Source organism: Schistocerca nitens, chromosome 3, assembly GCF_023898315.1.
Source record: "Schistocerca nitens isolate TAMUIC-IGC-003100 chromosome 3, iqSchNite1.1, whole genome shotgun sequence".
Classification (NCBI taxonomy): Eukaryota; Metazoa; Arthropoda; class Insecta; order Orthoptera; family Acrididae; genus Schistocerca; species Schistocerca nitens.
In genome coordinates this window covers 299112532-299400889 of record NC_064616.1, presented here as the reverse complement: position 1 = coordinate 299400889, position 288358 = coordinate 299112532, and the positions used below count along the sequence as shown (strand labels likewise).

The 288358-nt window shown below is 43.0% G+C and overlaps 1 protein-coding gene across 1 annotated transcript; it reads left to right on the top strand.

The window, feature by feature from the left end:
* Positions 1–59891: 59891 nt before the first annotated feature.
* On the top strand, positions 59892–263571 carry LOC126249196 (agrin-like). The gene is made up of 8 exons (XM_049950850.1): positions 59892–59901; positions 60103–60261; positions 60758–60935; positions 62197–62424; positions 96983–97212; positions 188057–188191; positions 245278–245524; positions 263403–263571. Exons 1-8 carry the CDS (start codon positions 59892–59894, stop codon positions 263569–263571), a joined length of 1356 nt encoding a protein of 451 aa, XP_049806807.1.
* The last annotated feature ends 24787 nt before the right edge of the window (positions 263572–288358 follow it).

Here is a 288358-nt window from a genome sequence, read left to right as displayed (position 1 = left end):
CTATTAAACAGTTCAAACAGAATTTAAGTGCAGTTTACATTCTGGATTAGCTTTGTACTACTTACTACGTTGATAAAAAAATAAATTAATCGCTGAAATGAAATACGAAAGGGCACAGTGGATAAAAACGAGCAATCGGCTCATATCTCATCAAGAGAGCATTAGCGTCGATACTGAATCATACAACAATGAAAGGCACACATGAAGTGTATACTTTTAGAATCAGGAAGAACCAGATGAATTTTATTACGTAAAACAGTAATTGTTTTAAGCTCTCATGACATCCAGGACCCACTAACAGCTAAAAATATGCCCAGGACCCTCATGGATGACAGGTATGTGGCAACATCACCAGCCGCTAGGATACATAAAAACATGTGCTGTGTGTAACGAATAAATTTGAAATTGCTGTCGTTAATATTGTTGCAAACATTTGTTCTAGTTAGAAAGGAAGTGTGGAAGTTTGATGAGTTACACTACAGCGAGAGTTAAAAGTCTTTACAATGTATAGAAATGTAAGTATATTTACTGAATATATCGTACAAACGAACTAAGTAGTATGTTTAAATCCTAATTCAATACATGACTGATAGAGGTGTTATAATGTTGAGGGGATACAGTATTAAAGTTAATAAGAAGTTCGAAATTTGTAAATAAGAACCTCGTTTATTTGGTCCTCAGTAATCCGGATTTCCGGTTTATCCGGATTCATATTTTGTGTCCCTTGGTATTTTTCTCTTTTTTTCTTGTAACACGAAGATGTGTAGTCGGTGAGGTACATAGGCTGCTTATTACTAGGCCGGTAATTTAGTCTAGTACTGAGTGATAAGGAACTCGGAGTGTGTGAATGACATTGTTTCTCAAGTATTGTACATTAATATAACGGTGTATTGATGCCCATCAAGTAAGTTGCATAGTAACCACGCCAACAGCACTCCACCACAGCTCATTGTACCTCTGGTGCGATTCTCGACAGGTGTGACACCATCTGGTTAGTGGCGCGTGTGAATGTATCTGCTCTCTCAGCCATCTGTTTGTTTTGCACTGACGAGCCTTCTCTCCTTGAATCATCTAAGCGTGCACGTCCCACGCTTCCACCTACAGTTACTACAGTCAGTCTTAAGAAGGTGCACTGGCATTTGTATAGTGCTGAACATTTAGACTTTTTGTATTTAGTAGAATATACATACGGGTTTTCGATTTTCGGTTTTCCAAAATAAAAGTGAGAATTTACGATCGTACTCATAGCTGTACTTCCAGCAGTACTTTATCTCCTGCGTTCCCAATTTCGTAGAAGTTGTCCTACGAAAATTGCAGAAGAAGCACTCCTGGACGAAAGGATATTGTGACGATATTCTTTCGTTACAGCCTGGGGTTAGAGACCCGGTCCGGCACACAGTTTTTATCTGCCAGTAAGTTTCACATCGGCGCACACCCACTGCAGAGTGAACACACAATCTATTTCATAATCTACTGGCACCATAAAAATGTTATGAGGGTTTTTAAAAGAACTCTTTCGGTGCTATCCAGAACTGTCAGCAAAAGGGTTGTGCCAATTTATTATAATGTAGACCAAGTGGGTCTCTCGAAAATGCTATTATCTCATTAACTGTTATCCCCACAAAAAATGTTATTACAGTTGTCGGTAGAACCCTTAGGGTCGTATTAAGAAATGCCATCAGATCTTTTGTACGAATTTATTACTTTTACATGACAAAAGTGAGTCCCACATTAATTATCTCATATAATGTCATCGTCACAAATAATGTTATTATAGTTTGTGGTAGAACTCTGTGGGTGATATTCAGAACTGTCATCAGAACTATTCTACGAATTTTGCTATATTAGATAAAGTGAGTATCAGATTAAAACAATTATTGTATAAACTATTATCGCCACAAAAATGTTCTTATCATTTTCAATGCAACTCTTCCGGTGCTATCCAGAACTGCCAACAGAACTGTTATACAAATTTATTTTTTCCAAACTGACAAATAATTTTTTACCATACCAAAATTTTGCCGAGTTAATGTTTTCTTCCCGAAATTCTGTAGAACTATTCGTGTTTTGAGCAGGGAAATCTAGAACTATTGCATATAAATCGAGAACTGTGAAAAAAATTTATATTTATCGTAAAAGGGGTTCAAACTTCACGGGAAATGCTCATAAGCATTCCTTAGTAAAGGCAGTTACTACGTAAACAATTACCTGCACAGAATATGTTACTAGTATTTTCGATATAACTCTTACAATGCTATCCAGAGCTGGCATCAGAGCATACGAACAGACATAATTTTTTTTTAGTAAGAGTGCCCCACAATTAATCAATTACCATACAAACTATTATAACCACAAAAAATGTTATTATGATTATCGATAGAAGTCTTGAGGTGTTAACCAGAACTGTTCATCAAAACTGTTGAACGAATTTACTTTTTCTGTGGAGAAAGTGGGTCTAACATCAAAGCAGTTACCGTATAAACTATCATCGCCACAAAAAGATATTATTAGGATTTTCGATAAAGCTCTTGGTGTTCTGTTCAGAACTGTTGTACGAATTTACTTTTTGCGAAAATTGACAAAGAATGTATTCGATAAGAAAAAATTTTCGAGTATTGTTTTCTCGCTAAATTCTGCAGAACTATTCCAATTTTGTACAAATAACTCTAGAACTATGACATTTCTATCAAGAACTCTGAAAAAATATATATTTCTGAAGAAAAGGATTCCAACTTCACAGTAAGTGAAGAGGTTCCCTCCTTAAATTGCAATTATCTCGTAACGTGTTAGCTGCACAAAAAATTGTAATTAGGATGTTCGATAGAACTATTGGGGTTCTGTTCACAACTGCCCTCAGAACTGTTGTCCGAATTTACTTTTTGCGATAATTAATAACGAATATTTGCTATTCGAATTTTTTGAGTATTGTTGTTTTCTTCGTTAAATTCTGCAGGACTATTGAAATTTTGTACAAAGAATTCTAGAACTATGCCATATCTATCAAGAACTCTGAAAAAAAACATTTCTGAAAAAATGGTGCCAACTTCACAGTAAGTGAAAAGATTTTCTCATTAAAATGCAATTATCTCGTAAAATATTAGCTGCAGTAAAAAATGTTCCTTGGATTTTCGAAAGAACTCTTGAAGCTCTGTTCAGAACTGTGCTCAGAACTCTTGTACTTATTTACATTTTGCGGAAATTGCCAAAGAATGTTTTCGATACGAAAATTTTTCGAGTACTCTTGTTTTCTTCGCTAAATTCTGCAGAACTATTGAAATTTTGTACAAAGAACTCTAGAACTATGGCATACCTGTCAAGAACGGTGAAAGAAATATACATTTCTGAAAAAAAGGGTGCCAACTTCACAGTAAGTGAAAAGATTTTCTTCTTAAATTGCAATTATCTCGTAAGTTATTAGCTGCACAAAAAAATGTTACTTGTGTTTTCGATAGAACTCTTGGAGTTCTGTTCAGAACTGTGCTCAGAACTGTTGTACTTATTTACAATTTGCGAAAATTGACGAAGAATGTTTTCGATACGAACATTTTTTCGAATATTGTTTTGGTCGCTAAATTCTGCAGAACTATTGAAATTTTGTACAAAGAACTCTAGAACTATGGCATATCTATCAAGAAATCTGAAAAAAGTATACATTTGTGAAAAGAAGGGTGCCAACTTCACAGTAAGTGAAAAGATTTTCTCCTTAAATTGCAATTATCTCGTAAGCTATTAGCTGCACAAAAAAATGTTACTTGGGTTTCCGATAGAACTCTTGGAGTTCTGTTCAGAACTGTGCTCAGAACTGTTGTACTTATTTACAATTTGCGAAAATTGACGAAGAATGTTTTCGATACGAACATTTTTTCGAATATTGTTTTGGTCGCTAAATTCTGCAGAACTATTGAAATTTTGTACAAAGAACTCTAGAACTATGGCATATCTATCAAGAAATCTGAAAAAAGTATACATTTGTGAAAAGAAGGGTGCCAACTTCACAGTAAGTGAAAATATTTTCTCCTTAAATTGCAATTATCTCGTAAGCTATTAGCTGCACAAAAAAATGTTACTTGGGTTTCCGATAGAACTCTTGGAGTTCTGTTCAGAACTGTGCTCAGAACTGTTGTACTTATTTACAATTTGCGAAAATTGACCAAGAATGTTTTCGATACGAAAATTTTTTCGAATATTGTTTTCGTCCCTAAATTCTGCAGAACTATTGAAATTTTGTACAAAGAACTCTAGAACTATGCCATATCTATCAAGAACTCTGAAAAAAATATATATTTCTGAAAAAAAGGGTGCCAGCTTCACAGTAGGAGCTCTTATGGAATTTTTAATTAAGTTGCAATTACCTCTTAAACTATTACCTGCACAAAAAAATTTCACTAGGATTTTCGATAGAACTCTTCACGTGGTGTCCAGAACTGTCATCAGAACTGTTGTACGAATATATTTATATTTTCCGTGAAGAAAGTGTGTCCCATATTAAATCAATTTATCTCAAACCATTATCGCCATAGAAAAATGTTGTTTGGGATTTTCGATAGAGCTCTTGGGGTTCTGTTCAGAACTGTCCTCAGAACTGTTGTACAAGTTTAATTTTTGCGAAAATTGACAAAAAATGTTTTCGATACGAAAAATTTTTCTAATATTGTTGTTTTCTTCGCTAAATTCTGCAGAACTATTGAAATTTTGTACAAAGAACTCTAGAACTATGCCATATCTATCAAGAACTGTGAAAAAATATATATTTCTGAAAAAAAAGGGTGCCAACTTCGCAGTAAGTGAAAAGATTTTCTCATTAAAATGCAATTATCTCGTAAACTATTAGCTGCACAAAAAAATGATACTTGGATTTTCGAAAGAACTCTTGGAGCTCTGTGCAGAACTGTGCTCAGAACTCTTGTACTTATTTACATTTTGCGGAAATTGCCAAAGAACGTTTTCGATACGAAAATTTTTTCGAATATTGTTTTCTTCGCTAAATTCTGCAGAACTATTGAAATTTTGTACAAAGAACTCTAGAACTATGCCATATCTATCAAGAACTCTGAAAAAAAGGTATATTTCTCGAAAAAGGGGTGCTAACTTCACACGACTCGGTGGCGGTGCACAAATGCTGCGCAGCTAGCGCCATTCGACGGCCAACACCGCGGTTCCTGGTGTGTCCGCTGTGCCGTGCGTGTGATCATTGCTTGTACAGCCCTCTCGCAGTGTCCGGAGCAAGTATGGTGGGTCTGACACACCGGTGTCAATGTGTTCTTTTTTCCATTTCCAGGAGTGTACATAATCACACTGTCTCAATTCTTTAAGATTGCGTAAAACTGACCAGATGTTCTAAAACTTTTCATTAAAACACAATTAATGCAAGAGGAAAGGTAAGGCAATGATACACAGACATGTAGCTGCCTGATAATATGAAAAAACATGGATGAGCTAACAACTCTGACAACCAGTTAAAAATTTCTCCCTAACTGTTTAGGGAAAAAGTTGAAATTTCATGAAACCTTAAAATTCGTACCACACTCCTTTGCTTGGTAGTTAAAATAGAGGGAAAATCTGATGGTACAATAGCTGCTGTGATCATTTCTGAACATAAAACACTGTTCTGCTACAAGGTGATACGTGCGCCACAAGCACTTCACACTGCAGGTTCCTCACTCTGGAGCAAGAAGCCTGCGTCATAAAACTGTTTACAATGCGAAGACAAGTGCGGAGCAACTCGTCCCGTCTCTCTGACTACAAGGTAGTACAGCACGGCCTAGCTGTTGTCTTTATAAGGCACAGACAATTGTCACTTTCTTCCAATTCACACATGACTCTGTACCTCAGCAATGAGAAGAAAACATATAAGTGGATGATACACTGAACAGTCTGTTTATCTGCCATTTAGTTTTCATTAACACTCGTGTTACTTGGAACCCTGCAGAAAGTCACCTACTTCCCCACGAAGGACATTCTGGATTCTCTACAATACTTAATTTTCTGGGTACAAGTGTTATAAAGAATTAAAGACACTCAGGAGGTCAGAAGAGACGAGTAATTTAGCAGTCATAACACATCTAATCCGTTCCAGTACGATCAAGACAGCATACAATTTTGCACCACACTCAGTGAATTCTGGAGATAACCTGAATCTGAGTACACGATCAGGTGCAACAACAGAGCAGCCAAGGGACTTTAGAACAATCCGTGAAAACAGCTGCAGAGCTGTGGTGTTCATTTAAAATGTTATAAAATTTTGTATTAGAAATATGTCAAGGAATGCAGCGTCTTCTGTACTTCATTGAATGTAAAATTACGCTGCCCGTCTTCAGCAACCAAGATGGCAGTTCAGATACTGAATTTGTGTATGTACTTGTCCCATACTAAGTGACTCCAGCTTATGCTTCACACGAACCCCATTTGGCCTTGTTGCTCGTAGACGCTTCGATAAAAGGTGTTCCATAGATGGAAGGGCAACAGTATGATATGCTGGTTAACTGACAACAGCGAAGACCTTGTATACCTGACTCAACCTGAGGAATTGCCACTGGATTGTGAATGGCGGTTTCGCAGCCTGATCGTAGGGACCTGGTATGTGACTGGTCCTGTAACCACACGATGTCAGCCAAATCCGCTCATGGTGGATAGCATCAATGATTTACAGGTAAGAAGGCTTGGTTGATCTGCACCGATAGTCAAGTCACTATCACACGAAAGCCCTATGAAACTAGTGAACACAGCCGTGTCCTCTCACCAGGGCCTGTGGATAAAGGGACGTCTGTGTCCTTGCCATCAGGTCCCTTAGGAGTGGTAATCACGACAGTTTTGAATTGTTAATGAGGCCGGGTAACCTAACCAAGTCTTCAGACTGTAGAATCATGTTTCCCGTTTAAAAGTCAGTTTATTAAAAATGACTGCGAGAACAATTATAAGTAACACACCCGACCCACACAGACACTCTTATCTCCAGAAAATTTAAAATCTGCCTCTGCAGCCCGCTCCTCTTTCGTCTTCATTGTAAGTTGTTACTGAAGAGTCGCTGTTACAGTGTTGTAGGAGAAACCAAAAACTACGAACTCCCACAAATAAGGAGCAGTTAACAGGACTCTTTACCGTAGGCGTTATACTGTTTATGGCTAATGAAATAAGGGTAACACTTAAACCACTACCCTGGGGAACATCACTCTCTATTTCAAAAATATTTGACAGCCGTTCACCAATGTTTTGGTACGAAGAATCAAAGCTGTACGAGTAGGAGGCCACGAAAGCCCCATTTGTTGACCCATCACAGAATATTCTGCCTCTTAGAAGTGTCGTGCCCCTTACTGCTGTCAAAGTATATCCCTATAAAATGTCTTTTACGTGAAAAAGCCTGATGGGTTGCCATCCTTAGAGGGTCAAGTTGTCGTCAGTGTATCGACAGTCCGAAATTTCAATTGTATGCAGCTAAGGGGCTTTCTGGTCTCTAACTTACAGACCAGATGACGGCTGGCCATTCGCTCCAAGTTCTTTCCTACACACCTACTTTAGGCAACGTACCGATCATTTCCTGGTTCGAGGGGAGGTATCCAACTTTACTCCGTGCACGAGTTGGAAAATTGTCCGGTCTACCATGTCGAATTAAAACTTTCTACGAGAAATTACTTTGACACTGTTTGCAAGATTCGCAGCATAGACACTGATTGCAAGATTCGCAGCATGCCGTATTAGGTCAGACACAACCGAATCCATCTCCCAGAAGAAGAAACGGCAGTGGCATGAATCAGAACTGATGGATCAGACGTCACAATAATTACTGTGAACTGTCGCATCATGGCTACGGAACGCAGGGTTGTGGCTTGCAGTTGCTTCAGTCATCGCAAAATACTCTGCCATCGTCTGAGCGTTGTCTCCGGGCATTGTTTGTAGAGAGCCCTGTTTCAGCAGCGCTGCTGTTTATAGCTTAATGCATTTACCAGAAATCGACCTGATGGCTTCACATACCTTCGTAGACAGTGTTTCATTGTTAATGTGTCGAACTTTGACACTCACCCCTGGAAAGGCCGTGAGACCTTCTGTTGTCCGGCACTTAAATCGTCACAGAGCTGCTTGCCTGACCCGGATTTGTGAGTGGCATTATCAGTCCAACAAGGTACAGACTGGCTTCTATGATGACCTGACAGCTTCAATATAGTGTAAGTAGGCAGCATGGTGGATCACACATGTGACTTAGTCACCGTCCGCCCATTTCTGGACACTGTCCCGATGTTGAAACACAGCCATCTGGCTGATCATCGTCCAGTTAACGACGTTGATCATCAACCTTGGCGGCTTCCTTTCACGTATTCGTCCATGTGATACGTGAATCCATAGTGGGAATTGGTCACTGGAGCGAAGGTCATCACTAACTTCCCACTGAATAGAATCAGCGAGGGCTGCCGAGCAGAAAGAGATATTTATGGCTGAGGGTTACACAGCGGCAGCGTTGAAATCAGTTGGGTTCCCCATGCTGAAGCTCTCTAAAACTCGGCCCCGGTGGCATATAAAGCCCCATAATACATTACGTTCATATTGCGTTATCTACATAATAGCTTATTCACATCTCCAACTACACACACACTTCACGGGCCTTTGTATGGTGCTTGGTGGGGGGTATCGTGTAACACTACTAAACATTTCCTTTTCGGTTCCATTCGCAAAGAGAAAGAGAAGAAAGTGACTATCTATATGCAACAGTACAACCCATAATTTATCTTACCTTATCTTTGCTGTACTTACGCGAAATACAAGTTGGCTGCAATAGAACCATTCTGCGGTCGGCTACGAATGACGGTTCTCTACATTTTCCCAATAGTGTTTCACAGAGAGAAAGTCGTCATCCCTCCATGGATTCCTATTTGAGATCACGAATCATCTTCGTAATACTGGCGTGTTGATCGAACCTACAAGTAACAGATCTAGCAGCACACCTCTGAATTCTTTGGATGTCGTTCTTTAATTTGACCTATCAGGGATCCCAAACAATCGAGCAGAACTTAATACTAGGTCGCAGCAGTATTCTATATACGCCACAACACTTCCTTAAAAATTATTCCAATAAACAAAAGCCAACCATTCATCATCCCTACTACCGTCCGTACGTGATCGTTCCATTTCACATCGTTTTGCATCGTTACGCCTAGATATTTAACTGACGTGACTGTGTCAAGCAGTACACCACTAACACCATATCCGTACTTTATTGTATTTCCGTGAAGTTTCGGGCTTGCAGCCAGATGGCGTCGACTTCTTGCCACCACATTTCGGCTGACAACCATTCAGCCTTACGCAGGAGAGTGCTAATTCACGTCGCTAGCTTTATATCAAATATTTGCGGAGAGACACATGCGCAAGTGTAGCCTCTAACTGAGCGACCTCTGTCGAGTTTCACGGTCTCTTCGAACATTGCTAGATCTATGGCGCTCAGGCGCATGGATAATAGTGATAATATATGATCACCCTCTGTCGGAATGCGGGGTCGCGGAAATAAAATTCAGATGTCAAATTAATCAAATTAACTGTTGCTAGACAAGTCATCAGTTACTAAATATGTTATTTCTGGAGTAATTAATGAATCACTGGATCCCAAGCCTTATACAGTTGAAAGGCTCCATCACGATTAATAATGTCTTTTGCTAAATGCATTTCCACCGATTCCTTAATGACTGAATCCTAGAAGGATCTCTTCCAGTGAACTGGTAGAATGATACATGGAATGTGCTGTGGAGATACAATGCTCGACTGTGACTGACTTTCTGGGCTGCAAAATGTGGGTGTGGCGATCATATTCAACGTAGTGTGCGCCTAGGTGAGACCAGTTTACGCTTTGCCACACTGGGAAGGCATTCTGTAGAATCCAGCCCTCCGCAATTCAAGATCGCCTTTTAGCGAACCGAGAAGGACACAATTCTTTGTAGGTGGTAAAATAACTTTGACATAATAATTTCTTATAAACCTGCCTAATCTCGCAAAAAATTGCCGACAGATGGGAGAACCACCCTGGACTTCAACCGCTCCTCCTCCTCTTGATCATGTGGGTGGTCACGTTTCACTTTCCTTAAAGTTGTCTGATCTGATCTGGAGAATATTCATTATCTTTGAGCACGGATTGTAGGTGTTTTAGCTCCTTTGCAAGGCAGTCTGCATCAGACACAATATGCGCCATGTGAACCAACGTTCGAAGGACACGCGTAGTCGGTGGTGGGTGGTGGCAGCTAGACACCTGTAAATATAATTCTGTATGTGTGGGCTTACGGTAAACAGAATGCCTTAATGATGCATCCACTTCCCGACTGACCAAGACGTCCGGAAACGGCACACAGCCGCTCTTCTCCACTTCCCTAGTAATTTCAATATTCTCGTGAGTTGAATTCAGATGCTGTAAAAATCGTGACAGCTAATCTTGCACGGCGACAGGGGTTGGGGCGATCGGAGGGGTAGCGGAGGAGGGGGGGAGGCACTGCAGATGTAGAATCTACATGTCACCAGAAGACTTCTGCTACAGAAATCTTGACCTTGACGAGATCGTTCTGGAGTTCAGTCATTAAGGTATCGGTGGAAATACGTCGGGTGGAAGATATTAATCTGGATGGCGGCCTTCAACTGGATAAGACTTGGGACACCTTGTTTTTCTGCAGATCCTCAGAAAAGAAAGAGGTTGTGACCAATGACACGTGAATAGGTAGTTAATTTTATTAATTTGACGTCTGAATTTTAACTTCATGAGCCCGCATTCCTAAAGAGAGTCATCGTGTATTATCACCCTTACCCATGTTCCTGCGCGCCATAGATCAAGCATCTTCGAAAAGGGTGCGAAACTCGACAGAGGCGATTTTACGTAAGGCCAGAGTTACCTTAGGTTCTTGGTAACATATTCCGTTATGGTATTACGATGGAACGTGTAAGGTACGCGCATCGATCTATTTACAGAGGCACTAATTTCTAATAGCTTTGTCTGTCTTCATTCCCACGCTCATTTTTGAAGCGAGAGTGAAACAGTCTCCGGATCTTCAGCGTTTTCCATTTTCACAAGCCTCAGTCCGTTTTCCGAATTTTGTTATTAAACCACAGTGGGTCTTTTCCGTCCTTAATAAACTTACCCCACTATTCTACAGAGCACGATTAAAACGAGTTTCAAATTCACACATAATTCTTCAGCGTCCATCATACTTGACGTAGATGATGCCCGTTCATTGTCTAAATGGGATGCTAATAACTAGGGCTGTTGCTCGAGTCCTCGTATCTTCACAGTTAGACTCAAATACGACCTCACTAGACACAATATATTTGTGGACTGCAATGAACACATCACCTCATATGGCATCTAAACTGTCTTTTTGATATTCTTTACATGCCTCGCCATACATTTCCCAACTTTATACTTCGGGTTCCAGCCAGCTCCCGCTTTCGAGACTAAATTAAGCGCAGGCCGGCCGAAGTGGCCGTGCGGTTAAAGGCGCTGCAGTCTGGGACGGCAAGACCGCTACGGTCGCAGGTTCGAATCCTGCCTCGGGCATGGATGTTTGTGATGTCCTTAGGTTAGTTAGGTTTAACTAGTTCTAAGTTCTAGGGGACTAATGACCTCAGCAGTTGAGTCCCATAGTGCTCAGAGCCATTTGAACCATTTTTTGAAATTAAGCGCAATAACTATCCTGGGGGGCAGCGATTTCAGGAACTTTCTTACGAATACTTTTACATTACACTGAGGTGATAAAAGTCATGGAAAACTTCCCAATATGGTGTCGGATCTCCTTTTGCCCGACGTAGCGCAGCAACTCAATGTGGTATGGACTCCACAAGTCGTTGGAAGCACCTGGCAGAAATATTGAGCCATGGTGCCACTACAGCGATCTATAATTGTGAAGGTATTGCCGGTGCACGATTATGTGAACGAACTGATCACTCGATCATGTGAAATGTCGGACGATCTGGGTGGCCAAACTATTCACTCCAGTTGTTCAGAGTGTTCTTCAAACTAATGGTAAACATTTGTGGCCTGGTGACTTGGCGCATTGTTATTCATAAACACTTTATCTTTTTTTGGGAGCATCAAGGTCATGAATAGCTGCAAATAACCTCCAAGTCGCCAAATATAACCATTTCCAGTCAATGATCGACTCAGTCCACACTATTATGAAGCCAACACCAGCTCGCACAATGCCTGGTAGACAATCTGGCTCCATGGCTTCGTGGGGTCTGCGTCACACTTGTATCTTACCATCAGCTCTTACTAACGGAAATCCAGACTCATCTGACCAGACTACCGTTTTCCAATCGTCTAGGGTACAACCGGTAGCGTTACGAGCTCAGGAGAGGTGCTGCAGTCGTGCTGTTAGCAAGGCCACTCACATACATCGTGTGCTGCCATAGCTCATTAACCGCAAATTTCGCCTCAGTGTCGTAATGGATACGTTTGTCGTATATCCCGTTTAACGCGTTGTTTCTTTCTCTTAACACAGACAATTCTACGGAAACGTCACTGATCTCGGTCGTTTAGTGAATGCCGTCGACCACTACGTTACCCGTGATGAGAGGTAATGCTTGAAATTTGGAATTTTGGGCACACTATTGACACTGTGGAACTCGCGATGCTGAATTCCCTAACCTTTTCCGGGATGGAATGTCCCATGCGTCGAGCTTCAACTACGCTTACGCATTCAAAGTTTGTTCATTCCCGTCGTGCAGCCCTAATCACGTCGCAGCACCGTTTCACATGAATCCCCTGAGTACGTATGACAGCTCCGCCAATGCACTGCCAGTTTATACCTTGTGTACGCGATACTGCCGCCATTTATATTTGTGCATTTTGTCACCTCAGTGTATATTGCTAAAAATTTTGACAATAGAAGAGTCATTAATCTGTACGTGGGCCAATTTCACTTTCGGCGTATCGACTGGCAAGTGTTCATCAGGCGTCATCTAACTACTGCCTTGCCTAAAAAGCCCCACGTGCACTCCACAAATACTCTGCCACCCGAGTAGATTCTGCCTTCGTGTTGTGGGCTCCTGACCTACCAAGTACAGTCAAATGGCACTGAGCACTATGGAACTTAACATCGGAGGTCATCAGTCCCCTAGGACTTAGAACTACTTAAACCTAGATAACCTAAGGACATCGCACACATCCATGCCAGAGGCAGGAGTCAAACCTGCGACCGTAGCAGTCATGCGGTTCTAGACTGAAGCGCCTAGAACCGCTTGGCCACAACGGCCAGCCCCAAGTACAGTCTTACGCCATAACGCAGATGCAGAAATCTGTAGCCAAGATTGTCACAGCCTTTGGCTGATACCCTCCACTCGGCTCAAAATCAATGGACCCCAATCAAATCGGAGTACAATGCTGCAAATTCTCAGCTCCGTTTGCACCCCGTTGGCGAACGCTGCGGTCTTCACCACTCCCACTGGTTGCCCATACAAACTGAGAATGACCTCAGAAACAAAGCAACAGACGTCACCGGGGCCAATGTGAGCGACAACTAGCAGACGACTGCTCTCTGCACGCTGGTTGGACATTCGGATGAGGCAGACACACTGAGCGCACTTTGGATTTCTTTCCAAAAAATGGCTCTGAGCACTATGGGACTCAACTGCTGAGGTCATTAGTCCCCTAGAACTTAGAACTAGTTAAACCTAACTAACCTAAGGACATCACAAACATCCATGCCCGAGGCAGGATTCGAACCTGCGACCGTAGCGGTCTTGCGGTTCCAGACTGCAGCGCCTTTAACCGCACGGCCACTTCGGCCGGCGATTTCTTTCCAGACTTGGACGCTATTTCCCCAAGGGGTTCCACAACGCGCCTTTCATTTGAGCCCCAGATAACTAGCAGAACCCTGTCAACAAGTACCTGATCAGACCCTTTTGAAGGAAAAGCCTCCTATCCACTCGCGGACTGAATGGGCGAGACCAGACCATCAGCCTCCACATTGACTTTCTACACTGAGTGAAGCGAACGTGTTACAATCTGACACTCACCTTGCATTGAGGATCTCCCACGTAGGGTGGGCTGCAAGGGTCCTCAGCAGCATAGCCCATAAGCGAAACAAGTGAAAGTGGAGGTGTCCCATGTAACACGCCAGATCCTCCGCTGGTGATTCTCCCAAAGGCACCATTCTGCAGCCAGCTGGCCAGGGCGTAAAAAGTATTTAGCAATTTGCAAACTGTGGGGAGCTCGTCCAGGGTCTGCACTTAGAGGTACACTCCCTGCCCATCCTAGTGCTATTACCTTCAGATCTAAGTTACAAAAGCACAGAGAGAAAGCTGGAAATGTAATTTGCTGCTCTGCTAGTGTGTTACCTACGAGGCTATCACCTAACGCAGCAATGTAGTTGGTCATTCAACAAAAATGACAACTGCACAACAGACTGCACGAAGCCACACTTGATATTTACTAAAAAGCCAGTCTGCACATGTTAAATACAAATCACGCTAAGAGTTTAAGATATAAACTATAGAAGCACACAGAAAATGCTAAATAAGTACTTGGTTGTCTCCACGTGTCTCACCAACGGATGCTGGTGCCCGACACGGTCATTTAAGACACCAGTAGAAAAAGTGATCGGGGAGTTAATCTATAAGGCGTATGGAAACCTCAGAATGTGTCGCTTCTTGTGGTCGGATATATTTATTGGAGATATATAGATAGCATACCGTGATCATTTGACGACATGAACTTCAACTGCAACTAGTTGCGGGTCAATAACCAGGGATTGAACAGAGGAATGGTGTGTGTAATTGATTACCACATCTAACCCTCCCTTGGCCATTTCCTCACTTACCTCATCTTTGTGGTGGAGCATAGCACCTGGGCATCATAAATTTGAAAAGTGTAATTATTAAATACATGTACAGGGTCGCTGATATGTAAAGAGTTTCAGTTTCTCAACATGTATCTTGAAACCGCTGATGTTTCACTGAATTATGGTAGTCATTTTATCAGTGAAGTTTTTCTGTAGCCTTATCTCTCCATCAGGATGGTGATACCATAACGGTTGGAGGTGTAGTGGAGTGGCTAGATGATAGGATCACGCAGATTCAGTATTCCACTTGTCTCTGAATGAGATCTACAGAGGATGCTCAAAAATATGGGAACAACGATGAAACGGAAATACATACTCCAACATAAATCAGATGTTAGCCACCTTGAAGTTTGCGCTGTTGTTCGTGACCAGAACGGCACCTGTGCAGCGTCCTCAATAGGTTGCAAGTGTCAATCATGGTCACAACAACGTTGTATGTAGTTGCGAGTTTATTATATCGGAGCCAGGTGACTTTGAATGTGGGAAATCGTTGATTCTCCTATGGTGATGATGATGACGTTGGTTTGTGAGGCGCTCAACGTCGTGGTCATCAGAGTCCGTACAAGTTCCAATATTTCCATTTCAGTCTCACCACTACCCAAATGATGATGAGATTATGATGAGGACAACACAAACACTCAGTCTCCCGGTCGAGAAAATGCCTGCCTCAGCCAGGAATCAAACCCGAAATCCCTTGATCCAGAGGCAGTAACGCTAGCCTCTAGAACACGAGCTGCGGACATGCTCCTATGGTGAGTGCTTCCTCAACCAAGAATCTTGTGTTTGAAGAGGCATTGTACCGAGGATTGATACTGCATACAGGAAAACGTGGTCCTGAAGATGTAAACCTGGAATCTGAAGGAATGGAGGTAAAGTTACTTTGTTGGATAGATATTTCTCACATTTTCCAATTTCTGACCGAGTATACATTCCTAGAGTGTAACTTGGTGGGGGTTCAGTGAGGATTTGGGCAGCCATATCCTTGTGTTGAATGGGTGCCATGGTTATTCTGCGAGGTCGGATAACTGCCAAGGATTATGTGACCTGGGCCAGGCGACAGACCGTCGTGTAGGCGGCTAGTTGCCGGAAAGTGGGTGGAGGAAGGTATTTATGAGAGACTGCTGAAATCTGAATCTTTGTGCAAACGGTGGGACGGGCATAAAACTACAAGCATTCTCATGTTCTAACTTGGGAACAGAGCGCCCTGTGCATGTGTTTAGTAGTGGAAAGACTGTAACTCCCCTGACACCAGGAAGTCGCCAGGTTCCTTTAGTGAGTGGCAAAAACATGTATTTCAAGGGGACGATTGTCTAGTAAGTCCTCTTTCAGAAACCTGAAACGGTCAGCCTGGAAAGATTACATCCGTCCGTAAATGAGGGACTGGTCCCATATAGTTTGACGTTTTTTGACAAAACATGGCCGTGCTTACTGTGCGAACGATGCCACCCTAGTCTAAAAGCTGCTTTTTTTTAGTCAAGAGAGATTTTGAGTCGCTGATTCGCTCCTCTCAGGACGTGAAAAGAAAGGCTTGCTCCCCCCATCGTTTGAAGCCCGGTGCTGTATCTGGATTGGCTAGCAGGCTAGCAGGCTAGCAGAACAGTTTAGAGGAGAGATTCAATGAGAAGAGAATAGTTAGGTTGGTTTGTGCAATGTGGAGGTGAGTTTTTTCTGCTAATTAGGCTCCCATAGCGAGGCTTGGTAGAAAGTGACTGCGATTCTTTACCTTCTTGTCTTCTGGTCCACCCCTGGTAGAGAACTTCAGGCCTTTCCCTCATGGGTGAGACATGTGGTGTGCAACTTATGGTGGACTGAAAGCCAGTGGCAGCTTCCATCTATACAAACAATGGAACTGCATATCAGCTCAGGCATATCGTGTGCCACGAAGGTAAACTTATTAGTCTTGAGTTGGCCATCTGACGTTTAACAATTCCAGCACGGACCGACTTGCCTGTGAATGAAATTGGTTGGCCAGAACAGCGAACGGGTGCACCACACACTCAAATCTGCCGGGATTTCAGGGCTCTGTTAAGGAAGTTTCAAGCGTTCTAATAATCAGAACGCCAGTCCTCGGAGTTTGCAAGTTTTCGTGGGAGTGTCAGAACATTACAGCTGCGCAGCGCGCCGGTCATCGCTCACACAATGCTGTTTTTTTACTGTCGACTGAATCAAGATGAAAGGGTGAAGTATTGCTGCACCGGCGTAGGGCTGCTAAATAATATTCGCAGGTCCCTGTTCTCCGTCAATCAAAGTGTGTGGTGCGCTTGGTCGTAGTTGATTTCATTTGAACAGAATTGGGTCTCACAGTGGATTCACGTAAAGAAAGTCAGAGTGCGCTGTAAGAGGAATTAAGTCAGGGCAGAATTTCTATAGTTTCAACCCTAATAAATGCTTTGCCAATCAAACACCATCACGATTTCTGATTTATGTTTGTCATTTTCTGTAAGATATATCAACTCGATTGTAATTACAAAAGATTGAATAATAACTTGTCATTGTTTTTACAAACTTAAATACGAACTATTCACATTCATACACTTCCAATTATCCACGGTTTTTATTTTATTGTGGTGATACATGGATACACCAGCAATTCAAAATTCAGTCGTATTAAATCAGTTAATTGGATGATTAATTTGAGTTCTGGAAGTGACCACAGCTACAGGCAAGAAAAGTTTCATCTGTAAATTCACTAATATCATATGTAAAAATGAGGTGTGTTGTTGAAGAGACAATATTTTTCCTTATGTAAAGATAATAACATTTACCATCTCTTGGAGATATATTTATGATTGAAGCAAGCAACGGCTTGCATAATTGCTTTATAGATGTTGTTTGTCTCACCATACGAAATACGCTTTGTTGTTTTTAGCTTCTGTGCCTTCCTTCCTTCAAATAAGACACTGCAGTCTCTACTCCAGACAGGGTGATCCCTAGAGCCAGTAACACATTTCCAAGGATATGAACGAACGTCTTCTTCGTGTGAGGCCTCACTTCAATTGCACGGAGTGGTTTCTCCCTGCCAGGCTAGAGTGGTGTGGCCAAAGCGCTGGCATATAAAACAGCGCGTTGGCTAGGGAATATAAGGATTCACATTTAAGCGAATGAAACCTACCTTGGCATGCTATGGGAGCGTTGGGCTACTTAGCTTAAGAAGAAAGGCACCTGATTTCACTAGTTAGACATCTACACTTTCGTCGTATATTGTAGATCAACCACAATGTCTTGTAGCCCATTATCTTTCAGTTCCTTTTCGGAAATTTGTACATTATCCCTCTATGACACAACTCCTGTACTATACGTCAAGGTCTGCGTTAGCTCTGTTACGAAGCGATAATTGCAGAGGGATTTAGCTGTGGAAGTTTTTGCTTGTAGGGAACTAGGTGTTTCAGTCAACAGTCTCCCTTTCGTCAGTCGCTTTATAGATTTTAAGCGCCAGCAAAGCCCTCTGAACACATCAGCCTTACCTTCTGTTCTATTAACTATTAAAGCAAATTCTGTCTAGCCACACGTTATCTTATACAATAAACAAACATTCGGAATAATTATTGTTTCAGAAGGACTGGCTACATGAGACGTCTTGTTGTGTCGGGTGCTGAGACCAACAGACGGTAGCACCCATTACGCTTGGAGGCTACCAGTTAAAGGCCGATGATGATTCCATCTCGGTCCCACGAGCAGCTAGGAAAATTTTTGCTTATTTGGGCCACAAAGGAAGAAGACGGAGTTTCAGTCCACACATAATATACTTAACACTAACAATAGCCCCTGATAAAAAAAGTAATGTAGAATTTATTAATTAACGATTTTTATTCTGAAAAAGCCAGCTCGATTTTATTTGACATATTAGAGGTGAGATTTCATTACTAATTTGTATATAAGTAATTACAAATTATAGAGTTAATGTGACATTTGACTTTGAATTTGGGAAACTAATGTGTCATTATTAGGTTTGACCGAAGTGGTTGAAATGCTCACAGTGTTCAGGAGGTATTCGGTTCAGATTTTGACTCTGTACTCCTTTTGTGCCTTACTCTTGAAAATAACTTACCACTAACTTACAAAGATGACATATATATATAATGCATGAATGTGCAGCAGGGGATATTTGCCGCTGTAGAGATATGATTTCTAAAAGTCAAAACAAGATACATGATCTGTTTTTTTCTTTTACTTGGATGTCAGACTGCATCTCTATGCATTCCATCTGAAATATTTTGGCAACGTATCTATTGATAAGGGTGCCCAATAATTAAAAAAAAATTTTTTTTTAAAGTCATGATATCGATATTCCTGTTCTTGCATCACATCGAGAAGTATAGCTGTGTATTTCATCCCGTCTTTAGGATTACGTTTCTCGCACGTGTTGAAATGATAGAAATTGTTTGTACTTTTGTTTACCACAATTTCAGTTTCATTTGGAACGTGTGTATTGTTTGAAATATTGTATTGCTGACCAGGTTACTCGCTCGAAGACGCCTGTTTAAGTCAACTAAATTAGCAGTCAAATCTACCAAAAATGCTAAATGTGCCACACAGTTTGTGTCGCCAAGTAGTGGCACAGATTTCGCTTTTTATATCAAGAGCGATTTGATTTCATTAATTATGCTATGAAATTTTTTTAACACCTGGTCTTGACTGAGCCATCTTACTGCCATAGAACATTCAGTACCACCATACTCAGCATTGAAATTTCTGTGGAATTCCTAGAATTGGCGATGATCGAACTCCCTGTCTCCTATAAGATTCACATTCTTCACGATGATTGGCATAATGTGATCCAGTTTTAAAGCTTTTCCGCATCAATTTTCTCGATGTTTAATGACCTGGGGGCTGAGCTATAGTACAGGGAGCAATGTTAAGAAACTTACATAAAATGTTTTTTTTCTTTTTTTTCTTTTTTTTTCCCAGTCGTGTGATAGATGCTCACATCTTGGGCCGCATTGATACTTGCTTTGGGCCACATGCGTCCCGCTGGTTGCATACCTCTAATCTACACAAGAAGAGCCCCGCTCGGTTCGGTAAAGCTTTCACAACAGAGGTACAGTAGGTTACCCATTTTACCCAGAGCTGAAGACTGTTCCACCTCAACAGCCATGGGCTTCGTCAACACGCAAGATACCTGAAGATTAGCCTTTTTTTTTTTTTTTTTTTTTTTTTTTACTTAGTAGAGGTTGATACTATTCTCGGAATTCCGGTAGTTCTAAATTCTAGGGGATGTTTAGTCCCGTAGTGCTCAGAGCCATTTGAACCATTTTCACCGCTGCGCCGCACGGTGGTCGCTGAAGAATGCCAAAGGTTACAGTTGCAGAGGACTGGTGGCTCGTACCAGTCTCCAACTCAGAAAACTCAGGTTCGCCAAGCCCGTACCCAGCAAACGAAGGCTAGGCTCGCTCAGGTGCTCGTCAATTGGAACGACCTAGGGTGCACATGATGCTTTATCCAAAACACCACTGACGCGGCGAGCATAATTACCCTGTTCTGGTCGACCACATTTGACCACCACAACGGAGAATCACCGTATTATAAACCAAGTTCATCGTAACCCATTCACATCTGGGACTGTCATCTAAGAACAAGTAACGGACTCCCTACAACATTCTGTGTCGTCTCGCATCATTGGTCGGAGGCTAACCTAGCCAGAGTAGAGAATTGCCGTCCCACACGTAGGATGCCATTAACACCACAACACAAACGGCTACGTTTGGAGAGGTGCCCTGCTTTTGAAGCATGGTGTGCTACTGAATGGCGTCTCGTTTTGTTCAGCAATGAATCTTTGTTCTACACTACCCCTGATGACTGTCGTTGTCGAGTATGACGGCAACCTTTGGAGGGATCCCATTCTTCCACTGTTTTGGAGAGGCGCAGCGCTGCTACCCCTAGCGTCGTGGTGTGGGGAGCTGTCGGCTGTGACTTAAGGTGACGGCTGGTAGTGACTGCGCCAACTCTGACGGCACAATAGTGCGTCACTGATATCCTATGACCTCATGTGTAATCTGTGATGTGACAGTACCTTGGTGCCATTTTTCAACAGGACAGTGCTCACCAATACATGACACGTGTGTGTATGTTTTCTGGCTGTAGGGGCACTTCCATGGTCAGCAAGATCTCCAGATTTGTCATTGACTCGACATGTGTGGAACCATCTCTGGCGTCAAATACATCCTTGTTCCTATATACAGGATAACAACGACCAGTAAATAGTTGTGGATGTGCTTGCCTGAGGAGGGGACACAACGGCCTTATCAAATCCTTCCCAAACGAATGAGTGTATGTATCCATGCCAGAAAGTGTGTAAAGTCATACTGTAAGTGGGCTCGTACTGCCAGGTTCATCGTAAGTTTCACTCAGTATTGTAATCACTGAAAAACAACACGTACAATCTCAAAGCGCAAAGTTTCATTCCTCTTTCTATTGGCCTTCTGGGTCCTAAACTGTTTTTGTCAGGCGGTGTATTTCATAAAAAAGTTTCCATTAAGTGTAGCCTGCCACGTGACCAAATTATTTTTTGTAAAAGGTGGGTTGCAGTTCGGTTTTGCGCTGGAAGCGGCTGACAGCTGTAACAGAGAAACAAAGTAAAAACACCACAGTGTCAAAAACTGTGACCAGTTGTAGGCTACATAGTACAACGTTGTTCGTATGTAGTCGAGACAGTCGGCCTCCTACAATTAGTACAAAGTACGGTGAATTTATTTCCGGAACTGTGCGGCTCCACAGCCGATAGCACAACAAGGCCGGGTGATCCGCCACAGCCACTCGAGGCGAGCCACGTGCGTTAGCCAAGGACCAGGTATGGGGGAAATCCCTAAGCTGGGAATTTGGACGGCTGTTACTCGAATGGCATTTGTGCAGTAGATGCTCCAAGAAATGGCGGAGAGTCAGACATTCCTAAAGATGGCAAAGTTACAGCTCTTTGAGATTCGACAATAGCTCACGTCAAATATTAATGCAAATCTGTATACATTTGCCATCCCAGAAAAGTGAGGCACATCCAGAGACACAACAATGTCTCAACATCCTTAGAACTGCAGAAGTTGATATTTGACAGTGAATAAACATTTACGCAATGAACCACTGAATTAATAACCTTTAATCGCTCCATGTGATTTCAGTAAACGTGATGTCAGAAGATAGCATTGCACTATAGCTACCATCCCTAAAAGCTAGGTAGCTTTATCTGTTTCATTTATTGATTTACGGCGTTTTTACATCTTTTGCGTTATGCAAATGTTTAGTCAGAAGATCTTATTCTCTACATTTACACAGCAAATGAATGAACATGAATAACACAAATTTTGTTATAGTTGCGTTTTTATTTAACGAATAGCTTACTAATTTTCCAGTGACTTTTCTTAAATGCTGATTGCAGGTGCCATTAAAAACTGTTCTCATTTAAAAGTGGTCAATCGCTAGAGTTAGCTGACTCCACTAATGTCAAGAGTGCCAAAAGACGCTTCTGTAAAGCAGGTATAAGGAATTGTTTAAACAGTACTTAGCAATAATCTATAGTCATTTAACGTGAGCGCATTTATTTGTTTATGGACCAACTATTACTTATATTTATTGCATATGGTCTTAGTGTAACAGAATGTTTACGACAATTCTTTATTTCAATACGGTTGTAATGTATTAGTTTAGTCCGGGAATTGCTCAGCTTGAACCACATCATGTCAACGATATATTCTTGGTGGGGATGGCCTTCAGGCAATGAGAGTTGGACAGTGGCGGACCACTGCTGGAGTCCAGTGGAGACTGGGACTTTTCGAGGGAAGAGCTCAAGGGGGCGATTTTTGACTCTATATACCAAGTGCTTTAAGAAGACAGACCTATCTCTGGTAACGTGCGTGACTCGGACGTATAGGTGATAGATTCTGGGCGGCGAACAGCCGCTATGAGACTTTAACTTTCGAGGACAGTTTCCGGTTAGATCTCGTATCTACTGCTGGAAGAAGGCAGACTGCCTATGGTAACGTGCGTGATTCAGTGGTGTAGGTGAACGGCCGCTACTAAACTCTAACTTTTAAATGGCCTGTGATTCATGAGAGACTTTGTATTACGGAACTGAGGACAGACAAAGTATGAGATACTATTCTCTGTATCACTTGTATTAATTTGTGGATCATCATGTTGAACTTCGAACTTTTTTCAGCTGATGAATATTTCATATACTGTGAACACGAAATGGATTTAGTTTTCGCGAGTCTTTCATGACTCTTTAGTTTCGGGATTTTGCTGACATTCTCGTAACGCTCTTGACGTAACTTCACTGTATTTGATAAGGTTACTCTTTGTCTCTATTTTAACTGAATATCGTAGAACCACCTTCCGTTTATTTGAGATGTCCTTTCTTGAATGAACATTATTCAACATACTTCACTGTCACCTACATCAATTACAGACGTTAGAATAGAACCACTGTTATTAAATTATATGTTTCACCTTTACTTTGTATTGCTGTGTATTTTATTAACTCGAGTTCTACCCAATGCATAGACTATTTGATTGCCGGATCACAGCTACAGATTATTATTTGCTGCGAATTAGCTGCGGGTTGTGAAATCAGACGTGCGCTGCTCGACCCTATGAAAACATCGAGGTATTCTTTTTAAACAGAGCCGTGCATAGCCTCAGAATCTAAAGCGCGAGTAACCATAGGTGTAGATGCTACTTGTTTGGTCGTGTGGGATGCTGTTTGCAAGAGCAACTACTCAAGCAGTAACCGTTAGGTACCGTCGCAGAAGTACACCTAAATCTACTAACATAAACGTACAGTAACTTATCACAGAAAAAAATAAACAAACAAATCCACCGAAGGTAACATAAAAGGTGCTGAAACTTGGCTGGATGAAAACAAAACTACAGAGGCATCTTGCACAGTATGAAATCACTTTACAGCTTTTATTTTAGAAAGCATGGCAATAAGAAGAGATCCAAAATTCAGAAGATGATTCTCACTAAAGTGCTTCCCGAGATTAGCCTCACAAACATGCAAACAATTGCGGTGAGGGACATTAATACCCATGGTGGTCAGAAACAATATGAAAAGCTTGGAAGTGTCTTGTGCTGAGAAATAAGCGTTAATAAAAAAATCTGTAATTTTCGCCGTTTCAAGCGGCCCGCCAGAGACGATGTCGCCAAACGTGTTCTTCGTTTGATTTCCTAAGACCGACAGACACACCGATACACAAATAGGAAATGTGACCTTAGTAAGGATCGAAAACGAACCAAAGGCTGAGTAGTCTCTCGCGCTATTATCTACGCTGTGAAAACAACTGACACTACTTGTATCTGGTAGGCTGCTTTAATTTGTGCGCAATGTGCTGATTGGTTGGCTTTAATGCTAATTAACTCAGAAATATCGCACCGTATTGACTTATTTCCTGAACACTTCTTTCTTAGCACGGACTAATTACATCACCCATACAAGCTTTCCAGGCTGTTTTGACCATACTGTATAATATGAATAGATGAGAAGGTCAGTCAGCTAACCGCTGTGTTATGTATGCAGGTTTGTACCACCACTTCCTAACATTGAGCCCTGTGGCGCCAGTAATTACAGATACGTAAAATATGCCAGCGCATTGTATACAGGTCAACACAAGGACAGATACTGCTAACTAAAAGTAAAATAGCTTTATCAATATATGCGAATGTAGCTTGCTATACGTCTGAACATATATATATATATATATATATACATATATATATATATATATATATATATACTCCTGGAAATTGAAATAAGAACACCGTGAATTCATTGTCCCAGGAAGGGGAAACTTTATTGACACATTCCTGGGGTCAGATACATCACATGATCACACTGACAGAACCACAGGCACATAGACACAGGCAACAGAGCATGCACAATGTCGGCACTAGTACAGTGTATATCCACCTTTCGCAGCAATGCAGGCTGCTATTCTCCCATGGAGACGATCGTAGAGATGCTGGATGTAGTCCTGTGGAACGGCTTGCCATGCCATTTCCACCTGGCGCCTCAGATGGACCAGCGTTCGTGCTGGACGTGCAGACCGCGTGAGACGACGCTTCATCCAGTCCCAAACATGCTCAATGGGGGACAGATCCGGAGATCTTGCTGGCCAGGGTAGTTGACTTACACCTTCTAGAGCACGTTGGGTGGCACGGGATACATGCGGACGTGCATTGTCCTGTTGGAACAGCAAGTTCCCTTGCCGGTCTAGGAATGGTAGAACGATGGGTTCGATGACGGTTTGGATGTACCGTGCACTATTCAGTGTCCCCTCGACGATCACCAGTGGTGTACGGCCAGTGTAGGAGATCGCTCCTCACACCATGATGCCGGGTGTTGGCCCTGTGTGCCTCGGTCGTATGCAGTCCTCATTGTGGCGCTCACCTGCACGGCGCCAAACACGCATACGACCGTCATTGGCACCAAGGCAGAAGCGACTCTCATCGCTGAAGACGACACGTCTCCATTCGTCCCTCCATTCACGCCTGTCGCGACACCACTGGAGGCGGGCTGCACGATGTTGGGGCGTGAGCGGAAGACGGCGTAACGGTGTGCGGGACCGTAGCCCAGCTTCATGGAGACGGTTGCGAATGGTCCTCGCCGATACCCCAGGAGCAACAGTGTCCCTAATTTGCTGGGAAGTGGCGGTGCGGTCCCCTACGGCACTGCGTAGGATCCTACGGTCTTGGCGTGCATCCGTGCGTCGCTGCGGTCCGGTCCCAGGTCGACGGGCACGTGCACCTTCCGCCGACCACTGGCGACAACATCGATGTACTGTGGAGACCTCACGCCCCACGTGTTGAGCAATTCGGCGGTACGTCCACCCGGCCTCCCGCACGCCCACTATACGCCATCGCTCAAAGTCCGTCAACTGCACATACGGTTCACGTCCACGCTGTCGCGGCATGCTACCAGTGTTAAAGACTGCGATGGAGCTCCGTATGCCACGGCAAACTGGCTGACACTGACGGCGGCGGTGCACAAATGCTGCGCAGCTAGCGCCATTCGACGGCCAACACCGCGGTTCCTGGTGTGTCCGCTGTGCCGTGCGTGTGATCATTGCTTGTACAGCCCTCTCGCAGTGTCCGGAGCAAGTATGGTGGGTCTGACACACCGGTGTCAATGTGTTCTTTTTTCCATTTCCAGGAGTATATATATATATATATATATATATATATATATATATATATATATATATATAATTTCATTCAATGGAACCGTTAATGTTTATTTGTAACACCAGTAGAATACTATTATTTGTTTCTAAAAGTGTAATATACGTTTACATTGGATAGGAATAAAACTAACCGCCTTCGAATTTATTGGCATTGTTATCGACGTTAAATGGGAAAATTTCTTTAAGAACTAAACTACAGAGTTTCGTTACTGTTCGTTCACTGCGTATATCTCACTATTCAACATAATACCTGATAAAACTTTTCCTACATGCTGATGTCCCGGTGGCCGCAGCACAGATATTGAACGAAGCACTTTATTAATGAATGTGGGCAATGAATATAGACCTTGGACCTAAGTACACACGCCAGCGTACCTCGGGTCGTGCTACTTCCAACTGTAAATATATGACTTTCTGTGTCATTTCCCAGTAGTCAGTATCGGCGCTTCTGTCGTGGACTATTCAAACGACTCTTATGGTAACTCGTTGTTTACGGTCACAGTGCGCTAAATTACGACCTGTGTGTCAGCTGTACTGCATCAAACGAACGGCTAACCGTGAATTATCCCAGCAAACGGCCAAAGCTAATGAGGATCACACACATCTGTCACTCTCCAGCATACCAGACAGTCCAATAACTAATATCTTCTGTGCTTTCGTCTTTAAAAAACTCATAAAATGTTCAAAGACATTTTACAACTACTGGGAAAATAATGAATCTGTAAAAGCTTCTTGCGGTTAATTTAGAAAATATTTCATTGTTTGAGTACTACCACATTTGTAAACAGCCGTGAAAATAATTTTTTTGTGCAATTTTATGTTAAAGAATAATGTGCCGTACTCTCGGGTGTATTAATACTGCCATTATAAATCTCTCACACTAGTAAAGAGCGTTGGGTAGATAACGGTTGGAATACGAAAACTTGTTCGAAATTGCACTTTCCCATAGATGCAGTAAACACATCAATAAGTACGTCTATAGCTACACTTCACAAGTCACGTAACAATGGGAGATGGTGAATACTTTGGGTAGCGTTATCGTTTCCTTCTTTTCGTGTTATTTTTGCTAATGGTGTGAGTTAGAATTTTTCAGGATTTCCACTTGTCGTCAGTTTGCGACAAATATGTAGGAGTACGTAATATGTTACCAGAGTTTCCTTGGAACTTACTCCAACTGAAATGCAACAGCAAACCTCTCAGTGAGTCCTAACATCTTACTTGAAGCGTCTGTCACTGGATTTTTATCCACCTGACATTAAGGGCTTACTGACACAAATGCACTGCTTTTATTTGAAACTTGTGTGCCTCCTATATCAGTCCTACTTCGTATGAGTCTCAGAGTAAAGACCAATACTCAGTATTAGAAAAACGAGAGTTCTATACACACACTACTTTGTGAATGAATTACATTTACTTACGATTCCTACAATAACACTCAGTCAAGATTCTGCATTGTTCTTGAAACAAATTTTATGTGATCGCCCTACTTAAAGTCTCTTGGGACTTATACTCTTGGTTTTTAACATGGTTACTGTCTCCAGTGTTTGCACTCTAACTATGTAACTGAAAAAAAGTGTTCTTTTACAATTCTTTATGCGCAGTACGCTAAAACTGTTTGTGCTCAAATTCAAATACATGTCCCGCCTGGCCGATTCGATCCAGGATTGGTGTAATTGCCAGTCCTAGAAAGTGGCGCTTTAACATGCACATTGGGTTATACGACAGTAGCATGTGAACCACGCAATCACCTAAAATAGTAAGCTCCATTTTTCTATATCTTTTGGACAAAACAGGAATTGTAATTTGGTGTGATTTTGCTGAATATCATAATTGTAACCTACTAAATAATGTTTTAATAATGTGATACGTTATCTGCTTTTCTAGTACTGTAACTAGAAACGAAACTTCGGCGGAAAGAGAAAGAGACCTAGAACGTAATCTGACATTTGGTTACTATAAAAATCTTATGTACGTAAGCTTTGGCTGTTGTCACAATCAGCAGCTGGGTACATGTGTCACAATTAACCGAGTCACAGTAAATTAACTATTGCAGCAGCGCTTTTTATACGTCCCAGTTGTTTGAATCAGACATTAGAAACAGCCTACATTTAAAAGGCTTTTACGGGATGTCCTTTTCATCATTCTGATAAATGCCACAATTAGTCATTAAATTTAATAACAACGTCTCACTGCACTATCGTTGCTACTTCTCCTTTCCACTGAATTGATAGCTTTACATATGCTCTGTTTATTAGGCTATGCATAGGTCAACACATAGAAGCAAGTTTATACAAGAAGAGTCCGTAAACAGTACACTTAGTAAGAAAAATGTAAACAAGAAACAGCTTTCGGTGTGTGGTTTAGCATCTTATCAATGCGTTTGTTGTATGTACAGGATGTTACTCCAATCTAGAAATGGAAATCGGTTTATTGCAGATCTTGTTTGATATGACGAATGTCCTTTTCGCTATTTACCTACATACCACAATACATTTATGTCGTAAAACCCGATATTTCCATCCTTCTCTGTAAATATACATTACCACATCCAAATCCTGATGAAATTCAATGTGCACTAGCACTCATTCTAAGTGCATCAAGAACATATCGCTCATGTTTATCCAATAATTCGTTGCTAATACGTGCTTAGTGGCGCAACATCGGTAACCTTTAGTACCCTATGTCATTAACCAGATACTTAATGCAAATGTCTGAATATATTTGGCGCATCAGAGACAGCTAGTTAAACAGTTTGTTCTTTGGAACGCTGACACCACAGATATTTCATAAATGGTTCGAGGTATTGAAACAGTATTTTCTAAAAGAGGTCCTATTGAAATCGAAGGATATTTGAAGATACTGTTAATAATTACAACGTTTCAATCTGTGTAACAATTAAAGGATCTATCGCTTCTCTAAGTTAAACGTTGTACATTTGTATCTAGATTTGATAGCCTGTTACCGAAAGAGAATTAGTTCATGTTGTTCGCAAAACATTTTGTAAACTTTACTCGGAAGTATGCTACATTTGAGGACTAGTTTTACAATGAGATCGAAGCTTCAGGGATTATCGATTATATATCTCATCCTAAATTATTTCGTAGCTGACGGGACGTCAAGGTACGATATTATTTTGTTTCGATGTACTATGTCGTTTTATAAATTTCCGTGGTCTCCAAGTAGGACATAAAGGGCACGCAATTTTACTTTTTTGATGTAGTCCTGGTTTATTTTCGTGCGCTCCCACTCATAACTTATGTATTCCAGATCATACGTTTTGTTTGGGCGTTTTTAATCACACTTTTGGAAAAAAACTCTTTAATCCAAAAATAAAAACTGTGTTTGTCAATATGCTCTATGTGAAACAGATATATTTCGTCCCACATTGTTCCAATGTTTTCGTTTTCTATGTAATGAAATGTCCTTTTCTTTATTTCGGTGCATATTTCGCTTACCAGTCCACTGCGTTAACTACTAAATGGTTCAAATGGCTCTAGCACTATGGGGCTTAACTTCTAAGGTCATCAGTCCCCTAGAACTTAGAACTACTTAAACCTAAATAATCTAAGGACATGACACACATCCATACCCGTGGCAGGATTCAAACCTGCGATCGTAGCGGTCGCTCGGTTCCAGACTGTAGCGCCTAGAACCGCTCGGCCACCTCGGCCGGCTCGTTAACTACTGTTCTGATTGTCACGATGTTGTATGTTTCACTTACAGCTTGACATAATGCAAGTTATCCTTCGGGTTGGGCTTGAGCTTCACTAAATACATATGTTTAAGTCCTAGGCGTTCCCTGCATACTCGGTCAGTGCGAATCAAATCGGTGAGAGGAAGTTGGTACGTTCCCCTTGTCAGTAATCCGCGATGTCGAGGCGAAGGGAAGTGCTGTTTACGCGCGCCGCCGAGACAGCTGCCTCGACCGCGCAGAATTTTGCCAATCGCCTTCCAGTGGAGTTTACTCCATTGCTTTCTCCAGAGAAGAAGACACAGCATACCGTACCGAAGTGCGAGAGGTTATCTGATACGGACTCGGCGATCGAAGGGAACAAGTATGGGGAGTAACTTAGCTGCGACTCCATGAAACATTCCAAAGTAGCCGCCAGGAGTAACGAACCTCTATCATCAGGCTCTAGTGAGGGAGGTTACTTAAAGTCGCCTAGAAATAGGAAGAAGCAAACAAGACTGACAAAAGCGAGGGCAGCTCCTGCGACGTCTGCGCTAGAAATAACTAATACTTCCGCTCGACGAGATAAAGAATCAGCTAAAAGCTGGTGATGAAGAAGAACACCAGCATCGGCAACAGCAGCAACACTAGCGGCAAGCCTATGGTTCTGCAGTACCATAACAACTACAAGAGGCAGACTACCTTACTAGAAAACAACTGCACCGGAGGTTTCATCGGGAATCATCGTAGCGAACATAAACTGAAGTTTATGCGTGCTAGCACTGCTGATTATACTAAAGTAATGAATATGGTCGGGGACGAAGCGATTTCGTGTTAGACGTTCCCAACAGTCAAGCCAATATGGGTCAGGGCTGTCATCAGAGGCATACCCTCATCTACGCTGCACGACGATAGAAAAGCAGAACTGGAAGAAGAGGGATACGCCACCACAGTCGTCGATTGGCTACCCAGGTACAGAGAAAACACACAAATTCTCTAGATGGAGAGATTTTGAAACCTAGTAGTCACATTTGGGTAACTGCGTTCTATCTGAGCCCAAAGCTACAGGTAAAAGAACTTTTCCACGTGACACATCATTGTACAACGCCACTATGATGTGTGAAATTTGGCCAAAGACACGACAGAGGAAAATGTGCACTAAACTGAGAATCTTTAGCGGTCTGCAGCATGGTAAAGACAACCACCTTGCCAGTTACAGACACTGCATCAAGTATAAAAATAACAGATGACGACAAGCGGGTCTTCCAGCACTTAAGCCCAAGGACTTCGCCCTGAAGAGAACATCCAAGAGACAACCAACAGACAATAATCATCTTCGCACCATCACTACGGTAAAGTGTCAAACAGCCGCCGCAGCCCCCACTTCTGGGCAGTGGAAAGTTGTACAAGTCACACCAATACCCACGAAAGTAAATAGCTGAATTACAAAGATCACTATCGTCGATGTGCAGTAGAATTTCGGAACATATACTGTGCTCAATAATTATGAATTACTTCCAAGAAAACAATTTATTGACAAACAGCCAACACGAATTCGGTCCTGTGAAACACAATTACGACTGTATTCTCAAGAAGTAAAGAGTGCTATCGAAAAGGGATCTCAAACCAAATCCTTATTTTTATATTTCCAGAAGGCTTTTGACACTGTTCCTCAGAGGCGACCTGTAATCCAGTTCTGTGCCTATGGAATATCGTCTCACTTGTGCTACTTGGTCCGTGGTTTATGTCAGAAAGGTTGCAGTTCGTAATAATTCACGGAAAGTCATCGAGTCAAACAGAATTAATATCTGGTGTTCTCCAAGAAGGTGTTATATACCGTCCGCTGCTCCTGATCTACATAAACGATTTAGGAGCCAATTTGAGTAGCCCTCCTGCCTCTTGGATTGTTTGTAGAAGATGCTGTCAATTATTGTCTTATAAAGTCATCAGATGATCAAAAGCAATTGTAAAGTGATATATACGAGATATCTGTATGGTATGGAAAGTGGCAGTTTACTCTAAATAATGAAAAGTGTGACGTCATCCGCATGAGTACTAAAAGGAATCAGCTTAATATCGGTTACACAAAATCAATAAAAGTCCAAAGCTGTAAATTCACCTAAATACTAATAGATTAAAATTACGACTAACATAAGTTGGAACGATCACATAGATAATGTTCCGGGGAAAGCTAACGAAAGACTGTAATTTGTCGCCTAAACAATTACAAATTACAACAGGTCTACTGAAGAGACTGCTTACACTTCGTTTCTCAGCCATCTCCAGGAGTACTACTGTGCGGGGTGAGATCGTAGTCAGATAAGGTTGACGAAAGACGTTGAAAATGTTCAAAGAATGGGAGCTCGTCTTGTATTATCGCGAAGCAGGGGAGAGAGTGCCACGGATATGATACACGAGTAGCGTTGGCAAGTAATAAAACAAAGGCGTATACGTTGCGGCACTACCTTCTAATGAAATTTCTATCACCAACTTCCTCATCAGAGTGTGAAAATGTTTTGTTGACGCCCAAATACACAGGGAGAAATGATCATCGTAATAAAATAAAATAAATCGGAGTTGGCTCGGAAATATTTAAGAGCTCACTTTTCCCGTGCAGTGTTCGAAATTTGATAGGAAGAGAAACAATTTGAAGGTAATCGAATGAACTCTCTGCTAGGCACTTAATTGTGAGTTGCAGGTTAATCGTGTAGGTGTACAGGGCGACGCTCCAACACGGATCAGGTCGAATCCGCTAGCGTCTCATGTTGTCAGCTGCCACTGATATAGGACTGAGATTCTATCAATAGCAACCGTCAAGACAATAACTCCCGTCGTGCCACGGATCATGACAGAGAATTCAGAAGTTGATGAACTAGTACATGCACCTTATCAAATTCCTACTGAAAGTAATGAAACCCTTACCACTCTGTAAGTTATCATCACCTCTGCCCTTTAAGAAGTATTTAACGGCACGTTAATGGTCACTGCCGGAACCTAGAAGATCAGGCATGCCCATAAATACAGAAATTGAAAGCATCACTATGGTGACTAGCAGTGCCAACGGCATGTACCACCACCTGCTTGAATTCACGCAATTCCTGGCGGACGAGAACGCACACACATGTCTAGTGTCGAAGACTCCCTTAAAACCGGCACTACGAGATACGTTGTGAATTATGTGTGCCGTCGCACCGACCGCCCTGCAGCTAATGTTGGTATTAATGTTTACGTCAACAACTCGCTCCGCCACTACGACACAATGAAGACAACGGTACACGACATACAAGTCACTTCAGTCGCAGTAGAGACCAGAGAAGATATCGTGAACTTAATTGCCTTCTACAGGCCCACTAAGAATTACCTGACAGACGGGGATGCAACCAACACCCTCTAAACTAGAGGGAAGTGCATTATCCACGTGACCTTAATACTAGGCACACGGTGTAGCATTGAAAAACGATCACTCGCATCGCTGTTCCTTACAAAGAGGAGAAGAACGCTTTCAGGCGTAATTCGATGGATCTGAAGGACTCATCCGCCATCTAGCCAATGGAAAACTGCCGGATGTAGTAGATGTCTGTATCATAAATAGAATATCAGGATTTATTACCTCTAGACCATATACGTGCTTTCATCTAATTACTTCCCCTTGATATTTTCTGCAGAGGAACAATTTACTCCCACCAACAGCCGTCGTAGCACCGCCAACACATGCGATGCAAAATCGATGACAATTTACTTCAATCTGATGACAGTGTGGACGATGCTGTTACATTATTACGGCAGTTACTGAAGCAGTTATCTCCTCCACTCCACGACCATGCAAACCAGGTACAGGTCGCAGCTATCCCACAGGACGTTCTCCGACATATCTGGGATAAGAACAGGCTTCACAAGGAGTGACGCCTTACAACACAGTGTGCAGTTAAGGAAAGAGTGAATTTACATCAACGGCAAATCAAGGCAGCTTTAATTGAGCACCAAAATAGGAGGTGGTTAGAAAATACGTCCTCGGTTCGGCCTGACGCTGCTGCACTGATCTTGTCGGCTCCTTTACAAAGAGACGGAACAAGACGCCTCCATTAACAACTACTCCTGGTCCGACCTACACCCCGGTGGACGAGGCCAACTCTGTAGCTGATGTATTTGAAAACAGCTTTAAAATCATAACAAAGCTCATAAAAGGCACCCATATTCATCTGGTAGAGGAATCCCTCCAATGAACCCGATGAAAGCGATTTGTAAATAGAAGCCATCACTGAGGCGAAAGTCCGGAAAACTTTCAAACCACTGTTAAATTGGAACACCTATGGGTATGGTCGAATCAATGCCCGTATGATCAAGGAAATGCCTCCTGCCGCCTTTAGGTACATAACCCGTACGTTTAACAGCATCCTGACTCAAAAGTTGCACCCCTCACCTTGGAAGAAAGTCATCGTTACAGCAATCCAAAAACGGGGAAAAACTGAACAGATCCTAACAGTTAAAAGCCTGTCAGCCTGCTCTCCGTGCTGAGCAAGGTCTTCTAGAGGATATTGCTGCCGCAGCTTAACCTACAACTGCGCAGTGAAGCACAGCTTCCCGAGTAGTTCGGACTGCGACGAGGACACTCAAGGACGTTACAGCTCCTTCGAGTGGTGGACGAAGCAACCCTGGCAAATATTTACATCGAAAACTTTGGTATGACCCTCCTGAATGTCTCCTGTGACTTTGACAACGTCCGTAAGAGGGGTCTGATTTACAAACTATTTACTTAGGAGCTGCCGACCACCCTGGTATTTCTCCTAGCCAGCTATATAGAATTCTGCTCCTTAGTCGTTAGCGTCTGAGACGCCATTTCAACTTGCAGAACTGTACTTGCTGTAGCGCCTCAAGGTTCGATGCGGCGACCTGTCTTGTACAGTGCCTATTCAGCAGACCTCCGATCGTCGCCAGTCGGTAGGAAATATATCTACACTGACGATGCTGCTTTGATGTACAGGCGCATCTGATACAATGCTAACCGCAGGACGCCTGCAGAGGGATCAGAGGTATCGAATTCTTGGCGTCAAAGTGTTACATCAAGTTTGACGCTTCCGAAGCGTGGCGATTCTACTCAGAAAACGGCGGCACAGACCTGTACAAGACCTCACTCTCTGTGACATCCCCGTAGCATGGACATCGAGAGCATAATACGTAGAAGGTCACATGTGATCATTGTCTCACATGGAAAGAGCACGCAGACGGTACTTGGAAGGAAACTTCTGCCATCCTGGGAGCCCTTCACCTTTTGTATAACGAGGGATCTGCCCTCTCTGAAGACTGTGGACTGAGGATCTTCTGAGCGACGATACGACAAATCATAGACCACTCTTGTACTGTCTGGGAAACTGCAGCTAAAACTCACGTTTGCAAAGTCCAACGCATCCAGAGTAAAGCACTCTGGTTTATATATCACGTCCCCAGTAATTTCCTGCTTTGCCATCTTCACGAAGCTGCAGGAGAGAAACAAGTCATCCAGAGATTCAAGGACCACTCAGAAGTTTTGTATAGTAATTCGAGACACTCATAAAATGTTTTCATGCGGCGCTTAGGTCAGGGCAGTAAAGGCTCCAAGCGGCCTGTGGCTCTCTTGGGCAAGCAGTAGGCCCTAATTGTATTAGATATTAACAAAAAAGGAGCGGCGCAAGAGGAGACACATTCAACATAAGCAGCTGAAATACAGCATCCACCACCAGACCTACAGAGGATGGACAGAATTATGCAGTCACCTTGAACACAACACATTTCAATACCTAATAAGGTGTAGTTGGTATTCAAAATAGTTTCCAGTAACCTCTGGATGGACAAATACAAGTCCTGTACAGTTTTCAAGGAAATGTTATACCATTATTCCTGTAAATTAGTGGATAGAGGTGGATAGCAATCACGCACCATTCTCTCCACACTAGACCACGAAGGCTAATTAATGTTGAGGTCTGGTGACTGCGGTGGCCATCAGAGATGCGACATTTCATTATCACGCTCAGAAACTCAGCCTATGACCATGCGAGCAGTGTGAATGGGGACCCTGTTTTTTGGGAGACAGCATCACCATTGGACAACTAACATTGTACCATGGGATGTAATTGATCAGCCAAAATAGTCACATAATCCATGTTAGCTATGCCACATTCCAGAGTAATCATTGGACCCATGGAACACCACGATACAACAGCCCAAACGATCACCGAACCCGAGCCATGTTTCACTCCTGGGACATAAACGTGGCCAGAAGTTGGAAACACTGTAAAACAAGACTGATGCGACCAAACGGCATGTATCCATTGCTGTATGGTCCAGTTTTTACGGCTTCCACACAATGTTTTTATGCTACAGGCATTTTCCTCGCTGATGATTGGTTTGGGAATCCCAGCTAGCCCTGACATTTCCAGGTTATGGAGCTCCCTTCGTGCTGATTTGGTGCTGACGAGGTTGTCGAGTGTGACGAGCAATTCTGCAGTAACTTTTGAAGCTGCCTTCCTCTCATTTTGCGTTACTGTCCTTTTCAATGACCGTCCGCCGCAGTCACTCATCACACACTTTCGTCCGCGGATTATGTTTATCACTTTTCCCTGTATACAGCATAAATCTTCAATACGGTACCTCTTGCAACACCAAACACTTTCGGTGACTTGTTGACGGAAGCACCCACGATATAAACACTAACAGTTTGTCCACGTTCTGATACACATAGTTCCGACATTATTGCCTAACAAATACACAGAACACTGTTCTGACTACGACCGACTTCTCCTAGGTATTGAGGACATTGTACAGATGCCGTTCGTGGTCAAATTCCACAGCGCAATTTTCAGGTTTGGCTAGAATTTGCATTTCTGTTTGAGCATACACTTCTCGCGTTCTTTCCATATCTTTGTCCAGAGCGTGTAGCAGACCGTATCTTCGGGTAACATCCTGCAACAAACAGCACAATATATGGAACCTGTTCCGAAGAATTCAAGAGGCGCTGAGAAATTATAGCGACTATACGGATCGTTGATAGGAAAATTCACTGACACAAGCGACTTTGACAAAGGAGAGATTGTTAAGTTGCTGCCCCTGGGAAAGAACATGTCGCAGCCAGTGAAGTTGGTCCACTATTCGTGGGCACCTATGTACAGTAGTTGATGGGCCGTGAAACCGCGAGTAGGCGAAAAGCCGGTGTCCGTCCACGCCTCATCTCAGAATGGGGAGGTCAAAGGTTTGTCTGCTCTGTAAAACAGGATACTCAGCTATCTGACGACAGAGTAAAATGCAGGTGCGGCACGTGTGCTTCGGATCACATCGTCAAACACACATTTTAGAACATGGGACTACGCAGTAGACAGTCCCTACGTCATGCTGTGCTAACCAACGGCAGCTTCAGATACAGTTGGACAGGACGCGGGATCATCGAGACGGGATCGTGAAGCAATGTTGTTTCGTTGGCAGAATCACGTTTCATGTTTCACTGGGTCAACAATCATGTCCGGCTACGCTATCATCCAGGCGAACTACTGTGTGTACTTGTAAAATGCAGCGATCCACAAACGCATGTTAGAGGTAGTAGAATTACGCTGTGCGGGACATTCATCTAAGCTTCCATGATACCTGTGGTAGTAGCCGAAAGTACCTAAACAGCTGTTGACATGAGGGCCATGACAGCGGACTATGATGGCAACTTTCTGTAGCATAACTGCCCATGTCTCGGGCCTAGAATCGTGACACAATCATTTGACACAACTAGCAACGACTTTTCGAATCCAAGCCACGTACAATCGCTGCTTTATCGCGTTCTAAAGGTGGGCCAACACGCTTCTAAGCAGATGGTCATACTGTCTTGGAACATTAGTCAGCTTTCATGAAAATGGCTCATCAGATAACATGAGTCTACAAATTTCAGAGGCAGAAGTGGCTGTAACTTCAAGGCCAACAGAATCAGTTTCGACGACGCAGTCAGTTGAACCCCTGCGGCAGCCGGCCAAGACAACGCAACAGCTGGTGATTCCTGTCAGCCAACACCAGCTGCCCCGCCCAGAAGCTGAAAACAGGATTACGTCGGCTTCGCTACAGCACGATCTCTCAGGAGACGGTATGTACCCTCACCATAAAACGTGTCTCCATTATCCTAAGAATAAAGTACAGTGATCCCTTTCATTGTTTCTAATACATCACTTGATATACACTCCTGGAAATTGAAATAAGAACACCGTGAATTCATTGTCCCAGGAAGGGGAAACTTTATTGACACATTCCTGGGGTCAGATACGTCACATGATCACACTGACAGAACCACAGGCACATAGACACAGGCAACAGAGCATGCACAATGTCGGCACTAGTACAGTGTATATCCACCTTTCGCAGCAATGCAGGCTGCTATTCTCCCATGGAGACGATCGTAGAGATGCTGGATGTAGTCCTGTGGAACGGCTTGCCATGCCATTTCCACCTGGCGCCTCAGTTGGACCAGCGTTCGTGCTGGACGTGCAGACCGCGTGAGACGACGCTTCATCCAGTCCCAAACATGCTCAATGGGGGACAGATCCGGAGATCTTGCTGGCCAGGGTAGTTGACTTACACCTTCTAGAGCACGTTGGGTGGCACGGGATACATGCGGACGTGCATTGTCCTGTTGGAACAGCAAGTTCCCTTGCCGGTCTAGGAATGGTAGAACGATGGGTTCGATGACGGTTTGGATGTACCGTGCACTATTCAGTGTCCCCTCGACGATCACCAGTGGTGTACGGCCAGTGTAGGAGATCGCTCCCCACACCATGATGCCGGGTGTTGGCCCTGTGTGCCTCGGTCGTATGCAGTCCTGATTGTGGCGCTCACCTGCACGGCGCCAAACACGCATACGACCATCATTGGCACCAAGGCAGAAGCGACTCTCATCGCTGAAGACGACACGTCTCCATTCGTCCCTCCATTCACGCCTGTCGCGACACCACTGGAGGCGGGCTGCACGATGTTGGGGCGTGAGCGGAAGACGGCCTAACGGTGTGCGGGACCGTAGCCCAGCTTCATGGAGACGGTTGCGAATGGTCCTCGGCGATACCGCAGGAGCAACAGTGTCCCTAATTTGCTGGGAAGTGGCGGTGCGGTCCCCTACGGCATTGCGTAGGATCCTACGGTCTTGGCGTGCATTCGTGCGTCGCTGCGGTCCGGTCCCAGGTCGACGGGCACGTGCACCTTCCGCCGACCACTGGCGACAACATCGATGTACTGTGGAGACCTCACGCCCCACGTGTTGAGCAATTCGGCGGTACGTCCACCCGGCCTCCCGCATGCCCACTATACGCCCTCGCTCAAAGTCCGTCAACTGCACATACGGTTCACGTCCACGCTGTCGCGGCATGCTACCAGTGTTAAAGACTGCGATGGAGCTCCGTATGCCACGGCAAACTGGCTGACACTGACGGCGGCGGTGCACAAATGCTGCGCAGCTAGCGCCATTCGACGGCCAACACCGCGGTTCCTGGTGTGTCCGCTGTGCCGTGCGTGTGATCATTGCTTGTACAGCCCTCTCGCAGTGTCCGGAGCAAGTATGGTGGGTCTGACACACCGGTGTCAATGTGTTCTTTTTTCCATTTCCAGGAGTGTATATTATTCTTAAGGTAAGGTGAGAAAAGTACAATTTATTAGAGAAAAGTCACAGGCAGATTAGGTACAGGAAAATCACAGGTTTCGAAAATTAGTCCAGTAGTGATTGTAGATAGTAATCAATGAATACTATGAGAGATAAAATTATGAATGAAGAGATTAGAGGAAGATGCAAGTGAATCTGCCAACAACTGAGTGACTGAGTACTACACAACTCAAGTGATTTGGAGATGTGAAGATAATGAAAGATAAGCACCTGTCGTAACAATAGTTGGATAGAAATATACACGAGAGATGACCCATAGGACGACCCAAAAAAGGTGGATATATCAGATTAAAGAAAATCTCAAGACAAGAGCAGAAAAATGGGACATATTATCAGGACCAGAAGTACATCAAGAAAGAGAAAAACGGAGGCGAATTGTTCATAAAGACTCTACGCAGCTCGCTGGAAGGATACGAAGATGATGGCGAGAGCCTGGACTGCTACACCACTGGCTTATTCGGTTATTTTGTTCACCTTAGCTTAAACCTTCCTATGAGGGAAACGACATAAAAAAAGTCTTTCGTATACTTTATGGAGCAAATAATTACTTTTACAACTAGCTCTAAAATTACCCCTTATAAACAAAGTAGTTTCTTAGTAAGGAGGCCAGAGAAAAAAAAATTTCATTGTTAATTTTATGCTCCTAAAATTCACAAAACCATATGGTAAAATTGACGAGAACATCAATTTTACAATCTGAAAGTGCATACCTAAACCATTTGTGTAACAGTCGAGTAAATGAAGACGAAAAAAGTCGAGTATGGGAACAAATTCGTGTAGTCACACATGTATGACAATGGTGGGAAAGAGTGTCATGAACAACATAACGGATATCTTCAGTGGTGATGGATGAGTGTGATAGTCAGTTTTGTGCGGTTTTCTCGAACAACTCCAAAAGCTCCAGAAAAAACGCATTCCAGTACGAAATGAAACCACACAAAATTTCCTGCATGAAAGGTTCTATTCATTATTTATCTAGGGCTAATAGTTCGCACGATGAGCGATAGAGGATATATGAGAAAGCAGGCTTTTATAATAGGGAGTATTTCTAATTCTTCCACGAAGTGCATGTGCTGTAGCTTAGGTAGTTTTTGTAGGCTTATTTGAGTTAGTTTTCCGACTTGATAGATCACAAGTGCCACACAGTCATTCATCAGATCGTTTCTTCTCAACTTCCTCAACACCACCGTAGTACGGTGTAAAGAGTTGTCACTCATACTTAGTATAAGGCAGCAAAGTGTTTTCTGCGTTAATGCAGCGTTCTGAAGAACTCATCTTCCTAAATATTCTATTCTTTTCGTGGCTGACAAGAGCTGCACTCATAAACATTTCTTCAGCACGTGACGGAGGCGCCGTTTCAGCAGCCTGCCAAAGAATGTAATGTTTTTTTTGTAACTACTGTCACCAGAGAGACATTTCAGATCAGAGGACCTAACACTTCTTTTTCATAGTCATCAATCACTCACTGCTTTGAAGGATCTCGCTCTTTCAAATAGTTTATGAGTGGATCGTCTATCTCTAGGGTACTGACTTGCTACTGATGCCACACGTGTCATATATTCCTCGTGTCACAACGCTGCACTGCATCCTGGATTTCGGTGGTTGTGGTGGTTCCCTACCGGCTGGCGATACCAACATACGTATGCTGTTCGTGTATTCTAAATGCTGTGCCAGCGGCTTGCTGCGGCTTGCTGCGCAGTTACAACAGTGGTGGTTGCACTAGCCAACTCCGTTGCGTAAGTAAAGGCCAGTTTAAGCTCTACAGTGTAAATTGTTTGTTTTGTGTAGGAACTAACAAAAGTTCATTAAAATTGTGTTGTAGGAGCTCTGATGGCCTGGATGCAGATTCTTCTCTGTCCACTCCAGATATCAACACAAAATCCATAAACAAAGCCAAATTTGTCAGGGGCAGGACACTGAATGAAAGCCAATAACGAGAACAAGAACGTCCAGGCACGGCATATTTGACAGTACTTCACTCAACGGACTATACTAGACTCAGTCGAATATGCCTTCCAGCGTCACTGCCGTGAGCAGCTTCGCAGCTATCAATATCGGCTGTTGGTGGGGATATTGAATCCATTCCCTCGATATACCACAAGTAGGGCCGAATTAGTCGCGGTGTATGCTGGTGCCAGAGTGGATGAGCTGAGTAGCAGAACATCCCACCAACAAATTTAGAACCATGAAAGCAGAGAATGCCAACTGAGGTTGCCTACCAAAGGACTGTGGGAGCAGGACAGATGGCAGTGCACTGGTAGCAGAAAAACTGTGTCGATGCTACAAGGGTGAGGGAAGGGTGGGATGAAGGGAGCTGTTCCATGTCCAACGACTCTCACACCGAGATCCTCTCATCAAACCTCTCGCGAGCAGGAGCAGTGCTTTAGAGGCTATACAGCAATGCAGGAGGTGTGGGGTGATGGCGATAAACATGGCTGTTGGTAACCATGGTGTTCATCCCGGGTCAGGGCTTCTGATTGTAGCTTTTGGCGCATCCAGAGCTTGTTATGGTGGTGGATGAGACCTGACGCCCCCTGAAGCCACAGACGAAGCTTCTGTTCCACGCCAATTGACAGAGTAAGGTGCATGATCAGACGGAGGTCCCCATGCATAGGTGGGTCGGTAAACAACTCGGTACGCTGCATAGGATGCAGGTGACCTAATAGGCTGCAATTCCAATGCAGGATTTCGGCTTGACTGACCCTTTGAAAGTGATAGAATGACACATTGCGATGATGCTGTGCAGGACTTCCTCAGTTGGCGACGTGTGGAAGGCCTTCCACACCCATGATTTGAACGTACAAACCATCAGATAAGTTGTGGATGAGGGGTGGAGCAAAAAGCAGGAAGGAGCTGGAGGGTGTGGGGCGGGAACAGGGACAGAATGACGATCAGGCGATCAGGATGCTCCGTGGCCAACATCAAGATGCCCTTTGTGGCGTGGAGCCGCAAGTGGAAAAGGAAATAATTCCAAAAAGTTGTGTCATCCTGGCTGGGAACATACTCTAGTGATGACTGGGTCGCAGGTTGATGGCATGGCTACGTTACGGGCGGTAATCCAGTACTCGTCAAATATCGTTGTAGATGTTGGTCCAAGGCAGAACCAACTGTTTCTTGGTGATGGAATTCTGCGTTGGAGACAAGGGAAAGGTGGTACAGCGCATCTGTGTGAACATGTTTGGTGGTGAGGCGAAAATAAATTTCATGGTGTAACCTGCCTGAAAACAACGCCTAGCGCCGCAGACGTTGAGCCATGTTTTCTAGGAGATTATAACGATCCACAAACAAAAAAATTAAGCGCTTGTGTTCAGTAAACACGAATTTGCTGACATTAAAGTCCAATTTATTGACCCCGTAAAGATGAAATTATGTAAATAATTAACACGTGCAGAATACCTGGAAGTATTTGGTTTGTATGCTTTTAGAAATTACGGGTGCACTGGCAACTCCAAACAGTATGTGTCTCTACCTGTATAAACCAGATGGAGTATTTAAGACTAGCAGCTGACATGATCCGCATCGAGTGACACGGGAGGACGACGGTTAAAAGTCTTGCGCAGCCGTCCAGCTTTAGACTTCCGTGATTTCTTTAAATGACTCTAGGCAAATAACGGGATGGCTCCTTTGAAAGGGGCACGGCCGATTTCCTTCCCCATCGCTTCGGAATCTTCTGCTCCGTCTCTAATGGCCGCACTATCGATGAGATGTTGAAATCCACACTTCATTCGTTATTTTAGGAACGAAAGCTGTATATGGACGTCCTTTAGATCTGTCTTTGAAAAATAGTGTCCCCCAGACAGGTTAGTTAACAATCCTCCAGGTGAAGGATAGGATAGAGTTCATTGTTGGACTGGACATTTATAGTGAACTTAAAACCGCAACAAATGTGTGAAAAATTATTAGGTTTGTCAAGATCAACAACAGGTATCGCTCATTTAGTGGTTGAAACCAGGAAAATTACACCATTATCGAGAGGCCGTACGAAATCCGCTTGAACAGCATCTACAGCCACAAATGCTAGCTGACTAGCGCTACAAAATGTTAGCACGATTAAAGGCTTCATGACTATATGCACATCCGAGCTTTGGTTCAAAAACCTTCTCGTACGAACTGAACGGGGTGTCAAGGTCAGGAAAACTCACGATTTAGGACACAATACAGCGTCGAAGAGGAAGGGTGTTTTTCACGTACCTGGTTAACACAAGAAAAAAGATCACAGGAAACTGAGTGGGTAGCAGAATGATTGATGTACATAAGTTTCTCACGAGACATAGGCGAAATGGACGCCTGTGAAGTCGGCTTGGACTTAGAGGCAGAAGAAGCAGACGATGAGTTGGATTCATTAGTTGGCTGCTGCTTGCAACGGTAGGGAACTACTTTTAAAACATGAACTTCATTTGTGAAAGCCTGCTGAGTTTCTGAAGCAACCTCGAACGATTTCGCTGTTTAAACTTTTCACTGACTGGCTGACACTGACGGCGGCGGTGCACAAATGCTGCGCAGCTAGCGCCATTCGACGGCCAACACCGCGGTTCCTGGTGTGTCCGCTGTGCCGTGCGTGTGATCATTGCTTGTACAGCCCTCTCGCAGTGTCCGGAGCAAGTATGGTGGGTCTGACACACCGGTGTCAATGTGTTCTTTTTTCCATTTCCAGGAGTGTATTATTCATATACCATCATAGCTAGTCTTTTGCCATCTTTCTTTTTCATTCACCAGTAAAAAAGAATTTTGGCATACGATTCAATATGCAGATGACATTGGCGATGATCTAGGTGCTGTGGACGATTCACGAGACGGCCGGCCGCTGGTGGTGCTTCAGTCTGGAACCGCGCGACCGCAACGGTCGTATGTTCGAATCCTGCCTCGGGCATGGATGTGTGTGATGTCCTTAGGCTAGTTAGGTTTAAGTAGTTCTAAGTTCTAGGGGACTGATGACCTCAGATTTTAAGTCCCATAGTGCTCAGAGCCATTTGAACCATTCTTTGATTCACGAGACGGCGACGGCGTGGCGGTTAGTGGAGTTGATGGAGCAGTGAAAGATCGACATGTTGGCGGTTCACTGGGTGCCCGACATATTGCAGCAGCTCATTATGGACGAGGAAGAGGAAGCGCCAGTGCGGCATCCGCTCCCTGCCGAGGAAGTGGAGAGTTCCAATGGCGCCAAGTGGACTCGTATTGAGCCAGGCAACACAGCTGGTAGGCGCTGAGGCCAGAATGTGTTGCGAGAGGTACCCAGACCGACAGCACACGCCAAACGACATGTGTAGACAACTCGCGACTCTCTGTGTTGCAGCTCCATGTCAGCAACCCGAACCTGAAATTGATAAAGGAAAGACTCATAACATAGTTGGTAATAATTAGTGATCCCTAAGAACTAGATGCTTTCATTGGATTACTCTAAGCTAGTGGAGAATATGGCGCTTGGGGTATGTCATACAAGACTTATTGAGCAATATGTGCGGAACTCTTTTCTTTCAAAGCACCATGTCAGGGGACAGATTTTCAGAAATATGCAACAAGGTTTGATTATATGTCATCAAGAAGGCGACCTAAGGGAACAGATAAATTTTGGCTTACTTCAGAGATATGAAATCTATATACTGGCAACTGCATAGCCTGCTACAAGCCGGATGAGAACATGACTGTTGACGAGCAACTGTATCCTTGCAAGTCCAGGTACCTTTTCATACAGTACATGCCAAATAAAAGTGATAAGTATAGGGTAAAATACTGGCTTTGTGTGACGTTGACAATCGCTACGTCCTCAATGGATTCCCTTGCTGTGGCCAACATGAAAATCTTGATGCAAGCAAAGGTCTTGGTCACCATGTCGTTATGAGGCTGGGACAGCCATTCCTGAACTGTGGTCGTAGCATCACTACTGACAGCTTCCTCACCTCCGTGATACTGGCGGCTAACTTGAAACAAAAAGGAACAAGTTCAATTGGAACTCTTCGGAGGTACCTCAAAGAGGTCCCTCCTGTGGCGAAAAGTGGAGACGATGCATTGTAGGCAACACACTTCTACAAGTTAGGCAACAATATTCTCAAAGTGTACCAAGGGAAAAAGAAAAAAAAGTCCTTATTCTGAGTAACATGCGGGCTGGATGTCAGGTGAATGAGAATACTGAGAAGAAACTTCCGGAAACTTTGTAGGTTTTGTAATGAAAATAATGGTGGAGTCGATATAGTTGACCAAATGGCTAGACACTACCTTGTCCAAGCTGACACCCGCGGATGGCATGTGTACGTCGATTTCAATATTCTCGATCTTGCCATGATCAAGGCTCACACGATTTTTAAGTTGCTTACCTCTAAGAAGATTTCACGCCGAGATTTTATCGTCACAGCAATAGACGAACTTGCGGCACGCTACAGACTGCAGGCACTCGATAACGGCGCTGGCCAATATGGAAATAGAAGGTGTTCAAATTTTGATTTCCTGCAAAAAAAAAGGGGGAACAGAACATCAAACGTAAGCCTGAAGTGCAACAAGTTCGTGTGAAAAAGTTTCCAAGCAAGAAATCTTGTCGAATATCTGAACTGTGAACCCATGCCAGCTTAGACAACTCTGCCAACTCTTTGTGCCTAAATTTTTCCAAACATTTAAAATCATACACTGAAGCTGTTTCTTCTTATGTTTCAGTTCCTTGCTTACAGTAAGCATAATAGCATGCGGAGCATTTTATTCACCTGCTGCTGCTTTCACAAATACTCGGTGTTTATCTTATTTGTCTGTAAAAGTATAAATATTATTAGTTCTCACCGAAACAGTATGTTTTGGTGTGATTTAAAACTTTTTATAAAGATAAACATGCTAAAATAGTTTTAGTTACGTATTATTCATTTTACAGCCCAAATTATCCTTTGCTTACACTTTAGAGGCTTCCTGAACGTATTGTCAACATGGCGACACTCAGAACACCACTCAAACACGAATGAAACGGTGGTTTCCTACGGTAGGTCAAAAATGACTTACATGGTAGTACTAGGGGTACGGCAAAGTCCGGTACTTCTAGTGTTTATAAGTCTTTAAGCCACTCCGGCATCTGGGATCCTGTTCAATATGGAAATGAGCGTTTGGCGTCATTGTCCGGGAGGCCCCTTGCAGGGCAGTTCCGGCCGTCTTGGGGCAGGTCTTATTACATTCGACGCCACATTAGGTGACCTGCGCGCCGGATGGGGATGAAATGATGATAAAGACAACATAACAACCAGTCCCCGGGCCCGTAGGACGGCAATCCGTCGCTCTGACCATTCAGCTATCGGGGCGGACCTATTCAATATGCTCCTACCTTAATTAACAGGCTGCAGTGGGGCAACTTATTAACAATCTGCGGTGGGGCTCCGTGCGTTCGTTGTTTTTTTTCTCTGCGTCGAACAGTATTCCCATAATCACGTCAGAAACTGTACGACCTAATGTTTTCTGCAAGATTGTACGGCAGCACTAAGAGGACTACGCCTGACAGTACAAACTAACTATTTTGCGTCCACGCATCCATACTCTAACACCTGATCTGCTGTCCAGGGAATAATATGCATCAATTGCTTGCTCTTGCCATATGTACTTGTATGTACTAACCAGCAGCAAAACTTATGAGTTGCACTGGCTATAATTATTAGTGTGTGAATTTTTACGTAAATATGAAGATTGTATATACGGAAGTAATGTTGTTCATTACATCGTCCTCAGACACTAACAGAAATATCAGCACTTACACCCTGTATATGAGGATGTTGAAATCAAAAACTAGGATACCAGTTATGTGGTCCTTAGGCTAGTCGAGAGAAAACCCCGTAATTGAGACTGATGTGGTATCGACAGCTATTCAGAGTTAAACATCTAGCAACCAATCACTAAACTACATAGATATTCGATATTAACACACATCTCTAATCAGTCAGTCGCAGAGGAATCATGAGATGCAAAACTACCAATATACTAATTGAATTATATATTTCGGAAAAAAGGTACAACATCCAGACAGACTAAAGACCTTAGTGCAAACATTTCTGGAAAGAAACATTAGTGCACGCTTTTCGAAGTGTCCAATCATTTAAGATAAAATTATTACATTTACAGATCAATAGCACAAGCGTGGAACACACATATTAGTACGCGTCGCAGCCTCCACGGGCAGCAGTGCAGGCACTGAGTTTGGCGTCTAGTCCATCGTAAAAAAATGGTTCAAATGGCTCTGAGCACAATGGGACTTAACTTCTAAGGTCATCAGTCCCCTAGAACTTAGAACTACTTAAACCTAACTAACCTAAGGACATAACTCACATCCATGCCCGAGGCATGATTCGAACCTGCGACCGTAGCGGTCGCGCGGTTCCGGACTGTAGCGCCTAGAACCGCTAGGCCACACCGGCCGCCTTAGTCCATCGTACAGATGGCAAATACTGTCCTGGGATATGTTATTCCACGCCTGCTCGACCTGTTTACGTCGTTCTGTAATAGTTATTGGTTGATGAGTCACACAAGTCACTTCTCATTGCAACATATTCCGCACGTGCTGGACTGATGAGTATGTACGTAGAGTGTGATGGCCAGAGATGTTGCTGCAAGTCTTGCAGAGCACGCTGAGTTGCACGTGCAGTGTATGGGCGTGCATTATCCTGTTGGAACAACACGTCACCTTCCTGTGGCAAGGATGGCAGAAGAACGGGTCTAGTAACATTCTGCACGTACTGAGCTCTATTTCATGTCCACTCCAGAAACACCAAAGGTAGACGAGAACCGTAGATTATCTCACTCCAGATCATAACTACTGGTGTAGGGCCAGTATGTATTGGACGAATGGACGCTACGAGACTCACTGAAGACCACAGCGTGACATTCCATCTTCCAAGTGATCATCTGACGGCACCAGTCAAGCTGTGCAAGTCGATACTGTAGCGTGAGTGAAAAATGGGCTAGAGGTGTGCGTGTCCGTTGTCCCACTGCTAATAATCGTTTCACAACACTTCGTGGTGACACGTCTGGGCTCACAAGCCCTCTTATGTGTGCTGTGGTAGCTGTACGATCTGCCACTGCTGCCATTACAATACGACGTTTCTGGCAGGCGTCTGTGCTGTGTGGACATCCAGAACTTCATCTATGAGTGTGAAAATGTTCAGGTGACCACTGATACCACCATGGTTGCACAAATGACGCAGCGCGTCCAACTTGTGTGGCAGTTCTCCAAAAGGACCATCCGCCCACTCCTAAGGCCACGATCTGACCCCTTTCAAACTCTCTCAGTTGGCTGTAGTAAGCAAGAGTACTTCTCCGTGGCATAGTTGCCTGCATTTTTATCAGGTTCGCTGCACACTGGACCTTATGACGGTGACCTTGCCTTATTCAAGGGTAGACACAGATGGTGCTCTGGTAGCTATAGCACTATGCTTTCTGTTGGGGTATTACGTTGAAACCACTATCAGTTCATCTACTATCCCCCAGGTGGAATATGTTGTCATCGAATCGAAACGGACATTATCTTTCCAGGTTTAGCAATTCTTTCTTGTCAGTGTATTTTAGTGCAAAATTAGTTTTTGCGTCCAATAGGAAGAAAGCTATAACTGTCTAATTCTAGAAATATGATCTTGTAACGAATATGCTTCATTCAGTGAAAAAATAATTTGTGATTTGTTTTTGATGGTGAAGAGTTGCGCAGTGTTGTGGTGTCTAATCCACGCAATGCTGCGTAGTTCAAAATGGTTCAAATGGCTCTGAGCACTACGGGACTTAACGTCTGATGCCATCAGTCCCCTAGAACTTAGAACTACTTAAACCTATCTAACCTAAGGACATCACACACATCCATGCCCGAGGCAGGATTCGAACCTGCGACCGTAGGGGTCGCGCGGTCCCAGACTGTAGCGCCTAGAACCTTTCGGCCACCCCGGCCGGCTGCTGCGTAGTCTGTAGCATTTCTACATAAGGAAATGTTTTACTGTGGTTGCTGAATGGTGGAGATAACGAGGAATCAGATTTCAATGTTAAAAGCAAATGGTCGTTAATATTGAAATAAAGCCAGCATGGGGAAACTAAAATGTAAATTAGATACATTAATGATATGTAACTCATCTGTGTATACCAAAGGATACGTCATACTAGAACAATACCATCTGAAGAAAACCTGTGTTTAAGCCAGTGAGGAAAGGTAGATGGAACTCCTTCCGGCATGACGCAGGCGGCAGAACGGCGCAGAATGGACGAGAGACGTGGGGCCGCTGTGGCGGACGGCGGACATCTGTCGCCGGCGCGAGAGCGTTGGCGATGCTGCACAAAATGTTTTTAGCAGTTAAAGGTGGTGTTCAGGTCGTCGTTCGTGCTTCAGTGCTGAGGAGCAGTTTTGCTCACCTCCGAAAGCAGAGTCTGGAGTTCATACGTCGTATGGAACTTTCGCAGCAAAAATAGTGTTTTGCACTTGCTGCTCAACAAAGTGAACTAGATCGTGGCAATAGTAAGAGGCCTTTCAGACGACAAGGAACTCTATTAAAATCACGCAAGGTTGGATTCAATCCTTCGTTCTATAGGTACTGGTTAATGTGAACTCGGTGGACCGTTTAAGTGAGTTAATACAGTGGTTGATAGGAAATCGCCTGGATTTTGGAACGATTGCAGACAGTTCTACCCATCGGCTCGATACTATCGTAATTGGTTATCTGCCTCCTGACTCATCTTAAAATCCCCTTACAGCATGCTTATTAAATAGACGCATAAAAGGTAAAGAGTTCTTGGTGGCGGGGGACAGTATGCAGCATTCACCTTCGCTGACGGTACGGCATCGCCCAGATCGCTAAGAAGCAACATGGATCCGATTGGGAGGAGAAAGACAAGTGCCCTGTCATTCAACGCTTAGTGCATCCAGTTAATATATCGTAACTGACCTCAAATGTGATGAATTTCAGTTTCTATAGAACAGTCCCGTTTGACTACAACTTGTTTCGTTGTTCTAATGGATTCAGGAAGTGAAAGAAGTACTGTAACTGACACTGTCCAAAAACTTGAGTGCTGAGCCTCTCTCTACATTTTATTAATCGTTGTAGCTAATTTATTAACTGTTTGCATGCACGTATGCTTCCAAACTTTTTCAAGAGTTGAGATTGTCTTTCAGTGGCGTTAACGTAGTCGCTAGTCATCCGGTGAATTAGAGCAATTTGGTAACAGTACTGGGCGAACACTTACGTCGGGTAATTACTTTTGACAACTGAATAATTATACTGACTGACCAAAATATGAAGCATCCCGAAGACAACATCATATATCAATACTACTTCGCATATATACACACCATCGGATGATATATAAACGATTAGAGTAGCAGTTCTCTCTTATATGTGTATCGACCACTAGAGTACATTAGTATTGAACCAAGCCTGGAAGGGGATGCGAGGGGCGTGAACAGCATCAATTATGATCCCCTAAGTAGGCTGCCATTATCACCGGAAAACAAACAGCTGCTTTTGGAGTGGCACTGTGGCCGGAAAACATGAACTACTGATGAATGACTTTGGTTCAAATGATTCAAATGGCTCTGAGCACTATGGGACTTAACATCTTAGGTCATCAGTCCCCTAGAACTTAGAACTACTTAAACCTAACTAGCCTAAGGACATCACACACATCCATGCCCGAGGCAGGATTCGAACCTGCGACCGTAGCAGTCGCGCGGTTCCGGACTGAGCGCCTAGAACCGCGAGACCACCGCGGCCGGCGATGAATGACTTTGCACTGCGTTCAGTTATGAATCGTGCTTCTGAATTACCACATATGACTGTAAGAGGGATACCATTCTTCCAGTGTTTTGGAGGGGCACAGCTGTATTACTCCTAGTGTCAAGGCTGGTAGTGATCGAAGCAATTCTGACAGCACAACAATATTCCATGGGCATCCTGTGTTCTCGTGTAAATAACTCGTACCACAACTTCGTGATGTCAATTTTAACTGGGAAATGCTCGTCCGAATATGGCCTGTGTTTTATGAACTTCCTGTTTAATACTGAGGTACTTCCGTGGCCAGCAGGATCCCTACATCTGTCCGCAGTAGCACCTTGTGTGACTCGCTCGGAACTCAACTCTGACCAGTGCGAGAATCTGGGATATAGAGGACCAGTTACAACAGTTAAGCGGCAGTTTGACTCAGGAACAGATACAACGTCTTCACGATAACCTTCTCAACCATGCATCCCTGACAGAGAGATTGTAACGTCCTACTGATAAGTAGGCGCACAATTACAAGTTCATTGTAAATGTCAATCGATTTTGTAATCATTGAAATAGCAACACATACGCTCTCATCCCATGAAATTTCATTTCGTTTCCCCTTCCCATTCTGGATGCTTCATTTTCTTTGATCATGCAGAATATTTTTTTATGTTTGTTCTTTTAAAACTCTCTTTATACTGTATATACTAGGTTGTATACCTACCACACTCAGAAGTGAAACTGTTACATGTTTTGACTGATTACAAAGTTGTATCTCTGCATAATAATAATAATAATGATAATAACAGTGAAGCACCGCCACTATTTTGGGCATTACGGGGAACTTTCAGCTCTGCTGCGGCACTTGAAGGAATCAAAGGCTGCCGGCAGGCACTAAGGTGTCAGCATGCCGGTTACAGCAACTGAGCTATCTATACATTTTAAACTTTGTGATGCCAAGAACAGCAGATATAAAACAGGGCTCTTGCAGGTCGGACCAAGCAGTTCTACATCACTGGGCAATGGATTTGTTTTTCTGAACGTGGCTGGAAGCAGCGCATCGGAATAACAAGTGAACTCCTAACCCATGCAAATGACCGTCAATTTTAGCAGGGGTATCAGCTGCCATACAGCGCCTGCCATCACAGGTGGCCTACGATAGGCGCTGGTGCGACATGGGCAGCAAACAGCCGCCTCGAGCTCAGGCTTCCACCACCGCACCATATTCTAACACCAAGTCCTCCTTCCTGGAACTGGTGCCACTACACTGTTGGGCCGCCTTCAAGTTCACTCCGACATCAGCTAGACGCCTGCCCTTTGGGGCAGCAGATCGAGACTGGGGCAGTATAGCCGCTAAGCCTTCTCCGAGGTATGTGCTCCTTGGCGCCGCGTACCGTCACTCATAGGAGCGTGGTATATCAGAGACTGGGATTTCCAGCAAGCATTGTGACAGTCATTTGCACCCCTGGCACCTCTAGCCAGCAGCTGTGCAGTGTATAAACTGTGACACGTGAATGAGCGAGCTCATGGCGTCAACATTCCTGGGAATAGGTATCATGGTCTACTGGTTGACAGCTGGCCGTGCACCATGCGCCGTCCTCACCACGTGCTAAGATGTGGTGTGGCCACCGCACCACAATGCTATGAGAGTAGTCATATGGGTTTCAATAAAATATTTGATTTTTTATGTTGTTTATCTGAGATGCCAGCAGCCGTCACCATTGCGATGATCCACTGCCGCAGCCGAACCTCGCACAGAAATGGCCCTTCATCGCGACTCTGTTTCACTTGTTGTCAGAAGTGGGATTTACAACGCCTACAGCTACCATCAGCGGATGAACAAGATTACTCATCTACTGCAGGGTAACATTTGCGTCAACGTATAGTAGGTAAAGTGCAGTGTTTTTGTTTGACTGTATCACGGAGAGTAAATGGGCCTTTTGACAAATATGTAATTGTATTATTAAGTTCAGTGTGTGGTGGGTAGTCGTAGACGGGTTGTGGCCCATTGCCAGGAAGTATGTAAGGTGGTAACCATAAGTAGTAATACAGGAGGTGGAGTTGAGGTTTGTGAAGGAGCATTAATTGTTTTCAGTGTGTAAAGTACTAATTTTGAGCATCCACGCAGGCACAATAGTTAAGTTACAGTAAGATTTATTATGATGGTGTTATGATTAAGTATCCTTCTCTTAGTTTGATTTTGTTTTGTTGTGATTAGTGTGTTTTCATGATGCCAGAGACTAAGAATTGTAGGAAATGATTACTAGTTTGCACTGTCCAAGGTAGAGACACACGGGCCAAGTCTCCTGATGGAGGGAGCTTTTGTAGTACCGGAACCATTTTTTGAGTGTTACTATATAAGCAAAGAGCTCGCCCGCAGCAGTTGAGGAGCAAGAGACAGCCAGCAGGCACAAAGGTGTCCTCATCACGGTTGCAGGTGGAGGGACCTTTATGAATTGTAGGGTAGGAGAGTCCTAGCACCACAGTGCTGCTAATGCAGCAGTTAAGTCTGGGCTCTTGCTGGCCAGGCAACGCCCGGCAGTTCCTACGTCGCTGGGCCACGGATTTGTTGTTCCGATCGTGACTGGAAACAGCTCATCGGCACAACTAGTGAGCTCCTAACCAGCATTAAAAACCATTAATTATAGCAGAGGTCTGTGCAGTATGGCGGTGCCTACGATTGTGGGAGGTCTGTGCCAGGTAAAGAAGCGATATGGGTCGCAAGCATCCGCCATGAGTTCGGGCCTCCACCACCGCAGCATCTTCTAGCACAAAGCTGTTTTTCCTGGACTTATACCATTCCACTGGTGGGCTGCCTCCAGGCTCAGTCCAACAGCAGCCAGACTACTGCCCTGGAGTGCAGCAGATCGAGACTAGGGCAGTACAGCCACTCGCCCTTCTGTGCTGGTATGGGCGCCCTGACACTAAGCGCAATCACGAGAGGCTGACAATCCCTGGAAGTATTCTGGCAGTCATCCACGCCACTGGCACCTTTCGAGAGCAGCTTTGCAATGTATAATTGGGATGTGCCACTGAGCGAATTTCTGGCATTCGCAGAGTGCCCGTCGTCAGCATTTTCTATAGGGAAGTGTGGCCACTGCACCGTGACGCTGTGAGTGTATTTGCTTGGGTAGTTGCGATAATCCAATCATTCACACATGTGGCCCTTTATCAATGGTCCATTTCAATAGTATTGACTATGATTATAGTAATAATCATCTAAAAGGCAAAAGAAATGAAATGGACATACATTCTTAAATGTAATATGTATCAGTAACACACATATTCTTAAATGTAATATTAATCAATAACAATGTTAGTTGAGAGATTATATGCATATATGTTGACATAACATAGATAATATGCAAGTTTAAAAAGAAGAATGAATGCTAGTCAGATAATACTTGATGGTTGAAGCCACTTTTCACTAGGTGTTGAATAAGAGTGCTATGGCCGGAAAGAAGCAGAGTGAAGAGTACCACCTTGTGAGGATGTGAGTTCATTTGTATGTACATATGTATATCAAGGGTATCAAACTCTAAAGCCGAGACAGGCCAAATCAAAACGGTTCAAGTTCAGGTGGGACACAAAAAAAAGGAAATACCTCAAAATCACTTATCATAGAAACGCAAATTTACATAAACAACAACAAGGCTCAACAACAACATAATACTAATGTTTTCTTCCTGACACTTGACCTCTCTCTTCAGCTACGATCTGCCATATTTTCGGAGAAAACTTATTTGCAGTAATAAATTTCAAAACTGACCCACCTGGAACGTCTGAAATCTTGGATGCAACAGGAATTTTATTTCCTTTCATTGTTGAAAATAGCTACTCATATAGATAAGTACCTCCAAACTTGGATATAATTTAATATATTTGTAGACATTAACCTATGGCACCAGACTGTACTTACAACGACTTTGGCCGAGATCGATTAATTGTTGCCGGCCGCGGTGGTCTCGCGGTTCTAGGCGCTCAGTCCGGAACCGCGAGACTGCTAAGTCCGCAGGTTCGAATCCTGCCTCGGGCATGGATGTGTGTGATGTCCTTAGGTTAGTTAGGTTTAAGTAGTTCTAAGTTCTAGGGGACTGATGACCACAGATGCTAAGTGTCAAAGTGCTCCGAGCCATTTGAACTATTTTTTGATTAATTGATTCTGCTTGAATGCGTAGCAATGAACTCGTCTGTTTTTGCTACCCTAACAGTGTTGCTAGACGGGACTGTCTGCAGCACATTCTGCAAGGAGAAGTCTGCAAAACAGCGGAAAGAAATCTCGCACCATACTGTTTGGGTCTGCATGTGGTAGTCGTCTACCAAGATATTCACAGCCAGTCCGGTTTTTTGCCCCTGCTCCTAAGGTAACACTGTATTTACGTGCCGTTATATTGGAGCCCACCCTCCCCCATGAACCATAGACCTTGCAGTTGGTGGCGAGGCTTGTGTGCCTCAGCGATACAGATAGTTGTACCATAGGAGCAATCACAATGGAGGCATATCATTAGAGGAGCCAGACAAACGATTGTTTCCTGAGGAGGGGCAGCAGCCGTTTCAGTAGTTGCAAGACAAACAGTCCGGATAATGGACTGATCTGGCCCTATAGCACCAACCAAAACTGCCTTGCTGTGTTGGTACTGCGAACTGCTGAAAGCAAGGGGAAACTACAGTCGTAATTCTTCCCAAGGGCATTTTTTGGTTAAATGATGATGGCATGCTCGTGGGTAAAATATTTCCGACGTAAAATAGTCTCTCATTAGTATCTCCGGGCGGGGACTACTCGGGAGGCTGTCGATATCAGGAGAAACAAAACTGGTTTTCTACGGAACGGTGTGTGGTACATCAGATCCTTAATCGGGTAGACAGGTTAGAAAATTTAAAAAGCGAAATGGACAGGTTAAACACTGCTAATGAGGAAGTTTGTGAAGTTCGATGTCAGGAGGAAAAGGTCAGGTGAATGCAGGGCTATGAGTACGAAATCAAATAGCGGTAATGCAGGAGTAGGTTTAATAATAAATAAAAAATAGGGATGCTGGTAAGTTACTTTGAACAGCTCAGTGAACGCATTATCGTAGTCAAGATACACACGAAGCTCACACGCACCACAGTAATACAAGTTTATATGCTAAGTAGCTCCGCAGATAATGAAGAGATTTAAGAAAATGTATGAGGAGATAAAAGAAATTATTCAGATAGCTAAGGGAGACGAAAATTTAAAAGTCACGTGAGAGTATAATTCGATAGTAAGAAAAGGAAAATAAGGAAAATAGTAGGGGAATATGGAGGAAGCCGCCTGATAGAATTTTGTACAGAGCATAGCTAACAACTGGTTTCAGAACCATGAAATAAGGTTGTATACGTGGAAGAGACCTGGAGGCACTGAAGGGTTTTAGATTGATTATATAATGGTAAGCCAGAGATTTCGGAACCAGATTTTATGTGGTAAGATATTTTCAGGGGAAGACGTGGACTCTTACCACAATTTATTGGTTATGAACTGTAGAAACTGTAGAACTGAAAAAACTGCAGAAAGGTGAGATTTTAAGGAGATGAGACCTCATTAAGGTTTAAAGAACCAAAGGTTATAGAAAGTCTCAGAAGGAGCATGAGGGGATGATTCACAACAGGGGAAAGGAATACAGTAGATGAAGAATAGGTGGCTTTCAGCGATGAAATAGTGAAGGGAGCAGAAGATCAGGTAGGTAAAAAGACTGGGGCTAGTAAAAATCCTTGGCTAACACAAGATGTACTGAATTTAATTGATGAAAGGCGAAAACATAAAAATGCAGTTAATCAAGCAGACGAAGGTGAATACAAAGGTCTAAAAATGTCATTGACAGAAGTGATAAATGGCGGCACAGGAGTGGCTGGAGGACAAATGTAAGAATTTTGAAGCATATATCACTAGGGGAAAGATAGATGCCGCTTACAGGAAAATTAAAGAGACCTTTGGTGTGAAGCGAACCAAGTGTATGAATATCAAGAGCTGAGGTGGAAAACATGTCCTAGGCAAAGAAGGGAAAGCAGGAAGGTGGAAGGAGTATATAGAGGGACTATACAAGAGAGATAAACTTAAAGCGTTATTATGGTAACGGAATAGGATGTAGATGAAGATGACGTGGGAGATGTAATACTGCGTGAAGAATTTGACTGTACACTGTAAGGCTAAGTCGAAACAAGGCCCCAGCAGTAGACAACGTCCCAGAAGATCTACTGATAGCGTTGGGAGAGCCAGCCATGACAAAGCTCTTCCATCTCATGAGCAAGATGTATGAGAGAGGTGAAATACTCTCAGACTTCAAGAAGAATATAATAATTCCAATTCCAAGGAAAGCAGGTGCTGACAGGTGTGAAAATTAAGGAACTATCAGTTTAAGAAATCACGGTTGCAAAATACTAACACGAATTCTTTACAGAAGAGTGGAAAGACCGGTGGAATCCAACCTCGTGGAGAATCACTATGGATTCCAGAGAAATGTGGGGACATGCGAGGCAATATTGATCCTACGACCTCTCATAGAAGATAGGTTGAGGAAAGGCAAACCTACGTTTATAGCATTTGTAGACTTAGAGAAAGGTTTTGACAATGTTGACTAGAATACTCTCTTTGAAATTCTAAAGGTGGCAGGGGTAAAACATAGGGAACGAAAGGCTATTTACAATTTGTAGAGAAACCAGATGGCAATTATAAGAGTTGAGGGCGAGGAAGTAGTTGTTGGGAGGAAGTGAGACAGGGTTTTAACCGATACCAGACGATATTCATTCTGTATAATGAGCAATCAGCACAGAAAACTGTGGTGTCTAGGAATCCTGCATACTTGGTTCGTTAAACAAACAATCAAACAACTCTTATTATTCAGTTTTATTACAATAAGGCAATTAAAGTACTTAAATTTGATAGATGTTTCGCAAGCAAATGGCGACATACGAAATAATGAATCTTCTTCAGAATAGATAAACACAAGTCTGTGCTATGTAGAGAGTATAAGTGGGCTGCCACTAGTAGGGCGCGGCGCTTATATCCTCTTGATGTAGGGGCCTTTGGTGTCGCGTTGTCGTCCTGGATGGAGGTAGGTGGGCGTACGATTGGGTGATCCCTTCTCATAGCCTTATCTTCTCTGTCGTTCCCGACTGGAGTGCCGGTGCTGACTTTACCCCGCAACAGAAACAAAAGAAAAATTGGAGTAGGACTAAAAGTTCAGGGAGAAGAAATAAAAACCTTAAGGTTTGCCGATGATATTGTAACTCTGTCAGAGACAGAAAAGCAATTGGATGAGCAGCTGAATGGAATGGACAGGCTCTCAAAGGAGAAAATAAGATGAACATCAACAAAAGTAAAGCGAAGATAATGGAATGTAATCGAATTAAATCAGGTGATGCTGGGGGAATTAGTGGTTTTTTAGTGGTTTATTAGTGTCCATTGGTTCCTAACTTCATTATAGACGTCACAGTTAAAGGCAATGTGGTCGGGAGTTCTCCTATGGCCACAATGACAGATGTCATTATCTTTCCTTTCGAAAGTGTACAGGTTAACAGGACACAGGCTGTGTCGCATTGGATAATATATCAAGGCCTGCCTAGTGTTTTGATTGGCATGTCCTAGGCGTTCTCGAATGCACTGGAGGTTGATGGAGAATTGCTTAGCCCTTCCCGCCAACTGTGTGGGGTTTTGAGCTACGGAGGAAACACGTTGTGATTGCAAGGTCGCCCTCTATAAATAGTGCAAGACATCAAATGGTCAAAACGTTGGCGGCTTTTGAGCCAATATAGAACCCAGAATTTGGCCATACATAAACACAAAGAACTTTCAAAAACTGGTGCCACCACCTATCGAATTCCATGGAATACTTTGAAGAGGAGAGTTCTAAAGGAAAATCTGCCTGCTGCTGACAACAAGAAGGTATTTGTAAGGATTTTGACCTGTTTTTACCTCAAAGAGGAAACTTAAACTTACGCAGAAGTCTGACCTAGTCGGCCGATAGGCAGATATCCTTGGGCAGATGAACGGGGAACGGGTTTACTGTTATCAATTCGAACAAATGTTGAATGCAACTACAATAAACGATGAACCAAAAGTTAAATACAATAATAATTTTAATAATTAATAATGAAAATAATCATCACCCAAGGATATCAAATAATAATTATCATTATTTTTGAAAAGAATAGCTGCAGTATTGCATCCAAAAGGTGGACAAACATGATATTTAGCCGGTTGTTAGCCGGTTGTAATAATGTTTTGGCATCCAAAAGGTGGACAAACATGATATTTAGCCGGTTGTAATAATGTTTTGGCTCATCTGTGTATTCTTTTATGTGCGACTTGAATGCACGTCACATACTATCACCGAGGAAGTCACACGTTTTTGCTAGTGACAAGCTTAAGTGAAAATTTTACCTTACAAATATACCAGCAAAATGAAAGATGGTGAATAATGCGGAATATTTTTGTTGTGTCTGCATTCTGGGCAACTACCGGGACAAGATGCTACCCATGACTAACGTTCCACTTCTCGTCCTCGATATTCCATGTAGAGTCCCCACCTTTGAATACTAAGTTAGACTTCAACTGTCAAAACGTCCATTTTACTAGGTATTCACCTTTTACACTGTAGGTCTGCTGCTTTTAGGACAGCTTATGATGATTGTGCCTGGCTAAACTACTCCTTCTCCAGGACAATAGGCCTATCATTTATTGCAGACGCCAAGTGATTCTCTCCTTCCGATACGCCAGCCGCCAAAGTGGACAGGTTATGTGTGTGGAACAAACGCACTCTCGTAACGCGATGTTTAGGAACCGGACGTAACCTTTATTTGGAAAGCGCGGGTTGAATTATCGCAGGATGTCAAGGAAGTTCACGCCAAGACACTTGACGATCTGTTCACGACAATGATGTGGACCTTTAAATGTTCAAATGTGTGTGAAATCTTATGTTGACTTAACTGCTAAGGTCATCAGTCCCTAAGCTTACACACTACTTAACATAAATTCTACTAAGGACAAACACACACTCATGACTGCGGTGCCTTAGACCGCTCGGCTAATCCTGCGCGGGTGGACGTTTAGACACCGAGTAAGTAAATTAGTATAGTAATTATTGCACTGTGTATGTTTCAGTGACGATACACGTGACGGCGGCCTCAGTGGATGTGCGTCGGCTGGGCAGTACGTGCTACGCAGACGGCGACTGCGCACTGAAGAACAGCCTCTGCCACCGTGGCTCCTGCCGCTGTCGCAACGGGCTGCAACCCTCACACGACGGCCGACGCTGCCTCGGTCAGTATCTAAACTGACAGCTGCGAAAGAAGTATTTCGTAGAAACTCACGCGACTGGCACTTCACGCATTCAGCTAATCTCACAAAACTTGTAGCCATAGTAACCATCTGCGGTTACCAAATCATCGCCCTCATAACTACAACTTTTCTTGCTTGCTCTGTATCTCACGCAGCTTTCTGTCGTGGGGAAAAGTGCACTGTAGCTGAGATTTTGATTTCATTTCTTACGTTTCTTTGGTAGCATTTACAACTCAAGGTACGAAGCATGATGTGCTTAAGCAAATTATCACTGGACGTGACAACATAACTTTTCCTAAGGTAGAACATTTTGGCGTTACGATAACCCCAAAGTCGTATTCTCCCTCGTAGAACATTTTGTGAATATTTAAAGGTTATATAATCTTTTAGCATACTCGATATTCTTTGTTGAAATTAAGCATTACAATTCTCATATAACTATAGGGCAATACTTTACAGTAGCTTTTATTCGTTTCAGTGTATCGGATTGCAGCATTTGATGGTGAGTCCTACATTCAACTGAAAAGTCTGAAAGCTTACAACAAACTAAATATCGAAATGGAATTCATCTCATACGCAAACGATGGTCTTCTGCTGTACAACCAACAAAAGGAAGACGGAATAGGTGATTTCGTCTCCCTCGCCATTATTGAAGGGTGAGTTATACAGAGTGACTTCGATAATAAGTACTATACTTAGTGAATAATAAACGCGAACACACTACACAGAGCGCATTGCAGCGAGGATACAAGTGAGAGCAGCGTCGTACGAAAAGTACATTTTGTGTGAAATTGGTACGCATGAGTACCCTGTGTCAAGGATTAGGGAAGTGAATTAGCAGGGTACAGAGGCGAATGGGTTCTGCATTCAGTGCTGTGGCATGCCTGTCCATATTTTCTGCAATCGGATCTTAATCCCTTGAATACTAAAAATGCCACAGATACTATCTCATACAGAGCCATACTTTGAACATTGGCAAGGCAGAGGGAGTTGAATTAGTGATCAACCTACTAGACTAGCAACAAAATCTATTGTTTCTTCAGATGTTACGTATGTAAGGATTTTATTTACTAGGCGATAGTTTGCAGTCGAGAAATACTTAGCTCCTTAATCGACCTACTTAATCCGGCCCATGAACCAATAGAGCAAACTGATCTTCACTCTACATCTGCATATATTCTCCACAATCTAATATACAGTACTATTCCCTTTACAATATTCGTGCGGAAACTGGCTGAAATTGTCGTTGGCAAGACATGACACTAATCCAAGCTCCTGTCGTGTAGTGTCTATTAACAATAACTATATTTATGCACGGCTGCGGGTGGTTCATCATTCCTTGTAGATATGCTGGATGGTCCACGTACATAGACCAACAAATGGCGCAACTACAGTCTTGGTGAGGTCTTGAGCACTTCTACACACGATAGCTTCTTGCTGCCGTAATTACTGATCTTATTGCATTGATTCGATACAACCGAATGACATATGAAAATCTCATCACTGTTACGAGTGACTTGCGTCAGCGGTACAGACACACATGAGGGACTGATATAAGTTCTGTGCTGCCTACTGCACATTAAAATACTCGGGTGGTATTTTCAGAGGATGAAGAATACTTTGTTTTCTAAACTTAATATTTTTATTGAACGTTAGTAGAATCTTCCCACCTCTTATCACCTTCCATTGCACAAATGTACCTGGCAGTTGAATCTTCCATAGCTTATCATCTTCTTTGCACAAATGTACCTGGAAAACGATCCAAAATACGTCAGTTTTTGTGGCAGATATCATTTACTTCCTCCTCCCCTTAAATGCCTGCTTCTGACTGCTGAAGCAGTTATTCATACTTAATGAAATAAGCTTGCCGGTGCAGAGCAAGAAATTTCATTATATTTAATGTTTCTTTTCTTTCAGCTACGTAGAATTCAGATACGACTTGGGAAACGGTGCCGCGGTTTTAAGATCGGCCAACCGGATTACACTGGGTACGCTGCACCATGTGAGTGCGCGCCGTTACCACCGGGACGGCTTGTTGCGGCTGGATGCTGGCCCTGAGGTGGTGGGCCAGTCGCAAGGGGCGCTGCGCGCACTGGACCTGCAAATGGATGCTTTCGTCGGTGCAGTTCCTACCAATCTAACAAGGTACTACTTTAATATGGTTTTCGACTTATCTTGTCAGACCCATGAACCGATCAATATACACTCTGGTGAAATAACTTGGAAGCATACACCAAAAAATCATCGACTTCGCAGATTTATCGTATCATTGCAGAACATATTTAGAGATACAAAATCCCAGTCTAGTGTGATGCGCCTCTCCAGCGGTTTTAAATGCGAATATTCAAAGTTTTTTAAGCATGTTGGAAACCATACACCAACGCAAGCTGTCTGACATTGGCGTTAATGCAAACGGCTAACGCGGCAGACCAGTACTCTGCTCGTAATGCGTTCGAGTCTCGTAATTTTGTTCCCACCACAGATTTGTATCGCTACCACCAAATAACTTCCTTCGGAAAATAGTAAAAATGGTAATAATGGTAATCATAGTGGTACATGCGAGAAGAGACGTAATAAGGAACCGTGATGAAATGAACATTTATACATCTTCGCATCCATTCGCATTTCGCAACGATATCATACAATATTACGCTCTCTTCTAACAATGTACACCGTGTTTGTAATGGTTTTCGATAATCAACGGAAGACAGCTGTATGTCTTACACGTAGAATGGATTGGTGTTCCTTTCCTACATGCTGTGTTGCGATTGCTTTCATTTCAGCAACAGAAGTACTGGACGTGTTAGTCAACAGCTCATAACCTCTCAGGCCATTTCATCGTTGCTGTACACTGCAGTGAATACGTTTATTGTTTCATTTTTTTTTTCATTAGCAGAGCCTTAAAGAGCGATTGAAGAATCATCAGTGGAAGATTACAAACAAATCTGTAACAAGGGACGGATTGCCCTGTAGTTAGGTACCTTAGCCAGTTGCTCTGATGCCACTTCTCCACAGTTTGCGTTCTCCTGTCGTATTCTATAGACTCGTGTTACTTTGAACGTAGATATCTCGAAAACATTTGAAATGTGCATCACACTAGAACACTATCTGTTACATCTATCTGTGTATCTTAAGGGACATGAGTGAATTCGGTGCCCCATCGGGCGTTAACCTCTCTTGTAAAAAGAAAAGGAAAAATTTGACAGCAGTGGCTTCTTCCAATAATACGGTACTGTCTAGACTCTAGATAGCTTAATGGTTTCGTGTTTATTATATTATTTCACAACTAGTAAGGGCTGCTGCGATCGTTATACCTTGTAAGAAACAAACTAATGGAATCCCAAAATGTTAAATATTATCTACACATTACCAGCCAACCATCGTAAAAGCACACACACCACTTTACGAACATCAGACACAAATTTCTCAACAACATTAATTACACAAATTAAACTCTAAGCTATGCAATAATGTTTACTGTCTACAAGGGGCTTACCCAGTGTTGTCTGCTCTGTGCCGCCAGTCTTATTGAAATTAAATAAAGAAGTCCATTTTCATATAAGTAGTTGAATCACGTTACCTTACGGAAAGCGGGTATTGTATTGTAGTCGTATGGAGACCTAATGTGGAGCAATATAGCCATAATTCGAATTAATCAAAATTATTAGATAAAGTTCTGAAGAAGGTGACAATTATATTATACTACGCATAGTTGCTATGGTAAGAGCTACACCCTGCTCCTGTAAATGATCCACCGCGCGATGAAAATGATATTTGATTTAGAAATTATAAGAATGGTGAATGAAATTTCACAGTTGTTGAGGCATAAATAATATTTCAAAGTTTTAATATTAGATTTGTCCTTAATTACAATGTGTGGCCAAATACAAACATCGCCGGCCGGGGTGGCCGAGCGGTTATAGGCGCTACAGTCTGGAACCGCGCGACCGCTACGGTCGCAGGTTCGAATCCTGCCTCGGGCATGGATGTGTGTGATGTCCTTAGGTTAGTTAGGTTTAAGTAGTTCTAAGTTCTAGGGGACTGATGACCTTAGAAGTTAAATCCCATTGTGCTCAGAGCCATTTGAACCAAATACAAACATCAAAAAAGTTTTCTATCACCCCAGTTCGCAGAACTCCTGAAGATAGACGTTGACTGTGGATATAGTCTCACAGACACCGACTCTTTGATGTCACTAAACCCGCCCTAAGATGTAAACAATCATGCGTGAGCAGCGCCTGTTAGACGCAGGGCGTCCGGCAGCTCATCAGTTCCAATCATTCCACAAGGAAGGAGGTACATGGCTCGTGTTGTATGTAGTTCAACCATGCCTAGACGGTCTATATCGCGGTTCGATCGCGTCCGCATTGAGGAAGGGCTCTCAACGAGGGAAGAGTCCAGGCGTCTCGGAGTGAACCAAATCGATGTTGTTCGGACATGGAGGAGACGCAGAGAGACAGGAACTGTCGACGACATGCCCCGCTCAGGCCACTCAAGGGCTACTACTGCAGCGGATGACCGCTACCTACGTATTATGGCTCGGAGGAACCCTGACAGCAACGCCACCATGTTGAATAATATTTTTCGTGTAGCCGCAGGACGTCGTGTAACGACTCAAACTGTGCGCAATAGGCTGCATGATGCGCAACTTCACTCCCGACGTTCATGCCGAGGTCCATATTTGCAACCACGACACCATGCATCGCGGTACAGATGGTCCCAACAACATGACGAATGGACCGCTCTGCATTGGCATCACGTTCTGTTACCGATGATTGTCGCATATATCTTCAACCAGAAAATCGTCGGAGACGTGTTTGGAGGCAACCCGGTCAGGCTGAACGCCTTAGACACTGTCCAGCGAGTGCAGCAAGACCGACGTTCGCCGCGGTTTTGGGGTGGCATTATGTGGGGCCGACGTACGCCGCTCGTGATCATGGTTGGCACGGTAACGGCTGTACAATACGTGAATGCCATCGTCCCACCGACAGTGCAACCATATCGGCAGCATATTGGTGAGGCATTCGTCTTCATGGACGACAATTCGCGCCCCCATCGTGCAAATATTGTGAATCACTCCCTTCAAGATAACGACTCCGCTCGACTAGAGTGGCCAGCATGTTCTCCAGACATGAACCTTATCGAACATACCTGGAATGGATTGAAAAGGGCGACATGACCCACCAACCACTCTGAAGGATCTGCGCCGAATCGCCGTTGAGGAGTGGAAGAATTTGGATCCACAGTGCCTTGATGAACTTGTGGATAGTATGCCATGACGAATACAGGCATGCATCAATGCAACAGGACGTGCTATTGGGTATTAGAGGGACCGGTGTGTTCAGCAATGTGGACCACCACCTCTGAATGTCTCGTTGTATGGTGGTACATCATGCAATGTGTGGTTTTAATGAGAAATAAAAAGGGCGGAAATGATGTTTATGTTGATCTCTATTCCAATTTTCTTTACAGGTTTCGGAACTCTCAGAACCGAGATGATGGAAAACTTTTTTTTTTTTTGGTATGTGTATGATATGATGTAATGTACCAAGTAATATTAAGCGATCTAGACAGCTCTATTGAACAAAGTACGCAGTGATCATAAACGCCTTCCAGGGAAGTATTTCATGTATTAAAAGCAGTTAGTTCAATTACTACAGAAGTGAATGTGGTAACCGCAAGAACATCGATAGCGAATTTTATCAAGTCGTCCGTGGAACTCAAGACTGGACATAAGCAGCAGTGTAAAAAGTGGAATCAGTTCTATGCATGATTACGAAAGGACTAAATCTCCAGGGAAAGATTTGCTTTTACATTTGCTTGAGTCTTGTAGATAAGGAACAACCACAACGACGGTCCACTTCACTGGAAAACCAGGAAACAAAATTTGGTCTTCGAGTGTCAACAAACAGGGAAGAGGTTAGAATCTGCCTGGGTCTTGTAATGTGAGGGTGAGGTTGAGGGAGAGGTATGGTACAAGGTTCCAGTGTTCTGTTCTGAGTCCGTAGCTTTTCTTGATGTATATCAGTCATCTAGCACTAAACGCAACAGATGACTAAAAACTTTATTTCATATGACATATATTATCGTGAAAGACTGTAGTAGTTATAGAAATGATTAAACTAATAGGTTTGTTGTCAGATAACAGATAAACGCTTAACTACAACGAAATGCAATGCATACAGTTTCTGTGCCAGAACTCTTGTAAAAGCGAAACCGTATTGTCCTAAATCGCTCAAACTGTCAGAGAAGTCTGCTATTTTAATTTCTTAAGTCCCAGGATATGTGGAAAGCTTTCTTGGAAATTACACGCTCAAGATGTTTTGAAGAATGTGACTGCAGCTATCTGCACGAAAAACGTGGCTCCACAGTCTCTGACAAATAAAACGTTAAATCTTGTTTATTTTGCTTACTGTAACTCGTATGGTATTGTATTTTGGGACAAGCCTGTGCATTTACCAAGAATATTCCTAATACAGCGTAGGGTGGCCATACTTACATACGCTGTCAGTTCACGAACGCACGAGGCCCATTATTCAAACGTCTCGGAATTCGAACTCCGCCATTCCTCTACATACACTGATCAGCCAAAACATTATGACCACTGACCAGCGTGACGTTGGACGCCGCCTGGTCCTGCTGAGGGCAGTTGACGCGGTAACGAAGTATGCAAGCCGAACAGACACGGACGTGGTATCACACTAATAACACATGGGCTGCAAATGGGAAATTCCATTGAGATAAGCGTCTTAGGCAAAGGGCGGATTACTATTGCACACTGATTGTGAAGGAGTATATCTAAAACTCCGAAGCTGATCGACTGTTCACGTGTTACTGTCGTGAGCATCTACGGAATGAGGTAGGACAGTGGAAATACCACTGGGCGCTAAGTGATTGGACGTCCACGACCCTTCACAGAACGTTGGGTTGGGAGATTTGTCTGATCTTTAAAGGAGGTTAGAGTCTGCTCTGTGGCATCTCTATTGCCCCCACAATTGTTTTGGTGCACACAGTTTTCGTACATCGTTGAACATCTAGCTTCACAGCTCACCACTCCTACGTGTTCATATGTCATCTTTCATCAGTATAATTGCCCTTGTGTCGGAGCCAGAACCATGTTACAGTTCTTTGAGGAGCATTATAGTAAACTCAGGTTGATGTCTAGGCGACCAAATTCGCCTGATGTAAATTCTATGGACCCCATGTGTGTTGTTATCGGATGCCATGACCTGAGCGTTGACATCTAATGCCACTATATACTGTCTAATGGGATTAGTTGTTGCCTATCTGGTCTCATTCAGAAGAAACTGTAGAATTTATACAGTGAATGCTAAATATAAAAACGATATGCACTAAGGTAACATTTCCTTTAACATTGTATGAAGAGGCGTGCACTAGTGAGCAAGTTTCACAGTCAATAACCTATCAGAACTGAAAAATAAATAATGAAAGACACTAAGTATTCAAACTAAAATTGAAAGATTTTCTTGTGACGTATTCCGTCTCTTCTGTACACGAAATCCTAGCAGTAGTTCGGAACTGTTCTCTGTAATCTGTTATTTATTTGAACACTCTCTCACAATATTTTTGTATTTTTTTAGTTCTTTAATTCCTTTTCTAATAAATTTTATATTTAGCTTTCTGTAGGATGTAAGGAGAAGTCAAATGAAATCGAAACTGATTGAAAAAGATGGAAAAAGATGATCAATAGCTTTATGGAAAAATGTTTGTGGTTGCCTTCAAGAGTATGATTGTACCTAGGCACGTACCTCTCCGTCCGAAGCAAATGGACGACAACAAATTACTTTCTTCAGGGTTCCAAAAATAGGGAAATTGTATGAGGAGAGATCGGAACTGTATAGACGATGAGTAAGGGCTTCCCAGCGAAACTTCTGCAGTGCAGTCAAACACCTTTGGTAAGATGTTGGTGGTGACTGGCTGCAAAAAGTGGACTGCTAGAAATATGTCTCTGGTTGAGTAAGATTTTTATTCATGTTAGGCACAGAGGTTTGATCGCCGCTGGAGGAGACGCCATGGACCTCAGGATGATTTAGTGAGCCACAGAGCTCAGCGAGCCTTAGTCAGCAAGTATATCCGGCGAGTGGCGTGCATAAGCAATGTCACCCGCTGGAGTCGGCAGGAAGGCCGTAGCAGGCAGAGATCACGCACCGCGACCGATGAATGAAAACTCCGTTCAGGCTACTGGCCCACGTCAGCAGGCTACAACACAGAGTACAACGGTACTCAAACCATAGCCCCAAGAGCGATCGATGTCGTAGATGTATGTTTGCCGTGGGCGATGATCAGCATTGACTGAATCCTTCAGGAACCGATGCACAGCTACAGAGACAGCCGGGCGCCCCCAGCCCAGGTTCGAACGAGCAACCCACCAGAGAGATGGCTGCCAGCTCGAGGTAATCACCTGGAGGGAGACTCAACAGTGCTAAGGCGTTGCTCGTCTGCATACAGTCCACACCTCAGGCGGTTACTTACCACTACTGGAGACGAAGTCCTTGGATAGTTCACTTGGCTCTGCATTAGTCTCCACTTTGAGGTCAGCACCTAATGGAGTCATCTACGGCTGATATCACGTACCTATGCTGATATCGCTATGTACAGACAACAATGACAAGAGTCAGAGGACAACTGAGTACATCTGAGACCTACATTTACAGCTTTTATAGCTTGATACAAACGAGACAGTGTTGACTGGAATACCTTCTGAAATACCGAACATAACAGGTGTAAAATACCAAAAGTGAAAGGCTGCCAATTACTGTTTCTACAGAAACCAAATTCCTGTTTTAAGTATTGAAATACTTGAAAGGGAAATATTAGTTCAGTAGGGAGTAATACGGGTTACTAGCCTATGTCAAGATATTTTTGCTGTACATTGAGCACGAAGTGAAGAAAATCTGTCAGATTTTTGTAAAGGGAAGTTAGTTTCAGGGAGAAGAGATAAAAGCTTTCATTTTTGCCATTGACATTCTGATTCTGTCACAGACGAAAAAGGGTTGAACGGAATGGATCGTGTCTTGAAAATGTGTTACATTATAAACACCACTAAAAGTCCGACAAGGTCAATAGAATGTAGGTCAGTTAAATCAGGTAATGCTGACAGAAGCATTTTGGGAAATGAGACACTAAAAGTAGTCGACGATTTTTCCTGTTACGGAGGAAAATAACTGAAGATAGCCGAAGTAGAGAGGATATAAAATGCATAATGGCAACATCAAGAAAAGGTTTCTAAAAAAGCACCATGTTAACATCTTATATAAATGTAGGTGTGGGCAAATATTAACTAAATATTTTTTGCATGGAATGTTCATTCTTACGGAATGAAACATGGACGACAGACAATTCACAAGAGAAGAGAAAGAAAACTTTTGCAATATGGTGATATAGGAGAATGCTAAGATAATTGGGAGCTCTAATAACTATGAAGAGGAATCCTTCAGGAACCGATGCACAGCTACAGAGACAGCGGGGCGCCCCCAGCCCAGGTTCGAACAAGCAACCCACCAGAGAGATGGCTGCCAGCTCGAGGTAATCACCTGGAGGGAGACTCAACAGTGCTAAGGCGTAGCTCGTCTGCATACAGTCCACACCTCAGGCGGTTACTTACCACTACTGAAGAAATGGAGCAAAAGGAAACTAGGTCACAACATAACTGAAAGAAGATATACGTCTGTAGGACACATGCATAGGCATACAGGAATCCTCAGTTTGGTACTGGAAGCACTGGCGAAGGTAGTAAAACTTGTAGAGGGAGACCAAGGCTTGAGGACAGTAAACAGAATCATGTTAATCTGCGCCATACAGTTTTGCAAAGATGAAGACGATTGAACAGAACAGAATGTGGTTTTTTCTTGGGACTCAAAATTCCATTTTCCATATACTTTCGCTGGGTATGGAGTGCAAGTAATAACTGTCTTTGCAAAATCTCTCAAGTAAATGTAACTAACATAGATTCATAAAGCGTTTCTGTTAACATACTAACTGCTATGGAGCTGAGAAGACATCTAGACCATTAAACATGAGAACTTTCAGGAGAAAGCTATGTATACGGTAACACGATAATTCCATTACTAAATTGTTTCGTTCACTTAATAAAAGCTTCCTTTAGCAACTTCTGTTTTGCCACCGCCAAGTCTTCTGAAGAATTTAACAGGTGGTTGGAAAATAGACGGTACACATATTTACCTGCTCTACCTACGTATTTAGACTTGAGGTTAAGAGAATTAGCATCAATGTTTATCAAGAGCTCTCAACCGAATTAAAATAACTCGTTGCAGTAACATTACCACATTCGTCAAATTAATGATCAAAACCGCTCACACTGAAGAAAAGTAAGAAAATATTAGTGCATTTTTCGTATACTGTGAACTTGGACTTAACAGAAACTATTTGTTAACACATTAAGCTATCCATCACAGAGACAGTGGGAAACTCTCTGCCGGTACTGTACTTTACTACCACAGTAAGTACTGTGGTAGTGTAGTGTAGTGTGTAGTGTAGTAACGCCATTTTCAAACCTATATCAGACACCACCACCAAGAAATTAAATATACCAAGTGGTAAGGCCCTATCAAAGCTTTTAACGACACTGTCTGGAAAATAGTAATAGTAAGCGTATTTCACTTGTTGCCGTATATAGGCACAAAATTGGGGTAACCATCTCATTTAAAACAGCAAAATATTTTTCTCAATTTTAAAAGTCGTCTGCTTTTTTAATAGCGAACCTCTTCTTGCCGGGGTGGCCGAGCGGTTCTCGGTGCTACAGTCTCGAACCGCGCAAACCGCTACGATCGCAGGTTCGAATCCTGCCTCGGGCATGGATGTGTGTGACGTCCTTAGGTTAATTGGGTTTAAGTAGTTCTAAGTTCTAGAGGACTGATGACCTCAGAAGTTTAGTCCCATAGTGCTCAGAGCCATTTGAACCTCTTCTTGACTTGATAATTTTGTAGCTATTGAAACTCACGATACTTTAGGATTTATTTTCTTTGAACCAACAATGAACCACGATTGAAAATAGAGACTAAAAACGTACTGCAGTTACTGATTTGCGATTTACAAGAACTATTTGGTCTCTGATTTACTAATACAGGTTTAGTATAACTGTGACCATTCGCCTAACTGATGAAACAGATGTACCAGATAATAAAACGAAACGATGATTAGGGCTTTTCTCCGAACGAACCCAAGCCGCGAGAGACAGAGCATACGTGTAACTTTGGTATTAGTGATGGAGGAAATTGGACACGGCGCTTCCAAAGGAATCATCTCGGAATGCACATTACATGATTTACGGAACCCTCATTACATCAACATTTTATCAACAGATTATACTTTTAATCCCAGTAGCCCAAAATACGAGACAGTGGCGTTAAACCTCACGCTACCTGGCCTTTTCACCAATTAGGCTATCATGGTCTACCGCGCATCATGAATATCTCTCATATTTCTAGTCTGTTAAAGGTATCAAGACAAAAAGTTTATAATGCAGCATTACGAAAAGAGGCAAGTATTTTGCTATGTGGTTACTAATTTCAATTCTTTTATTGATCGTTAAACTGAAATCACATTTTTAATTGCAGCGTAATTTACGTAACTCAGGAACGGGGGCGTTGCGTCATATAGCACATGCCAGAGCTAAAAATCATACATTAATTGAAAACACGGCAAATTTGAAGACTTCCAGGAATTTATATGATAGTTTGTGGCAGTGGTCATGAAACTGCGCTGTTGCGGTGATGTCGTTTCTGTCTATAAATGCGGACAATTTGAAGCGATTATCAAATTTAAAGGCTGCTCACAGTACATGAAACAGGTGACCTAAAAAGTCCCTCTACTTTGGTTAATTTGTAAATTATTGCGCGAGTGCATTTCGAGATTCCCTGGAATTTCATTCGCGTGTCACATTGGCTGTCGAGAGACTTTCACCGCTTTGTCCCACTCTAATCCCGCTCGAAAATTTCATATCGCTTCTAACGAAATTTCACAGTATTTATACATTGCTAATAAACGGTGGTGAGTAGTAACATTTTCCCTCGATCGAAAACAGTGACCCTAAAAACATCTTTCTCTGTGAAAACAAAGTTTTGCTTGTGGCATACTACACAACAGTTAGAATTAATAGGGCCATGTATACAGTGTAAAATAAATCTTGCCATGATAGTTTTGCAGAATCACGTGACAAGTTCATTTAAGGAACAAGGAGAATATTCAGCATCGATCCATAACGGATCCAAACATAAGAAAACTTTGTTCAGTTGTAAGACAGGCAATAGACAAGTAAGTTAAAACCACAACGTCAGTTATTATGTAAGAGGGAATTAGAAGACTCTTTCAAGGTATTATTTTTTAATTTTGACTCATACATTTTTGTATGATACCATCATTACTAGTTTCACCCTTCACAGGCCTTGTTTAGATTCTACCGTAGAGGAAAGAATCTCAGGTTAAAATACCTGCCTGTCTGGCCGATACAGCTTTTATCACGATCACGGCATGATATTTTGTAGACCCTATACGTTATGGTTTTTATGACTCAAGAGTCTCTTACAGAGGACGGGCGCAACTAGCACTAAGAGTAGAGAAGGGAAAGTACATTTGTTAGTGTGTACATAATTTCCTGATTTCTGATTTTATGTTTAGTTGACAACGCATGAACACTTGTTCATCAAATTCCGTCTGTAGGTGAGAACTATGTACATTGTAATAGAACTTTACTAATTTCACAAGTAGATATAGTGAAAATAATTGCACTTGTTTCAGGTCCTAATTTAAGCTTTTCTGTTCTCTATTACAACGTTTGAGGAAGACCTTTGAAGGCCGAAACCGGTAATGATTGTATCATAAAAACGTGACCACTCCAAAACTAAAAAGTAATACCGTGCAGTAAGTCAATCACCGTCTCCTCAAACGGTATTTCGTATTTTCCGGAAAAGACTGTCATACTAGTACGTAATCAAGAAGTAGTTTCATCCTTATTCTTATAAATTTTCCTGGTGTCGAAGGTCAGAGCTTACAGACCAACATGGTACGTACAGGGGCGCACAGGGTTTCAGCTCAGATAACCAGGGAAAAATGATTGGCGGCACTAAGACGGTACTGTTCGTAGGCAGACTAAAAGAAAAAGTTTCAAGACACTTATAACACTAGGATGCAAATATAATACCGCTAGGGAATCAAATTCGGACCAGTTAAACTTGATAAGTCGCGCTCCAAAGCCCTGCCCGCGCACATGGAATCTGCGGCTTGTGACCGGGCTTCCCTGCGCAGCGCATGTGTATTCCGAGAGCCTTTTCCCCAGCAGAGAGCTCTGTCAGCGCCCTCTGCGGTGACGTTATACCCACACTTCTTAGCGCCTTCGCTTTTCTAGGAAGCGAACGTATGCATTGGTCCCCTAGGTCCCCAGTTAAAATACAACATACACGCCCTCCCTACTTATCTTCGGAAACAGTATATTTTGTTAAAGATACTGGACGTGTGAACAAATCTAGGGCAGTAGCAACTGAAGATAACTAATAACTGCCCTGTAGAAATAGTGTTCTGTTTAAACAATACCATCTGACGCAAGGCTCGCGAGCAATTCAAGCAGTGGTCATAATAATTAATCTCATCATAGAGCAAGTGGACATGCAGCCTAGGTGCCATTATTTTGATATCATGTACGCTTGTAAACTAACAGTTTGTGACCAGTTATTGTAACGATCACGCAACTTCCTCTTTAAACTATTGAGAGTTTCATAATGTATACGAAACTCGAAGTCGAAAACGTAGGTATGGTGGTCATATAAGGCAAATGTCGTCATGTTGCGAGATGCCTGGGTAGGCACGCTGTCCCCGGATCGCATCAGCTCGGCGGATTAACTACGAGGGCCAGTGTGCCGGGCAGACTGGATGTGCTTTTTAGGCGGTTTTCCACATCCCACTAGGTGAATACCGGGTTGGTCCCCACGTCCCGCTCGTTACACGACTCGCAGACATTTGAAAAACGTTTGCACTGTTTCATGGCTTACGCTAGATGCAGACAGCTGGGGTACACTAATTCTGTCCCAGGGGGTACCTAGTGGCGCCAGGAAGGGCATCCGACGATCCTCTGACACTGACATAGCGAAATCCATAGTGACAAGGCCGACCCCACGTTGAAGTGGGACAAAGGCCCGAAGAAATGATGTCATCATGCTGCGAGACCAGCTATATACTGAAAGCAATCCTGGTCCAAGTAAGCGGTCTGACGCATGGCTTTTCAGAGTAGGAAGGAGCGCCTGGTCCCAGGCACGAATCCGCCCTGCAGACTTGTGTCGAAGTCCGGTGAGCCTGCCAGTCTGTGGATGGTTTTTAGGCGGTTTTCCATCTGCCTCAGCAAATGTGGGCTGGTTCCCCTTATTCCGCCTCAGCTACACTATGTTGGCGTTTGCTGCGCAAACAAGTTCTCCACGTACGCGTATACCACCAATACTCTACCAGGCAGACATCGGGGTTACACTTGTCTGGTGTGAGACGTTCGCTGGGGGGGTCCACCGGGGGCCGAACCACGCAATAACCCTGGGTTCGGTGTGGGGTGGCGGAGGGGTGAAGTGGCCTGCGGTAGTCGTCGTGGGATTGTAGACCACTGCGGCTGCAGCGGGGACGGAGCCTCTCTGTCGTTTCTAGGTCCCCAGTTAACATACAACATATCAGCCCTCACTATTTATCTTCGGAAACAGTATATTTCGTTAAAGATACCGGACGTATGAACAAAAAAATCTGCCAACCAATAAAGGAACTGATGAGAGAAATTCAATTAACATTTGACAGCAATAACACACGTCACCACGAGGCTACTTCAGTGTTCGAGCGTGATCAGATTAAGGAGAGTACTGCGAATATTACTCTCACACTCCTTTCATTATATCCCCATTTCGCGCCATCCACAGATTTATGATTACGCCCTTATCTGCACTAACTAATGGGGGTCAACTTCCTATTTTAAAATGGGAGCCCTCATTTTCATTACAGTTAGGATTTGGTACCAAAACATATCTAGGTTTCATCTGAAACAATCTCTTTTATTCATCGTGGATGCTGAAGTAATAGGCAGCAATCTGAGTTGGATGGAAGAAATTACTGAAATCATTCACCCTATTGGTAAGATTCAGGGTACGTCTCGGAAATCAAGCATGCTGATGGTATGAGGACTCACTGAAATCAATCCATACGCATTCTGGAAATTACGTTACGGCAAATGTAGCTAATCATTCAGACTTCTAAATATCTAAACATAAAAATATTACTGTACAATCAAATTTGTAAACCAAAATTAGATTTTGGATAATATATCAAATGTTTAAAACAAAAATTTTTAGACCTTTATTGAAAATTTAAAGCAAAACCAAATGTGTCAGTTCTTAATTGCAAAAATTTGAAATTTGGAACCTCGTCGACTACAACGCCATCTACGAGCGGAAAAAATGACTTTAATAATGGCTAAGAATATCTGAAAGATGAACAAGAGAGCAATGATGTGGTTGGACACCTAATTAGACTGGAAAAGGTAAAACTACCACGAATAGGAATCTCAGAATCCATGTAGCACAGAAGGGGCATAGGAAGGCCACGAACAGGAAGGAAGGATGATATCAACAGTGAGACAAACGAAGTAAGACCGAGAGAGGTGACGCAGTGATCAGCACACGGGACTGGTATTCGGGAGGACAACGGTTCAAACCCGTATCCGGCCATCCTGATTTAGGTTTTCTGTGATTTCCCTAAATCTTTTCAGCCAAATGCTGAGATGTTTCCTTTTAAATGGCACGGCCGACATCCATCCCCATCTTTCCCTAATACGATGCGTCCGATGACCACGCTGTTTGGTCCCCTCCCCCAAATCCACCAACCAACCAAGGCGATGAGTGTGATAAAAGGAGGAGCAGGTAGGATTGGTGAAGGAATGTAGAAAACACTATGGTCTCCTAAGCTAGAGCGACAATGAAGTATATATTAAGTACATATAAGTAAGCAGCGTACCCAAGACGCGCAAGTGCTCCTACAACCATAACTTATTCATCCATTATTAGAGAGTGAGGCCACTTAGTGACGCCACGAACATTACACGTAGTGTAAAGCTTTTACGAAGCTTTTCTCATTGAAAACACCCAGTAAATGACGAAAGGAAACAAAGTTATCGCTCACTACCCTTTCGCTGTTCGTGAGTAAAAATGCCGCATAATGCATAACGCTTGAGTTTATTACTTCTTTACAACCAACGGCATTCACGATAAATTTTACACACATTATTCACGTATACCACAGAATATACTAGAAAAATTATATCGTTGGACAACACATGGTTCAGGAGATACGGCATCATAACCACTGGGATGTGTGCATTCTTCCGCATCATGTATCGCTTTCAGATTTATTACTTCTTTGATAGTAAACCTATTCGCAACAAATTTCGCAGAGAGTAACGATATATGCCGCCGAATGTACCTACAATAATATAACATTGTACAACAGATAGCTCACGAGATATGATGTCAGATATTGAGATACGAGAAAAACTGCCGCACAATGCATGAATTCTTAATTTATTACTTATTTACTGAAAATCTATTCGCTACTCATTTCACAGACACTATCCACATATGACGTTGAAATATCCACTGAAACATATCATTGTAAGACACACATTTCAGAACATATAACGTCATAAATATTGAGCTGTATGAGAACGAAACTGGAGGGCGAATTTCACAACAGATACATGAGAAATACGTGTGCAAATACGTGTGACGTACTTTAAGTATATGTGAAATATATTTGACATATGCTTGCACAGGCAAAGGCATGAATAAAAAGCTCTTCCTAAGTGTCTGGAAGGAATGCCATCAAATATGGTATAGATATAGTTACGAGACTGTGGGGTTAAGAAAAAACAGCCACCTATTGGCGAGGGGGTAAAATGAGGAGAGAGAAGGAGGAGGAATAGACAGACAGACGGAGAGGGGAAAGGAGGACATAGACGCAGACCGTGTGGAGGAGGAGATAGACAGAGAGAGGGCAAATTGATGGGCTGGGTTGGGTTGTTTGGGGGAAGAGACCAAACGGCGAGGTCATCGGTCTCATCGGATTAGGGAAGGAATTCGGCCGTGCCCTTTCGAAGGAACCATCCCGGCATTTGCCTGGAGCGATTTAGGGAAACCACGGAAAACCTAAATCAGGATGGCCGGACGCGGGATTGAACCGTCGTCCTCCCGAACGGCAAATTTATGGAAAGAGAGGAGCGGAGTAGATGGGCAAAGAAAGGAAAGAGGAGTAGCTCCACAGGGAAAGGGGAGGGGAAGAGAAGGACAGAAAGAGGGGAGGAGGAAATGGAAAGGAAAGGGAAGAGGTGGATATGGAGAGTGAGAGAGGAGAGGAGGAGTTGGGCAGAGAGAGGAAATGGTTGAGATGGGGAGACAGAGGAGGGAGAAGGAGATGAATAGCGAGAGTGGTAGGAGGAGATGGACTGGGAGAGAGGAAGGAGAAGATGGACAGAGAGAGGAAGGAGGGGAATAGCGACAAGGAAAGGTAGAGGTGGATATGAAATTACAGGAGGGAGGAGATGGATGGAGGGGAGTGGGGATGTGGATAGAGTGGAAGGAGATGATGGACAGATTTGGAAGGAGCAGACGGCAGAGGGATGGGAGAAGATCAGATGGAGAGGGAGAGGAGTGGGGGGATGGACAGAGAGAGCAGCAGGAGGAGATGGACACTGAGTAAGGGGTGGAGGAGATGGACAGAGATAGGATGTGGCGGAGAAAAGCAAGAGACGAAAAGAGAAAGAGAGAGAGAAAATTAGACGATGGACTCAATGATAGGGAAGGAGGAGGTGGACTAGTAGAAAACTGGAATAAACAGAACCGAGGCAGTGTCGGGTACTCTGCTTTGCTATGCTACCTGATTAAAAATATCTGGATAGCTATTAGCGAACATTAATATGTGATGCGGAGCGTCTACTCTTCGCCTTTATGTCGGCATGAGCTCTCCTGGGGACATTTTCAGTGATGTTCCTGAATGTCTGCGATGGAATGGCATCCCTTTCTGCCCCGAGAGCAAAAACTAGAGAAGATAGTCACGCTGAAAGTTGGGGTCAGGAGCGAAGCTGACGTTCTAACTCATCCCAAATGTGTTCGATTGGGTTCGGTTTGGGACTCTGCACAAGCCAGTCCACTTCAGGAATGATATATTTCAAAAACCATTGTCTTGACAATGGTTCCTTTTAACAGTGTGTGTTGTCATGGTGATGCAAACAATCATCGTCCCCGAACTGTTCCTCAGTTGTACGCAGTAAACAATGCTGTAGAATGTCTACATATCCATTCGAATTAGCCTTTTCTTAAGCACAATAAGCGGAACGCACCCTGAGCGTGAAAAGATTCCTCCTATAATCGTGAGTCCCGCCGACTGTGAAGTACGGGCTGTTATAAGATTTCTTATGCTACAGGCCTAAAAGCGATCGATATTCATCGTGAGATCTGTGCAGTTTACGAAGAAAACATTATGAGTGATTGAATGGTAAGAAAGTGGGTGAGAGCATTTAAAGATGGCCGCACAAATGTGCATTATGAACAACGGAGTGGGCGTCCTTCGGTCGTTAGTGAAAGTTTGGTGCAGGAAGTGACAGAAAGTAGACACTTTACGACTTCCTCCTTGCGGGATGACTTCCCTAATGTTTCTCGTAGTGTTTTGTATGGCATTGTGACCGAACAGTTGAATTATCGAGAACTGTGCGCACGTTGTGTACCGAAAATGTTGGTGGATGTGCACAAAACCAAACGTTTAGCCTTTTCATTGACTTTCCTTGAGCGGTACCACAACGACGGTGATGATTTCTTAAGCCAAATTGTTAGGGGCGATGAAATATGGTTGGCCTACGTTACACCAGAATCAAATCAAGAGTCCATGGAAGTTGATCAAGGGCATCGTTTTGCTGCAAGACAATGCCCGTCCGAATGTGGCGAATCAGACCAAAGATCTCATCACATCTTTTCGATGGGAAACGCTAGATCATCATCCGTACAGCCCCGATCTTGCACCCAGTGACTACCATCTGTTCCTGCACTTGAAGACACACCTGGGCGGTCAGCGTCTTCAAGACGATGATGAAGTCAAAACAGTGGTTATGCAGTGGTTAACAAGTCTGGCGGCAGACTTCTATGAAGAGGGTATTCAAAACCTGGTACAGCGTTATGACAAGTGCCTCAATATTGACGGAAATCATGTAGAAAAGTAGATTAAGGTACAGGCTTTCATGTAAAAATAAAATAATTGACAAATTTTTTTTTAAATTTCAAAACGGTACTTGCTTAAAAAAAACACGCCTCGTAACACCCCCCCCCCCCCCCCCTACTTCACTATAGGCCAAACCAGACCGGCATAAGTTACAGATTGACTCATCACTTCAGATCACTCGTTCCCATTTACGGTGTTTCATGTGGCATCTATCTTTACATCGTTTCAAGCGTCGCTTAGAATTGACTATGCAATTTTGTGGCTTATGAAGAGTTGCTCGACTATTGTTCCCCATTCTTTTTGTCGTGTGCTAGCTGGGCACACACGAGTGATTCCTTCCACTGATTTCATGAGACTTTTCACGACCACCTTCCACAATGCTCCACGGTCCCTGTCGTACAGTACATGAGATCTGCATGGAATTGGTTTAGTTGTGGTTGTTCCTTCGCGTTTCCGGTTCCCAGGCACATCAAACAACAATCGAATTGGGTAGCTTTAGAATTGTTAATGAGGTAACACATGATTACTAGTCCACATGTGAAGTCACCGAGCTCTCCACATCTACCTGTTCTACTGCAGTTGTTTCATACTGACGACATAGCGCTACCCTCCTCCTTTTATGCTGGCGGTTTCATCTTGTGGTCAATTCTGCATTACAGATGTGTGTTTGGATTTGGATACGTTTGATCACATCGTACATATACATATATATTTTGAAGAGCCAGAACTTACAATCACTGCCCATAGTGAGAGTCGCAGCCCCTTGCAGCGTTACAGGGCACGTGGCGCTGCTAGGAAAATATAAAAGCCTAGCAGAAACGACAGGGAATCATTCATTGGCGCTATATCTGCAAATGGTAAAATTCAATGAGTTAACTGTCTTTGACTTAGGACAGTCCGTTATGAGCCGATGGCTTCGAACAAATATATTTGAAACCTCGAAGCAGGTCGCTGTTTGAGTTGTAGAGTGTTTGGGTGACGACTGGAGGAGGTTGGTTTAATGATAGCAGAAATCTTTATTCGCTACTGACAGTTTAAGATAGTAATTTTTGACGACGTTAAGTGGTCACAGTATGGGGAGCGTCGAACCCATGGACCATGGTGCACGTTGTGTAGGAGAGGTGCAGCAGGCAGTCTTTGGCGTTTCTGCCACGTTGTGGGTCATGATTTATTATATCGTATCGGAATGCATAAGCTGGTATAGCTAAGCAAGCCAGGAAGAAAGACAGATTACCTACTCCACAAGCGATAGATGGTCATACCATATGGACTGGGGGTATGGGAAAGCGTTTGCCCGGTGCCGCAATTGCCGTCTGTACCTTTACTCAACTAACCCTTTAGTAGGAGACACAACTGCGCCCCAGTAGGGGAAGAAATTGAGAAAAAAAATTTAATAGTCGTAAGAATTTCCATTTTTAATGTGAAGGAACGCTGCGATAACACTCTAGCTACGCAAAAGTTCTGGTTCTGGTGAATTGCAATTACACACACAAACGGCATCTTTCTGCGTATATTGTTCTCGATATAGGTTTTTACACCTTTCCGTTATGTATTATTGTTATGTATTGCATTAAGGTCAATATCAGTGACATTTAACAAATAGTTCCTCCTATAATGACCTCAACGCACTAACGGAAAAATGCAATTGCGCGTCGTATACGGTACAGTAACACCAAAGATTAAATACCATAAATTGATCGAAATGAATCTGAAATTATTTTGTCTAGTCACGTGTGTAAGACATAATGCTTTAGAACTCTTCCTAAAAGAGATATAATTCAATTTTCTTACTGGTAAACTTTTAGAGTAGCCAAGAATCACTCCTACCCAAACACACATCAGACCGCTCTTTAACATAAATCACAGATCTTAAATGCACTCATTTGCCTATTTGAGCTTTTCGTAACATGACAATAAAGGTTGATATATTTTGCTACCTTCTTGCTTACGCGTACTACCATCCTCAGAAATCCAAAATATGTATGAAGTGTATGAATTTGGACAGATACTGTCAGCGCTCTATTTTGTTTCTACAGCAACATCCGTCAATAATACAAGCAACGTGTCTGTCTTTACGTTACGAAACTACGTTCATAAACTTTCAGCTTTAGAACAAAAATAAACCTGTCGTTCTTATTTTCTGAACTTTTAAACAGTGAGCTCTTGCATCCTTTTAAACAGAAACTCTTGCACTAATTACTTTATTATGATTTTATCCGTTAAATGAACTTCAAGAAAATTTCCTTAACTCGTAAATACTTTGGATTACCTATCTTCCGTTCATTTATCACTCAAGAATCTCTGATTTTGACAGCACTTTTCTATTGGTTAGTATACGACAGTTTAAGATCTCGCTTGTTCTTATCATAATGAATGATTTCTGTAAAATAGCAGTTATTTAGTAAGTTTGGGCTAAATGAGAACGCGGCGACCAGGTTTTGACTTCTAAACAAATTAACAATTTATTTCCTTCTCTTTACTATCTACTTACAGAGGCAAACACCGACGAGTGGTCGAGAAAAAACAAAACGCAGTCCCCACCCTACAAAAGTAGGTCCAAAAAAATTCTTAGGTGCTACCACCAGTTTTTAACCCAATTTAAGACACAATTAGAAAAATTCTTAGCCACTTCAGGTGTTATCCATCCACGGTACCACTGTCAAAACATCAATGAAAATGACTGTCGTCATTATTGACTACAGGAATAACGGTTGCAGAGGAGTTTCGCTTAAATATGATTCAGCTAGTGTCTGGATCAACATGAAACGTTACTACCACAACTCTGAGTGTGGTAAACTTTGTGAAAATTAAAGAAGAAAACCATCAGTCTGTGTCTTCCGCTAACAATCTTCAAATATCTACAAAATCGAGAACTCCACTCGACAATAAAATAAATCAATATTCAGAAAATCCTCAAATACCAAATCTATCTAGTACATTCATAACCGTTATTCTATGCCTCAGAGAACGGCTTCGTCAACTTTTACATTTTTTTTTCTTTTTTGCACTTTTCATTCCTATCCCTCAGGGGGAAGGGTGGGCTGTTTAAGGGCCTACAATACGCTTTTCAACCTTTGTGGGTGTGGGGTACATTTTATTATTTTATTACATTCTATTTCTTGCATCAGTGCAAACATCTCATTATTGACAATTACATTTACAGTTTTACTTATTCTAGATTAAAAGTGAAGAAAGAGGAAAAAACCTGATTGTATTAATTGAAGGTTACATTAATTTGTCTAGGATGACACGTAGTAAAGTATATTAAAACAAACAGAGCATATTGCAAACTATAACTATGTATATTAGGAATAATAGTCATTTACAATTAATCACAGCAGCCACTTTATAGGTGTGCTACAAACACACCATAACCGGAACCATGACTCAAATAGCTTCATTCCGATCACTTGAAGTCAAACAATACTTTTACGATTCAGGATTTATAGTCCTCAGAGAACTCTTAATCGCACTACAAGTACAAACTGAAACCCACATTCAGCTAATTGAAGAATACGTCACTCCGAAAATTCTTCAAAATAAGTCGACGGGTGCAATGAAATTAAATTATTTCCAGTATTTGATATCCAGCCCTATACTTGCTGCTGCAATCTTTCACCGAAATACAGACACTTTCAGTTATACTTCTAAAAATTCTGGAACTTCCCAACTGCACAATAAATCGATACAACCGTCCGATTAATTAATATCGATAGATAACCGCATTAGCTCAAGTTAGCCAACAAACAGTAACTAAATATCCGGTCCTTGCGACCCTCTATACACAAACTTTGCTCCTATTAATTGTCTCTCACTGCTCCTCGATAGTAACTTTCCTCGGGCATAGAACCATAGATGAACCATTTCGTTGACAAAAATACGGCGTCACCACTATTCCTTAGCAACCATCAATGAGCAACATATAGTCGTCGGTCGATCTTATAGCGACCAGTTTGTGCACGATGGTCTCTGGCTCCAAACCTCTGCGGCTGTCTCTGTGCTGACGGATGATCTCTCCCGCCACGCCGGCCGCGGTGGCCGAGCGGTTCTAGGCGCTTCAGTCCGGAACCGCACGACTGCTACGATCTCAGGTTCGCATCCTTCCTTGGCCATGGATGTGTGTGATGTCCTTAGGTTCGTTAGGTTTAAGTAGTTCTAAGGTCTAGGGGAATGATGACCTCCGATGTTAAGTCCCATAGTGCTCAGAGCCATTTGAACCATTTTTCTCCTGCCACCTCCCGAACATGCTGTGCAAGGTTCTCGACTATCTGCCCAAAGCCCCAGACATACATTACATACCGAAAGTTACAGATTTCTACATGTTCCATTTCATATATTTTATTTCTCTCTTGCTGTTTCAATAGAGTGAAAGGAACTCTAAAAGAATTGCAGCTCCAAAACGTGCGAAATCATTCTGCCCAGCATACACTGGCAATAGACTGAGTTGTCCTTGAGTGCCAACCGCTAGCAGTGAGTACTGAATCAGATTTGGCACCCAAGTTGATAATTTATAGCATTACTATTTAATGTATAAATTTATTAAGAAACCAATTTGGCAATGCTGAAGACTTTACCTGCACAGATGGCTATATAACAACAATTTCAGTTATAAATAATTGACCTGCAATGATTAACAAATAAATTACTTTAAGGATTCGAATGATTGGCGGACTTAACCAGCCAGTCATGAAAGTGTGCCCTTTGTGGGCAGGTGGGAAACAGGAGAGGTTAGTATGGAATCTAACACTAACCTTCAGACAGGCAACATGTGTGCGCTCTGAGTGGTTATACCATTTAAATAAAAATTGACTTAAGTTTAATTTTGCCTAGGAAAACCTTTGTACACAGTCTGCAGCTGCCATCCAAATTACGGACATCGCGGGCATTGAAAATAAACTACAGTTTTATTCTGAATAGGTCAGTTGCTAAGCCGTTGCGCATATGTCGGTTCCCGTTAGATTACTGAAGTTAAACAGTGGCGGGTGTGGTGGGCACTTAAATGGGTGTCCATCTGGGCCACCTTCTGCCATTGACCAACCAGGATGCACTTAGCTCGTGATGGCGATTGAGGAACTACTTGTCCTAGTAGCAGTAACTCCAGGTCACGAAAACTGACAACGGTTGAGAGAGCATTGTGGTAACCTTCGCTCTTGGTAGCAGATGACGCCAGTCGGTTAAAGATAACACGGCAGTCGGTCGATACCGTTGAGTCTTCTGAGGCCTATTCGGACGAGGTATATTCCGAATAGTTCGACGATATGAACTGAAGAAACATACAGATACGGCGCATTTTTATTTTATTTTATTTATTTATTTATTTATTTATTTTTTGCTGATTTTACGACATGACTGTCACATGTTGCTATGCGACATTATTTCAGTTGTCTGCCAGTTTTTTTGGTTAGTTTATTATTTATTATTTATGAGCTCCTGGGAATGTGTGAACCGAATGTAGTCTCTAGTTCCTATTTGTCGGCAGAAAGCGGTCACTGGGTCTCATTAGCACGGGTGAGAATCCTAAATGTATCGAGTAGTTTAACGGAAATGGTCCTGTAATCTTCTCCGTGTTTTGTTGGCTGGAGGCGGCGCCTTTGCCACCGAGGGCAGAGTCTGCTACTTCGCTACAGTTGCACCAGGACAATAATTTAGCATAAAAGGTTTGGCTTTTTCGTACAAACATCTAAACTTGGGACACCGTGGCATCATCCAAGTACCGTGAAGCTCCAAAATTTAGTTGTATTCAGTCAAATGAGTTGCCCCGATCAATCAGAGGGACACTGCTCCAGGCTAGTACCATTTCCTTGTACGTTAATGTGCTTGTTTTACGCCAAGAGTGGGATGTTCATGCTTAGCTCCCCTACTTTTCGTGAAACAAGCGGAACTCTGGTTCTTTACATTAGTGACAGCCGGCCGCTGTGGCCGAGCGGTTCTAGTCGGTTCAGTCCGGAACCACATGGCTGCTACGGTCGCAGGTTCGAATCCTGCCTTGGGCATGGATGTGTGTGATGTTCTTAGGTTAGTTAGGTTTTAGTAGTTCGAAGTTCAGGGGACTGATGACCTCAGATGTTAAGTCCCATAGTACGTAGAGCCATTTGAACTATTTGAACATTAGTGATAGCATTGAGTTGTTTCCTCAAGGTGGAGTTTTCTTTGAAGTGTTGGGAAATGAGATGATGAATGATGTCTCTGGAATTAGTCTCTGAGGCATCGTCTGGTGCAGATGGGTCCACCGTAACTGTTGTTTGGAGAAATATAAGTATCGCTGCTGTGACAGTGTCATCGATATTCTGAAAACTCTGCAAGTTACTTTTTTCCATACACAATTAGTGATACCTGTTTGATTACAATTCTCGGTCTCTTCTGACTCGTTAACCTGGCATTCGTAAGCGCCCAGATGAGGAAACCTTTGTTGTATTTTCTCCATACGGTTTTCCACATAAGTCAGTACCCTCTACCCCACCCACCCGGCCCCCACATATACATATGCACACACAGAGTTCGCGTTACTTTGTGTAATTTCTATTGAGCTTTTGGAAAACTTTGCTCTGTATCCATTTTATATGAATTAGGTGCAACATTAGAAAATAAAAATCTATTGTACTCAGGTTTGATTTATCTTTTTAGAGTCCATATTTGTCCTGAAACTTTTCCATTGTTATGTGACCTATAAGCAACAAATATAACCTGTTGTATACCTAAGTTGTTGTTCTAACTGGGATGTCGGTTTCGTTGTGTACAAGCACAAACTGAGTTTCAACATTATGCTGCTTCACAGGTTATAATGAGATTCCGTGATCGTTAATGTGATTAATGAGTTCAGACTGATTCTCATTTAGGGTTGATAGTGGAAAACATATTCCTCGTTTATATCTGAAGTAATAAATGACGTGAAATCCCAAGTATCGATACTTTATTGTAGCATTGTATTCCCAAAAACCACTCCAAAATCACCGTCTTTAAATCGTATATTAGAAACCGGGGCCCTCAGAGAAGAAATTCACTGGAGACATGAAGATGGCTTTGGAAATACGAAATAAGCATTCCTCCCTCTGATTATCCATGGACGAATCAGATGCAGTTTGCTACAATTTACCTTTGCACTTTATTCAACATAACCATGCAACTTTCTGCAAACTATAACTTGTGTGATTAATGTGTGCAATGTAGTAATTCCTTACAGCGGGGACCTCTTCTCTTATTTTAAGAGTGGAAATAGTACAAGCCGCTTTGTCCAGCTCAGAAGAACACCAGTAAGACGACCATGTGAAGTGAGCTTCCCCTTCCACCCCCCCCCCCCCCCGCCGCACCTCCATCACTACCAAGCCTTTGAGACGTAGGTGCTTGTTACCCCCACAGTGGTTGTTTCCAGACAGTAAGTGGTATGTGCAACAAGTTGCGTTTAAATCGATCCAGTGGTCTAGGAGTAAATTATATTACATGTATTATATGTATGTAGCTGAATGGATGCTAGAAGAAGATCAATAAAGTATTAAATCTGCGACTCAGGATAATGATTGAACTAGTCTTCATACTTTTCAGTATGTCCTAGGACACATCGGAGCAAGGACGCCACATCCTTCCAAATTGGTCAAATGATTGTTAGTACTGTAGTAATCTTTCTAAAGTATTTACCCATTATAACTGATACTTGTGTACACTAAGGCCTGTTAATATACAAGTGGATGTAAATACGGTAGATTTACATTTGGAACCGATGCGGACCATTGAACTTGTCTGTCCTTTCCTATTAACCTCAAATGGTAAAACTGATTAGATTAGATTAGATTAGATTAGATTAATACTAGTTCCATGGATCATGAATACGATATTTCGTAATGATGTGGAACGAGTCGAATTTTCCAATACATGACATAATTAGGTTAATTTAACAACATACTTAAGTTAATATAACAACTTTATTTTATTGTGTTTTTTTGTTTTTCTTTATTTTTTATTTTTATTTTTTTAATTTTATTTTTTTTTTATTTCTTTTTTTCCTTAATTTATATCTAAAAATTCCTCTATGGAGTAGAAGGAGTTGTCATTCAGAAATTCTTTTAATTTCTTCTTAAATACTTGTTGGTTATCTGTCAGACTTTTGATACTATTTGGTAAGTGACCAAAGACTTTAGTGCCAGTATAATTCACCCCTTTCTGTGCCAAAGTTAGATTTAATCTTGAATAGTGAAGATCATCCTTTCTCCTAGTATTGTAGTTATGCACACTGCTATTACTTTTGAATTGGGTTTGGTTGTTAATAACAAATTTCATAAGAGAGTATATATACTGAGAAGCTACTGTGAATATCCCTAGATCCTTAAATAAATGTCTGCAGGATGATCTTGGGTGGACTCCAGCTATTATTCTGATTACACGCTTTTGTACAATAAATACTTTATTCCTCAGTGATGAATTACCCCAAAATATGATGCCATATGAAAGCAATGAGTGAAAATAGGCGTAGTAAGCTAATTTACTAAGATGTTTATCACCAAAATTTGCAATGACCCTTATTGCATAAGTAGCTGAACTCAAACGTTTCAGCAGATCATCAATGTGTTTCTTCCAATTTAATCTCTCATCAATGGACACACCTAAAAATTTGCAATATTCTACCTTAGCTATATGCTTCTGATTAAGGTCTATATTTATTAATGGCGTCATACCATTCACTGTACGGAACTGTATGTACTGTGTCTTATCAAAATTCAGTGAGAGTCCGTTTACAAGAAACCACTTAGTAATTTTCTGAAAGACAGTATTGACAATTTCATCAGTTAATTCTTGTTTGTCAGGTGTGATTACTATACTTGTATCATCAGCAAAGAGAACTAACTTTGCCTCTTCATGAATATAGAATGGCAAGTCATTAATATATAATAAGAACAACAAAGGACCCAAGACTGACCCTTGTGGAACCCCATTCTTGATAGTTCCCCAGTTTGAGGAATGTGCTGATCTTTGCATGTTACGAGAACTACTTATTTCAACTTTCTGCACTCTTCCAGTTAGGTACGAATTAAACCATTTGTGCACTGTCCCACTCATGCCACAATACTTGAGCTTGTCTAGCAGAATTTCATGATTTACACAATCAAAAGCCTTTGAGAGATCACAAAAAATCCCAATGGGTGGTGTTCGGTTATTCAGATCATTCAAAATTTGACTGGTGAAAGCATGTATGGCATTTTCTGTTGAAAAACCTTTCTGGAAACCAAACTGACATTTTGTTAGTACTTCATTTTTACAGATATGTGAAGCTACTCTTGACTGGAAAACTTCTACTGAAATGAGTAGGTGTCCGGTAGTGCAAAAACGAAATGATTGCCTCTATGTTAAAATGTAAGTTATTCAATAAAGCTGGAAAAGCATGTATTTCGATAAGACGTCTGTATGCACATAAACTATAAGGTAACTTGGTAAAATGCATAGCCTTGCATACCAGTCGGCAAAAACCGTTGATCACAAATTGATCCTGAAAATTGGCAGGTGTCTAGCTTATAAGAGTACGTTCCGACGTGGATAGCTCCTCTGCCTATATTTTGATTGTGAAGGCTTAGATTCCTTCACCGAACGGTACTTATCTGTGAAGGTCACGGAGCAGTCGTACAATAGATCATAAATCACAGCCAAAAGAGGAACCGTTACGTGCGAGAGCCCTGTATACCCACCAAAGACCAATATTTACGTGTGCCTTCAATATGTGTTTGAAGAAGTTGAGAATGTACAGTATACGTAACATTATTGATACCCAGTGTGTTGAGTAGGGCTGGTGTGTACGTTTGTCACAACGAGAGTGAATGATGTATCTCAGTCAGTAGTCACTTCATTCTAACCAACGCCAAAATCCTAAATACTTCACTTATTCAAGAATAAAGTGAATACAGTTATCTTCACACACAACAGAACGTAAAATTCTATGTGCCGACTTGACAGAAAATCCTAGGAAAGTCTGGTCTTACGTTAAATCAGTAAGTGGCTCGAAACAGCACATCCAGACACTCCGGGATGATGATGGCATTGAAACAGAGTATGAGACGCGTAATGCTGAAATACTAAACAATTTTTTCCTTAGCTGTTTCACAGAGGAAGACCGCACTGCAGTTCCTTCTCTAAATCCTCGCACAAACGAATAAATGTCTAACATCGAAATAAGTGTCCAAGGAATAGAAAAGCAACTGGAATCACTCAACAGAGGAAAGGCCACTGGACCTGACGGAATACCAATTCGATTCTACACAGCGTACGTGAAAGAACTTGCCCCCCCCTTCTAACAGCAGTGTACCGCAAGTCTGTAGTGGAACGGAAGGTTCCAAATGATTGGAAAAGAGCACATGTAGTCCCAGTCTTCAAGAAGGGTCGTCGAGCAGATGCGCAAAACTATAGACCTATATCTCTGACGTCAATGTGTTGTAGAATTTTAGAACATGTTTTTTGTTCACGTATCATGTCGTTTCTGGAAACCCAGAATCTACTCTGTAGGAATCAACATGGATTCCGGAAACAGCGATCGTGTGAAACCCAACTCGCTTTATTTATTCATGAGACCCAGAAAATATTAGATACAGGCTCCCAGGTAGATGCCATTTTCCTTGACTTCCGGAAGGCGTTCGACACAGTTCCGCACTGTAGCCTGATTAACAAAGTAAGAGTCTACGGAATATCAGACCAGCTGTGTGGCTGTATTGAAGAGTTTTTAGCAAACAGAACAGAGCATGTTGTTCTCAATGGAGAGACGTTTACAGATGTTAAAATAACCTCTGGCGTGCACAGGGGAGTGTTATGGGACCATTGCTTTTCACAATATATATAAATGACCTAGTAGATAGTGTCGGAAGTTCCATGCGCCTTTTCGCGGATGATGCTGTAGTATACAGAGAGGTTGCAGCATTAGAAAATTGCAGCGAAATGCAGGAAGATCTGCAGCGGATAGGCACTTGGTGCAGGGAGTGGCAACTGACCCTTAACATAGAGAAATGTAATGTATTGCGAATACATAGAAAGAAGTATCCTTTATTGTATGATTATATGATATCGGCACAAACACTGGCAGCAGTTACTTCTGTAAAATATCTTGGAGTATGCGTGCGGAACTATTTGAAGTGGAATGATCATATAAAATTAATTGTTGGGAAGGCGGGTACCAGGTTGAGATTAATTGGGAGAGTCCTTAGTAAATGTAGACCATCAACAAAGGAGGTGGCTTACAAAACACTCGTTCGACCTATACTTGAGTATTGCTCATCAGTGTGGGATCCGTACCAGATCGGGTTGACGGAGAGCGGCGCGTTTCGTCACAGGGTTATTTGGTAACCGTGATAGCGTTACGGAGATGTTCAGCCAACTCAAGTGGCAGACTCTGCAAGAGAGGCGCTCTGCATCGCGGTGTAGCTTTCTGTCCAGGTTTCGAGACGGTGCGTTTCTGGATGAGGTGTCGAATTTATTACTTCCCACTACTTATACCTCCCGAGGAGATCACCAATGTAAAATTAGAGAGATTCGAGCGCGCACGGTGGCTTTCCGGCAGTCGTTCTTCCCGCGAACCATACGCGACTGAAACAGGAACGGGAGGTAATGCCAGTGGCACGTAAAGTGCCCTCCGGCACACACTGTTGGGTGGCTTGCGGAGTATAAATGTAGATGTAGATGTAGATGTGGAACAGTACACTCCTCTACGGCAAAATGTCTTTTCAAGTAACCTGTAAACCTGAAAAGTTAGGACATATATTTAGGTAACAGTTGTTGCTTGGCTTGATGAATGCGTTTCGCACTCACCCATCATTAGTATGAAACTAAAGGATACTATCATACGGCGAGAAGTTGTGGAGGGTATCCTGACAGGGGAACCTCCCCGTCGCACCCCCCTCAGATTTAGTTATAAGCTGGCGCAGTGGATAGGCCCTGAAAAACTGAACACAGATCAACTGAGAAAACAGGAAGAAGTTGTGTGGAACTGTGAAAAAATAAGCAAAATATACAAACTGAGTAGTTCATGGGAAGATAAGCAACATCAAGGACACTGGGAACGATGTAGAGCCGTGGTCTCGTGGTAACGTGAGCAGCTGCGTAACGAAAGGTCCTTGGTTCAAATCTCCCATAAAGTGAAAAGTTTAGTTTTTTATTTTCAGTTTATGTGACAAACTCTTACGTTTTCATCACTTTTTGGGAGTAATTATCACATCCACAAGAAAACCTAAATCGGGCAAGGTAGAAGAATCTTTTGACCCATTCGCCAAGTGTGCAAGTTAGGTGGGTCGACAACATATTCCTGTCATGTGACGCACATGCCGTCACCAGTGTCGTATAGAATATATGAGATGTGTTTTCCTGTGGAGGAATCGGTTGACCTATGACCTTGCGATCAAATCTTTTCGGTTCCCATTGGAGAGGCACGTCCTTTCGTCTACTAATCGCACGGTTTTCCGATGCGGTCGCAAAACACAGACACTAAACGTATTACAGTGAACAGAGACGTCAATGAACGAACGGACAGATAATAACTATGCAAAAATAAAGAAAGTAAAATTTTCACTCGATGGAAGACTTGAACCAAGAACCTCTCATTCTGCAGCTGCTCACGCTACCACGGGACCACGGCGCTCCTTACCTCACAGTCTCCATGATGTTACGTATGTGTCCCACGGACTACTCAGTTTGTATATTTTGCTTATTTTTTCACAGTTCCACACAACTTCTTCCTGTTTTCTCAATTTATCTGTGTTCAGCTTATCAAGGCCTATCCACTGCGCCAACTTATAACTAAATCTGAGGGGGGTGCGATGGGGAGGTTCCCTTGTGAGAACAAAATGGGGATAGGCACCCACCACAAAGCCACCCCTTTGGTTGAAAATGCGAGTGCACGTTGACATAAAGTAGGCTGTGTTCTCAGAAACTTTATTTATTCTTTTTCTAATATTTGGACCGTATATCTTCCGGCCATCTTCAGAGTGTGTCGACAGACTGAGGCTGCAGCACTCGAACTGTCATTTTAAACACGCAGACCACGTCACTATGTTTGCAGTCACAGATACATAAGAGTCTGATACGTGGATCGGAGGCAATGACTATGCATAAATGTAATCTGTGGCTGCGAGGTCGATCCATGTTGAGATGTACTGTAGGAACGTCTTGGTGAGTTTATTAATGAAGGCACCGAATTCCATGATTTATCCAGACTGAAACCGCTATCCATATTACTTAAGTTCATTGTCAAACGAATTTTATCCTCTTCTTACATAGCCGTGTCCCAAAAAGATGAAATCAGTTCTAGAATTTCGACATATTCATACTGCATTGAGTGACCGGTGCTTTCATAATTGATGATTTCCTCTTCCTTTCCGGTGCGGTCTGGACCAGACTCGGGCCATCAAGTACCAGGCAACGTAAATTGTGGGAGCAACCAGGCGACAATCGGATGAGGTATTCTCCGATCGTCGATGGACGTTAAGGATGAAAAAATGAAATACGGCGATAGGATGACACATTTGAAACTGTGCAACTTCTGATTCCGATCAGATTGGTACTAAACGACACTCAAGGGGACTATGAGCTATGAGCTGTTACAGTCAGCTTTCGAATGCTTCTAGGTGCAGTTCGGCCAACCAAAAGAATTTGCACCTCAGGTCACGAGGCGACTGGATGGCAGCGGATTTTGAAGTTAGTCGTCGTTATGGCTGATACAGAAAACCTGGAAAAGTGAAGGCAGTTTTGTGACAGGTGCCGAACAACGTAGAGGGTAATCACCCATACAATGCAGTTATTAAGGGTTGTGAGTAACGTAGTTAATAATATACGTGACCTCCGTACTCTATATACCATCACATTCAAGAGGCCAGGGTCACGGTAAACAAAGACTAGGGCGTAAATTGAGTCCATCTGAACGTCATTGACACCCATCTGACCAGAGCAAGGCTTCTTCCGGCTCTCGCAGATAGTATCACTGATGCACGCTCTGTGGCAACCAAGCGGCAGCAAACACTCAGCCTCGCTACCATGGGAAACAGACACCAGAATTCTTACCTCTTTGACGTCTACTCGAAAGCTGCGAAAAGAGTTGCTGTCACCCTATAATTGGTAGCGACATTATAGGATACGTCATCACCCTTGTGTTACCACAATGGAACTCGGTTACAGGTTTGACATCTAGTGTACTTGCAGAACTATATCACTATACGACACAGAGCTCAGGACGTATGGTGCCATAAACATTGAACTGCGTGGGCCAACGGCCTTGCCGCAGTGGTAACACCGGTTCCCCTCAGATCACCGAAGCTGTCGGGCTGGGCTAGCACTTGGATGGGTGACCATCCGGTCTGCCGAGCGCTGTTGGCAAGCGGGGTGCACTCAGCCGTTGTGAGGCAAACTGAGGAGCTACTTGATTGAGAAGTAGCGGCTCCGGTCTCGGAAACTAACATACGGCCGGGAGAGCGGTGTGCTGACCACATGCCCCTCCATATCCGCATCCAGTGATGCCTGTGGGCTGAGGATGACACGGAGGCCGGTCGGTACCGTTGGGCCTTGATGGCCTGTTCAGGAGGAGTTAAGTTAAACATTGAACTGCGTGAAGACAAAACTGCACGGTGGATTTCTCTGCAGATACAAGTGATTCGTATGTACTAATACGTATGAAATATATGTGAATTAAATGTGAAGAGCATATGTGTGCAAAGTAACTAGTAAAAATCTCCCCCTAAACCCCTACATGGAGCTCAACGAAATTTGGTTCACATATAACTTACCGTTTGGAATGAAGTACTGTGGGGATAAGAACCTGAAATCTTCTATTGGAAGGGGGCGATAACATGGTGAGAGAAGGGGGAAGGAGGAGAGAAGGCTGGACAGACTGAAGGGGATGAAGGAGGAGATGAACAAAGAGAGGGGAGATGAGGAGATGAACAGTGAAAGGAAAGAGGAGGAGATGGATAGAGAGGGGGGGGGGGGAATATATGCCGGCCGCGGTGGTCTAGCGGTTCTGGCGCTGCAGTCCGGAACCGCGGGACTGCTACGGTCGCAGGTTCGAATCCTGCCTCGGGCATGGGTGTGTGTGATGTCCTTAGGTTAGTTACGTTTAAGTAGTTCTAAGTTCTAGGGGACTTATGACCTAAGATGTTGAGTCCCATAGTGCTCAGAGCCATTTGAACCATTTGGGAATATATGGATCGAAGGAAGGAGTGGTGGAGATGGACAGAGAGGCGGTGCAGGAAATTGGCAGAGAAGGGGACAAGGAGAAGATGGACAGAAGAGAGAGGAGGAGGTGTAAAACAATGTGCGGTAGGAAGACAAGAACGGGGAGAGGGGAGGGAGTAGACAGACAGAGAGAGAGGATGGAGGAGACGGACAGAGAGAGGATGAGGAGGAGGTGGACAATGAGATGGGGAAAATCAGAAGGACAGAAAGAGGAGCAGTGGCAGATGGTCAGAGAAGAGGGGGGAGGAGATGAACAGAGAGAAGGGGAGAAGACGGACAGATAGGCTGAAAGGTAGGAGGAGGAGGTTGGTTGGGTTAAAGATGAAAGGAACCAAACTACAAAGGTCATCGGTCCCAGGAGGAGGAGGAGGTGGGAGAAAGAGAGAGGGGAGATGAACTATTAGGAGACGGGAATTATTACGTACCTGGGCGATGCCGGGGACTAAGTAAGCTAATGTACTATATACACCCTGTAGTACTGTTCTTTGGGACGTTTTTAGACTATTTCTTCTGCTAAATAAAACATTCTGTATAAGTTCTGTGTGTATACAATATTCTGTACTAGTCTTCCTGTGAGGAACTTGTACAAAAGTTTCAGCTTCCATTTCGTGCTCATTGTGTGTTAAATAATTGTAACAAAATATTCTGAGCCTTCATTTTTAATACTGAAAGTCGATATCCGTGATGCAGCATTTGTTTTTAGAATTTTATTGTATTAGATTAGTGTTAGGTCACATTTCGATCTTCAGTGGCATTTACAGTATACAAGTAATAATGTTAAAGTACACATAGCTACGTACGTTAGTAAAACAGTCCTATCGCATAGGCATCCATGCAGCATTTACCTGGTTCCAAAGATGTGATCGTGCATTGTTTTGCTGAAAAATGGCGTCTGAGGTGGTGTGCAGAAAGGTGTTGTAGGATGTCATTCACGTAGCTCAGAGTGGTCACAGTGCCCTGGACATCCACCAGTTGTGATTTTTGGTTGTACGCAATAGCACCCCACATCATGAGGCCTTCAGTTTGCTCTGTAGGTCTTGTGTGAATGCAATCACGGTGATGCCACTACCCCTGCTGTCTGCAGCGAACCAAAATTCGGCCTTTATTTTCAAACAAACAGAACCGGAATTAGTCCGGAAACGCTATCTGATGCCATTCCTGTCCCCAGTGATGTCGTTCCATACGCCATTGCCGTCTAGCATGTTTCTGAACTTTCGTTAAAGATAGGCAGAGAAGTGGACGGTGCACACGTAACCTATGCCGTAATAAATGGCGATGGACTGTCACACCTGATAGTGTACGATGTATTACACTGTTCCACCAGAGGCAAGGATGACGCAGATCTCTCGTGCAACGCCATTCGGGTGAGGTGGCGATCTTCTAGGGGAGGGGGTATTGGGGAGGGATAGGGGATGTGACTTGACCCATCTCGTTGTGTTCTGTGGCCTTCTGTGAACCATTCTGTACACACCTGTTGTTCTGCCGAAACATTTCGTCCCACACGAACAGCAGTCTCGCGGATGTATGCCTCACATTCCCTCATGCAAATAATGCGGCCTCCTTCGGACTTACTGATTTGACGGTACGCTTACGGCTGCGAGGCACCCTGCACGTCTGCTCAAGTCACAACGTTCCTTTCCCTTCGATTTATAGCGACATCGAGAGCCGTAGGCTTATTTACCGGTAGGTGGTGTTGCGCCGCTATATCCATGTTTACTTTCAACTCACTGGCCGACATGATTCAAATGTTAATCATTTCTGAACATACTATTGTACATATACTGTGAATATGGTGGTCTTACCTCTAGTCGTTCAAGGTATTCCGTTTTATCTGACCATGAGTGTATAATGTGTGCTTTTTTCTGCCATAATAGTCAAAAGTTTGAAATCTTATGTATAGCAGAAAATGTAGATACAACAGCTGAGTTCTATGAATATAGTGTCAGCTTTTAGTCAGAAAAATTAAGTTTATAAGTTTCATGTAAGCTGCACAGCAACGATGTACTAAAAGATAAATCACATTCGGTATTGATAGGGTCTTATATCTCACTGAAATATATGTGATAGGTGCTACTGAATTTTATATCTGGAACTTCTTTCACTATCTCAGGTAACAATTCATATCATTGTGCAGAATAGTCTTTCTATCTCAACATCATTGTCGATGTAAGTTTCCTCAACGATAAAATTCTTCCTCATTTCAGAAATTATGTGTGTGTAGTACTTGGAGTGACATATTGACTGTGGCTGACAGGGTGTCGGAAAATGTGGGAGCAGCACGTGGCTTGGTTGGCTGTGTGCAGCAGCTGAAACTCAACCAGGAGGAGGTGCGGCTGCACGAGGGCGAGCCGCTGGTAGTTCGCGCGGTGGGTGTACAGGAGTGCGGTGCAAACCCGTGCGCACGCTTGCCCTGCCACAACGGTGGATCCTGTGCGCCTACTGCGGCACAGAGCTTCCGCTGTCACTGTCCTCCCGAGTTCACAGGTGAGCCACATCTCACGAGTACTTCCTTCTCTTTATCGTCTCCATGATTTATTCCTCTTGTAAATACCACATCTATGTTGATTACCTCCAGTTTAATTAGCTACTAGAGCTGAAAGTAATCTCACCGGACAAAATGAGGATCACACATTTAAAGGAAGATCCAGGACGCTTGATTACGGTGTAGATCTTGTAGGACTGCTATTAGATAGTCATACATCCATTCACCACTGACGTAATTCATGGCAATGGATTGGTGTGTAACGGAATATATCACAGTCCGTGCTGAATGACTTAGGCAAGAGAGGGGCGTACAGAGCACTGACTACCGCTGATCATTACCCTGTGTGTTCCGCAACATGCGCATAAGCCGTCCTCCTTCCACGCATCGACCACTTTGGTATCCTGACCAACCTTCAGGATGCTTTTGCATTTCGGCCCACTAAAGTGCGGCAGCTGACAGACCACAGTCACCAGCTTCTGTACACGACATTTCCACGTTACACAGAAACGTGATCCCTTACTCGTTATCAGCCCCAGGCAGCTGCATTTGAACACCTGCGGTCCTGCCTGCCACCATCGAATGGCAGAGCCCCTGTATGAGGTCCAGTTTGTGCAGGTCAGCGCTATACCGACGATGCTGCTGTCATTACCGTCGCTGAGCGTCAAACCATTGTCAATCACCTGACCACCAGAGCGCTTCGGTAGCTCCACAATTTCTGCCTTTGAGGATCCATACTTTTGCTAAGGTTCCCAATGGGGACGCCTTGACTCTGTGTCACTGGGAGGGGGGGGGGGGGGCGGGGACAAGACACAGCGAGCTACACTCCCGTTAACAGCAGTGAAGCCAGGTAGGCCAGCTACGGGGCAGGTAATTCGAGACTCCATCGATACTCACTAGCCACACTGATGGAGCACTGTCACTGTTACAGCCTACAAGGCTTAGCCAGAAGTAAACGTACCAAGGGACGCCATGTCGGCGTATTTGCCACGGTCGTCATCAGCACTAGCAACATCGAAGTCTAACAAATTTAAATAAACAGTGATAAAGGGTTTCTTGTATGCATGATCTGAGTTCTCTAATGTAGCTGCACCCAACTTTTGTTGAGAATCACCACTTACAAGTAGCCATTCTGCACCCCGCTGTAATTGGATTCGGAAGATCTGCTGCCGATGAAGATGGATGACAACCTGAAGACAACAGCCAGTCTCTCTTCAGAGGCTTTTCGGTCTGTATGATTGCTTTGCCTATCGTTTCTTCTTTTGGATATTCTGTGTACTTGTGGTAGTAGTAAGTAAGCATTAAGTCTAAACAACGTCCTAGTCAGGATGCCACTCAGCATCTTCTACATCAGGTAGCTTAGCTGAAGGCGAAACCAAGACAACTAACGCAGGAAGGGAGGTAGTATTCACATCCTAGGTACCCATCTTTCGTACTAACGCTGTTTTGTTGGTCACTCCATTTTTCAGGATATAAAGAAAGGTGTCCTTGAGGTTTCTAATAATTTGGTTAGTGCTGCCAGTTTGGGAAATTGCAAAAATGATTAATTATTGAGATTAGCTAGTAAAAAGTTAGCAGAGACGCGTGGCTACATGTAATGTGCCACGAGATATCAGCGGCTGCACAGTCGTTTCAGAGTTGAGGAAGGGGTTAGCAGAAAGATATACGATGAAAAATGCTAGGAGATACTAACATTAGCGGCTTAAGATGATATTTCATACGTATGGATAGTTGGTGAATAGTTTCGTGGAGCAGATTCGCAAAATTAATATCAGTACATATGTGATCACCGTGGACGATAATGCTACTAAGACCATATAGCCCAGTGAACGGAGACGAAAAATAGCGACTGGAGAAAAAAATTACATTGTGGCAAAGTTTTGTTGAATGTTGGTGGGGGGGGGGGGGGGGGATGAGGGGCAGGTGGGGCGTGTCATGAACAGAATAGAACCCTGATAAGTAAGGTGCGAACGTTGGGGTGTGTAGGTCACTTTTTTAGGTTTGTCTTAAATATCTCAAACACCACGGCTTCTAGAGAAAATTTTTATCAGAACAGAGTTAAACTACATTACATTTCCAACAAGAAATGTCCTATTTATTTCTTCTCCAGAATTAATTGGGTCCACTGTACCAAAGATGCAGAATGTTAATAATGTTCGTTTTATTACTTAAGAAACTTTAAGTGTTTTCACACAAAAATGATTGGAGGCATTACTTTTCAGCACGCAATCGCTGATAATGGATCTAGGGTATTGCTCGTAAATAAGAGTGTACTTGTTGATGTAAAATTAAGTCTGCCACACTGAAATGTAAGCAGTGCAGGTCAGAATCATGTTGATTCGCTAGGATTGGCAGTACTAGGATTCAAAATTGTTAAGGCTTTCGTGGCCACTTGTTGACAAACTGCGTATTGGCTTCTGTCTCTGGTTCTTCGGCCGACGTTCATCTAATGATTTTTCTGACGTTTCGCCAGCACGAGTGGCTGGCATTGTCAAAGCTTCACCCTCCATTGCCGGTGGTGAACTGGAGGCGAGCTCGCGGCCGCAGACTATATGTACCTGGCGCGCCAACGTCCGAGGGCTTCTCCGCGGTCATTTCCGGTGCGGTTCTCCTCTTGCTACCTGCGACGGTTGTTCGCTGCAGTACGGGAAGCCAGGATTCGTTTACCTTAAGGCTTTCCTCTTTCTTGTTGAAACTGTTCGCGTGTTTTTGTGTTTCTACAGCTTCTCTGAACAAGCGCGTGTGATAGTGCTTCTCTACAGCTAGAACTTCCGTGTCGGCGAAATTTATTACGTGGTCGGTCCCATTCAGTGCGTGCTCTGCCACGGCCGATTTCTCCACCTGCCCCAACCTGCAATGTGGCTTGTGCTCTTTGATCCTGGTGTTAATTGATCGTCCAGTCATTCCGACATAAACTTTTCCGCATGTGCATGGTATACGGTATATTCCCGACCTTGCAAGTGGGTCTCTTTTCTCCTTCGCCGATCTAAGACACTCTTTGATCTTCCTTGTCGGATTGAAAATCGTCTTTACGCCATGTTTGCGCAATGTACGGCCGATTCTGTCCGTCACTCTGGGACTGTATGGCAGAAAAGCCGTACCCGACATTTCTTTTTCTGGTTCCTTACTTCGCCGAGTGTTGGGCACTGTTACACTTCTAATGTAATTTGTGGAGTACCCATTGCTCCTCAGAACAGTTTCCAGGTGATGCATTTCTCGTTTGAGGTGTTGCGGCTCACATATTCGTCCTGCTCTCGTTACGAGCGTACTAATCATGGCTCTTTTCTGGCTCGGGTGGTGGTTTGACAGTTTGTGCATGTATCGGTCCGTGTGTGTCGGTTTTCGATACACGCTGTGTTCCAGGTTTTCGCCTTCCCTTGTGACCAGCACATCTAGAAATGGCAGTTTCTTGTCCTTTTCTACTTCCATGGTAAATGTTATGTTGGCATGGAGGCTGTTCAAGTGTCTTAGGAAGTCACCGAGCTGTTCTTCACCATGGCTCCACACCACGAAAGTATCATCGACGTACCTGTACCACACCTTAGGTTTGCAAGTCGCCGAGTCCAGTGCCTGTGCTTCGAATTGTTCCATGAAGAAGTTGGCCACCACTGGACTGAGAGGACTACCCATGGCGAAGCCTTCCAGCTGTTCGTAGAAATCGCCATTCCACGTGAAATAGCTCGTGGTGAGACATGCATGGAAGAGCTTTTTGATGTCTTGAGGGAACATGGAACCGATGTGCTCCAGAGCGTCATTGAGTGGCACTTTCGTAAATAACGAAACAACATCAAAGCTGACCAGGATGTCGTTTGGTGCAAGTTTCAGTTTCTTCAGCTTCTCAATGAAATGTCCTGAGTCCTTAATGTATGTGTCGGTCTTCCCCACATGTGGCTGGAGCAGAGAGGCCAAGTGTTTTGCCAGTTTATACGTTGGTGAGCCAGGAGCGCTAACGATCCGTCTCAGTGGAACGTTGTTCTTATGGATCTTGGGTAATCCATACAGCCGAGGTGGTAGGGCTTCCGTGTTGCGCAGGTTTCTCTGTATGTCCGCCGGCAGAGACGCCTTGATTAATCGATTCGTATTCCGAGTGATACGCTGCGTCGGATCTGCGCTTAGTTTTCGGTACGTCGTCGGATCTAATAGGTCTCGGATCTTTTGCTCATAATCTTCGGTCTTCATTACGACGGTCGCATTCTCCTTATCGGCAGGCAGTACCAATATACTCTTGTCGGCGTTGAGAAGTAAGAAAATTACATTAGAAGTGTAACAAAGCCCAACACTCGGCGAAGTAAGGAACCAGAAAAAGAAATGTCGGGTACGGCCTTTCTGCCATACATTCCCAGAGTGACGGACAGAATCGGCCGTACATTGCGCAAACATGGCGTAAAGACGATTTTCAAACCGACAAGGAAGATCAAAGAGTGTCTTAGATCGGCGAAGGAGAAAAGAGACCCACTTGCAAGGTCGGAAATATACCGTATACCATGCACATGCGGAAAAGTTTATGTCGGAATGACTGGACGATCAATTAACACCAGGATCAAAGAGCACAAGCCACATTGCAGGTTGGGGCAGGTGGAGAAATCGGCCGTGGCAGAGCACGCACTGAATGGGACCGACCACGTAATAAATTTCGCCGACACGGAAGTTCTAGCTGTAGAGAAGCACTATCACACGCGCTTGTTCAGAGAAGCTGTAGAAATACAAAAACACGCGAACAGTTTCAACAAGAAAGAGGAAAGCCTTAAGGTAAACGAATCCTGGCTTCCCGTACTGCAGCGAACGACCGTCGCAGGTAGCAAGAGGAGAACCGCACCGGAAATGACCGCGGAGAAGCCCTCGACGTTGGCGCGCCAGGTACATATAGTCTGCGGCCGCGAGCTCGCCTCCAGTTCACCACCGGCAATGGAGGGTGAAGCTTTGACAATGCCAGCCACTCGTGCTGGCGAAACGTCAGAAAAATCATTAGATGAACGTCGGCCGAAGAACCCGAGACAGAAGCCAATAGGCAGTTTGCCAGTACTAGGATTCTATATGAGGAGGGAAGTAACTTCCCAGTGAGTGTACAAGTTTTCCCTGTGGTAGCCAGTGGTTACGATCTCATATTTGGTTGCATCACGTCAAAGTTGAGTTAGAGCGGCATATAGTAGAAGTGGACGAAACATCCTTTTATTTCTGTTTTAGCGATGGAAACCGTCATTGTTATAAGACCTGGCTATTCCAGCAAGGAGATGCATCGAGCACTTTGCCCTATGGAGTGAATTACGATCGACGCGGAACGGTGGCTGCCCAAAGGGAAAGTTTTCCATCCCATTCTTCAGCAAAATCACAGATCACATTGGGAAGTGTTGAGCAAATATGGTGTGGAGACTAACTTCAGACTTACCAAGAAGATAAAACAGGCTAGCAAAAGATATACATCATTTGGCCAGATCGGGTGTATACAAAATTTCTTGTAGTCGTAGAGTGGTTCATACTGACACCACAAAAAGAAGTATTAACACCTATCTGTTTAAACACAAGAGGATTTACCACCTGGGACATACGGATCAATCGGCCGTAGCAGATCATGAAATAAAGTTCACTGAGGCGAGTGTCATGTCGCAAATATCGCATTATCAGGCTGGTATGTATTAAGAGGCTACTGAGATTTGTAAACATCACAATAATTTTGATAGAGGTCGGGGATGTGTTAAATTAGATAAAGTTTGGATTAGAAAATTGTAACGTAAGAATAAAGGTCGATTACTTTCAATTGAGAATGTTGGCGTTACCAGAGATAATTTCGTAGCCGACGTCACGTGATGGACTATGTTCATCTGTACAATGCCCATACATTTGGCGCTCCCTTGAGTTCTGGTTGCAATTAGCCCCTTTACCATACTCTCCACACAGGAACTGCTACACTACCGATCACTGCCACCGTCAAACATCAGGTAAATAGCATTACCAAGTTGTTGGAGCTCACTGTGTTCCACCTCCAGCAGTCCTATCGGTACTGCACGGTCAGCACAATGTACAAGGATAGCTCAGAGGTCGACGTACCAAGAAACACCGTGGCAGTGTATATGCTGTGCTCGACAACAACACTAGCTGCATCGAAATCGAATAAATGTAAACAAACAGCAAAAAAGGGGTTTCTTGCATCCACGAGCGGCCTTCTCTGCTGTCCCTGCACCCATATTCAACGGATAATCACCATCCACACCCAGGCATCCTACACTAGAATAAGATCTAATGACGACGATGAAGATTGATGACAACCTAAAAACAGCTCCATGGGATCTATGAGATCAATTAATCACTTCAGCTCCATATGCAGGGTGTCTCAGAAATCTTATGACAGACTTCGAGGGGTTGTAGAGAGTGTCTTGAGGAACAAATAGAGGATAGGAACCCGTGTCCAGGAACATCATCCAACGACGTTACAGATCGCTACAGGCGCCGACGCCTGCCAGTATATCCACTCCGTCGCAAGTAAACGTGACTTGGACGCTAACGGACCGTAGGCGGTATGTCTCGCAATGTTATTGGTTATCGAGCGATAGCGATTGATTGCCACGATTGCCAGTGGAGAAAACAAAGTTTGCTGCTGCGTAGACGGGCCTTGTCTCCTATGAATGCAATACTCCACTACCTCGGTAGACGAAGGTTTCAGACAAAGTTTAGTTTTGTCCTGTGAATCGAAAAACACTGGGGATTTTAGACGGCTCCGGAAGAATAGTAAACTGCAGATAGAATCCTGTGTCAGAAACTGTCATCCACCAAAGAAACGAAAGGCCATTCTATGCAGCAGAAATCTCCGTCTTCTCCACTGGCTATCGTAGCAAATCAGTCGCGATCTCTGAAGAATAAGCAACACTGCGAGACGTTTGTCCTATGTTCTGTCAGCGTAAAGGTCACTTTTGCTGTCGAAGGGATGGCCTGGTGGCACCTGTTGCTTTGACGCTCTGTAGCGTCGTTGCATGACGTTTTGTGGTCAAGGGTACCTGTCCTCCATTTATTCCCTAAGACGCCACTTGCAATCCCTCGGAGTCTGTCGGAGCATTTCTACGCCACCCTATATAAAACCTGAAGGAATTTTTTCACTTCCTTCTTCAGTTAATAGAGGCCAATTATCAAGTTGGACACTGAAGTTTAGCGTATTGGCGAGATTTCTGCTGGTGGTGACCAATTTTATCTTCAGTATGCTTATCAATATTGCCGTAGTTCGGACGAATGACAATCTGCGTTTAGTGGTCAGATGAGCGAAAAGCGTAAAACGTGAGCTAAATGGAGGAAAGTCGCAAGTTATTAAAGCATCCTTTCCAAACTCAACGAATATTTGCCTTCTGCTCTGCTCGACGGTATCGAAGAACCCTATCCCGTTATCACGGTGAAGAACTAGCGTGTACCTAATGATGTGCACTTCAGCTGTGCAGAAAATCTTAACATCACGTAAAAGAAGACTTCTCTTTTCCCGTATTAACTCCAGAAGTGTAGGAACCAATTTTTACAGAATATGAAACGTAAACTTCCGCTGCATCTCGAATCAGAGATCAAGCCCACTTCATCTGTCATATTTTCTGTAACACAATGCCTTATCAATCTCGTATTCTATATGTGCCCTTTCATAAAAGAAAAACATTAGCAAACACCTTATTTGTTGCTGCTGTCCCCCATCGAATTAATTATCCAGCACTACGTACGCAATTCATCGCTATGTTTCATTCAAAAAAATGATGAAGTACTTCCATATATCAACCTCTTAAAGTTTCCCTTAAAAATTTGACTTGTATCCTACTTGTCCTCCATCAAACAATAAAGTAATTTCTTTTTCATGGGTGGGGACCGCAGTCATGCACATCTTTCTGAATGCAATTTTCGCCATTTGTCCGTACGCTTTAATATTCACTTATTTCACATTGGGCAATCACATCCTGTAATGCGATGACTTGTGAACATGATCAGATACCGTAAAATAGGATGAACAGAAACAATGGGATGAATAGAAGCTACCAACAAAGTTCCATGCTTTCGCGTCGGGAGACAAATGGCAGTATCATTGAAAGACTGGTTTCTCCAGGTTGATAGTGAACCTGTCTTGCACGTAAATTACAAATTTTAGAGTTGGTGACACTGTTAGTTCATGTTGTGTCACTCGACGACAAACATCGTATGTGGCTAGTATATTCTTTGTTTCCAACTCCATTTGCAAGTACTAAACCAAATTGTGTTGTTTTAATTTAAGTACATACTAAGGAAACTTGCATTATCGAATCATTAAGGGAAAGGGCAATTTCGACCAGCTGATAATGTAAGATAATGCCTTCGGATTTTATGGAACGAATACTAACAGCAACTGTCAGTGTTTCTAACAAGAAGACGGAGAATTTAACGGAAACGGGACACCGCCTGTTACTTTTCTCAGCCCACGAAATTGTATTTTGTGTAAACTATGTGGAAAAACGAGGCTATCATTTATACTGTATGCATGCGAAATTTGTTTTTTACATATACTTCAACGTCTGCGTACTTACTCCACAAGTCACCGTATTGTGCGTGCCGGAGGGTACTTTGTACCACCACTAGTCATTTATTTCCCTCTTCTACCCGCAAATAAAGTGATGGAAAAGTAGCTACGTATATACCTCCATACGAACAGTAATTTCTCTTATTTTATCTTTGTGGTCCTTATGCGAAATGTGCGTTGTCGACAGCAGAATCGTTCCGCAGTCAGCTTCTAATTCCGGCTCCCTAAATTGTCAACAATGCTCCTCGAAAAGAACGTCGCCCTCTCTCCAGGGATTCCCATTTGAGTTCCCGAAGCATCTCTGTAACCTATCGGTAACAAATCTAGCATCCCGCCCCTGAACTGATTCGAAGTATTCGTTTAATCCAGATTATTGTGTATCCCAAATTCTCGGTCAGTACTGAAGAATGGGTCGTATTAGTGTTCTACATTCGGTCTCCTTTACAGATGAACCACTCTGTTCTATAACTCTCCCAATAAACCGATGTCAACCATTCGCATTCCGTACTACAACCGTTACATACTCGTTCCATTTCGTATGGGTTTGCAACGTTGCGCGTAGGTATTTAATCGACGTGACTTTGTCAAGCAGCATACTACTGACTCTGTTCTTGTCAAGTTAAATAAATAAATAAAATGAAATAACGAAAACGACAATATGCAAAGTATTGGAATTTTAATTCTGATTTAATGAGACACATAACTCTGTACCTCAAATTTATTTTAACGTATTGAAGGTATTGGCCGTCTACTCTCAATTAAACGAAAAATCGCAATCTCACCCAAAACTAGTCTACCATCTGATGCAAATAGTGACTCCTCATGATCAACCGGTCCAAGACGAAGGACAAATCTATAGGACGAAACACCGAAAAATTTCGCCTACAAGACTTCTACCGCACCAATATAAACCGTCCTACACAATTAACAAACACACTAAAACTCCTCGGTGAAGCCCCTAAACGTAATGTATCATGTAAATTCCACGTACGAACTATACACTAAGAGTTCATAATTCACTAAACCTACAAAAAATTCTATCTGCTCAAACATGGAAGTTACATCCTTCCACCTCAAATTATAAGTTTGTTTGCGTGGTCACCATCCGTAGAAAGAACAGAAATATTCGTTTTGCAAATAAAAACCACCTGTCTTGATGCAACGTATTTTATTTCTTCGAAATCTACATCTTCACAGCTAGTCTGTAAACCATACTTCAGAGACTGGCAGACGGTTCATCGAACCACCTTCACAATAATTCTGTTATTCTGCTCTCTAACAGCGCGTGGAAAAAACGAACACCTATACCTTGCCGTGAGAGCTCAGATTTCCCTTATTTTATTAGGATGATCCTTTCTCCCTCTGTAGGTCGGCGTCAATAAAATATTTTCACATTCGGAGGAGAAAGTTGGAGATGAAATTTCGTGAGAAGATCCCGTCGCAAAACGACAGACAGACAGACACACACACACACACACACACACACACACACACACACACACACACACACACACGCAAACCCACACACACACACAGAGAGAGAGAGAGAGAAACAGAACAGAAAGTAGCAGACGTTAGTTTTCAGCATATACCTCCTTAGTTACGCAACGCGTACGTAAAGAAACCAAACAGAATGAGACGTAAACTGGTCACACAGTCGATACGACTTTAAATCACTGTTTTTGATAAAATATCCACGATTGATGACAGAAAACTAAGATTTATCCACAGCAGTAACACTATGAAAATTGTGATGAAAATAAGGTTAGGTTTCGGTAAGTGAAGCTATAGTGCTCCAGCATGTGACCATATGTCAGGAAACGCAGATGCCAACCAAAAAAGGAAAGAACTGTAGTACTCACTTATTTACGTAAGAAACGAGGCGTGAACTGTTTTATAATTTACATAAATCAAATATAAAAACAAAACTGCATCATTGTATTTTCCACTGAAGATGCCTTAAAGCAAAAAGTGAAACGCTTCTGGACGAATAAATTAGATTTCAGCAAGAAAAGGCATTTTTTTAAAAAATGAATGTATCTGTGTGTCACTAATAGAACATGTCCTCTGTGAAGCCCTCGTGGCCTGCATTTACGATGCACAAAAATACCGCCACTCCCTCCAAGTCCTCGGACGCTAAACAGTCCGCCTCGAATTCTATATCTGGCTACACTAACCCATTCGATGTGTTTATTAGATAGTCAGTTTTTTCCCCTCTTCTTTTTCGCATTTCAAATTTCAGATTTCCTTAACTTCCTAGGAACCTGGTATTACAGATCCTTTCGTATCATCCCTTATTAACAGCCTTCATACTCTGACACAGATGTACCAGCTCTGAAGTATTCGACACTGACTTGACGAATACTCTGATTTATTCACAAACTGAAACACAGTTACAGTAGGATAACTGAAATCGTTCTTACCCTGCCGAGGCCCAGCCAAAGTCCACTAGAACCCCCCAATAGAACGTGATATCTTAACCAGACATTCTAGGAATCAAAATCAAAGTCATCGTATACAGTATCAATGACTTGCAATGAAACCAATAAGTAAGAAGCCAAGTTTACAGGCCACGACAGGTTTTTCACAGTCAAATAGTGCACAAGCTGCTAGGTGATTGGAAGTAAAGTAGCACTGCCAATACTGGTCCCTAAATAATGCCAGGCACCGTCACCGGGGGCACCACTGGATGTGAAGCGAGCGTCTCCAGTGCAGTCCGCAGTATCTGGAAACTTCCACCAAATTCTGGCAGCGGTCACCTTCAGCAATTGTGTGGCCTGAGTTGGAGCCTGGGTCTTCACTAGACCTACCCGACCACAAAATCCGCCGAGCGGATTGCCAATTTTTCCAGCTTTGACAGACTATTAATTATCTTCTCCATGTTAAAGCCCTTCTTCTTACTGCTCTTCTCACTTCTTTTCTAATGTCTATGACCGGGTCATGGACCGCATCACTTCTTTCCAACATCCTATTCGAAACACATTTCTCGCAGAGAGACCAGTTTATTCATGCCGTTCCTGTGGAATGTTTGACTATCTTGACGGAGCCTCAATCCATGTCTGCTTGCACCGCTTCATCACTACCAAAGTGAAGCCCTCGACAGTGTTCTTTATGTTTTGGAAACAGATGAAAATCGGATGGGGCCAAATCGGGACTTCATAGATGATGATCGATGACAGCGAACTCAAGGCGTCGGATTGTAGCAGACATCGCAACGCTGGGGCGTGGTTTGGCATTGTAGTACTGAAGGAGAGGGTGCCTCATGATGGACGAACTCTTCGTATTCGAAACTCGATTACACCACCTCACCTGTAACCATACATCATACACCGACATGTTACACGCTACAATTGAGAGCCCTCCTGCGGCAGAGGGCTGCAAATATATGGACATGAAGAATAAGAATGTAAAACGTTAATGACGTTAGTTTTACTTAAAAAGCTTTGAGTTGTCTCTTAAAAATTTCTGAGGCATTACTTTTCTGCACGCCCTCGTGTATATCAGACGCTCCAGTTAAGTTCAGTTACTTATCGATACGAGAAGTTCCGCGTTAATACCGATACCCGCGCGAATGTGCTCTTCTCTGCAGTAAAGCGTAGTTTACATTTTTGACGACACTAGGTTGCAGACAAATGCGCTACCGGCCACTGCGCATGCGTGCCGCGCGTTCGCGCAACTCGTTGGTGAAACTAAACACTTTATACGTGTTCCTAATTAGGCGGCACTAGTTGCATGAGTTTTTCTATGCTTTGAATAGGTGTTTGTGGGCTTTCAGTGCTGCTGATTACAAAAGTAAGCAACATATTGCTGCCACTGAGATCGTCATGTCCGATCATAACATAGATGGTTCGACAATATCTGAGCTGCAAGGCAAAATTTATTGATTTAAGAGCACATATACAACTGATGATGATGAGGTCCCATTCTGCGAGGAGCGTAGGGAACGATGCGGGAGACCCGCACCGCCGACTAGGCAAAGCCGTAGCGGAAATGGTTTGCCATTGCCTTCCTTCGACCGTAATGGGAATGAATGATGATGATGAAGACAACACAACAACACCCAGTCATCTCGTGACCTCGCCGAGAATCGAACTCGGGACCCCGTGCTCAGGAAGCGAGAACGCTACCGCAAGACCACGAGCTGCATACTATACAACTGAATAAAGAAAAATACAAGCAAGTGTAATTCTAGCTGTGGCAATGCTCTCGTTTCCAAGACTAAAATCCCGTCGTTCGAGTTGGCCAACTCTTTGTTAAAGAATACTGTTGACAGGAGGGAAGGCTATACAGATTAAATAAGTCGCATTCTTTATTCAGTATTCAACTATTTAAAACTTCGCAGCAGTGCTCCCCATTCGCATATGTTTGAATTTTGAAATATTGCCACTGTTCAGATCTATCTTCAAGAGAGTAGTTTGCAAACCATTCCCTGCTTAATGCGGCCTGCTTCGAATAATTATTGCTTTTAATGTTAGTAATTATTACTCTTAATGTTAATAATTATTGGTGTTAATGAAAAAGCGTCATCACCAACTAAAACCGCATCTAATAGCATGCAGAGTGTTCTCGCTTGTAATGCACACAATATGATATACACTCCTGGAAATTGAAATAAGAACACCGTGAATTCATTGTCCCAGGAAGGGGAAACTTTATTGACACATTCCTGGGGTCAGATACATCACATGATCACACTGACAGAACCACAGGCACATAGACACAGGCAACAGAGCATGCACAATGTCGGCACTAGTACAGTGTATATCCACCTTTCGCAGCAATGCAGGCTGCTATTCTCCCATGGAGACGATCGTAGAGATGCTGGATGTAGTCCTGTGGAACGGCTTGCCATGCCATTTCCACCTGGCGCCTCAGTTGGACCAGCGTTCGTGCTGGACGTGCAGACCGCGTGAGACGACGCTTCATCCAGTCCCAAACATGCTCAATGGGGGACAGATCCGGAGATCTTGCTGGCCAGGGTAGTTGACTTACACCTTCTAGAGCACGTTGGGTGGCACGGGATACATGCGGACGTGCATTGTCCTGTTGGAACAGCAAGTTCCCTTGCCGGTCTAGGAATGGTAGAACGATGGGTTCGATGACGGTTTGGATGTACCGTGCACTATTCAGTGTCCCCTCGACGATCACCAGTGGTGTACGGCCAGTGTAGGAGATCGCTCCCCACACCATGATGCCGGGTGTTGGCCCTGTGTGCCTCGGTCGTATGCAGTCCTGATTGTGGCGCTCACCTGCACGGCGCCAAACACGCATACGACCATCATTGGCACCAAGGCAGAAGCGACTCTCATCGCTGAAGACGACACGTCTCCATTCGTCCCTCCATTCACGCCTGTCGCGACACCACTGGAGGCGGGCTGCACGATGTTGGGGCGTGAGCGGAAGACGGCCTAACGGTGTGCGGGACCGTAGCCCAGCTTCATGGAGACGGTTGCGAATGGTCCTCGCCGATACCCCAGGAGCAACAGTGTCCCTAATTTGCTGGGAAGTGGCGGTGCGGTCCCCTACGGCACTGCGTAGGATCCTACGGTCTTGGCGTGCATCCGTGCGTCGCTGCGGTCCGGTCCCAGGTCGACGGGCACGTGCACCTTCCGCCGACCACTGGCGACAACATCGATGTACTGTGGAGACCTCACGCCCCACGTGTTGAGCAATTCGGCGGTACGTCCACCCGGCCTCCCGCATGCCCACTATACGCCCTCGCTCAAAGTCCGTCAACTGCACATACGGTTCACGTCCACGCTGTCGCGGCATGCTACCAGTGTTAAAGACTGCGATGGAGCTCCGTATGCCACGGCAAACTGGCTGACACTGACGGCGGCGGTGCACAAATGCCGCGCAGCTAGCGCCATTCGACGGCCAACACCGCGGTTCCTGGTGTGTCCGCTGTGCCGTGCGTGTGATCATAGCTTGTACAGCCCTCTCGCAGTGTCCGGAGCAAGTATGGTGGGTCTGACACACCGGTGTCAATGTGTTCTTTTTTCCATTTCCAGGAGTGTATAATTTCAGTTCTGGCGACAATAATTCATGCGTTACAGTACCTTTACTTCTTATTCCATAATTAACTCTATTTAGAAGAAACGTGATCAGTTCTGCTTACATTCTAAGATAATTAAGAGAACTTCTTGGGTCTCCCGTTATAAATTATTTGAGCAGGGGTGCTGAGCAACCGAGTAGACGTCTTTTCTTCATCGAGTTGCGAATCGAAACGTGTTTCTTATTTTTTTCTTATGCAGCGATTCCACGCAATAAGCGTTAACTCCATCATAACTCGTGCGACGTGTTTCTGCCAAAACTTTCATTTCAGACACGACTCAGGGACCCACAAAACGACGAAACTGAAGTTTATACTGGTGTCGCCGTGTCTACAGGCAAATATGAAACCACTTGCGTGCAACTCATTCCACGCAACGAGTGGAGCAACCCAATGTTGTCGTGTAAACTAGGCTTAAGTCGTAGCATCTTTACATGCCTTGTTTCGGGAGACTTTCAAACAAGCCATTTAGCAACGGGCACCCGTTTCGCGGTAGAGTAATCTACGCGGCGAGCTGGATGCACTGCATTCTGCTTTGTGTACGTCTGGTATGGAAGTTCGTTCACTTCGCCGGGTGTCTTATCGGTGTCGAAGATTATGTGCCACTGTCCCCAGATTAAATTATGGTGAGCTACCAGGGCCTCGTAATTCTTCCAATCGTTTCCGTTCAAGTCATTTTGTACTTTTCCTTAACCCAGTGAGATCATATTTAAATACTTCAGTGGTTGCTGTGAAGTCAGATTTAATAAATATCGGTTAATATTATTGTTGGGTATAGTAGACCTCTTATAAAAGTAGAGCAACACCACACTTTTTATACTGCCATGCACTTACACTTCTTTTCCCTGTTCAGTAGCACACAACGCACAGAATTTTCACACTTTTTTTATTTTCAGTTCGAGGTACATGCATTAGGAAATGAGCCCACGTTTTTGCCTGAAGTCTCATAGAGGTGGTATTCGCTGATGGTCACCCGTGAACAGAGTTCTCAGGTGGTTGTGAACTCCCTAGCAGCTGCTGTGCAAATGTAGTTATGAAGTTGGTGTAGCAGGTTTTTCTGTACAGTGATTTTGTGATACGCAATGAAGGAGTTGAACGTTCACATATCAAGAAAAAAATATCTTTCTATAGCCTTTCACTGTTCGTCACGTGACTGGAAAGTGAACTGTCATCTGCTGCTCTTGAAAGTCTATGTCACCCTTCTCTTCTGATATTCCGGGACACATTTAGGTTTTATCACCTCCTGTCTTGGAATTAGACTTCTCTTTGTTCTCAGTTTGCCTGTTTCCAAATGGTTCAAATGGCTCTGAGCACTATGGGACTCAACATCTTAGGTCATAAGTCCCCTAGAACTTACAACTACTTAAACCTAACTAACCTAAGGACATCACACACACCCATGCCCGAGGCAGGATTCGAACCTGCGACTGTAGCAGTCCCGCGGTTCCGGACCGCAGCGCCAGAACCGCTAGACCACCGCGGCCGGCTTGCCTGTTTCCGTCATGTAAAAAAATTCGTGTTTGGTAGACGGAAAACAGACGACTTTGTTCACACGCACAATCGCAATATACGGCAGGGTACCATCTCTGGTAGTATTCGCGTTTTGTTTTAGAAATGTTTTGAGGCATATGTTTTTTTGTTTTGTCTTACCGTGCCTACAGCATTTGCCTGTCTGTCCGTCAGTTATATAAAGAAGTCAGGCGAAGAATACTAACTATCTGTAAGCAATGTCTGACATTTATCCAACAATGGTTCACCCATGTGTAGCACTGCATTTGTATTGGCTGGAAGGGTGGCATCTGTCATATAGCCGTATATATAAATTTTGAAAGAGGTATTAGCCATAACTACATAAAAAAATTTTGTATATCTCCACATCAAATATTGCACAGTTATATAAATTTCATTGAACCTGTTAAAGAAGTTCTCTGAATTTCGTTACACTTTGGTCTAAAGCTATGTCCTGGTAAGAAAGTATAACTGAAAAAAATGTAAAAAAATATTAAATGACAGGCCAGATATTTTCAAGTTTATCACGTTGATTTTAACTTTCATCACCCACAAAACTCAAAAAAGTGGAATAAGGGTGAATCCCTCTCTATCACGCGTCACACATGGTTTGTGTTTCGTTTCAGAATACATTTAAGAGCCACCTGTTTGCTAGAAATTGTTGCATTTGTGGGGCGAGCTCATCAAACGATTTAAATGATGTAGTACCTTCATGCAGCTACAGCCTGTAATTTGACGTGATTCGGTCAATGTCTTTTAAAAACATCTTTGCGAATTCCTTTTAGTGTGTTGAGCTGTGCGCCCATTCCTTGCCTTAAAAAGACTGATTTCTCAATTCTCTTTGCGCGGAAATTTCGTGGTCCTTCTTAAATAGTAGGGAATTTGAGTTAATGAAAGCGGTTCAGCTTATAAACATAGCCGACATGTTCATTTCAGTGGTAGATCAAAGGTACCTAGATTCTCATTTTCAGGTTCTTGTGTTGCGCAGATTTCCAGTCATACTAGTGTTCCACATTTACTTCCTTCCCATGAATGTAGTTCATTATCAATTTTGGGAAAATAACGTAAATCACTGTACATCTAAATTAAGTGTGGTCGGAATCTTTCCTTTGTAGCAACCACCATCTAGAAATTCACTTAACTTACCTGCCAGCAGCAGAAACGGCATCCTCGCAATGCTAAACATTGCGTTCAGATCTGAACAACTGGTCGTCCCACAGCACTCAGGCTATCGGTTAAGACGAGTTTTGTTTCCAATAATTACTTTTGAAACTGCTGCGGTAAGTTTTCAGTCGCATGTCACTGTCGCTGGCGGGATCATTGCCGTGAGCTACAGATAATCTTCACTGCGCAGCATAATTAAAGTGTCACTTTGTTGATACACAGTAATTATCTCCCTCTGTGACACGGATGTTAAATATTTGCTAAATGTTTAATCTTCCTTTGTAATGGAGCAAATGCGTGGCACACTGCGACGTTAACCTCGGACTTTGCGACGCATCAAAACATACAGTTGTCGACAGATGCGAAAATATGGCCAGAGCTCAGAAGTTCACGTGAGGTGGAATGTGCGTTAATGATGTCACATTGGCTGTAAATTTCATCAAAATGCTAATTAACTTCACTATGGACGTTTCACACAACGGGAAGGTCGCCACATGCCTTCTGAACTACATGCCACCCCTTCGTTTGACGTCCCTGCGATGGAGATCAGAAACGCGACGCCCAGCATTGAAATCACACAATATTATGAAGAAAACATTTCAGACACGCCTCCGCTCAGAATCGACAAGAAAAGGACGCAGCAGATGGCAAAGGAGGGTCAATGAAGCCACCCCTTCTCTTGGGGGCGTTGATCCATCCCCACTTAGTGGTCGAAAACGACAGTTTTTAATGCAATGTGCAACAGTACGACGAAATTCACAGTGTTAGACAATGCTGACAATTACCCAAATGATTCAACCCTTGTCTAAGGACACTGTGTGGCTGCAACCCAACTGAACGTGATCTGACCCTTTTACTGTGATGACCGACTGCGAAGTATGCTCTTGTATACAGGGTGGAACCACTAGGGACAGTTCAAGTGCGTTAGATCAAATCTTAAAGTTGTCCGAAGCCGTAAAAAGGGTGAAAATGGGTGTTGAGCACTCTTGTTTCGCACCCTCCTGTGGCAAGATCACAGGGGAGTGCAACAGTAACACGTTCGTAAATAAATCGGTGCGGAGTTCAAAATGGTTCAAATGGCTCTGAGTACTATGCGACTTAACTTCTGAGGTCATCAGTCGCCTAGAACTTAGAACTAATTAAACCTAACTAACCTAAGGACATCACACACATCCATGCCCGAGGCAGGATTCGAACCTGCGACCGTAGCGGTCACGTCGGTGCGGAGTCCCTCTGAGACCCCTCAGTACGCTAACAACCTCAATGCCTCCCGCGCACTTTTATTGAGCAGTTTAAAAATGGACCTGTACAGAGACTTCGACAACCATACAGCTGACTGGCGCTCGACTGATGTTCAGAATCCTGAGAACAACCCTTTCTACATTGCTTAGATTCCACATGCTCTCCAGCAGGCGCTAAAGCAGCAGCCGAGTGCCACTCAGCGAATGGATGTCGGAATCTCTATACAGGTACATTTTTAAAGTGCTCAACCAAAGTGCACGAGGGCATCTGACGGTTTTACTGATCCTGTACTGCTTCAGATCAGGTTCAAATTTGGGTGAAAGGTTTTGAAATGTCCCTAGAGGTTCTACTCTGCATACAGGAGCAAAACTAGCGGTCGCGCTATACTCCAATTGGCCAGATCGCGTTCGGTTTGGTTGCAGGCACACGAGTAGCAGCACTATCAGACACTGTCAAGAACATTCTCCTGTTTCTCATCACACTGCAAACTGTCGTCTTCGACCGACAAATGTGTAGGAATAAAAGCCCCAAGGGAGGGGTGGTTGCATTGACACCCTTTATACCACCTCCTTAGGCCTTTTCTTGACGATTCTGAGCAGAGGTGCGTCTTAAATATCTTCGTCACCCACCCATAAGAAAACCTTGTGATTTAAACGTTGGGCATTACGATTGTGACCTCCATCGCACAGGCCTCACAAAAGGATTAAAATGTGGGTAAGAGGAGGTGTGACGAACTTCCCATCCTGTAACAAGTTGAGGGTGCCACTCTACATCTACATTTATACTTCACAAGCCATCTTACGGTGTGTGGCGGAAAGTACTTTCAGTACCACTGTCAATTCAGCATTTCCTGTTATACTCACGAACAGTTTGCACAAGGACAATTTCCAGTAAGCCTCCGCCTGAGTCCGAGTCTCTCTGATTTTATCTTCATGGTCTTCCCGCGAGAGGGACCAATATATTTCCTCACTCTTCTAGGAACGTACTCTCTTGGAACTGTATCAATAAACCACTGCCGGCCGCGGTGGCCGTGCGGTTCTAGGCGCTACAGTCTGGAACCGCGAGACCGCTACGGTCGCAGGTTCGAATCCTGCCCCGGCCATGGATGTGTGTGATGTCCTTAGGTTGGTTAGGTTTAAGTAGTTCTAAGTTCTAGGGGACTGATGACCTCAGAAGTTGAGTCCCATAGTGCTCAGAGCCATTTGAACCAATAAACCACACCGTCATGCAAAATGCCTCTCTTGCAGCATGTGCCACTGGAGTTGCTTGATCATCTATGTGAAGCTTCCATTCTTGGTAAATGAACCTGTAACAAAACGCGCTGTTCTTCTTTGGATTTTTCCTATATCCTCTATCAGTCTTATCTGATATGGATCCCACAGTGATGAATAATATTCAAGCACTGGTCGAACAATCGTTTTTCAGCTTTTTCCTTTGTTGATGGACTATACTTCCTGAGAATTCTTCGAATCATTCTCAATCTTGCATTTGTCTTACTTGTGAATAATCTTTCCATACTCATACCCATAGGTATTTTACCGACGTAACTGCTTCCACTGATTGTTCTACAATTGTGCAGTCATACAATAAAGGGTCTTGCTGCCTACGTATTAGCAATACGTTACATTTGTTTATTTTTAGGATCAATAGTTAGTCCACGCACCAAGCGTCGGTTCTCAGCGGGTCTTCTTGCATCTCGCTACAATTTTATAGCATCGCGACTTCTCTGTATACGACAGCGTCATTCACGAAAAGCATCGTGGAACCTTCTACTTTATTTGCTACTTCATTTACGTATACGGTGAAAAGCAGTGGTCCAATAACACTTCCCTGTGGCACGCCCGAAGTTACTCTTACGTCCGAAGAACCACATGCTGTGTTCTGATTGCTAGAAACTCTTCAGTATAGTCACACATTTGGTCTAGTGTCCCGTGCTCTCGTATTGTGTTCATTATTTGGCAGTGCAGAACTGTATCGAATGTCTTCCAGAAGTCAAGGAAAACGGCATCTACATGGGCCCTGTATATATTGCTTTCTAGGTCTCGTGGACGAACAATGCGAGCTGTGTTTCACACGATCGTTGTTTTCGAACCCGTGTTGATACATACAGTGGAGTTTTTCAGCCTCCAGAAATGGTATAATACCCGAACATAAAATATGTTTCGAAATTCTACAACCGACCGTCGTGAGAAATGTAGGCCTATAGTTTATGCGTCTGTTCGACGACCCTTCCTGAAAACGAGAATGATAAGTCCTTTTCTCCTATCATCAGGAACTCTTTGCTCCTCCAAAGACCTACGATACACTGCTTCTAGAAGTGGGGCCAGTTTTTAGCATACCCTATTTAGAATCGTATTGGTATTCCGTCAGCTCCTGTGGCCTTCCCTCGTTTGAACGATTTTAGTTGTTTTTTTCTTTCTCATAGTCATTTATTTCGATATCAGCCATTTTGGAGCGATTTAAAAGAGACTACAGTGCGATCTTCCCCTATGAAACTCTTTAGTACTTCCACCTTTTTATATCATTCTCTGTTTCTGTGCAATTGTTATCACAGAGCAGCTGGACAGATGGCTTCGATCTCTTTACTGGTTTAACGTTAGACCAACACTTCTTAGGATTTTCTGTCAAGTCGGCAGACAAGATTACACTTTAAAATTCATTGAATGCTTTACTCATAGTTCTCCTTTCGCCAATTTTGGTTTCGTTTAACTTTCGTTTGTGAAGTTTTTGGGACGTTTATATTTGCAGTGAAGTTCTCGTTGCTTTCCTAGTAGTTTGGACAGAATTACGGTGAAATTTCGTACCAATCTGACATTATTAACTCACCTTACAGAAGTGTCGCCAACCCCGAATGGTGAATCTGCGGTGGCTATGCTTTTGCATCATTACACAGGAGCAAACTTTTAGGCACCTTTACGCCAAATTTTAAATCTCTCCATCGCAGTGGTAGACAAGAACGTGAATTCAAATAAGTTGCCCTTTAAATATCTTGTGGAGTGTATGTTTCTGTGACAATGTCACATTTATGCAGTTTTTCATTCACAAAAGACCCTCCCGGTTAGCCGCTCGTGTCAACGCGACTGCTTCCATAACGTGGAGATATGCTGGCCCCGGATAAAATCCATCTGGCTGATTAACGACAGAGGGTTGGGGTAGGGACCAAATTGGTTGACATTTTAGGCTTGTTCCCGCATCCCAGTAGGCAAACACTGGACTGTTTCCTGTGTTCTGCCTCAGATACACGCCACGGAAATATTTAGAACACTTTCTCACACTTACACACAGAATTTATTCTATACCCAGACAGACTGGATACATTGCTTCTGTTTTAGGGGGTTCATAGGAGACCGATGACCTGTTTGGTCTCGGTAAGCGATTACTCAGCACCAGTCACTTCGTGGCACCTTTCGGGCTTCAGAACAGTTTTCACAAACTTTATCATACATTCATTTATCTAGACAATTCTGTCTTCTAATAACAACGATTTTCTATATGACTTGATCTTGCACAAGTCATTTGCACCATTTACCATTGTGGATTTGTGAGTAACTTAGTGTTCTGTCTAACTTACAATTCAGACTGGCATTATCCTACTATTATTACATTTTGGGGCAGAATTTCAGGGTAACAACATTAGCTTCGGACTTACACATGCATGCAGAAAAACTGAGCATAGTTTAAGAGAAGTCTCAGCTACGCTCAGAACTCCTAATAACTCGCCGATGAACTTCGTCTGCTTACCAACTCCAACGTACGCATGAGCTTGTAATACTACTCCGATATAAAGATAAGATCACGTTTTTGTGTAAATCAATTTATTTTACGAATAACTGCTTCCTCCCACGGTAAAATAAAAAAATGCAGAAACGTCGCAACTAACGTCGATTTGCAGTAGGGTTTTAGAACATATACTGTATTCGGACATTATGAAGTACCTCGAAGAAAACGATTTATTGACATATAGTCAGCACAGATTCAGAAAATATCGTTCTTGTGAAACAGAACTAACGATTCATACTCATAAAGTAATAAGTGCTATCGACAGGGGATGTCAATTGATCACATATTTTTAGATTTCCAAAAGGCTTTCGACACCGTTCCTCACATGCGTCTTCTAACCAAACTGCGTGCCTACAGAGTATCGCCTCAGTTCTGCGACTCGATTCGTGATTTCCCGTCAGAAAGGTTACAGTTCGTAGTAATAGACTGAAAGTCATCGAGTAAAACAGAAGTAATATCCGGCATTCCCCAAGGAAGTATTATAGGCCCTCTATTGTTCCTGATCTATATTAACGACATAGGAGACAATCTGAGTAGCCGTCTTCGATTGTTTGCAGATGATGCTGTCATTTACCGTCTTGTTAAGTCATCAGATGGTCAAAACGACTTGGAAAATGATTTAGATAGGATATCTGTATGGTGCGAAAGTGGCAAATGACCATGAATAAATAAAAGTGCAAAGTTATTACATGAGTACTAAAAGAAATCAGCTAAATTTCGATTACGCGATGAGTCACACAAATCTGAGAGCTGTAAATTCAACTAAATACTTAGGGATTACAATTACAAATAACCTAAATTGGAACGATCACATAGGTAATATTGTGGGTAGAGCTACCCAAAGACTGCGATTCATTGGCAGAATTCTTAGAAGGTGCAACAGGTCTACCAAAGAGACTGCTTACACTTCGCTTGTCCGCCCTATTCTGGAGTACTGCTGTGCGGTGTGGGATCCGCATCAGGTGGGACTGACGGATGACATCGAAAAAGTACAAAGAACGGAACCTCGTTTTGTATTATCGTGAAATAGGGGAGATAGTGACACAGACATGATACGTGAATTGGAGTGTCTATCATTAAAACAGAGGCGTTTTTCGTTGCGACGGGATCTTCTCATGAAATTTCAATCACCAGTTTTCTCCTCCGATTGTGAAAACATTCTGTTGTCACCCACCTACATGGGGAGAAATGATCATCACGATAAAAGAAGAGAAATCAGGGCTCGCACGGAAAAATTTAAGTGCTCGTTTTTCCCGCGTGCCTTTCGAGAATGGAACGGTAGAGAGACAGCATGAAGGTGATTCATTAAACTCTCTACCAGGCACCTTCTTGTGAATAGCAGAGTAATTACGTAGATGTAGATGTGTAGATACAAAGTGAAAATTTCACTCTGCAGTTTATTGTGCGCCGATATGAAACTTGATTAAAACTGTGTGTGCCGGACCGAGACTCGAACTCGGTTTCTTTGCATTTTGCGTGGAAGTGCTCTACGATATGTACACTACTGGCCATTCAAATTGCTACACCGTAAAGATGATGAGCTACAGACGTGAAATTTAACCGACAGGAAGAAGATGCTGTGATATGCATGATTAGCTTTTCAGAGTATTCACACAAGGTTGGCGCCGGTGGCGACACCTACAACTTGCTGACATGAGGAAAGTTTCCAACCGATTTCTCATACACAAACAGCAGTTGACCGACGTTGCCTGGTGAAACGTTGTTGTGATGCCTCCTGTAAGAAGGAGAAATGCGTACCATCACGTTTCCGACTTTAATAAAGGTCGGATTGTACCCTATCGCGATTGCGGTCTATCGTATCTCGACATTGCTGCTCGCGTTGGTCGAGTTCCAATGACTGTTAGCAGAATAGGGAATCGGTGGGTTCAGGAGGGTAATACGGAACGCCGTACTGGATCCCAACGGCCTCGTATCACTAGCAGTCTAGATGACAGACATGGCTGTAACGGATCGTGCAGCCACGTCTCGATCCCTCAGTCAACAGATGGGGACGTTTGCAAGACAACACCGTCTGCATGAACAGTTCGACGTCGTTTGCGGCAGCATGGACTATCATCTAGGAGACCATGGCTGCGGTTACCCTTGATGCAGCATCACAGACAGGAGCACCTGCGATGGTGTACTCAACGACGAACCTGGGTGCACGAATGGTAAAACGTCATTTTTTCGGATCAATCCAGGTTCTGTTTACAGCATCGTGATGGTCGTATCGGTGTTTGGCGACATCGCGGTGAACGCACATTAAAAGCGTGTATCCGTCATCGCCATACTTGCGTATCACCCGGCGTGATGGTATGGGTCCTTGGTTACACGTATCGGTCACCTCTTGTTCGCATTGACGGCACTTTGAGCAGTGGACGTTACATTTCAGATGTGTTACGACCTGTGGCTGTACCCTTAATTCGATCCCTGCGAAACCCTACTTTTCAGCAGAATAATGCACGACCGCATGTTGCAGGTCCTGTACGGGCCTTTCTGGACACAGAAAATGTTCGACTGCTGCCCTGGCTAGCACATTCTCCAGATCTCTCACCAACTGAAAACGTCTGGTCAATGGTGGCCGAGCAACTGGCTCGTCACAATACGCCAGTCACTACTCTTGATGAACTGTGGTATCGTGTTGATGCTGCAGGTGCAGCTGTACCTGTACACGCCATCCAAGCTCTGTTTGACTCAATGCCCAGGCGTATCAAGGCCGTTATTACGGCCGGAGGTGGTTGTTCTGGGTACTGATTTCTCAGGATCTACGCACCCAAATTGCGTAAAAATGTAATCACATGTCAGTTCTAGTATAATATATTTGTCCAATGAATTCCCGTTTATCATCTGCATTTCTTCTTGGTGTAGCAATTTTAATGGCCTTTAGTGTATATACACCTAGACTCTCCAGGAACCAAGGAAAGCCTAGGGAGCGGGGCATAGAGGTAAAATGAACAACATTTATTTATATATGTATCTTTTCGTGAATTTTTTATTTGTTTTTGTCATTTATGCCACGTAGAATATCAGGAAACTGGCATTACGCAAGGAGGGGGGCGCGGCAAGACGTCACACTAATTGAGACTATCAACGTATAGTTTTTCCGAGAAGAACATTCCTATTACCAATGAATATATCGGTTCCTAGTGTGGAAGAGGCGAGGGTCAACTCTTCATGACAGGAAAATCCCAGCTCTGGTGTGGGTTAAGAAAGACACGGCAGAGGAAATTGGAAAAAAAAATTGTTCAAATGGCTCTGAGCATTATGGGACTTAACTTCTGAGGTCATCAGTCTACTAGAACTTAGAACTACTTAAACCTAACTAACCTAAGGACATCACACACACCCGTGCCCAAGGCAGGATTCGAACCAGTGACCGTAGCGGTTGCACGGTTCCAAACTGAAGCGCCTAGAACCGCTCGGCCATCCTGGCCGGCGAAATTGGAGAAAAGTTATGTGTATTTTGGACTACGAACAACTGTACTATGGCATTCATTAGGGGCCTGTCATCAGTCAAGGATACTTCTCTCGGCATCAGCAAACAATTAATGTTCTGCGTGTCCACAAATACACCTCACAATGTTCGTTTTCGCGTACGGGAAGTATCCCGCGTCCGCAAAGAGGAGCAGTGGAGTAGGTAACTGATGAGGAGTCGTACGCGTAATTAGGGACAACATCCGTCACACAAGAGTCAGACATCTCTCGCCGATCTGCACACTAGGCGGTGCTGGTCTGTGTCAATAACATCACAGTCGACACACAACGATGAATCCAGTGTAGTGGTGACCGGCATACTTGATCCCCATTGACGGTAAGGTACCATGCAGACTGGACGTCAGTGTCAAGATAAGCAGCTCGCACCGATCGCGAAACGGCACGTCATTCGACTTGGGGAAGCTTCCCCTCAACCACATTCGGTGACCTGTGCTGCAGAAGGAAACCTTGGATCGCCTTCATGGATGTCAACTGCACCGTCAGTATCACAGTACGGACGTAGCTCAGTTCAAGGAAAAAGTGGCGGAAATAAAAGAAGGGCGGCAGGACTTCCGAAAGTTGGATAGGTTTTGAGAGAGAGTGTGGTGCAAGGACCTCCACCAACAGGCTGGTAAGGCCACAACGTCATCTGAGAGACAATAAAAAGTATTATCGCTCTCCGGCACATGATACAGACGTAAACGGCCCCTGCCCCGCGGGAGGGTGAGGGTTTCGTACCTTATCTTGAACAGCAATCCATGATAAACAAATAAACCCAATGCCCCTAGCATGCGGCGGGCCATGGATGGCGGAACAGGTTCAAATGGCTCTGAGCACTATGGGACTTAACATCGAGGTCATCAGTCCCCTAGAACTTAGAACTACTTAAACCTAACTAACCTAAGGATATCACACAAACCCATGCCCGAGGCAGGATTCGAACTTGCGACCGCAGCGGTCGCGCGGTTCCGGACTGAAGCGCCTAGAACCTCATGGCCACACCGGCCGGCTGGCGGAACAGGAAGTGTCTGTGCCGGAGGGGGGGATACGTGACACCAAATGTACATTTACGTATTGTGTGCGTTGCAGAAGATCGAGTGCTCGTAAACGGTGATCTAAGAGCCCAGCTCGTAGTTGGGAAAGTAGACGTCGGCAATTGAGGGCAGTTGTCCTCCGCAGATCACTTTTGAAATCGATTCCGACGCATCGGAGAGTATCAGCTACACGCAAAGGAGCAGCACTGTCTGCAGGGAGTCCCGCACGTATAACCATGGCCCTCGATTTGTGGACGTTAAGGCAACTAACAGAATCTTCGCCGTGGGTGGTAACCCAAGGCAGTGACCACCCGACCTCAGCACCGCTACGAAGAACGATGATGAGATGGTCTGCATGTGCAGTGCAGCTGAATCCATGGTCACCGAGAGACATCCCAGAGAGGCCTTGACGGAAGCCGCATAGCACCGTTTCCATGGCGAATGCGTACAACAGTGCAGACAGCGGGCAGGCAGACGCAATGATCGGCGGGTCGAGATGGGATGAGAACGACGGACATTCTAGAGTACACGAGACATAGTTCCTCGAACGAGACGCATTACGACGTCGACGGTAGTATCAGGGTAGCCCATATTGCGGAGCACCCCTTCCAGGAAGTCGTGATCGACTCGATCGAACGCCTGGCTGAAGTCAAGAGCTGCCAAAAGTCCAGGCATATGACGAGCGTGAGCAAGAGCGATTATGTCCCGATAGCGGCAGAGGGCAGTGCGGATGTTGTTGGTATCTCGCAAAGAAGTTTGGTCTGGGGAAACCACGTACCGAGCTGTCTGTTTAAGATACGCAGCCAACAGCCGGGTAAAGATCTTTGCGCCGCTGTTGAGTAACGTGAAGGTGCGGTAATCGCATATTCTTGAGGTACCCCGAGGTTTGTGGATGGAAATGAGGAAATCACCGAGGAAACCGTCTGCAATCGGCATGAAAGGTGACATAAGGTCCTGAAAAATTTCCGTACACACTGTCGCCAGAAGGGGACGAACTGTCTGATAAAACTCCAGTGGGAGGCTGTCAGGTCCAGGCGACCTGCTCGTAGAACCCACGGTGTTATGGACTTGGTCCTCCGTGACGTTAGGAATCATATCCGTCGTCGCATCCGCGGGAAACGAGCCAAAGGTGAGTCTGAAAACAAGCGTAATGTTGGCAGGGCGTTGATGTTGTCCAGAGTACAGCGTAACATAACCTGCATAGAGGGCAGATCTGATATCGTCTTGGGCATCAAAACGCAGCACATCATCAGTCGTCAGAACATTTATCAAGTTTCTCCGACGGTGGCGTAGTTTCGCCATGACATAATTCATAGATGGACGCTCTTCCACTAACCCATCGTGTCCTGACGATAGATCCTTCTAGGTGGCGGTGACAGAGGGACATGAACTGTGCCTCGGCGCGATTCGCCAGAGGCCCACGTTATACGACATCATAGTACATTCCCGGAGAATTGTGAAATATATTTTCTGAGTCCGTCGCCGCCAGGCCGCAACCTCACTTACGTAACCAATCAAGTCTCTGCGGAGAGCAGGCTTTGCACAGAGCACCCACCATGACAGGGCAGATTGACAGGCATCACGGCGTCGACGACAAGCTGCCCATGTGGTCTCGATGAGCTGCTGGTAGGTGGCTGAAGTATAGTGGATCGTGTTCAGTTTCCGTGGTCCACGGCCGCTCCATACCCTTTGACGGTAGAGATTGATGGCCCAGATATATGCCTTATGGTCACAGAATGCAGTAGGCCACACTTACGCAGCCTGCACTCCACTGACGATGTCGCAGGAGATGTAAACACGATCGAGTCGGCTGAAAGAATAACTAGTGAAATGCATAAACACCGGACGATGGCCATGAACATGCTCCAAATTGGCTCCGAGCACTATGGGACTTAACTGCTGAGGTCATCAGTCCCCTAGAACTTAGAACTAGTTAAACCTAACTAACCTAAGGACATGACACACATCCATGCCCGAGGCAGGATTCGAACCTGCGACCGTAGCGGTCGCGCGATTCCAGACTGTAGCGCCTAGAACCGCTCGGCCACTCTGGTCGGCTGAGCATGCTCCCAAGAATCCACTGGAGTCAGAAGCTGGAGAATTCTCGCTAGTGCTGGACACGGAGAGTGACATGGTAGTTGGTATTTTGATGCCTGGGTACAGTTGAAATCGCCTCCTATCCTGCCGACCTAGGAAGAGAGGCATGACTGTCTCTGAGAAGAAGGTGGAACATTTTTCTCTCTGGTTTACAATACCCGAAGCAGATAAAGCTATAAACTTCCAACGAAACATTTTTCAAATGTCTAATCAGAAAATCAGACTTCCACCGTTGATATCAAAATCAGTCACAACACTATTACATTAAGGGGCTCCGGAACGCCCTATACTTGCAATGTTAAAATAACGCTTATAAATTACATCTTTCCTCACAAAGTATTTGAGGTAGGAAGTTGAACTTTTTACAGATTATTTATTGGAATATGGGCTACAACTTAATACAGGTATTTTACAAAATTTTAGTTCAGTTATTAAAGATGATTTTTTTTTCAATTGTAATGAAAATTCACAACATTTTTTTGCAATTTTTTATTTATATATTCAAAAATATATAGTTTTTTGGAAAAAGGCTGTGTTAAATTATGCAGAAGGTACTGTGTAACATTTACTGAAAGTTTGAAACAAATATGTTTGGAAGATCCTTAGAAAACATGTAATTAGTATGAGAAAATAAAAGTTTTGGGAATCGAGCGACAAAGATTGGATTAACTTTTTAGTGCATTCCAGGTCCATAGGATGGATTATCTTCATCCTCTGCAAACTCGTCCTCCAGCTTCCTCTTGTTCCTCCTCCTGTTTACTCTTGCTTGTATTTCTAGACTCTTTACAGCCCTGTCTGCAGCCCGAAGGCGTTCCTTGTCTAAAGCAAGCATCGCTCGTACCATGTTAGAACCTATCTTCATTCCCATATTTCTAAATACCTTGCACCTTACAATGTTGCCATCATTGAAAGTCGCAACAGCATCATACACACCAAAGTGAAGTGTTTCTATTCCAACAAATACAGTCTTGGGGATTGTCGACCATATAACACTATTTACACTTTCATTGGGGTTTTGAGTTTTTCCGTGAATACACTTTTTCAACAGTTCAGGTGCTGCTAAGTCTCTGAAAATAGGTTTTATCACCTCCATTATTGCATGAGGCAGACTATGCTTATGAGTGTACACTTCACCAGTTAGCAATCCTTTGTTATATTTACACCAACTGTCTTCTTCTTTGGGACACAAGCTATGTTGGGGATTTTCATCGGTTGAAGAAGTATGAAAAAAAAGAGCCCAAACAGCCTTCTTCATTTCGTCGACACTTTGTGTATTTTGCCTAATAGCCATTCCATAATAGTTCTGTATTTTGTCAATTACACTGTCAGTTAACCTTCCCTTCCCATCCAACCCTTTACCATCACTGAGTTTTTGTTTTTTGTACAAAGCTTTCAGTCGTCGAAGTCTTGTTCCCATTCGCTTCTGTACGTGTCCAAAACACTCAAATTTCTGCACTACAACATCATCACCATAGGGCTTCAGTCCTTGAACATGTTTGAAACTTTTAGAATCACCGTCACCAAGGTAATTAACATATCGCACTTTATCACGCGCCTTAGAACGCTGGAATATACTGGCAACACCAGCCACTTCCATTCCTCCACTACTGCCACTATAGTTAGCTTTGCAATTATTTTCATGTGTACCTTTATATTTTTGTGGACATCTACAATACTTTGATATTACTGCTACATCTAAAACTTTCCCTGTATACATACTGGTGGCAGATACTACACCATGAAGAGATGTGTGTCCCCGTTTATGCCAGGTACCATCGAGCGCTGCAGTCAAATCTCTGTTACCATTATTTTCCATTACTGCCTCTTCCACAGCGTTCTTCATAGATTCTATACAGACATCTTCTACTTTCGACCCTATTAATTTATTATAGGTCGTAAACTTGGTTGGGGATTTGGAAGATTTATGATGGCACAGAAAATTGCACCTGCAGTAGCACCCTTACCAACTGAACGCAAGGAATAAACAAATCTAATGTTGTGTTCGTAGATTTTGCTACCATTTTCTTCAGTTGCAGTTACTGCAACACTGTTCCAAAAGGTGGTCATGTATGAACACTTATCACATTTCAGTTGTATTTCACTAGCAAGTCCTACGTGCTTTATTATGGAGAGTTCCAGACCAACTTCACTACAATGAATACATCTTACACAGTTTGAAAAAATTCCTTTGAGAACCGACATATCAAATATTTCATTCACATCCGATTCGCCCATAAAACATTCATAGTTTTCACTCATTGAACCAAGCTTCTTCTGTGAAGTATTTTCTTTCCCACTTTGACTGCTATGGGCAGGTGTACTTGAGAGGTTAGGTTCACTCACTTGGTTATCGTCTATATTGTTTACAGTAATAACACATGCCTTTGGCTTCCCAACATTCCTCCTTTTCTTAAAAGCCTTCAGAGGATTTCTAATAACTTTACTTTTACTCATTATTATACTTCAACAAAACAGAGACTCAAGAAACAGAATTAATTACGAATATTTTCGAGATAACGACAGAGTAAACAAACATGAAACAATCGAAAATCACACCAGCGATATATATTGAACCATCACAGGTTGTTAGCCACAACACATACTTTATCTCACATCACTAAAATGTACCTGATGAACACGGACGTTAATAACAACACCATTTGACAGCAGTTTAACAGCGCCACAGTGGGTCACGCCCATGTAGAACACATTTCAAAAAAAATTTAAAAATAGTTGTAGTCTTCGGAATTGAATAAATTATATATCTATTAAAAGGTAATAGTCTGCAGATTCAGAAAACGCAAAAAAGTAAAAATTGAACTTTTCATGATTTTGAGCCTTTCCGGAGCCCCTTAAGTCTTATGGAAAAAATGTTCACAAAGTTATTTAAATTATTACTCTGGCCTTCTCTGCTTAGCATGCAGAGTCCTGTAATTTGTTACATGTGGCTCGCATCCGAGATATTAATTCTGCGGTCACTAACGCGAAGCTTGCCGTTCAGTCCCTCGCTCCGGACGGGCTTGACAGCCCGAATCACTTCGCTTCGTCGCGGACTTTTGGTGGGAGCCGAAGGTGAACGAAGCACTTCGTCTCTGACGTTAAAGAAAATTGCTATAAAAATGAGATCAGAAATAAGTGGATCAAGCATTGTTGTTGAGAGTGTATTTAGCATGGTGAACAGTGAAATCTGAGCTATGCTTTATCAAGTATTGATAAGTGAATTCAGCAAATTAATCCCACTGGCTCCAGTGTCGCTAGCCAGTCAGACTATCCTCCTCCTAAACTGGCGAAATTTCTCGTGGAATTGGTGTTCAGTATATCATCTGATGTCTTCCTTTCATCTCAAATTATATCTCATCCGCTGTAAATCTCAGCCAAAGAATACAGTGAATCATGGCAAGGAGTCTTATGGCTCTAAGCCTCAAATATAACACATGTTTTTCTATTTATTTACACGTCAAATTCCGTTAGACCAAATTGAGGAGCAAAACTCCAAGGTCATGGAACGTCTCAGTACAACAAACTACAACATAAAAGTAATAACAGTTAAAAATAAATGTTTATGAACCCAAAGAAAGTCAGTCCATAAGTTTAAGTAAACGTTATCAACGATACAACAAGAATCAGCTTAATCTTTCAAGGAACTCCTCGATAGAATAGAAGGAGTGGCCCATGAGGAAACTCTTCAGTTTCTATTTGAAAGCGCTTCGATTACTGCTAAGATTTTTTCATTCGAGTGGTAGCTTATTGAAAATGGATGCAGCAGTATACTGCACACCTATCTGCACAAGAGTTGAGGAAGTCCGATACTAATGCAGATTTTATTTCTGCCAAGTATTAACTGAGTGAAAGCTGCTTATTCTTGGAAATAAGCTAATATTGTTAACAAGAAATGACAGATATATATATATATATATATATATATATATATATATATATATATATATATACACTCCTGGAAATGGAAAAAAGAACACATTGACACCGGTGTGTCACCATACTTGCTCCGGACACTGCGAGAGGGCTGTACAAGCAATGATCACACGCACGGCACAGCGGACACACCAGGAACCGCGGTGTTGGCCGTCGAATGGCGCTAGCTGCGCAGCATTTGTGCACCGCCGCCGTCAGTGTCAGCCAGTTTGCCGTGGCATACGGAGCTCCATCGCAGTCTTTAACACTGGTAGCATGCCGCGACAGCGTGGACGTGAACCGTATGTGCAGTTGACGGACTTTGAGCGAGGGCGTATAGTGGGCATGCGGGAGGCCAGGTGGACGTACCGCCGAATTGCTCAACACGTGGGGCGTGAGGTCTCCACAGTACATCGATGTTGTCGCCAGTGGTCGGCGGAAGGTGCACGTGCCCGTCGACCTGGGACCGGATCGCAGCGACGCACGGATGCACGCCAAGACCGTAGGATCCTACGCAGTGCCGTAGGGGACCGCACCGCCACTTCCCAGCAAATTAGGGACACTGCTGCTCCTGGGGTATCGGCGAGGACCATTCGCAACCGTCTCCATGAAGCTGGGCTACGGTCCCGCACACCGTTAGGCCGTCTTCCGCTCACGCCCCAACATCGTGCAGCCTGCCTCCAGCGGTGTCGCGACAGGCGTGAATGGAGGGACGAATGGAGACGTGTCGTCTTCAGCGATGAGAGTCGCTTCTGCCTTGGTGCCAATGATGGTCGTATGCGTGTTTGGCGCCGTGCAGGTGAGCGCCACCATCAGGACTGCATACGACCGAGGCACACAGGGCCAACACCCGGCATCATGGTGTGGGGAGCGATCTCCTACACTGGCCGTACACCACTGGTGATCGTCGAGGGGACACTGAATAGTACACGGTACATCCAAACCGTCATCGAACCCATCGTTCTACCATTCCTAGACCGGCAAGGGAACTTGCTGTTCCAACAGGACAATGCACGTCCGCATGTATCCCGTGCCACCCAACGTACTCTAGAAGGTGTAAGTCAACTACCCTGGCCAGCAAGATCTCCGGATCTGTCCCCCATTGAGCATGTTTGGGACTGGATGAAGCGTCGTCTCACGCGGTCTGCACGTCCAGCACGAACGCTGGTCCAACTGAGGCGCCAGGTGGAAATGGCATGGCAAGCCGTTCCACAGGACTACATCCAGCATCTCTACGATCGTCTCCATGGGAGAATAGCAGCCTGCATTGCTGCGAAAGGTGGATATACACTGTACTAGTGCCGACATTGTGCATGCTCTGTTGCCTGTGTCTATGTGCCTGTGGTTCTGTCAGTGTGATCATGTGATGTATCTGACCCCAGGAATGTGTCAATAAAGTTTCCCCTTCCTGGGACAATGAATTCACGGTGTTCTTATTTCAATTTCCAGGAGTATATATATATATATATATATATATATATATATATATATATATATATATATATATATATATATATATATATATATATTGGGAGGCCAATGTCAAAATACGCAGACTCGTGAACAGGGGTCGTGAAGAGGTTCGTGAAGTTCCACCACTTATAGCCCGAACCGCCCGTTTCTGAGCCAAAAATATCCTTTTTGAATAAGAAGAGTTACACAAGAAATAATCAAAGTAGACTAGTTTTTGTGTCGAACGATCACTCACTTCAGATACCGTTGGAATAGTAAAAATGGCAGCTTTAAGTCTTTCAAGAAGATCCTGAACGTGGGCTTTCCACGACAGCTTACTAACTGAACACCTAGAAATTTGAACTGTTCAGTTTCACTAATCATTTACTCATTCAGTGAAATTAAAACGTCAGGTTTTGTTGAATTGTGTGTTAGAAACTGTAAAAATTGTGTCTTACTGTGATTTAGTGTTAGTTTATTTTCTACAAGCCATGAACTTAGGTCACGAACTGCACTATTTGAAACTGAACCAATGTTTCACACAACATCCTTTACTACTAAACTAGTATCATCAGCAAACACAAATATTTTAGAGTTACCCGTAATACTGGAGGTGAAGCAAACCAAGCGCTGTATCATGTGTGAGATACAGAGGCGTGCGAGTGTGCCGGGACTTACCCCAGTTCACTGCTAGTAGCCCCACGTCACCTTAATGCGTCTGCATGTAGCGCACAAGTATTGCACCACAATTTAGTATGAAATTAAAAATCAAAATTTATGTTTAAAACTTTGTTAAATTATATTTTAGGGTAATAATGTTCAAAATACCAAGTCTTGATGTTCTAAACTTAATAGATTACGGGAAAATGCCGTTTTAAGAGAAAAATCAGAGGCGCTAAATAATGACGCTAGGAAGCCCGAATTTGGTCAGAAGGTGCAGTTAGAAGTTATAAATAAGTGATGCTGGTTTCCAAAACCATAAAACAAAAATTAACGCCAGAATCCAGGTTTTTCGTAAAAATCAGAGGCGCTAAATAATGGACTTAGAAACTTGAAAATTTGTTTTATGCTTCAGTACACCCCAAAAATAATAACAGAGTGTCCACGTTAATCTACCTCTTATAGTTTCTGAGTAATTAAATAAAAACTAAATTTATAACTAAAATGTACCTAAGTGCTGTAGATTAAGTACTTGAAATTGTAATGATAGAGGATTTTGGTTAAACCAGATGATGAAATATATCAAATAATAGAGCTACACCAAGTTTAAGACTTGTAACGTAAATAGCAACTGATATAAGTCTTAGCAAAGGTATGATTCAGAGGTAACAATCTACCGTTAGTTCCACTAAATAAATTCTATTAAGCAAAGTTTTCATTCTAGCGAGCTGAAACTTTCTACGTACTTTCAAACTGCTTATCTGCATACCAGCAAAAATTAAGAAGTTTCTGAAGTAATTGGTAACTATATTATTAAAGATTATGTGCCCGAGATAGCGGTCGTTTGTAGACTGCCGCCGTATGCAAATATGTTGTTGTTGTGGTCTTCAGTCCTGAGACTGGTTTGATGCAGCTCTCCATGCTACTCTATCCTGTGCAAGCTTCTTCATCTCCCAGTACCTACTGCAACCTACATCCTTCTGAATCTGCTTGGTGTATTCATCTCTTGGCCTCCGTCTACGATTTTTACCCTCCACGCTGCCCTCCAATGCTAAATTTGTGATCCCTTGATGCCTCAAAACATGTCCTACCAACAGATCCCTTCTTCTAGTCAAGTTGTGCCACACACTTCTCTTCTCCCCAATCCTATTCAATACCTCCTCATTAGTTACGTGATCTACCCACCTTATCTTCAGCATTCTTCTGTAGCACCACATTTCGAAAGCTTCTATTCTCTTCTTGTCCAAACTAGTTATCATCCATGTTTCACTTCCATACATGGCTACACTCCATACAAATACTTTCAGAAACGACTTCCTGCAAATAGACAGAGACAAAAGATGTTTTCTCAGCAGTCCGCACCAGTACCTTATAAATACAGCCCCTAAGGCAGTAGGAAGGTTCACTTCGCTCGCAGACACTGTGAGGTCCACGCCAGTTAAACGTCTGTTCGCGCTCTGCCTTGGATGACGTCAGAGCCGAGCTGTGACAAGCGCGTATTTGGCCGTGAAAACGGATAGTGAACTCGCTAGGACTGTACACCGAACTGGATAGTTTAGAATTCGGTAAAATAACTGACAGTGTGCCGTCCGTGTGAAATTCAATTCCGCCTGGCAAGTGGTGAATTTATTTCCACTTTTAAGGCGAGCTTTAATTTTTGAACATTTATTGCGAAATTTCAATTGAGTGATGTTAGTCAGGGCGAAAAACAATCTGGTAGGAAGTTACCGTAGAGGTCGCCTCGGAACTGCTAAGGGTGCTGTTAGATTAGAAAGACTTGTTTTCAATTGAGCATAACGCAATTTTAAGTGTTGTTTGTGAGAAACTTCAATCAAATTAAATCTTGATTGGAACTTTGAACTTTTACTGAAGTCATAGTCCTGATCCTGCAAAGAAATGGGAAATAGACACTTTTCTCTCAGTCGTCTGGACCGGAATGTGGTCGTGCAGACTGGAAACTAACGTCAGTATGTTTCCCTTCGCTTTCTGGCTGACCACCAAATAAGTTGCCAGGCTCACGTGATTGAAGACGGCACTTTAAACCAGTGAAGTAACTTACTCGCCGCCCCACAGAGGGCATATCATTTATACAGGGTGTTACAGAAAGGTACGGCCAAACTTTCAGTAAACATTCCTCACACACAAAGAAAGAATATATGTTATGTGGACATGTGTCCGGAAACGCTTACTTTCCATGTTAGAGCTCATTTTATTACTTCTCTTCAAATCACATTAATCATGGAATGGAAACACACAGCAACAGAACGTACCAGCGTGACTTCAAACACTTTGTTACAGGAAATGTTCAAAATGTCCTCCGTTAGCGAGGATACAAGCATCCACCCTCAGTCGCATGGAATCCCTGATGCGCTGATGCAGCCCTGGAGAATGGCGTATTGTATCACAGCCGTCCACAATACGAGCACGAAGAGTCTCTACATTTGGTACCGGGGTTCCATAGACAAGAGCTTTCAAATGCCCCCATAAATGAAAGTCAAGAGGTTGAGGTCAGGAGAGCGTGGAGGCCATGGAATTGGTCCGCCTCTACCAATCCATCGGTCACCGAATCTGTTGTTGAGAAGCGTACGAACACTTCGACTGAAATGTGCAGGAGCTCCATCGTGCATGAACCACATGTTGTGTCGTACTTGTAAAGGCACAGTTCTAGCAGCAAAGGTAGAGTATCCCGTATGAAATCATGATAACGTGCTCCATTGAGCGTAGGAGGAAGAACATGGGGCCCAATCAAGACATCACCAACAATGCCTGCCCAAACGTTCACAGAAAATCTGTGTTGATGACGTGATTACACAATTGCGTGCGGATTCTCGTCAGCCCTCACATGTTGTTTGTGAAAATTTACAACTTGATCACGCTGGAATGAAGCCTCATCCGTAAAGAGAACATTTGCACTGAAATGAGGATTGACACATTGTTGGATGAACCATTCGCATAAGTGTACCCATGGAGGCCAATCAGCTGCTGATAGTGCGTGCACACGCTGTACATGGTACGGAAACAACTGGTTCTCCCGTAGCACTCTCCATTCAGTGACGTGGTCAACGTTACCTGGTACAGCAGCAACTTCTTTGACGCTGACATTAGGGTTTTCGTCAACTGCACGAAGAATTGCCTCGTCCATTGCAGGTGTCCTCGTCGTTCTAGGTCTTCACCAGTCACGAGTCATAGGCTGGAATGTTCCGTGCTCCCTAAGACACCGATCAATTGCTTCGAACGTCTTCCTGTCAGGACACCTTCGTTCTGGAAATCTGTCTCGATACAAACGTACCGCGCCATGGCTATTGCCCCGTGCTAATCCATACATCAAATGGGCATCTGCCAACTCCGCACTTGTAACCATTGCACTGACTGCAAAACCACGTTCGTGATGAACACTAACCTGTTGATGCTACATACTGGTGTGCTTGATGCTAGTACTGTAGAGCAATGAGTCGCATGTGAACACAAGCACCGAAGTCAATATTACCTTCCTTCAATTGGGCCAACTGGCGGTGAATCGAGGAAGTACAGTACATACTGACGAAACTAAAATGGGCTGTAACATGGAAATTAAGTGTTTCCGGACACATGTCCACATAACATCTTTTCTTTATTTGTGTGTGAAGAATGTTTCCTGAAAGTTTGGCCGTATCTTTTTGTAACACCCTGTATAAATAAGGAAATAAGGAACACGAGTGGCATCAACACTGATCCCTGGGGACCCCCCCCCCCCCCAACCACCCACTTGACTGTACCACACTCCACATCACCGCCATTCTGAACATTGTGAATAATGACATTTTGCTGTCTCTTGCTAAAGTAAGAGGTGAGCCAATTGTGATCTATTCCCCGTATTCCGTAATGGTCCAACTCTTGGAGCAATATTTTGTGATCAACACAATCAAATGCCTTAGTTAAATCAAAAAATATGCCTAGCGTTCGAAACCTTTTGTTTCGCCCATCCAGTACCCTACAGAGAACAGAGAACATAGCATTTTACGTTGTAAAACGACTTCTACGGCCGAACTGTACATTTGATACCAAATCTTCTGATATAAAATGATCAATTATCCTTACATACACAGCCTTATCAATAACTTTATCAAACACTGATGGCATAGAAATAGGTCTAAAATTATCTACATTATCCCTTTCTTCCTTTTTATAAAGCGGCTTTACTACTGAGCACCTTAATCGTTCAGGAAGCTGACCATTCCTAAAGGAAAAATTACAAATATGGCTAAATACAGGGCTAACATGAGTAGCACATTACTATAATATTCTGCAAGTCACTCCATCATAACATACGCAATGCCGCACCAGCGTATTCCTGCAAGTGTCGTTCTCACGGCAGCGATATCTCTTAGCTAGTCTTGTGACATAACACTCTTCCCCTCTTCAAAGAATTATTACCTCCGCATTCTCCCTGTTGCTGTACCGCCGGCCTCGGTGGCCGAGCGGTTCTAGGCACCTCAGTCCGGATCCGCGCGACTGCTACGGTCGCAGGTTCGAATCCTGACTCGGGCATGGATGGGTGTGATGTTCTTAGGTTAGTTAGGTTTAAGTAGTTCTAAGTTCTAGGGGACTGATGACCTCAGATGTTAAGTCCCATAGTGCTCAGAGCCATTTTTTGCTGTACCTAGAACTAGTTAATTCTCCACAGTTCATTGTAGTTATATTTCGTTAATGTTTGGCTCAGAATATTTTCATACTCTGAGATGAAAAAGTTATGCACATATGCACATACGCAGATGACTGTACCATCGAATACATAAGGTATAAAATGGCACTGTATTGGCGGAACTGTTATTTGTACTCAGGTGATTCACATGAAAAGGTTTCCGACGTCATTATAGCCGCACGATGAGAATTAACAGAGTTTGACAGCGGAATGGGAGTTGGAGCTGGAATCATGGGACATTGCTCTTCGGAAATCGTTAGAAAATTATATATTCGGACATCCACAGTGTCAAAATAGACCGAGAATACCGAATTTCAGGCATTACCTCTAACAACGGGCAACGCTGTGGCCATGGTGTTTATTTAACGACCGAGGGCAGCGGCGTTTGAGTAGAGTTGTCAGTGCTAACAGACAGGCAACATTGCGTGAATTAACAGCAGAGATTAATGTGGGACGTAGAACGAACGTCTCAGTTGGGATAATGCGGCGAAATTTGGCGTTCATGGGCTATGGCAGGAGACGATGGGTGGGAGTGCCTTTGCTAACAGCACGACATCGGCTGCAGCGCCTCTCCTGCGCTCGTGACCATATCAGTCGGACCCTAGACGACTGGAAAACCGTAGCCTGGTCAGATGAGTCCCGTTTCAGTTGCTGATTCTAGCTGATTCTAGGTTCCGATCGTGGCTCAGACCCCATGAAGCCATAGACCCAAATTTTCAACAAGGCACTTTGTACACTGGTGGTGGCTCCATAATGGTGGTGGCTATGCTTACATAGAATGGAATGCGTCCTGTCAACTGAATTGATCATAGAATGCAAATGATTATTTTCGGCTACTCGGAGAACATTTGCGCCATTCATGGACTTCATTTTTATGGACGACAATGCGTCCTGTCAACATGCCAAAATTGTTCGTGATTGCTTTGAAGAATATTGTGGACAGTTCGATCGAATGATTTGACTATCCAGATCCTTCTACATGAATAAAAAAAATGGTTCAAATGGCTCTGAACACTATGGGACTCAACATCTTAGGTCGTAAGTCCCCTAGAACTTAGAACTACTTAAACCTAACTAACCTAAGGACATCACACACACCCATGCCCGAGGCAGGATTCGAACCTGCGACCGTAGCAGTCGCGCGGTTCCGGACTGCAGCGCCAGAACCGCTAGACCACCGCGGCCGGCTCTACATGAATCCCATCGAGCATTTATGGGCGTAGTCGAGAAGTCATGTCGTACACAAAATCATGCACCGGCAACAACTTCGCTGTTATGGACGACTACAAAGGCAGCATGGCGCACTATTTCTGTAGGGGACCTCCATTAACTTATGATGTCCGTGCCCCGTCGCGTTTCTGCATTACACCGGGCAAAAGGAAGTCCAACACGATATTGGGAGTTATCCCATGACATTTGTCACCTTAGTGTATGCCCTTTTCACAACTCTTCTTGGGCTATAATATACACCTAAATACGTTGAAAACCAATCCACATTTTATAAGGTTTTAGTTCCTGGCTGGCCCTAAAACTATCACTAGTCCTTCGAACAGTTCTCAGGATAGCTAAGGTGCTTATCACACTTTGGCTTTTGTCCACTCCCATGCGTGCCTAAGTTCACTTTCATGTGATTCACTCGCTTCTTCCTGCAGCAATCTCCAGGCTCTCTCACTGAGGAGAACATAATAAACTTGTGGTGTGTGTCTCTGACTAGTCTGTTCCAGAGCAGTGTCACGCTGTCTTGTACAGGTAGGATTTTTGGTATTTTGCGACGTGTACTACATCTGTACTCTCACTTAACTTTTCTAACGCTATGGTGCAACTTACTCACTCTTCTCCAAGAAGTATCCTCCTCAACAATATATCTAGCTTCATAAACCTATTACCTCATTTTCATCAACTTAGTCATCGTTTTCCTCACAGCCAGCGCTAACTGAAAGCATTGAAGATGAAATCGTTACAGGAAAGGAAAGCTGACTAAAGCCCGAAATAAGCTCATTCAAAATTTTTACATAAGTCGTAACCGTCTTCGCAAAGTACAGAGTAAATACAGTTGCTGGTGGAGTTTTTATTGCTATCAGAAGTCTTTTATCTTGTAGACAAATTGAAATAGATAGTTCCTGTGAGATAGTATAGGTAGAGATTATACCTCACAACCAGTTTAAAGTAATAACTGTTTCGTTTCACCGACCCCCTGACGCAGATTACACGGTTTCTGAACAGTTCAATGAAAACTTGAGTCGTATTTCAAATACATACCCCACTCATATATATGTATTGGCGGTGACATCAATCTACCTTCAGTATGTTGGCGGATGATGCTGTGGTATAGGCGGATGATGCTGTAGTATATCGAGAGTTTGTAACAATGGAAAATTGTACTGAAATGCAAGAGGATCTGCAACGAATTGACGCATGGTGCAGGGAATGGCAATTGAATCTCATTGTAGACAAGTGTAATGTGCTGCGAATACATTGAAAGAAAGATCCTTAATCATTTAACTATAGTATAGCTGGTCAGCAACTGGAAGCAGTTAATTCCATAAATTATCTGGGAGTAGGCATTAGGAGTGATTTAAAATGGAATGATTATATAAAGTTGATCGTAGGTAAAGTAGATGCCAGACTGAGATTCGTTGGAAGAATCCTAACGAAATACAATCCGAAAAAAAAGGAAGTAGGTTACAGTACACTTGTTCGCCCACTGCTTGAATATTGCTCACCAGTGTAGGATCCGTACCAGATAGGGTTGATTGAAGAGATAGAGAAGATCCAACGGAGACCAGCGCGCTTCGTTACTGGATCATTTAGTAATCGCCGGCTTGGGTGGCCAAGCGGTTAAAGGCGCTACAGTCTGGAACCGCGCGACCGCTATGGTCGCAGGTTCGAATCCTGCCTCGGGCATGGATGTGTGTGATGTCCTTAGGTTAGTTAGGTTTCAGTAGTTCTAAGTTCTAGGGGACTGATGACCTTAGAAGTTGAGTCCCATAGTGTTCAGAGCCATTTGAACCATTTTTTAAGTAATCGCGGAAGAGTTACTGAGATGATAGATAAACTCCAGTGGAAAACTCTACAAGAGAGACGCTCAGTAGCTCGGTAAGGGCTTTTGTTGAAGTTTCGAGAACATACCTTTACCGAGGAGTCAAGCAGTATACAGGGTGAGTCACCTAACGTTACCGCTGGATATATTTCGTAAACCACATCAAATACTGACGAACCGATTCCACAGACCGAACGTGAGGAGAGGGGCTAGTGTAATTGTTTAATACAAACATACAAAAATGCACGGAAGTATGTTTTTTAACACAAACCTACGTTTTTTTAAATGGAACCACGTTAGTTTTGTTACCACATCTGAACATATAAACAAATACGTAATCAGTGCAGTTTGTTCCATTGTTGTCTCGCGAAGAGACCATGAGAATAAAATCAGAGAGATTGGAGCCCACACAGAGGCATACTGACAATCTTTCTTTCCACGAACAATACGAGACTGAAATAGAAGGGAGAACTGAGAGAGGTACTCAAAGTACCCTCCGCCACATACCGTCAGGTGGTTTGCGGACTGTGTATGTAGATGTAGATGTAGAACAACTCATGTTTAAAGCCTGCGGTATGCTTAAAATGTCTTCAGAAATTGTACTGAATATTTTCTCAGTAAATTAATTTGAACACTTAGTTCACGAGCGCACTCCAAGTGTAAATGGTTGTGAAAATATGCTAGAACTCTTAGCAACAAATGATCCTGAGATTGGCCACAGGGCTGTTATAGCGATACTGAATACTAAATATAAATGTGAAGTAAGTTTATTTCAGAAAGCGGACAAAAATTTGCTTGACGCCTATCTAAGAGAGAGTCTGCACTCCTTCCGATGTGTAATCACAGACCAGATGTGGTCTGAATTCGAAGAAATAGTATCGACGGTAATTTAGAGATTTATATACCACATAAATTAATAATCGATGGTACTGATGTCATATGGGACACAAAAACGGGTCAGGATACTGTTGCAGAGGCAACGTAAAAACTATGCCAAATTTTAAAAAAACGCAAAACTTGCAAGACTGGAATAATTTTTCAAAAGCTCAAAATTTAGCTCGAAATTCATTGCGATATGTTTTTAATAGTTTTCACAACGTAACTGTGTCTGAAAACCTGGCAGAAAACCTAAAGAGTTTCTGATAATACGTAAGGTATACCAGCGTCAAGCCGCAATCTCCATTCACTGCCCGATTAAATGGTGATGTCACTGATGTCAGTGGCACTTAAGCAGAGCTACTACACACGGTTTTCCGAAACTCCTTCACCAAACAAGGTGGAGTTAATATTCCTGATTTCGAATCTAGAAGAACTGCGTAAATGAGCAACTTAGCAAAAGCTATCCACGGTATAGCGAAGCAGCTTAAATCACTTAAGAAAGGCAAGGCCTCCGGGCCAGATTGTATACCAATCCGTTCCTTTCAGAGTATGCTGATACAGTAACTCCATACTCAAGAACCATATACAGCCGCCCGCTCATCGGAAATTTCGTGCTTAAATACTGGAAAATAGCGCAAGTCACGCCAATTCCAAAGAAAGGAAATAGAAACAATCCGCTGAATTAGGGACCCATATCACTAACGTCGATTTACACCAGGATTTTGGAACACTGTGTTCCTTCACTGTGAATTACCTCGAACAAAACGATTTATCGACAAGTAGTCGGTACGGATTCAGAAAATATCGTTCATGTGAGAAACAACTGGTTGTTTATTCTCACGAAGTAATGAGTGCTATCGACAGGTGATGTCAAATAGATTCCATATTTTTAGATTTCTAGAGGACTATTGACACCGTTCCTCACAAGCGCCTTCTGTTCTTATTGCTTGCCTATGGATTGTCGCCTCAGTTCTGGGACTGGATTCGTGAGTTCCTGTCAGAAAGGTCACAGTTCGTACTAATAGACAGAATGTCCTCGAGTAAAAGAGAGATTATATCAGGCGTTCCCCTAGGAGGTGCCCTCTGCTGTTCCCGATCAACATACACGACATAGAAGACAATCTGATGATTCCTTCCAGACTTTTTGCAGACGATGCTGTCATTACCTTCTTGTAAAGTCACCACACGATCAAAAACAATTGCAAAACAATTTAGACAAGATATCTGTACAGTGTGAAAATTGGGAACTGAGTTTTTCAGGATGACGCTCTTCTGTGTCACCTGAGCGTTGCAGGTTCGATGGATTGGTGAGCTCTACACCAGACTGTAGAAAAAGTAACTCTTTATTACTCCAAAAAGATAAAGGACAGCTACAGGTGAGCACTCTCGTCATTTGACACAGCATGGCGTTGATCCACAGCTTCCATGTCCAACAAGTTTTTGTCTGTTCTATGGAAGGATAGTTGTGCAGCATTGGACTGCTGCTGCAACAAGGCTATGAAAACACTAAAAGACAGACGAGGCCTGGTACCGCGAACCTGCCAGCACAGTGGTAATACAGGGGTCTTACACGATGGACCAAGCGATTTCTCCAACGTCGTGGCGCGGTAATGTTATGGGGAACGTGATTACAAGCGACGCATCAGGACAACAAATGAGACGCTAGCTTGTAAAAATAACTGCGACGTTTTGGCATCGATTTTCAGAGATCCACTGACCTACAACGACGAGTGGGCTGACCAGGCACCACACCACCATGTATCAGTAAGCAGCCACCACAAGCCCAGTCAGCCACCAACATCACACCGTCTTCTAGCACCAAACAATCATTGTGTGACTTGGTGCCTCTCGACTTGTGGGTCACTTCCAGGCTGACTCCAGCAGCAGCCCAGCTCCTGCCCAGAGAGCACTGAGTCGTTAGGGGCAGTACAACTGCTCTCCCTTCTACGCTAGTGCCAGTGCTATGGTGCCCAACGCCACCACTCACAGGGGTGGCACCTCCCACTGGGAGGGTGGCATCCTATCCAAGTGCTGTGTGCCGCTGGCGCCTACCACACACGGTGCAGTACACTCAAATGGATTGTATATTGCTAGCTGGTCACTGGTGTAAACATTCTGCAAAGCTTATATTAGGGCCCACAGGCTGATCGCCATGCATCGCTGTTCAGCAGAAGTCTACTGCACTACACACACAGCCGGGTATGGCTACCACTCCACTGTGTCAGTGTATAGGTGTATGTGTTGTAACATGGTGATTGCCTTGTTAATGCTGTTTTACTAAGCAGTCACTGGCCTAAATCCTCATGATGACCTCCCGCCGCCCGCAACATTGCACAGACATAGCCTGTCGCCCACAGATCCACATCATATGGAGTCGAAAGTACCGACATGGTCTTCAGTGGATAATTGAAGGTTTGACCTCCACAAAGCACCGTGTCATAAGTGCCACTTGCGGTCGGATCGCACAGTAGCCAGTTTAATTATTCCCCTTCATCGAATTTCAGCTCGGGATGTGATGTCTTGCTTGTAGGACGTGGATGTGTGGTTGGTCAGATAATCAGTCGTTAGAAGTGAGAATGTTACGTTTCTGTTGGAGAGGCAAAACGTTTTGTTATGTGTGCGGAGGCATTGAAGTGTGTGAAGACGTTTGGACAACTGGAGCAAGGCCTTCTACATCGATACAGGTAACAAAAACTTTGAGGGTAGCCGATCATAGGACGCTTGATGCCGTCCTGAAGGGCCTTTCACACAATACGTCGAGACGTGTTCTGAAGTTACACTGAGAGATCTGTGTTCTTCTGTCAGGTTGGCATCAGAGTTTCATGCGGCAGCAGGCATAGGGGATAGGCTTTGTGGGCTTGGAGTGTTCTCTACTACCTTGAAATGCTTTAGATGTGGATAAACGGGGCAAGCCAAGAGGAAGTGTGGGCAGCTCCAGTGTGATAGAAAGGGTAGATATTAGCATGAGAATGGTGGAAACAATAATGGAGGTAGACAAGGGGTAAATAGACAAGTGTTAAACGCAAGAGGGCATCCTAAGGCCCTTGATTGGCGTTCCTGTTAAATTTTGTTGCAACAAATAAGTATGAAGAGGCAGAGTGTGCAATAACAGGGATAGTAAGGTCAAGAACAATAGGTTTTTGTTGGACACAAGGGAGCGTGGTAAGAAAGACTTCGTGCATTGGAGGAGGCGGTACACTCATCATCGTATAAGTTTTATGGGTTGGGAGACAGTGATGTAAGCTCATTGGGTTCACTGGTATTAAATTGAGTTTGGGGTTGTTCACTTTGAGCAATATACAGAATTGGTGCCTTACGTATTCAAAAGTTACTGCATGATCATGGGGTTACGTTTTTAGTATGAACGCCATGCCATTACTGACCTTTGGTAACGGACTATGGAATTTAGTGGAACAACATTCCAACTATGGGAAGCTGTCACCAGTTAAGTACTGTCACAAGGTGCGTCTGTCTTAAGCGACGAAACAGATAAATTGTTTACAAAAATACTATGACTTGAACCATATGGTATTTTCCCAGAGAGCACCAGAAAGATCGTGTGGGTGAATGTAGAACCGGTATTCCCTATTCATGTGTTGTGTGTAATAGTCCGAAAGGTATATTGAATACACCACACTGTTTTGTCAGGAGGCGCACTGTACACGCACAGAAGAGAGATAGTAGGAAAGTGGTACCGATGAATCTGGATAATTTTGTCGTCGAAGTAAGGCTAACAAATAGACTGTACGTAGAAAATTTGACCATCGTGGAGGATATTGACTGGGACACATCGGGTGTGAATCATGATCAACCAAAAGCCGCCACTAGAACTACAGTATGGAAGAATTGGAGCCCCTTCAGTGGAACAGAAAGAGTACAAATCGTAACGTTGCTATTGGATTTCAAGGATTTGTTCTTTCTCCGAATTCCAGTGGGAAATGAAGCACTAGTGTGTCGTAAGCCAGCATTTACACCCAATTATAAATGAATCCTACTACAACTAGCCGAACGAATGATAGAGGAGAGCACCAGTCCACAGAGGGCCACCGTCATGGTTGTGCTCCAAGCCATGATAGATGGTTCCGCGAAATATAGGTTCTACTGTGAATATAGCCATCATAACAGTAAGATGGTAACTGACACATATCTCATACCCAATATCATGGAGACAGTCGATAACTTGGGACATCATCATCTCTATCATGGATTTAAAAAGTTGGTACCATCAGTTAAAGGTGGTTCTGAATAACCAATTGAAGCCAGTGTTCTCAGTTCCCTATGGTCATTATCAATATTGAAGTATGATTTTAGATTAAAATTTCTGTATCAAAGCTTCAGCAGTTATTGGATGAAGCACTAAGGTGGCTACAGCGCGAGATTGTGGTACCTCGAGGGTGTAATAGTGTGTTGAGGGATATGGAGGAACATACGCAGTGGTTGAAAGAGGATTTTACAATGTTATGGGCCACACATCTGGTGTTGAGTACGGCGAAGTGTCATTTTGTCTTAGAGAAAATGGGTTGCTGGTGGAATATGATTAACAAGGAAAGGATAAAAACAGACTGGAGACTGATACAAGCGGTACACTATTTTCTGGTTCCTAAGTCAAGTAAAGACCTACAGTCATCTTTAGGATTCTCAAACTATTATAGGAAGAGTTGTTGGACGTGGATGACCATTCGTGCAACAATTAAGGAAGGGCTTGAAGTTCGAACACATGCAGGGGTATAAGGTAGCATTCGAGGGACACAAGAAAGCTCTGCTGTTCTGCCCAGTTTATATTTTCCCAGACTATTACAAGGGATCTATGCTCCTACGTGATGCATGCAATGAGGACTTAGGGTTTGTTTTTAGTTAAGAGATGAATTTTGAAGAACATCGTGTGGCTTACATTTCACGAAGACCTGATAACGCAGATAAGAATTTTACACTACAGAAAAGCAAATACTCAGATTGATATACGGAATTAAGTTGATTAGGTGCTACTTGTATTGGGAAAAGTTGAAGGTAGTTAACCCATCATTAAGGTTTAAAATGAATGTTAGTGTAAATGAACTCTTCTAGCAGGCTGACAAGGTGGGCAGTAAGACCCAGTGAGTTCGATTTTGAAGTACTGCATAAGCCAGGGAAGATGCATGGAAACGTATATGGACTGAGCAGAAAGGCAGTGGTAGTGCAGGCATTGGGACGCTGTCTTTATGAGTGGTAAGCAGTACAAACTGCTAACGCCGATTGCAAGCTATAAATGACACAGTCACAGTTCTGCATGTATGAAGGCCTACGTAAGCAAGCTAGGCTTGGGCTCCAGCTATGCTCAAGAAGAATTTTGTGAACATTTGTTTTCTGTTTTTGATATGTGGCAAGGTAATCATAGAGTGAGGTGACTTAAGGCTTCTATGAGTAATTATCAAAGATAATATTCTGTTGTGGGGTTGTGTACGGAGTACGTTTTGCCTGAAAAAATAATGTAATGTATAAGTTAAGAGTTCATTATCGTTGCATGAGTGAGAAATATGACATGTGACAGTAAACCTTTGCACAGGAGTGACGGAGTCCCTGCCTCAGGTTGTTGTGCAGTGGAAATAATGATGAAAGGTATTCTAGTCATGACAGTGTTTCACCTTTAAGTCGAGGATGGAGTGGGGCATTGCACGATTGGCACCTGGTGAGCGGAGTGCTTTATACAAGACATAGAGGTACGGTGGTCACCAGTCATTGATGGACGCTAAGACTGTTCTATAAAGCAAAGGAATGAGGTGAGGGGAACGGAGGATGTGTTTCCTAGACAGCGATAGGAAGTAAGGAGCAGAGGTGTACTCGGAGAAGTTGTAGGAGAGTGCAATAAGTTCCACAAGTCTTATAAGCTGTTCTGGTAGGAAATGCAGCTAGCAGTATATGTGGTGTCGCATACGTTATGACAGCGCGAGAGGCGTTGGTTAGGTGCCGGGGCTGGGGAAGACTCTTAAAAACTGTGTCTGGGGCTGTGGACGAGAGCAACTTAAAGGGTCTGGGTGGACGTATGGAAAAAGTGAAGAATATGGCGAAACGCATTAAGGCAGTGATAGAGTAGCATGACATGTAGCTGACCAGTTTGTAGCACGTGGTATTGAATAAAACAAGGGAATAATCGAGTATGCAAAGGCATTCATTGACACAGCGAATCGGGATTTGACAGTAATGCAGGCCAAAATGGATGTGTTGGAAGCAACAGTCAGAATCACAAGGCTTTTACAAGCACTTGCGGACAGCTTTTTGGATGCCCAAGTGGAGATGAGGAACTTGCAGGAGGTCATGAAGCATGCAGTACACGGACAGTAGAGTCCAGTGCTACTAACGCAAGAACAGAACTTTTTAGGGATACATATGGTACTACAGGAGTTACCAACTCAGTAGGAACTCAATGCGGAGAAATTTAAGCAAAATCTCCGACTATACTACCGTGTAGCGTCGATAGAAGTTAGTAGAGACTATGTACTATTATATGTGCTGGTTCTCTTCCCAGTAGCAGATAATTATGCTTGATTTAAGTGTTTCACCATTCACCCTTACCCATTAAGGTGGGAAGCCATAGGGAAATACATGCAAGTGAGAACAGGCGAAGTATGTTAATTTCAGAAGAGGGAGACACACATGCTACGATGCCAACCATGCAGGATGGTTGGAGTGCTGACACATTATCTGCGAATCCATTAATGCTGGCAACTGATGGGTTATGCATGGGGATCGTGTCAACCTGTACCGCATCAAAACAGCCTGAAGATGACGCAATGCAGCGTCGAAACTGCTAGCGGCAAAATAAAATCATAAGGACGGCTGTAGGTGTTTTTATTTTTTGTCACGATAGTAAACGGCCGTCGTCCCAGAGACGTCCTGGTAAAAGGATGGACATACAAAATAGTGGTGATATGATACATCTATGAGCAGAGTAAGCCTCACGGGCGAAGCAGTTGGACTTAAGCGGTAGTGAGATAGAAATTATTACAACAGCAAGCGACATAATATGAGCAATATTTCACCCACTGTCCACGGTTACAGGGATTATCAGGTTGAAAATAATGCAGCAATGGTTTCACTGGCCAGACAAATCCCAGGACCTACTTCCAGTGCCAAATTTAGGTTTCCTTAGCAACACACTGAAACGAGATTTAAACCACTCCCTGAAGCAGCTCATAGTATCGTAACAAGGGCGCATCTCCGCCGAAAAGATGCTAGAACATGTGAGAGCAGCATATGGAGGAACAGCATCGTATGGCTGTAGTCTTAAGTTATAAAGTGTCACGGCACCTAGCTCCATTTAGTAGCCGTGACTTTGTTTTGTGTAGCCTTCATCTAATTTCTCTCTCCACCTGGTAATACAGATCCCGAATACTGGTTCATGAATCGTATTTAGGACAGGAATGCTGTTAATGAAGAATGAAAATGTTTGTATGTGTGACAGTGTGATATTCATAGTAGTAATAAATATAGTTCTTAGCGTTTAAGAGATTATAACGCTATTGAACCAGCCATGAGAACCTTGAGAGTAGTGATGAAGTTTTAAGCAATATATGGAGGGTTGCCAAAGCTAGCAGGATGTTAGTACATCCTGACAACAAGTAATGAAATGTTACCTAGTGTTACACAGATGTAACCTTGTAGTTGGAAGTAAGGATCTAATGAGATGACCATAGTAGGGTAAAACTGCAAACTCTGAACCATACGTTTCAAGCCGCCTAATAATACAGAGTGGACATTTCTCTAAATATCGTCTAGTGTTCACCATACATATTGAGTTTGGTTGCAGAACGGTCCAGGGTAGGGAATCTGAGGCCGGGTGTTCCAGGCGGAGTGGGGTATTGGGCTGCCGCCATCACTTTTTGTCGGTTCTATGGAAGCTGAGATCTGCAGCATTGCATAAGCTATAGGCAGCCGGCAGGCTCAGCATGTCAGCAAGGCCGTTATAGCAACAGTGCTGTCTGCGCAGTGTGAGACAGACCAGGGACAGCACCATCAACCTGTCAGAATAGCAGTAAGACAAGGGACTTGCAGAATGGTCGAAGCTACACTATGTGATCGAAAGCATCCATACACCTCCAAAAACATACGTTTATCATATTAGGTGAATTGTGCTGCCACCTACTGCCACGTACTCCATACCAGCGACTACAGTAGTCATTAGATATCGTGAGAGAGCAGAATGGGGCACTCTGCGGAACTCACGGACTTCAAACGTGGTCACATGATTGGATGTCACTTGTGTCATACATCCGTGGGCGAGATTTATACACTCCTAAACAACCCGAGGTCCGCTGTTTCCGATGTGATAGTGAAGTGGAAACGTGAAGAGACACGTACAGCGCAAAAGCGTGCAGGCCGACCTCGCCTGTTGACTGACAGGGACCTCCGACAGTTGAAGAGGATCGTAATGCGTAATCGCAGACATCTATCCAGACCATCACACAGCAATTCCCAACTGCATCACGATCCGCTGCAAGTACTATTACAGTTAGGCAGGAGGTGAGAAAACTTGGATTTCATGGTCGATCGGCTACTCATAAGCCACAAATCACGCCGGTAAACGCCAAACGACGCCTCGATTGGTGAAACGAGAGTAAACACTGGATGATTGAACAGTGGAAAAACGTTGTGTGGAGTGACGAATCACGGTACACAACGAGGCGATCTGAGGGCAGGGTGCGGGTATGGCGAATGCCCAGTGAACGTCATCTTCCAGAATTTCTAGTTTCAACAATAAAATTCGGAGGCGGTGGTGTAATGGTGTGGTCGTGTTTTCCAAGGAGGGGACTTGAATCCTTTGTTGTTTTGCGTGGCACTACCACAGCAAAGGCCTACATTGATGTTTTAAGCACCTTCTTGCTTCCCACTGTTGAAGAGAAATTCGGGGATGGCGATTGCATCTTTCAACACGATCGATCACCTGTTCATAATGCACGGCCTTGTGTCGAGTGGTTGCACGACAATAACATCCCTATAATGGACTGGCCTGCACAGAGTACTTACCTGGATCCTATAGAGCGCCTTTGGCATGTTTTGGAACGCCGACTTCGTGCAAGGCCTCACCGACCGACATCGATACCTGTCCTGCTGCAGTAAGACAGCGCTCTGTCGAGAACGGGCTGCCATTCCCCAAGAAACCTTCCAGCGCCTGACTGAACGTATGCCTGCGAGAATGGAAGCTGTTATCAAGGCCAACACCGTACTGAATTCCAGCATTGCCGATGTAAGGCACCACGAACTTGTAAGTCATTTTCAAGCAGGTGTCCAAATACTTTTGATGACATAGTGTAGACGTGACCAGCAGAAAGCGGAAATGTTTTTAGGAACATGACTGCAAGCGTTGTATCGCCTCAACAAATGAGGCACTGTCTCGGATGAATAGCTGTGCCTTTTGGAAAAGATATTCATAGCCCTGCAGACTGACAATGATGAGTAGGTTGTCCCAGGCAGCCCCGCACATTGGGCCAGTTAGCAAACAGCAAAAATCTGGTAAACTGTCACCGCTACACCATCTTCTAGCACCATACCCTCCTCTAGTGACTTGGAGCCTTTCCGCTGATTGACCACATTCACTCTCTCTCTCTCTCTCTCTCTTCAGGAGCAACTCAACTCCTACTCAAGGGGACTGTGGGTCGTGACTGGGGCAGTGCAGCTGCTCTCCATTGTAAACTGATACAGGCGCCATGGCACCCCACACTGCCAATCGTAGATGCAGGTCTTGCCACAGGGAGGCTGTACCCTGTGCAAGTGTTCGGGTCGTCTTCTGAGTTACTGGTGCCACCTGCATGCAGTACGGCAATGCCTAACTGAGTCGCATGTTGCTAGCTGGATATGAACGTTAGCATTCCGGCGCGCATACTTCAGTACAAAAAGGCTGGTCGCCAGCTGTCACCGTGCAACATGTGCCTACTGTGCCACACGCTCAAAGGGGCATGGCCGTCACACCATGGTGAGGTAGTGTACCTGCAATACTTGTGGTAAAGTGACTGACTTGTTAATATAGTTTTAGAAAGCTGCCTCAGCCTGCATTCTTTCTATAACCTACTGCCACCACCCTGCACTGCCCAGAAGTGGCCCATCACCTGCGTGTCAAAATCAGTTGTCAGGCATCGATCTTGAGGAGCTTACCGGCAAAGCATTTCCATAGAGATTACAGTGGCTGCTGTGCTCAGGAAAGTCCAGGTGTGGCACGACTCGTTCGGCTGGTCGCTTTCCCTAGTCACAGGAAGTGACGGAACCACAGACATTCAGGGAGCAAAGCCCGGACTGGCAGCTGGCTGGCGCACCAGGACCTTGGCGGCTAGGAGGGCTTCAGTGCCTATGAGGACCTCAGTTTGACTCTTGGCCCATGCAACAGTGGTGGCAGGCAGGTAGGTAGGTGGACTGGTAGGGTCTCATAAATGGTCCCCCAATCCATGACTCAGCGAATCAATCACCTGCATGGCCTGATGGTTATTATTTATCTACACAGTCGGTCGGTTGGTATTAGAAAAGTCCATAATTCATGTACTGAAGTGTCTCTGATTTCAGTACCTAGCCACTAACAAACTTGGAGGCAGACAGTAACACTCAGTGGGTGATGTGGAGTAATTATGCATCAGCATATAGTGGCAAGAGACTTTGTACGACACTGAGCCCTCTTGTGTAACGTTGTGCTGTAATTCTGAACAGCCCAGTAAATGGAGACCAATAACAGAGATTTGTGGGAAAAATTTCCGAGTAGTCGCAAATTATTCTACAATGATAGACGGCGTGCAATAAGCAAAATACAAAAAAATCCTGAGCGTAAGGATTTAAACGTAGGGATGTTGATAGGGAAAGGTAACTCTAAAGTTAAATTTATTATATTTTTTGTGGCATAACTCGAAAACTGCAGCTTCTACCGAAAACGTATCCCCGTTCGAAATGAAACTATATGAAGTATCCTACAAGGAAGATCCTACTCATTTTTTCTATAGGACTAATAGTTTCCACGTTGTAGGGGAAGGAGAACTCGCAGATTAGAAGGACTATTGTTTTAATAGTATAAAATTAATATTAATATGTAAATGATGTGGGTTAAAAACTAATATTACATGTATGTAAAGAGGAGAGGCAGGGGGGAGGGGTTAAGCGCGAGGGAAGGTAGGTGTTCCTTCAATTCCCCCATTCATAGGCCTGCGAACTTAAAGATGAGGCGATTCCTCACCCTGTTAATCCCACTATGTCACAAGGAGCAACTACTTGCATTTCACCATGTTATACTAACCCCTTCCACAGCGCGTCTTACAGTCCGCAGCCATGCCCAGATCTGCTTATCTTCTACAAAATGCTTTAACACTACATGGATTGCATATATGAGTTACTAATAACTCTAACGCAAGAAACGCATGTGACAGAATCTGTGTAAGTGTCTGTACACTGTCCTACATTGCTGGAGGGGAAATTAGGTCTTACTTATGCTGTTAAACCGTAGAGTTTTTCAGGCAAACGAAACTTCTTCCAGCACGAGCGCTGGTCGCGTCTTAGTTCACATACGGGCTGTTGCCAACCAAAATTTTGTCAAGTCCTGCTATGTGAGTACACAAAATAACTTCAATGAGCTCTTGTCTATGTAGTGGAGTTATTTTCAGTTTATTGAATTAGTATAGTTGTTAAGCGAACTTTTATGTAAAATATGTCAACAGTTATAGCTGTCAGCTTTCTGCCACACTGAAGAGCGTGCCCTGAGTATAACAAATAGGCAATACGCATTCGACAACGTTGATTTCATTGTCTCCACTATCAATGGCTGGAATACTTTTCACAACATGAGGAGTATGCAATGTATCACGCCAGCCTTTGCTCTCCCAACATCTCAAGAGGTCCAGTGGGTAAAACTGTCTCCTTCTGCAATAGGAAAAGGTCACCTAGGTGTTATTGAGCTACAGATGCTTCAACATAGACTGATCAGCCAGAAGATTATGAACACCGATCTACTATCGATATAAACATTTCCAGATGACCACAGCGTCATTCGGTGAGCAATGACTGCTAATCAGACACACGCACGAAGCATATAGTATCAGTGAGTGTGCTGTCCGTGTGTAGATGAGCAGAGGCGCGCGATCTGTCTGGGTTTGAGCGAGGGCAGATTGTGATGGCCTGGAGGCTCGGCACAAGCATTTTGCCAACAGTAGGGCTTGTCGGTTGTTAGAGGAGTCCTGTGGTGAGCGTCTTCAACACGTGCCCAAACCTAGGTTAAAGAACGTCCAGACGTCGTGGGGCTGGGCAGCCACCCATAATTGCCGATGTTGGACGTTGTAGGCTGGGTAGACTGGTAAAACAGGCCAGGCAGCGAACTGTGATGGAACTAACATCAAATTTTAATGCTGGGTGGAGTACAAGTGCGTCTGAACACACACTACCCCAGTCGCTCTTAACCATGGGCCCCCGCAGCCGACGACCCATGCATGAGCCAATGTTAACACCACGACATTGGCAACTACGACTTAAATGGGCACTTGAGCGTCGGCACTGGGCGTTTGCGCAGTGGCAGAGTATTGTGTAGTCTGGTGAGTCCCGATACCTGCTTCATCATCCACTACGGTACGGAGACAAGCTGGCAGCGGCTCCATTTAAGTGGATACCCCTGAGTCCAGAGGAGCTCGTGCAAGGTACCATGGCGGCCACGGAATATAGTACACCGGTTGCAGACCACGTACACCTCATCATGACGGTCATTTTTCCTAACGGCAGTGGTATTTTTTCAACAAGATAAAGCGCCATCCCACTAGTTTAGCAGTGTCATAGACAAGTTCGAGATACACAACAGTGATTTCCATTTGATGTTATGGCCCCCCAACTCACCAGATCTGAACCCAATTGATCACATTTCGGATGTAATTTAAATTGGCGTCAGAGCTCTTCGCCCCTCTCCCCGGAATTTATGGGAATTAGGTAACTTATGAGAGGACATATGGTATCAACCGCCTCCTGCGACCTACCAAGGTCTGATTGCTTTCATGCCACGACATGTCGCCGCTGTTATCCTTGCCTAAGTTGGACATGTTTGTTATTAGGTAGGTGGTCGTAATGTTCTAGTTGATCGGTGTAAGTCAAGCAGTACATTACAGAAGATTACTACTCTAGAACTGAACGTGATCGGTCCCATTCCGTCATACATATTCGCACTCGCATTGGAAAATATACTGTGGGTGTGTGGTGTGGCTCCACTCATTGCAGACCTCTCTACAAGTGTCAAAAATTCCTAAAAGAAAAAAAAATATGCAGTCTACCTGTAATAGTTTTCCCCCAGACAAACTCAAAGAAAATGTCCATGCACAAGTTTCAATGACCAAAGAGGATTTGAAATATCGTACTGTTGCAACATTTGTAATGATATCAAAGAAATCTCTTCGTCTGTCCAGAAATCATTGCACCAACGAATGCAGACGTGTAATGCAGCATACGGTGGGCATTTCGAACACCTGACGATATAAATGTAGTTTTAATGACTTATTTATGACCAAATTCTTTTGTGATATTTTTGTTGTTGTTGAATTTGATGATGTAATTTTGCAGCGTAAGTGCATATCTTGTCACTAAAATCATTATACTTCAGTTCTCTGTTTTACAGATATTTTCCAATTGTGATGTTCACATTTCAAGGCTCAAGCTGAAACCAGATTAACCAGGAGCAGAACTCTTACCATAGTTCACGGATGAATCGTACTTATATTACACATCCTTGCACTTCCAGTTGGTGTGTCGGTCCAGCCAGAGGTAGACAAGTGTGACCAGTATCAGTTTTTAATTTAACTTTTCTTCTCTTCTCCACTTTTATAAGTAGTCTCGATTAGCTGTTACATTATACTGATGCCACAGATGCGTATCACAACACGAGCTTCCGAACAAGACAGCAATCGGTTTCATGTACAGAAATGAAAAATCTTAATTTACCAACATTGTAATTAATCTCAAACTATGAAACAGATATTGAAAAGTGAAAAGTCGTTAAATTAATCTCTTTAAGAACTACGACACTAGCAACAGAAAGTACTATAGTCCATTATAGTTTCATTTGGAAAAGTGGAGCTTGTACCCATCTCTCTGTCAGCAATAAGCCAATGAAAAAACAACATACACCATATAGAGAACATTTCCTCACAGCTGACTTCTGTGAAAACAGAATTTCTATATCTTGAACGATTCAGAAAATTTGTGAGCTTTACAGTGTGGCTAAACCACCCCGTAGACTGCATTATGCAAACAAAGGCAGCAGCTGCTCCGCAGTCCGTTTTCTTTCACGAATATAGCGTCCCTGATTTAATTTCAACTTTGTTCCAGTTCCACTTGAGTTGCACGCATAATTGAGTACAGGCAACTCTGTTCGTATATAAGACCCGATATTTCCAGTGTATTTGATCCCTGAAATTCTGAGAACTGAATATATCCTACAACTATATGCCAATGATCCATTACCACGGAAAGCATCGTTATGTAGCATTGCCTATCTCTTGGACGACGCACGCAGTACTTGTACTATCCCTTCGTACTGTAACAGTTCAGCGATTACTACGGCACAGGAATCCCCCAAGTATGTGGAAAATAAATCATTGTCGAAAGTGTCAAATCTCGTCAAACTGTAAGACACCTGACTGGCCAGTTCTTATAACAGCAGTTGGAGTTCCTTAGCAATCGCCCACTAAATTTGTAACTTTGGGAGACTCCTGACGTAGTGATTCCTAATCTTTAGAATTAAAAAGAAGTAGATAAGAAATAAGTCGAAATATAGGTTGGAATGGAGCAGCTCAGGTCTAGCGTGGATTCGAAAGAGGAACGAGTAAGATCACATACCAAAAGCACCATATCATTATGCATGAAAACGTGAAGAATGACGTTATGTCACAATAAATACACAATGTACAGTTGTGCTCAAAAGTATCCGAACGACTTGAATTGCATTTCGCCTGATTTGCATGCAACCGGCATAACGCAGCTGTCTAGCAGGTCCTCTAATCGCTCCTTGGTACAGTCGTTTGACTATTGAAAATAGTTCCAACAAGTCACCAATAGAGAACACTGCTCTGTATCGCAATAACTCAAGATGTAAAGTAATACCACAACACTACAAATATCAGGGAACACCTTATCATAGATAAGAGTGTCCTTAAGGCCTGTAAGCGCACATTTATTACAATAAATGACATACCTGAAACTTTACCACTCTCATTATTACGTCAGATAGATAACGCTCGTAGTAAGTTCGTCGTATTCATGATTTACTCTTGGAAGTATCATATCGTACTTATTATTTAACACAAAATGACATTAAAAATTTAAGTTATTCACGAGCAGCTAGTTGAGAATACGTATGAACTTCAAATGACACGACGAACATTTTCTCGTTCTGCATATGGATTCAAACCCAGGTCATTCAGACTAAGCAAAGATTTCGTGACTGACGGAAACTAACAGTATATCCTGATTAGGCATACAGAGAGTGATATACCTCGATTTTAGACGGTATCAGTTAACAAATATTAACTTTAAATTGCGCAACGCAGACATTTTTAACGGACGCGAATTCCTACCCAGCATCTACTGTCCCTGTGAACGAACTACGAGAGGTGTTAAATATTGCTTCTTCGCAAGTAACTTACTTGAAATGCCCTGAGGTAAAGCTTTGTGTTGGACAGGGATTCGAACATATAACCTAATCGGATTGATATCGAAGCACAATCAACTGTGACATATCAGATTTTCTCGGCAGTAGCTAGATGTTTTAACTGAAATGACGAGACGAAACATTAATTTTTTCCTTCCCAGGACTCCAACCCGGCACCTATCACTGTAATATTCTAGAGAAAACGAACGTTAAATATGGGTTTGTTGCAACAGCAGCGACATGTGAGCATGTTTCAACTAGAAATAATATGACGCTGAGTTCAGTGCTGACTGGGAATAGAGCCCCACACATATCGTTGTTGACTACACACAAAGAGACGTCAGCTATCGAATTTTTCTCCACCAGCAGCTCGGAATAACATCTTGAACTTACAGTGATCTCGCAAATAGGTCTGTGTCTCACAGGGAGTCAAAAACGTCAAATATCGTTAGTGTTGACAACGAATGAAAATACATTAAACATCAAAATTATTATCCACCAGCAGATAGGTGTTCTCATGCTAGAGCTTGATAATACATAATGAAATCCTTAGTGCCGGACCAGGATTCGAACCCATCCAGGCGCAACATCTGGAGATGTTGAGGAATCTGCAGTTTTGAACAAACAACAAATTGCAGCCGAGCTGAATTGTCACGAAGGATTCCGCAGACAGGGAAAGAACCTGTTCTTGGGAAACTACTTCTATAATGACCAAAAGGCAGTAAATGATCTTCAAGCACATGTGTTCCAGCAGCGATATGAAGAAAATGATAGTAATAATGATGGTAATAACCGAATTATCCGATAACTTCACACTTCACAGTGGATTTTCTCGAAAAGTCATGAATTACCGAAACATTGCTGAATTTGTGAAAATTTCAAAGTGGCTAGCCTATGATGCCTAGAAGACTCTTTACATCCTGCTGACATGAGAATAGCATAATCTCCGCGTCAGAAGCTTGCTTCTACTTAACCATTGAATAGACTCGCATTTTTTCCACCGTGACTAATTTTGTAAGCTAAGCACATCATCCGTTACAACACACTCATGGGGCTGGGAAATGTGGCCACAATGGTCTGGTGGAACGAACTGTCACAGGTGCAATGCGTGGGTTCAGGCATTTACTTTTAAGAGGCGCAAACCGATTTGTTTACCAATGGTAACCTCAAGAGAAAGACGTTATAATCCAGAATCCGCATTAAACATCACGTTCCTTCATTACCAACAGGGCAGAGCCGGTTTACGTTGGTAAATGACATAGCGGAAGTCATGGTAAACTGAAATAAAGTCGCTAGTAAGCTTACTTACATTAGAAAATTTTATTTTATTTGATGAAGCGATAGCCATTTAAAGGAACAGGGCTCTTATTTTACTGATACTTGATTGAATTAGAGACGTTGAACATTTGGTGCTGGACTGTGATTCGGATTCGTATCTCCTCTTTCGATGATCTGAATCTCTTGGAATAGTATAGTTCAATCATTTCGTTCCTTTTCCCAAGACTGCAATCTTCTCTAGGTCTCCTCCAAAGGTAAGTATGTGGGTCCGAATACTGATCCAATACGAAAATATTCATAATATCATTTCAAGCGCTATCACGTACTTACCGGCCTGCCACTGAAAATTAGCGTGCATTTTTAATGTCTGTTTATGTGTTGTCAGCAATCTCATTAGGTGCCGTTATTTCTGGTCAAACACGCACACATCTTACTGTTGGTGAGTAAGCAGCTGATACTTAAGATATATTCGTGGATGCACGGTAGGTGTGCAGTTCGACTGTCGCTTAGGCTCGAAAGTCTGTATCCTTATTTTAGATTCAAACACCTAGCAGCTGGTATGAAAAACCTATACGTAACATTTGATTTTACTTAGTTAACAATCCGATTATGTGTTGGGTTCGTACCTCCGTCACAGAACTCCACATCATGCACTTCATCTTTAAATGCATGCACACTTTGTTACTTCAGAATGGAGGTATATCAGACATCTTTCGTGGTTAGTTAACAGGGACGAAGGGTGTTGATAGGAGTCCCGGTTTATCACAAAAATTGTCGTCTTTTATTGTCAAGTTTAGATTTGGTTACTGGAACTGGAAAATGTTTCGGTAATTCATGACTTTTCATTGCTATTTTTCAATATGATACGATTAGATTAGATTACATTAGACTAATTCTTGTTCCATAGATCATGAATACATTTCGTAATGATGTGGAACGTGTTATTTTAATTAAAGAGTTCTTTACATACCATGATTTAATTTCTTTACAACAATTTTTTACTCTCTCTCTCCCTCATTCTTTTTGATTTCTCTCTCTCTCTCTCTCTCTCTCTCTCTCTCTCTCTCTGCCACACACACACAAACACACACACACACACATACACACACACACACATTATTTTTTATATTTTTATTTGTTTGTTGTGCTCGACTACCAGTGAGGCACGAAAATTTCTGTGAATGAGTTCTTAGTTTTGAGTACACTTACGAAAGAAATATAAAAACAACTATGAGAGTTACTGATTTATGGTGCTTAGTTTGCAGTCAGTTGTGAGTATTATTAGTAACTACGCTCCAGTCCCTAAACCTAGTTACAGAAATGCGAATCAGACGCATTACGTATTCCAGGCCGTAGCAGCCACGACTTGGAGACGCCAGCTATGGTCACTTCCCAGCTCGCTGTAGGATCACATCGGTTCGTCTTCTTCCTGCTGGTACTGTAACTGAGATTTGGCAACAAGGCAGGGTATGTTTGGCAACTCTGTAATCGATGAGTTACTTCCTGGTGTACACGGAAATAAGCCTCAAACTTCACTTGATTTTTCCTGTCATTTCCATTGAATAATCTGAGTTATAATCGCTTGAGGTGTAATAAAAGATTGAAAATTTACGATTTTCAGCCCAGAAAAGTCGTTGCACGTGGAAATCGCAACTAATCTCGTCCTTTAAGTAGCGGTTTACGAGTTTTAGTAACCATTGACCTCGTTAGACGAAGCTAAGACACATACCTCTTCACCAGCTCTTTGGTAACGTGCTGACCAGTGAAAAAGCGTCCGTTATGGTTCGCAGTTCCAGTCTCACTAACTGTAACGTTTTTATCCCTTCTGTGGAAGAGCTTCAAGCAGTAAGGTCAAACATCGATAAGGAAATCGCAAGAAAATACTTTCGGCTAATAGTTCAATGGTGAAAAACTTACAATGCTGCACAACAAGTAACGCCTCTTTCCCCTGCTGGAAAGCAAATTTTGGGTTCTAGGAATATGTAACATTATCTATGAAATGCCACATTTGTATACCCTTTGAGTATGTTACAGCATGCCAATGAAACACAGTCTCAATCTAAATGAGTAGTATTTTACTAATTCGTGTCCATAGAGGCACGCTTGTGTACAGATACTCAGTTTTATTAAAACAGACTTTCGTCGTAAGGTTATCGTGGGTAGTTTTATTTCATTTCATATAATACAGTGCACGATTTTCGTAAGTTTTCCTTTAGTGTTGTTAAAACAATAGTAAACATGAGAGAGATATTAATCATCAAGGATATATGCGAATTCTCTGATGTTATCTATAACCGTCTGACAATGCACATGCAGTTTATTGATTATTTCATGTAGAAAACTTGTTCTGAGTTAATGCTGTCAAACAAGGTTTGAAGAAGAATAAAATGCGACTACCACACGACATCTAATGTAGAAAATACTTTTCTGACGTATTTTGGCACGATGCGCTCTCCCCATACATAATACAAAAGTTTGGAGATGCATCTGCTGCCTGGCTGTCTATTAAACCTGAAAAGAACAAAATGTCGCAGAAGTTAGCTCTTTTTTGACATGTGACTATTTTGGGTTGAGAAGTGAAGAGAATTATGTTCAAAGTTCCATTAGATTGATAACTTTAGCAGACAGCTGAATTGAGTTTTAAAAAAAAAGTAGTAGTGAACGTACTCGAACTCGCGACATCTTACCTACAGTGCGCAACACTTACCATGAACTCAACGATTCCTCCAGAACCTCTGCATTCCACTGTGCTGTGAGATAATGCATATGGCCGGGTCTAGACTTCTGAGAGACAAAGAGTTACAGCTTTTCTTTTGCACTGCACGACGTTTTTAACAAACAGAAAGCGCAATACAGTAGCTCAAGTGGAAAGGAACACTTACTATTTAAATTTCTGCATCCTACACTGTTGGCTGTTCTGTGAAGGTGGCAGTTACGTGACTTTATTTCGGTGATTACAAAATAGAGTCCTATGTATGCACTGGATAGCCGAGGCAGCTAGTTCATGGTGATTCGGTCAACCAAGTAAATGAATTTACTGAACATGCTGCAAATTACTACAGGGAGCCTGTGTGTAAGAATTCTCATCCAGTGTGGCGTTACGATAGAAAAATGAGTCACAGAGAATAGGATTTGGTGGTCTGTTGGACTGATGATAGGTTCATATACCTACGGTCTTGGTTCGATTCCAACTCCTGTTCATGATTTTATATAGGAAGAGACAGATTCCTTTCTCTTCTGGCTACACCAACTGAAGAAGATATAATGGCACTGTGGTCTGAAATTCACATTACAAACGATATTCCTTCTCTACCAAGTAGACGTTAGTTTGAACCACAATAAAGCCTGGAGTGGCGACATATAGAAACTCTATCACCAGTAACCTTTCTTATGCTAGTTATTTATTTCTAGTGACGAAACAAACGTTATGTAGGGCCACAGGACACTTATACCATCTTTTATTTGAGCTTCTGTATGTCGATAAAATTAATTCTGAACTGGAAATGCAACTCAGACCGCCCTTAACGCGGAATTTGATCCCTTCGTGATAATACAGCTCGGCTGCAATTTGTTGTTTGTTCAAAACTGCAGATTCCTCAACATCTCCACATGTTGCGCCTGGATGGGTTCGAATCCTGGTCCGGCACTAAGGATTTCATTATGTATTATCAAGCTCTAGCATGAGAACACCAATCTGCTGGTGGATAACACTAACGATATTTGACGTTTTCGACTCCCTGTGAGACACAGACCTATTTGCGAGATCACTGTAAGTTCAAGATGTTATTCCGAGCTGCTGGTGGAGAAAAATTCGATAGCTGACGTCTCTTTGTGTGTAGTCGACAACGATATGTGTGGGGCTCTATTCCCAGTCAGCACTGACCTCAGCGTCATATTATTTCTAGTTGAAACATGCTCACATGTCGCTGCTGTTGCAACAAACCCATATTTAACGTTCGTTTTCTCTAGAATATTACAGTGATAGGTGCCGGGTTGGAGTCCTGGGAAGGAAAAAATTAATGTTTCGTCTCGTCATTTCAGTTAAAACATCTAGCTACTGCCGAGAAAATCCGATATGTCACAGTTAATTGTGCTTCGATATCAATCCGATTAGGTTATACGTTCGAATCCCTGTCCAACACAAAGCTTTACCTCAGGGCATTTCAAGTAAGTTACTTGTGAAGAAGCAATATTTAACATCTCTCGTAGTTCGTTAACAGGGACAGTAGATGCTGGGTAGGAATTCGCGTCCGTTAAAAACGTCTGCGTTGTGTAATTTAAAGTTGATATTTGTTAACTGATACTGTCTAAAATCGAGGTATATCACTTTCTGTATGCCTAATCAGGATATACTGTTAGTTTCCGTCAGTCACGAAATCTTTGCTTAGTCTGCATGATCTGGGTTTGAATCCATATGCAGAACGAGACGGTTCGTCGTGTCATTTGAAGTTCATACATATTCTCAACTAGCTGCTCGTGAATAACTTAAATTTTTAATGTCATCTTGTGTTAAATAATAAGTACGGTATGATACTTCCAAGAGTAAATAATGAGTACGACGAACGTACTACGTGCATTACCTATCTGACGTAATAATGAGAGTGGTAAAGTTTCAGGTATGTCATTTATTGTAATAAATGTGCGCTTACAAGCCTTAAGGACACTCTTATCTATGATAAGGTGTTCCCTGATATTTGTAGTATCGTGGTATTACTTTACATCTTGAGTTATTGTGATACAAAGCAGTGTTTTCTAGTGATGACTTGTTGGAACTACACTCCTGGAAATTGAAATAAGAACACCGTGAATTCATTGTCCCAGGAAGGGGAAACTTTATTGACACATTCCTGGGGTCAGATACATCACATGATCACACTGACAGAACCACAGGCACATAGACACAGGCAACTGAGCATGCACAATGTCGGCACTAGTACAGTGTATATCCACCCTTCGCAGCAATGCAGGCTGCTATTCTCCCATGGAGACGATCGTAGAGATGCTGGATGTAGTTGTTGGAACAGCAAGTTCCCTTGCCGGTCTAGGAATGGTAGAACGATGGGTTCGATGACGGTTTGGATGTACCGTGCACTATTCAGTGTCCCCTCGACGATCACCAGTGGTGTACGGCCAGTGTAGGAGATCGCTCCCCACACCATGATGCCGGGTGTTGGCCCTGTGTGCCTCGGTCGTATGCAGTCCTCATTGTGGCGCTCACCTGCACGGCGCCAAACACGCATACGACCGTCATTGGCACCAAGGCAGAAGCGACTCTCATCGCTGAAGACGACACGTCTCCATTCGTCCCTCCATTCACGCCTGTCGTGACACCACTGGAGGCGGGCTGCACGATGTTGGGGCGTGAGCGGAAGACGGCCTAACGGTGTGCGGGACCGTAGCCCAGCTTCATGGAGACGGTTGCGAATGGTCCTCGCCGATACCCCAGGAGCAACAGTGTCCCTAATTTGCTGGGAAGTGGCGGTGCGGTCCCCTACGGCACTGCGTAGGATCCTACGGTCTTGGCGTGCATCCGTGCGTCGCTGCGGTCCGGTCCCAGGTCGACGGGCACGTGCACCTTCCGCCGACCACTGGCGACAACATCGATGTACTGTGGAGACCTCATGCCCCACGTGTTGAGCAATTCGGCGGTACGTGCACCCGGCCTCCCGCATGACCACTATACGCCCTCGCTCAAAGTCCGTCAATTGCACATACGGTTCACGTCCACGCTGTCGCGGCATGCCACCAGTGTTAAAGACTGCGATGGAGCTCCGTATGCCACGGCAAACTGGCTGACACTGACGGCGGCGGTGCACAAATGCTGCGCAGCTAGCGCCATTCGACGGCCAACACCGCGGTTCCTGGTGTGTCCGCTGTGCCGTGCGTGTGATCATTGCTTGTACAGTCCTCTCGCAGTGTCCGGAGCAAGTATGGTGGGTCTGACACACCGGTGTCAATGTGTTCTTTTTTCCATTTCCAGGAGTGTATTTTCAATAGTCAAACGACTGTACCAAGGAGCGATTAGAGGACCTGCTAGACAGCTGCGTTATACCGGTTGCATGCAAATCAGGCGAAATGCAATTCAGGTCGTTCGGATACTTTTGAGCACGACTGTACTTAGATACCGTTTAATTATTTGGATATCATTAGTAGGTACGGGTGTAGTACTTACAGTTCACGGCGCTGTAGTGTTAGAAACGTCTTTGACAGCAGCAATAAAACGGGTTGATTATCCCTATACACGATCCAAGACTGCCTGCTATGGCTCCCCTGACAGCTCGACTTCTAAGACCCTGTGTGTCCGTCGTTGGCTTCCGATCTTGAGTTAGCCCATATTCATAGTGCAAAGTGCTCCTCACTAGAATAACTGCCACTGCGAAACTGCTTTTTTCTTCTAGGGGTTTTCTACGCGTATACTGTGGTAAATATGCTCGATGGGATTAAAGTCGGGGAAATAGGTCGGCCGGTCCATTTGCTGAACATGCTCTCGTTGCATGAGCTCTTCCACCTGTGATGTCCGATGCCGTCACGCATTTTCATCCATAAAATTGAAGTTGGGGCCGACTCTAGCAAGTCGCAGATGGAAAAGGAGTACAGTGTAACACTAACGTAGACCTGCGAATGCGCCGTGTTGAAAGATTTGGAAAAAAATTTCAAATAATTGTTAATTCCTAAGGGACCAAACAGCTGAAGTCACCGATCCCTAGATCTATTTATTTATTTATACATAAGTAAATAAATAATTATCCCTAGACCTATACACAACTTAAAGTTACGTATACTAAGATGAACACACACACCCATGTCCGTGAGAGAACTGGAACTTCCGGCAGGAGGGGCCCCGCAATCCGTAACATGGCGCCTCAAACCAAGATGACACGCCACGCGGCCAAAGATTTGGAGGTCAGTACACCTATGCAAGATTGTTGCTCCGCACACTGTAACAAAAAATGTTCAAATGTGTGTGAAATCTTATGGGACTTAACTGCTAAGGTCATGAGTTCCTAAACTTACAAACCACTTAACCTAAATTATCCTAAGGACAAACACACACACCCATCCATGCCCGAGGGAGGACTCGAACCTCAGCCTGAACCAGCCGCACAGTCCATGACTGCATCGCCTTAGACCGCTCGGCCACACTGTAACACCTGGACCAACCAGACGATCATGTTGCCAAATTCTAGGACTTTCCCCATATGATAAAAGGTGGGAACACCTAATGCATTCGCCAACATTGCCGAAAACGATCGTTTTTATCGTCCAGGAGTTACGGTTTTGGGAAGCATCATGTTGCATGGGTTTACTGATCTCCAAATCTTTAAACAGGGTGCAATCGCCAGTCAAAAAGTATTATGAAACTGTATTCCTTCTACATGTGGGTCTTTTAATGGATGCACTCGTGAATAAACTTCATTGGTAGAGATGATAACGTGCAACCGCGACGAGCAGTGCAGTTGGAGGAGGCTTGCCCGTTCGCTCGACTTAAATCTGATCTAGTGACAGTGGGATGCGTTGAGGAGCCGTATTGCAGCACTGCAACATACACCAATGAACCTCTAGCAATTGTCAACCACGCTAATAGAAGAAGGGTGTGCCCTACTACATGAACTCCTTACAGACCTTCTGATTAGCATGGTAACACGTTGCAGAGGGCGCATTGCCATCCGTGGTGAACACACACCCCACTGAGATCCGCTTTTCTCTTTTCTTAATGTACTATCATGCCAAAAAGTATCCAAACGGTCTGAATTGTGATCCGCCTGATTTGCAGGCAACCAACATAACGTAGCTGTCAAGCGGGTCCTCTAATCGCCTTGCGGTACTGTCGTTCGACTACACAAAATGGATACCACGAGACACCACTAGACAACACTGTTCTTTAAGGCAATCAGTGCGATGTAACATCACACCATGATACTACAAAAACTAGAAAATATGTAATTACAGATGAGTTAGTCCCTTACGCTTGTACAGGTTACAATTATTTTCAAGAGCGTTACCATCTCATTACAATCTGAAACAACTAACTATGGCACATAAACTATGTAGAAATCCTTACGTTCTATGACAGTTCGAAGTACTTTTCCTCTTTATAAGGTTTTCCCGCACCTGCTAAATGTCCCAGTGTCGATTGGTTGTTGCGTAAACTGGTTGTTAAAGAAAACGCGATAAACAGCGGCAAACGCTCTATAGAAACCGCAATATTAATGGAGTATAATCAGTAACGTCAATGTACTAATTATTCACGAAGAATTATTTGCCCACATGTTTGAACTATAAATGACATGACGAATTTTTTTTTTCAGGATCTGGACAGAAACGCAGCAGACGTAGCCACTACTACATCTACATCTACGTGATTACTCTGCTATTCACAATAAAGTGCCTGGCAGAGGGTTCAATGAACCACCTTCTAGCTCTCTCTCTACCATTCCACTCTCGAACACTCCGTTGGAAAAATGAGCACTAAAATTTATCTGTGCGAGCCCTGATTTCTCTTATTTTATCATAATGATCATTTCTCCCTATGTAGGTGGGTGCTAACAGAGGGTTTTCGCAATCGGAGGAGAAAACTGATGATTGAAATTTCATGAGAAGATTCCGTCACAACAAAAAACGCCTTTGTTTTAATGATTGCCACTACAATTCACGTATAATGTCTGTGTCCGCTATCTCCCCTATTTCACGATAGTACAAAATGAGCTGCCCGTCTTTGTACTTTTGTGGTGTCATTGGTCAGTCCCACCTGATGCGGATCCCACACCGCACAGCACAGCAATACTCCAGAATTGTTGTTGTTGTAAGCAGTCTCTTTAGTAGACCTGTTGCATCTTCTAAGTGTTCTGCCAATGAACTGCAGTCTTTGGTGTGCTCTACCCACAACATTATCTATGTGATCGTTCCAATTTAGGTTATTTGTAATTGTAATCACTTAGTAATCAGCTGAATTTACAGCCTTCAAATTTGTGTAACTTATCGTGTAATCAAAATTTATTGGCTTTCTTTTAGTACTCATGTGGATAACTTCACATTTTTCTGTACTCAGGGTCAATTGCCACTTTTCACACCACACAGACATCTTATCTAAATCATTTTGCAATTTGTTTTGGTCATCTGATGACATTACAGGACAGTAAATGACAGCATCATCTGCAAACAACCTAAGACGGCTACTAAGATAGTCTCCTATATTGTTAATATAGATCAGGAACAATAGAGGGCCTATAACACTTTCTTGGGAAATGCCAGATATTACTTGTTTTACTCGATGACTTTCTATTACAATGAACTGTGACCTTTCTGACAGGAAATCATCAATCCAGTCACGCAGCTGAGGCGATATTCCATTGGCACGCAGTGTGGTTAGAAAACGCTTGTGAGGAACTGTGTCAAAAGTCTTGTGGAAATCTAAAAATATGGGATCCATCTGACATCTCCTGTCGACAGCACTCATTACTTCATTAGTATAAAGAGCTAATTGTGTTTCGTAAGAACGATATTTTCTGAATCCGCGCTGGCTATGTGTCAATAAATCGTTTTCTTCGAGATATTTCATAATTTTCGAATACAATATATGTTCCAAATCCGTACTGCAAATCGACTTAGTGATATGGGCCTGTAATTCAGTGGATAACTCCTACTTTCCTTTTTGGGTATTGGTGTTACTTGAGCAATTTTCCAGTCTTTAGGTATGGACGTTTCTGTGAGCGAGCTAAATATGGAGCTATTTTATCAGCATACTCTGAGAGGTGGCTGCCTGGTATACAATCTGGACTGGAAGCCTTGCTTTATTAAGTGATTTAACCTGCTTTGTGTCACCAAGGATATCTACTTCTATATTTCTTATATTGGCAGTTGTTCTTGATTGGAAATCAGGAATATTTACTTCGTCTTCTTTGGTGAAGGAATTTTAGAAAACCGTGTTTAATAACTATGCTTTGGTAGCACTGTCATCAGAGACTTCACCATTATTATTGTGCAGTGAAGGCATTGATTGCGTCTTGCCACTGGTGTGCTTTATATGTGACCAGAATCTCTTTGGATTTTCTGCAAGATTCTGAGACAGAGTTTTGTTATGGAAATTATTAAAAGCATCTCACATTGAAGTACGCACTATACTTTGAACTTCTGTAAAACTTTGCCCGTCTTGGGGATTTTGCATTCTTTTAAATTTGGCATGCTTTTTTCGCTGCTTCTGCAACGGCAATCTGACCCGTTTTGTGTACCATGAGGGATTGGTACCATCACTTATATATCTCTCAATTTCTGTCGATACTATCTCTTTGAAATCATTCCAAAACTTTTCTATGATTACAGGATCACATCGCAAGGAGTGAAGACTGTCTCTTAAAACGGCATTAAGAGCATTTTTATCAGCTTTTTCTTTTTAGAAACAGATATAATTGCATTTCTTTTTAATGGTTGCAGGTGTTACAGCATTCAGCCTAGCAGCAACTGCCTTGTCATCGCTAATCCCTGTATTCGTCGCAATGCTCACTATTTGTCCAGGATTATTTGTTGCTAAGAAGTCAAGTATGCTTTTGCAAACATTTATACTTTAAGTGGGGTCATGAACTAATTGTTGAAAATAATTTTCTGAGAAAGCATTCAATACAATTTCGGATGGCGTTTTATGCCTGTCACCGGCTTTAAACGCATAATTTTTCAAGCATATCGAGGGTAAATTGAAGTCACCACCGACTATAATTGTATGATTGGGGTACCCATTTTAAATGAGACTCAAGTTTTCTTTAAACTGTTCAGCAACTATTTCTTATGAGTCGGGGAGTCGGTAAAACGATCTAATTAATAATTTAGTCTGATTGTGAAGTATAACCTCTACCCATACTATTTCGCAGGAACTATCTACTTCAATTTCACTACAAGGCAAACTACTTTTGACAGCACTAAATACTCCACCAACAACTGTATTCAATCTGTACTTTCTGAACACTGTTAGATCATTCGAAAAAATTTAGACTTAACTTATTTCCGGCTTTAGCCAGCTTTCTGTACCTATCACTCTTTGAGCTTCAGTGCTTTCTATTAGCGCTTGGAGCTATGATTCTTTCCCAACATAGGTACGAGAACTTATAACTACAATACCTATCATTTCTACAACAAACTTACTTTGTTTTACCTGCCCCCTTTTAGACATACGCCCTTTATGTGATTCCCTGAGACACTCTAACCTAAGAAACCACCCAGTCCCTTCCACACAGCCCCCGCTACCTGTGTAGCCGCTTCTTGTGTGTAGTGGACTCCTGACCTATTAAGAGGAACCCGGAAACCAACCACCCGATGGCACAAGTCTAGGAATCGGCAGCCTTCACGGTCACAGAACCGCCTCAGCCTCTGATTATACAGACCTCCCTTCAGCTCTGCACCAAAGGACCACAGTCAGTTCTATCGACGATGCTGCAGATCGAGAGCTCCGCCTTAATCTCACAAGGAATACTGGCAGTCTTTACCATTGCCGCTAGCCGCCCGAAACCAAAGAGAATCTCCTCCGATGGAAAGCAACACATATCATTGGTACTAACTAAAATACTCTTTCGCACCTGCCTGGGACTTGATCAAGGCAACGATCATCAATGCTGACTAGCCGTAAAGAGATGTGAAATATAATGGTTTTCACCAGTATTAGTTAACACATCTGAACTTGAAACTAAGTGACGAAATTATTTCTACTACTTAAACACCATTATCGCCCTGTTAACTAACCACGAAAGATGCTTAATATATTCTCCTCTACAAGTAACCAAGTATGCACGTGCTGAAAATTTTAGTGCTATGATTTAAAATGTTGTGACGGGATTTTCTACCCAGCACGTTATCGGATTGTTAACTAAGTAAAATCAGATGTTACAAATTGAATGTATTTACTAGCAGCGAGCTGTATCAATATGAGAGGAGGGTACAATTTGTTTTGCTTGCCCGGGAATCAAACCCGGCGCGTACTGTCGCTGTTTCCCATCCACAAATAGATTGCGAAACACTGTGCGACCTAACATTCTGGGCTTGGCGTTACCCTAGATGAATTAGATCTTTTCGTGAATGTCAAAATTGGACTCCATGATTGAGAATCGAACTATCACCCCGTAATTAATCAAGTACGATTGACGTACCAAACCACTGCAACTTACAGTTCGTTGTGTTGTTGTGTCCGACGATGCGCCTACAAGCTGTGAAAAACTTCAGCTCTCTCGATTAACTGGTTAATTACCGGCTAGTTTCTATTACTAAGAGGTATAAGGACCACTCTAGTCTTCATAGCTCCGATGACAACTAATGTTTTAGCTCGAGGAATACAACTGCAGCTTGTGAGGTTACCAGATAATTCGATTATTACTGTCGTGATTGCTATTGTTATCTTCATTATACTGCTACTACACTTGTGATTGAAGGAAAGGTACATGTTCTTTGATCAGTTTTAGAACCATCATCGCAAATATAGTAATTATGTAGTTCCTTAGGGAATAGTTTTCGATTTAATGTCGGAAATCTCTAATTATTCGTTAATCATATTAAAATTAAATTAATTGTTGAAACCTTTATTTGAGAACAGAAATCGTGTTGCTTATCTTTATTTACTTGCGCTCAGTAACGATGCATGTAAAATGCGAAATCTGGAGGTAAATGTCTACCGTTAAATGTCACGTGTATGCTTTACAGATGACTTCCTCAAAATGATGTGGATCATATGGGAGTTACATTGCTGCTGATTAATATCTCCCTTATTTTTGTGTGTCGTGTTTAATAAACTACCGAAAAGATCATTGCAGTTTGCAATATAGTAAAAATTTGATTACAACTTATCATTATAACGGTACAAAAAAGTCTGCTTTTTAGAGGCAAATTACCCCATATCATTACGAATTAGCAAGAGAAAGTTAAAAAACCATTCAGTGCCATACTTAAGTCAATATTATTGGCAGAAGCAGACAAAAAGGATTAAAATGTGTGCAATTCTGTAAATCTTGTGTGTATACATCCACAGACTAGAGAATAGAGGTAGCGATATAATGGCGGAGAGTTTTTCATTCGATGTCTTTCCTAATAGTTGATCTGCCTTTGAGATTCTATTTTACAGAGGAGGATAAAGTATTGTCGCCACCTGTATTTGAACCTACAGTAAGCGCAGTTTGAAATTTCATGTCCAAACCCTTTACTCCTACGCTAGCATCCGTCTGCAGCAAACCTTCCCTCCTTGTCGCCTCAATCGTAGATTCGTTAGCTAAACGTTGACGTATATAGCGAAACCAGCTGCAGTTTCTGTTGAAACGAGCTTCATGGAATCAAAATTATTCATTTGATACATTCTACACTCCTGGAAATGGAAAAAAGGACACATTGACACCGGTGTGTCAGACCCACCATACTTGCTCCGGACACTGCGAGAGGGCTGTACAAGCAATGATCACACGCACGGCACAGCGGACACACCAGGAACCGCGGTGTTGGCCGTCGAATGGCGCTAGCTGCGCAGCATTTGTGCACCGCCGCCGTCAGTGTCAGCCAGTTTGCCGTGGCATACGGAGCTCCATCGCAGTCTTTAACACTGGTAGCATGCCGCGACAGCGTGGACGTGAACCGTATGTGCAGTTGACGGACTTTGAGCGAGGGCGTATAGTGGCCATGCGGGAGGCCGGGTGGACGTACCGCCGAATTGCTCAACACGTGGGGCGTGAGGTCTCCACAGTACATCGATGTTGTCGCCAGTGGTCGGCGGAAGGTGCACGTGCCCGTCGACCTGGGACCGGACCGCAGCGACGCACGGATGCACGCCAAGACCGTAGGATCCTACGCAGTGCCGTAGGGGACCGCACCGCCACTTCCCAGCAAATTAAGGACACTGTTGCTCCTGGGGTATCGGCGAGGACCATTCGCAACCGTCTCCATGAAGCTGGGCTACGGTCCCGCACACCGTTAGGCCGTCTTCCGCTCACGCCCCAACATCGTGCAGCCCGCCTCCAGTGGTGTCGCGACAGGCGTGAATGGAGGGACGAATGGAGACGTGTCGTCTTCAGCGATGAGAGTCGCTTCTGCCTTGGTGCCAATGATGGTCGTATGCGTGTTTGGCGCCGTGCAGGTGAGCGCCACAATCAGGACTGCATACGACCGAGGCACACAGGGCCAACACCCGGCATCATGGTGTGGGGAGCGATCTCCTACACTGGCCGTACACCACTGGTGATCGTCGAGGGGACACTGAATAGTGCACGGTACATCCAAACCGTCATCGAACCCATCGTTCTACCATTCCTAGACCGGCAAGGGAACTTGCTGTTCCAACAGGACAATGCACGTCCGCATGTATCCCGTGCCACCCAACGTGCTCTAGAAGGTGTAAGTCAACTACCCTGGCCAGCAAGATCTCCGGATCTGTCCCCCATTGAGCATGTTTGGGACTGGATGAAGCGTCGTCTCACGCGGTCTGCACGTCCAGCACGAATGCTGGTCCAACTGAGGCGCCAGGTGGAAATGGCATGGCAAGCCGTTCCACAGGACTACATCCAGCATCTCTACGATCGTCTCCATGGGAGAATAGCAGCCTGCATTGCTGCGAAAGGTGGATATACACTGTACTAGTACCGACATTGTGCATGCTCTGTTGCCTGTGTCTATTTGCCTGTGGTTCTGTCAGTGTGATCATGTGATGTATCTGACCCCAGGAATGTGTCAATAAAGTTTCCCCTTCCTGGGACAATGAATTCACGGTGTTCTTATTTCAATTTCCAGGAGTGTATCATCTTCTAAGGGAGAATCATTCAGGATATTTAAAGAGAATGATAAGATATTAGTGAGTGAATTTAGAAGGAAACTTTAGCACCAGTCCAGGAAGTAATTCGAAGGCCACATTGCTGCCAAATGTATGCTGCAATCTTGCCAGTTCTCCATTAGACTGGTGACAAGCAGAAGACGCCTGCTAACTCGAAAATTCTCTTCAGCTTGTAACAATAGGACAAGCTCACGCAACACAGTCGTAGCAGGGCAGGCAATGGCACTAGCGCGGGTTGCTGCCACTTTGACAGAGACCTGAATGAACAAACGTAAAGGCCAATTAGCTACCGATTGCAACTTGAACATCAGATATAAATATCGGGGGAATAATTTACGGGGCCCTCCTTTTAAGAAGCTGACGTAGCTATTTTTGTTATTATGTCTTATAAGAACTGCTAAATAAAAAAAAATATTCTCCAGAAGCGATTAGGTTGTGTAGTATCACCCGACGCCGTTAACGTAATGAGCAAATAATATTATTTTTCCTATTAAATACGTGAAAATAAATTTTATTTCGTAGGATTTCTTTGGCACTACTGCTGACTCGTAATAAAACAGATGAAACCACAACATGACACTGATTACAAAACGCGAGCATCAACAAAGACACTTCATACACTGCGAATAACACATTATTTCATCTACAACTATATTTCACAAGCCACATTAAGGTGTGTGAAACGGGGCACTGCATATACCACTATCATTTCCCAATTTGTTTACTCCAGGCCCGAATATTTCGCAGGAAGATCGATTGCTAGTAAACATATGCGTGCGCACGAATGTCACTAATTTTATCCCATGGTCTTTCTGCGTGATGTAAGTAGGAGGAGCCCGCATCTCGTGGTCGTGCGGTAGCGTTCTCGCTTCCCACGCCCGGGTTCCCGGGTTCGATTCCCGGCGGGGTCAGGGATTTTCTCTGCCTCGTGATGGCTGGGTGTTGTGTGCTGTCCTTAGGTTAGTTAGGTTTACGTAGTTCTAAGTTCTAGGGGACTTATGACCACAGCAGTTGAGTCCCATAGTGCTCAGAGCCATTTGAACCATTTTGAAGTAGGAGGAATCCATATATTAACTGACTATTCATGTGTCTGTAGCTCTCGGTAATATACAGCTGTGCATACCACCATGTGGGATCCCTCTGTTGCAGCGCCTGCTACTAAAAGTGACTAAGCATCTCTCTGAAGCCTTCGTGCGTACTAAACAACCGTGTAAGTAACGGTGTTGCTCTTGGGTGGCTTTTAGAATGATGAGTAGCTTTCAAGTATTTGTCAAACAATTGATTTGTAAGCTATCAGCACACTTGAACTTGAAGCTAAATAACGAAATTTTTTCTGCTAAATCAAGACCCTTATCTCCCTGTTAACTAACCACGAAAGACGTTTTATATACTTTCCTTCACAAGTAACCATGTGAAAACATGTTGAAAATAGAAATGTTGTGATGTAAAATTTTGTGACAGGGTTTTGTACCCAGCACGTTATCGGATGGGTAAATAAGTAAAATCAAATGTTAAATATCGAATTCACCAGCAGCGAGATTTATCAATATGTAATAACGATACACTCATTTTCTGCCCAGGAAACGAACTTGGCACCCACTGTCGCCCTTATCCATCCACAAACAGATATAATCTATTAACTGCTTGCTCACCAGTAGGAAGATGCTCACATATTTGACTAGAAATTATTGCAGCTATCGTTATTGTTGACAATTCGTGAAGGGACATTGTTGTTGTGGTCTTCAGTCCTGGGACTGGTATGATGCAGCTCTCCATGCTACTCTATCCTGTGCAAGCTTCTTCATCTCCCAGTACCTACTGCAACCTACATCCTTCTGAATCTGTTTAGTGTATTCATCTCTTGGTCTCCCTCTACGATTTTTACCCTCCACGCTGCCCTCCAATACTAAATTGGTGATCCCTTGATGCCTCAGAATATGCCCCACCAACGGATCCCTTCTCCTAGTCAAGTTGTGCATCAAATTTCTCTTCTCTCCAATTCTATTCAATACCTCCTCATTAGTTATGTGATCTACCCATCTAATCTTCAGCATTATTCTGTAGCACCACATTTAGAAAGCTTCTATTCTCTTCTTGTCGAAACTGCTTATCGTCCACGTTTCACTTCCGTACGTGGCTACACTCCATACAAATACTTGCAGAAACGACTTCCTGACACTCAAATCTATACTCGACGTAAACAAATTTCCCTTCTTCAGAAAGCCTTTTCTTGCCATTGCCAGTCTACATTTTATATCCTCTCTGCTTCGACCATCATCAGTTATTTTGCTCCTTAAATAGCAAAACTCGTTTACTATTTTAAGTGTCTCATTTGCTAATCTAATTCCCTCAGCATCACCCGACTTAATTCGACTGCATTCCATTATCCTCGTTTTGCTTTTGTTGATGTTCATCTTAAATCCTCCTTTCAAGACACTATCCATTCCCTTCAACTGCTCTTCTAAGTCCTGTGCTTTCCCTGACAGAATTACAATGTCATCGGCGAACCTCAAAGTTTTTATTTGTTCTCCATGGATTTTAATACCTACTCCGAATTTTTCTTTTGTTTCCTTTACTGCTTGCTCAATATACAGAATGAATAACATCGGGGATAGGCTACAACTCTGTCTCACTCCCTTCCCAACCACTGCTTCCCTTTCATGCCCCTCGACTCTTATAACTGCCGTCTGGCTTCTGTACAAATTATAAATAGCCTTTCGCTCCCTGTATTTTACCCCTGCCACCTTCAGAATTTGAAAGAGAGCATTCCACTCAAAATCGTAAAAAGCTTTCTCTAAGTCCACAAATGCTAGAAACGTAGGTTTGCCTTTTCTTAATCTTTCTTCTAAGATAAGTCGTAGGGTCAGTATTGCTTCACGTCTTCCAACATTTCTACGGAATCCAAACTGATCTTCTCCGAGGTCGGCTTCTACCAGTTTTTCCATTCGTCTGTAAAGAATTCGTGTTAGTATTTTGCAGCCGTGGCTTATTAAACTGATAGTTCGGTAATTTTCACATGTGTCAACACCTGCTTTCCTTGGGATTGGAATTATTGTATTCTTAATGAAGTCTGAGGATATTTCGCCTGTCTCATACATCTTGCTCAGTTGATGGTAGAGTTTTGACAGGCCTGGCTCTCCCAAGGCTGTCAGTAGTTTTAATGGAATATTGTCTACTCCTGGGGCCTTGTTTCGAATTAGGCCTTTCAGCGCCCTATCAAACTCTTCACGCAGTATCATATCTCCTATTTCATCTTCATCTACATTCTCTTCCATTTCTATAATATTGTCCTCAAGAACATCGCCCTTGTATAGACCCTCTATATACTCCTTCCACCTCTCTGCTTTCACTGCTTTGCTTAGAACTGGGTTTCCGTCTGAGCCCTTGATATTCATGCTAGTGGTTCTCTTTTATTCAAAGGTCTCTTTAATTTTCCTGTAGGCAGTATCTATCTTACACCTAGTGATATGCGCCTCTACAACCTTACATTTGTCCTCTAGCTATCCCTGCTTAGCCATTTAGCACTTCCTGTCGATCTCATTATTGAGACGTTTGTATTTCATTTTGCCTGCTTCATTTACTGCCTTCCTTTCATCAATTAAATTCAATATCTCTTCTGTTACCCAAGGATTTCTACTAGCCCTCGTCTTTTTACCTACTTGATCGTCTGCTACCTTCGCTATTTCATCCCTCAAAGCTACCCATTCTTCTTCTACTGTATATCTTTCCCCCATTCTTGTCAATTGTTCCCTTATGTTCTCCCTGGAACTCTGTACAACCTCTGGTTTAGTCAGTTTATCCAGGTCCCATCTCCTCAAATTCCCACCTTTTTGCAGTTTCTTCAGTTTTAATCTACAGTTCATAACCAATAGATTGTGGTCAGAGTCCACATCTGCCCCTGGAAATGTCTTACAATTTAAAACCTGGTTCCTGAATCGCTGTCTTACCATTATATAATCTATGTGAGACCTTCCAGTATCTTCAGGCTTCTTCCATGAATACAGCCTTCTTTTATGATTCTTGAACCAAGTGTTAGCTATGATGAAGTTATGCTGTGTGCAAAATTCTACCAGGCGGCTTCCTCTTTCATTCCTTAATCTCATTCCATATTCGCCTACTACGTTTCCTTCTCTTCCTTTTCCTACTGTCGAGTTCCAGTCACCCATGACAGTTAGATTTTCGTCTCCCCTCACTATCTGAATAATTTCTTTTATCTCATCATACATTTCTTCAAAATCTTCGTCATCTGCGGAGCTATTTGGCATATAAACTTGTACTACTGTGGTAGGCGTAAGCTTCGTATCTATCTTGGTCACAGTAATGCGTTCACTATGCTGTTTGTAGTAGCTTACCCGCATTCCTATTTTCCTATTCATTATTAAACCTACTCCTGCATTACCCCTATTTGATTCTGTGTTTATAACCCTGTAGTCACCTGACCAGAAGTCTTGTTCCTCCTGCCACCGAACTTCTCTAATTCCTACTATATTTAACTTTAACCTATCCCTTTCCCTTTTTAAATTTTCTATCCTACCTGCCCGATTAAGGGATCTGACATTCCACGCTCGATCCGTAGAACGTCAGTTTTCTTTCTCCTGATAACAACGTCCTCCTGAGTAGCCCCCTCCCGGAGATCCGAATGGGGGACTATTTTACATCCGGAATATTTTACCCAAGAGGAAGCCATCATCATTTAACCATACAGTAAAGCTGCATTCCCTCGGGAAAAATTACGAGTGTAGTTTCCCCTTGCTTTCAGCCGTTCGCAGTATCAGTATAGCAAGGCCGTTTTGGTTAGTGTTACAAGGCCAGATCAGTCAATCACCTAGACTGCTGCCCCTGCAACTACTGAAAATGCTGCTGCCCCTTTTCAGGAACCACACGTTTGTCTGGCCTCTCAACAGATACCCCACTGTTGTGGTTGCACCTACGGTACGGCTATTTGTATCGCTGAGGCACGCAAGCCTCCCACCAACGGCAAAGTCCATGGTTCATGGGGGGATGGGGAGGGGGGGGGGTGAAGGACATTAAAAATGAAAATTATTTTTCGCTGATACTTCGGTGTGCACACACAATGCCTTACAAGGAAATTATAAATATTTTTTCACTGGACAAGGATTCCAACCCATATACGTTCCAGTCATCTAGAACCGAAATCGAACTCCACCTCATCATCAAAATTTTCTACGTCTCAAATTTGCATTAAATATCAGCCCTGTGAACCTAATTCCCATTGGGTCATTAAATGAAAAAAAAATTGTGCATGTTTACCCGAAGAGAATTTCTGTCTTCTGCGACTACCGCCTTTCTTGTGGCGCAACTTAAACAGGCTCTGACCCTGTTGCTGGGGAAGGGATATGGTGTTTATGCGGATTCTGAACTATGTTGTGACATAATATTCTTCACTTGGCGTTACCAGAGATACAGTAGATCCCTTAGTGAGTGTTAAAAATGAACGACCTACGCGAGCATCGAACCTACAGTACGCAATTATCAAACTAGGATACACAACTATACCGTAACAGTAATTTCGTGTGCAATGGATACATACCGAATGCAGAATTTAAGGCTCTGCATCAATCCCTGTTCATGTAGTGCGACGTCATACACCGGCAGTGTGTTCGTGATGTTAACTGCATTGTTCTTTTCACTTGATTCTGTAATCACTGAAATAAAATCACATAACCTCCCAACATGAGAGGTTTAATTTCGTTCCTCCATTCCTCCTAGGAGATTTGTTTTCTTATTGATGAGCTCTTTTCCTTCCTGCCAGCGAAATGTGACAAAATGTGGCCTATAATAGATGCACAGCCCGCAATTTTAATGTTGTTGTAGGTGAAGGACTTTAGTTTCCTCTTAAAACCTCTTAAGCAACAACGTTTTCTGATTTCCCAAAAATGAAATCCTCATTGCCGAGGTAGGAAGAGTTTTAAATCAAAGTCCCCAAAGTCTGAGGCAGGTATATCTCTTTCGTCTGACGACACTGCGTTAGTACTTATCCTAAAAGGCATCACAAGTTGTATTCGAATAGCTGTAGAAATCATTAGTAGAAGCAGAGTTTAGCACCTGTAGGTATGGTACTACTAGAAATACAGAAGTATTATATACTGAAGGCTGAGTTTATCTTGAAACTGAGGCGTATTTATAATACGGAAGCTGCTGGAGATTAAATGTTCTTGATTTCCTCCACAGAGCATTCGAAGCCCTATACGCACAATACTACAAATAATGTAAACGATAAAAGTAGCATTGTCCATCTAAACTAATAACTCATTGTTTACATCAAATTAAAAAGTAATTGTAATGGCAGGATTCGTATCTGATTCTAAGAGTTATCAAACCTAGCGCTTTAGCCATTACGCCAACCCGCCACTGGCTGAATCAGTTGTTACAGACGTGTATGACGTGCTTTAGCGAGAGCACCATCACCTGAATCACTACATGAATCTAAATGTTGCTTTAAATCTCTGAAAACAATTTCATTATTACTATGTATGAAGATTAGAGACAAAATACACTGCTGGCAACCGTAAATGCAACACCAAGAAAGACAAGAGGTAGCACAACAAGATTTATTTTGTAGATAAGATGTTGACCAAGTATCAAACGATTACGTTTACAGACGTCTGTGACATGTGGTTCCTGCCAGAATCAGTAGCCAGAGTAGCCGCCATTGTTGGAGATCACCGCTGCCACACGTCTCGGCATTGAGTCAAAGAGACGTAGGATGTGTTCCTGGGGTACAGCAGCCCAAGCAGCTTCCACACGTTGCCACAGATCATCTGGTGTGGCAGCTGGGGATGTAATCTGGGTCACTCGTTGAGCAACCATGGACCACATGTTTTCTATAAGCGAAAGATCCGGAGAGCGAGCCGGCCAGGGAAGCAATTCAATCTGGTTATTGACGAAGAACCTTTGGACAATGCGTGCCACGTGTGGTCGCGCATTATCCTGTTGAAATATGGCTGTGGCCGAGCCCTGAAGGTAAGGAAGGACAACTGGCTCCAGCACCTCGGATATGTAGCGCCGGCTATTTGAAGTACCGGCAATGCGTACTAGAGGCGTGCGAGAGTAATATCCAATGCTGCCCCATACCATAATACCCTGTGCAAGACCAGTGTGGCGGTGCATAATGCAGCTGTCCAGCATTCTCTCTCCACGGTGTCTCCACACTCGAATCCGACCATCGTGGTGCTGCAGACAGAAGCGTGCCTCGTCAGTAAAGACAACGTCATTCCATTCTGCCGTCCACATCCGTCTGTCATCACACCATTGGCGAAGGAGACGTCTGTGGTTCTGCGTCAATGGTAGACGAAGCAATGGACGTCTTGCGGACAGACCACTCTGCTGTAAACAGCGTCGAATGGTACGCGCAGACACTGGATGATGCGTTACAGACGCAATGTGCTGTGCTATGGTTCGGGATATCACTGAGCGATCCGTCACTGCCATGCGCACAATTTGCCTATCAGCACGTGCAGTGGTGCACCGAGGTGAATGCGATCGACTACGTCGGTCCGTCGTACCCTCCTGCATCCAACGGCCACATATCCGCATTACAATTGTTTGGTTTCGTCCAACACGACCAGCGATTTCTCTGTATGATAATCCACAATCTCGGTAAGCCACTATCCTTCCTGTGTCGAACTCGGATACTTAATCAAAAGATGTTCGCTGTTGTCTACGAGGCATAACTGATCGTCTTGTGAAACAACCACAAGGTAAACACACGTGCCGAACGTACACTCGTCGAAATCGCCAAGCCTTAAATGGCGCTATGAGGTGGCGCCACAGGCGCGCGTGATGTGCGTCTGCGCTGAAATTCTAATCAGTTGCATATCTCATCGCTGCAAACCCATGGTGTAAATTTCACTTGATTCGGATGCTTCCTTCAGGGTGTTGCATTTACGGTGGCCAGCAGTGTAATTTTCACGATACTCAAAATAATACTTAAGACAATCTTATTTATCAAATATTTTTCGTAGCATGTAGACGGGAATTAATGTGACTTCTGAGGCGAAGAATGTGCTGTCCCGCTTGTATAGCACTTCGTTTCCTCTTGCCTTGTCACTAGGTTCTTACCTGCAATGTCTCAGCTCAAGGAATTCGATAAAGGTCACATTCTTGCGCTTTATGAACATGGATACTGTATCAGCGCCATTTCCCATGCCCTAGGATACAGCGAATCTACGATTCATCTCTGGGTAAAGAGGATGGCGGATGAAGGCCACGTCAACCGCCGTCGTCGCCCTGGGCGTCCCCAGACCACCACGGTGTATCAAGACAATTGTATACTCCAATGCAATGGTGACGACCCATTCAGAACCAGCACAGAAATAAGGATCATCCTTCAGCTAAGCGTGAGCAGGTTGACCATACGAAGACCTCTCAACAAGAAGGGAAGGTATGGACGAAAATCCGCAGTTATGGAACTGCTGAAAGAGCAACATCGGGCTGCCCGGTTAAACTTCGCTCTGGAGTACAGGAATAAGTCACTTTCATACTGGGATCAAGTTATATTTACGGACGAAAAGGTGTTTTATACTGCTCCAAACAGTTCTGTCCTTGTATATCGTCCACGTGGAGAGAGATTTGACAGAAACTATGTTTATCAGAGGCAAAGGTGTGGCCTAACATCTGTCACAGTTTGGGGATGGATATCATAAGATAGTTGTTCCGTTTTGTGGGAACTGGACCGTCCGCTTGCTTGTCATAATTACTGCAAAATACTGGAGTACATAATGCTTCATTCAGTTCGTCGGAGGTTTTCGGGAGGTAGTATAACATTCCAACATGACCGTTCCCCAGTCCATAAAGCGAACTGTGTAAAACAATGGTTTCAAATGAATGGAGACATGATCTCCGGGACTAGCCTCGAGGAGGTGCTGACCTCAATCCTGTAGAGCACGTATGGGCAGAGATGGAGAAAATTATTAGGTGTAGGTGACCTACATCAACAACCAAGCCATCTCTGTCCGAAACAGTTCATGATTTACGGGAAGAGCTGTCGCAGAATAACATATTCACCCGTAAACTTGTTGCCTCTGTTCCCCGGTGGCTAAATGCTGTTGTAGAGGCGGATGGAAACTGGATACGATACTGAATCCATTGTGTCATTAGGGTGGAAACTTTATAACAAAAGAATGTTTGGTTTACCGTTCGATTATTCTTATTGTGCATTCACGTTACTATGAGCAAAAGGAAAATGTGTTTGACTTAAACTTCTTCAAGTGAAGGTGTAACATAAGAAAATCGAAAACGATTGCTAATCACCAGCTAAGACATTTATTGAAAGAAGAAGATCATAATATACACGTAACTCAATTAGTCTATTTCACTCTTTTCCAGTCGTTCAAAGGACTACTGATTTTTTTCTCTGCCTCGTGATGACTGGGTGTTGTGTTATGTCCTTAGGTTAGTTAGGTTTAAGTAGTTCTAAGTTCTAGGGGACTGATGACCATAGCTGTTAAGTCCCATAGTGCTCAGAGGCATTTGGACTATTGATTTTAAATTATTTTGTGATCATTGCTCAAGAAGATCAAGACGACTATGGGAACAATATTTTTTTCACATGGAAAATGACGTCAAATCCGATGAGGCCATCAAAGTGAAACTATTAATTTTATTTGACGTCAATGAGAATACATAGTATTCTGAGTTATTTGTGCAGGCTGGACTCCAGTATAGACGGGAGCATAAATGAGAGATTATTTCTATTTAACACTGAGTGGAAAACGCAATACCCAAAGCGAATAATCAGAAATGTGCGAGTGTAACTCGCAATATGTGAGTTCTGTACAGAAATAACTCATCAGAAGAATGGCCACTGCACCTGCAAGTATACCAACTGGATTGTACACAAAATCTGCGAAAGAACTTGCTCCTTTCCAAACATTTTACCGCAGATATCCTGATGCGCCATCCTAATGATTGGAAAAAAGCACAGGTTATTCTCATTTTCAGGAAGAGTGATCAGAAAGAGGCACAAAACTATACGTCTACATTTCTGACGTCGGTCTGTTGAAGAACTTCGCAATAGGTTTCATGCTCGCACATTAAACAAGTTTCGGAGTTCCAAAATCTACTCTTTAAGAATCAATACGATTTCTGTAAACAAGAATCGTGTCCAACTCAGAACGCTCTGTTCGCCCACGAGATTCCAGAAAAGTGTAGACACAGGTGACGAGGTAGATGCCATGTTCCTTCACTTCTTACAATCTTGACTTCTTACAATCGTTTTACCAATACTTAAATACTGCTCATCATTCTGAGATCCGTACCAGGTAGGGTAGTCAAAATCGAGAAGATTCAAGTAACCCTTTAGTAAACACGAAAGCGTTAGAGAGTTGCTCATTCAATTCTACATGAAGACGCTGCCAAAGAGGCAGCCTCCACAGCGGTATGGTCTACTGTTTAATACCTAGACCGTAGGTAACTTGAATAGTCAGGCAATAAATTGCTTCTTCCGACTTATATCTCGCAGAAAAAGCGTGAAGACAAAATTAGACAGATTAGAACGCACATAAATGCTTACCAGCAATCATCATTCCCACGAAACATCCGTTCCTGGAGCAAACAACTGGAGAAATGATAGTGATGTAGAAAGTGCGCTCTACCACACACCGTAACACCGCTTGTGAGATGTAGATGGAACAATGTGTTATTCGCAGTTTATGAAATGTCTTTGTTGATGTTCGCGTTTTGTAATCAGTGTCATGTTGTGGTTTCATCTGTTTTATTACGAGTCAGCAGTAGTGCCAAAGAAATCCTACGAAATAAAATTTATTTTCACGTATTTAATAGGAAAAATAATATTATTTACTCATTCCGTTAACGGCGTCAGGTGATACTACAGAACCTAATCGCTTCTGGAGAATAACTTATTTTAGTTTGCAGTTCTCATAAGACATAATAACAAAAATTGCTACGACAGCTACTTAAAAGGAGGGTCCCATAAATTATTCCCCGATATTTATATCTGATTTTCAAGTAAAAATCGGTAGCTAATTGGCCTTTAAGTTTCTTATTCAGGTCCCCGTCAAAGTGGTAGCAACCGGGCGCTAGCGCCAATGCCGGCCCTGCCACGTCTGTGTTGCACGAGCTTGTCCTATGGTTACAAGCTGAAGAGAGTTCTCGCGTTAGCAGGCGTCTTCTGCCTGTCACCAGTCTAATGGAGAATTGGCAATATTGCAGCATACATTTGGCAGCAATGTGGCCTTCGAATTACTTCCTGGACTGGTGCTAAGGTTTCCTTCTAAATTCACTCAATAATATCTTATCATTCTCTGTAAATATTCTGAATGATTCCCCCTTAGAGGATGATATAGAATGTATCAAATGAATAGTTTTGATTTCATGAAGCTCGTTTCAACAGAAACTGCAGCTGGTTTCGCTATTTAGAACCCTGTTTAGGTGACGAATCTACGATTGAGGCAACAAGGGGGGAAGGTTTGTTGCAGATGGCTGCTAGTGTAGGGGTAAAGGGTTTGGACATGAAATTTAAAACTGCGCTTGCTGTCGGTTCGAATATGGGTGGCGACAGTACTTTATCCTCCTCTGTAAAATAGACTCTCAGAGGCAGATCAACAATCAGTAAAGTCATCGAATGAAAACCTCTGCGCCATTATATCTCTACCTCTATTCTCTAGTCTGTGGATCTATTGACACAACATTTACAGAATTAAATACATTTTAATCGCTGTTTTTCTGCTTCTTTCAATAATATTGGCTTAAGTGTGGCACTGAATGATTTTTTAACTTTCTCTTGCTACTTAGTAATGATTTGGTGTATTTTGTCTCAAGAAGGCAGAGTATTTGGTACCGTTATCATGAAAAGTTTTAATCAATTTTTATTACTATATTGCATACTGTATGTGGTCGTTTCGGTAGTTTATTAAAAACGACACACAAAAATAAGGGAGATATTAATCAGCAGCAATGTAGTCCCATTTGATTCACAACAGTCTGAGGAAGTCATCTGTAAAGCATACACTTGACATTTAACGGCAGACATTAACATCCCAGCATTTTAATAGTGTTTTACCTCCAGATTTCGCATTTTACATGCATCGTTGCTAAGTGCGAATAAATAAAGAAAAAAAACACGATTTCTTCTCTCAATAAAGGTTTCAGCAATTAATTTAATTTTAATGTGATTAACGAAGAATTGGAGATTTCTGACATTAAATCGAAAAGAATTCCCTAAGGAACTACATAATTACTATATTTGGACAGCCACATGTGTAATAGCAGCATAATGAAGATAATAATAGCAATCATGACAGTAATCATCGAATTATCTGGTAACCTCTCACGCAGTAGTTGTATTTCTCGAACTAAAACATTAGTTGTCATAGGAAAAATTTCATATCGGCATCAAATTGGGGCTATGAAGACTAGAACTGTCCTTATATCACGCAGTCATGGTTTACGATTATACCCGCATTAGAAAATAGCGCGTAATTAACCAGTTAATAGAGAGAGCCGGATTTTTTCACAGCTTCTAGGTTTATCATTGGACACAACAACACAACTAAGTGTGAGTTGCAGTGGTCTGCTGCGTCGGTCGCAGTTTGTTAATTACGGGATGAAAGTTCGATTCTCAATCACAACCTCCAATTTTAACACTCACGAAAAGATCTAATTCATCTATGATAACGCCAAGCCCACAATGTTAGGCCGCACAGTGGTTCGTAATCTGCATTAAACACAATATCCCTCCACTGCCAACAGCTTAGAGCCTGTTTAAATGGCGCCGTAACAGAGGTGGCAACCGCCGAAGGCACAAACTCTGTCGCCAGTAAAGTAGCACTAAAAAGTTTATTTCATTAAATTTAGGATTGGTTATTTCATTCACAGTGTTCATATTTAATTTTAACTTGAGACGTTGCAACTTTTGGTCCTGGACTGGAATTCGAATTCGGATCTCTGGGAATGGAACGTATCTGGGGTGCAATCCTGGTCCTACACAAACATATTCATAATTTCATTTCGAGCCCTAGCATGTGCACACTGACCTACCACCGAAAAATAATTTGCATATTTAATGTCTGTTCATGTATAGTCAACAATAACGATAGGTACCGTAATTTCTAGTGAAACATGCGAGCATCTCACTACTGCGTAGCAAGCAGTTGATAGTTAATGTCTATTTATGGATGGGAAACAGCGACAGTATGTGCCGGGTTCGATTCCCGGGCAAGCAAAACAAATTGTACCCTGATCTCATATTGATACAGCTCGCTGCTGGTAAATATATTCGATTTGTAACATCTGATTTTTCTTAGTTAACAATCCGATAACGTGCTCGGTAAGAAATCCCGTCACAACATTTTAAATCGTAACATTCAAATTTTCAGCACGTGAATACTCCGTTACTTGTGAACGAGAGTATATTAAACGTCTTTCGTAGTTAGTTAACAGGGCGATAATGGTTTTGATGTAGTAGAAATAATTTCATTTCGTTTCAAGTTGAAATGTGGTAACTAATACCGGTGAAACCCTTTATATTTCACGTCGCTTTACGGCTAGTCAGCATTGAAGATCGTTGCCTTGATCAAGTCCCGATCAGGTGCGAAAGTGTATTCAGTTAGTAGTGGCTACGTCTGCTGGGTTTCTGTCCAGATCCAGAACAAAAAAGTTTCGTCATGTCATTTATAGTTCAAACATGTTGGCAAATAATTCTTCATGAATAATTAGTACAGTGACGTTACTGCTTATACTCCATTAATATTGCGGTTTCTATAGAGCGTTTACCGCTGTTTATCGCGTTTTCTTTAACTATTTCCTTTAGCGACCAGTTTATGCAACAACCAGTCGTCATTGAGACATTTAGCAGGTGCGGGAAAACCTTATACAGAGGAGAAATACTTCGAACTGTCACAGTCCTTAAGGATTGCTACATAGTTTATGTGCCATAGTTAGTTGTTTCAGATTGTAATGAGATGTAAACGCTTTTGAAAATCATTGTAACCTGTTGCATGGGGGCTTAATTAAATGAAATGAAAACAATTTTAATTTCTGCTTTAGTAGCTGTCTGTCCGATTACGAAGTCTCGTAAACGGTTGGCCCTGACTATTATTATTACGCAATCTGACTGCTTAGAACAATAACAAGGAATGAAATGGAAATGTTCATTAACACAATTAATTAATTAATTAAGTCCCCAGCAACTATAAAACCTACGAAACCAAAGCACAAGTATAACTGTTCTGTGTGTGGAAGTATGACTCAACGTACGCATCTGGCACGGTTCTTCTTCAATAACACAAGAAATTTTAAATATCATTTATACTGAATTAATTAAAGAAAATAAAAATACCATAATTACTCAAGAAAACCAGAATTACACTCTAATACAAGAACACAAGCCAGATGCTTTGTTGACTGAACCTGTAATGACGCATTATTTAAAACATGGAAATAATGAAAAATAAATCAAGTTTCGTTACCTTCATATATTGACCAAAATCACTCTAATCATTACAATATATCTCCACACCGACTCGCTATTACCACATCTCAACAAGAACTTTTCAGTATCACATCTCAGCAAGCACTCCTTACTAGCACATCTGAACACGAACTGACTACTACGAGTCCTGGACAAGCACTGACTACTACGAGTTCTCAATAATCACTGCCAGTGGAGGCGGCGGAACAATGCTCTCTAGCGATCTCTGGCGCTGTGGCTCAGTGTAGCCACCTTTCACTGTACAAGGGTTAGGGACTAACTCATCTCTAATTACGTGTTTTTCTAGTTTTTGAAGTACCATGTTGTGAAGTTACATAGCACTGATTTCCCTAAAGAACAGTGTTGTCTAGTGGTCTCTCGTGGTATCCATTTTATATAGCCGAACGAGGACCCGCTAGAGAGCTACGTTATGTTGGTTGCATTCAAATCAGGCGGATCACAATTCAGGTCGTTCGGATACTTTTGCGCATGATAGTACATAGGCTACTTAATTCCTGTAACTTAGTGTAATTATTGTCTTTCAACTGAAGTGTAAATTCTGTTCGGCTCATTGGGTACTTCTTTCAATTACCTTCCGTACTATACTGTAGCAATTATTTGCAAGTTTCACCGACCTGTATTGCTTGACAGTGACACATCGTGCGAAAGTTACTTACGTCCTTAAGTTTTGCACGCCACTGTTTTTCAACGCACTTAATCGTTCCTCTGCTATTCATATTCTTATCGCACAACATGTAAAATTTCCCCATATTATTCTATTCAACTCTGAATGCAGAATTTCCAAAGAAACATCATTCTCTCCCTTTTTTGTTCTGTTAGTAGACTGTTTATCTGTAATATTAGTCCAGCAATAAGTCAATCATGATAACCCAAACTTATTGTTTCTTTGTGTTATAAATTGTCGTTTGCTCCTTAATTTAGACAGCTGGAGTGATTCTCCTAGTTGCCTACGAATCTGGGTACCTGATTCTGGGAGTTTCTTTATGAAAGGTACAAAGTTCTTATTTCTACAGCTTGCACCTTCAGAGATAAAGTACAGTGATTATCCATTCAGCTTATCTACGCAATTATGGTGAGTACTCTCTCTGCCTTATTTCAGCATAATGGCGTTGCTCTGTGGCACGTCTAGAAACATTTCGGTCGTAATATGAAAGTATAATTTAAAATTTCTGAAAGATGATTGGTTACGTTTTCCAGGTGCCTATTGTGAGAAGAGAGTGGGCCCGTGCGTTTCGAGTCCATGTGTTGCCGGAACCCAATGTGAAGTAATGCAGGGAGGAGGTTTCACATGCAAGTGTGCTCCGAGCAACAACAGCCATGCCTGCCAGTATTGTAAGTTGTTTTATAAATTATAAACTTTTTCATAGATGCGGTACAGGAACTGATTATTTGGGTAATGAGACTAAACATTAAATTTGCTGCAATCGTGTAGTTAAAAGCATATTTTTGTATACAGCATAGCAGTGATAACGTATTCCTCACACAAGCGTCTGTGAGTAAAGGCTTCCTAAGTATATTAACAGCTACAACAGATAACAACGAAAAGAGTATTCTACCAACGTGGAGTAAGTTTATTCTGATTTTGCTTGGTTCCGATTTGATCAAAGAGGATAATGTTCCACCGACACTATGGCTACTATGTTGACCCGGCATTCCCTATATCCTCTAACCTTCTTTAAACTTTAAAGCATTCTCTCCCTTGGTTCAAGGTTTTCAGCATCGTTCCTTCGTATTTTCGCAATCCAGATTATTAATGTCTGTTGACTTTGCCTCAGACACTTCGCAAACTGTTATTTAGCGCCCATCTTTCGCCTGTTTTGTACTTAATGTTTCAGTTGCAATTTCTTATGCCATTATTTGATCTATTTCGGAAATTACTGTTAAGCATTTGCAAACAAATAAAGTTCTGGTCCACTTACTGTAAAGTCATTCCCTGATTTTGTATTTTTTGGTTAAAAGGTGCAGATCTGCTTCACGTAACCCCATTTTTGTTTAATCTCATTCCACTCTTTGTGTCATATAGGATGCAGGCAATAAAAGAAAATAGCCAAATCAGAAACATATTTTCCTTGTGCGAACAGAAAACCATAACTCTATATCGTTCTGACGCCTTATCTCCCGAAAGATGTAAGTACACGACATTCTGAAAACCTTCTTTCACTATTATTTTCTGTTACTCGTTAATAACATTCACGTTTTAATGCTAATCGTCCTGCTCGTTCTTCTTCTCTTTCATTCATAGCTGCTCCCTGCTCTTCCTGCAGCTTTACTGAAGACTACGTAAATATTTGACTTACATGCAACACTGAACACTGGAAACTTCTTAAATATCTCCTCAGTATTCAATTTGAGTGCCTCCATTTAATAACGTAATGAAGTCTCATAGGCCGAAACTTCAATAGCATGTCTAATGACCTCGATGTCGACGGAATGATAAATCCTTCAAGAGCATAACATTTTTCTGCTCCATTTCTTCACGCTGCGTTTTGCCTTCACCGAAGATTAGTTTTTATTTTTATTTTTATTTTGTTGTTTGCCAGTACCTTAAGGCCTTAGAATTCATACTCCACGATCAGCTAACAAATTACACTGCTGGCCATTAAAATTGCTACACCAAGAACATGACGTGTTACAGACGCGAAATTTAACCGACAGGAAGAAGATGCTGTGATATGCAAATGATTAGGTTTTTAGAACATTCACACAAGGCTGACGCCGGTGGCGTTACCTACAACGTGCTGACATGAGGAAAGTTTCCAACCGATTACTGATACACAAACAGCACTTGACCGGCGTTGCCTGGTGAAACGTTGTTGTGATGCCTCGTGTAAGGAGGAGAAATGCGTACCATCACGTTTCCGACTTTGATAAAGGTCGGATTGTAGCCTATCGCGATTGCGGTTTATCGTATCTTGACATTATTGCTCGCGTTGGTCGAGATCCAATGACTGTTAGCAGAATATGGAATCGTTGGTTTCAGGAGGGTAATACAGAACGCCGTGCTGGATCCCAACGGCCTCGTATCACTAGCAGTCGAGGTGACAGGCATCTTCTCCGCATGGCTGTAACGGATCGTCTCGATCCCTCAGTCAACAGATGGGGACGTTTGCAAGACAGCAACCATCTGCACGAACAGCTCGACGACGTTTGCTGCAACATGGACTATCAGCTCGGAGACCGTGGCTGCGGTTACACTTGACTCTGCATCACAGACAGGAGCACCTGCGATGGTGTACTCAACGACGAACCTGGGTGCACGAATGGCAAAACGTCATTTTTTCGGATGAATCCAGGTTCTGTTTACAGCATCATGATGGTCGCATCCATGTTTGGCGACATCGCTGCGAACGCACATTGGAAGCGTGTATTCGTCATGGCCGTACTGGAGTATCACCCGGCGTGATGGTATGGTGTGCCATTGGTTACACGTCTCGGTCACCTCTTGTTCGCATTGACGGCACTTTGAACAGTGAACGTTACATTTCAGATGTGTTACGACCAGTGGCTCTACCCTTAATTCGATCCCTGCGAAACCCTACATTTCAGCAGGATAATGCACGACCGGATGTTGCAGGTTCTGTACGGGCCTTTCTGGATACAGAAAATGTTCGACTGCTGCCCTGGTCATCACATTCTCCAGGTCGCTCACCAATTGAAAACGTCTGGTCAATGGTGGCCGAACAACTGGCTCGTCACAATACGCCAGTCACTACTCTTGATGAACTGTGGTATCGTGTTGAAGCTGCATGGGCAGCTGTACCTGTACACGCCATCCAAGCTCTGTTTGACTCAATGCCCAGGCGTATCAAGGACGTTATTACGGTCAGAGGTGGTTGTTCTGGGTACTGATTACTCAGGATCTATGCACCCAAGTTGCGTGAAAATGTAATCACATGCCAGTTCTAGTATAATATATTTGTCGAATGAATACTCGTTTATCATCTGCATTTCTTCTTCGTGTAGCAATTTTTATGGCCAGTAGTGTACCTATCTAGAAACCACCTACTACTAATGTCAGTCAGTCTTCCGGAATCTTAATAAAGGTAACAGATGACCTGTGGCTTACCATGGATGGGCAAGAGGCGTCTATCACGTGATTCTTAGAGTTCAGCAAATCCCTTGACACTGTCAACTTCGACATTTTATTTGCCAAATTAAGCAGCCTGAATTTGTCACCGACAGCAGTGCAATTGTTTTGCTCATGCCTGAAACCTCCCCAAAAATGCCTCATTTCCGGCCCCATAAAGTCACAATGGAGGCAGGTAGCATCAGGTGTTCCCCAGGGTTCGGTATTAGGTCCCATACTCTTTTCATTGTATGTCTGTGTTGTATAATCAGTTTGTTGTATTGCAAATATCACAGTTACTCTGATGACCTCGAGTAGTATCTGCGTGCAAACCCAATAATCCTGAAGACAGCTATAGGAAATCTTAGTACCAACCTGAATGCACGGTTAAAATGGGCACCGAATGTAGGGTTAAAGCTGAACCCATCCAAAACCCAAACGGTACTGACTGTTCATTTTGGGCTATTTAGCCCGAAATATCGGGAATCCTTAGCACCGTTAACACTAAATGGGAGAAATGTCAACTTCTGAACCTCAGCAATAAGGTTATCGTTAATAAAAGATGAAAATCGAAATTGTATTGGGCACGTGACTGTAATATGCAGGGAGGCATCAGTATAGCTCCATGCCCTACAAAAATATAAAAAGCTCTTGACGTGGAAAAGGAACTTCTATAAACACTTATACTACCAGTTATTGCTTACAGCGATGTTATCTTGCAAGGTATTTCTCGGAAAAGCTCACAATGCCACGAACTCGTTATGAACCTGTGTTCGTTATATCTGTGATATTCGACTCTTTGATTATATTTCACCAACATATGCACAGCTATCCTGGCTGCGTGCTGTCAAGCGCAAATGTTTCCATACCCCCTTTCTTTTCTATTGTCTTATGAACGAACCCTGCCCTCATATCTCTCCTCGGCCTTAACGCTGTTGTCTGAACAACGTGGTAGAAACAGCTGTTCTTAGAAGAGCAAAATCCTTTCTGTCCCACCCCTTCCTACAGCTACTTCCTTAAAGTCCTCCTCAGCAGCAGGAACTCGTCTCTACAATACCCTCCTGCATTATATTAGTGAACTGAATATCTTCAGCTTTAGAAGATAGTTAACGACACATCTTCTGAAGCAACAATAATGATTACCGTCACCCCAGTGCATCCTTCTTTCGAACTGAATCTTCATTTTCCAGTAACCTTAGCTGGTGCATTCCCCATAAATTACTTTTTCCAGAACTTGCTGTATAAGGAAACATCTGTTTTGTACACCTATAAAATCTTTTTTTATCTAGCACTATCATTACTACTATTTATGTCATTATTATTATTATTATTATTAATTGCGGCGGCAGCAGCAGCAGTGCCAGAAGTACTACCAGTACTAACTGTACTAGTTCACAGTCAGTACTATTTACTCACATTGTCTCTGTAGACACTCACATGATTTAAAAATATTTTTTAGGTAATATGAAATAAAAAATGTACTGTATGTGTGAAATCTTTGGTACGTAGACTTAGAGGGTCTGATGGTACTAATCACATCAGGTTAAATAAACAAATAAATAAATAATCGACGCAATTTTGCTTTAAGTATTTTCAGAGACTACAGATTCTTGAACACAGCAGTTCCGGAATGCTGTAGACCATTCCATATCACTTTAAAATAAATTATTTGCATTCCATTAGATATGAGATCATAGTAGAAATTTCCAGAACATTTTAGCGAGAATCAAGAATATTCCGAATATGTCCTGAACATTTACGAGATTTGTAGAATACACGGAAAGCTACTAATACGTAAGTGTGCATGAAATCCAGAAACAATTTCCGAAGGATGTCAGATAATTTCATCACCTTTGCATCGAAATATATGCCGCAACAGCCTTTAGCAGTTGAAGAGTTTTAGTGATTTCCCATACTGTAAAAGCGTCTTGGCCCAACTTTGGACAGCAATAAAGAAGCGAATTTTCTTGCCACAGACAAGTTTTCAAGTGACTACGCAAAGGAGATCACCGATTCCCGTACAGACGACACGTTTCAATTGAACTTCGATCCCACCTCCAAGGTCTTCTGTCCATTGCAGTCTTAACTGACGCTGTCAACATGAGAATACGAGAGTTCGTCTACAGCGGAGACCGATGTTCAACAATGTGAGCTGAACGGTGTGCTCCGAAACACTTGTGCCTGTACCAGTATTGTACTCCGTCGCCAGATCTACTGCAGAGGGTAGCAAAATATTGCTTTACAAAATAAGCAAGCCTCCGACATCCGCGTTGTCTGATGAGATGAACACGTTCAAAACCTTTTCGTCTCTTCATGTCTTCACCGTTCTTCAATCACTTTGCATAGATGATCACGACAGCACGTTATTAACCGACAATTTCGCTGTATACGAGATGATCACTCCCAAATACTGTGCCATATCAGTTGTTCAAGTCACATATACGAGCGTCTACATTACCACGTCACGTGCCCATTATACCACCAGCTGGCATAAATCTCGCAGTGGGCAGTGGTCGTAGTGTTTTCACTCGTCAGTCCACATATCGCTGTACTCGTATGGGTGTCTCACGTACGAGGTAACCCCCTTTTTATTTCGTCATCGGTTAAACGTGGTTTTCGGCAAATGTTAGAGCGTTGAGGGGCACGTATGTTTTTGTTTGCTTAGTGTTTTTGCACTGGTATCAACTGAGATATTGAAGTAAATACTTTTTTAAATAGAACCGTATATTTTTCATGACCGCAGCTCGTGGTCTGGCAGGAGCGTTCTCGCTTCCGGAGCACGGGATCCCGGGTTCGATTCCCGGCGGGGTCAGGGATTTTCACCTGCCCCGAGATGACTTGGTGTTGTTGTGTCGTCTTCATCATCATTCATCACCATTACGGTCGGAGGAAGGCAACGGTAAACCACCTCCATTAGGACGTTGCCTAGTACGGCGGTGCGAGTCTCTCGCATCGTTCCCTTACGCTCTGTCAAGAAGCATGGGACTTTATTTCCATACTTTTTATAACTGCATTCGATAGCTCTTGAGAAGACAATTACAGTGGAATAGCGTTTGCTAATGTTGACATTGAAACCTATGGTTAAAAAAATCGAGTAATGCCCTAGAATATGATAGCAAGGTGCCCGAAAACGAATTTTGTGGTTCTAACAACGCCAAACAGACGTCTCAGACCAGGCTGCGTAGTTTTATACCATAAGCTAGGCTGCGCTACGTCAATAAGTCTTTATTTCCTCTTGAACCAACTTAAGCCAGAGATGCAGCTTCCCTGCGAATGTTGTACATGGAAATGCGACGTAGGCTAGAATATAGCGTATCACAAAGGGCGTAGGAAAACTGTTTCACATTTGTGTATCCTCACATATTTACGTGAGCTGAAAAAAAGGAATCTACTGTCCATTCTTCAAAAATAGAGATCTTATACGCTGCAGAAAGCAACTACTGTATTAAATATCTAAATGGTAGAAAGACGATTTGACCTATCTTTTCCTGTACGCGGAAACAGTGAACACCATCACATCGACTGTAGTTTTGATTCTGGATGCAACTGGCAGCACCAGGTCCCATCTCCCTTGATGATGGTGTTCAGAAGCAATGGATCCTGGTCACACATGTAAATGAAATCACCAGCAGTTTCCATCAGTTTTGCTTTCTGCTCGTCTGTGAGCTTCTGCAGCAGAAATCGGGAGCAGATCTTCCGCCTACCCAAATTATCGCGGACGATGGTGTACACCGGGTCCTTGCTAATGCCCAATTCCTCCGCAATCAATCTGAGAGTCTGTCGCCGATCTTGTGGCATCATTTGTCGCACTTTCTTGATCTTTTGTGGGTTACTGCTTGTCGATGGCCGACCTAAACGTGCCTCATATTCAGTTGTCTCCTTCCCTTCGCGAAAGCGTTTAAACCATTCATAAACACATTTTCTGCCCCCGGCTTGTCTCCCATACACCTGCACCACCATTCCATGTGTCTCCGTTGCAGTCTTACCCAATTTTCAGCAGAACTTGATGTTTACACGTTGCTCCATTGGACTGTGACACTTCCTCTCCCACTGACTACGTTCATCTGGTCGCAGTCTGTTTACACAGCCAGTCACATGAAGTGCATGCCGTATATCGTTTCTCCTCAAGTCTCTGAAGACCCATGCACATTCACACACACATACGTCAAGTTGCCATTCAGGTATGACATCTTTCACTGTGATCTTTAGACGCACCATGTACATCTATTTTACGCAATTTCTTTCAGCTTGATCGATAAATTACACGACCTGAGAGAGTCTCTCGGAGTCAGATCAGTGTCTAAGCTAACGGTGATGCACGTGTGGATTACAAACGTTACACACACATGAAATAACATTAGAGAAAACAGTCCTTCAATCCATTGACTCACAAGTCGGAAAAACAGAATCATTTCACATTCGACAGCATCATGCTATAATTCAAGAGGACGTTGCTGGTTTGCACACTACGGAAAGCCCCATTTTAAGAAAGGAAAGCTATATCACACCTACGTTTATGAAACGAATCATGAAAGCCCGTCTTGAAATAGAACCCCTATAACATTTTACCATGTCTCTCTCTCTCACACTGTCCCTCTTCTGTTACATCGAAACCGACTACCGTCTGCATGCTTCTTGCTCTATAACTCCCCTCTATCGACGTGCCTGTAAAGTTTCTAATCACACTTCAGATTCACAAATTCTAATTTTGCAAGAAATTTGATCATCACAGACTGTTTCATGCAATCTACTCACATGTCGGAAAAGAAACACAATCATTTCTAAGTTCCACTATGAGCTATACTTCAAGTGGTGTCTACTTTGTAAATAGAGGTCATGAAGTATGACGTAACACAGGACTTGCGCTAATACCTGTTTCTTAAAAACCCTGTCGTGATTATAATAATGAAAACACTCATGCCTCTATGACAATAAATACAGCAGATTTCTGTTACATTTATGAGAAAAATCGGTTACTTTTTGAGAAAACGATCTGCATCCTAACTTTGACCAGTTATACCACCCCTTTATAATAGAACCTCCTATAAAATTTTAACCTGACTCTTTCTTCCAGTACATCGGAAAAACAAACACCGTATGTGTGTTGATGACGAGCATCTCACATATACACGTATTACTCCTTTGGAGCACATGGTCAGTGTTCAAAGTCGCTTGTACAGACCTGCATAAAGCTATATTGACTGTCTTGGTGGACGGCCGTATTCAACTGGCTATCAATCACAAGATAGGATTCCTGTATTGTTCCTCATAAGCAGTTTAATACATTGTTTTTTCAGGTCTAACACATCCATGCAGTGTACAACCTCAGTTTTGTACACCATCATGCGCTTTTTTTTTATTTGTTATGACTTCAAGGTCTGTCTGAGGTGTTAAACTGACATGAACACATTTCGAGTGGTTCTAGTGGCTTTGAGCACTATGGGACTTAACTACTGTGGTCATCAGTCCCCTAGAACTTAGAACTACTTAAACCTAACTAACCTAAGGACAGCACACACATCCATGCCCGAGGCAGGATTCGAACCTGCGACCGTAGCGGTCACGCGGTTCCAGACTGGAGCGCCTAGAAACGCACGGCCACTCCGGCCGGCTACACATTTCGATCCTGTGGCTTTCACTAAAGATGAATTTCGCATGCTGTAGAAAATTCAGCTCCCACGACACACAAGTGGGTAGAAATAAAACTCAAAGGTCATGTTTCTCATTGGCAGAAATGTGGAAGACATATCAACCCACGGAAACTCAGGAGTTTGTGGCACTGCAAAGGGTTTCCAACACCTATCCATAGGTGATGGTCTATACAATTAATCTCGTCTTTTACAGTGACGGGATGGATGTCTAAGAGATCCATTTTGACGAGCATTGTTTCCTCATTTTGCTGTCGTGTACACGATTACTATTCTGGTGTTGACCATCGATGGAATGTGCCGTTCACAAAATGCGCAAAGTGATAGAACTAAAAAAGAGGAGCTGTTATTTTGCTGGTGAAAAAAGGAGGAAAATAAAATTATGTGGAGGGCATTGAACATGTGGAAATAGAACAAGTCTACAGTATTGACGTACATTGGATGCAGCTATGTGTCACTAGGAAATAGAGTGAAGAAAATTCGTCACGAATATTTCTCGAAAGCTGATACATTGAGGTACCACCTACACCCTTCTACACATTAATGCACATGAGGAAGCAGTAACATCTTACAAGAGGGTATGCATTATGATCAGTAGCGAAAGAAGATGTAACAGTCTTATAGATGTTTACAGTAGCGTCACCACAACTCTGGTCCCATTCGACTTGCACAAAAGTTCTGGCCTAATCTTTTAGGTAGTTCTTCTCGTGTGTAGGATAATATAGCACTTTTTTCCTAACGCCACATTTCCCGAGTACACCCCTGTCACACTATTAAAGGTGATACACTTGACATCAGTCCACTCTACTGCAGAAGACTCTAGAGTATGACTTGAGTCTGATAAATGCACTGATTTTTCTCCTTAATACTTAAGGAACATCATTGTTCATGAAAACCAGCCATAATTTGGTAATATACATATTCAAAGGAGCCTCTGTTGGAGTACGTGTTATTATTCTTATGTACGGTACAGGAAAACAAATATGTCGGCCTTGGTGAAGGTGTTTGAGGACGAGATTGCAGCTGTGGTGGAGAAAAAAATTTTCAGACAAACATCCCTTTGGTTGCTGGCAACTGGCTGGACCGCTGACAAGGTTGTGGGGATGTATCATAATTGGAAGGTGTAAACAAAAGCAGCGAAACTAATCTGGTACACAATAAGAGCACATACTTATGGGGAAAAAAATTCAAAATATCAGCAGAAAGCCGGCCGGTGTGGCCGAGCGGTTCTGGGCGCTATAGTCTGGAACCGCGCAACCGCTACGGTCGCAGGTTCGAATCCTGCCTCGGGCATGGATGTCTGTCATGTCCTTAGGTTAGTTAGGTTTAAGTAGTTCTAAGTTCTAGGGGACTGATGACCTCAGATTTTAAGTCCCATAGTGCTCAGAGCCATTCGAACCATCAGCAGAAATCAACTTTATACACATGTCAACTCCCTGTTGCAGAACACTACATAACAGAGTGGAAGTCTGGTGAACGTGTAGAACTGTGCCAGTCTTCGAGTTTCCATTAAGTGCTTCGCTACGTGAGTCTGGAGACAAGATCTCTGATGTGCCATAGCAGTACATGGGCTTGTTTCCCAACTACTGGTTTACTGTCAGCACCACTCATTGAGTCTCACCTAGGTATGAGGAGAGTGGTACTATATTTTTCATGATCTTCCTATCCAAAATGCATGCATGTAGATCATAGGGAAGAGGGAAATTCTTCCTATGGGTATGGCCACAAAATATACAAAACTACTAAAAGAATGACATAAAATCGGTAAAAATCCAGGAAAAGCTGGTGTAATTACGACAAATTAATGGGAAACACGTAACATTCAGGGAAATACGATGAAATATGTAAAATCGCGAAAAAGACTTGCAAAATGACTTGAATTGACTGAGAATACATAAAATTAGAGAAAAACTACTACGAAATTAGGGAATTGAGATGGTTCAGGATACCCAGACACTCAAGACCGAGGAAAATTTGACAGTTATGCGGTGATTGCACTCACTTTTAACCTTCCTCCATCCCCTGTAAACTATGTGGATTCTCGTAACACACACCACAACAAAGGCGACGTAAGTATTTCACAGAGGCGCCAAAACACATATATCCCGATCCATAACGTTGTTATCAAACATGCAGGTGAATATATATTGCCAGATTATGGCTGGTTCTCACAAACAATTCTCCTCCTTACGTATTAAAGAGAGGAATTAACAGATATATGAGACTTACGCCATTTCCTAAAAGGTTCTGTAGGAGAGTGGACTGATGTCACATTTATCACCTTTAACAGTGTGAGGGGGCTGTACTAGAGATGTAGTGTTAGGACAAAATTGCTATATTATCCTACACTTGAGAAGAACTCCCTAACATCAGACCAGGACTTCTTTGTGCAAGAGGAATGCTACCAGAGTTGTGGTGCTGCTACTGTAAACAGCAATATGACTGATACATCTCCTTTCGCTACTGATCTTAATTTTTACTCTCTTGTAACAAGTTATCGTTTCTTCATGTGCATTACCGTGCAGAAGGGTGTAGGTGGTACCTCAATGTATCAGCTATAGAATATATTCATGGCGATTTTTCTTCACTCCATTTCCTAGTGACACGTAGCTGCAGCCATCAAACCGATACTATTACTGCTAATGAGATGCACGATTGATGCAGGACGTGTGACTGAGAGAAAAAAAAAGTTAATTTCCTAAGACACAGAACAGCAGTCAACAGAATTCATTCCAACTGATTTATAAGCAGATCGAGCAGTTGATATATACTGACGATACCATCCTAGGTCACCAGAATAATATAGAAGGAAGTAGTTTCATCATTTTAAAGCTTGTAATCATTGTGATAGGGGTAAGAAACTGCGGGGTGGGTGTATGTCTGATGCTGGACAAATATATCCGGCATTGGAGTATTAAGAGAGTGGGATTCTGCATGACTAACACTTCGGAAACAGTAAGGCATTAACAATGTATGATTTCTTAGGTGCAGAACTGTCCAGCCGTCGGAGTGTGTGTTATGCTCTGCGACCATTTCTCTCATGCTGGTACCTTCCTGGCACTGACTCCAGACAGTAGAATAATGCTTCAGAAGTGATAGCAAGGCTGATTTACGTGAAATGTTTCAAACTCCATATGTCTGAAGCTCCATCAGTATATACCATACATTTCCTCTTAACCGTCTGCTATATCACTGCAACACTCTCTTGTCCACACCACACCGGTCAGAGACACTACCCTATTCGACACACACACATCTGGAGAGATCTTGTGCTTTCGGCTGTGTGCCATTGTTAAGGCTGGTGCTGCAGGGAGGATTGGCCAGGTCAGTGCGGAAGGAATCTGTCATTCTCTGACTTTATCCAACGGATGTGAGAATACTCTGTGACGCCCATCAACATTGGAAAAAATGGCCAGTCGTAATGATAAATTCTGCACTGCGATTTATGCGATGGAAATATGTAGATAACTTAATTGCATCGGTGTAGGACGCTGTCAGGTATACTTGGGTGTATGTGGTCGAATGGACGTACTGCACATTCATGTAGCGGCATTTGCAATCTAATATATCATAGCTGCAAAGTAGTGGAGGGGTGAGTTAATGATGATACATAAACTGGGAAGCACTCTGATGTTTTGTAGGTTGGCACTGATATTACGGAATAGATGGTATACTTTGATGTATATGACCGAATGGATGTACGTCACAGTCATCTACCTGTACCTGCGTCTAGTATATGATACTTCCAAAGTAGTGGAGGGGTGATTTAGCGATGATGCAGAATTTGAGGAGCATTCTGCTGTGTCATTGGCTGATGTGTAAATTATGGACCAACTGGTAAAATTGCTAAAATTCATCATACTATCTACTATGGTGCGTATTACTGTACATCAACCACTTTCAATAGTGTCTTTCCCATCCCGTCTGCCACTGGTACATTGTTGATTACCACGTTATGATTGACTGACACCACTTGGTCGAGATGGAGGCAACCTTGGCCCAACACTGGATATCTGGTAGTTGCCACAATTGAGTAAGGTATTAAATGTAGAGGTCATCAACTTCTGAGAGTTGTTGAAGTCATTACTCCATGCTGCATACTCATCCTACATTGATATGTTGCTATGCCCTCAAAGTGTCTTTTTTCTTCACCAATAATCAGCAGTACCTCTTTTTGTTTCTACTACCTCGCGAGTGTTGTGTACAGCACTTTCCAGCGCTGGTCAACCTGGAACAGTAATCATGGACATGACTGCAAAACAAGGAAACAATGCTCATTGAAACAGAACACCAACACAACCACTATCTCATCACTATAAAGGATAATATTATCTGTAGAGGTCATCACCTTCGGATGGCTGTTGGACACCCTCTACAATGCCACGAACTCTTCAGTTTCCATATGTTGAGATGTCTTCCACATTTTTGTCAATGAGAAACATGGCGTCTGTGTTCTATTCCTAGCAATCTGTGTGTAGTGGGAGCTGCATAGTTTGTAGCATGCAATGTACAGCTTTCTGTGAAAGCCAAATTATCGAGACATGTTAGTGTCGGTTTAGCTCCTACGACAGACCTCGAAGTCATGGTAGAAAAAAAAAGTACATGGCTGTGTACAAAACTGTAGTTGTACACTGCTTGAATGTGTTTATCCGAAAAAACGTTGTATTAAACTGCTTGTGAAAGTAAAGTAAAGGAACTTTACGCACATCTGTGCTAGCGACTTTGAGCATTGGCCACGTGCTCCAATGGAGGGATACATGTATAAGTAATATGCTCAACGTCAACACACTGACAGTATTTTTATGAAGATTGCATCTGTTCTGTCGGACATGTCCGAAAGAACAGATACCATCGGTGACCATGCAGCTCTCTTAGAATGAAATGATAATTAAATCAAGAGCCTAAGCTTTCGATGGGCGTTGATATACATTAACGGGGACAGCTGAAACTGTGAGTCCCGACCGGAACTCGAACCCAGGATCTCCTGCTTACATGGCAGACGCTCTATTCATCTGAGCCACCGAGGGTTCAAATGGCTCTGAGCAGTATGGGACTTAACTTCTGAGGTCTCAGTCCCCTAGAACTTAGAACCTAAGGACATCACACGCGGTTCCAGACTGTAGCGCCTAGAACCGCTCGGACACCCCGGCCGGCTAACAAATCCTCTGGCACTGTAATTGTCCTCTCAAGAGCTGCAAATGCAGTTATGAAAAGCATACCGTTCCCTTTAAAAGAACGTTCTTTCTTGAATATCTACGTCGATACCAGAGCTAGAAGCATTAACCAAACAGAAAAATACTTGCCTTCCGACGCTCTAACATTCGCCGAAAACCACGTTTCAATAAGTGTAACCATTCATGAAATAAAAGGTGTGTTACGTCTTACATGACTCACACTTTATCTTCAGGGTGTTTCAGAAGTTATGGTCAATATTCAAGGATATGACTGGCATAATCATTCGAAACAAAAAAAATGAAGTAAACACGGGGTCTAAAACGCACACCTTAAGAGCTATGAGAAATTCTTGATCTTCGATACTGTGAAATAAAATCTCTTCTACTGCAAGCTCTTTCTTTCCATATATTGGGAAGTGGTAGTATGGACTACGACAAGAAAAAGAAGTCAAGTAAACATGTGCCGTACAAAGCATAACTTAAGAGATATGAGCACTTGTTCATCTTCGCTATTTTGAAACATAACTCTTCTAATGAACAAGGGTATTTTACGGTATGCATTTTCGTGCACATCTTTACTGGACATTTTTTCTTGTTTTGCTCCATACTACCACTTCCAAAAATATGGAAAGCAAAGAACTTGCAGTAGAAGAGATTTATTTCACAGTATCGAAGATCAGGAATTGCTCATAGCAATTCTTAAGGTATGCGTTTTACACCCCATGTTTACTTCACTTTTTTCTTCCGAATGGTCATTCCTGTTATATCCCTGAATGTTGACCACCACTTCTGAAACAGGGTGATTATAAATAAAGTTAAACTTTCAAAACGCTGTAGAAATAACACCATTGGTCTGAATGACGTCAAACTGCAACGGAATATTATCGGAGAAGGGGGAAAACGTATGGCAGAAAAATACTGCGAAATTTGATCAATAGATGGTGCTATATGTGTCAGAATGCGTAAATGAAAACAACTGTCATGCGAACGACCTACTGAAGTTGGTATAAACACGCCGGGTGCACGGCTTTTCTTCCTTTCGCTTCTACGACGTTCGCCATGACTGTCTCAATGCAGGATCGCGCTCTGCTTGTAAGGCTATATTACAAGAATGATGACTGTGCGCATATCGCTCTGCAGATATTCCGGACACTGAAGGATTTTTAAAAAAGGCATGGATATGGAGAAAATGATACGGAAATTAGGAAAGACATGATCTTTTGGTTTGCAATCTGGTAGAGGGAGGACACGAATTGATTCGACCTCAGTGGAAGCAGTGCCCAAAGCAATGGAGGAGGAGACGAGTGGTGGTGTGCAAACGCGTAGTGCACGAAGAATTGCCTGAGCACTGAAGATACCCGAGCGCACGGTGCATAAAATCCTACGAAACATCCTTCTTTGCCATCCATTCAAACCTGTTGACCTGCCAGCAACAGAGACCTTTACTTTAGAATTTCTTGCTCACATGGAAGTGGACAATGATTGGCCATGGAAGATTTTGTGGGCAGACGAAGACAACTATCATCTGACAGGATATGTCAATGCCCAGAACTGTCGAATATGGACCACGGAAGATTCACATGCATGTCAACCAGTGCCACTTCATCCGGAAACGGTCACTGTGTGGTGCGGGATTACAGCATCATTTATAAGTAGGGCCATATTTTTTCTAAGAGACAGGTCCTACCTGTACCGACACTGGTAAGCACTATGTGTGTCTTTTGCGCATTCACGTCATTCCAGCTTTCCAACAGCGTGGATGTGTGGATGGGATCAGTTTTATGGAAGATGGCGCACCGCCGCACATTGAAAATCCAGTTAAGCAACTACTGAAGCGCCTTTTCGAAAATGCTACAATTATCAGCCGCCATTTCCCTACAGCCTGGCCGTCCCGATCACCTGGTTTTAATCCCTGTGGCTTTTGGCTATGGGGCTATCTGAAAGATGCTGTGTTCAATGTTCCGATTGTTAACCTAGCTGCATTGAAAGCACGCATTGCGCGACACATTCTGAACGTGATCCTGGATACACTTCGATCAGTTGTGGAACATGATGTTTCTCGATTTCAACCTGTTGCATAAAATGGTGGAGAGCATATTGAAAATGTTTTGTGCCAGTCATACGGAAATTAATAATCCGATTCGATTGTGATTGATGCTTATTGTGCGGTTTTTGGCCTCAGGACGATTAAAATCCGATGTGAGTGATGCTTTTTATTCGGCTTTTGGCCTCAGGACAATTAAAATCCGATTTTTCCCATCCGATGTGATATGACCTGTACATCCATGCACCCATGCACACTGAGTAGTACAGTTTCTTTAATGTCAATCGTACACCTTAGGCATTGTTATATGATTCACTCGTCATTTGTAGTCGACCTCTATTATGTTATGATAATTGCAGCGTCATCTACTGCTACATTTCATAACTATTTATTTCTCTTCTGCCATAGTTGTCCACCTTCTCCGACAATATTCCTTCGTATTGTGACGTCATTCTGACGAGTGGTGTTATTTTTAGAGTGGTTTCAAAGTTTAATTATAATCACCCTGTATATAATGGTGTCTCGCCTATGGGCCGTCAGATGTTTTAAAAATCATTTCACTCGTAACTGGAAACAAACCGACACTTTCTGTCCGCATGGGTGTCGCATGAAGGACTTGATGAGCAGTTTTTCTTTAGGCTGACTGTAACTACACATTACAAAAACTAAATAGAAAAATCTGCCGAAACACCAGAGAAAATGTGTCTGATAGCTCTTGGGAGAGACATCCTGTACACTTACAAGAAACATTTACGAATTTGAAATGGAAGAGAATTTCTTGAAACCAGACTTCAGCGTGGCGGCATTGTTGACACAGTTGTGCCCCAACAGAATGGATTACCTCCTCACTTTGCTCACATTGGAACGGAGCACCGGTACCTGAACCGAAATGTTGCCAACAGACACACATGCTGAGGTTCACCAAGACTATGATTGATTAGAAACCAACTGTGTTCCGTCTGTAATGAGTATGTGAAGTCAAGAGAGCGCAAAATATTCGTAATGGATCTCCAGGATATAAAAACTCGTAACCTGGACGTAATGTCGGCTGTTTCACTAGATATGCTTCAGAATATATTCAGGTTGCTTTTCAACAATGGAAGCTATGCTTCGAAGAGGACGCAGGCTGTCTCGTAGTGTGCTCCATTCCTAAGAAATAATAGATGCATCTACGTAAAACACATGTTTCTTTATTGACAGTCCATGTATACATCTTCATTGAGCTACGCCATACCCTACATCCATTTCGGAACATAGTTCCCATCGTTGATAAGTTACCTAAATATATTGTGATGCGTATCTTGTAAAATAACCAACGCTGCATCCTTGATCCGAGCTGTTGGAACCTGCAGATCCCTAAGACTGTTTCACGCACTCGTCACTTTAGGTACTCCCAAGTGAAGGAATCCAGCGGATGTCTAATCAGATGAACGCAATGGTCACAGTCTTAATGAACTTCTGCGTGGCTTTCTGTTGTCGAATCTTCGATTTAGGTACTGGTACACCGTTCCTATGTGAGAAAAATGAGTGAGTGCTCCATCCTGTTGGGCACAACAGTGTCAGCAATGCCTCCTTGACGAATTGTGATTCCAGGAACTCCTCCGCCATTTTAAGGTCGTAAATGTTTTCTCTAATTGTCTCGGCTGCAAAAATTAAGGTTCCATAAACTGTAGTCTTAGTGAAACCAAGCCACACATTCACTTTTTTGAGTTTTGCTAAGGGTAGTCCCACATCCCACAATGAGCGCCAATTTATGAAATCATATTAGCACTTGAGTGCGAGTATTGCGTGCCAAATAACGTGGTCGGAAGTGCCAGTCGTAAGAATGTAATCAAACTATCAAAAATAGTTTTATTAAGTGCTAACAGCAGTGGTCCAGATACCTATTACGAAATATTTGACCTCAAAAATTCTTACCTGCAAAATAAGATAATGACGTGTCCCGTTAATAATAGAAACGTTCTTAGGGTTGTTTCCAGGGTTGTAAAGCGTGATTGCTGATGGACAAAATTTTCAAGCGGACGTTGATAGGACTGCTGTGCTGCAGTGCAAGCCATTTACGGGCTGATGGTGTGGCTGCTGGTGCGTGGCTGAATGGGCTGGAGTCGGCCGGAACTTCCCGTATTACGTGTCTGACGTGGAGGCAGTGGGCGGTGCGTATCTTTCGGTTACGGCCAGAGTTGGGTGTCCGGCTTTAGCGACAGTAGCGCTCAGAAGAGAACTCTCATTAAGGCCTTAGTCAAAGTCCGTGCTCTGGCCTCTCCAAGTAAAGTGCCTATTCTCGAGTCTCGCAGTAAAGTGTTTTCTTAGCTGACACGAAGTTAAGTCTGCCACACCAGGCCGGTTCCTTCCTTTCAGAGACCTCTCCCTGAGCTTCACTATGCACCAGACTGGCCAGCACATATTTCTCTTCTGGCCAATCAAATTACTTTATAGCATATTCCTTAACTGTTGCGTATCGACGACAGTTGTCACGCTAGAAGGCCCACACAAAATTGCGAAGAAATTTTTTCCCAGAAGGCATTCCCTCGACAGACGATTTGCGTCTCGCCCGTTAAATGTTGACGTCCAATGTTTTGTAGACGTGTAGACATGTCACCTTAGTCTTCTAAAAGCGCCTTACACCTGAAAACGTCTGATTTAACTCCATCCCTACTCCAAACAGCACAGATGTCGCCCGTTCCCAGCGTCAGGAGGCTGTTGTGTCTGGACAGCAAGTTAAGCGTCTCATTTGACCCATACATTACATTATATTTGCTAATCACACATCCATGTACTACCAGTCTAAAAGGTATTTTGTTTGCTGATCTTTATTAGGACATTTATACTTTCTTACTTTTCCATATTATCTATTTTTGTTGCTTTGCTTCTTTGTGCCTTTCTTAAGTTTGTCTCGAATATAGATTTGGATTTTTTTCAGGTTATTATTAAGTCGTGGACAAAAGTTCACAGGTTCCATAATATCACTCGAAACTCTTCTTAGATTAACTTTGTGATTTTTCAGTTCAGACTTCTAGAGCCTTTGCTGTTTTCGGACACGGAGTTAAACATTTAAGGTGAGAAATGTCCCCCCTGGCTTAAAACAGTAGTACTCTCTACACTAGAGACATTGCTCCGTACCCTCTGACGTTATGTTTCAGTCCTTTTTTATGTAGAAAATTAATTAATGATGTTATCCTTTTTTCTGTAATTGTTTTGCTGTCATAGAGAATGATATGTTAATAAGCAGAAGGAAGACAGTACTCTTGAATTTTACAGATTATTCAACAAATGCTCGTAAATGGAGTATATCTAATGACAGTAATATCCGAACAAATGGTGACTAACACCTAAAACTCCTTGCTCCCATTTGTTCCATATACTTTTAGCACACAGCACATGAAGATTCGTCTTACGTATGATGAATTCCGAACGTATGCAGAATGAATATTACATTGTATTGTTTGTGTGTGTTTTGGGATCTGATGGGCGCCCAATGGCGAGGTTATCGGCAACCTGGCATTCATTAAAAGCAACGAATGTGAATAAGAACTAAAACTGTCGTACACGCATGCACTGGAAAAGACCACACAATGTCTCTATCGCACAGGCACTCTCACACGCACTAAAAACCAATGAGAAGGGAAGACAGCTTATCAAAACAAGAAAGCAGAGGAAAACAAAACACAGAAGAGCAAAAAGAGCAACACAGGGAATTGTGACTGGCTCACCACTTACAAAAGACTTGGGTGAGCCAGCCACCCTGTTGGCACATTAAAAACGTCCCCCCAAAATCTTGTTAAAAACGCGGGACAATTCACAAAACTACAAAACGCGAACCATATTCGTCTGATCAGTACATAAAATAGACTGCAGATCCGCCGGTAAATCCGATACAGTCCGCTGGTCAGCAAATAAAATGCAGTCCAATAAAATTTGCTCCACCGTGATCAGCACGCCACAAGCACCACACATCGGACGGTCCTCTCGCCGGAAAAAACCAAGCGTCATAGGGCTGTGGTCGATGGAAAGACGAATAAGAAGGGCCTTGTCCCGTCAACGTGGCTGGTAGGAACTGCGCCACGGCCGAGTTGTGGGATTGAAGACACGGAGCTTGTTGTCTGTCACTTCCAGCCACTCGTCTTCCAATCGACACTGGACTTTATACCTCAACAGTGAGGTGAGAGCATGCAGGGGGATAACACACAGAAAGAACTGATGGTCATTACATGTGTCCTTGGCTGCTCAATCCACCCTTTCATACCCCGTAATTCCCACGTGTCCTGGTACCCAGCAGAAAGACACCTCCTCCCCCAGTTGCCGTAGTTGGAGGAGTGCATCCTGAATAGTCTGGGTTACTTTATGTGCTGGGTACAAACGTTGGAGAGAGTAAAGGGTGATTAAAGAATCTGAGCAGACAAAAAATCTAACACTGGGATAATGTCTCATCTGCTCCAGTGTCCGCAAGATCGCATATAATTCTGCGCCGAAGATGGTAACTTCGGGAGACAATCTGACCTTGAAGACACGATCCGGGAAAACGACAGAGCAACAAACGGAGTCACCCTGCTTAGACCCATCCCTAAAAACAGCTACATGGTTGTGGTGCTCAGATAAAACGGCAGAAAATACCGCATCAAGAACGGAAGCAGGTGTGCTATCTCTCCTGTTCTGTAACAAATCTAAAATCACTCTGGCCCGCTCCAGTAACCAGGGCGGCAGACGGTTAAATCCCTGGATTTGGGGTTGGACTGGCGCCACACCGAGTGACTCCAGCACACGTAGACGGTTGGAAAAAATGCGCTGCAGATGCTGACGAACAACGGGGTGGTGTGTGGGTGAAGTTGGAGCTGTGAGGAACTTACTCGCTTGGCTCACGATGAGGAGCTGGCGTCGTATGGTAAGTTGCGGTTCTCCCGCTTCAGTACAGGGGCTGTGTATGGGACTGGTCCGGTAAGCACCTGTGGCCAGCCGAATCCCCTCGTGGTGGACAGCGTCAACGATGCGCAAATAAGAGGGCCTCACTGATCCATACACCGTTCACCGGCAGTCCAGCCGCGAACCCGCAAAAGCCTGATAAAACTATAGGAGACGGGCACTGTCCGCTCCCCAAGACCTGTGGCTAACGCATTTGTGAATCTGGAGTCAAAAATGAGGCCCTAAACCGCACTATGTCACTAAAATGTAAGATGGTGTCCCCCATCTTCAAAGCAGGCAAATCAAAAGGACGAAGAGAACGATTAAAATGAACGCTCACACACTTATCAGCAGACAACCGAAAACACGTCTTTACAGGCCACTCTTCTAACCGCCGCACTGTAAGTTGCAACTGACAGCTCGCCGTTGCAACACTGGAAGAGGAGCAGAAAACAGCAAAATCGTCCACAGATAAGGAGCACTGTACAGGACTCCTTACCGTAGATGTAATACTGTTGATGGCTATGGCAAAGAGGGTAACACTAAAAACACTATCCTGAGGGAGACCATTCTCCTGCTCAAATCGATGAGAGAGCGTCTAACCAACTCGGGTCTGAAAAATCCAAATGTAAATGTGGAGGTGGCCACGAAAGCCCCACTGATGCAGTTGCGCTAGTATACAGTGTCTCCAAGTAGTACCCTAAGCCTTATTTATATCGAAGAAAATGCCAATACAGTGATGCTGACGGAGGAAAACCCGCTGAATAGCCATCTCTAGGAGGGTCAGGTTGTCTACAGTGGACCGATATCGGCGGAATCCACACTGAAAACGGCTAAGGAGTTGCCTGGTCTCTAACAACCAGACCCGACGCCAGTTAACCATTCGCTCCGTAGTCTTTCCTATACAGGTCGTTTGGGCGATGCTCAGACAACTACTTGGACATGTGCGTATAGCCGTTTAATACAGGAGCAACAGATGTTTCTAAATGTGTTTCCTGTAAACACAAGCACAGGGGGTGTTGCTGTGCTAAGAGTTTCAGTTTCTCCACTTGTGTCTGAAAAAAAAAATGGCTCTGAGCACTATGGGATTTAAAATCTGAGGTCATCAGTCCCCTAGAACTTAAAACTACTTAAACCTAACTAACCTAAGGACATCACACACATCCATGCCCGAGGCAGGATTCGAACCTGCGACGGTAGCAGCAGCGCGGTTCCGTACTGAATCGCCTAGAACCGCTCGGCCACAGAAGCCGGCAGCAACAGACATCTTTGATCACTTTCCCAATAACATAAAACGTCTGGCAGGTAGCAAAGTAAGTTTTAAATCGAACTTAAAAATAAAAATGTCTGGCAGGTAGCAAAGTGAGTTTCAAATCGAACTTAAAAATCACTTCTCCTGGACAACTCCTTCTGTTCCATTGATGAATGTGTATTGAAAAGGTGGAAGCCAGAGAAAAAAAGACGCTCTTTCCACATCATTTTCATAAAAGAATCGTTCAAATGATCTATCGAACATTTAACTAACTATCTGACCAAACCAAAGACTGTTGTACCGACAGTCCTACAATAGCACCGAGAAGAAAAACGATTTAAAGCAGCTTATGGGGATCTGATCCACCTGCTAAACTGTACGTTGAAATTATTCTGTTATTTAGTGAAGAAGTCGCGTCTTATACACACCCAATTTTCTTCTACTCAAGCTATGTAAACGACCGTAGTACACAATAACAAATTCATTTAATTAAAAGATAGTGTACATACTCAAAACGAATAATGTACGATATAGTTCCGCAAATTATTCAGAAACCTTAATTCAGCAGTCCCATTTCTGAAGATATTGCACTGCAGTTGAGTCTGTTCTCCTGTTAGTGCCACAGTTACACAGCAATCTACATTACTTAGTATGAAGTATGTAATATCCACTGCATAATTGTGCAGTCATTACTTATCACTTCTCAATATAATATTTGATTACGTGCACAGCTCAGAAAACCGGTTGTCAGTTGCCTTTGCTTTTGTGCTTCAAATTTAGCTTATTTGGTTCTCTTATTGTTATGGATGATGAGAATATCAATAACGCCATCAGAATCTAGATAACTTCTTTTCTGAGTCAGTACCATCCCTGCCTTACTAAAATACCTTTCACCCGAGGCACTACTGGCAGGTATACAGAAAACCTCTTTGCTGAGTATGCTGAGTTTCGACAGGGCACACGTATTTGTTTTCCACCATGAAAGAAAGTTCGTGAACTCATCGTTTGGACCTTCCATGTTCATATATTTCTCAACCTCATTTTTCGATTTTGAAGTGGATGTTCGCCAATTTTAAGTTTTTTTTTGTGGGAGAAGGCATGAAATCTTTGGCTACGTTCGTATCAACAACGTTATTTAGCATTTTTCGCACACCTTGATGAAATTTTCTCTAATAATTCCTTGAAACAGGGGTGCAAGAACGTTGCCGGCCGGAGTGGTCGAGCGATTCTAGAGCGGTTCTCAGAGCCATTTGAACCAGAACGTTGCCACTTAGTGAATGTCATGTAGTTCATTTAGAACTTTCTAATTTTATAAACAGTTTTGTCCTTTCCTTTAGCCTACACATTGTCACACCGTCGGCTCCAGTTTCGCAGAGACCTATCAGTTTCAAAATCCACGGCACTACAAATGGTAGCGTTGCCTCATTGTCTCCATCCAAATCATCCGTGGCTTCTTTGAAAACCTTCATAAATTGAATAACGCTTTCCATAGTCGCAGTCTGATACGACGTCATCATCTCGCGTTTGTTTGAATCACGCAAAACGGTATCTATTTGGTCTTTTTGTGAGTGGAATGAGTCCAACATCATGTACACACTGTTACACCTGGTTTCTACATCATGGTGTAAGGTTTTATGTAATCTCGCGACTAAGCCACATCGTTTCATAAAACCTACCAGTTGACGTACGGTCAGGATGGAGTCATACACTGCAGGAATCTCATCCATTAAGAAACCTTCATTGATTGTGCACCTCAGTGGTTATTAATATAGTGCATCACACATGCGAGTCGTTTGTGTGCTTCTGGTGCTTTCTTGGTGTTAGCTCCCTGATCTGCAACGCAAGTAACCTGTCTTAGTTCCGAGGACGTTATACGTTATCTGCAACTCTGCCATATGTTCATATATTTCCGTAATGATATGTTCTCCAGTCTTGGCGGCATCAGGAAACCTCGTAGTTATGAGTACACTGTTTTCTTCACCAGCTGCGACATAGTCGCGTATGTGAACAGTGATCCAATACTGTCAAATGTTTCTTTAGTTTCCATTTGTCCGTCGACTCATCAATGTAGCTGGACGTGACAGTCAGGTAATGGGTCTTACGATAACTGTCTGTCCACAGATCGCACGTCATTGAACACTGGTTTTTACCAATTGCGTCTTTCACTACTGGAATAAGTTCGCTCCTGACTTGATCAGCCAATTCCTCAATATGTCATGCTACAGTCCTTGGGGAAGGTAGCAGGTCTTGGGCAGGCTTACCTTAAATTTTTCCCAACTGGAACTGCCTCTCCTCACTGACACTTTATTTATCAGAATGTACGTCCCATCAGCAAGTTTCTTCAACACAACATCTTTTGTGATGGTAGTCATTGCACTGGTCCCGGTTCAGCAACCACTCATGCTGAGTTAAGTCCCATGACAATTTATTGCCTACCATTACGTTACGATAATGCGATTCTCTCGGCCAGCTCGCGCTCTCGCAGTTTCGGGCCAGCACGTGTCCTTCCTATTCGGCAATCCGCGTCTCAGCTCAGTTTCGTAGCGTGACGTCAGTCTTCCCCACCTCAAGCGTCTGTGCCAGCGATAATGAACCGCGTACTCGGCGAGAAGCGAGCGGGACTGAGCAGCGTTTTGTCGTGCCATACTGGAGATTGCGCACCTTACCATGACCTCTTGAGAGTGAAAAGACTTCTCAGTCCCCAAATGCGACAATTTTCCTTATTTACGAACCTAACAAAATGCAAATGGATGAGCGCAACGAGGCTGGTGCGCATGCGCGTACTAATTCCCATCACGCACTGCGGCAAAACTTGCGGTTTGAACGTTCTAACGCTAACCGTTGAGAAGTTATGAGGCTTTTATTTCATATAGTTTAATAATTGTCACCCTGTATATCGGTAAGAAGTAATATAGCTACATACTATCACGCGCATCTAGACCTTCAAAATTCTGTTTGCAGGTCATCATGAGTCTGTTATGTGCCCCCCTTCCCTACAATAAGCCACTCCCCCCTTATCAAGGACGTCATTATCAGCATCAGGTAACAAGTTGCGCCCTCTCCTCCCTTCCCCTCCCCTTCCACGACCCCACTCCACCACTTAGGGAAGGGTATTCACCCGCCATTTAGACGAAACAGGCAGTGACATTGTAGCCCCAGAGCAACTATCTTGGCTGGGTTCAAAAGTATCCAAATGATCTAAATTTTTTGTGGCAAGGGTGTAAGTTGTAGTATTTCCACACGTAAAATATGTTAGTAAACACACACACACAAACACACACACACACACGCACGCACACTACTGGATTTGGGGAGGGGGATAGTGGTTAGCTGACTGAATGATTGCCATTACAGTATATATTACTGGATGTGAGCAATGATGATCAGCGTGACCTCTATTATCCTTTATGCTACAAGGGATGGTGACGTTAACTGATAAGGTGGGGCAATGATGGTCACCACAAGGTCGGTGCGCCTATGACAATTACTATGGTGACGACGTCCTAGATGGTGCAGCACCAATGAGAAACCACTCACAGTAAAACATCAGTTTTTATAACACATCAACATGCTAAGTCAACAAGTTCCGACTGCCAAAAAATTCGATTAGTGAGCATTAGTCGGCAAGTCCTAACTTATCGACACATGTATCACATTTCACTTTTCCAGCCCGCATCTCGTGGTCGTGCGGTAGCGTTCTCGCTTCCCACGCCCCGGTTCCCGGGTTCGATTCCCGGCGGGGTCAGGGATTTTCTCTGCCTCGTGATGGCTGGGTGTTGTGTGCTGTCCTTAGGTTAGTTAGGTTTAAGTAGTTCTAAGTTCTAGGGGACTGATGACCGTAGATGGTAAGTCCCATAGTGCTCAGAGCCATTTGAACCATTTTTTTTCACTTTTCCATTTGCAAGGAGCATGATCTTGGAAGTAGGCATACTTCGAGATACGCTTAGATAAGGTAGCTCAATATCGAATGTGCGTTTTGAATTTCTGAATTCCAGAACGATTGGAAACAGATGAGCCTATCTAGAGAACTGAAACGTACGTGTTGTTAACTCTCCGCATCTCTCTTATGCATGCGCTACATTGCCTGACCACAATTTTTTGAAAATAACTTTTTTTTAGTCACGTAGTTTGAGGCGGGCCTTAATTCAAGCCGCTATGTCTCAAACGCTATACAAACGTCAGCAATCGAAGGCTTCCTCTCAGATAATAAAGATGCTGAGCTCAGTAGTGCCGTTCATGCTACCCTCCGGTAAATGTCCAAGCGGGATACAAATATAGGCACTGCGAAACACACTATTTGCGGGGATCTTTCAAGTGGTCGAATGTTCTCATATGCAACCTGCTATTTTTCAATATCTTTGAATTTTATTTTTATTTGTGACAGCCCTTATAATACGTCATTGTGATACAGACAGTCTTATAGGTGGGGAACCACAGCTGTAAGTATTCATTTTGGTTATTAATAATCGATTCAGCTGTATTTTGGTTCTTTATTACTGTACCACTACCGGATTCGTGGCGTTAAAGCCACATCTCCAGGGCCGTCCGCGGTGGCCGAGCGGTTCTAGGTGCTTCAGTCGGGAACCGCTCGACTGCTACGGTCGCAGGTTCGAATCCTGCTTCGGGCATGGATGTGCGTGACGTCCTTAGGTTAGTTAGGTTTAAGTAGTTCTAAGTTCTAGGGGACTGATGACCCCAGTGTTAAGTCCCATAGTGCTCAGAGCGATTTGAACCATTTTCATTGAACCACATCTCCAGGTGACCTACGATTAAAACATTAGAGTGGAAAAGCTCGGAATCTTTTTCCCCATCAATTGTTGTCTATTAAATACAAATGGTTCAAATGGGTCTGAGCATTATGGGACTTAACATCTGTGGTCATCAGTCCCCTAGAACTGCGAACTACATAACCCTAGCTAACCTAAGGACATCACACACATCCATGCCCGAGGCAGGATTCGAACCTGCGACCGTAGCTGTCGCGCTTCCAGACTGAAGCGTCTAGAGCCGCTCGGCTACTCCGACCGCCTTGTTAAATACAGTATTTAACACCGCTAAAAGACGGTATGTAATGGCATTTTTTAATCCACGACATACCGTCTTTTAGCGGTGTTTTGTGTTTGTTGGATCACGAATGTTGGGAAAAAAGATTCCGAGATTTTCCGCTCTAATCTTTAAATCATATGTCACCTGAAGATGTGGCTTTAGCGCATCGAAACCCGCAGTGATACAGTAATAAAGGAATACAACTGAAGCGATTATTAAAACCCAAGATTGATTGTAATAATCAATGCTTTGCATAGCTCGTTGTCAGTTGATATTAATTCATTGTCATGTGAATTATTCCATACTGCTTTTGAAGCTAACAATCTAGCTATGTGTCCACGGCATTGGAGAGAATACACCTAAACAATTCTTAAGAGAATACTTTTTCTTTTGTTTCCCTCTATTGAGACGTATTAGCCAGCTTCGACTCTGGGCAGCCCCCTCGGTCTCACATCTTCAGCGTAGGATGCTACTGAGTTAGGGCTTTCAATGTGGGGGCTGCTAACAAGGCATGCCTTCAGTCATCTTTGTTCAGTGGGCCAATGGGGTGGCGTGAGAGGAATTACGTATTGCCTCGGACGCAAGCACGAACGTGCAAGGAAAAGTGGAGAGGCTCGCTGGCGCTTGTACTATTACCACGTTCTGTTCCAATCGCCTATCCCATCACGAGCTGTATTTAGACTTTCCTTGGTTGCCTTTCCAATTTTCCAGGCACCATTGTATACCCATATATACCTCTTCAGGTACTTTCAGGAGCCAACTTCCTATTGATTATTTGACCACCTTATCCAGGATGTCCACTCCTTCACCTCTCGTGCATGCCTGTACAAAGAAAAGTAATAGTTCCAGAACTTCATTTGGAACATTCCAGCGAACAAAATAAATTTATGCCGGTCATTCGATGGACACTGTCTCCCAATCGTGAACGTCAAAGAAATGGTCGTTCTCTCCCATGATGATATGTATGTCGTTATCTGGCAGTAATGATTCACAGGTAATTTTACCAATGCAGGCTTAATGATATGGCCATATTTATAGCTTCTGAAGGAGAAGTAGTTTTGTTTATGAGCACTAGCATCCAAAAGACATCTCAAAGCAATTTTTATGATCTCATGCTGTGTAACTCATTTTAAAAGGTCTAATTTTAAACAATAGATTATATAAGCCCCTCGTTCCCAGGTACCACACTTTGCGAATTATTAAAACATTTCCATCGACATCTACCTGTGAATTACCAGTAATCAACATTTATGCCATTGAATTAGATGTTATTGCGGTATACATATCTCGTGTTCTGTCTGCCAGTTCACTAAAACATTTCCTTGCCAGTTTACCCGTTGAGTCTGGTACGATTCTCTTTCCTGATTCTTGTTCTTTTGCGTCACCATCTTCTTCACTGTATTCATCTTCTTCCCCTCTACCTTCTGCTTGCATAAATGCATTGTTTTCTTGGGTCCTGTGTCCTGCTCTGTCTTCTTCTCCTTTCGAATCATCTGTTCCAATCTCTGTTGCGAATGACAAATGGGTCTGATGGAACACTAAAGCGCAAGCTTCTTGAACTGCATCTTCAAACAACTGTGGCTTCAGGTACTTTAATATGATGGTCAGATTTCCTTCCTAAGCTCGGATCTGAATCATTTCCACTCATTAAGTCGATGTGATGTACGCTGATAGGTATTTAAAAATTTTCAGCAGCACTTCTAAGAGATAAAACTTCAGCAACACCTTGTTTCGTCTACGAAATATACTGAGTTTCACTGGAGAAATGGTCGGTATTTAGGTATATGACAGGTTCATTCGAAGAAAAAATCTTTATTGCACATGGGCTCACAGGTGCATATCTTGTACATCTTTGCTACTGTGAAACACATCTCTTTTACTGAACATGCTCGTACCTGTTAAGTAAGGCAGTTTGGAGCCAATGTTTGCTAGATACTTTCTTCTTGTTTTAATCTATTCTACATCTTCCCAAAGCAAAGAGCTTGCTGTAGAAGACAAACTTGTTTCACAGCGTCGAAGATGAAGAGCTGCTCAACACTCTTAAGGTGCGCGGTTTAGAGAACAATTTACTGCTCTTTTTGGCTTCAAATGAACGTTCCTGTCATATGACTGAATGTTGTCCACTCCTTCTGGGACACTTTGTATTCCTTACGATCTGAAACATAAAAAGATAGTGATTTCCCTATATCACTCCAGTCAAATGCCGGGATGGTTCCTTGCAAAGGGCACGGCCGCCTTCCTTCCCCGTCCTTCCCTAATCCGATGAGACCGATGACCTCGATGTCTGGTCTCCTTCCCCAAAACAACCAACCATAAAAAGATATACGTACGTGGACGTGGTGAAAAGCGATACCTCAGAATATTATACGTGAAAACTGTTATATCTTTTTAAATATAATATACGTAATTAACAGTCTACATCTTTGTCTTCGTGTCTACTTATTTACTTCTCAACACAGTCACCTAGACGACGAACAAATTTCTCTCAACGAGAATCCAATTTGCTGATACTGTTACTTTAGAATGTTTTACTTTGTTCACGGAGCCTTAGCCTGACTTCTGCTTGCACCGCTTCATCAGTATCAAAGTGAAGTCATCGAAGGTGTTGTTTAAATTCTGAAAACAGATAAAATCGGATGGAACCCACTTGGGACTGTGTGGAAGAAGACAGTGAACACAAGGCGTCAGGTTGCTACTGGTATCGCAGCTTTTGTGTGTGGTCTGGCATTGTTACCAGGAAGGAGACGGTTCTCCATGTGTGGACGAACTCTTCCAATTCGAATCTCGAGTACAGCATGCTGCTTCACAGACATCAACAGAGTTACGATACGCAGCGTAATCTTACACGTTTCAATTCGTAGCTCTGTAGCGGCAAAAGGCTGCAAGTATGTAGACATAAAGAAAAATGATGTAGAAAGTTAATGACGTTTGTTTATTTAAAAAGCTTTAAGAGTTTTCACGTAAAAAATTCGTGGATATCACTTTTCAGCCTGCCTCGCATTCCTTGTTGTATCAATGAATACAAACAGTCATGTACTTGCTGAAGCTCATACTTGCTTTTCATTCAATGTTTCGGAATCTGCAATTAACTCCCATCTAGCACTCGATCAAGCAGTGGAAATTCTGCAAGCAATTGCCATCTAGTACCTCGATCTAGCAGTAGCAGTGGTCAAAGGACTACAGCGGCTAGTACCCAACGGGAGATGAAGACCACCAATTTAGAAGTCTCTCAGTAGGCTGAACTTCATGGACATTGTCATCTCCCGTCTATGACGTTAACTAAGTAATTTTATTGTGTTTTTGTCAAGTTCTTACAGACTAATAAGCTGGCCCCAAAACGCATTAAATTAGACGCCTCCTACCATCTCCAATAAGTCGCTGCTGAGTGTGCATTAAGAAGTCAAATATGTTAATAGTGTCGGGTTTAAGGAGCGTAGACATTTATTAAATGTCTGTTTTTCCCTTTTTGAGAACAGAAATCATCCAATTAACCAGCTTCTATATATTAATTGTTTGCTAGCCTGCAAATTTTCTTTTCGCAAGTCGGCTGAGTGAAAACAAATGTACCCCAGTACAAAGAACTTCAGTTTAATGCTATCAGAAATAAGTGATATTTAGTACTCGAGTAATGGTTTCACGACTTGGTAAAGAAACTTGAGGCTTTTCGAGGGAGAGATTACGGCTGGGTCGTCACAGAAATATTTAACAGCATATTAGTGTAAATAAAAGTAAGAGGTGCTTTGAAGGAGTGTACACAAAACTGCCAAAGTGATAGCAGACAAACAAGCAGTAATAAACGTTAATTAAAAGGTTAATGCACGTTTTAAGTGGTCAGTTTTAGCAATATTTTGTTCTGTAAATAAGAATGCACAATGTGAGTCTATGTATTGGCGACATTAAACCAAATTAAACTTTGACAACATACCATTTCCTAGCGAGCTGTTCACGTATTTGGAAAGCAGAATGGAAACGTCTCTGTAAAAGCTTCTGGCATCCATTATTCTGCTTATGAATAAATGACTATGGAATATATGAGAGGTGAGTAAAAATTTTGGGCTATACAACTACATATCACAAAGCACTGTCACAAGAAACATGGGAATCTATTAATATTATAGTCTGTTGAAACGGATGTATACCATTTCTATGGCATAAAGACCCTTTCGATGCCTACACGTAGTTCCACTACTCTTCTTATTGTTATACCTGCGTGTGTGAGCGATTTTTATTCCGAGAAAAGTTTAATTGTCTCTTCACCGTTTACTCCAGTCAACAGTGCCATGCGTAGAGGGAAGAACTATATCATACAATTTACCAAGTCTAGCAAAAAACTGAAACTACCATTAGTAAATTATGCTTCTATAGAATGCATGTTAGACTCAGCTGTAACCTGGAGCAAAGTAGTGGCACTGTTTCACCAATGAGGTACATTTGCATACATCTTGCAACATAGCGTACTAGTTATACTGTTGTTGTGGTGAGGTATATTCCGAGTTTTAATTGTATAGACGTAGTGATTGCACGATATGGTTCAGTGAACAGTGGCATGAAATCTCTGACAGTGTGAATGACTGTTCATTGTAAAATAAAAGGATAGAAATAAGCCTAGAAGAAGAGTTAGCGTTTCGCTCAGCAAAGGTCTGTCATATTTATCTGGAACCATTTAGGAAGGCTATATTAGACATGAAACCCATTGTCATTTCACCGAGGCATACTGAGGCGTAGCACTTGCCAATTGCAACATGAAATACAGGGCTCGCTATACAGTGTCTGTCGTATTCATCTATCTGAGCAGTTATGACAGGCATTTGTTGATCTTTAACATACGCGAATAAAAGGTGAGAGTGAGAGTTGAAGAAGTGAAACTAAATACATTCACCTTTTTCCGCTGCCATCATGTATAGAGAAGAATAAATCATTTAAGGAAAGCTGTGAGTAGCACTTACAGCTGGGTAATGTTACAATATCTTCTGGTTCTCAGTTTTGTATGGGTTTCTCCAGGGAGTGATGAAACTTTTGATGTGGAAAATATACCGTACAATTCTGACGTAGGATAAATTTTAGAAGTGGATGTAGAATATCACAAGAGCATTCCCTACTTTCATTCAGATTTCCCCTTATGACCAGAAATTTTTTACCATCGTCTCATCGTAAGTAACAAAAGAAATTATTGTCGACCTTGCATGATAAGGAAAACTATGTTATTCATTACAGAAATCTGAAACAATGTGTGCAGCATAAATTGGTTTCTAAAAGATTCATCGAATTTTATCATTTACGCAAGCTCCCTGGATGAAGCTGTGCATTGAGATCAATGCATAAAAATGCATAAGTGTAGGCAGCTGTTAGGCGAAAATATTTTTCAAACTGATAAATAATAGTGTGTTCTGCAAAACCATGCAAAATGTGAGAAAAATGCGGTACATAAGACTAGTGACATCCTGGGACGACAGATACGGAGCAGCTGCACTAATTTTACCAAACCAAACTTTAAAAGAAGTGCTACTTAATGAAAATTTAGCTGCTATTTAATCAAAAAGTCCTTGATAAAATCATTGCAGTAGGATCTGCTATTCTGGATATTTCATAAACCACTCCTATCAAAAAACTTGAGAGCTCTTACATTGCTAAATACTGGTGTTTTTGCCAATGATTTTAAGTGCTTTTAGAACTACTTCGTGTTGACTGACTCGAATATGGCTTCAGTTTCGCTAAATTTGCTATCTTTTGTGTCAGTTTAACATTTCTATGACATATTAAGTGCTGTAATCAACTAACGGTATTGCATTACTTCATCACAGACAAAATATTATGCCTACACTCAGTGAGATTATAGCAATTATTTCTTCATGTAACGATGTCGTTCGATTTTCTTCTGTATTGATCTTCATGACCAGCTGCCTTGATATCTGTCTTCCGTTATCTTAATTTCTTGGTGGAATCTTTTCCCTTGTTCCTTGCTGTAATCACCTAAGTTATCTGGAGACCTTGATTAGTAGCTGCGGAGGGAATGCACTTGGCTACTCATATTAACACCAAATTTTTATAGGTTGTCAACATGTTGTGCACAATTTCTCTGTAATAATCTGCTTTATGATTACTTAAGAAGCTTTCCATAACTAAGATATAACTACACCTGACCGACAGTTCTGAAGTATTCATGAAATTGGTGACGTTGGAATCATTCATGCGTTTGTGAATCTGTAGCCCATCAAATATAGCTGCTTTCAATTTTTCATTGTCATTGTAGGAAAAATATTTACACATGTATATGAAGCAATTGCCTTCTTTATCTAGGGCTCTGACAAATTGGTCCGTCATTCCTAGCTTTATATGCAGTGGAGAGAGAATTATGCTCTCCCTCTTAACCAATGGCTCCTGAATGATGTTGGCTGCACCTGCAGTAAGGCTTTCCCTTAAAGGCCATGTCACTTTGCTCCATAGATCTTGTTTTCCTCTGGTGTCCCATAAGCGTACAAAACAAAGGTACTTCGTGTACCCACACTGCTGCCAAATCATAATGTTTTCCATCTTCAGATCACAACAAATAAACTATTGATGTCAATGATAGTGTAATTTCACCTGGATAATTTTGATAGTTTCATATTCCCCTTTCAGTTTTGTTAAGTGGCCAATGGAACTGGATGCAAAGATGTTACTATTGTGAAGCAAGACATATTTCAGGCTTCTGGTGAAGTTCTCTATAAAAAAAACCGCCATTCTTTCGATTGACAAGACTGTAACTTCAACTGAATGAGTAGACTGGGAATGATGTTGCAATATACAAATTCTTCGTCTTGGCTGAAGCATTGTAGAAGACCTGCTTCTCTTCTACAGTATACTGAAATTTTCGCTTCTGTACTAAGACAGTTGTTTGCCTTTAGCCTGGATGCGGGAGGCTCTGCTCCATTCTTTGACAAATTAAGATCTCGTACCAGATAACTTAGTTTCTCTTGGGTAAACAATTTAGGTATAGAAACTTCTCCTTCATACTCACTTCCACAGCTGATGCTGCTTTTACACTCCAAATCCTGTATTTCGTCTGGTTCTGACATTACAAGTTCAGGTGATTTAGTAAACACGGGTAGAGGAACTTCTTCACTGTGTACCCCAGGTCTCCCAGCTGATTCTAAATTTGGATAATCCCATTTAGGTGTTTTGAATCGATTGAAACCTTTGACATCTACAACAAAAAAGTAACAATCATCATGGTGGGTTTTTGGCTCTCGCCAGACCACTGGTACTCCGAAATCCTGTATCATGCTCGTGATCGCCGCGTGGGGTAGCCGCGCGGTTTGAGGCGCCTTGTCACAGTCCGGGCGACACCCCGTCCGACGTTCGAGTCCTCCCTCGGGCATGTGTGTGTGTGTGTTGTCCTTAGTGTAAGTTAGTTTAAGTTAGATTAAGTAGTGTATAGGCTTAGGGACCGATGACCTTAGCAATTTGGTCCCATAAGACGTTACTACAAATTTCCAAAACTTCCATGTCCGTGATACTCTCTCCCCTATTTCTCGATAATACAAAACGTGCTTCTCTTCTTTGAAATTTGTCTATGTACTTCGTTGACCCTATTTGGTAAGGATCCCACTCCGTGCAGCAGTACCCCAAAAGTGAACGGACATGTGTAGTGTAGACAGTCTCTTCAGTAGATCTGCTGCATCTTCTAAGTATTCTTCCAATAAATCGCAGTCTTTGGTTTGCCTTCCACACAACATTTACTATGTGTTAATTCCAATTTAAGATGTTCGTAATTGCAATTCCTGTGTATTTAGTAGAATTTACGGCCTTTAGATTTGATTTATTTATTTTGTAACCGATGTTTAACGGATTCCTTTTTGCAGTCATTAGGATGAACTCACACTTTTCTCTATTAACGGTCAGTTACCAATTTTCGAACCATACAAATATTTTTATCTAAATCGTCTTGCAATTGCTTTACTAGACGATAAATGGCAGCATCGTCTGCAAACAACCTAAGACGTTTGCTCAGATTTTTGCTTACGTAGATAAGAATCAACAATGGGGCCCTTAACATTAACACGGGGAACGTCAGAAATGATTTATGTTTTACTCCATGGCTTTCCGTCAGTTACTACGAACTATGATCTCTCTCACCAGTTGCATAACTGAGAGGATATTCCAAAAGTATGCAATTTGATTACAAACCCCTTTTGAGACACAATGTCAAAAGCGTACGGGAACTCTAGAAATACTGAATCAATTTGAAATACGTTGTCAGTAGCACTCAACACTTCGTAAGAGCTAGTTGTGTTTCACAGGAACGATGTTTCCTAAATCCGTGTAGCCTGTATGTCAATAGCCCATTCTATTCGAGGTAATTCATGATGTTTGAACACAATATGCGTTCCAAAATCCTGCAGCATTTCGAAGATAACGATACGGGCTGTAAATTGGTGGACAACTACTACTACTACTGCCTTTCTTCAACAGTGATGAGACCTGTACAGCTTTCCAGGCTATGGGTTCGAATTTTTCGTTGAGCAAGCGGCTGTACATGATAGTTAGCTATGGGGCTATTGCATTTCCGTACTCTGAAATGAACCTCATTGGTATGCTGCAGTCTGGACCGGAAGACTTGCTTTCATTAAATGGTTTATGTTGCTTCACTACTTCGCGGGTATCTACTTCTGTGTTACCTAAAGTTCTCAGCTGCTCTTGATTCGAATTATGGTATGTTTACATCGTCTTCTTTGGTGGCTGTCAACTGTCGAAGTACTCTTAGCAAAGTTCTCGATTTTTTTGCCCTCTGGGAAATTTATCGCCCTCCAGTTTCACTCGGGACAGAGAGTTGGGTGAAACCCGATGCAGAAACCTCTAAGCCATTTATCGATTCGGGGCACGTATATCGAAAAGACAAATTAAACGCTATAGGAAAGGCAGTGTTCTTTGCAACTGACAAAAACATTTTCTCCAGTGGGGTTTTCTGCTTGCGTATAACAGGTCTAGGTGAAATCCAGTTAATTGTTGGATGTTTCCACCAACCACTCGATTCAGGTGTGATAGATCTACAATCACTCAAAGGAAGTTTAGGGTCAGTATCTCGGAAACACCCAGATCGTACAATACTAGTTGGAGGTGACTTTAATTTACTGAGCACAGATTGGGACGTCTATGGATTCATTGCAGGAGGTAGAGACAGACAGCCTTGTGAAACACTTTCGAACACGTTTCCCGCAAACTGTCTTCAGCAAATAGCTCGATAGACCAAACCCAATGGAGATATTTTATGCGTTGTAGCTACAAACAGGCCTGATCTTACTGCCGGCGTCAGTATAGAGAAAGCTGATGTTACCACGGTGTCATTATAGGTCTGTTCTTACTACGGATATCACAGTACATACGTCAAGAAGTGTAGGAGTGTAATTATGCTACAGAAAGTGTACATCGAGCCGTGGAGATATATGTGCAGCGTAAGAGGATTAAGAAAGGGAAAGCCCCACCGAGGTTTAATAACGAAGTTCGGAAAATACTGAGGACGCCAAGTCTGTTGCATTCTCGGTTCAAAAGAAAATAGGCAAATGACGGCAGACAAAAGTTGGTAGAGATTCGTGCGACTATAAAAGGATCGATGAGCGAAGCATACAAAAACTATCGCCGTCATACCTTGACAAAATACCTTCCTGAGAACCTAAGAAAATGCTGGTTCTCTGTAAAATCGCTAAGTAGGTCGAAGGCTTCTATCCAGTCACTCGTTGATCAGTCTGGTATTGCAGTACAAGATTGTAAAGAGAAAGACGAAGTTTTAAATTTCGCTTTTTACAAACTGTACACGCACAAGAATCGTACAAACATTCCGTCATCCGACCATCGCACAGACTCTATAGTCGAGGACAGTAACAAGCATCCCTGGCGTAGTGAAACAACAGAGAGAGTTGAAAGGAAAAAGTCGCCAGGGCCGGATGGAATCCCAGTTCGGCTTACAAACACTACTCTACGGCGTCGGCCGCTTCATTAGCTTTTAGTTATTGTGAATCTCTTGCCCAGCGCGAAGTCACAAGCGAATGGAAAGAAGTGCAAGTGACTCCTGTATATAACAGGGGTAAACGAACGGACCCGCAAAATTATAGAGCAATATCCGTAAGATCGGTTTCTGCCAAATTCCTGAACATATTCTCAGTTCGAATATAATAAATTTCCTTGTGTCCGAAAAGCTTCTGTCCGGGCAGCATAGTTCAAGGAAGTATACCTCGTGCGAAACCCAGTTTGCCCTTGCCTCATATAGTATCCTGTGAATTATGGCTGAAGGGCAACAAGCAGATTCCTTATTCCTAGATACCCGAAAAGCATTTGACATGATGCCCACTGCATACTCTTAACGAAGCTACAAGCATACGGGATAGGTTTCCTCGTAACCTATGTGATCAAAAGTATCCGGACACCCCCAAAAACATACGTTTTTCATATTAGGTGAATTGTGCTGCCACCAACTGCCAGGTACTCCATATCAGAGACGTCAGTAGTCATTAGGCATCGTGAGAAATCAGAATGGGACGCTCAGTGGAACTCACGAACTTCACACGTGGTCAGGTGATTGGGTGTCACCTGTGTCATACGTCTGTACGCGAGATTTCCACACTCCTGAACATCCCTTGGTCCGTTGTTTCTGATGTGATAGTGAAGTGGAAACGTGAATGGACACGTACAGTCTACGCTTTTGCGTAGAGGCCAACTTCGTCTGTTGACTGACAGAGACCGCCGGCAGTTGAAGACGGTCGTAATGTGTAATAGGCAGACATCTATTCAGACCTTCGCACAGGAATTCCAAACTGAATCAGGATCCACTGCAAGTACTATGACAGTTAGGCGGGTGGTCAAGCGGCTGCTCATGAGCCACACATCACGCCGGTAAATACACTCCTGGAAATGGAAAAAAGAACACATTGACACCGGTGTGTCAGATCCACCATACTTGCTCCGGACACTGCGAGAGGGCTGTACAAGCAATGATCACACGCACGGCACAGCGGACACACCAGGACCCGCGGTGTTGGCCGTCGAATGGCGCTAGCTGCGCAGCATTTGTGCACCGCCGCCGTCAGTGTCAGCCAGTTTGCCGTGGCATACGGAGCTCCATCGCAGTCTTTAACACTGGTAGCATGCCGCGACAGCGTGGACGTGAACCGTATGTGCAGTTGACGGACTTTGAGCGAGGGCGCATAGTGGGCATGCGGGAGGCCGGGTGGACGTACCGCCGAATTGCTCAACACGTGGGGCGTGAGGTCTCCACAGTACATCGATGTTGTCGCCAGTGGTCGGCGGAAGGTGCACGTGCCCGTCGACCTGGGACCGGACCGCAGCGACGCACGGATGCACGCCAAGACCGTAGGATCCTACGCAGTGCCGTAGGGGACCGCACCGCCACTTCCCAGCAAATTAGGGACACTGTTGCTCCTGGGGTATCGGCGAGGACCATTCGCAACCGTCTCCATGAAGCTGGGCTACGGTCCCGCACACCGTTAGGCCGTCTTCCGCTCACGCCCCAACATCGTGCAGCCCGCCTCCAGTGGTGTCGCGACAGGCGTGAATGGAGGGACGAATGGAGACGTGTCGTCTTCAGCGATGAGAGTCGCTTCTGCCTTGGTGCCAATGATGGTCGTATGCGTGTTTGGCGCCGTGCAGGTGAGCGCCACAATCAGGACTGCATACGACCGAGGCACACAGGGCCAACACCCGGCATCATGGTGTGGGGAGCGATCTCCTAAACTGGCCGTACACCACTGGTGATCGTCGAGGGGACACTGAATAGTGCACGGTACATGCAAACCGTCATCGAACCCATCGTTCTACCATTCCTAGACTGGCAAGGGAACTTGCTGTTCCAACAGGACAGTGCACGTCCGCATGTATCCCGTGCCACCCAACGTGCTCTAGAAGGTGTAAGTCAACTGCCCTGGCCAGCAAGATCTCCGGATCTGTCCCCCATTGAGCATGTTTGGGACTGGATGAAGCGTCGTCTCACGCGGTCTGCACGTCCAGCACGAACGCTGGTCCAACTGAGGCGCCAGGTGGAAATGGCATGGCAAGCCGTTCCACAGGACTACATCCAGCATCTCTACGATCGTCTCCATGGGAGAATAGCAGCCTGCATTGCTGCGAAAGGTGGATATACACTGTACTAGTGCCGACATTGTGCATGCTCTGTTGCCTGTGTCTATGTGCCTGTGGTTCTGTCAGTGTGATCATGTGATGTATCTGACCCCAGGAATGTGTCAATAAAGTTTCCCCTTCCTGGGATAATGAACTCACGGTGTTCTTATTTCAATTTCTAGGAGTGTACCAAACGACGTTCAGCTGGACTCGCATTCGGGAGGACGACGGTTCAATCCCGCGTCCGGTCATCCTGATTTATGTTTTCCGTGATTTCCCTAAATCGCTCCAGGCAAATGCCGGGATGGTTCCTTTGAAAGGGCACGGCTGACTTCCTTCCCCGTCCATCCCATATCCGATGAGACCGATGACCTCGCTGTCTGGTCTCCTTCCCTAAACAAGCCAAAAAAATGGTTCAAATGGCTCTGAGCACTATGGGACTCAACTGCTGTGGTCATCAGTCCCCTAGAACTTAGAACTACTTAAACCTAACTAACCTAAGGACATCACACACATCCATGCCCGAGGCAGGATTCGAACCTGCGACCGTAGCAGTCGCACGGTTCCGGACTGCGCGCCTAGAACCGCGAGACCACCGCGGCCGGCTAAACAAGCCAAGCCAACCAAACGACGCCTCGCTTGGTATAAGGAGCGTAAACAATGGACGATTGAACAGTCGCAAACGATGTGTGGAGTGACGAATCACGGTACAATATGGCAGGGTGTGGGTATGGCGAATGCCCAGTGAACGCCATCTGCCAGCGTGGTAGTGCCAACAGTAAAATTCGGAGACGGTGCTTTTATGGTGTGGTGGAGATCTTCATTGAGGGGGTTTGCACACGTTGTTATTTTGCGTGGCACTATTTAAAAATGGTTCAAATGGCTCTAAGCACTATGGGACTTAACATCTGAGGTCATCAGTCCCATAGACTTAGAACTACTTAAACCTAATTAAACTAAGGACATCACAGACATCCATGCCAGAGGTAGGATTCGAACCTGCGCCCGCAGCAGCAACGCGGTTCCGGACTGAAGCCCCTAGAACCGCTCGGCACTATTACAGTACAGGCCTATGTTGAAGAGCAATTCGGGGATGGCGGTTGCATCTTTCATCATGATCGACCACCTGTTGAAAATGCACGGCCTGCGGCGGAGTGGTTACACGACAATAACATCCCTCTTATGGACTGGCCTGCACAGAGTCCTGACCTGGATCCTATAGAACACCTTCGGGATGTTTTGGAACGTCGAATTCGTGTCAGGTCTCACCGACCGACAACGATACCTCTTCTCAGTGCAGCATTTCGTGAAGAGTGGGGTGCCATTCCCCAGAAAACCTCCAGGCACCTGATTGAACGTATGCCTGCGATAGTGGAAGCTGTCATCAACGCTAAGGGTGGACGAACACCGTACTGAATTACAGCATTACTTGTAAGTCTTTTTCAGCCAGGTTTCCGGATACCTTTGTTCACATAGTGTACATGAGTGGCTCAATTAATAGAACTCATTACGTTGTCATCCGTGGCGACTGTTCATCAGAGACAAGGATATTGTCAGGAGTGATAAGACTGCTATATTGATATGGCGTAGAGAGTCTACAGCAGTCTACGGCTGTTTTGGTGTCGATGCTGTTGTGTGTTGGCTCTGAGCACTAAGGGACTTAACATCTGAGGTCATCAGTCCCCTAGAACTAAGAACTACTTAAACCTAACTAACCTAAGGACATCACACACATCCATGCCCGAGGCAGGATTCGAACCTGCGACCGTAGCGTTCGCGCGGTTCCACACTGAAGCGCCTAAAACCGCTCGGCCACACGGGCCAGCGCTGTGGTGTATTGGCAGGTGTTATCGTTAAGTGACTCTTGGAGTGCACGAGAAGATTGAGACAAAATTTCTAGTTGGTGTGATGAATGGTAGTCAGCTCTAAAAGTAGAAAAATGTAAATTAATGCAGATGAGTAGGAGAAAGAAACCTGTAGTATTCTAATACAGCATTATCAATGTGCAACTTTACCCACTCACTTCGTTTAAAAATCAACGCGTATGGTTGGTAAGCGATATGAAATGGAACGAGGATGTAAGGACTGTAGTACGGACGGCGAACGGTCGACTTTTGTTTATTGGGAGACACTTAGGAAACTGTCGTTCATCTGTCAAGGAGACCGCACGCAGCACAGTAGTGCAATCCATTATTGCGTGTAGCTCGAATATCTGGGTTCGCACCAGAGCGATTTAACGGAATACATTTAAGCAAATCATGGACAGGTTGCTACGTTTGTTACCGTTAGGTTTGAACAACATGCAAGTATTACGGAGATGCTTCTGAAACTCAAATGGGAACACCTGGAGAGAAGGGGACGTTCTTTTCGAGAAACACTATTGAGAGAATTTAGAGATCCGGCATTTGAAGCTGACTGCAAACAATTCTACTGCAAGCAATGTACATTTGTCATAATTACCAGGATGATAAGAGAAATTAAGTCTCGTACGGAAGCATTTAGACACTCGATTTTTCTTCGCTCTATTTGCGACATGCACGTGAAAGAACATGACTAGTTGTGATGCATGGTAACGTCCGCAACGCCCCGTACTGCTGGTTGCGGAGTATGTATATAGATGTAGATGTTTTATCCTTCCCAGTTGATTTACAATACACGAAATTTTTGTGATACTTGCAAGTAATCATTAAACTCACTCACTCACACACACACACACACACACACACACACACACACGCACACGCACACGCACTCACACATACACACGCAGAGAGAGAGAGAGAGAGAGAGAGAGAGAAAGTAGGGGGCAGGGGTGGAGGAAAAGAGAAATAAAGGGATGGATGAAATTTGATATAAAATTAGGAGAGTATGCCTCACTCTTAGCACGCCAGCTGGGTGTATTATCAGACTCCTTCACTGCTGAGAACGTGAGGAACTATATATTTTTCTCCCACTAGCACCCAAGGTCTCTTTGTCTCTCTAGGCCATAGGCCATCCAGCATATGGCTGCACTGATGTTCATAGCAAGTTCATGTGTGTGTGTGTTTGTGTGTGTGTGTGTGTGTTTAGCACGTTTTAGATGAGGGAATAGTGTAAGTCACACCATTTACGCAAGTTTGGAAACACAAACGAAAAAGCTGCAGATTATTCAAGTACTTTTGAGCAGAGCCTAGATGGCTGCTCCAGGGCTACATTGTAATAGTCTGTTTCATTACAATAGTCACAAAAATTCCAGTGACCTACTTAGTGGCGGGAGAAATACTAGTATTTGATTGTTGGAGAGGGAGGTGTGATGAATGATAGGGGATATGGTTTGTCATGTGATAATGATCATGGTAAGGTGGTCATGGCTTCCACTATCACTGTTGGGGAACATGTGACGGGCTAGTTACGAACACTTGGTAACTTGCAGTAGACGTTTGATGAAGAATGTGCACAAGGCATAAGTATAACTTACTTTGAATCACGAGACGAATAAATTACCTACAACATGTAGACCATTGTTTTAACTCGTCTTGTTCTCTTGTTTTATTTATAAGCGAAAAAGTTATCAAATCATCATATAGAATTCTACGTTCTGAGTCATTTCAATATATAACACATTGGAGTACGCTGAAATATCACCCATCTTTAAACATACAGAACCAAGACGTTTCTTCATGAATCCATAACCGTGGGGTGTTTTCAAGGGCAAAAAAAGTTTTATGTTGAAATTTCTCAAAGAAGACCATTCGTTGTAGGAATATGTCGCAAGGTTTATTTAGAAGTCAGTGGAAGATGCCAGCATAGTAATAATTGCTATCAGAAACGATTCCGCAATCATAATTTACATCTAGTGTACTTGAAAATGGCTTAAAGCAGAAATTTTTCAATTGTAATAACAGTAAATTATCAAACTGACAGTTGCAACAAATTATTTTATTATTTACGAAATTTCTAGTATCTATGAACCCATGCTCGAAGAACATTATAGGTAAATATGTTCCATAGATGATATTGTTGTCTAAATACCTGTCAGTAATAAACAGCTGGTGGTAGGGCAATATTCGTACCACCCATGTTGCAGTGTTGACAAAGTTATTCAAAATGGTGGATCCAACATGGCAGCGATGGATGTGGCAACGTCACAATGACGTCATGGCTGAAAGTTCAAATTTAGGCGGGAAAATAGGTCAATTGTGCTACCTCCACAAACCTAATTCACTCCTCTCTCCTCAACCCCTCCCCTCTCCCAAAGAAAACGGCAAGAAGTTCAAATTTTGGTGGAAGAAAAATCACGTGGGATATGTCTACAAACGTGAGAAAATGGTGGGGAAATTTGGCGGAAAAATAGGTCAATTGCAATACCTCTACTATCATAAGTCATCTGACTACAACCTCTTCCTTGGAATTGGCGGGAAAACGAGTCATCCTATGCTGGGCTGCTGGATAGGATGAACGTAAGTCATTATTTTGCATGCACTGTTTATGTAAACAATTTGAGCTGTCATAGGCTGTACCTGAATCCAGTGTGTTCACCAAGACGTCCGGAGTATAACTGACCTAGCAGACAGTACTACCACCAAAGGGCGCTGTCGTCCCATGGCGGTCTGGGAAAAAAATGACAGGAAAAGGACTCAATCTGTGTCCAGCTGCTGGGGGGGGGGGGGGGGGGGGAAAGGAGTGTAATTTATTTATTTTCAGTGGGAAGGTGGAACAATTAATTTAGCAAAGCATTTCACGTAGTTTACTTATTACACTGACACCAAACGAACTTGGGGTCACTAGAACGACTACAAACCTGCCAGCTGCTCGTAAGTTAGCGAAATAATGCAATACACTGATGTACAGACAAGTAAAAGACTCGTAAATTGTCAAGATAATGCCACTATAATGCTCTGCAAACACAGTTATTAGTTATAAACTGTTGAAATATTGCACTGCATAGCGTACAAACCTGCAAACTAATCAGAAATTAACAAATTAATTCAGTACACTGATGTACAGACAAGTGAACAACTCATAAACTGTCAAAATAAGGCATGGAAAACGCTCTACAGACACGCTCACTAATTATCAGCTGTCGAAATAATGTGTTGCACAGCCTACACATCTGCAAACTTGTCGAAGATCACTGAAATAATGTAATAGACACGAAAACAACTCGTAAACTGTCAAATTAATGCATTTATACCGTTCTGCATACATGCTCACTAATTGTAAACTGTCGAAATATTGCATTGCACAGCCTACAGGCATATTCACAAAATAAAGCAAGAGACATGTTCATTGAGCGTGAAACTGGAAAAACAATGCATGTATAATGCTCTGCAAACACGCTCACAACACTCAAACAGTCGAAAATATGCAGTGCACAAACACTCTTGCATGTAAAAACCGTTTTGGACTATCGTTATACATTTGACCACGTTGTATCAGCCAACTGTTCCCTGCATATTTCCAAGGTGGAATGATGACTGGATGCATTCTTCCTATCGATCCTCATACGACAACACATCACACATGCGAGACGCCTCAGGCCGCGGACGTGTTTACTTTGCCATCGTGGTTGACGGGGCTTCCATACCTGCGGGTCCAGCATGGAGCGAGATGTTTGCAAATCGGCCCACCCTCGCAATGACAGCTGAAAGTTTGTCAGCTTTATAAGGATGGCAATGTCTATGTCAATAAGAACCAACTCTCCCTCTCCGAAATTGTAAAATGTCACAGAAATAGATAACGCCGGCCGGGGTGGCCGAGCGGTTCTAGGAGCTACAGTCTGGAGCCGCGCGACCGCTACGGTCGCAGGTTCGAATCCTGCCTCGGGAATGGATGTGAGTGATATACTTAGGTTAGTTAGGTTTAAGTTGTTCTAAGTTCTAGGGGACTGATGATCTCAGCAGTTAAGTCCCATAGTGCTCAGAGACATTTGAACCATTTTGAAATAGTTAACGGCCGCCTTTGTTGTTGTTGGAGCTTTCGTGATATCTCAGCTTGTCTGCATGGAAATTCTTGTCCTAATAAAACCTATTAACAAATATAGCACAGAATAACACCAAATGTATTCTTCCTGATGGTCCTAACGAGACATCGTATGCTACGCTTCCTGGAAATCGTGACGTCCTGCTTTCAACATACGTCTCAGAAACAGTAAACGTTCTCACCACTAATAGCATTCATCATGTATTTGTAAACTCACGGAAACACCATTAATCATAAAACATTGTTCTGGTTAGGAAAGAGAGCATTGTCTAAGCACAGATGGGAATATCAGAACAATTACGCAAACCGAATTCGAAGCACTGTCCTGCAGAAGAGAAAAATTGGCTGGAATTTTCCATGTCCAACAGCTACTGGAGATGTCCTAATGCCACAATGACGGGTGAGGGACATCATCCCGCAGTAGATACCTTGCCCTCATCTTGTCAGAATGTCTGTAGAGGCTCCTATGTCCCAGCACAAAGGATGTCTTGTGAATGAATGGAGCATTCTGACTGGCTCTTACTGAATTTACCTGCCAGATTACTGATGCTGCTGGTGTGGGAGCACTGTCCAGCTTTTTTTTCTGCAAACGAGTCTTTCGGCGGCAAAACTAACTTGTACAGATCACCATATTGCACTGACAGTGAAACCTTGCAAAAGTGGTGTATAGCTCGTCAAATACGGGAAGACACTTCCTCAATTACATTGCTCTGGCACTGACGACGGAAGCTTGGATATTTCATCTTGAAATGGATGTCCAACCCGGCTGTATATCACCACATACCGTATCAATGTAGTAAACACACAATTCGTATCCTGCACGAAACAAAATAATCACTTCTGCATCCTGCATATACCTAGCGACCACCACCAGTACATATACCGTGAAGACTGTTGTACAAAGGCTGGGTCACTACCCCTCGGCACAAAGGCGTCACTGCTTCTGGTCCTGACCTGCTTGCTTGCTTGCTTGCTTTCTGCATCCATCTCCAGACTCTGCGACTACAAGAACACATGTATTTTCACATGGGTTGCACAAAAAATTATACCATTTACTTCTCGATACTTCTCGATATCAAGTACATAGCAATATCGCTTGCATAACAGTATCCCTTGCACAGTATAATTCCAAAGAAAAAGACTAGACATTATATATCTAGAAACCCTAAATTTTTGTGAGGTGCAGCGTGCTGTTAACCACTTAATAACTAGAAACTTATCTCATCTGCGAAGATATTTATGTGAAAACTCGATAAAAGTACTGGAAACTTGTATTTCCACTTACGAATACTAATTTCGGTGATATAACAGATTTCAAATCATTCCTATAATTTATAAAGTCAACCTAGGTGATTATCATATCTAGAGAACCAGCAAATACGTCTTCCACCGGTCTTTCACCTGCTAGATGCACACACCACTATCGATGTTCTCTCAACTAAATAAAGGTGGGAAATGTGCAGAAGAAGTCATCCGGACAATTTTCATGGAAGGGACTAATGGTCCAGTGCAAACATATGTGCATATTGAATCTTCTCAAATATCGCAAATATCGATTAGGAACACATAAGGTCACGAAAGCTGTCCATCACATGCTGAGTGGTTCACTATTCAGCCATCAAGAGGATGACACGGTTAAGTAAGCTACATTCCTTTACCCCCAATTGGTGTTTCCATTCAGACGGTTCCTGCTGTTCGCTGTAAATGTGAATCATTCGCGCCACGGGCCACCGCCGCCACATACTCCTCGCAAACCAGACATAATCATCCTAGGAAACTGGGTACATACACATTTGATCGCTATAATTAGAATTAAATCTTATGACTGCAGTCTCAATTGAATGACATTTGACAATGAGCATGGTATCGGAAATACACCCTGCTGATGGCAGTGGCTCAGGAAATAGAAATATCTGCACCATTCTTATGGTTCGACAAACTTTTCCAAGTAAAAGAAAATCTTCCATTCCCTTTGCTATCGCAGTATTCCATGTAAAATCCATACCTCTCTTACGAATCGATATAGTCGTTTCCTTTACACACGTCGGAACACACACATACACAGACAACTCATACACATACTTTCTAAGCCTGATGCTCAAGGTGACCCTATCACGCATCTCCTACTACTAACTGCTGGCGATACGAAAAAATACCAAGCGACAATCAACGATGAGTGGACATGCCTCGTAAGTTTTTCTTGTGAGTAATCGTCTTACAAGCTGCCAGATGTTAATACCACGACCGCAACGACTATGTTACTGTCACAAGCGGTGTCGGCTCTACAGGTGCTCACAAGTATCGCTAACGACATCCGGCTGAAGAACTATACAAGCCTTATAAATCGAGGTATGGCATTACCTCCGAATGAAATGGTTTTTCCAGACAAATATAGTGTCACTGAATACAGACGGTGATCGCCGGAGTGTATATTATCAGTCCAGCAATGCGGTTACATGTCGCCAGCGGGTTTAAGCTCGTACTAAAATCACCGAATTTAGAAAGGTATTGGGCTTAGGAACACGGTATGAATTTAATATTAGAAACTCCCTAATGCCGCCGCTAGATATTTCTCCGCCTTAGAACTCTATAGAGAACATTTAGCTGACGTAACAATAGTCCGGAAGTACTTTTACATGCAATGAGTGTTTGTGCACTGCATCATTTTCGGCTGTTTAAGCGTTGTGGGTGTGTTTGCAGAGCATTATACGTGCACTGTTTCTCCAGTTTTGCACACAGTGAATGTGTCTGTTGCATTATTTTATGAACATGTATGTAGGCTGTGCATTGCACTATTTCAACAGTTTACAATTAGTCAGCGTGTCTGCAAAGCGTTTTACATGTATTGTTTTGACAGTTCACGAGTTGTTTGCGTATCGGTACGTCAGTGTACTGCACTATTTCGATGATGTGTAAGTGGTTAGCAGGTCTGTAGGCTATCTATTGTGACCCCAAGAACGTCAGGACGAGTGTTTTGTGTCAGTGTAATAAATAAACTATGCGAAATCCTTTGCTAAATAAATTGTTCCACCTTCCGACTAAAATTAAATAAATAACACTCCTTCCTCCTCCAGCAGCTGGACACAGACTGAGTCCTATTCCTGCCATTTTTCCCCAGACCGCCATGCAATGACAGCGCCCTCTGTTGGCAGTACTGTGTACTAGGTGAGTTGGAGTCTGGACCTCTTGGTGAACACACTGTATTCAGCTACTACCTTTGACAGTCCAAATTGTTTAAACAAACAGTTCATGCAAAATAAAGACTTATGTTCATCCTATCCAGCAGCCCAGCATAGGCTGAGTCGTTTTCCCACCAATTCCACAGATAGACGTTGTGGTCGGATGACTTAGCTTAATAGAGGTAGCCCAATTGATCTATTTTCACGCCAAAATTTCCCCGCCATTTTCGTATGTTAGTGGAGGTAGCCCACATGGTCTTTCTTCCACCAAAATTTGATCTTCGCGCCATTTCCTTGATGTGGGAGGGGGAGGGGGAAAGGTATTGAGGAGAGGGGAGGGGATTAGGTTAGTGGAGGAAGCACAATTCACTCATTTTGCCGCCCAAACTTGAACTTCCCGCCATGACGTCATTGCAACATTGCCATATCCATCGCCACCATCTTGGATCCGCCATCCTGAATATATTTGGCAACAGTAAAATGTAGGGTGGTACGAGCTTTGGCCAAACTACTACAGTTAACGTCGAAAACTCCTGCAATTTTATGTTAAACGCTATAAAGCACTCCTAACTGCTTCTTCGATAGTAGTGACCAGGGAAAGGAGATATAAGTGCTATTTAACATTAACTCTACGATCCCTGCACGTAACTTCACCGACACCTATGGACAGTATCTATGGCATTAACTAGTTCCAGCACCTAACCTGCACAGTTCACAGGGTAGCGAAATCTACATATGATGGTCCACAATAGTCTGTGACTGACTAAACTTTTTCATGTTATTGTATGAAAACTGTTGAATATTCGGCTGCAGATTGATTTGCCTTGGCACAAATAATGGAAATGTTCATTATCCTGACTATCATCTTCTAAGTCTAAATCCTGTGGTAGGTCCTACTTCCTGTTATCATCAACATTGCATCCTTCTGGAAAGTTTCATCTGATATCACAAAGAACGCGTGTGATATGAGGTTCCAGTAACACTTGGAAGAGTATTCTGCAACCATTGGAAATCCGTGTGAAGTACATGGGTACATGTAGGTCAGGAAAACTCATTGAATCATCTAGTGGATTGCCAACTACAGAGGTGCTCATCACACTCGTAGATGCGGCTTCAGATATAAACCCGGAACAGATAATTCCATAGCATTAAAGCCTATTCCATTAATTTGGTATGTGTGAAATGTCTGTTTACATGATCCAACACGTTTTCCTCTCAATGCTGACTTACTTTGGTGCAACAATGTGGATGGATATAATTTCTTCCTCACCACTCCAAATAGAACCCTTGTATAGCCCGATGCATTATGTGGTTACCATAAAATGAAGGGAAGAGTGTTGTAATTAGCAGCATATAGCTGCTAGTTAGTGTAGTATTTTATCTGTCATGATTTAAGTTTACACACTTCCCCAGATTATTTAATTCACATATACTTTCTTCCCACCTGGGTATGATTATGTCTCAGGTAATGTTAAGTAGAATGGCTATAGCGACTCCAGCACAATTTTATTTACACTTGTGATATCATATAAGTGGGTCAGTTCCATACCCATTGTACTGTATTGTATTGTATGGAACTGGAGACCTAGAAAAGACGGAGAGGCTTTGTCTCCCTCTGTAGCCCTCAGTGGTCCACAACCCCACAACAGCCACCCCACACCAAACCCAGAGTTATTGTGCGGTTCGGCCCCCAGTGGAAACGCCCCCTCCTCCCTCCCACCCTGTCTCTCACCAGACGAGTATAACCCCAATGTTTGTGTAGTAGAGTCATGATTGTATATGCATACATGGAGAAGGTGTTTGCGCAGTAAATCACTAACATTGTGTAACTGAGGCTGAATAAGGAGATACAGCCTACATTCGCCGAGGCAGATGGAAAACCGCCTTAAAAACCATCCACACACTGTCCAGCACACCGAACCTCGACACTAATCTGCCAGGAGGATTCGTGCCATGGACGAGCACGCCTTCCCACCGCAAAGCAGTGTGGTAGACCACACGGCTAACCAGGTAAGCTCCATTCCCATAACACAATAAATTATGACTCACAATCTGTTACTTCATTATCATGACATCACAAAGAACACTCCCCTTACATGACGTCACATTGGCGGAAATTTTAAAAACGGCTGATGACAGATATATGTAGGCACCATATGAAGACATGCGTGGAAAAACAGACTAACCCTCAAATCTAAAAGCTTAGAGGTTAAGTGTTGCCATCTGTTGCTTTGTATAGAAACTATCAAAACTGAAATTGGTCTCACCCATAAGTCATATTCTGGAGTGAGTCCATTGTAAATTTTGATAGCTCCAGTGCCCAGCAACATATGGCAACACTTATCTCTAAGTTTTTACATTTTGGGGTTAGTCCGTTTTTCCCTGCATGTCTTCATATTACAAAACTGTCATAACATTTGAAATTTTTATTCAAAAGTATCTCACTGATATGTATTTTTGATCAAAAATATCTAGCTTTCACCTGAATTATGCATAATTATGCATCATGTTGAAAATTGTTCCAACAGTCTGAATTTGTTGTGTCATGTCAAATATTATTCCAGTGACCCGTATTATTTCTTAAATGGAAATACAAAACACACACACACACAATATTTATGTCGTATATTACAAGATTGCTACATTGTCTAAAATACGTAGAAGATGTATCTTGTAGACCTTCCTCGTCTAAATTGTCCTACAACGTTGCAAAACACATGAGATCTGCTAAAGTAACATGCTAAATATCCAGTTGACATTTCGTGCTACGCCTGAATTTGATTATGGACAGAAACTGACCTCACCAAGCACAATTTTAGGTGAAGAAGATAACAACACGCACTATGTTTATGTGAAATGTCACAATGCTATTTTCACATTTACAGTCTCTATGAAAATGTGTAGAGGTAGTAATTTACCGCATTTCCATATCAAAAAATACGTCAGTAACAGGATCATTATGTTAAGTATCGTAATGATATTTTTAATCGCTTGATGTTTTAGAGGTTTTCCAGTAATGCTTCACTTTACCAAGCACCAATGGTGAAGATAGTCAAATAATAGAGAAATATAACTGACGCTGTTCAGAGGATAATATGTTTTTGTACACTACATTATGATATTGGGCATACCTGTGGTTATATTCCACAGGTTTTCTATACATTGACATGAGACAGTCCGAAAATTAAGCATAAGAAATTAAGCCAAAAATGATGGCTTTGACAGGATGTTTAACGCGTTGTATCACATAAACTACATATTTTCGTAGTGCACAATGATAAGAAGAAATCCTAATGTAAACACAACACAGTATGGACAAAAACGGGAAGGAACAAACACATGAAGTGGGAAGATTGAAATCACTAATATAAAATATCTGTGCCAAAATAAAATTATATATCAAACTATGTAAATATTTCGAGAACAAAATATACACAGATAGCTTATCGTAGTACGCCATTATAAATACAGGAATCGCATCATGAATCAGATTTCGATCTCGATAACAATGCAAGTTACGTATAAAAATACCTAAGAATTTTGTAATACAATACACGTGTCGCGCCATTATTGTAACCTAACTATTTTGTATCAAGAAAAAGGAATACGCATTCCTCGCATAATAGGACTACTAGATTAACAGCCGGCCGCTGGTGGCCGAGCGGTTCTGGCGCTACAGTCTGGAACCTCGCGACCGCTACGGTCGCAGGTTCGAATCCTGCCTCGGGCATGGATGTGTGTGTTGTCCTTAGGTTAGTTAGGTTTAAGTAGTTCTAAGTTCTAGGGGACTTATGACCTCAGCAGTTGAGTCCCATAGTGCTCAGAGCCATTTGAACCATTTTTTTTTAACTAGATTAACAGATCATGCAGCACTTGTACCTAACAGTAGTAACACCGAGTAGTGTAAGGAAGAAACGAATGTCACTGAAATTTCAGCTACCCACTTTCAACTAATTTTCGAAGTCACTTAAACAGAGTGAATCCTATGCTAGCATATTAACTCTATGTTGCAGCAATAACACTAGCCATCTTCTGTTGATAATGATAATTTATGCTATCGCTTATTGGAGACTACATGACAATTCTGTGAAATAACATACTGAACAGTAGTATTATACAGTGATGTAGAGAGGAAACTAAAGAAGCTACCCCGCATGGTTTAGGATGCCTCGCCATGGTTCGCACGGCACCGCCCGTCGGATTTTTGAGTCATCTCTTAGGCATAGGTAGGTGTGTTGTCGTTAGTGTAAGTTAGTTTAAGTTAGATTAAGTAGTGTGTAAACCTAGGGAACTATGACCTCAGCGCCGGCCGGTGTGGCCGAGCTGGTCTAGGCGCTTCAGTCTGGAACCGCGCGACCGCTACGGTCGCTGGTTCGAATCCTGCCTCGGGCATGGATGTGTGTGACGTTTTTAGGTTCGTTAGGTTTAAGTAGTTCTAAGTTCTAGGGGACTGATGACCTCAGATGTTAAGTCCCATAGTGCTCAGAGCCATTTGAACCATTTTTATGACCTCAGCAGTTTGGTCCCGTAGGAACTTACCATAAATTTCCTAAGAAAGGTTGCTATACTTTCACCTACCCTCAGTCAGCCAAACGTTATGATGAACTCATGTCGGGGTACTAACTGTATATTGCACTACAAACTTTTACATCTTCTGCTGATGATGCTAACTTTGGCTGTCCCACAGTGCAAGCAGCATGAAACTTCCTCCTTCACAGATTACCATCATACAATAAAATTGTAAGAAACTGCTGTACGAATCACTGTGTTATAGCAAAATTTTAAGAATCTGACGATGTTAAACCAAAATTGTAGAAAACTGGCCAATACATTGTAACGTTATAGCAAATTGGTACCAAATTCTTGCATACTTCATAATTTAACAGCAAAACTGCAAAGAATTCCTACACGTGTCACTATTTTTCACTCATCAGCCAGGACTTTATGACCGACTACCTAACAGCTAGTATGTCCACCACTGCTACGTACAAAAGAGGCGATGTCTCATGATGTGGAAGCAATGAGGTCTTCGTACATCGCTGGAGGAGGTTGGCACCACATACAGATGATTCCGGGAAGGGGGCAATGAGCTCAGGCACTACGTTCCATCACATCCCAGATGTGTTCCCTTGGATTCAAATATAGCGAGTTGGGGACGGCGAGGGGGCAACACATCAATTGGTACTTGTTACTGTGTTCCTCGATCACTCCATCGCACTGATGGCCTTGTGACAAGGTGCATTATCTTCTTGAAAAATGCCACTGCCATTGGGAAGCATGATCGTCATGAAGTGGTCCACATGGTCTGCAACCAGTGATGATACTCCTTCGCCATCATAGTGCCACTCACGAATTCCACTGGACCCACAGATGCCCACTTGATTGTTCCCTAGAGCATAATGGAGCCGCTGCCACCTCGCCTCCATCCCTCAGTATAGGTGTCAAGGAGCTGTTCCAATGCAAGACGATGGATTCGCGCCGTCCCATCATGATGAAGAAGGTACCGTGGTTCAGCAGGCTATTCAACGCTGTGCCACTGGGCCAACGTACCAGTGCTGATGGTCACCAGCTCATTTCAGACGCTGTTTCCGACGTCGTGGTGTTAACATTGGCACTTGTATGGATTGTGGGTTATGGAGGCCCATCATTAGTCATGATCAGTGCACAGTGTGTTCAGAAGCACTTTATTCTGCCCTGCATTATAGTCTGATGTTAGTTCCGCCACAGTCCGCCACCCATCCTATTTTACCAGGCTGCCCAGCCTACAACGTCCACCATCTGGAATGAGGGGTGGCCATCCAATTCCACGACATCTGGAAGTGGTTTCACCCTGGTTTACCCACGTGTTGAAGACACTCGCCACAGCTCTCATCGAGTCCCCTGCAAGTTGTGCAGTTTCCGAAATGCTCGTGCTGAGCTTCCGGGCCATCACATTCTGCCCTAGGTCAAACGATAGATCGCCCAACTTCACCATTCTACACACAGACAGCACACTCACTGATATTACATACACCGTACGTGTGTCTGACTAGCAGTGACCCCTCGCCAGGTGTTTCTGATTTGCATGGATGGGTTTATATGGATAGTAGGTCGGTGGTCATACTATTATGGCTGACTTGTTTATAGTAAAATTGTAACAAATTGCTCACCATACATTGACATTGCTAATCGCAACTTTAATTTATTACTTATCACCCCTACGCAGCATGAATGCATGGTGGATGATATGGGTCAGCAATGATGGTCAGCTGAAATGGTGAATACCATTACCCCAATTGCATGAACGATACTATTGAGAGACATAAATGGTCAGCTGATACAGACATTATTGTGGAGCAATTATGGTTGGTTGATTATAGTGCCAGCCATTGCAACAGATGATGGTCAATTGACTGGGAGACTTTCACTACCACAAATACTATTGTGGGTAATGCTCATCAGTTATCAGGGAGAATAACGTTCTTCCATAGTATTGTGGGCCAATGACACTCAGTTGAGAGAGTGGATACTGTTATACCAAATATTATATTCCAGCAATGATCCTCTGTTGATATGCTGAAGGTCATTACCCTACATATGCATTTATTTCAACTTTCTGAGATATGACGCGGTTGGAGTTTGCTTCAACACACATGTACAGACATCAACAAATGTAATTATTTGTGATATTACGTTTTCCCACCGTAGTAAAATCATGAATAGGCTGAAAACCCGAGAAGTGTTCAATTCTAATCGTGATGTCATTACTGATTACGCTCCTAACTTTAGAGGAAGTCTCGTCTTGCCTGAAAGTTTGCTGAATATACCCATGTACCCATATTACCATAGCCTTCCTTACATAAGAAATGTGCAGCCTCTTACCCTCCTTCCTCTCCCACTCCTACCTTACTGTGTGAGTGTGATGTCAGGGCGCCTGTGCTGAGATGTGTAAGTAAGCTTAACGTGCAAGCACTCACACAAGTCCAGGTTTGTTCTAAATTTAGAAGGCACAAAAGGAAATCATGTCATCATTAGAGTTAATGACGTATGTTCATACACAATGATAATATCTACATCTATGTCATATTTCGCCTAGTTGAGATGAATACGTATTTGGGGTGATGGCAGTCACAATGTGAACTAATCGTCACTTCCCCACACAGTAATCTCCAGGGAAACTGTAATCACCCTGTCAGTTGGTTATCATTGCCCCAATAGTATACGGCATAATGGACTTGACCATATGTCAGATGACCATAATTACCCCACAAATCATCTTGGATAATGGCCGTCATAATGCATAAACTGCCCAACATTGACCCTCAATAGAATCGGGAGTAGTAGCAAGCACCACATAAACTGAGCATCATTGCCCTGTAATAGTCTCTGCGGTAATGGCAGTCACCATTTTTCAACTGTTCATGATTGCCTAACAATAGTAGCCTATGTAATAGCACTCACCATGTCAAATGACCTCTCTGTCCCTTAATGGTACCAGGGTCAATATTGATCACTTCGTCAAGTGACTGTCTTTTCTTCAGTAGCATCTGAAGTAATGAAGCCACTCAGTGTAAACTGTCTGTCACCCACAATAAACCCAAGGATAATGGCAATCACCTCAATTTAGCATTATTAGCATAAGGTGACAAACGTTTTGTAGTGCTAGTAATAGTTAATATCCTAGCATTGGCTCGTTACAAAGTATGACTAACTTTGAAAATTAGTTGGATGTGGGTGGATATGTACACAGACTTAGGCTTGTATGATAAATAACAGAACCAATATGGATATGGAAATACATAATTTCGGGGCTACATTGCACCTTATACCAAGTGTGGTACAAAGATCGAACTAAGCTCGTTGACTTGCACGTCAAATCAGTAATCATAAGTTATACTAGAACTGTAGATATATTTACTTATTTTTGGTATATAATAGAATAGTTTGAAATATGGCGCAGAATTCAGATAGTTCTAATACGTTTGAATATGACTACAATTTATGTAGTCTAGGAGAGGCATACGTGTTCTAATCAATAAAAAAAGGTCTTTTGGATGCTTTTGGATACGGCGAAATTAATTTTTCAAACCGTTTGAATACGTTTGAACGTGGTAGCTACAGACTGTATGCCTGTTTCGTTGGTATATTTTGAGTTTGCCGTTAACGGAAGTCATATAAATGGTGAGTTGCTTCTTACATTATGGGTAATACATCATAGAGAAGGGGATGTGGCATCTCACGTCATTATGCGAATATCATAGATGGGGGGCCATGGCTTGTCACGTCATGTGTATGGTACTGACTTGTGCACGTAACGCTACAAGTGTAAACAAAATGCGCTGGAGTCGCTATAGCTCATTTACTAATGTAGTCATTGTATTTTAAAAGCATCTATGATTGTATTTTATACACGATGTGTCTATGCAAAAATTCCTCATCACCGTTTGTTTATTATGGTGATGGGCCAAATTTTTTTCCTTTCATTATTAGTTTTCTTTTTCAATTCCTCACCCTCGACTGACTCACGTTATCGGTATGAGTCTGTGAAGAAAACCAGTATTCAATACGTGTGTATTCTGTACACAAAAATATTCTGAATTACCGTTGCGCTTTATTTATGCAATAACTCAGACCGTTCCCTTCTGCGAATACTACAGGTTATCTTAGCCGAATCGAATTATATCTTTTGTCAGTTTTGGAGGCGACTGACTTGTGCATATATTCATAGACCAATGAGTAGGTGTAACTCCATGCAAGATTGTTTCCCATGCTCAAGACAGCTCCACTGGAATTTGCGTCCCATCTCACAGGTAAATAGTTGGCACCGCAATCTGTTTTAGATGATATGAGCGCTCGTACTTTAAGAATTTCGACTATTCTGTTTTTCATTTACACGTTCTCCTGGCTGTACTCTCTTCAGTTCTGTTCAGTTCTCAAATATTTCAAGGTGTGCTAATTTTTTGTTAGTACACCAACACTTTTCCTCACATCTTCTGCCAACCACTTATCATTATTGTACAATACTCATTTGAATCTAACTTAATTATAGGTCCTGTCTTCCACAGCTGATGCAGGAAACCGGGAAGCATTCGTACCTGAATTTAACGGTAGTTCGTATATTGAACTACCAAGACTGGATGGTGTTGCAAGAGCTTTCGCTTTGGAAATATGGTTCCTCACAAATATGAATGATGGAATTCTGCTTTACAACAGTCAACAATTAGATGGAAAGGGTGATTATATTGCCCTTGTGCTTATAAGTGGTCATATACAATTTCATTTCAATCTCGGAAGTGGACCAGCAAATATCAGGTAAAATTTATCTTTCCATGTTCTTGGTATAAGACTTTGGCAAGAGCGTCTATTACTGTTAATGACTTTTAAAAATTGATGAAGTACTTTACGGACGTTAACATATTCAGTGGTTCCTTACAAACTGCAAAGAAGACATGTGTTTTTTATGTCCATGTCCATTTATATGTGACTATATGTTATCGCCTGCCGTTCATCAATAAATGGGTAAAGTGGTAGGAAACAGTAATAATCAGATGTTCTCAAGATGTCTGGAGCTTCTTCTTAGAAAGTGGCTATTTTCTTATATTGTTCTTATTTACAAAATGAAAGGAAAATGTGTACTTCGGATATAATGTTCGAAATGCTGTGTTTCATTTTTGTTCACACATTACAAAGTAATCAATTGTTTGACATGTAGATTCTTTACACGAAATTATTCGATCTTTAGCATCTACATGATTTATCCAAGTTAATAATTATACGTAGGAAGAAAACGAAAAATAGTTATGTAAGCAGTGCCTCCACATGAATGGATCCTTATTCACGTATTACCCAAATTGTACACAGTATTTCACCATATCACATGGTCATACAAATATGAAGAGACTACCTCGCACCACAATATCATTAAATTGTCTCTTCTATCCACAGTGCAGTGCTGATTTCGTACAATCTGAGGAACGTGCTGCTTTCGGATTCACATTCGGTGAAAGTGATAAACAAATGAGTATGTGCTGACGATTAGAAATTTGTGTCGTATTGGGACACCAACCTAGACTTCCAAGTTATTGCGAGCAGTGATACACCCTGAATAAACTCTGACACAATGGAATCGACTCTGTTTTCCGAGTGAAAAGTCGTCTCTGATATTCACTCATTGTCATTCCAAGTTAATATCTTCGCACTACTGAACGTTTTCAATGGTCAGTCCAAAAGCTTCATGTAGTTTTAAAATATTCTGACCTAAGGGAGAATAATGTGATACGCCATACCGTTCTGTGTGAATAAATTGGCCTTTATATTTCCGATCTTATTACTGTCATATAGATACGTATATTTGACCAATTTATTATTAAGAACAGCTGCTCAATGGAAAAACAATGTTGATGCCCTCTTTTTGAAAGTGCGCCGAGATTTCCACCTGTTTGTACATGGTGGTAATGAAATTTCGCAACGCCATCTCTTGTGAACTCCGTCTCGTCGAATGAAGTCTTCGACACAAACAATGGATCTACGACACGCTTCGCCAAGAGTCATTAACGGAACTTCGTTCTGCTTTGGTGGTTTTCTGGTTTTAGTGGGTGGACACGCTGAAGAGATATGGATATAAAAAATGTCTGAAGTATGAGGACTGACCGAGCCTTTCTTCTGTTCAGCTTGTGGATTGCTAGAGCCCATGTGTCCTTATGAGGCTGAAAAAGTCTGCCGAACATCTTATCGGATTGTATCCTGCCACGTGGATATTTTTAGCGTAAAGGGCACCAGCGCACGGGATACTTCAGTTTGCTAACTCTTAGCAGAAAATCATGTCCTCCGTATAACTTATGGAGTAGTCCGCTTCCATTTATCACATGTGGATAATAAAATAACATGTATTGAACCATTCGTGTACAGGACAGTACAAACATCACAATAACAGTAAAATTAACAACTAAGCCTTCTTTTGAGAAGGTAAGACGCTACGTTACATACGCAGAGCTGCAAGTAATTTATTCAACAATAACACACATTAACGAAACTGAAACAGCAGTGCTTACAACACAACGCAAACAAAATAAATTTCTGCAGACCCACAGCGCCCGTACATTAGTTTGTTGGGGCAAGGAGCAATAACTGGAGGTATGGGGGCATTTTCAATATTTTGAAGATGAGTGACAATTTGTGAGTAGCCATAAAAGGCTCCCATTCCGACCCTGTTAAGAACCTACATAATACTACCATCTAAGCTACCCAAGCACGGCTCACGCCCCGTCCCACAGCTTTACTGCTGCCAGTACCTCGTCTCCTACCTTCCAAACTTCACAGAAGCTCTGCTGCGAACCTTGCAGAACTAGCACTCCTGAAAGAAAGGATATTGCGGAGACATGGCTTAGCCACAGCCTGGAGGATGTTTCCAGAATGAGATTTTCAATCAGCAACGGAGTGTGTGTTGATATGAAACTTCCTGGCAGATCAAAAGTGTGTGCCGGACCGAGATTTGGTAGAGCACTTGCCCGCGAAAGGCAAATGTCCCGAGTTCGAGTCTTGGTGAGGCACACAGTTTTGATCTGCCAGGAAGTTTCATATCAGCGTACACTCCGCTGCAGATTGAAATTCTCATTCTGAAAACATCCGCCAGGTTGTGGCTAAGCCATGTCTTCGCAATATCCTTTCTTCCAGGAGTGCTAGTTCTGCAAAGTTCGCAGGAGAGCTTCTGTAAAGTTTGGAAGGTAGGACACGAGGTACTGGCAGAAGTAAAGCAGTGGGGACGGGGCGTGAGTCGTGCTTGGGTAGCTCAGATGGTAGAGCACTTGCCCGCGAAAGGCAAAGGTCCCGAGTTCGAGTCTCGGTCCGGCACATAGTTTTGACCTGCTAGGAAGTTTCATATTAGCGCACACTCCTCCGCACAGTGAAAATCTCATTCAAGATGAAACTTGTCGGGAATGCAGGAGGACGGCGTTTGTTATCTTCAATCAGAAAGATTCTCAACAATTTTTAATAAAACGATATTTATTTAATATGAGGAAGTAATTAACTTAAATGATGCTTGTTATTGTGAAATGTCTAGCACAATTAAACATTTGAAATTATTACGAATCCTCTAAAATATTAAAGTCCAGTCATTGTGCCTCTGAGTGATGAGTACGTAGAGTCCAGAGCTGGCTAACGATGCCTACGAAGTCTAAGTCTCGGAGACGACGGATGAACACAGAAGCTTGTAGACTCGGCAGTAACTTGAGATTGTACACGACTCGGCGAACTGAAGAAAACTATGCGCTGTAGCTCAGTGCTCCGGTATTTAACGAGGCATCGGCCAATCTACACACGTGATGACCATGCGTTGGCAGCTGGGGCCCCTGGCGGATCTCGGTATAGTTCATACTGCAAACCAATACAGCTGCTGCGCTACGAATGATTCGAGCACGGCTTATCGATTGTGGTGAGTACCGTCACCACACCTCTCGCTCCCCGAAGGGCAAGCGTCGTCGGAGAACTATGTGTTCGTTGTTGTCGGGGGGTGGTGGGGGGGGAGGGGAGGAGCACTTCCGCTGGGCCTAGATGGGGAGACCGGCAGAGGAACTGAGGTGGACGGTGCCCCCCAGTCGGCACCGCGACATCTGTCTTGCGAGGGAGCCGGGAAACCGTCGGGAGTGCGCACGATCGGGACAGTTGTCTTCCTTGTGCCTGGTCGTGTACAATCTCCAGTTACCGCCAAGTCTACAAGCTGCAGTGTTCGTCCGCCGTCTCCGACTTAAGCTCCGTAGATATCGTAGGCCAGCTCTGGTCGTACATTGGCATCACTCTGACGCACAGAAACAGGATTTTAATATTTTAGAGCACCTGCAATAATGTCAAACGTATTATTGTGCTGGACATTTGCCGGCCGGTGTGGCCGAGCGGTTCTAGGCGCTTCAGTCTGGAACCGCGCGACCGCCACGGTCGCAGGTAAGAATCCTGCCTCGGGCATGGATGTGTGTGATGTCCTTAAGTTAGTTAGATTTACGTAGTTCTAAGTTCTAGGCGACTGATGACCTCAGATGTTAAGTCCCATAGTGCTCAGAGCTATTTGAACCATTTATTTTGCTGGACATTTCACAAGAACAACATCATTTAAGTTGAGTGTTTCTTCGCATTTAATAAGTATATTTTATTGCTAATTGTTGAGAATTTTTCTGATTGAAAATAACCTACGGCGTCCTCCTAAATTCCGAACAAAATGGCGCAGTCAGCAACACTTTAAGTCTCAAAAACCGAGGTAGGAGCTTGAAACCCCTTCCAACAATACAGCTGACACGTACCCGCGCACTAAATAGAGGTGGCTCATAATATCTGCGAAATAAGAAGCAAAGGAAATGTAGGGCCTAATGGCATACCATGGAAAGTGGTACAGTCATTATGTCCCTGTGTAGTTCCTTACGAGAACCGTTTAATCAACGTATACATGACCGAAGGACGATCCGAAAATGTTGTAATACAGCTTGGATGGCGTGCACAGGTACAGCTGCCCATGCAGCTTCAACACGATACCACAGTTCATCAAGAGTAGTGATTGGCGTATTGTGACGAGCCAGTTGCTCGGCCACCATTGACCAGACGTTTTCAATTGGTGAGAGATCTGGAGAATGTCCAGGCCAGGGCAGCAGTCGAACATTTTCTGTATCCAGAATGGCCCGTACAGGACCTGCAACGTGCGGTCGTGCATCATCCTGCTGAAATGTAGGGTTTCGCAGAGATCTAAGGAAGGGTAGAGCCACGGGTCGTAACACATCTGAAATGTAACGTCCACTGTTCAAAGTGCCATCAATGCGAACAAGAGGTGACCGAGACGTGTAACCAATGGCACCCCATATCATCACGCCGGGTGAGACGCCAGTATGGCGATGACGACTAAACGCTTCCAATGTGCGTTCACCACGATGTCGCCAAACACGGATGCGACCATCACGATGCTGTAAACAGAACCTGGATTCATCCGAAAAATTATGTTTTGCCATTCATGCTCCCAGATTCGTCGTTGAGTACACCATCGCAGAGGCTCCTGTCTGTGATGCAGCGTCAAGGGTAACCGCAGCCATGGTCTCCGAGCTGATAGTCCATGCTGCTGCAAACGTCGTCGAACTGTTCGTGCAGATGGTTGTTGTCTTGCAAACGTCCCTATCTGTTGACTCAGGGATCGAGACGTGGGTGCACGATCTGTTGCCTCCATGCGGATAAGATGCCTGTCATCTCGACTGCTAGTGACACGAGGCCGTTGGGATCTAGCACGGTGTTCCGTATTACCCTCCTGAATCCACCGATTCCATATTCTGCTAACAGCCGATGGATCTCGAGCAACGCGAGCAGCAATGTCACGATACGATAAACCGCAATCGCGATAGGCTACAATCCGATTTTTATCATAGTCGGAAACGTGATGGTACGCTTTTCTCCTCCTTACACGAGGCATCACAACAACGTTTCAACAGGATACGCCGGTCAACTGCTGTTTGTATATAAGAAATCGGTTAGAAAGTTTCCTCGTGTCAGCACGTTGTAGGTGTCGCCACCGACGCCAGCCTTGTGTGAATGCTCTGAAAAGCTTATCATTTGTATATCACAGCATCTTCTTTCTGTCAGTAACATTTCGCGTCTGTAGCACATCATCTTCATGGTGTAGCAATTTTAATGGCCAGTAGTGTATAATCAATACGCTAAATACCACAGGATTTTAATAGGATATTACAATACCTCATATGAACTGAGAAAGCGGAAATTTGTGAAAGACACAAATAATAAGGCGAGAAAATTAGCATATGCAACGGGTACAAAATATTTAATAGGCATAATAATAGATATTTACAAGGCCCTCTATGTCTGATATTCCTCATGATTTAAAATGCTAAGGGAAACAATTTTCCCAGGAATGTTGTACTATGTGGTTCAAAACTTTGTTCTAGCAAATACGGAGTATACGTGAAATTCACCAAAAACAAACGACTAGTTGCCAGCATTTAGGACAACAATACTCCTTTGTGACAACGGTGATGCATACATCAAATACCATATGTGATGAGAGTATCTTATCGATGGAGCAGAACCACCTAGTAAAACCTTTTATTTCCACTGGCTACAGAAATCAATAAATTAAAACTGCTCTTGATGCACACAGACGCAACAACCAGAGCGGAGAAGGACGAAACGCTGAAAGAGAACAGAAGATTGCGATCCTGCCAGACATCATCCGCATGAATCGGTCGAGCTCTGTGTAAGCAATGCATGAAGCTCATATTTCGACCACTTACCAACTAAAAAATACACATAAATGATCCAAAGAAACTGGTACGCCTGCCTAATATAGTGTAGCGCCCCCGCGAGCACGCAGAAGTGCCGCAACATGCATGGAATCGACTAATGTCTGAAGTAATGCTGGAGGGAATTGACACCATGAATCCTGCAGGGCTGTCCATAAATCCGTAAGACTACTGAAGGGTCAAGATCTCTTCTGAACAACACGTTCCAAGACATCCCATATATGCTCAATAATGTTCATATCTGGGAATTTTGGTGGCCAACGGAAGTGTTTCAACTTAGAAGAGTGTTCCTGAAGCCACTCTGTAGAAATTTTGGACGTGTGGGGTGTCGCATTGTCCTGCTGGAATTGCCCAAGTCCGTCGGAATGCACAATGGACATGAATGGATGCAGATGATCAGACAGGATGCTTCCGTACGTGTCACCTGTCAGAGTCGTATCTAGGCGTATCAGGGGTCCCATATCACTCCAACTGCAGAGCCCCACGTCATTACAGAGCATCCACCAGCTTGAACAGTCTCCTGCTGACATGCAGGGTACATGGATTCATGAGCTTGTCTCCGTAGCCACACACGTCATCCGCTAAATTCAGTTTGAAACGAGACTCGTCCGACCAGGCAACAAGTTTGCAGCCATCAACAGTCCAATGTCGATGTTGACGGGCCCAGGTGAGGCGTAAAGCTTTGTATCGTGCAGTCATCAAGGCTACACGAGTGAGACTTCGGCTCAGAAAGCCCATGTCGATAATGTGTCGTTCAATGGTTCGCACACTGAAACTTGTTGAGAGCCCAGCTATGAAATCTGCAGCCATTTGCGGAAGGGTTGTACTTCTATCACGTTAAATGATTCTCTTAAGTAGTCGTTGGTCCCGTTCTAGCAGGATCTTCTGCGGCCACAGCGATGTCGGAGATCTGACGTTTTACCAGATTCCTTACATTCACGGTACACTCGTGAAATGGTCGTTTAGGAAAATCCCAACTTCATCGCTACCTCGCAGATGCTGTGTCCCATCGCTTGTGCGCCGGCTATAATATCACGTTCAAACTCACTTAAATCTTGATATACTACCATTGTAACTGCAGTAACCGATCTAACAACTGCGCCAGATACTTGTCGTCTTGCATAGGCGTTGCCGACCGCAGCGCCGTATTCTACCTGTTTATATAACTCTGTATTTGAATAGCCATACCTATATAAGTTTCTTTGGCACCTCAGCGTATATATGTACACTACTAGTCATTAAAATTGCTACACCACGAAGATGACGTGATACAGACGCGAAATTTAACCAAGAGCAAGAAGATGCTGTGATAAGCAAAAGAGCTTTCCAGAGCATTCACACAAGGCTGGCGCCGGTGGCGACACCTACAACCTGCTGATATGAGGAAAGTTTCCAATCGATTTCTCATACACAAACAGCAGTTGACCGGCGTTGCCTGGTGAAACGTTTTTGTGATGCCTCGTGCAAGGAGGAGAAAAGCGAAACATCACGTTTCCGACTTTGATAAAGGTCGGTTTGTAGCCTATCGCGATTGCGGTTTATCGTATAGCGACATTGCCGCTCGCATTAATCGAGATCCAATGACTGTTAGCAGAATATGGAATCGGTAGGTTCAGGAGGGTAATACGGAACGCCGTGCTGGATCCCAACGGCCTCGTATCACTAGCAATCGAGATGACAGGCATCTTATCCGCATGGCTGTAACGGATCGTGCAGTCGCGTCTCGATCCCTGAGTCAACAGATGGGGACGTTTGCAAGACAACAACCATTTACATGAACAGTTCGACGACGTTTGCAGCAGCATGGACTATCAGCTCGGAGACCATGGCTGCTGTTACCCTTGACGCTGCGTCACAGACAGGAGCGCCTGCGATGGTGTACTCAACGATGAACCTGCGTGCACGAATGGCAAAACGTCATTTTTTCGGATGAATCCAGATTCTGTTTACAGCATCATGTTGTTCGCGTCCGTGTTTGGCGACATCGCAGTGAACGCACATTGGAGGTGTGTATTCGTCATTGCCATACTGGCGTATCACCCGGCGTGATGGTATGGGGTGTCATTGGTTACACGTCTCGGTCACCTCTTGTTCGCATTGACGGCACTTTGAACAGTGGACGTTACATTTCAGATGCGTTACGACCCGTGGCTCTACCCTTCCTTAGATCCCTGCGAAACTCTACATTTCAGCAGGATAATGCATGTTGCAGGTCCTATATATATACACTCCTGGAAATGGAAAAAAGAACACATTGACACCGGTGTGTCAGACCCACCATACTTGCTCCGGACACTGCGAGAGGGCCGTACAAGCAATGATCACACGCACGGCACAGCGGACACACCAGGAACCGCGGTGTTGGCCGTCGAATGGCGCTAGCTGCGCAGGATTTGTGCACCGCCGCCGTCAGTGTCAGCCAGTTTGCCGTGGCATACGGAGCTCCATCGCAGTCTTTAACACTGGTAGCATGCCGCGACAGCGTGGACGTGAACCGTATGTGCAGTTGACGGAGGTGGTGGTGGTGGTTAGTGTTTAACGTCCCGTCGACAACGAGGTCATTAGAGACGGAGCGCAAGCTCGGGTTAGGGAAGGATTGGGAAGGAAATCGGCCGTGCCCTTTCAAAGGAACCATCCCGGCATTTGCCTGAAACGATTTAGGGAAATCACGGAAAACCTAAATCAGGATGGCTGGAGACGGGATTGAACCGTCGTCCTCCCGAATGCGAGTCCAGTGTGCTAACCACTGCGCCACCCCGCTCGGTTGCAGTTGACGGACTTTGAGCGAGGGCGTATAGTGGGCATGCGGGAGGCCGGGTGGACGTACCGCCGAATTGCTCAACACGTGGGGCGTGAGGTCTCCACAGTACATCGATGTTGTCGCCAGTGGTCGGCGGAAGGTGCACGTGCCCGTCGACCTGGGACCGGACCGCAGCGACGCACGGATGCACGCCAAGACCGTAGGATCCTACGCAGTGCCGTAGTGGACCGCACCGCCACTTCCCAGCAAATTAGGGACACTGTTGCTCCTGGGGTATCGGCGAGGACCATTCGCAACCGTCTCCATGAAGATGGGCTACGGTCCCGCACACCGTTAGGCCGTCTTCCGCTCACGCCCCAACATCGTGCAGCCCGCCTCCAGTGGTGTCGCGACAGGCGTGAATGGAGGGACGAATGGAGACGTGTCGTCTTCAGCGATGAGAGTCGCTTCTGCCTTGGTGCCAATGATGGTCGTATGCGTGTTTGGCGCCGTGCAGGTGAGCGCCACAATCAGGACTGCATACGACCGAGGCACACAGGGCCAACACCCGGCATCATAGTGTGGGGAGCGATCTCCTACACTGGCCGTACACCACTGGTGATCATCGAGGGGACACTGAATAGTGCACGGTACATCCAAAACCGTCATCGAACCCATCGTTCTACCATTCCTAGACCGGCAAGGGAACTTGCTGTTCCAACAGGACAATGCACGTCCGCATGTATCCCGTGCCACCCAACGTGCTCTAGAAGGTGTAAGTCAACTACCCTGGCCAGCAAGATCTCCGGATCTGTCCCCCATTGAGCATGTTTGGGACTGGATGAAGCGTCGTCTCACGCGGTCTGCACGTCCAGCACGAACGCTGGTCCAGCTGAGGCGCCAGGTGGAAATGGCATGGCAAGCCGTTCCACAGGACTACATCCAGCATCTCTACGATCGTCTCCATGGGAGAATAGCAGCCTGCATTGCTGCGAAAGGTGGATATACACTGTACTAGTGCCGACATTATGCATGCTCTGTTGCCTGTGTCTATGTGCCTGTGGTTCTCTCAGTGTGATCATGTGATGTATCTGACCCCAGGAATGTGTCAATAAAGTTTCCCCTTCCTGGGACAATGAATTCACGGTGTTCTTATTTCAATTTCCAGGAGTATATATATATATATATATATATATATATTACGTAACATAACGTAAGAGTTGGGCAACAAAACAGATCACAATTGGCCGAGCATAACTTAACGTAAATCACATGTAGAATTCCGAAAAGACATCTGTCGTGTTGTTGGCCAACTGTTTCAGGACAGCATTATTAGGGAGGCACCTGAGATACGAATGACTGGGAATCTTGTCAGTCGAGATAAGGGTTTAGGCCTCAGCGCACCTTGGTACCCGTTATTTGAAGCAATGTGACTTGTGAGCAGCCTGCATACCGTAGGGCAGCGGCGGACGGTAGACTCGAGTTGCTAGCTACGTGAACAGTCGGCCAGGCCGCTCATACACTGTTGTGGGGTGGCAGTTGGGACATTCAAATGACCGCTGCTGATACCTGTGTAACAAGGTGAACTGTGACACGCAATCAATTCAGTTAGCTTCCCCGTGGTACACAAAACAGGTCCGAAGGCTGTTGCATAGGCAACGGAAAAAGCATGCGAAGTACAGAAGAACGCGAAATCCCGAAGATTGACAAAAATTTACAGACGCGCGAAATTTGGCACGGACTTCAATTCGAGATGCCTTTAATAGGTTCCACAACATTGTCTCGAAATTTGGTAGAAAATCGGAAGAAATTCTGGTCGTATGTAAGGTACACAAGCGGCAAGACGCAGTCAATACCGTCGCTGTGCAGTGCCGATGGTACTGTTACCGACGACCGTGCCGCTAAAGCGGAGTTATTGAACGCAGTTTTCCGAAATTCCTTCACCAGGCAAGACGAATGGAATATTCCAGAATTTGAAACACGAACAGCTGCTAGCATGAGTTTCTTAGAAGTAGATACCTTAGGGGTTGCGAAACAAATCGCTTGATACGGGCAAGTCTTCAGGTCCAGATTGTATACCGATTAGGTTCCTTTCAGATTACGCTGATACAATAGCTCCCTACTTAGCAATCATATACGACCGCTAGCTCACCGATAGATCTGTACCTACAGATTGGAATATTGCGCAGGTCGCACCAGTGTTTAAGAAGGGTAGTAGGAGTAATCCATCGAACTACAGACCTATATCATTGACGTCGGTTTGCAGTAGGGTTTTGGAGCATATACTGTATTTAAACATTATGAATCACCTCGAGGGGAACGATCTATTGATACGTAATCAGCATGGTTTCAGAAAACATCGTTCTTGTGCAACGCAGCTAGCTCTTTATTCGCACGAAGTAATGGCCGCTATCGACAGGGGATCTCAAGTTGATTCCGTATTTCTAGATTTCCGGAAAGCTTTTGACACCGTTCCTCAAAAGCGACTTCTAATCAAGCTGCGGGCCTATGGGGTATCGTCTCAGTTGTGCGACTGGATTCGTGATTTCCTGTCAGGAAGGTCGCAGTTCGTAGTAATAGACGGCAGATCATCGAGTAAAACTGAAGTGATATCAGGTGTTCGCCAGGGAAGCGTCCTGGGACCTCTGCTGTTCCTGATCTATATAAATGACCTGGGTGACAATCTGAGCAGTTCTCCTCGGTTGTTCGCAGATGATGCTGTAATTTACCGTCTAGTAAGTTCATCCGAAGACCAGTATCAGTTGCAAAGCGATTTAGAAAAGATTGCTGTATGGTGCGGCAGGTGGCAGTTGACACTAGATAACGAAAAGTGTGAGGTGATCCACATGATTTCCAAAAGAAATCCGTTGGAATTCGATTACTCGATAAATAGTACAATTCTCAAGGCTGTCAATTCAACTAAGCACCTGGGTGTTAAAATTACGAACAACTTCAGTTGGATAGACCACATAGATAATATTGTGGGGAAGGCGAGCCAAAGTTTGCGTTTCATTGGCAGAACACTAAGAAGATGCAACAAGTCCACTAAAGAGACAGCTTACACTACACTCGTTCGTCCTATGTTAGAATATTGCTGCGCGGTGTGGGATCCTTACCAGGTGGGACTGACGGAGGACATCGAAAGGGTGCAAAAAAGGGCAGCTCGTTTTGTATTATCACGTAATAGGGGAGAGAGTGTGTCAGATATGGTACGCGAGTTGGAATGGGAGTCATTAAAGCAAAGACTTTTTCAGTGCGGCGAGATCTATTTACGAAATTTCAGTCACCAACTTTCTCTTCCGAATGCGAAAATATTTTGTTGAGCCCAACCTACATAGGTAGGAATGATAATCAAAACAAAATAAGAGAAATCAGAGCTCGAACAGAAAGGTTTAGGTGTTCATTTTCCCGCGCGCTGTTCGGGAGTGGAATGGTAGAGAGATAGTATGATTGTGGTTCGATGAACCGTCTGCCAAACACTTAAATGTGAATTGCAGAGTAGTCATGTAGATGTAGATGTAGATGCCATAATAAAATGAACGAAGGCCTCCTCAGTCCTTCGAATAACAGGAAATACCATGAGGTTATAAACTGTAGTACACATTCTTTGGTTAATTCACACCGTTAAAAGCAGGTAGCAGAAGATCTTATGCGGAAAGAAACCGGGGAAATATTGCACGTGCTTAGGTAAGCGCTTTCCTGAGCAATGGATATTAGAGGCTTTCACAAAATATGTACGAAAAACGGCAGCTTTATAGTAAATGGAAATGTTAATATGGGACGAAAAAAGTTCTGCTGCACATGAATTTAATTACATTGAACTACGATTTTATTGTAACAGTTATTATGACCTGTAACGTCAGTGTTTCTGTACACAGGTTTCAGCTGATTAAACGAGCTACTGTTATGAGAGAAATACGGCGAGGAATAGCGCTATCCTGCTGTAGAACATTCAGTGGAACATCTACAGACAGCTTATTTATATTCATGTATTGTGTACTGTGTATTTCCCATGGATCTACAAAGAAGAATCTGCCTTCAGTCTACTTGATAAGAGAGAGACATTATCAACAAATACACGAAATTCTTGGTAAACCATCGACATATGATTTAGCAATAAATAATTTAACATATACAGAAAGAAAAACAATAGGTTTACTCCCTCACGTAAAGGAAGGACTGCAGCCAGCGCATTTTGACCTACGTAGGGAACTTGATCACAACATTTCTGGGAATAAGCCTTTTCCTAAATATCTTAACAACACTGGTGGGTGGCAAACACCAGCTGTTGACTCGGCGAAATCGCTACACAAATCATGCTCTATAATAATGTCTCCTACCTGCCAATATAACAAGGATTGCTAAGCAAGTTTTTTAAGTTTAAAACATGCTACAGCATATTGACAGCAAAAGAGGACTTTGATAGGTCAAATGTATTATCTGATGCTGTATCGTGAAACGCAAGTCCTAGCTATAGTCAACAGGCACCTCAGCATGACGAGAATGGTCAGTGGGCGATGCTAGAGAACCAGAACGAACCCGGATAGCACTATGGTTGCTTGGCCCTATAACGGAACAATAAATGGAAAAAATTGGAAATATTTGGTAAGGTCTTATGGGATCAAACGGCTGAGGTCATCGGTCCCTAAGCCTACACACTACTTAAACTAACTTACACTATGGACAACACACACACACACCCGTGCCCGAGGGAGGACTCCAACCTCCGACGGGGGGAGCAGGAACGGAGATGGGCACTGAAGTACATGAGGAAAATTTGTGGAATAATGTAAGGCAATGTACAACCTAATTCTTCTCTGAAGGGAGTGCAGGAAACACGATCAAAATACATTGTAGTGGTAGTATGTTACAGTAAAACTTCAGTTAAGCGATCTCGGGTCAAGCGGAATCCGCGTTATCCGGAACGACTCCAAAAATCGCAAATAAAAAAAAAATCCCCTACTCTTCTTGGAAGTATTTCGATGCGAGAGTGTGCTGGCCTGCGGTTACGGAGAAAGTAAACAAAGCTACGCTGCCAACAGTAGTGCTTTGGGGTGGTTGTCTCTTTCTGTTGGGTGTGTAGTTTTGTGCTTGGCGATTAAGCGGAAAGCGCTTAATGATTAATTTCACTTATAAATATGCAACTGCTGATGAAGTTTGTTGAATACGGTTGCGGTTTTGCAGAGGTGACGTTTCAGACCTCTAGAGCAAACTATGAAAAATCATCATAGAAATACACTTAAAAATCTGATTCTGAAAAGTAGGCGAAGCTCTTTATCTTTGGTTCATCAAACAACAAGAAAAAGGCACGCGTTTGACAGTCCAATATTGCAAGAAAAACCTAAAATGTTGGTTGAGTTGTTAGGTGACCAACGAAAAGATTTTTGTGAAGCTCTGTGTGGATAGACAGGTTTAAAAGATATACAGCATTCGGCAACTGAACTTATATAGAGAAAAGTTATCTGCGGATCCAGACGCGGTTGACTTTTGCAAAACAGAGTTTTAAGGTTACAACCAAGGTTACAGTAAGGATCAAATTTACAATGCCGATGAAACGGGAGTTAATTTCTAGAATTTGCCTGCATAATCCTTAACTTCCTCGAAAGAAACGTCTACCTCAGGACACAAAATGAAAGTAGAATTAATAACTGTTTTTGTATCAAATCCTTCACACACACACACACACACACACATACTGCCCCCAGTGTGTATCTGAAATCCGAGAAAAACTCGAGCCTTGCTTGTAGTATGTTGCCAGAAATTTGTTACCACTTTTTATATGTAGCACAAAAATGTTCTTGGATGTCTTACGAACCCTGCCGAATCGTTTAGAGATCAGTTCGTACCGAAACTTGAAAATGTTTAACTAAGAACGGTCTGCCTAGCCATATTTTTAATTGAAAATGCGCCTATGCATCGCTACTAGTTAAAAATTGGCGATATTGGAGAGCGTTTCCTTTTCCCGAATTTTACCACTCTCATTTAGTCACTACTGCGGGGCGTAACAGCGGTATCTAACGGCACAACCATGGGCTATTTTTTAGAACCATTCTGCACGACAATAACATTTGAAGCAAAGCCATGTATTATGATCTGAAGAGAGTAAATATGGAACACAAAATGTATTAGACGTGCAAGCCTGGGATAATGTGAAAACAGATACTCCTTAAAGTGCTGGAGCGAACTGTATGATGAACTTGAGGAAGAGGAGTCACAAAATTCTGAAAACTTGCGATATATATTAAAAATAATTCCCGGATATGAAGACATGGATTCGTGCGAGCTGGATGAATGAGTTGTCACAAGCGATTCGCAGTAAAATACCGACTAAGGAACTGTAAATCAGTATTGTGGCAAAATGCTAACGCCATCGAAGAGCCCGAAGTAGATGACGTGGATGAGCACGTTCTCGAGCACTGGAGGCAAGCCTATATTAAGAATATGCCTTTCAAAAGCTTACTGTGTATACTATAACATAGATATTAAAGTATATGTGTTGTTGTTATTTTAGGTTGGCTTAAGATTTATTGAACAATGCAGTGAGTAAACGCTGGCTGACGTCCTTTTAATGAAATGATGGTGAGATGTAGCTGCTTGAATACGTTTGGAAGGATAAAATAAATAAACAGAACTTACAGAGTTTTTTTAATGAGTAATTCAAATCCTACAAGTTTGTAGGTATACAGTATACAGAATACCATTGTACTCTAATCCAAAAAACGTAATTTTAACTTTCATAAAAAACATAACCATAGCCAACAGAGATACCTTTGAATTCATTTGACCTTCAAAACATTTCAGAACTACGTACTGTAACTACAGTACAACATATTATAGTACATGTTATATGTTCACGGCTTAAAGGAAAATTTCTTTTATCCTAAACGCCTGCCACCTCTTCACTTTGGATGACCGGGTCGCTGGTGTACTTTTGTTAGTAATGGTATTAGTAACAGTGCTTCTAACATAACTTTTAGTGGTAATAGCTGCAATAGTAATATCAATATGGTGATTGAACAACACGTGGACTAGATCCGTAGGCCCTTGCAAGTTCTTACAAAGTCTGTAAGATATGAGGGAGTTTATAGCGTTGCCTCACTCGACGGAAATAGAAATGGCGAATGTTACGTTGGACTGATTCAGCTATGAAAATACTATATAAAGGTTTTAGAATTGTTCCAGCTACTCTTTCACAACTTAGGTAAGATGTTGTGTGATATATATTGAAGTTAATATGTCTGCCCAGGATTTTTGATTAGCCAGTTTCATGGTGTACATAAATCACAACACCCAGTGACGGGGTGGTTCCTAAAACTTTGTCATGTGCTTATACGTTTGTAGTTTATTCACCGTCTGCCGGCCGTTGTGGCCGAGGGGTTCTAGGCGCTTCAGTCTGGAACCGCGCGACCGCTACGGTCGCAGGTTCGAATCCAGCCTCGGGCATGGATGTGTGGGTTGTTCTTAGGTTAGTTAGGTTTAAGTAGTTCTAAGTTCTAGAGGACTGATGACCTCAGATGTTAAGTCCCATAGTGCTCAGAGCCATTTGAACCATTTTTATTCACCATCTCTATCTAGACTTCATTGAAATGTTAGACTCTAATTTTCTTCTTATTTGCCAGACGCAGGTACTAGGTATGGACTTGTAAAGGAGTGTAAAAGTTTAATAAGAATCTCGAATAAGGAGTGTGAGTAAGAAATGAGTAGCGTTTCTGACAAATCTACCGTTCAAGTTCTGAGTATTACTGATACTTAAAGCTCTTTGGTTCCACAAATGGCGTATCAAATCCTCCATCCAACCACTTTTTAACATACTAAATGTTATTATTTTAGGAATTATCTGTATCTTGCTTTGTAAATATTTCATCTTAAGCAATAAAGTAAGAAAATTGCATGTGTCGTGTAATTTATTTCCTAGAAACTTATCTCGGAATGTGTTTTGTCGTTGATTTAAGGATATAATTATCAGTGTGTTTCGCAGTCTGTAAGTGAATTTACATGTGGGTCAACTATACATAGTCGTAAATGTTTGTCACGTGAGTTACTAGCTTGTTTTGTTAAATGATTCTTTATTTTCAATGTAAGCTACTTGCGTTCTATCTTGAATGCATGTTTCCATCGTTACCAGAGAACACATCATATTTAATTTTATACTGAATGTCTCTCGTAAGAGTCGTTACGCACGTTTTCTCTGGTCTTCCGGCAGATATTTGAAATTTGGCTTTTGCAACGTATATCTGGAGTCAGCTCACACTCATTTTGTGAATCTCATCATTTTTGCGATGACCTGTGTTGATCGAAAGCGTCGGTATATTTCCCGTTACAAACAAAATGGTTTTTAAAGCGGGAACTGACGTGTCTTTTTGATTCAACGGTTCGGAATTAGTCTAAGGTAAAATAATTTTTAGCGATGTATCGCATCAGGGGCAGTGAAACAGGAAGAATAAGTAGTACTTCAGGATCGATTCAGCAGCGCTACTGCATGGCGGTAGCAGTCAGCACTGACCAGGGCGTTGCTCAGTCGCTGCTAGAGTACTTGCCATTTTTCGAGTTTTACTGTCCCTGTTAACACATTTCGAGCAAACGAATATCAGACCAGAGTAATTTGGGACCTCTCTATCATATGCCACATTGAAAACAATTTTGCTTCCAAGGCAAAAAGAAATGACACTTACCTTCGACATGTGGCTTCGCATGAAAGACGTGACGAGTAATATTTGAGTGGGCTGGCTCCATCTACTGATCACCAAAGTGAAATTGCTAAAAAATACAGTTTGGTTCAAAAAAATGGTTCAAATGGCTCTGAGCACTATGGGACTCAACTGCTGAGGTCATAAGTCCCCTAGAACTTAGAACTACTTAAACCTAACTAACCTAAGGACAACACACACATCCAAGCCCGAGGCAGGATTCGAACCTGCGACCGTAGCGGTCGCGCGGTTCCAGACTGTAGCGCCAGAACTGCTCGGCCACCAGCGGCCGGCTACAGTTTGGTGCACAATAGAAAATACACGTGACAGTTCTTAGGATAGAGACCCTGTGTAGTTGTAATTCTAAACAATGTCTTGTGATTGAAGTTGTAGGCAGAGGTCGCAATAGAAGAATTGTATGGTACCTATATCATTAGTTTATTGTATATGCTGTATTAGCGATTCGCCATTATTTTCAGGACCTCAAACAGAGTAGACCTCAGAAAATGGCATTCTGTGAAGATTAGCCGTGTGGACCGAGAAGGAACCCTGCAGTTAGACGATGGGCCAGTCGCGAGAGGGACCTCAGGACCACCATTAACTGAACTCAACGTTGAATTACCGCTGTACATAGGAGGAATACCGTGAGTTACTACTCCATTCTGTTAATTCCTAAATAATTTGGTTATGGTAAAATTTCATTGGCTTCATCATATGCTTCTGTTAAATATAGCTTTACATTACTTACCGTTCACACTAATACTCAATAACAAATCAACACCTTGAACCAATGGCCCCATATAAATGCAGTTTTACTCGTCATACGACAATACTCACCGAGTTAAAAATACTTGAGGAGCCTCTGGCTACAGAATTTCATATCGTATAGCCTCCCATATCATAATGTAGGAATACAAACTATTAGATAAATATTTATATTTTAACTTGTTTGAAATGCACAAAGTGGACATGTCGGATGCACGTAACAATAGTAACGTCAGGGCAGAGCGTGCTTATATTGTGATGCAACTGAGTGAACACTGTGGTGACAAAATTCACTGTATACCTCCTAATATCGTATTAGACCTCCTTCTGCCTGGCGTAGTGCAGCAACTGTATGTGACATAGACTCAACAAGTCTCTTACAGAACTACTGAGCCATACTGCCTCTATAGCAGTCCATAACTGCGAATGTGATGCCGGTGCAGGATTTTGTGCACGAACTGATCTGTCGATCACGTCACATAAATGTTAGATGGGGTTTATGACGGATGATCTGGGTGGCCAAATCATTCGCTCAAATTGTCCACAATGTTCTTCAAACCAATAGCGAACAATTGTTACCTAGTGACATGGAACACTGTCATCAATAAGAATGAAGTCCATGAATGGTTGCAATTGGTCTCCAAGTTGCCATTTACAGTGAATGGTGAGTCCAGTTGAACCAGAAGACCCATTTCATTCCATCTAAACACAACCCACACCATTACGGAGTCACGACCAGCTTTCACAGTACCTTGTTGACAAATAGGATGAATGATTTCGTTGGGTCTGTGCCAAACTCGAACACTAGCATCAGCTCTTACCAACTGAAATCGGAACTCATCTGGCCGGGTCAAGGTTTTCCACTCGTGTAGTGTCCTAAGGATACGGTGTTAAGCCCAGGAGGGGAGCTGTCGGCTGTGCCGTACTGTTAACAAAGACACTCACGACGGTCGTGTGCTGGCATAGCCCATTAACGCCAAATTTCGCCGCACTGTCCTAACGGATACGTTCGTCGTACGTCCCACGTTGATTTTTGCTGTTATTTCACGCAGTGTTGCTTGTCTGTTAACAATAACAACTGTACGTAAACGCAGCTGCTCTTTGTCGTTAAGTGGCTGCCGTCTGCTACTGCGTTGTCTGTTGTGAGATGTAATGCCAGAAATTTGGTATTGTTGGTACACTCTTGTCGCTTGGATCCCAGAATATAGAATTCCCTAACGATTTTCAGTATGGAGTGCCCCATGTTTCTAGCTCCACCTACGATCCCACATTAACAATATGTTAACTCTCGTCGTGCTGCCATAATCACGTCGGAAACCTTTTCACATGAATCACCTGAGTGCAAATGAGAACTCCGCCAGTGCACAGCCCTTTTGTACCTTCTGTGGGATAATACAGCCATTTATACATATGCATATCGCTATCCCACGGCTTTTGTCACTTCAGTAGGTATGGTTATGTTTCACCATTTAAAGATAATTCCAGGATGTTCCGTAGGAAGCGGCTGCCATTCTTTTTGCAAATCTCCTCATACTGCGGCTCTGGTTTTAGACAGAAAACATTTATGGGCAGGGGAGCGTTCTGTTAACCTAATAGCCCACCCTATTGACATTCAATTTCCAGAGGACGCCACAGATCTTGAACGAGCATGGAAGTGAAGCACATATTATACGAAATAGCTAGAAACTCCGTAGTTTTCCAAAAAGCAAGCATTTTGTCATTCTTTCGTTCTATGCATTTCTTCTTTGGAATGGGTAAAAATGTTAGAAGGTGATATTTTTAATTTCCTTAAAGGAATTTAGCTCACTCTCGTAAGAATTTCAACTTTACACAGCAGGTAAGCAAGTCAGTTTCTCATCTAGTGTCGTAAAATTTTTACTAGCATTCCTTGCTAATAAACATTCATATCTCCAAGAAATTTCATTAGATAAGTGTTGTGATGCTATGCTGGAGGAGCTGTGGGGACGGCGGGGGGGGGGGGGGAGGGGAGTGGAAGGAATCACGTAATATCACCAAATGACAGAACTGGTGACTCTAGCAGGTTTGAGCGGGTGGTGTGATGGCGTGACGCGTCGATCTCCTGGAGGAGAACGTCTCGTGGTTTAATACGGCTATTGATTGACAGCCAGCAGCTTTATTCTCCATAAAGCTCGGCGTTTTCGGGTTCATAGTGCGGGTGCACGCTTAGGACCATTTACTCTCATCATGCTCCTTGTTTCTTGCCTAAATTCTCTCCAGGTAAAACAGATACCCAGCAGCCGAGACATCTCTAATGTACTCGAATGCACTCGCAGTAGTGAATGCGAACAACCACCAGCTGTATAAGGGAATGACGACAATGAATATTTGTGACAGACCAGGACTCGAACCAAAAATTCCCGCTTTACGCGAGCCGTTGCCTTAATATGTACAAATTAAATGGTGAAATTCAATTTTAATTATTAAAGTCAAAACAGAGCAAACAGGAAGGTAGATGTTACATACCTTATGAAAAGTTAACTAACTGTATGAATAGACACAATCACTTCACTAACCATTTTTATGAAGAATTAAGTTTGCGCTACATAGGTGCATGACCTTGAAGACGAAAGAAATCAATAAATCACGAAAAGAATATTCTTAGTTGTCTGTATTTTGATTAGGGTCCATATAAAATTTACTGATCTGATGGCTGAATGCTATGTAAATGAAACAATATGCCTGAAATGGCCTATAAATTTGACTTCACTGTCCCTAGCAATGCGCTGCGATCGGTCTCATCATTTAATTATGAAAAATCGTTAGTTCTCATAAATAAAGACATAAACTGCGTAAATTATTAAAATTCGGTGACATAAAAAATTTAAATCTCAGTCTACCAATACACAAATAAACAGGACATACATGAAAATTTTATGATTTTGATACCTATTACATCAGATTTAGTAAGGAAATCGTCAGAGCTATGAACTACTTTGTCACACAGTGTACAGGTTATTTATATGGTAACCATAGGATTGACAACATGTCATACCTTCTTATTGGTTTCCAATATTTGCATCAAAACTGTGCATAAACCGTTTATGCTCCCCTGTAGATACTTGAGTTCTTTGACGAAGTTCGCAAGACTTCAGTATTAAGGGAACTTTCCTAACCATTTAGTGGAAAATAACGTTTTCCTGTAACCTCAAAATGCGCATACGTTGTCCAAAAGGACCATAACGCACATGCATAAATTTTATTAGATGGTCTGTAACATATGTTGGTATGCACAACCTCCATTGATCTAACATTTTTTCGTCGGTATAAAATTCCATCCTGTTTCGAAGAACGCTGACGTATTTTGTCGCCACCTACAACATACATATCATCATATTTCTCCTTTTCCATTTCAAGTGTTTCGTCGGCATCCTGTTCATGTTTTACGTTTCTGAGTATTTTTCTTACGGAACGTTCACCTTCCACGCATCTCAAGAAGTGGATCCTCACGTCCTTCTGCCGTGGGTGTGCAGTATTAACAGATTCATGTCCTTCAGATAACCTTGACAGCTCATCTTGTACTATGTTTTGGAGCTACATATAGTTGTTTTAATCATTTCGAACATGTCTTAGTGTTTCTTACCCCACTTCCAAATAGTATCTCTCTTCAATATTTCCATTAACATTACAGGAAATAAACAAAATCCAGGCAGACAACGTCGATAGAAATGACAGAAACCGATAAGGATTTAAGCTTCTTGCTGCATTTCGGTAGCGGAAAATTCCTCACTGTGTTCATTTTTGCCGGATCCGTTTCAATTCCAAAAAAAAATGGTTCAAATGGCTCTGAGCACTATGGGACTCAACTGCTGAGGTCATTAGTCCCCTAGAACTTAGAACTAGTTAAACCTAACTAACCTAAGGACATCACAAACATCCATGCCCGAGGCAGGATTCGAACCTGCGACCGTAGCGGTCTTGGGGTTCCAGACTGCAGCGCCTTTAACTGCACGGCCACTTCGGCCGGCTTTCAATTCCAAGCGACGAAATAACATTACCGAGATACTTCATCTGTGATTTGGTGAATTCTGATTTTTGCGAGTGAATGCAAACTCCAGGTCTTCTAAAAGCGTTAAGTGCTTGACGAAGAATATCCAGATGTCCCTCCTGGGAGGCAGTAAGCTACTAATTAAACGCCATCAACGTAGAACGTCACATGATTTAATAGTCTTCTCCTAACACTTCATTAAGTGTTCGCATGAAAGCTGCTGAATATATTGACTAACCGAACGGTATCCTCTGAAACTGGTAACATCTTACGTTGTGTAAGAATGCAGTATATTTTCTACTATCTTCGTCCAAGAGCAGCTGCTAATAGCTGCTAGTCATGTCAATACTACTAAAATACTACTTAAATATTTGACTCCTTTGAACTGACGTAGTAAACACTCTTAAGCTTTCAGGTTGACCAGTTGCGACAGAACTATGTGATTCATCGCACGGGAATCCAGAACAATACGAACGCTTCTTAGCAACAACACGCTATGGGTTGGAGTATTCACAATCTGTGCCCTCAGTTACCTGGTTATTCAGCATTCTAGTGACATCTTCATTAACGACTTCCCTCCTGGATAATGGTACTGCATATGATTTACTGCGGAACAGCTCATGGTGCCTCGCTTCATTTCCGTAAACTCATCCTTTAATTAATCCAGGTAATTTTGAAATTAAACCAGCATAAAATTTCTACACTTCAATAAGTTCCTCTTCCTTCGCTTCAGACAATTCTATTAACGATCAAATCTTGAGTTGCATACTATTTACAGCGTATTCATTATTCTTCTTCTCCTGCAGTCCAACATCGTTCTCAGAAACACTGACATTCACAATTTCATGTTCTCCTCCGAATCACATTAATCTCATCTTGAAGCACGCAGCGCTACTATCACCTTCAGTTATTAATCCCTTAAAAAAATGTTCTTCTGTCCACTATTCATCTTAATCCACAGACAACTTTCCTCAAAATCAATACTACACTTCATTTCAGTGCGCCAGTATTTTTATGATACATCGAGACTGAGCATGGATCATTCCTTTTCAATTAATAATACAAAATTTATACAATTTACACTGTCCATACAAGAAGTTCTGAGACTGCTTGTATTCCTGGAGTTTAAGTGGTGGCAGCTCGAGCTGAAAACAACAGATCTGCATTCGACTAATATGTTGTCAGAAAACGGTGTTAAAAAGTAAACGTGCAGCCTTAATGTATGAACGTTGTTGTCAGAAACCGCAGTGGATCAACATAACTAAATCTAGTGATGAAGACACTTTCCAGAAGAGGAAAGTATGTGCAAAGTTTTTCCTGCAGATCTCAGCAGGAGGGCTATAGGACTTTTCGATCACTTTGAAATGCATGAAATGCAACCATGTGCCTCAACCAGTGACGTCACAATACACGCATGCCAATGGCGTCACCATCGTCACGTTAGAATCCACATACCCAGTCATCTAAGATGTCATTCACAATCCAAGAAGGCACACCTCATTTCTTCCATTCTAGAAAATCAAGGCAGGTAATCACATCAGATCAATTCACTGGCCACTAAAACAAAACACCAATGACATAAGAGTCGTCAAATTGACTACTATCAAAAATATCCGAACGATACGACTTACGCACCAGGTTCAAAAGAATGTATTAAAATAATCTAAAGGGTGGAACTTGCAATATCTCCACATCTTAAATAGGTAAGCTTTGTCATCAGCAATACACACACTCACATACATACACAATGTTTGTGCCATGAACCCACAGATTAAGCAGCACTTGTGAACAACCGTAGTTCGACCACACTTGACATGTGATGTAGTGGACCCTCAAATTTTATATTTCAACGTCTAAATTGCTCTGTAATGCTTTTCAGGAGTCAGTTTTATTTCCACATCTAAAATGTCTGCTAAATTACTTCATCAACACACAAAAAATGCAATATTTATGTCATGCATCTCAATGTTATTTCCATACACACACATTCCCCTCTAAGTTGATGCTTAAACAGTGACTGTGAACTTTCAGATTAAGTCTCCGGCATGCTTTTTTCAACTTTCACTTCCTAAAAAACTAGCTACTTGGCATTATGCTTCCAGGAATAAATGAGTCAATGTACGAAGGTGACAAATCCTGTAACTCCACAAAACACATGCTGGCTAAAATATTCTACCAGGCAGTCAAACTGACAAACAGACAGGGATTATGAATTACTCAGCTACTGGAGCAGTGCAATCAATGTGTGACGCTTAAGGCACGACTTCGAACACTCAAAGTAATTATATATGAAGGTAGTATCTGTTCCCGAAAGAACAGATACCACTGATGACTGTGCAGATTCTCTAGAATGACCTTCTTGTGCGAACGCACACGCTATGCCCCAAATCGTACGAAATTAGATTAATCTGTCACGAGTAATGAGTGTGATGGGCAACCATCTATTAGGCGCATTACGAATGTAGTGGCGTGGAAAGGTTGGGCATGTGGGTCTCACGGGGAGCGTGCAAGGGATAAGTCCCTGCAGGTGCACTATCCTCTGTGCCCTCGGTGTCCTCTGTGCCCTCGGTGTCTCAGATGGATAGAGCGTCTGCCATGTAAGCAGGAGATCACGGGTTCAAGTCCCGGTCGGGGCACACATTTTCAACATGCCCCAATGATGTATAACAAAGCCTGTCTGCAGATAGGGTGTCGATTTAATTATCATTTCACTCAAAGTAATTGACACAATGGTAACTCTTCCCCAAAATTTTCCCATCCCTGTACGATACATCTAACTCCCTAATCAGGCAGATGACAGCTGCTCCGAGGCCCAAAACAGAGTATGAATCAAAATAAAGCGTTGTATGGAGTTAGAAGGTAACAACACACTGTATGGTAATGTCAAGTATCATAGTGTTATTTTCACGTTTAAAACGTCCATCAAAATACGTAAAGGGTGGAATTTACATGAAAATCCAAGAATTATGGAATCCTTTTCAGTGATAGGAAAACATCACCAAGCATTGTTTTAGGGGAGAACATGATGAATTATCATCATGTTCCACACTAAAAGAATATAATCTGTGACAATGACATGATGATATTGCTTTTATTATAATATGTCCAAACATACTTGAGGATATGTACAAATACAAACACTAGGGGACAGATATAACATTAACTAGGGTGTCAAAACCCTCTGAAGCGTTTACAGACTGTATTTCCGTAATGAATTATTAAATAACTCATAAAATTTATTCTCAGTGCTCCAAAGTGTAAGATATAAAACACACAAAACAGACAAAGACCAACAAACTGAGAATGCAGCATTTCAGGAGGAGAGGAAGGAGTATGAAGAAATTTACATTGTGTAGTAACCCTTAAATTATATGTTCTCGTAATATAGATGGAGAATGCATGGAACGCGAATCTAAACTTGCAAAAAACCAGTGATGGAACAAGGTTCCACACAGAGACATACTTCACTCTCGCTTTGCACCACAGAATTCTTATCGTGAATGAAAATATACCCTTCGCACAAATAAAAAGTTACTTATCAGGTAAGTAAGGATTTCGAGTGCAAGACACAAACAAACACACACACACACTCACACACAAACATTAAAAACAAAAATTTGATCCTACTACGCAAAACGTTTGTAAACGTCTCCTACTAACGCAAACTTATGCTATGGCAGAGTGGAGATTATATAACACTTCAGCTTGAAAATGGTTCAAATGGCTAAGAGCACTATGAGACTGAACTTCAGAGGTCATCAGTCCCCTACAACTTAGAACTACTTAAACCTAACTAACCTAAGGACATCACACACATCAATTCCCGAGGCAAGATTCGAACCTGCGACCGTAGCGGTCGCGCTGCTCCCGAGTGTAGCGCCTAGAACCGCTCGGCCACACCGGCCGGCACTTCAGCTTCCTTCCATATCATTTTACTGTCGAAGAGTAACTCATTGACCTATATATAAACATGTTACAGAAAATTATATCAAACTACTCAATACATCTCCATGTTACACGAAATTGTAACAAACTAGTGCACTAAAGGTCACATAGTTTTTCAAAACCGTTGCAAACTGCTATAACACAGTGTAGAATCAGGGAGCAATGTATACAGCACACAGAGTTTCTACTCTGGTATTGGAATCTGTACAATTCTGGACACAGTGTGTGTGTCCTAAATATTGAAAAAAAGCTCCATGGTACAGCAAAAAGTGTAACAAATCAACGATTCAATAATTGGTCCCATATAATAGAAAAATTGTAAAAAATTGCACCATTTTATAGAAAAATTATAACGAATTACCCATGTTACTGCAAAAAGTGTAACACATATTCTTATGTCACAGTAAAAATTTAAAAAAAATTATCCCGGGTTGAAGTTAGAATTATAACAGACTACTGTATGTTACAGTGAAGTTGTGACTGTATATCACCATTTCTTTATTTTGTGTGCATATTGTACATGTGCAATTTGTACCGATGGTTAAAATTTTGCTGTAACATGATGCAATGTTTTATAAACTTTGGTAAATACTTTGGGAATTTGTTACAATTTTGATTTAGGCAGGGTGCAATGTGTTACAATTTCTGATTTTGCTGTAGCATGATGCAATGTTTTACAAGGGCAATTTGTTACAGTTATTGCTACAAGACAGAATAATTGACTAGAATTTTTGCTGTAACATACGGTAATTCGTTACCAGTTTTGATGTAACATGGTGAAATTTGTTAGAATTTTGCAGTAACATGGGTAATTTCTTATAATATATAGTGTAACAGGGGACATTATGGTACAATATTGCTACAACAAAGGGAAGTTTGTTAAATGTTTTGCTGTAATATGAGACATTTTGTTGATCTTCTACTGTAATGTGTTGCAATATTTCACAACTAGTGTTTTAACGTGGGGATATTTCTCACATTTTTTCTGTATCACTATGGTCTTTAATATGTATGCTATGCCAATTCTTGCTCACTTGGACATATTTATGTCATGTTGTCGTGTCCTGACATAGGTGGGAGAGGGAGAAAAGGGTTTACTGGTCAGTCTGTGCTCCAAAGCGGAACCGAGCAGAAGGCAGAAGGACAATTCACAGTGAAGGCATTTGATTGTTTTCTTCTATCTGAGCCAACACTGGTACAGGCATTTACTAGAAATGAAGGTGGTGAGACTTGGTAAGAAACTTGTTGTGGAGACTCTTCGACAAACAGGGTTTTGAAATAATTGTTTATTCCAGACAGGACTAACTAATACACTGGAGGCTAGTTCTACGATTAGCAAAAGCGTAAATAACACTGTTAGAACAGAAGACAGTACAGAAGTCCCACTATGAAGTGATTGATGCTTTGAACTCCAACTTCCGTGATAGTGTAAATGTGGTATCTCCACGCTACAAAGTTCAGGGCATTCCTGAAGTTATTGTCTCCGACAATGGCCCCCAATTCGTGTCCTCAGAGTTTGAAGTGTTCTGTGCTGCTAATGGCATTCGCCATCTGACCTCAGCCCCGTTCCATCCCCAGTCGTCCGCAGTTCGTGGTCTCGCGGTAGCGTTCTCGCTTCCCGAGCACGGGGTCCCGGGTTCGATTCCCGGCGGGGTCAGGGATTTTCTCTGCCTCGTGATGGCTGGGTGTTGTGTGCTGTCCTTACGTTAGTTAGGTTTAAGTAGTTCTAAGTTCTAGGGGACTGATGACCATACCTGTTAAGTCCCATAGTGCTCAGAGCCATTTGAACCATTTTTGAACAGAAGTCCCAGGAGTGGATGCTAACCACAGTAGCAAACACTAGCAGCATCTTAAGACAACAATTTAGTTGCAAAACAAAACATACTGAATGTGACACTGTTCACTGAGGCACTCCAAGTGAGAGAGCAGACTTACGCGGAACTGGACTGAGGCTGGAGTGGACGGACGCGGATTCGGCGCCCGGATCGTCTGATGAGAACTCCGCCAAAATTCAGAATCTAGAGGCTTTAAAAAGTCGGGTGGGGACACTGTTTTTCCCACTTTAAAGCCACCCAGCCAATCCCGCAGGTCTCTTGCAGGCGCCTGGCAATCACGGTTCAGTTAGGTCCCCTGTACTGCTCTTAAGGCGGGTATGTTAATGCAGTTGCAATAACTACGTCTCTATTTGGCATCAACATTGTTCAGCTGAAAGCTAAACGTAACTGTTCTGCCAAATAAGGCTTGCAACATTATTGTTATATGTCATTTAGCCACGCCCCTTGGGGTTCCACTGAGTAGGGATTTCTAGGTAAGAGTTTTTTGGCGTTTTCGCATTCTTTCTAATCCTTGTGAGCCTACTGACGTTGCTGTTCTCAGGGCTGGTATCAAACTGGCTGTATACGCTGATACGTGCCTGTTGATTACAAAGTTCTACGGTGGCAGCCTACCAAAGCATCTAGACGACATATGAAGTTACATGTTAATTCTCTGTAGAGTAACTAGCGCCCTGGGACCGCGTCTGGGGGCGTGTGCATTTTCGCAAAGCTCTCCACTTACGGTTTACGTCATGTAACAATATCTCTCCTAATTTTGTCTGCCCTCAGCATCGTCTCTGCTTCCGCGCCTTGGAGCGCCTGTCCTCCTTTCTCACAGCTTCAAGATAACACTACAGTAACAAGGAATAATCAATATATTACAATGTTACTTTCGTGAAAGTTACTGTTTTGCCTACTTTTGAGGGACAAGGACATTACCAATGGCCTTCAGTGTACGATATCACGTAAGATCTTAAATGTACGATGTCATCAAGACAGCAGATGGTGTGATATTAAAAAATTAAAGATTATGGATAGAAGAAATTTAAAAGTTAGTGTTGTTAAGTGGTAATAAATCTAATAATTAAAAATGGAGAAAATGTAAAAAATCCGTTATGCAGGAACTACCTACATTGTACTTGGTAAGACTTCCCACTCCCCTACCCACATCTCTCTGCCAGACAGTGCCTATTACCTTCCAGACTATAAAAATGAAACAGACAATTAATCTTGCTCCGATCATGATGCTCAAAAGTATGTGAATGCACTGATTTTTAAATTATTTATTCAGAAAGCTATTTAAAGATGTAGCTATCCGTATTTAGGCTTGTGCTCAAAAGAATTCGAAGATTTTGAATTTTTTGTGATGTATCCAAGTTATACATTCTAAAATTACGTAAAAGTGTAAAGGGCCATAGCCGGCCAGGGTGGCCAAGCGGTTAAAGGCGCTACAGTCTGGAACCGCGCGACCGCTATGGTCGCAGGTTCGAATCCTGCCTCGGGCATGGATGTGTGTGATGTCCTTAGGTTAGTTAGGTTTAAGTAGTTCTAAGTTCTAGGGGACTGATTACCTTAGAAGTTAAGTCCCATAGTGCTCAGAGCCATTTTTTGTAAAGGGCCATATTTCAAAATGCTTTACAAGGATGTCATAAGAATGCTAAATATTTATATGTCTCTGTGCCATATTCAAAAATATTAATTTTAAAACCTATGTAAAGTATGTAACTTTCATTATTTGAAAGTATATTACATGGTACTCAGATGTAACAGAATGCTATGATTTTTTGGAGTCATATTCAAATTTATGTATCCAGAAATTTCTCAGTACTGTAGCTGTGTATGTGCAAAGTTCGATTTCTGTAATATAGATTGTGTAAGCAGCAATGGAAACACAAATTAAGTATCCTCCACATCTAAATTGTATTGTGCTGATTCTCAAGTGCCAAAAAGCAGACATGAGCTATCAACAGGACTGAACTCAGTGACAGCATTTTGCTTGCTCGAAAAAGTCTTGTCTTGCTGTCATCCAATTGGCGTAACATGACAAGCATGCTGCATTGCAAAATACACCTGGGCATTACTGCTGATGAAATTTAAAAATTAAAGTGCACCTGTCGACGAGAGTAAAACATTAATTATTATTCTCATGTCTTTTCTCAGATCCCACAATTCATCAGTACTCATAATTTTATGCACATTTCAGACTTTGCACTTACTGCTGATAGAATAGTCAAATTTTGACTGCAGAACTAGCTAAAGGACTCTTCAGTCTTTTGTTAATGCATTAATTTCTTCTATGTGACAGCATTAAATACTAATACTGTTAAGGGTGCATGTGTTTTCCTTAAATTGTTTTGGGAAAAGATCTTGCACACATTAGATATATGAAACAAAATTCGGAGGCATTTTTGTGGGAAAGAAGAACTGTAGAAATACAGGTCCAGCTATACGAAACTTAAATTAACTTCTTAATTCTTTGTCTGCAATCAGTATTAACAACTTTTAAAGAAGAATTCAGCATATAACGGTCGAGGAACACATGGATCAAGTCACTGAATCTTGATATCTCGATTTTATTCCAAATACTTCGTGAGAAGAGCGGCTAGGAGAGAGTTATACCGAATTTTCTGAATTAACTGAGCGCTCTCTTGTTGAACCACAGTTTCGTGCTCCAAAAGCTTATCACCAACGTAGACTGCGAGAGCTGCTTATTGCTTTATGAGCTTTGCTACCGGAGATCGCAAGATGTCTCTGATTTAGTCAGTAAGCAAATTATGTGAGATGTGTAAAAACTGAGTATTGGTAATTTTTTACATAAATGGTCTGTGTTACCATATCGGGATATAAATAACAATTATTTTAAAAATAGTTTTGTCAAATTTACTCACTGAGTGACCGGATAATAATTTTCGTTAGATTGGTAATGCATCTCGAAGCATTAGAATCTCTGGAGATCAGAGAGGAAAGTAGAGCGAGTATCACTGGCGGAGAGATACTCATTGCTTGTTGAGCTTTAGGTGAGATCTGAAAATTTCCGAGTGTAAAGTTAGGCGATGTTAAACTATGGTTCAAAGAAGACAAAAAGTGTAATTTGTAGCGTATGTGGATTAATATCAAAACATAACTTCCGCAACAGAAATATTCGAGATTACCATAATGCTGGCCGCTATATTGGATTTTTTCGGAATGTCGTAGTTTAATCAAGTGCAATACACTAATAATAAAAACTAATTTCAGTTTTACAAACTTGCTCGGTGTTCGTATAAATTACTGCGTAAAGTTGTCGATGTCGTCCACGTGTAAGCAAGCCTAGCTTTGAAATGGTGAAACTTCTAACGTGAGCAGATACAGCTTAACAACGACACAGAAGCTATCACATAAGTTTGGTAAGGACATCCTATTTCTCACTAATTTAATGGATGTTTAACTGTGTAGTAGTATACAAACAGGTTGTTATTCGATCATTCATAAGATATTTCTCGATCCATTCATTATACAAAGGTGACGTAACAATCCTCGTTCAGAGTTCGCAGCTTCTGTAGTACACTAAGCTAGCTCGGCAGATATTCCTAGTGGAACACGACTGCATCTGTATGATTTCTTTACTGCTCGATTTACAATTTAAACACTTTGTATCATCCTGCCGATAGTAAATCATCACACTGCAAGTTGTTGCTCACTTTAATCGTATACATATGTCTCAGTGAAGTTACTAATGTACCACCACAATAAAATAAAAACAGTGAGCCGGCCACGGTGGCCGAGCGGTTCTAGGCGCTCAGTCAGGAACCGCGCGACTGCTACGGTCGCAGGTTCGAATCCTGCCTCGGGCATGGATGTGTGTGCTGCCCTTAGGTTAGTTAGGTTTAAGTAGTTCTAAGTTCTAGGGGACTGATGACCACAGATATTAAGTCCCAAAGTGCTCAGAGCCATTTGAAGCATTTGAACCAAAAACAGTGAATAGCAGAGGTCGTATGAATGACAACAGTGGCGTATTTAAGTTTACAAAATAAGGACAAGTTTTATTAGACCATTGGTTACTATTACTAGCTGATAAATCCTACACAGAAACGACAAACACAAATTAGATGAGGCATGGTGTTTGATAGGCAAAGCATATATTGGGATGGAAGCTATAGAAATTCTCCCCTGAATTAATCCCTTTTACAAAATGATCTGAATTTACTTACATGAATCCACTGTGAGGCCCAACTCTGTTCAGTGGAATCACCTATGATCAACTGTACCACAAATTAGTGTGACATGGAGCAAAAGAAATAATGACGCTTTAACTGGGTCTTCCAGAACGACATATCACACCCCGTCTTGACCTCATTCAACCAGGGGTCATAAAAACACTCACTGCTGTATGCCTGCTAACGTTGCATGGTTTTCTGGGTGTTAGAATTGGTTCTGCGCCCCCCCCCCCCCTCCCCAAGGCTTTGACATGCACCTCTGACTAAATACAATGACTGAATGGTTAAAAGGTCATTCAGACATTTAACTAACCCATTCACACCGAAGATGAGGTCAGGGATGATTTGCTTCCCTAACCATAATACCATATCTTTCGGCATCGAGCATTCTCCGCCTCAGAGATATTGTCATCCCCAACCAATAATTCACAGAGAGTCAATCCCCCATAGAGGAAATAACATGACAAATCCTATCCAAGCATTCAGCAAATCTAGGCTAGTCAAGTGTGTGTTCAGGTGACATATGACATCTGTTAACCTTAGTTCATAGTGAGGTGTCTTTCTGTTCTTTTAATACAATTGTGTAAAAGGCGTTTACACAAAATTAAAAAAACAACAACAGTTAAATGACGTGTGAAATATATGAGACTTTACAGAAATGACAAAGACGAAATAAAAAAAAATGGTTCAAATGGCTCTGGGCACTATGGGACTCAACTGCTGAGGTCATTAGTCCCCTAGAACTTAGAACTTGTTAAACCTAACTAACCTAAGGACATCACACACATCCATGCCCGAGGCAGGATTCGAACCTGCGACGCAGCGGTCTCGCGGTTCCAGACTGCAGCGCCAGAACCGCGCGTCCACTTCGGCCGGCAGACGAAATAAAAACATGAATCAATTCCTAAAAGTGGTTTGAATATTTTTGTATGTGATTTTTTGTCCATCTTATATTTTAGATGAGAGTGACCTGTCACCATCGTTTCACATGAACAAACACTGCAGTATATTCAAGAGGTGTGTAACAGGCTGGATGTGGCAGCTATGGGGGCAGGGGGGTTATCTGGCGTTAAGAGAAGTGTTTCCCGTTTACTTAACGTCATGAGGAGCAGCAGCGATGTCTGGATCAGGACCGGTCTCCTGTCTATGGCAGCAACAGGTAGACATCTGGACTATTGACAGTCAAGAGGTAGGGCAGCAGTTGACAAACTGTCGCTCTCGTTGAAGACAGTCCTCCAGCAGCAGTTGTCAGTGTTGTGGCGAGTGTCAGCAGACATCAGTCGCTGGCTTCAGCTCTCTCTAGTCTCGCCTTTCTCGTCAATAGCGGTATTGCCTACAGGTCCAGTCCGTCAACACTTATGCGTCAAACAGCGGTGGGCCTAGTGGTGGCGTGACATCAAGGGCGAGCTTCTGCTACTTCCTAGCTGCAGACGAGGCTCCCTTGCTGATGCACGACAGCACCTGGAATTCCTTTCCCTCTCCATTCACGAGTCAATGTAGTCACGTCAGCTGACTTCCTGCCCTGTCGCCTCGGGGGAGGAAGCAGTGACGGATCGCCTGCAGCTTACAGCTGCCGGTGTGGCCAATTGCAGTGATTTCATGTCAGCTGGTCACTCGCCCCATCTGTCAACCACGTGATGACACCACACCGGCAGCTGAACGCGTCATAGCTCGCCCATCAGGCTAGGTCACGCCAGCCCTGGCAGCCGCGTTGATTTAGTGCCTCCTGCCCAGTGCCCAAGCCCGGCCGGCGACTGTTCTGCTTCTCGCTCGCCATTCGGAATGCCGTAGTCCTCTGCACATGCCTTAGCACATAGCTTAGTGCTATGTTTTTACGATGAATGTTTACAAAAGCACATACATAGAAAATCATGACAAAAATATGAAATGTATGTAATTGAACTTAAAAAATATTATTAACGCAAGTAATAGAAACGTGCCGTACTGCATTCTTTTGTTTAAACAATATTACCACTAAGGCTCCACGAAAAATTGCAATCATTTACAGGTACATTTTTTATTTTGATAAACATCGATCATTAATCACGTATCTAAATGACATGAATTCATCGTTTGCTAATGATGAAGTCATGTTGCTGTAGCGTATGTTAGTATTTTGTTAGCTTGCAAACACCACTCCTGCATCCCAATCGGCTAAGCTGACACAGAACGCACATTCATAATTCAAGCACTCTCACACCAAGAAACACTTCGTTCTATTAATATCCTTCCAGTTATCAAGTTCAGCTACCTCTGACTCTTTGTACATTATAGAAATTTGGATTTTGACGCTTCTCGTGACGTCGACTTATTGGATGATGACGCGATGCGGCTGTCTGGTGCTGATTCTGCGTCGAATACCGCTCACCTAAATCTGTGCCTCCTTACTGGGATGCCAGTATGGCACGAATTCAGATTTTCATCTGGACCTGATATAAAACTCTCAAAAATAGATGTACAGATGTTATCAAAAACATAAAATACATAAAAAGACACACAAAACCAGATTTTATGATTTGTAATGCATAACGATTTGCGGTTATCTTTCGTTTTATCTCGTCCCATTCGCCATTTCCTGCCTGTTCGTCTAAAAACGTACTACTGGTACTCGCACTTCACGTGCTCACGCCACGTAATACAAAACTCCGCCGATGACGTGTTTCTGTCGCTGGAGAACCACAATACCACAAGGCAAACTTCATTGCACTATTGGCGATAAACTATAAGCGATAACCAGAGTCGAAGAAGTACCACAAGCGATTAAGTATCGCACCACAGGCGATTATTCTTAAGAGTAACCACACTCGAAAGCCACCAACGAGGACACATCGCTCCACTGGCAATAATCGTAATACAATCACAACGAAAGAAAAAAAGCTATACTCGAAAGTCAACACGCCTCTGGCGTGGACAACCCATGTCCATCTCGCGAAATACTCCCCATCGGTGTCGGTGGCATGATGAAAATCATGCCAAGATCCACTATCGGATCCCAATTGAACTTCTGTGGCACCACTACCGCCTCGTCGCTACTAATGGTGGAAAAGACCTTGCATTGGCGTCAGTAGTAATATACGTAATATCAACGGAAGAAACCAAACCATTGACACATTCCAAGATTAATTGTGAGAAGAATTGTATCTACAAGGCTTGTGCATTATTTCTGAACCAAAAGTGCTATTTTCACGCGGTTGCAACACATATATTTGCTGTGGCGTGACAAGCTACCAATATGGCTAGTATTAAACCAACAAGTTTTATCATAAACCCAAGAGGTTTCCGCCAAGAAATCAGCACATTCCTATCCTTGAAATAATTTTCTGTCTGTCAAACGTGAGAGGATACCAGTACGTCTCAAATTTGCGGGAAATTATGCAAGTGCAAATGCTGTGCAGAAAACTACAAACGCCTAATTTGTTGATCAGATGTCACACGAGAAGATCTTATCCGCTATTTATGATAATAAATCAACCGAAAATTGTAACTGCAAACAAATGAAGTATAATACACTAAATGATTACATAAATGAACTAGAAACAAATTACTCCTAACACTTACTTACTGATACATCTGTACAAGACTTATTCTATGAAGAGTTTCACATGGCAGATGTGATGAACCCCTAAGGAGTGCAACTGCGGTTTCTGTATGAGAGCTTAGGTGGGCTGATTTCCACTACGTCATTTTGGTAATCATGTTGCGACATCATTCCTACTTTATTTCTTGTTTGCCCTTAGTAGCAGACTGCCTGCATGAACAGCTTAAAGTTTTGCATTTTCCTGCTGTTGCTATTTCTGTTCACTTGAAAGCTACCACCATCCGTTCCCCGTCTGCTTCTATCATTCCGCTAATGCACATTACCGAATCTTTCACCTTGATATTGCTTTTTTGTTGTCCTGTTTCTACTTGAGTTTCGCCCGCCATTATAGACTACTGGCCATTATAATTGCTGCACCACGAAGATGACGTGCTACAGACGCGAAATTTAACCGACAGGAAGAAGATGCTGTGATATGCAAATGATTAACTTTTCAGAGCATTCACACTAGGTTGGCGCCGGTGGCGACACCTACAACGTGCTGACATGAGGAAAGTTTCCAATCGATTTCTCATACACAAACAGCAGTTGACCGGCGTTGCCTGGTGAAACGTTGTTGTGATGCCTCGTGTAAGGAGGAGAAATGCGTACCGTTACGTTTCCAACTTTGATAAAGGTCGGATTGTAGCCTATCGCGATTGCCGTTTATCGTATCGCGACATTGCTCTCAACGTTGGTCGAGATCCAATGACTGTTAGCAGAATATGGAATCGGTGAGTTCAGGAGGGTAATACGGAACGCCGTGCTGGATCCTAATGGCCTCGTATCACTAGCAGTCAAGATGACAGGCATCTTATCCGCATGGCTGTAACGGATCGTGCAGCCACGACTCGATCCCTGAGTCAACAGATGGGGACGTTTGCAAGACAACAACCATCTGCATGAACAGTTCGACGACGTTTGCAGTAGCATGGACTATCAGCTCGGAGACCATGGCTGCGGTTACCCTTGATACATCTTAATTAATACACATCACGCACAGGAGGGCCTGCGATGGTGTACTCAACGACGAACCTGGATGCACGAAAAGCAAAAAGTCATTTTCTAAGATGAGTCCGGATTCTGTTTACAGCATCTTGATGGTCGCATCCGTGTTTGGCGACGTCGCGGTGAACGCACATTGGAAGCGTGAATTCGTCATCGCCAGACTGGCGTAATCACCCGGCGTAAGGTACGGGGTGCCATTGGTTACACGTCTCGGTCACCTGTTGTTCGCAATGACGGCACTTTGAACAGTGGATGTTACATTTCAGATGTGTTACGACCCGTGGCTCTACCCTTCATTCGATCCCTGTGAAACCCTACATTTCAGCAGAATAATGCACGACCGCATGTTGCAGGTCCTGTACGGGCCTTTCTGGATACAGAAAATGTTCAACTGCTGCCCTGTCCAGCACATTCTCCAGATCTCTCACCAACTGAAAACGTCTGGTCAATGGTGACCGAGCAACTGGCTCGTCACAATACGCCAGTCACTACTCTTGATGAACTGTGGTATCGTGTTGAAGCTGCATGGGCAGCTGTCCCTGTGCACGCCATCCAAGCTCTGTTTAACTCAATGCCCAGGCGTATCAAGGCCGTTATTACGGCCAGAGGTGGTTGTTCTGGGTACTGATTTCTCAGGATCTATTCACCCAAATTGCGTGAAAATGTAATCACATGTCAGTTCTAGTATAATGTATCTGTCCAATGAATACCCGTTTATCATCGGCATTTCTTCTTGGTGTAGCAATTTTTAATGGTCAGTAGTGTATACACCAGATGAACCTGGCGAATTTCGTTCATTATGTCTGCTTCGGTCTCTGACGTTTTGTGCTTCTTTGACAAAGTCTAACCCTCGCAGATCTCTTTCAATGATTCTGCTGTGTCATTAATTTTCCAATGAGCAGTTCCTGGTACCTCAAGGGTAGTTTCATGTAGTAGTGCGCATTACCTCCTTATCACTGTGCGGTTGTTCCATGTAATGGTTGTTGTTGACAAGCGTCTCGAAACATTGATCCGGACTGCGGCACCCTGATTTTTCGTAAACATTCCCAAACATAATCTCCTGTCTATCCTTTCTTGAGTGTCCTGTAACCAGTAGGCCCTTAGGAAAGTTTCTCTGAATTCGCCGTAGCTGCGGCAGTTTGCTGGAACGCTAGGCATGTGCTCTGCTATTGAACCCTCCAGATATCCACAAACAAATTCCAGTTTGTATACTAGTGGCCATGGTTTGGGTAGGCGAGTATCATACTAACCAATCAATGACTTGGGATGTAATGAATAGTGGCTCTAATTGTAAACAGGATGATTGTGAACTGAGAGAAAAATTCATGATATTGCGGCACTGTACTTTCGCTAACTTCTGGCATGCATGCTCCAAGGTTTTATACCCGACCGATCCCTGAATGCTGTTTTACCCTTGCCTCGTGTCATGAGAGTCACATTCATTCATTCATTCATTCATTCATTTCATATATGCCATATTTGGACCACGTTATTTCAGCTGTCTTCCTTTACGTGTTCTGATGTTTGCCCAGTGCTCCCGCATTCGCTCTCGGTGTTGCTCCTTCTCCTCCTGGGTCCAAGACTTCCTTGTTTTTAGTTTCGGCTTTTCTTGGAAATCCTGCCACGTCATAAGTAACTCCTTGAGTGGGACACGCTCCAAGATGTCATCATTGGTGATCCCCACTTCTTTAAGATCTTTCTCCACCTCTGTGAACCAGGCCCATTTTGTTTTCTTCTCCTGAAAGTAGGTGATCATACGATTGGTAAGTCTTCCAGTGCTCAATCGGGGTATAAGTGCATAAAACATCCTTCTTTTCCGGATGGTATCAGTTATTTTTTCTATGGGGGAATACAGTTCATGATTACGACGTGTTCCACATTCTCTTTACTGGGCCTAAGATCTTTCTCAAAATCTTCCTTTCCTTGGCCTCCAGTTTTTCGATTAGACCTTTTTTGTTCATTACTAGGCATTGAGAAGCGTACAAGACCACTGGACGCATAACACTGCAATAATGCATTAACTTAGCATTGAACGATACTGATCTTTTGCTCTAGATGTTTTTGGTTAAATAGAATGCCATTTCCATTTTGTTCATGCGTGATATGGAGGCTCCTTCCTCTGATAAAGTTGCTGTTATCCATTCTCCGAGATATTTAAACTTTTTAACTCGCTTAATTTTTTCTTGACCCACTACAAGTTCCCTTGGTGGTGACTTTATGTTCGTTATAATCTCGGTTTCCTCAAATGAAATTTGTAGGCCAGTCTTCTGTGCTTGTACTCATTAATCTGTCTCTCAGCTGTTTCCACGGAAACAGAAAATATTGCAAGATCATCTGCAAAAGCGAGACAGTCGATTTCAAGACTTTGTTTCTTGTAACCCAGCCTGACACCATTTTTAATTCCTTGGTTTTCCAGTTCTTTGAGCCTCTCACGAATCACCTTCTCGAGGCACAGTTGAAGAGCATAGGTGAGAGCCCATCTCCTTGCTTCACTCCAGTCTTTATTACAAAAGCTTCTGATGTATCTCCTCTAAATTTCACTTTTGAAGTTTTATTGGTTAGTGTCTGCTGGATTGTCACTTTGGTCTTCTTGTCTAGGCAAATTTCTCCTAGAGTTCTGATCAGGGTTTTACGATCAATCGAGTCATATGCCTTTTCGAAATCCACAAAGGTCAAAACAAAATTTTTATTCCTGAGCTTCAGGTACGAAATGTTTCCGTGCGTCTGAGTTGCGCTCTATTGTGGTCCGACTCGGTACTTTGTGCGTTACGCCCCACTGACTGCGCGCGCTCCGCTTAGCGCCGTACCATGTTAAGCTGGCGTTCCTGTCGTATGTCGGCCGGTGGCGGGGATGTGGCTACGGGTTGAGTTGCAGAATTTTATGTTTCACATTCATGGAGACCAACGAACTCACGGCGACGTGCTGTTGCTGCTGGCTGAATTCCTACAAGAGCGACCCGTTCGCACATTTGTCTCATCTCATCACTCACCTCATTCTACTGGTTCGTGATACGTGTTTCCTCATCTTCGATTTCTAACATTTCCTTCTGCATCTTTTCATCTACTTTCTGTCCCTGTTTTATAAGAGCAGAAATAACCACCTTGGTTGCGTTCAATTCAACATTTGCTAACGTTGGCTGATCGCACGCAATTTTGGAATTTTTTGCGCGTCTTGTGCTAGTAATCTGGATGTCCTGGCCACACGTTTAGACACTAACGCTACTTCTCGAGTCTCAGCTGATGCTTTCCTATTATCTTCAACCTCTGCTTTTATACGCTTATTGCATTCCTGAAGTGATTTACGTTTTCGACAAGCTTATTAGTCCTCCTCTGGATTCCCTTAATTTCTTTCATGACTTCGTCCTGTCTATTTTCCTTCGTGTCTTGCCGCTTCTGGATTTCCCTAATTTCAGTAATGAAGATTTCCTGTCTTTGAGCTTCTTCCTGCCGTCGTCTCTGCTCTGCCTCTTTCAGAAGTTAATGATCGATTCTAACTGCGTACCTCCAGTAACCTATCCTGGATTAGAAGCACTATTACATTCACTGACAGTACCTCTTTCCGTATTTACAGAAGCTATATGACCTGCCGCCTCGGCATTGCTTTCACTTTCGTTTCCTGAGTGAACTGAACCCTCATCATCGGAGTTTTCTGCATTTGTAATTTGCACCATGTTTAGAGACTTTTTTAAATGCAGGTTTTCATGGCCGATGCAACTAAAGTTAAAATCTTATGGGTTGTTGGGTCGCGTCATATTTCCTTCTAAAAAAATCTACGTTCCTAGATGTGTTGGTATACAGGAGATCTGATAACACTCTATGTCAAAGTGTGTATAGAAAGCCGACCAGCACAAATAGGGACTTAGATGCCACTTCTCATCACAAGCCAGAAGTAAGCACTGCTCAACACTGGGACCGGCCGGGGTGGCCGTGCGGTTCTAGGCGCCACAGTCTGGAACGGCGCGACCGCTACGGTCGCAGGTTCGAATCCCGCTTTGGGCATGGATGTGTGTGATGTCCTTAGGTTAGTTAGGTTTAAGTAGTTCTAAGTTCTAGGGGACTGATGACCTTGGAAGTTAAGTCCCATAGTGCTCAGAGCCATTTGAACCATTTTTAACTGCTCAAAAAAAAGTTTACAATAAGACTACAAGACAGTTCAAAAATAACTTCAGCAATGATAAACTCCCTTCTTATACCGATGCACTTTCAGGAAGCAGTATATAATTCTACATTTCACTATGCTCTCCGTTTAAATACGTCTCACACTTCTCTGTAGGTAGTCGTAGCTTGAGGATATTTTAGCAAAGATGACATCACGTAGTAGGGGTTAGGGGATGCGTTGTGAAGTTGTGAAAGGCACAATGCTTCATGGAATGCACTCATCGTCGGCGAAGGGGTGGGCGAAGTATTGATAATTTTTTAGCTGGTGCGCCGTACGACAGGCAACCCGCAAGGGAAAACAGCGGGTGCTCCTTCTAGCAGCTGCTCGCGTGACATCCTTGACCCGGAATGATCAGTAGTTGTGGTCGTCAGAAGCATTTGTCAGGCTGCTCGACCTACCAGCAGGCGGCTGAGCTGTCACTGCGCTTCTGAGCCTGCGCAGGCACACAGGCGAAGGGGTGGGGTGCTGTACCAAACAGCCTCGTACACTATTCAGACAGGCTTCTTTTCACAATATTGATCATATGGCAACGTAACCACAACACGTTGTTTATGGGTAGAGGTTACTGTAAGCGCGTCAGAAGGTGGTCATTAACACTCAGCATGCGCTCCATTCGTAAAAATAGTATATGGTACAACACTTTCTATGTTTAATAAACGTAAGCATGGTCCGTAGTTGGCTGTAATTCGATTTTATTTAATTGTGCCATTAATTACAAGTAAAAAGTAGTCATTTCCGTCATTTTATAGAATATGGCTACTTTTTACTTCTAATTAAGAGTGATTTGAAAATGACATGCAGTACAGATGTTAAAAATGTGCTTGACAATGATGTATAGTCGAAACTAGCTAATCGCACATTAAATGAAAATCACATTACAGCCTACTGCGGATCATGTTTACGTTTATTAATCATCTGGAGTCTGTGGATCCTCACAAATACAAAATCTTAAGGACTTTCTATATTGAACCTATTGGAGCTACCAGAACTAACCTTTACACTCACAGGAACTATTTGAACTAATCTATTTACACAGAGATAAACATGTAACGCGCGTTAGTCATATAGCAAGTTCTTTGACATACAAAATATAATTTACATCACGTACTTGACACCATTAAATCGCTGGATTAGCTTTTCTAAATTGTTATGTAGAATTATTTTTGGAAGTATTATCCTGTTCATTACTCTGGCTTTCAGCACAGCCCTGACGGTCCCATTTCCTTCCTTACTGCATGTATGGGTCTACAGTACTACAGTACACAGTATCTGATCGCTGGATGATTCCCTTATCTAACATTCTGTGAATTTCCTTGTAAACTACTGGCTCTCGGCAGACGGAACAGAGTAAGATTTCGTACAACATGCTTCGTGGAATTTTATTTTTAACTTACAAACCATCCTCACATTATGCCGGGGTGAGCCGAAAAGACTCTTCTGTGGAACCGCAATACCTCTCTCAACTCTTCCCTTTGCTGCATGTATGGGTCTACAGTACGCAGTATCAGATCACTGGATGATTCCCTCGTCTGACATTCTGTGAATTTCCTTGTCAACTGCTGGCTCGGCAGACGGAACAGAGTAAGATTTCGTACAATATGATTCGTGGAATTTTATTTTTAACTTACGAACCATCCTCAAATTATGCCGGGGTGAGCCGAAAAGACACCTCTCTGGAACCGCAATACCTCTCTCAACTCTTCCCTTTGATGCTGAGTAAGTTCTGTTAATTATTTACTTTGGCTTGAATATTAGCAGCAGCAGCGTCGTTTACGTCATTCACCGACTTCACGTCATTATCCTCCCCTCGAAATTGTCGAGTCGCAACTCCTGCTCCTTTCATGATAGAAAAATTTAAAGTTTACGCCGTTGCGCACTCATAGTCTTCATCAACTATTTCTTCAAAGAAAAACCTTCATCTCTTCTCCCATATTCTTTACGTAAGCAAACCCCAATACAACATCT

What these genes read in the sequence shown, in the direction of transcription:
- LOC126249196 (XM_049950850.1), top strand. An exon ending in TCCCTCGCCATTATTGAAGG is followed by an intron (nt 60,936 to 62,196) that starts GTGAGTTATACA and finishes CTTTTCTTTCAG; the next exon opens with CTACGTAGAATTCAGATACG. An exon ending in CAGCCATGCCTGCCAGTATT is followed by an intron (nt 188,192 to 245,277) that starts GTAAGTTGTTTT and finishes TGTCTTCCACAG; the next exon opens with CTGATGCAGGAAACCGGGAA.